Source organism: Phodopus roborovskii, unplaced genomic scaffold (genome assembly GCF_943737965.1).
Source record: "Phodopus roborovskii unplaced genomic scaffold, PHOROB, whole genome shotgun sequence".
Classification (NCBI taxonomy): Eukaryota; Metazoa; Chordata; class Mammalia; order Rodentia; family Cricetidae; genus Phodopus; species Phodopus roborovskii.
In genome coordinates this window covers 65,576,938-65,791,108 of record NW_026126418.1, presented here as the reverse complement: position 1 = coordinate 65,791,108, position 214,171 = coordinate 65,576,938, and the positions used below count along the sequence as shown (strand labels likewise).

The following is a 214,171-nucleotide window of genomic DNA, read 5'->3' as shown; positions in this document are numbered from 1 at the left end:
AGCTCTACTCATAAACATAAGGCCATCAAAGGGTGTGCTCTGCTAAACAATGTAGAGTACAAGAGAATAAAGAACGTGACAAAAATGCAATAGGGAAGCAGGAACCTGCCAACCAGCCAACCATGTAGGAAGCTTGAAGCAGGAGGGACCCTACCCTAAGATTAAGGTTCCAGCCATATAGATATGTTCATTTCTGCAAAGTAAGATGACAAATAACCTGTGGTTCCCCCAAAGGGCTATCCTGATGACTACAACTCTGCAGTGGAGGAGGCATTAGTTCTGGTTCAGCTGCCTAGACTCTACCCTATCTACTCCACTTGCAATTGGAACTGGGGCAGCAGTACACTACTTGCTCCAGGGGTCTCTGTGCCTAAAGGTGATAATTTACAAATGCAGGGCTATATAGTACTGTGCTGGCTAGTTTCATGCCGACTTGACACAAATTAGAGTCATTTTAGAAGGCAATTATGAAAATGCCCCCACCAGATTGGCCTGTGGACAACCTGTCCTGAATTTTTTTTTTTTTTTTTTTGACTTTTCAAGGTAAGGTTTCTCTGTGTAACATCCCTGGCCGTTACTTAAATCTACCTGCCTCTGCCTTCCAGGTACTGGGATTAACTGTATGTGCCACCACCACCAAGCCCGAAGAAGAATTTCTTGATGAAAATTGGGAGGGCCCAGCTCATTGTGGAAAGTGCCAACCCTGTGATGAGAGCTATAAGAAATCAGGCTGAGTGAGGCCAGACATTGGTGGCACATGTCTTTAGTTCCAGCACTTGGGAGGCAGAGGCAGCTGGATCTCTGAATTGGAGGCCAGCCTGGGTCTACAGAGCTAGTTCCAGGACAGGCTCCAAAGCAATCAGAGAAACCCTGTCTTGAAAAACCAAAAAGAAAGAAAATACAGACATCAGGCCAGGCTGAGCAAGTCATGAAGAAATAAGCAACAGTTCTCAATGGTCTCTACATCATGTCCTGACTGATGGACAGTGATGTGGAACTGCAAGCTGAAATAATCTTTTCTCTCCAGGTCATGTTGTTTTTATAACAGCAATAGAAACCCTAACTAAAACAAGTACTGTTTAATAACTAAAACAGTAGCCAGCCTACTAAATACTCCATAGCACCTTTCACCAGACATTAACAGTTAAGCCTCTCTTGTGCTCCTAGCTAACATACTCTGCTATTCAGAGGCCAACTTGTGGAGTGCTATCAGGTCCTCTCGGTTCATTCATTATAAACAGTTCCATTAAAAGCAATTCCTCTCAAAAATAAAGCTGAGCCAGGCATGCTGAACACACCTCTAATCACAGCACTGGAGAGGCAGAGGCAGGTGGGCCTCTTTGACTTCAAAGCCAGTCTGGTCTACATAAGCAGTTCCAAGACTGCCAAGATTACATGGAAGGATACTAACTCAAGGGGGAAAAAAAGGCTGGAAAGAGGGGTTTGAGCAAAGACTGGCCACAAGGATGATTCTACCCCTTTACTCTTCAAGCTTCTCAGTGGGACCCCCTACTGACCAGGAGAGAAGCTCAACTACATGACAGTTTCTAGCAACTGTTTACCATTTGAGGAATACAACAAATGATTCTATTTGAAGTTTCTAACCCTCCCTTCACCGCCCCCCCAAAAAAACTGTACATGAGTTTACAAACATATTAACATATAAATAATGAGAAAGGTCCTAGGGAGCCTCCCCGTTGTCTCTGCTGGGGGTGAACACTGGAGGGGCACTGTCCCCACAGGCTTCATGTTGCTGTGAGGTCTTATGGCAGCTGCTCTGGATCCATTGCTGGCTTCTTTGGCACCTCCAGGTTCAACTGCCAGTCTGTCTCTCACTGTGCTCATGATGAGCTGGAAACCTTGAACCTGCAGCAGTAGCCACTCTTCAGCCCGTCATCGCTCTGGCTCAAGCTCATGCTGGAAGGGGCGCTTCCTCTCCCGACAGTGCTTCTTGTGGGCAGGCCAGTCCTTCTGCTGGCACTGAGAGCCACAGTATCGAGCCACTTGGCAACGCCCACAGATGTTGAACTCCCGAAGCTGAAAAACAAAACACCGTGGCTTCAATATCACACTAACAAAATGTATGGAAACTATCTCAGCATCTCGAAAAACACAGTAAAACCCTATGTGGGAATGAGTATGTTCCACATGCAAGGACCTGAACTCCAGTCCCAGCACCTGTTTCCCCCCCACCAAAAAAGCCAGGCATGGTAATCCCAGAACTAGGATGTCTGGTGCAGGATTGTGGTGATATCTGAACCAGTTTGATCTATAACTATCTACATTTATATAGTGAATTCCAGGCCAGTATGGTTTATAAATGGGGGGGTGGTGGTGCAACGACGACACACAGGAAGGTGGAAGTCTGGGACTATACAGGAACATCAGCTGAAGACCCTATGCCCTGTCTGAGCAAAAACAGCAGCAAAGGAAGAGTCACTCTAGTAGAAACCCAGTTCTACCCAGGTGTCTACAGAGAAAAGCTGCCACATTACTACAGCTGGGCAGATATAGCATACCATACCTGTTTCTCAATCACCGTACAAGGAGGGTAATGACACTCATAGTAGGTACAGGAATTCTCTTCCTCTTCCACCACATCTCCATTGGCATTATAGTACCGGGTCACATTCAGGACAGGGAACTGTTCTTCTATAGGGTCCGTGGGAAGCTGCTGGATAGCAAGCCAATATAAGCTTTGCTCCCTGAAAGAAAGCAAAAGCCTCAGTGAACTCTGACCAGACCAGATCAGTATAAAGAAGGGAAGATACCACTCCAAGTAGGCTCTGCCCAGTTCTGGCAATTTGAGTTTGGCCTGCCCATCACTACCACATGGATTTATCACTCCACATTAAAAACTTTATTTTTATTTTTTTTTAAGGTTTTTTTTTTCTTTTTCTTTTGAGACAAGGTTTCTCTTCTGGCTGTCCTGGAGCTTACTTTGTATATCAGACTGGCCTCAGAGACCCACCTGCCCCTGCCTCCTTAAAGGTATATACTACTACCACCCAGCCACATTAAACTTTTAATCCTAGCCAGGTGTCGTGGCAGTCAGAGCAACACAGTGAAGACAAAATACCAATAAATAAATAAATAGATTGATTCTGCCCCCTCCTTTTAATCCTGTCTCAGTAACACACAAGCCTAGAAGCCTAGTCTTATCACTCTTCCCAATGCTAGGGCCCATAGGCACAAAGCAGCATGGAGTTTGACAAGTTTGGCTACTTGGTGCTGTCAGAAAGACCTTCCCTATAACCTACCTAGGAAACACCAACTACTGTAAGCCTACTACTTCTCCTTTGAGGTTATAACTATCCCACCTTTCTGAAAATTCCCTCTGAACAAGTGAGCCAGAACTGATTGAATATTACAACAGGAACTGTAATCTCAGAAACTCTGCTGCATGTGGTGATCTAAAGGAGAAATGCCCCCTTAGATTCAGGTATTTGAACATGGCCCCCAGATGGTAGCACCGTTTGGAAAAGTTTAGGAGGTACAGATTTGGAAGTACGTCACTAGAGGCAGGTTAAGAGTTTAAAGCCTTGGACTACTTACACTCTGTGCTCTATGCTTCATTTTTCTGTGGGTGAGGAAGTAAGCTATCAGCTTTCTGCTATGACTGTCATGCTTGTTTAATGCTTCCTGGTCATAACATACTCTTATCCATCTGGAAATATATTCCAAATAAACTCTTTCTTCCTTAAGTTGCTTTTAGTCATGGTATCTTATCACAATCACAGAAAAATTGGTGCCAGAGTAGGATATTGCTGTGACAGACTTGATCAGGTTGTTTTGGGGAGGATTGCAGAGGTATTTGGAACAAATGGGATTGAAAAGCCAGAGTATTCTAAACTTACTGGGCTGTTCTGTGGAAGCTTCTTAATAAGTGTTGAAAGAAATGCAGTGGTGAAAACCTAGCTTGGGAGATGTTCGAGTGATTGGTCTATCTGAATTAAGGATCTAGCTGGGGCTGAAGAACAAACCGTGATTAACGAGCATCACTGAAATGAAATCCTGCAGCAAGTACTTTCTGTCAGCTAGCGGAGTTGTAGCCCAGAAGGAGCAAGGCTGCACATCAAGCTGGCAGGAAAACTTGGTAGTAAGAGTCTCTCACACAGTGATGGTTTTGGCAACAAGAAGTCTCAGGACTGAAGAGAGCAGCTGAGACCCAGGAGAGGCCACTGGCTAAACAAGGCACAGCCTCCCAGTTGGAAATCCCAGCAAACCGGAAATGCCAGGACTGTGGGATAAGCACAGAGGACAAACGCATATGTGGAGCAGACCTAGTATGGAACTACAAAATAAGCTGTGACATGATGTGGAAGGCAGAGCGAGAAGCGGTACAGAGCTGCCCAAATCCTGTGGATGTTTGATACTATATATTTATATTGTTGGCTTTTGGTTTTATATTGGGTTATCAACATTAGATTCTGGAGACAAAAAAAAAAAAAAGGGAGTTTCACTTAAAGTAGTACACATGTGTTAAGTTGGCAAAGGATCAATTATACTGATTAGTTTCTGCCAATCTGATACAAATTAGTCATTTGGAAGACAGCTTCAATAAAAAATTACCTCTATCAGACTGGCCTGTAGGCATGTCTGTGTGGGCATTTTGAGACATAGAAGGGCCCAAACCACTGTGGGCAGTATCACTCTTGGGCAAGTTGGCCTAGGCCATGTAAGAAAACAAGGTAAGCAAGCTATGGAAAGCCAATAAATAATATACTCTCAAGTAGTCTCCGCTTTAGTTCTGCTTCCAGGTTCCTGCTTGAATTTCTGTCCTTCATTACCTCAATGATGGATTGTGACATGAAGGGTAAACCAAATAGACCATTTCTTCCAAGTTGCTTTTGGTCATAGTATTTTATCATATTAACAGAAATCTAACAGGAATAGCCCTAATATGACTGCTGACCGACCATAGGTGAGTAAAGCAGACTTTGTGTGGGGCTTTGGAGAGGCATGGCTGACTTCTACACAGACACCATTTAACTGAACCTTACAAGCAATCTGCTCTCACTCAAACAAAACAGGACACTGGATATCCTCCTCTGACTACATGTGCCCACAGGCTCAAGCACTTTCCTCCCAGAAACACATGTATCCATTCTTTCTCTCTACACCCACTTACACACATACCAGATATGCTTCACAGGTCCTGGTCAAATCTGAGCCTGATTCTGCCAGCAAGAGGTACTACCTATCTGAAGGGCACAGCTTCAACCAAACATAGTCCAAAACTGGCTGAGCAAAGGGACAATAGGCCATCTGACCACAAACCTCAGCCCTCTACCCTCAGGACTGTAACTGTCTTTTTCCAAATAGAGGTTTTAACTGTAGTTGTTACATCTCATGATTATAAAGTATATTCAAAAGATTAAAGGTGGCACTCAACCACAGGATAGTTAGACTGTCCTATAGGGACCCTACTGAATATAGAAGTCTACCTCTCAGGAGAATGGTGGCCAGTCTTAGCTTCTCAGCTACATAGTAAGTTGAAGCCAGCCTAAGCTACATGAACCAATAAATAAATAAATAAATAAATAAATAAATAAATAAATAAATGGTGGTGCAGAACTGAAGACTCAAACCTCTGGTATCAAGAGTAGGAAACAAACCAAGCAGATTCGAAATTTTGAGACCTTCACAGGGCTGTATTCATACTCTGCAAAACAGCAGTTTGGCAACTATCTTCTAAGAACCTGGAGACCAACACTAAACATCAAGTGTAGAAGGCTGGGTCCTGTCACAGTTTCTATCAACAGTACGTGGAGCTCCAGCATCACCTGAAAACAATTGCTACAAAGATGTGCCTACTATCTGTAACAGCAACCTCACCAATGCTACTAGCGTCTGTTGGGGTGGTCAGTGCCAAGGAAGGTTGCTGAGACTTAAGGACATGTATAGAAACTCCTAGAAGCCCTCAGGGGAGGCCTATGAACAGGTCAATGATACCTTGGGACTATAGACTCAAATTCCCCCCAACCATTTCCTACTAGTTCCTCAGCTCTTCAAAGTTTCATGATCACTGTGGTTGAGTCTCAGGGCCAGCAAGAACACGATCTCCAGAATAGAAAGCTTGTTTTCAGGACCACAGAGAACTGGGAAACCAAGAGGCCCAGGCCCTAAGCCACTCTGTCCTACTAGTTCCTTTAAACCACTGCTCAGGGAAAGCTATCCAGTAAAGGAACATGAAAGAGACTCCTCTGTGTGGCTTTAGGGTATGGTCTCATTCCATCACATCACCTTAAATGTTCTTAGAGCCAATTACCACAAAAATCAGCATCCCCCTCCAAAAAAAAACCCCAAAAAATTAATCATAAAAATTCTAGAATCGGGCAGTGGTGGTGCATGCCTTTAGTGTCAGCACTTGGGATCCAGAGGTAGATGGACCTCTGTGAGTTAGAGACCAGCCTAGTCTACAAGAGCTAGTTCCAGGACAGCCTCCCAAAAAAAAAAACAGAGAAACCCTGTTTCCAAAAACAAAACAAAAAATTCTTCTAGCTAAGCATGAGGGTGTATACACACCTTTAAACCTAGCACAGGGGGAGGCAGAGGCAGGAAAATCTCTGTGCCTGGTCAACATACTGAGTTCCAAGGCAGCCAGGGAGACCTCCCCTGCCCCCAGAGAAAATTCTTCTCCCACGAAGAAAAGAAACCCCCCCATACATACACTGACGATAGCAGGTAAGATATCAAAGTCCCAAAATACTCACAAATAAAAGCCTAAAATAGGAACACAGAAACATGGGGTGGCCATTTAGGTGCCAGGTGTTGGCCAGGAAAGACCCACCTTTGTTTGCTGGAGGTCTCTTCAGCTTTGGGTCGCCAGCCCCATGGTACCAACTGCAGGTTGTCCAGGCGATTGTCCACAGTCACAGCATTGAGATGTACCACCTGAAACCCGGGAGCCACACCTCCCCTGTGTCGTTCCCTAGAGAAAAACAATTTTTTTCTTGAGGCAAAGACCCTCAAGCACTTCTACTTGCACATGAAAAGTCCAACTACACAGAAATGTCAGTCATGTGATCTGAACTGGACCCTTACCCTGCCAAAGGGGTATAACAAGAAGACGCTAAACATATCAGTCTGGCCCACACAAACAGGGGATCAGGCTGATGATTCTGCCCCTAGATTTAAGGCTTTTGCTCAGAGGGTAATGGACAGACCCCCTAAACCACCATAATAATCTAGAGACAAGTTCCCCATCAGGAAGGTCTCAACATTTCAAACCCCATCTTACACACCCAGGATCAACAGTCCATTTTCTAAGGATGAAACCTGACTTATCAGAAGAATCAAGTAGAACTCCTTCCTCCACAAGGCCTTGTCTCCTCAGAATCCTACCAGTTTAAATTGATATGTACATTAGCCATTACTTTGGGTTAGTGGTATAGGCCACAAAATAAACACCCAGACTTAGGGAAGATAAGGTTGAGTCTGACTCCTCTGGGTAGAATGCTCTCTAGCATTTAGGCTTACTGTGCATATCACAGCTCACATGGAGATCAGGTAGGGAGACTTATCAGCTGAAAAATACCCACCATAGCAGCTCATGCAGAAGCCTGCCCGAGCCCCTTCCTCGGTTTTTGTCAAAGGCATATGCAAATATCTTAGCACCATTTCCATCAGCATCTACTTCCATTCGAGCCTGAGAAGCACAGAGCAGAGTAGGTATGTTAGAAAGCCTCCAACTCACAGCAACATTTCAAATACAGATGATATCCCGCTTCAAGGACCCAAAAAGTACAGGGGCTTTCTGTTCCACTCAAGTAAGAAACTCTCATCAACAACTTGGGAAATATTATAGACACCAAGAAATAAATTTTTCCCACACTCAAAAAAAAAAAAAAAAAGTTCAGAAAAGGGGTGGAGGTGATACTAGAGATGTCTCAGCAGTTAGAGCACTGGTTACTCTTTCAGAGGATCTGGGCTTGACTGCCCAGCACCCACATGGTGGCTCACAACTAGCTCTGACTAGTGCACAGACATTCAGGTAACCATTAATACACTTAAGTAAAACCCAAGGAAAAAATATTTGAGAGGGGGTAAAAAGGTCACAAAGTTGGCTGTGATGGTCCACATCTGTAATCTCAGCACTCAGGAAGTTAAGACAGGGAGATTGAGTGTTCACAGCTGGCTTGAGGCAGAGCAAGACCCTGTCCAAAAAAAGAAAGAAAAAACAAAAACAAAAAGCCAAACCTACACACAATCCAAATAATTCCTGGACATGAAGCAGCTTTGAAAGTGTGAGGTGTCGGCCTCGGCAGTGGTAGCACATGCCTTTAATCCCAGAACTTGGGAGGCAGGGAATCTCTGAGTTTGAGGCCAACTAGGTCCACAGAGTGAGTTCCAGGACAGCCAGGGTTGTTACACAGCAGAACCCTGTCTTGGGGGGAAAGGGTATGAGGTGAGGTGCTAAGAGAGAAGTATGGAACTGAAATGACAGATGAGAAAGTTGCTGATGGGAGAAGGTGGTAGAAGTGCACCAGAGCCTGTAATTCTTTACCAAGAATACACTGAGGGCAGGATGGCTTCCCTGATCAGGGTGCAGTGGCTAGAGGACAGCTACCCAAAAAGGTCTTCGAACTTGGTTTAAGACATCTAATTACTTAATCTCAGCACTCAGTCTCAGGGCCCATAAAAATGGTTTCCTACCACACTCCCTCTCTCAGGTATTGACCAGAACAACAAGTAGGCAGGACTCCACAACTTGGGAGGCAGAGGCAGGCAGATCTCTGTGAGTTTGAGGATAGCCTGATCTACAGAGCTCCACATAAACTGTCTAGAAAAACAAAAACAAAATAGAGATCTAATCATAAATGCAACAAAGTAGAATGTTTTCAAAAAGATTAGTAATCAGGGTGAAAAAGGTTACAATGGGCTCTACCAAGCAGCAGAGTTCACGTAGGCTGTCACAACTGCTTTGTAGCTGAGGGCTCCTATGTGTCACTGGCAGTCCTCTTATTCTCCCAAAACTAGGAAGGAAACTAATTAATCATGTTTTCTGGGCATCAAATAAAAGCAATCCTTACCTCAAAGGAGTAGCTCTCCACCAGTGGTATGTCTTGCTCATCTATCAGTGTGTATTTGGTCTGAAAATAAACCATGTTTCAAAGGTTACATCTGAGACTGGAGAAACAGTAACACAACTAGCAGCAGCAGCTCTTTTCCAATTAGACAGAAAGTAACCACATCTTGGGGAGAGGGGGAGTTTGACACAGCCTACATTAAAGTCTAAGCTGGGCATGGTGGTACACACCTTTAATCCCAACACTCCAAGGTAGTGGCAGACCAAACTCTGTGAGTTCCAGGACAGTCAAGACCACATAGTGAGACCCCATATCAAAAAGGGAAAGAAAATCAAGGAGGTAAAAAGTACAATCCAGTATGTTAAAAGTAAAGCCGTTTGGGGGGGACGGGACCTAAATACAAACAAACAAAACCAAAAACTAAAAAAACCACCACCAACAAAACAAGCAAATCGCAATCACATGTACCAGAGCGGGTAATTAGGTTTCAGGGCCCATCCACACAGGATAGACCCTGACAAGTGGCAATGAGCTTTTAATGCACCCAAAAACTCAATCACAAGTTTCCTGAAGTAGAGGAAGGCAATGGGACTGAGAAGATTTCGGGTCTAAGTAATATTTATTCAGTAGGCTGGGTAGTTACTGCACATGCTCAATGGATAGTGCTTCTTCCTCTGGCCTCAAATATTCCTAATAAAAGCTTTAATGGCTCAGGTTGCAGCAATTAATTACTGAGTCGCAAGGCATCTAGGCTCTCACCCCTCCCTAGTCAGAAAGTTCTAGCAGTCCCTTTCCTGAGCTCTTGCAGAAATGCAAAGGAAATAGTTCTTAAGACGGGTTGGTCTTATTTTCCTGAAAAATCTTTCCAGAATCTCAGTTACCTGCCTCTACTTGGTCTGTTCCTCTTCCCACCACCAGCTGCAGCTAGTGATGGAAGGAACAGAGTTAGGCTCCATAGTTCCTGACTAACACTAAGCCTCGGAGCCCAGCCTCAACATGTGGTGGGTGGTGGCCCAGGCGAGGAGCACCTGGGAGCCTTTGAGCCTACCAAGATCTGGGCCCTGGCTCCTCGTCTGTGCTCTAAGGAAGCCTGCGACACGAGTGGCCGAACGTGTCCAGCCCTTGGGCAACGTTAATACACGCCGCCGCCGAGGTCTACTGCGGACCGGCTATTCCGCTCGCCTCAGAGCTTCGGGCCGAGGGCGTTACGGCGGGAGGCCGCCGCGTTTAAACCGTGCGGCCGCAGGTGCAGCCTGGCCGCCAGAGCCGCCGCAGGTGCTCGGGCCGGCACAGGCTGAACGCCGGGAACTGTTCCGCGCAAGCCAGTCCCACTCGAGTCCTGAGGCCGAGGGGCGCGCCCCCGGCCGCGGGGAAGGTTCCCGCGAGGAAGGCGGCGCCCGAACTGAGCAGGCCCGCGCAGCTACTCGCCCAGGTGCCCCAGCCCGCGCAGGCCTCGCCGCCGCTCCACACCGCTCACCTTCCCGGCCACCCGGCCGAGCCGCACGATGCCCAATTTAAAGTCGGTCATGGCCGGGCCTGCGCTCTCGGCAGGCGGAGCCGCTCCCTCGGGAGGCTCCCGACCGGGCCGGGCCGGAGCGAGGCCACGGCACTCTGGGTCAGGCCTGGGCCGGGGTCAGGCCGGGCGGGCCGCGGGCGGACGAGGCTGGGCCGGGCTCGGGCCACCGCCGCCGCCTCGCGCCCGCCGGACCTGCCACGCGCCGCCGCCACAGCCGCGCGCACCCCAGCGAGCGGAGCAGAGGGCGGGGCGCGACAGGGACACACCCCCCACCGGCGGCGACCGACCAATTGCAGGGCGCGCCCTCCGCCGGTCGTGGCGCGCCGCGGCCAAGTGACCAATAGGTATAACGAAGGAACGCAGGCGCAATGAGAAAGAACCGAGTGCGGGGGAGGGGCGAGCCGGGGGCGGCGCCTGCGCGGCGGCCGGCGCAACGTCAATTTCGCGGGAAGCTTTGTGCGCGCCGCGGCGGCTGCTGAGGCGGCAGGAGCGGGTGCATGTTGTTGCTGCTTCTTCGTGACACTATCCGCTTGCGTTCGCGTCTCTGAGTCGTGTACGGCGGGGCGACGTGGAACGTCTGTCCTTACCGGGTGTTTACGGTCTGGCAGCATGCCGTGTAAGTCCAGGTCTCCCGAGCCAACCTGCGAGGCAGCGGCGGGTTCACCTACGCTGTGCTTCCCGGGTCCGATGTGTCTTAGGTCTCCAAAGAAAGATAGACCTTCGGTGAGGAGCCGAAGGCTGGGTGTGCATCTGTTTCCCGGACTCAAAAGTCTCGAATCCTGACATAGCCGGTAAGGCCTAGAGTTCAAGCCCAGGGCGTGTCCACCTGCTTCATGGTCTCTCACTGTTACCAAGAGTCATGAGTGAAGGTAGAACTTCTCAGCCCTTGGAACTTCACAGTACTGCCAGAAGCTTTGGTCAAAACGCATCTGTCCCAGCAACCTCTTCAGACTTGGGATGGTGTCCCGAGGTTAAGAGAGCTTTTTGGGAAGGGGCCGGATGCTTAAGATGGGGCAGTGTGTGTTTCCCTGCTAATAAAACTAGTAGTCTTGATGCAAGTTCCTCCAAAATAGTAATTCAACACATCTATATGACTTGAAAGGAGACCCCAGGGTACATCTGGATCAAAGAGGCTTTGTAGAGGAGATCAGCCATGCCTCATGCCCTTTTGAGTATCTTCCTTAAGCTGATAAATGAGTATGACATGGCAGCCAGCCCCAAGTAGCTACAATAAGATCAGCTGCTAAATTATGGATTTACAGCCTATTCAGTGCCTTTACTAATGTACTTAGCTCAAAAATCCCTACCCCCTGAGCTCGGGCACTTTTCTACTTTTAGGGAAGACATAATAGATGTGAATATTATAGCCGGCCAGTGGTGGCATAAGCCTTCAGTCCCAGCATTCAGGAGACAGATGGATGTCTGTGAATTCCAGGCCTGCCCGGTCTACAGAGTGAGTTCCACAGCCAGGACTCTTTCACAGAGAAACCCTGTCTCAAAAAACCAAAACCAGGCCTCGGCAGTGGTGGTGCATGCCTTTAGTCCCAGCACTCAGGAGGCAGAGGCAGGTGGATCTCTATGAGTTCGAGACCAGCCTGGTCTACAAGAGCTAATTCCAGGACAGTCTACAAAACCACAGAGAAACCCTATCTCAAAACCCAATAATAATATTTTCCTTTATTCTTTCTTTCTTTTCTTTCTTTCTTTTTTTTTCCCCCCCGAGACAGGGTTTCTCTGTAACTTTGTAGACCAGGCTGGTCTTGAACTCAGAGATCTGCCTGCCTCCCAAGTCTGGGACTAAGGGTGTGTACCACCACCAGCCCTTTCCTTTATTCCAAAATTCCTACTGGATCTCCACCATATTCTAGTTTGCCTCAAAACAAGTGGTTTTCATTATTATTTTTTTTTAGATTATCTGTGTATGAGTTTTGCCGCATTTATGTATGTGTACCATGTGTGTGCAGTGCAGAAGGTGTTTTATCCCATGGAATTAGAGTTAATGGTTGTGAGCTTCCATGTGGGTGCTGGGAACTAATTTCAGGTCCCCTGCAAATGCTCTTAACCAATAATCTTCATTATTGAAAGCACCAGATGGAAGCTGGGCATGGTGATGCACACCCTTAATCCCAGCTCTGAAGAGGCAGTCTGGTGATGGATCTCTATGAGTTTGAAGCCAGCCTGGTCAACATAGAGAACTCATGTCTCCAAAAACAGAACAGTAACAATTTAAAAAAAAGTTCTAATCCCATCCATGAGGGAAGAACTCTGATGACCATATCATCTTTGGGTACTGTTGCATTGGGGATTAAATTTGAACATGATTTTTTTTAAATTTATTTATTTTGTGAGTGCATATTTCAAAAGACAACTTTTGGCATTGGTTCTTTTATGTGAGTTCAGGGTTCTTAGATTATCAGGTTTGGCAGCAAGCATTTTTAACACTGAGCCATGTCATTAGTCTCAATTTTTTTTTTTTTTTTTCCTTTTTGAGGCACAGTCATCAGGCTGATGTCAAAATAACTCCCCTGCCTTAAACCTATTAAGAGGCTTGAGGTGTGTACTAACACACTCAATCTTTTTTTTTTTTTTTTGACAGGGTTTCTCTGTAGCTTTTTGGAGCCTGTCCTGGAAATCACTCTATAGATCAGGTTGGCCTCGAACTCAGAGATCCAACTACATCTGCCTCCCAGGTGTTGGATTTAAAGACATTCACCACCACTGCCTGGCCACACTCAACTTCTTTAGAAAAGTTTTTATATTTATTAATGGTACGACTGTTAGACGATAACTTAAGGAAGTGTGTTTTCTCTGCCATGTGGGTTCCAGGGATTGAACTCAGGTCATTAGGCTTGACAGAAGTATATTTACTTTCTGATTGTTGGCACCCAATCTCTTCTTAAAACAGAATGTTTTTCTGCATGTATTTGTATATGCTATGTGCATACATGCCTGAAGAGGCCTGAGAAGATTATTGGATCCCCTGCAAATGGAGTTGCAGATGGTTATGAGTTGACATGTGTCTGCTGGGAACTAAACCTGGATTCTCTAAAAGCAGCAAGTGCTCTTGATTCCTGAGCCACCTCTCCAGTCCCATACTCAACTTTTTAACATTAATTTTGGAGGTCAAGAAACATTCAAACCATAGTGAGGCATAAAACTGGATAAGGTCACTCTGGAAGCCAGGCAGTGTGACATACACCTTTAATTCCAGCACTCAGTAGACAGAGGGTGGCAGATCTCTGTGACTTTGAGGCCAGCGTGGTCTACAGAGCGAGTTCCAGGACAGCCAGGGCTGTTAGACAGAGAAACCTTGCCTCACAAAACAAAACAAAACAAAACAAAACGACCACTATGGAAGAAATACTGACAGAAGAGGAAAAGGCTGAGCCTTGAATATGCTTATATCAAGGGTGAAAATAACTGGAAAAAGCACAACATGGTAAGGAGAACTAAGATGTCAGCTAGGAAGGAAACCCAGAGAAGGTGGTAGCCTAGAAGCCAGGAAAGGACAGTGTGTTAGTAGCAGACACTTAACAATAGGCAGGAAAACAATGGATTTAGTGTCATGGGGTCACAAAGTACCTTGAAATGTATGGTTTTGGTTGAGGAACAAGTGTCCATGTGCTGAGAAGGAATAAAAGGCTGGGCATTGTGACATATGCCTGAATTCCAAGCATGATTGTGGCAGAAGTGGGAAAGTTTAAATCCATCCTAGACTGTGTAGTAAATTCCAGGTCAGCATGGGATCTCTAGCAAGTGCCAAGCTAATCTGAGCTATACAATGAGACCCTTTTTAAAGAAAAGATTAACAAGCCTATAATTTCAGAATTTGGAAGATGAAGGTCAGAGAATCAGGAGTTTAAGGTGATTCTTAGCTTTATAGGAAATTTAAGGCCAGCCTGCACTAAATATGACCCTGTGTCAAAAACAATGTTAAAAAAAAAAAAGGAGAATTGGGGACAATAAGAAACAGCTCTTCTGAGATTTTGATGAAGAAAGGAACATAAGTAGGATCACAGCTAGCAAGAAGAAGATGGCCAAGGGATGTTGTACAGTGGGAGAGAAATATGCTTGTTCACCACTGGAATGGGGCTGGTAAGATGGCTCAGTAGATAAATCCATACAAGCCTGGCGACCTGAGTTGAATCCCTGAAACTCATATAAAAAAGTGGAAGGATTGCTGAGGAGAAAGCTGCCAAACCTTTTGACCTGAGTTCAATCCCTGAGACTCATTCAAATGGTAAAAGGAAAGAATTGACTCCCAGACTCCAAAAGGTTGTCCAGGTGTATTGTGGCATGCATATGCTTCTCACAATAATAAAGTAGGTGTAGTGGTACATGCCTTTAATCCAAGTAGAGGCAAGTGTATCTCTATGAATTCAAAGCCAGCCTCATTTACATATCGAGTTCCAGGATAATCAGTACTACATAGAGAAATCATGTCTCAATAAATAAAGATAAATGGATAAAAATGTAAAATCTTAAATCATTTTTGTAGCTGAACTTGTTATTTCATGCCTTTAATCCCAGCACTTGGTAGGTAGAGGCAGGTAGATCTTGAATTCAAGGCCAGCCTGGTCTGTGTAGTGATTTCCAGAACAGCCAGGGCTACATGGAGGGGGAAAAAATGTTTTTTTTTCTGGTGAGATTTAAAAATAATTATATGTGTTTGGGTGTTTTGCCTGTATGTATGTCTCTTGATACCTGCTAGGGCCAGAAGAAGACATCAGACCCCTGGGACTGGCATTATATAGACTGTTGTGAGCTGCCATGTAGGTGCTGGGAATCCAGTATGGGTCCTCTAGAAGAGCAGACAGTGCTCGTAACTGCTAAGACACCTCTCCAACTTCAAATTTGTGCATGTGTGCGTGCGTGATATGTTCAAGTGCATAGGGAACCCAGAAGACGGAGTCAAGTCCCTTGGAGCTGCAGTTATAGGCTGTTGTAAGTTCCTCAGTATGAATGCTGGAAATCTTACCTCTAGTCCTTCTCTCCAATGACACACATGCCATTTCATTCTTAGAGAGGAGAGCTAAATGATAATAGGAAAGGGATGGGAAAATTGCTAGAGTGTTATTGTTTAGAAACAAAATGTTCCCCTTTGACAGGACAGGAAGACAGGTAAAATTAAGGAGATGTGGGAAGGAAAAGCACCTCAACCCTAGGTCTAGTTGAAACCTTTTGCCAGAAAGAAGTCAGAAATCCCAGCACGGAGCTGGGGATGTAGCTCAGTTGGTAGAGTTATTTCCTAGAATGTGCAAAGCCTTGGGTTTGGTTCCTGGAACCATGTAAAACCAGGCATGGTGGTACATGCCTGTAATTTTGGCATTTCAAAGATAGAGGCAGGAGAATCAGTTTAAGGTCATTCTTACCCACAATGAAGCCATCATGGGTTACCTGAGACCCTGTTTCAAAAAAAAAAAAAATCAAGCTTAATTAAGGTTATGAAGGTTGTTTAGCTCATAACAGACAATATTCTGTTGTGTGATGTTTTACTCTTTCAGATTTTTGAAGGCCCACCACCCAGCTCCCAAACAAATCACACATGGAGGCTTATTCTTAGTTGTAAATGCCCAGCCTTAGCTTGACTTTTTTCTTGCCAACTTTTTTGTTTGTTTGTTTTTCAAGACAGGGTTTCTCTGTATTGCTTTGACCAGGATGGCTTCATCAAGATCTGCCTGCCTCTGCCTCCCCAGTGCTGGAACTAAAGGCATTCGCCACCAACGCCCAGCTGCCAACTTTTTTTTTTTTTTTTTTTTTTTTTTAACTTAAATTATCCCATCTGTCTTTGGCCTCAGGCTTTTATCTTCTTCTATTCTTGTATAACTTTTCTTTCCTTCTTACTCTGTCTGGCTGTGTAGCTGGGTGGTTGGCCCCTAAAGTCCTCCTCCTTCCTCTCTTTCCCTCTTTCCTCCCAGATTTCTCCTATTTACCCTCTATGCCTGCCAACCCCACCTATTCCTCTCTCCTGTCTCACTGTTGGCCATTCAGCTCTTTATTAAACTGTCAGGTGTTTTAGACAGGCATAGTAATACAGCTTCACAGAATTAAACAAATGCAACATAAACAAAAGTTAACGCCTTAAAAAAATATTCCCCAACACATGCCTGTAATTCTGGCATTTCGAAGATAGAGGCAGAAAAGTCATTAGTTTAAGGTCATCCTTAGCTGCATAGAAATATTGAAGCCATTATAGGTTACATGAAACCCTGTTTCAAAAAATAAAAATCAAGCATAATTAACATTTGCTGTGAAGGCTGTTCAGCTTATGCAGAAAATATTTTGGTTTTGTTTTTTAAGGTAGAGTTTCTCAATGTAACTCTGGCTGTCCTGAAACTCTTAAGAGATTTGCTGCCTCTGCTCCTGAGTGCCTAGGTAATACTCCTTTTCTTAAATGGAGACTTCAAATAGTGATGATGATGACTGTGCTTAAAACTTGAACATATATGACTTTCAAATATAGTTTTACTCCTTTGCCCAAATGTAAACCTAAAAATTTCTGAGAATCTCACAAGACTATAAATTTCCTTTACCATACAAAGTTATCCTGCTGGGCGGTGATGGGGCACAGTTTTAGTCCCAGGCAGGCAGACCTCTGAGTTCAAGGCCAGCCTGGTTTACCAAGTGAGTTTTAGACAACCAGTACTACACAGAGAAACCCGGTCTAGAAACACCCCCCCACACACACACACACACTCACAAAAATACCAAGTTATCTTATCCATGCAACCCTGGTGACCTAAGATTAAGCTTATTAGTTTCCATGTACTGTGCCTCGGGAACCATTTTATAATCTTCTTTAAAGTTCTTCAACAACCCTATGACTTTGATGGAGAATTTTGGAGGCTATCAAAATCATAAAGACATTAAGTCCAACTCTCCAAAAGACCACATTCACACTTGATCTATTCTTGGATCAAGAGTAGATTTGCATTTCCTAAAATACTTCTATTAACCCTGTGCTTAAACATGTTAAAAATTTCTTCTTAGCTGGATGATAGTGGCAGACACCTTTAATCCAGCACTTGGGAGGCAGAGACAGGCAGATCTCTGAGTTTGTGGATAGCCTTGTCTACAGAGTGAGGTCTAGGACAGCCAGGGATACAGAGAAACCCTGTCTGGAAAAACCAAATAAACAAAAATGATCTCTTCTTAATAAATTCAGCCTCTAAGTCATATTGACTTTGAAATTCTTGAAGCCGGTCATGACAGCACAGGCTTTTAATCCCAGCACTCGGGAGCCAGAGGCATTTGAATCTCTATGAGTTTGAGGCCAGCCTGGTCTACAAAGTAGTTCCAGGACAGCCAAGGCTATTACACAAAGAAATCCTGTTGAAAAACAAAATAATAAATAAAAGTAAAGAAAATAAAATTTCTTTTCTACTGTCAGTTTAAGAATTTTGGCTTCTGGGGCTGGAGATACAGCTTAGTGGTTGAGAAACCTGAGTTAGATTCCCAGCACCCATAGTGGGTGGTTTACAACTGCCTGTATCCCCAGCTCTGACACTTCTGACCTCTGTGGGCACTTGTATTCACGTGCATATATTACACACACTCACATACACTTGAGCTTGCACTTATATGTATAACTAAAATAATAAAGAAGAAAAATGTAATTTGGACTCCAACTAAGTAGGGAATCTCTAAACAAAAACCAAAACTCCTCAAGTTAAGATGTCTGCCTAAATCTGTCTCTTGCTTATGTTCCATTGCTACTAATATCCCCAAAAGATTCATGTATAAAAAGACTTAGTCCACTGCTGGTGAATAGAATCGTTGACAGGTGATTTAGTCATGATTTCATCAATTAATTAAATGATAGATGAATTCTCAATTTGATGGCAATTTTGAGATGTTGTTGAAGGGGTTGTAAAAAAAAAAAAATAGGTCCTTAAGGATGTACCTTTGCGGGGAGGGGTGGCTGTCAGGTTTCAAGATAGGGTACCTATGGCTGGCTGTCCCTAGAACTCACTCTGTAGATCAACCTGCCTCTGCCTTCTGAGTGCTGGGATTAAAGGAATGCACCAACTACTGCCCCATGGAGAGGTATTTTTAAAGTATATCTTATCTCTGTCTTCCCTGGCTGCTGTGAGATGTGTAACTTGGCTCCTCCATGTGCTTCCAGTCACCAATCCCAGGTAGCAATTTTCCCAGTATTCTTCGTCCTTCTGATCTTGGTTCCAAAGTTTGTTAACATTTATATGTGGGTGACATATGAAACAAGCTCATGTGTGTGTGCATATGCATGTGGAGGCTAGAGATTGATGTCTTCCTCAAAGCTTTCATTTTTTTTTTTATTTATTTTATGTGTATGAGTGCACACATTTGTTTAGTCAGAGACTTCTCCCTCTGTCTTCTGAGAACTGGCATTATGGGCATGATTACCACACCTGGTTTTTTTTCTTTGCTTCTCTTTTCCTCCTCTCTCCCTTCCTTTCTTCCTTCCTGTTTTCTCTGTCCCTCTCCCTTCTCCCCCCCACCCATGGGCATTGTGTCAGCATGGCATGTCTGTACAACATGTGTGCTGATGCATGCCTGGTGTCCTTGGAGGGCAGAAGAGAGCATTGAATCTCCTGGGACTGGGACTAGAATTAGAGAAGTTGTGAGCTGCCATTTGGATGCTTTGACTCAAACTCTGGAAGAGAAGCCAGTGTACTCAACCATTGAGAAATCTCTTCATCTCTCACACCTGTTTTTTTTTTTTTTTTTTTGACATGGGGATACAATTAGGTTCTCTTGCATGTACAGCAAGCACTTACCAAGTAAGCCATCTTCCTAGCCCCGTACTACATTTTAGAATTCCACTTTTGCAGTGGCTTGCTTGTAAGTACCAATTTCTCTTCCAGTGTGTTTCATAATAACCTCAGAGCTGGGGATGAGTGCTAGTTCAGTCTAATAAACATGAAATTCTGGATTTAATTTCCAGAAGGAACAAGTACAAGCCTATAATCCTAGCCCTCTGGAGGTGAAAGCAGGAGGATCAGAAGTTTAAGGTCATCCTCAGCTACATAAGGAGTTCAAAAGCTAGCCTGGGCTATAAGAACCCTGCTCTAAAAAGTAAAGACATGCCAGGAGCAGTGGTGCATGGCTTTAATCCCAGCACTCAGAAGGCAGTGGCAGATGGGCTCTGTGAGTTTGAGGCCAGCCTGGACTACATAGTGGGTTCCAGACTATCCAGAGAGGTTCATATTTGTTTGGAGCCTTTCCATTCCTGTCTCTCCGAACCCTGCCTACTCAGAATCTCCAAACAAAGTGAAGGCACAAAAAAGCCCAGTTTGGCCAGAATTATTGGCTGCTAGGGCAGCCCCTCCCCTGAAGTTGCCCTCTGCCCAAGTTCCCTCCTAATGCACTGAGCTTTTAAACATACTTAGGCACAAATCCAGCTTGTGGTGAACACATCATCACTCCTCATCTATAAGCTATATAATCTCCATGTTTTTCAGCATGTGGCTTCTGCATCCTTGATCTCTGGTACTAGAGAACCCACCCAGGAGTTGCTTTTCTTAAATAGGCCTGTTATAATTTATTCAGTTCAGCTTGATCTGGTTTACTTCATCAGCTGAGAAGCCTATTATCAGAGTACAGAAAACCTATTAGTCCTGTCTTAAAAAAATAAAAATAAAGACATAATTAAAAAAAAATAGCAGCCCTCAAACTTAGTGACTTTCAATAACTAGCCCATGATTCTGAAATCTAGGTTGTACGCAGCTGGCTGGGTCTACTGTTGGGTGGTAAATTATGTCAAATTATCACTGTCAATTCCTTCCTATACCCCCTGTATGTGCCATGTGTTTTACTGATCCTGTGTCTACTTTGATGAAATTACTGTCACTCTGGCCAGGATGGTGGAGCACACACACCTTTGATCCCAGAACTCACTCTGGAGGCAATGGCAGGTGGAGCTCTGAGTCCAAAGCCAGCCTAGTTCAAGAAGGCTAGAGCTACATAGTGAGAACCTATATCAAAACAAATGAAAAAAAAAATGGGATTAGAAAATTTGGGGTGTTTAAAATGGGGCAGTGGTGGCTCATGCCTTTAATCCCAGTACTTGGGAGACAGAGGCAGGCAGATCTCAGTGAGCTTGAAGCCAGCCTGGTCTACAAAGCAAGTTCTAGGACAGCCAGGACTGTTACACAGAGAAATCTTGTCTGGAAAAGCCAAGAGAGAGAGAAAAAAAAATTTGGGGATGTTTGTAAACCCAACCTTAGTTATAGCACAATAGCACTTTTCATCTTGTGATAATTATTTGTACTATCATTAGACTGGTGTACTATTGTAGATCCACAAGCTAGCCATAAAGATGTAACATGGTCCCAGACCTTAACAAAACTGACTCCTTGATGGTAGTACCATTCAGGCCATAAGCCATAAAACTCAGCACATAGCCTGCCAAAAATGAAAACAAAGACATAATCCATCAGAATCCATAGTTGTAAGGAGTACTGTTTTTCCTCCCACCGTTGCTGCTGGTCTTGTCCCGCTGCCGTGCCAGCCCCAATTAACACACTGAGACTCTGTATTAGATATAATTCTGTTGGCCAATTACTTGTTTCTTATCGGCTAGCTCTGTCTTAAGTATTAACCATTTCTGTTAATCTACGTATTTCCACGTGGTCTTCTTACCAGAGAGCGGGGGGGGGGGGCAGCGGTTCTGTTCTCTCCAGACCCTCCATCTTGACCTTCCTTACTCCTTCCTCTTTCCTCCTTGTCTCCTAGTCCCGCCTATCTTGCTTTCCTATTGGCCAACAGCACTTTATTCATTAGCTAGTATGAGAAACATATTTACAGAATGACATCTCCCATCAAATAGTTGCTTTTTGGTTTCTGTGGTTCTGATTCTGGCTAACTGTTCTTGTTAACTGAAGTATGTCAACCAGAATATGGTTTTTGTACTTAAAAGCTCACCCCGAGAAAGACTCGTCTATACTGGGATCCTGAACACCCAGTGCAGTCACCAGCCAAGTAATAAAATTTTCTACTGGCTTAAACATGTGTCTGAGCAGTCTTCTCTAGTGAACCCCACAGCAAAAAGAGGCTGCAAAGGAGACCTCTGATAAGCCCCGAAAAAGTAGCAGATGTAGGCTGGAGAGATGGCTCAGAGGTTAAGATCACTGGCTGCTCTTCTAAAGGTTCTGAGTTCAGTTTCCAGCAACCACATGATGTCTCACAACCATCCATAATGAGATCTGGTGCCCTCTTCTGGCCTACAGGGATGCATGCAGACTGAACACTATACATAGTAAATGAATCTTTAAAAAAAAAAAAAAAAGTGGCAGATGTATGAGTGCCATAAATATCTTGGTCATCCCATCCTTACCAAATATCATCCAGTGTACAAGAGCCTCCTGTCTGAGACTAGCCCAGTTTTCCAAATGCATAATAAATTGGCATGGCTGGTCATTTAACAACAGATGCTGAAATAGCCAAGTTCTACACCCTGCACTCAGCCTGGGTATCTTGGAAGCTTCATATGGCTCCACTCCTGTCTGGGCATTCTCAAGACCTCTCCATGGGGTAATTAGATATTTTTATCTGGTAGCTTAGAGTTTATCAAGCTCAACCTGGAACTGACATGATATTTTGTTTGTTGCAATTCTGCCTGTTAAAACAAGTCACTGTGCCAACCCAGATTTGATGCAAAGAAACAGATCCCACATCTTCTGGGGAGGTTGAGGAAAGGGTGTTGATTTTTATTTTTATTTTATTTATTTATTATGCATACAGTGTTCTGCCTGCAAGTATCCCTGCAAGCCAGAAGATGGCACCAGATCTCATCACAGATGGTTGTGAGCCACCATATAGTTGCTGAGAATTGAACTCTAGACCTTTGGAAGAACAGCCAGTGCTTTTAACCTCTGAGCCATCTCTCCAGTCCTGAGAGGGATTTTGATTTTAGGCCAGGCTAGGCTACAAAACAAGACTCTGACTCAAAAAGCAAACATGGTCTAGAAAATGGCTTAGTGGTTCAGAGAACTTGCTGCTCTTAGAGAGGACCCACATTTGGTTCCTAGCACCCTTGTTACACTCACAACTAGCTCCAGGGAATTGGACACCCTCTTTTGGCCCATACATATATACAGACAAACATACATAATTATAAATAAATAAAATCTTAAAAAATGGGTGAGGTAGAGAAATGCCTCAGTGATTAAGAACACTTGCTGCACCAGGCATTGGTGGTGGACGCCTTTAGTCCCAGCACTCGGGAGGCAGAGTCAGGCAAATCTCTGAGTTCTAGACAGAGAAACCCTGTCTCCAAAAAAAAAAAAAAAAAAAAAAAAAAAAAAAAAAAAAAAAACCTTGCAGCTTTTTCGGAGATCCTGGGTTTGGTTCCTAGCACCTACAAGGCAGTTCAATAGTCTATAATTGCAGTTCCAGTGGACCCAACAACTTGTGGCCTCCATGGGCACCTCCCATATGCACATACTCACAAACAAAAATATATGGTAGAATATGCCTTTAATCTCAGTACTTGGGAGGCAGAGTCAAGCAAGATCTCTGAGTTCAAGGCAAGGCTAGCCTGGTCTACAGAGAGTTCCAGGACAGCCAGGGCTATATAGAGAAGCCCTGTGTCAAAAACAAAAACCAAGCAGGGCAGTAGTGGCATACACCTTTAGTCCCAGCATTCAGGAGGCAGAAGCAGGAGGATCTTTGTGAGTCTGAGGCAAGCCTGGGCTACAGAATGAGTGTCAGGACAGGCTCCAAAGCAATACAGAGCAACTCTGTCTTGAAAAACAAAACAACAACAGAAAAAGCCAAACAAACAAAAAACCAAAAACACAATGACCAATCTTTAAAATATATAGGGGTATGGAGATATGATAGTGCATATGTCTTTAATCCCAGCACTTGGCAGGCAGAGGCAGTTCTGTATAGGAAGTTCTAGGCCAGACAGGTCTACACAGTGAGAATGGCCTCCCTCAAAATGTGTATATGTGTGTATTTACATTGTTTTATGTGATATAATCGGAATAACCTCACAATGGCTGTCCCACACTGGTGAGGCAAAAAGTTCAGTAATTGCTCAGTTCAAAAAGCTGGATGTCTCAGGAGTCCCAATCTAATGCTGAAGGCCTGGAAGTTTCCTGAAGAATCTGCTGGTCTTCAGTCTGCATTGGTAGCCTGGGTTCTAATGTGTCAGTGATATAATGCAGCAATGACAGACAAATGAACTTCTAGCAAGGGTAAAGACAAGCTGGCAAGAAGTTTTCCTTCTGTGTCTTTTTGTCTGGGCTGCCACCAGAAGATGTCACATTTAGGTTAAATCATTACACTTCAAATCTGATCAAGAAATTCCCTTACAGGAGTGACTAGCAGTTTGCCTTTCAATTGATTCCAAATGGAGCCAAGCTGACTATAAAGATTAAAAGTCACGCCCATCGAGTCTTAAACTTGCTCTACTTTGCCTTTCTTGACCTGATCATTCTTTTTCTATGTGAAAAACACTTTGACACTCCTGATAAGTTCTTGTACTTTCCCTGTGGTTCTGTAGTGGTACTGTCTCTTAGGAACCATAGATACCAAAGCACAAATGTCTGGGGGTCTGAAGGGGGATCCTTTCACCTGACTGAAGCCAATAAGAGTGCCTCACCAAGAATGAAATCTCATAGAATGATGTTGAGTTAGGGACAGAATCACCAGGAAATGAGAGGGCTAGCCAGGTTCCAGAAGAAGGAACAAGGGAAGTGGGTCAATATTTCAGATCATGAGAGTTAAAGCTGGAAGTTACAAATGGCAGCCAGGACCCATCCTGTCCAGTGATACAGCAATTATATAAGGAAACATCTAAATTTGAAAGGATCCTTATGGAAATAAAGAAGAGACTGAAGGCAGTTATGCTTAAATGGATCCCAGAAGGATATGTATTGACTGGGATCAGAATAAAGGTTTTAGCTACTTAAGGAGGTCTAGAATAAGGTCCCGTTTCCCACCCCACCGCCAACCTGGCTTTTGCATGTCATAGCTCCTGCCCACAAAATGGTTTGCATCCAGGAATCTTCCCCAGTGGTAGATGTCACTCTCTTTGCCAACTGTTCGGTAATTGTCACTCCCTTCACTATTCTTATATTTAACCAGTCAGCAGGGCCCCAGATGCATTTCTGGGCCACCTATCAGTTTGTCCTAGACAAATCCAAGGTGGCCCTGCCATCATTGCCCTGCTCTCCTCTGTATGTAATCTCCTGGATTTCTGAAGGGGTTAATTACATTATGATAAACCTATCACAAAGTGAAAAGTAGAAAATACCTTAAGTTGAGAATGCATTTATTGCACTTACGATATTAGCCCCACATTAAAAATAGCCCCTGGACGCTCACATCAGTCTACAATGGGGAATCCACTATCCAATACAAAGTGCTATATGTATGTTTGTAGTTTAGGGGACTAGAGCCTTGCTTGAGCCAGGCAAGTGCTGTACCACTGAGCCACAGCTCATATAATTTATTTTCAGTACCAAACTGAAAAACGGGATTGCTTAAATTGGCTTAATAGAATTTACTGTTGTGAACATATGAATTTAAAACCCTTTCCCCAGTTCACAACCAACACCAAGACCTTTTAAAATAAAATGTGATTTAGTAATCAAAAGGAAAAAGAAAGTCCTATGTCTATGCAGCCTCACTCGCTCCACGCCCCAAGCCCGGCAAGGGGTCTCTTGCTTCTGCCCTGAGCGCCTTCTGCTCCATGTCTGTGCTGTTCAGCACCTGTTTTCTGAGCCTCTACTCACACTCCAGCAAACACGGTGCGGGGTGCAGTGCACAAGGCACGAATGCCGCTGACCATACCTGGGGACCAATACTGCCTGAACACCGAGCACCCCTGGTGACCTTCTAGCGTCGAAAAGGGTGCCAGGAGACCTTCTCTCGCCGACAGGTGAGCAGGCCTCAACCCTGAGCGGCACAGGTCGCAAGAATCCGGAGACGGTCTAAGCCCAAAGCGCGTGGGCCGTCACATTTGGTAGCCAATGCTGCTGGTCTGGGAGCAGTGGGACCAGCACTGAGCTGTTGTGAGCAGGTGTGAGCAGGTTCAAGGGCAGCAAGTCTAGGGAAAGGGGCGGGTCCTGTGGGGCGTGTCCTCACCCGTGTGCGTGTCCTGTAGTCTGGGACCAGCCCTGGGGAAGGCGGGCCTTTGGAAGGGGGCGGGTCCTTGGGTAAAGGGTGGGTCTTGGGGCGCCGGCTAGTTCTCCGGCCCAGGCGGAGCGTCCTACAGCCTGGGCGTGTCCTCTGTCGGGGAAGGGGGCGGGGCGGGCCTGGAAGCCTTAGCCCTAGCAGGCGTCAGACCGCGGCGCGGGACACCGCGGGATGGGGAGGGTGCAGCTCTTCGAGATTCGCCTGAGGCAGGGTCGCGTCGTCTACAGTCCTGGAGAGCCGCTGGCTGGGGCCGTGCGCGTGCGCCTGGGAGCGCCACTGCCCTTTCGAGGTGGGCGCGGGGTCGCCTCGGGGGAACGGGTAGACGCGTTCTCACCTGCGGTGGAGGCGGGGCTCTCCAAATTCGCGAAGTCAGTGGGCTCTGAGACTGTGTTCTCAGTCTCCAGGGAGCCCCGGATTACGACGGAACCGCGGGCGCCAGGGTCCGGCTGTGCTGGTAGGCTAGGGCGGGGCTGGCAGCTCGGTGGCCCAGTCCTTCCGCATCTGTCCCATCCAGTGCGGAGGCCAGAGTCTGTGAGGGCCTAAGCGCTTGTTCACTATGCCCAGGCGACCCTGGAGGTAGAAGTATGAAGGCCTCCAGTCTTCTCTTGTTCAGGTGTCCAAGGTTCGCTTCATTCTGCACCTGCTGGACCCCCACCTGGAACCTAGTATGCGCTTGGTCTTATATTCTCCTCTCCTCCAGGCTTCTATGCAGTATCTTCCTCTTCAAAGTCTGTCCTGGTCCTAGTGTGCAGGTCCCCAGCAGGATCCACAGAGTACCTTTTTTGCTTTCACTTTAAAGCTTATGACTTCCTTAAAATTTGTGTTTGCTGGCAAGGGGCCTTGTTTTTCCTGGCAATTCCCCCATACCTGTCCTAAGGCCCTGGAGCAGAGCTGGGCTCAGCCCCTTGCTGATGCATTTGTCTGAGACTTGGGCTGGGGATCAGGTTACTCTTTTGTCATTGACAGGACTCTCAGGTGCAGCCTCCTCAGTACTGGATCCCTGTGTGGATTTGATAACTGAGCTCTTAGGGTCAAGTGGGCACTGTTGTGGCCTCTGCCTTGCCGCTGGCACTGAATGCAAAAACTGTATGGGTGTCCCTGCTTGATATTCTTTTATTTTTGCCTCCTGTGAGAACTACCTAACTGCTTGACCAAAACCACAGTTGCCCACATCCTCCGTAGCCATCCCAGGCCCAGTTGAAACATCAGACCTGACCTAGACCTGGTGTTATCTAGGTCTAGAAGGGAGCTGTAATGTCAGGCCCTCATCTTGTTGAGGCTCCTGGTCATGATCACATTGCCTTCCTTTGGTGTATCCCTCTTTAGAGTTTGTGGTCTGGGTGAGAATAGATGTTGCTTTTGTAGAGGCTCCAGCTGTGATAGATCAGTTCCTCCTGGACCCAAAAAAGAGGTATGGGAAGTGTAAAGAAAACTGCATATTGGCTGAGGAGACATGGTGCAGGCCACAGACTTGTGGGCTTGTGGAATACAACAGGGAGAAGACAGGACCTATTTAGAACTAGCCACTCAGTTTTTCTTTTCTATCATTCTCCCCTGGCTGAGCTTGGGGTGAACAGGTTATTACCAACTATCTATCAAATGGCCTTTTTGTGTAGGATAAGGAGTGAATAAATGGGCAGCTTACCTTACAAAAGCCAAGAGAGTGCTGGCTAATGGTCCCAACTGTAAAAGTGCCCTGGGTCATGGGCTGGGGCTGGAGGGTGGATTGTTTAGGTTGCTGGCAGTTGAGTGTGTCTCTGTGTGTGTCTGTGGTGTGTGTGTGTGTGTGTGTGTGTGTGTTAGAAGCCACTCTGGAACTTCCTCCAGTCCTGCTTGGGATGGAAATTACCATGGTTCTTTTATTTTCCTTCATTCAAGAACACTTGTTGAGTTTCTGCTAGGCCCAGTAGAGAAGACACCCCATATTCTCAAAAGAATATTACTATGGGGTTTTTAGTCTTGTTCATTGGATACTTGTCTAATGATTGACAGTGATTGGCACCCATCCACAAGGGTATTAGCTGCTTCAGAGATGAGGAATGAGTAATGTTCTAGAGACTGGAGAGCAGCAGCAGGACCTACTGTGTTTCTCTCTTATGGCTCATTATACCCCCATTCTGGATCAGATGGAGATCTTTCTACTTGTTTTTCCTTTTCTGAGTCTTTTCAGGTTCTGGAAATTTAATTCAGAGCCTCTTGCAAGGATCATCACTGAGCTGATTCCCAGCCCAGCCCTCTTTTTTGTTCTTTTAAAATTATTATTATTATTTTATTTTATTTGGTTTTTCTGAGACAGGGTTTCTCTGTGGCTTTGGAGGCTGTCCTGGAACTAGCTCTTGTAGACCTGGCTAGTCTCGAACTCAGAGAGATCTGCCTGCCTCTGCCTCCGGAGTGCTGGGACTAAAGGTGTGTGCAACCACCACCCAGCTTTTTTTTTTTTTTTTTTTTTTTTAGGCACATCTTTCTGTGCTGCTCAGACTGACCTCAAACTTGTAATCCTCCTGACTTAGGCTTTTGAGTGTTGGGATTGCATGTGTGATCCACTCCTAGGTCTCCCTATATGTTTTTCTTTCTTTTCTAAATTAGATTTATTCACTTTATTTTACATACGTACATGTTTTGTCTGCAGATGTGTCTGTGCACACTTTCTTGTGTCCCCTAGAGTTCAAAAGATGACCTCAAATGCCTCTGAACTGGAGTTAAAGATGGTTATGAGCCACCATGTGTGTTCTGAGAATGGAAGCTGAGTTTCCTATAAGAGCAACAAGTGCTCTTAATTCCTAAGCTCTCACCAGCCCTCTCTATTTTTCATGGACAGAACTATGTCTTCACAGGACCCCAAGAGGTAGCCATTCTTTTTGGGTTTTCAAGACAGGGTTCCTCTGTAGCTTTGGAGCCTGCCCTGGAACTCTAGCAGTCCTAGAACTCAGTCCGTAGACCAGGCTGTCCTGGAACTCACAGAGACGAGCCTGCCTCTGCCTCCCGAGTGCTGGGATTAAAGGCGTACACTACCACCTCTGGCCTGAGGTAGCTATTCTTGTTACTCTTGTGATACAATTGAAAGCAGGACAAGCACCAAGTTAATTAATGATAAAATGTGATAGCTGGTGTGTGTGTGGGGTGGTCAGGTTCAAGATCCTTGGGACTAGGAGAGGAATAGATTGGTCTTAGTTATCATGGTACATGGAAGGAAGCTACTGGACAGTAGAAGCACCCATGAGGGAAGAAAGTTCCAGAAGTCTCTGTGGAACACAATATACACCATGATTTTCTTTAGAAAACCAGAGCTGCCATTGAGTGGTAGTGGCATACACCTTTAATTCCAGCACCCCCAGAGGCAGAAGCAAGTGGATATCTTTGAGTTTGAGACCAGCCCAATCTACAGAGCTAGTCCCAGGACACCCTGTCTTGAAAAAATTAAAAAAAAAAAAAAAAAAAAAAAAAAAAAAAAAGAAAGAAAGAAAGAAAAAGACAGAAAACAGATCAGCATCCTGTCTCCAGTGGTGAACACCTGCCAGTTTGGTGGTCCCTAGTCAGTTTAATGCTTGCCTTTTATTATAGTTCTGAACACTGTTAGGAAGTGCTTTTTATATTCAGATGACACCTTGAAGTATATATTGTTCCACAGGCTGCCACTTGATGCTCTGTAGTGGAGGACTTGCTAGAACAAGTCCTGGCTATGTTGCAGGATATAAGCTGGGGAGAGGACCATGATTGCCTCCCAGAGAAGATACTTTTGCATGGGACTGAATGGATAGGAAGCAGAAACACTAAAAGCCAGGAAATCAGAATCTTTTATCAGGTTATTGCCTCCAGCCTTCTTATTCTTACCATCACAAACATGTGCAGACTGTAATAGAAATAGAGTTGGATCTAGCACCCAGTGCTTCTCAAGCAGAATTGTATTATGTGGTTTTCCCTGCTCCAGTGACTTGAGAAGGTACATACCTAGCTGCTGGCACTGTCCTTGGCCAGTGAACCTAGGATCTTTGAGGAATTTTCTGGGGGAAATTTTTATACCTTGATTGTGACCCTACTGAGACAAAGGAGTAACCTCAGGTGTTTTGTTGGGGAAGCAGCAGGCATACTGTTTGTAAGCCATGAACTGCACAGGATGTATGTTCACCTTGGTGGCTAGAAGGTGTTCACACTGGCAGGGTCCTCCGAGGAACCCTGTTGTGTGGGGAAATACCTGGCATTGAGAAGATCATAGTCTGATCCCCTCTACTCTCAGTTTAGATGCTGCTTTTTTTTTCTAGATTCTGGTGATCCCTTGTTCCTGTGCCTGAACTGTAGGAAGTCCAGTCTGGATGCTTGGTTGCTGTTATAAGCAGTATCATGAGAGACTCCTGAGAAAATAGTGTAGGACTTGAGAGCTGATGGGTGTCCTGGCATATATTGGTGCAAACACAAGAAGTTTATCAGTATAAGAAGTGTCTGCAGCTGGGCAGTGATGGCTCATGCCTTTAGTCCCAGTACTCAGAAGATAGAGGCAGGCAGATCTCTGTGAGTTCGAGACTAACCTGATGTACAAGAGCTAGCTCCAGGACAGTCTCCAAAAGCCACAGAAAAACCCTGTCTCGAAAAACCAAAAAAAAAAAAAAAAAAAAAAAAAAAAAAAAGAGTGTCTACTCCTCCATCTCCACCCCAACATGGGTCAAAGTATGTAATTGTTGTCATTCTGATGAGTAAACATGTAAGTCACCTGGGTTTTCCCTGATCCCAGTATGACTGGGTATTGGTTCCAGTTATCTACTTCGACAAAAAGATCATAACAAACCACCCCTACACTGAACAGCTAAAGTAACAGTTTATTTTTGCTCATTCATTGAGGATGAAGAATTTGAATAGCTCTGTGCTATTCCATTCACTGTAGGCATCCTGATAGCACTGTGGTAGCATCTGGACTAAGCTGAGACCTCCATACTTCTTTTTGTACTGATGTGGAGCCAGTCATCCTTAGGGAGGTGTATCCTTTGTGAAGCATCTTGTTTCCTCTGGCAGATTTCTGGTCTTCCTCTTATACCTGTCATTTCAAGAACTGTTTGCTGGCCTATAGAAGCTGTTCTGATGGAAGTTCCACCTCAATATCCTTCCCCCATCTCTCTCTCTCCCCAAACCCTGCCCCATTCCAGATAACCCTTCAAACAGGGCTCCTCCTCCAAAGATGCTCAAGACCACTCCCACAGGGTATTTAAATGTCCCCCATAAACAGGTGGTTTTTTCTGTCTCTCCTGTCTTCTCTCTAGGGACTGGTGGTGCAAAAAATCATCTGGGAGTGTTTTACCCATTAAACTTGGGTATTTTCTGATTTGGTTTGATTTGGTCTGATTTGGATTGCTGCATCGTCAGAGAGGCTTTTTGGGATGCTTTTGGGAAACTTTTCAGAGGCCACTGATGTTCATATTCCAGGGTGGGACTAGTTGGTAGTTTGACTTCAGAGGTTATATCAAAAGAAGTGTGTGAATTTCAGATCAGGTTGGAGGTTAGAGTGATAAGGTTGGGCTGACAGGAGGGTGAGGGACAATCATTGGCACTTTCAAGGGGCGGAGAGTGGTGCGGCAGGAATGCAGGACCACCTTGAGAGTGGAAACAGGTGCTGGCAGCCATCAGGTGAGGGAGTGCACACATGCATAGCTACATGGGTTGAGGATGAGCCAAAAGTTTATAAGAGGAAGCTAAGCATTCTGTGGGTAACCAGCAAGATGCCTGGACCATGATGTGGGAGACTATAAGTGAGGCAGGTATGGTCAACTCCTAAGTACTTCGATATCTTTGTTCTTCCTGCTTGGTGGCTTTGTCACTAAGATGAAAGAGTCTGGGTAATCTTACCCTCCCGTGACCCTGTCAGATAAGTCTGGGAAAAGGGATGAAACCATGACCCACCCCTACAGGGACAAGGGTGTTACTTAGGGTGCCTCTCATTGGCTCCCACCTACCTACCACCGTGCGTGAGCCTTCTCCCTGTGACCAGTTTCAGCTGTGCCTACTCATTCACCTATGGCTATCTGATCACTGTGGGCCCAGGATGTGTCTGTTAGACAGAGGAATTTGAACTCTGTCTCTAGTGGTTCCTGTTCTGGGTGTTCCTACTGGTGGGGGAGGACCAGCTACTTCATAGTGTAGAAAGTCAGCCTCCTGGGCACCGCTGCTCAGGAAGTCAGGGCTGGCCTTTCAGTGCTAGATTGCTGACTGACTCAGACAGGTTTGACTGCATTCCTGCAGGGAGAGAGCTGGCATTAGCTTTCTTGAGACTAAAGGGGCACCTCCTAGCCTAACTGATCTGCATCATAAAACAAAGGGAGCCTGGTTTTCTATAAGTCTGGCTAGAGGCTGAGGTAACCAATTTGGGGGGAGCCCAGGGGTTATCTAGGAGATTATCGGTTGTAGGACAGGTGAAACACTGCCTATCAATTTCTTTGCCAGCATGGCTCTCTGGGAGAACACCACGATTGGGGATGGCCGGGAGGTATTCTTGGGAAGATGACAGGCTGTTTGTGTTTTGGTCTTCACAGCTACCTCTACTGGTAAGGCTGCTTGACCCATAGGTACTTCCAGCCCTACATGAATTCCTATGCTGGGAACAGGGAGGAGCCTAGGCCATTAGCTGGCTTAGGCTTATGCCATCCTTCCCCTTACAGCTATCCGGGTGACCTGCATGGGTTCCTGTGGGGTCTCCAACAAGGCCAACGATGGGGCATGGGTGGTGGAGGAGAGCTACTTCAACAGCTCCCTGTCACTGGCTGACAAGGGTGAGTGTGGGAGCCAGGTGTGATCATAGGGGCAACCCTTGGAATGGGGTCAATCTATCCCTTTCCCTCCCAACAACTGTCTCTTGGATTCTCACTCTATCCTACTCTCTGGTATTGGGTCTGGGTGGGCTCTGACCCTTGGTATGGCAATTTCATCCCTGTCCTCTACCCTCAACCACCCTTCTGTTTTTAATTTTATTTTTAAAATTTGTATTTATTCGTTTTTGAGACAGGGGTTTATGTAGCCCAAGCTGAACTTGACCTTGCTATGTTATTTATTTGAGGATGCCCTTAAACTTCTGATTCTTCTGCTTCCGTCTCCCAGGGGTATGCTACCCTAACTGGTTGATATAGTCCTTGGAATTGAACCAGAGCTTTGTGTATGCTAGGCAAACAGTACCAACTACATTTCCAGCCACACACCCTCATTTAAACCAAGCCCTTCTTATGTAGTCTTTAGTTCCTGCTATGGTCATACTGTTATAGTGCTGGAGACAGTAGTGTGGACTGGTGGACTGCAGTGTCTACTTCTGATCTGGCACTGTGGCCATTATGGATCTCCTCTGATTTGCTCCCACCTCCTCCTTGTCTCTGTAGGAAGTCTACCGGCTGGAGAGCACAACTTCCCCTTTCAGTTCCTGCTGCCTGGTAAGTAGAAAGCTTGTGCGGACCATAGCCTTGAGATGGTGGGACCTGCATGTGGGAGATGCCAACCAATCCCTGTTCTCTCCATAGCCACAGCACCCACATCTTTTGAGGGACCCTTTGGGAAGATTGTACACCAGGTGAGGGCCTCTATCGACACTCCACGTTTTTCCAAGGATCACAAATGTAGCCTTGTGTTCTACATCCTGAGCCCCTTGAACCTGAACAGCATCCCAGACATTGAGGTGAGGATGGAAAAGAGGCTTCCTTGGTTAACTTCAACCTTCTCAGGCCAGGCAGCCAGGCTCTGCAGGCTGAGGGCCTGTCCCCATGCCACAGGAATTCATCCTGTATTGACTTCATAAGCTCCGTCTCATTTTCACTTTAAGCAACCCAATGTGGCCTCCACTACCAAGAAGTTCTCCTACAAGCTGGTGAAGACAGGCAGTGTGATTCTCACAGCTAGCACTGACCTTCGTGGCTATGTGGTGGGACAGGTGCTTCGACTCCAGGCTGACATTGAGAATCAGTCAGGCAAGGACACCAGCCCTGTGGTGGCCAGCTTGCTACAGGTCAGAGCCCTCTGGCTTCCCTGAGCCTGTCCCTTTCCTATGGCACAGAAGGGGTGGGTTGCTGCTCTGCCCAAGCTCCACAGTCTGGTCTTTCTTTAGAAGGTATCCTATAAGGCCAAGCGCTGGATCTATGATGTGCGAACCATTGCAGAAGTGGAGGGTACAGGTGTCAAGGCCTGGAGGCGTGCTCAGTGGCAAGAACAGATCCTAGTGCCTGCCCTTCCCCAGTCAGCCCTGCCTGGCTGCAGCCTTATCCACATCGACTATTACCTACAGGTTTGGTGTTGCCCAGGGCTGGGTGGCCTGAGGCTAGGTGACTTTGGCCTGACTCCTCAATACCTGCATTCTTTCCAGGTCTCCATGAAGGCACCTGAAGCCACTGTGACTCTACCACTCTTTGTTGGCAATATTGCTGTGAACCAAACACCACTGAGCCCCTGTCCAGGCCTAGGGTCTTCTCCTGGGGCCTTGTCCCCAGTTGTGCCCTCTGCACCACCCCAGGAAGAGGCCGAGGCAGTGGCTAGTGGCCTCCACGTCTCAGACCCTGTTTCCCTCTCTACCAAGAGCCATTCTCAGCAACAGCCACTGTCAACCCCATTGGGTTCTCTGTCTGTCACCACCATTGATCCCTGTGTTCAGGCTGGAAGCCCTGCTAGAAATTCTCTGCACCCTCCCTTGTGCATCTCTATAGGTGCCACTGTCCCATACTTTGCAGAAGGCTCCGGGGGCCCAGTACCCACCACCAGCGCCTTGATCCTTCCCCCAGAGTACAGTTCATGGGGCTACCCCTATGGTGAGTGGAAATGACAGGGACTGGGGGGAGGAAATGAGGATGCCTTGAACCCCTTGTAGATCCTGCTTTCTCTTCACAGAGGCTCCACCATCCTATGAGCAGAGCTGTGGTGCCAGTACAGACCCTGGCCTGATCCCAGGGAGCTGACCCTGGTGAGCTAACTCTTACCACGTTCTTCGGTGGGCCTGGCCTTTGCCCTGGGACTGGATGTCCAGGGCCGCGTGCCTTTTGCTCTCTGCCTGGCCCAGCTACTCAGGACCTGCAGCCGATGGGACGACCCCTGGTGGACCAGACTCTCCTGGCTCCTCTGGAATTAATCAGTCCTGGAGAGGCTGGGGTAGGGCGGCAGGGATCTGGGACCTGGAGAGACTATAAATAAAGCATTTTATTTGTAGAGCTGGGCAAGTGGCTGGTCTTTACGTCCTAAGCCTAGCCTCAAAGTGGACATACTGTACAAGACTCTGCCCCTGAAGAACACAACCCCTTAAGCGCCTCCTTTGACCCCCACTTCTGAAAGACCCCTCCCCCCCACCAGAGCTCCTTCTTTCACCATACCCCTCAGGAGGCAACCTGAGAGCTTGTTGCTCTGCCTGCCTAATCCTACCTGACTCTACTTCAAGCCTACTTCTCATCTCATTGGCACCCCACCTCTACATTCCCTGAAAATGTGACTGGATAGAGCTGTGCTAGCTACTTCTTTCCTTTTTTTTTTTTTTAATTAATTTTCCCACTGTCTGCTTAAGAATATTCCTGGTGTTCTTGGGACACTCTGGCTTGAATTCCAAACTGTTGTTCTAGGTGGTGTGCTTGGATGCCTGGCCACCAGAAATATTCATGGAGAGAGCAACCTGCTTGCAGTACCTCTACTCTTGGGCATAAGGTTACTATCAGCTCTGAGCATTGCACACACAAGACCTTGAAACTATGACCTTGGTCCTTAGAGCAAGACTGGAAGAAAGGTTCCTTGGAGCAGCATTGCAGAGACACCCTGCAGTCATTTTCATATTCCTTTACATGTCTTGTAACGAGCACTGACTTATTGTCCTTTACATGTAATGTTTGCACTGGAAGTGGTTATTGTGGAGTTGATTAAGTCCCAGTTCTGATGGCAAGGAGTGGCTTTGTTAGCCATGGTGGCCACCTTGCCTGTGTAACCAACAACAAGCTCACAGACTTTTAGGAAATAAGGTGTACTAGAGAGAAGAATACTGGCAGTGCTCAGCCAGTATCCCCAAATTATGCTTTCCACCCTGAGCCCTAGGAGGCTAATTTTCACAACACCTAACCAATTAGGCCTGTACCCCAATGTCTTTTGGGACACATTATTGTCTACTCCTTGCAACATGGTCTTTCACTGGATAGCCACATACCTGGCTAACATTTGATACTGTGGGACAGGTGGGTCTTGGAGAAAGGCAGAAAGGAGGCCACAGGTCTCTAAACACCTTCTGGGAGGGGTGGGGCCCACAGTTGAAAGAAAAGCTTGGGTTTGAATCCCACCTTGTCTTAGGCTGGCTCCATACATTCAACTCCATTACTTTGATTCACTCACTTTGAAAATGGGAATGGAAAGCAGTCTGGTCTCTCAGAACTGATGTGAATGTGAACACACCTCACCTACCTAGAGCAGGAGCAGCTAGGTAGGTAGTCAGTGGTTACTAACTTATAGTGTGACTGCGGCTAACTGCAAATTGGGCCACTCACATCTTATTTGTCTGGTAAAAGGTTTACTCCTATGTTTCAATCTCTTCACTTAAATATTTGGGATTTTTGTTTTGTTATTTGCTAGAGGATATTGTGGGCACTATGACACACAAAACAATGGCTATACACTATATATCATACAAGAGTACAGGGATCCTGGCATGGTGGTGTACACATTTAATTACAGCACTTGGAGGCACAGGTAGGTAGATCTCTGTGAATTTTCAGCCAGCTTGGTCTATATGATTCTGTCTAACAAAACAAAAGGCAACACCCAAAATAAATAAGGATAGCATGGAGTGAGGAGGCTGTAAAGAAAAATACATCCAGAATAAAAGATGAGAAGTGAGCAGAACAGGGAAGGCTTTTCTGAGGCAGTGATGTTTAAGGCACAAAAGCTAGGAAAGAAGCAAGCTAAGTTATGCAGCAGTTATCTGAAACAAAAGGTCTCAGGAAAAAAGTGAGATGGAGAGGTAGATTGGGGAAGACAGCTCTGTTTGGGCCATGGTTGCAGAGCGGACTGTGAATGACTGTTTCCCATGATCTCCAGAAGGGCTCAGTTTTCCATAAATAGCCTCAACTCAGATGTCCTAAAGAATCCTTGATACTCACTGGGTACTGTCCATTTCCTCCTCTGTATATGTATGAACTCATAGTGGTCAACTTAGCAGAACCATTTTTCAGAGTCTGTCTCCTTGTGATACTGAGTCCAGACTGGTTGTCCAAACTCAAGACTCCCTTAATTTTTGTCAACAAGACCCCACTTTTGCTTTTTATTTGATTGATGTATCAGAGATGGGAAAGACAGAATTGTTTATGGAGATCGGGTGGCCTAAGATAGTCCATGTGGCACTAGGTTTTCAGTCTAGTAAAGGTGACTTGGTCTGCAAGAAGGGCCTTGCCTTGTACGCAGGAAGCTTGTGCCTAGTAGAATTTGGGGTAACCAGGGTGAGCACACCTCTTAACTGATGCACTCCAAGCTAACTTGGAGGAACATCTTTACATATGAGAACACCCACAATCAATGTCTTTTCTTATTGGTGCCCAGGTTTCAGCCAGACATACCCTCCTAACCACAGCATCCATTTGTTTTATTGATGGGGGTGGGGAGTGGAGGGCTTGCCAGCTGGTACATTCCTCCAAGTTAGAATAGCCTCCTCTTGTGGAAGCAAACTTTCTATTCAGGAAGTCACTTCCTTGCAGTTGGATCATCCTTCCAAAATGGCAATCTCCCTTGTGTACCCTCTCAAACTTGAAAATATATCTTTCTGAAACAGAATATTCCCCATAAATTAGGACATGCCCTTAATTAGAATTTCTTCTTGCAGGTGGAATATTCCTCCTAACTGGGGATACTTTCCATCCAGGACTTTTCCTCAACCTAGAGTGCCATCCTTTACTAGGTGTACCTCATAAGCAGAGAAACCCTTCCCTGGGTCCCTTATTGAGGCATCTTCCAGTATACAGCTCAGAATGTCTGCTTTCTGGAAAAATCAAGGAAATAAAAATGTGATTGGAGATTAAGACTCAGCCTTTGCAGATGATGGTGGCAATATGCCTTTAATCCTGGCACTCAGGAGGCAGAAGCAGGCAGAGCTCTGAGCTTTTGAGGCCACCTGGTCTACAGAGGGAGTTCCAGGACAGCCAGGGCTACATAGAAAACAAAACAAAACAAAACAAAATAAAAGACTCAAAGGCTCCTCTGGTCAGCCTAAATTCTACTAATTTGAACAAGAAGATACAGTAGCATCTCCTTAGCTGCAAAGAGTATGTTTTAAGACTCCCTATGGATGTCCCAAATTGCACATAGCATAGTATTCTGTATATATTTTGTTGTTATTTATACATATGATACAGTTTATAAACAAGTTACAAGAAGAATTTAGTAACACTAATAACAGTAGATCAATTATGAGACGATTGTAACAAAGTTACATGAATGGTCTCACTTTCAAACCATCTTACTGCTTTGTGCTCACCCCTTTCATGGTGATTTGAGATGGACAATGACTATATGAAGAGATGAAGTGAGATGAATGGTATAGGCATTACAACACAGGTTACTAATTGATTGGCAATATGTCAGGAAAATAAGTTGTTGAGTCATAACTTCTAAGATTTGACATTGATAACAGGTGATGTAAATGGCTAAGGATTCTCAATAGTAGATGTACCCCACTCCCCACTAGGGGGGACTTTTGAAAAGAAAAATTGCAACTGGAAGTCCTCTGTCTTTACTTTTTAATTCATCAAAACGTTGTAGCAGAAAATCGTCTTTTAGGGCTCAGAGATGAAGGGCACTGGCTGCTCTTCCAGAGATCCCAAGAAACCACAGGGTGACTTATAAACATCTTATAAGGAGATCGGGAGCCCTCTTCTGGCCTGCAGGCATACATGCAAAAAGAAAGTTGAATTTTAGTTACTGTACAGTGGATATTTTATAAAAAGAAAAATTTAGCCAGGGTAGGTGTGTTGGAGCATACCTGCAATTCTACTCTTCAGGAAACAGAGGTAGGAGGAACACTGAAAGCTTGAGGCTATTTATGCTGTGCAATGAGACCTCAATTCAAGAATAAAACAAGCCAGTTGTCTGGTGTTTGACAGTAGGATTTGTTGGGAGGCAGAAGAAGGGTTTTGAGACCAACTTGGGCTATACATTGGGGGCTGGAGTGATAGCTCACTGGTTAAGAGCACTGGTTGCTCTTCCAGAGGATCTGGGTTCAGGTCCGAGAACTCAGGTGACAGCTCACAACTGTCTCTAATTCCAGTTCCAGGGGATCTGACACCCTCATCCAAAAATAAATTCAGGTAAAACACCAATGCAAATAAAAAAGAATCCTAAAAAGGAAGAAAACAGCCTGGCGGTGGTGGCATATGCCTTTAGTCCCAGCACTAGAGAGGCAGAGGCAGGCAGATCTCTGTGAGTTCGAGGCCAGCCTGGTCTACAAGAGCTAATTCCAGGACAGCTTTCACAGCCACAGAGAAACCGTCTTGGAAAACAAACAGAAAACAAACAAACAAAAGAAGAAGAGGAGGAGGAGGAAGAAGAAGAAAACAAAGGCTGGAGAGATGGCTCGTGGTTAAGAACACTGAGTGTTCTTCCAGAGGACTCTGGTTCAATTCCTAATATATGGTAGCTCATACCTGTCTGTAACTCCAGTTTCAGGGGATCCGACAACTCTCAGACACACACACACATGCAGGCAAAACACCAATACACATAAAAATAGAAATCATTTAAGAAAGTTGTATTATTAAAAAATAATAAAACAAACCTGTAATCCCAGCACTCCAGAGGCAGAGGCAGGTTTGAGTTTGAGGCCAGCCTGGTCTACAGAGGGAGTTAAGGACAGCCAGGGCTATTACAAAGAGAAACCCTTTCTCAAAAAACCAACCAAACAAACAGACAAATAAATAAATACAAAATAAAACAGAAACCCAAAGAAATACACATTTAAACCAGCCTCTAGGGGTGAGACCTGTCATCTCAGAACAAGGGAGGCAGAGTTAGAAGGAGAGCAGATTCAATGACTGCTTAGGCTCAGGGCTAGCTTGGGCAACCTAGATCTTGTCTCACAGAATGAAAAAGAAAAAGATAAGCACTGGGATTGTAGTTCAATGATCAAATGCTTGCTTAACAGGTGAAGTCTTGTGCTTAATTCCTTATACCATTTGTCTTTCTTTTAGGAAACAGGTTCTGTGTATGTAGTTCAGGGTTCTAGTGCTGGGATTAGAGGTTTTTGCCACCATGTTTAGCTTGCTAGTGACTTTACTACTGTGTTCCATCTTAGGAACACATACTACAATTTGACCGTTAATTAATCTTTGAAGTTTGAAATATTTAAGCAACTTTTACTTGTGCATTCATTTTTGCCTCTGCTTCAGTTTCTTTTTCTTTTTCTTTTTTTTTTTCCGGAGCTGAGGACCGAACCCAGGGCCTTGCGCTTGCTAGGCAAGCGCTCTACCACTGAGCTAAATCCCCAACCCCTCTGCTTCAGTTTCTTTATCTTCCTCAGATGACTTAAATTCTCTAGTACTTTCACCTTAATAATCCCCTTTTTTCAAGTCTGCTTGAGATGTGTCGGCAGCTTCAAATGTAGAAGCAACCTCTCCAATATATATAGATTCTCGATTCTCCCTACATATAATATCAATAAATATATACATATTTATTTCCTCCCTAGTCCAGACCCATCTCTGAATCTGTGTGGCCACCTCTCACTTGCAATAAAAAGGCTTGGTGTCTCCCTTTTTTTAGGTACCCCCTTTCAGAAGTTTTCATATAGCTTCAGCACTTTTTCTGGCATAATGTATGCTCATCACTGGAATACATATTTCATATAAACACACACACACACACACACACACACACACACACACACACATTTTTGAGACAGGGTGTTTCTGTGTCCTGAAACTCGCTTTGTATACCAAGCTGGCTTGGAACTTCGCCTGCCTCTGCCTCTAGAGCGCTGAGATTAAGGGCGTGTGCCACCACTCCTGGCTCTTATTCTTTATTTACAAATCTAACTCCTTTTTCATTTTAGCGAGTATGCCCTGTGGCTGTAACTTTTGCAGTGTGAAGTTCGACAGCAGATCTAGCAGATTTCTTTCACAATTTCACGGTGAGTTCTTAGCGTTGTTATCCTTAGCGTAAGATTCTTTATTTATGGAAATCTGTGTTTTCACTTAAAGGAAGCACTTTATGCTTCGCTAGCATTTTGGAAAGGTAACATTACTATCAAATAGAATAAGGGTTGTCGGGACATAAGTCAGTGTGGAAACCCAGTTGGCTAGTGACAGTTAACAAGCCAGTCGTATACAGTGTTGACAGGCGCGGGACAAAATCGACACCCTCGCAGAACCAAATTTCTTCTGTTCTTCTGCTAACTAAAGAACGGCGCCTAACCTGAATCCTAGGACTTGCTTATTTCTAGAACTTCCCAAGTAATATTTTTGGGCAGCAGGTAAATGATAGGGAGCGAAACCAAGGAAACGGAAACATCTTGGTGAAGAAGTCTCAGCTCCAGGAGCCCAGGTTGAATTTCAGCGCGCAGGCGCCACCTGGCCTCGCTTCCAGACGCAGGCGCCGCACAGCCGGGTTCCGGTGCGCAGCCGCCGGTACCCACGCAGGCGCAAGACTGGCCGGCCAGCCCCGCCCCGGCCCTAGGCCGCGAGGCGCGGGCGGGGCGATGGCGCGCGGGAGGGGCGGGGCCACGCTGCGGGCCCGGGCCATGGCCGCCGCGGATGCTGAGGTGAGGCGCGGGGCCGGCGTTCGGCGCCGGGGCGCGGGCCGTGGTCATGATGGCAACAGCCGCGGCAAGAGGGCAGGAACCCGGGCGTGCTACGATCTGGGTGGGGCCGCGCGCCTCCGCCGTCTCGGGCCAGGCGGCGCCGAGGCCCCAGCGTCCGGCCCGCGCTCCGCCGGCGCGCTTTGTGCGCGGCGGGCCCGAGCAGCGGCGGCGGCGGCGGCGAGCGATAGGAGGCCGCGGCCCCGCATCCTGCAGCCGCGAGCCTGACCGCGGGCGGGTCGGAGCGGGGGTAGAGGAGACAAAAGGCAAAGTCGAGCGGGCCAACTTGTGCGCGGCGGAGATGAGGCCGGCCTGCGCCTGCTGCCCCGCGCCGTGACCTTTCACTCGCCGCGAGAGCGTGGCACCATCTTTAAGGAAAAGTTGGCCGGTCCCGCTCGTCTCCCGCGCACAAAGCCGCAGCAGCAGGGTGACGACGGGCAGCATGCTCGACAGAGGAATGTCTGCGGACCCAAGTTTATTTCTTCACCGATGGCATTAAAGCGGCGGGGGACGGCGAGTTAGCGTTCTTTTGTTCGCGTGGTGGCCTTCCCTCTGCTCTTTCTGCGGGATAGTTTGCTTCCTGGTTTTCTTTTTTTGCGGCGTAAACGTTATGCCCCGGCGAGAGGGACCGCTGTCTTTCCCAAGCCGGCAAGGAGTCGGGGTCTGCAGAATGCACTAGTGTTGTGTCCTCAGGCCGAAGTAAGGGGCCGGTTTGGAAGAAAGAGTAACATAACAGTTTTCTTCCGAAATTAGCCGCGGGAGCAGTTAGCTTTTGGGACTTCCAGACCTCAGCAAGTGAAGGTGTAGTGAGAAGTTGGCACATGTGTGGTGCGGTGCATAGGCTCAGCAGTATATTTTACCCCAGATAATGTATGGTCATTGAATTTCTTTTCTCTTGCCTTTTTGAGGGGTATTCTTGTATGAACGGCGAGTTTTCAGATCTAGTACAAGGAGGATTTGTTGAGTATTTAACAGCATTCAAGAATTGACAGGCACCAGGAACACAAGTGTGTAAGAGATGACCCTAAGTCATTTCCAGGCTTGTAAGGAAGGAATGATTCTTATCTTTTATTGAGCACTTGATGTGTCCCAGGCGTTGTTTAAGCTCTTCGGAGAAGTTACCTCATTCATTTTTTTAATGACCTGTGCAGCGGGTACTGTTATTTCCTAGAGGCAGATGAGGAAAATAAGACTTGGCAGGGGTAAGTAACTTTGCTTGGTTGTAGTTATAGGCCTGGCCATTTTTCTTTTTTCTTCCTTTTAAAAAATTTATTTATATGTACATGAGTGATCTTTTTGCATGTGTGCCTGCATGACAGAGGAGGGTTTCAGATTCCATTATAGATGGTTGTGAGCCATTATGTGGTTGCTGGGAATTGAACTCAGGACTTCTGAAGAGCAGCCAGTTCTCCTAACTGCTGAACCATCTCTCCAGCCACCATTTTTCAATATCAGGCACATAATTAACTAATTGATGGAAGAAACTGAGTGGTAGTGCATGCTTGTTATCCTAGCACTTGGGAGGCTGAGGCAGGAGGATTGCATGTTCAGAGCTAGCCTGGGCTATATATACCCTCTTTCTCAACCCCAAGGTGGAAGTGTCAATGGCCTCCAGTATCTTCGATTTCACAGGCAGCTTACATAGAGTGTGTTTTGGACCTGTACCTGGTTCCAGCCCTACTGTAGGGCTTTTGTGCGTTATGCAGCATATAAACATGACAGTGGTTTCACTGAGTAGGTTCTGTAGTATCCTTTTTGCAGGTGAAGCAATAGGCACATAGCTCCAGGATTACAGAGGGTGTGCTGTAGTTGCAGATAACAGATGTGTGACTACAGAGCCCATATTCGATAGATATGTTACACCTGTTTTTGGATTTATGATTTTAAGTGTTTGTCATGGAAGTACATGGCAGGGTGAGGGTCCCTTGTCTGTTGTCCTGTTGATCCTGTGGAATAGGGTAGGTTTGGGCTCATCCTCATTGAATCTTTAGTCACTGGTTAGGGCTCACTAATTGTGGGATGATTAACCCATCAGTGCTGACACTTGTAACTTAGATCTAACTGTGTTTGTGTATTACTGAGGCCTTGGAGAGGTTTATTAATATATCCCCTATTTATTTTTAATGTTAATGTGGGCTGGGTTTAACATGTATATCTTCACAGGATCAGAGTGTGATACATAAGGTTTTTGTCTTAGCAAAAACATTGTCTTGCAGCAGGAGCACATTCTGAAACAAAATCTGTATTCAGCAGAGTGGCTAATATGTATCTTCTTACTAAGATTAAATTATTTAATTTTATGTGTATGAATGTTTTGGCTTTATGTGTAATTTTATGTATATGGATTTTTTATTTGTGTTTATGTTTGCATGTTTGGTGCCTATGGAGGCTGTGGAGCCTCTGAAACTGGAGTTATGGTGGTTGTGAACTCAAGTAGATGCTGGGAGTTGAACCCTGGTCTTCTGAAACAGCAACAAGTGCTCTCACTGTGGAGTCATCTCTCCAGTCCTTTTTTTTTTTTTTTTTTTTTTTTTTGAGACAGAGCCTTGATGATAAGCTTGGAATTCATGACACTGAGTGTTGGTATGTAAGTCACCATGCCTGTTTGTATCTATATCCTCCTTATTTTATTTTATTTTTTGAGACAGGGTCTCTTCATGTACCTGAGGCTGACTTGCAATGCTTCTAATGTTGACCTTGAACTTCTGACCCTCCTTGGGTTACCTGTATATATTACCATGCCTGGCTTTGTTGTTCCTGCAGTCTTAAATTTTAATTGGGTATGGACACACATACCTGTGATTTTAACACATGGAGGCTGAAGATCATAAATTAGGTTAGCCTGGGCTACTTTGTTAGACTTTGTCTCAAAAAAAATCAAAACAACCAGGTGTGGTGGGGCATGCCTTTTGAGTTCAAGGCCAGCCTGGTCTATAGAGGGAGTTCCAGAACTGCCAGTTCTACATAGAAAAAACCCTATCTTGAAAAACAAAAAACCACCACCACCACCACCAACAAAAACCCCAAACACTAACCCCCCAAAATAATATTTCTTTTTGTTTTTTTATAATAGTATATACATGTATAATTTTAAAAGTCAGGGCTAAGAGGCATTATTGGAAACTCTTTAGTCTTCTACAAAGTCAGCAGCAACTTTTAATTCTTTAGTGTTTACTTCATGTTTCTGAATGCTGTTGTTATTGAGTCTTTACTTACCAGCTATAGAGATTATCAGTGTACTTAGAGATGAGGAATTTAATTCTTTCACACTCATGGTCACTTGCTAGTTAGAATGGACATGTTCTTGAACTGGTGTGCAGAATTGTCTTGAATTTAGCCTACCTTTCTTGCTCTTGAGAGTGCTCTCTTCCTCGGGGTGGAAAGTATTTTCTAGTAGCTGCTTAAGTAAATGATAATGGGGCTGAGGATGTAGGTGAGTGCTGGGTTAGATTAAACTGGGTATGGTAGTGAATTCCTCTAATTTCAACTCTAGATAGGTAGAGGCAGGAAGAATAGAAGCTTTAGGTCATGCTCAGTAATGTAGCAAGTTCAAGGCAAGTGTGGGTTCCAGGGGTCTCTTGTCTCAAGAAAAAAAAAAAAAGGGTCAGTGGCTGTAGTACTTCTGTCAAACTTGAAAAAGCATGGAATTCCTGCTTGGAAGTCAATTATGAAGGATTTGGTGTGTGTGTGGGGGCATGGTGTGATGCCAAGGATTGTCCCACCCCCTACCCCCCAAGACAGGGTTTCTCTGTCTTACAGCCCTGGCTGTGCTGGAACACGTAGACCAGGCTGGCTTCAAAATCACAGAGATCCACCTGCCTCTGCCTCCCAAGTGCTGGGATTAAAGGTGTGTACCAACACTGCCCAGATTTTTTTTTTTTATATTTGTTTTTTGAGACAGGGTTTATCTACATAACCTTACTGTATGTAGACCTGGTTGTCCTTGAACTCACAGTGATGCACCTGGCTCTTGCTTCCTGAGTGTTGGGATTCGTGGAATGAGCTACCACACCTTGTTTTGTTCTGTAACTTAGAAAGATTTAGAGAGGGAGGGAGGGAGGAGAGAAAGAGAGAGGAAGGGAGATAGAGTGTGTGTATGTGTCTGTTTGTGAACTTAATATTCTGGTCTTTGCATTTAAGTGCAAGTCTCTTGAAGATCTGAAGAGGGCATCAGATCTGGAGTAGCAGCAAGTGCTCTTAACCTTTGAGTTATCTCCCCAGTACCTGTTTTTTGCTCATGTGGTAATATCTCTTTCCTTGTTTTTTGTGTGTTTGTTTCATTATTGTTTTGTTTTTGAAGACAGGGTTTCCTCTGTGTAGCCTTGGTTGTCTTGAAACTTGCTCTCTAGACCAGATCTTCCTGCCTCTGCCTCCTGAGTACTGGGATTAAAGACTTTCACCACCACTGCCTTTAATGTATTTCTTTATGCTTTAACAGTTGTGCTTCTCCCTTACATATGTAACATATGTAAGAGCCCAAATGCAGGGCTTTAAACTGATTATAATTTATTTTTTTATCTTTACTAATGTTATAATGAATGTCCATAGGTTTTTTTTCTTTCATTCATTCATTCATTCATTCATTCATGTGTGGAAGCATGTGTGTGAGAGAGAGATCAGAATCAGAGCAATTTGCTAAACATGGTTCGTCTACCTTGTGGGTTCTGGATATCAAACTCGGTTATCATTCTTGGTGGTAAGCACCTTTACCTGCTGAACTACCTCACTGGCCCTGTAGTGAATATTCTTGTACATTGCTATATGTATATTTGTGTGTTTCTTTTTTCCCAGAGTAGATAAAGTTGATTGTATTTTAAGCCAAGCAAATTCTAGCTGCTTGGGAGGAGGATAATGGAGGAGGATTGTAAAGTTGATTTTTTTTTTTTTTTTTGCTTTTTAAGAGTAGGTTTCTCTCTATAGCCTTAGCTGTCCTGGAACTCAATATGTAGGCCAGGCTGGCTCAAACTCAAGAGATCCACCTGCCTCTGCCCTCCAAGTGCTGGCATCAAAGGCATGGGCCATCACCTACAGGCTGGAGGATTGTAAGTTCAAGGCTACTCTGGCTTCAGAGTGAGCTCAAGCCAGTTATTGTTAATCAGTGAGATCCTGTTTCAAAACAAAAAGTGAAAAGAAATAGCTGCATGGATGGCTTATTGGTTAAGAGCACTAACTGTACCTTCAGAGGTACTGGTTTAATTCCCAACACTTAGCATGGTGGCTCACAACTATCTGTAACTCCAGTTCCAGGGGATCTGACACCAACTTCTTTCCTCTATGGGCAGCAGGCATACACATGGTACACAGGCATCATGCAGGCATAACACCCATACATATAATAAAATAAATTAAAAAAAAGACAAGAAAGAGGCTTGGGATATAGTTCAGTGAGAGTGTATGCCTAGTGTTTAATTCTCATTGTAGTGGCAGAGAAACAAAGGAAGATTTGTTTTACTAAATTATGTCTGCATGAGTGCACAGGGTGGGGTGGTGGTGGTGGCGGCGGTAGCGATAGCTGTGGCTGTGGCGGTGGTGGCTCACGTTCATGCCATGGCATGGGTGGAGGTCAGAGGACAACTTAGTCAGTTCTCTCCTAGCATGTGTAGTAATCAGGCTTATTTTGGTTTCATTGTGTCGTCCTGGTTGGCTTGGACCTCACAGAAATCTGCCTGCCTCTGTCTCCTGAGTGTTGGTGCTGGGACTAAAGGTGTACACTGCCACATCCAGTTTGGGCTTGCTTTTGGCCTAGTATTTAAAGGGATACAGTGCTTCATTCTGGGGAAGTCACAGAGACAGGAGGATGTGAGGCCACTTCTTCACATCTCAGTAGATCAGGAAGTAGATCTTTTGTTTATTTATTTATTTTGGTTTTTCAAGATAGGGTTTCACTGTGGTTATAACAGTTCTGGTTGTCCTGGAGCTTGCTTTGTAGACCAGGCTGGCCTTGAACTCGCTGAGATCTACCTGCCTCTGCTTCTGGGATTAAAGGCATTCGCTACCACTGCCTGGCCCCATTTTAAGGTGAAAACATTGTAAATTGAAAATTCATTTTAACACACCTGTCTTAGTGAATATCCCATTGTAGCAACAGTATATTATAGTATATGGGTCCTGGCCTTGCTTTGGTTAAGCATTATTACAAGAAAATTGACCTGCTTGTTGTTAGTATAGAAAAATAAAATTGAAATATGATTCTTACTAAATGCCCATTTTTCACCATTGTAAAGTTGAAAAATTATTTTTTGTGAGGTACAATATCACTTTGTAGTCTAGGCTGGCCGGCTGACCTTGTATTTGTGGTATTCATGCCTCCAAAGTACTAGAAGTTACCACCATGCCAGGTCAAAGTTGAGAAATTTCAAGATGAGCCATTGTAAGTTGGGGACTATCTATATAACTGGGTTTAGGGTAGTGTAAAGGACCCAATACTGAGTACATAGAGTCTTTTCCTGCTTTCCTTATTTCCCATGGAATAGCTCACTCCTACCCTTTTTTTTGTGCTTGCCTGTCCTCAAGTGTGGTTTGTTTTTGGAAGTTTAAAAAAATGTATTAGTTTTTAATTTTGCTGTGGTGCACATGATAGAAATCAGAGAAAAACTTGTAGGAGTCTATGGGAATTTAACTCAGGTTGTCAGTCTTGGCCGCAAACATCTGTACATAGTGAGCCATTTTGCCAGCTTGTTCCTGGAGCATTCTGTAGGGTTCAACTTCTAGTCTCCTGTGACTCTAGAATGTGATTGCTTGTTTGTGTTCTTATGTGGGTTTCACTAGTTCCTCTTTGAGGTTTTGAGCATCACTGTTTTCTGTACCTTTCTGTGTCTCTCAGCATCAGTCAGTTTGCTTATTACTAATTATCCCCTTATTTAAATTTCTACTTTTCTGTACTTTTGTAGTGAGGTAGTGTTTTTGTCAGAGTTTTACATGTCTCCTAGTGGAGGGTTTTATTTTTCTCCTTGCCTATATCTTTGGTTGTTTTTTTTTTTTTTTTTTTTTAATGAGAGAAGGGGGAGGATCAGAAGCATTTGTTCTAAATATGAATTTTTTTTTTCTTTTTTGAGACATGGTCTTCCCATGTATCCCTGCTGGAACTTCTATAGATCAAGGCAAGCTGCTTCTTCCTTCAAGTGCTTGGATTAAAGTCACTGTGTGACTGGTTATAACTATAAATCTTGACAGTGGATCAGTGGATTCTCATCTGAATAGTTACTGTGCACAGGGCTGCTTGTCTGGGTCGGGAGAGGGAGAGGAGAGAGAGAAATGTCTGAGAGAGGGGTAGGGAGGGAGGGGGAGAAAGAGAGAGACTGATTGTGTAGTTTGTAATAGGAATGCTTATTGGCTTAACACACAGCAGAGATAATACTTCATTCAGCTCTGACATCAGGACATCTTTGGGTAGTTTAGTAGAGCTAGAGTAGAGGCTAGCACACTGGTTTCCTGCTTCTGCCTCTGTCACAGCAATTTGTTTGACCATATTTTATGGAGTTTGCCTTTGCTTTAAAATAATTTAGCTTGTAAGTCATATTGAGGATTTTTTTTTTTTTTTTTTTTTTTTTTTTGGAAGAGTTGGTGTTGAGACAGTTTTACTGTGTACTCTGCCTAGCATAGATGTTGCTATTCAGACCAGGCTACCCTTAAATAGGTAGTAATCGTCTTGCCTCTGCCTCCTGAGTGCTGGGATTACAGGCAGTACATTACACCTGACTTTATTGTCTTGCATTATATTTTTGTGAGACAGGGTATTGTTAAAATTCCTTCCCACAAGTGAGGGGACCCAGCCCATGTTCAGGCAGGGAAACAAACTATGGAGAGGTGAACATTTTGGAAAAGGTTTCCAAGTAACAGTCATTCCAATTCTAGGTACACAATAAAGCTTAAGTTGTCACTACTTAGAAACTCCTTTACGAAGTGCATGTGACCATGAGAGGGTGGGTTCTCTAGCTAAAGGAACTAGAATCTAGTCGCTAACCTAGAAGGTCAGCAGGTCATGAAGTACATGTTACATCTCCTCTAAGGATGGATCCTATTGACCAAGAAACAAAGCTAAAAATAAAGGTTCATGGAGGGAGAGACTAGGCTAAGCATTCTTGGGGGTTTCCGGTGAAGTCTGCCTCCAAAGATGGCAAAAGGACACCAAGTGTTAACCATATCCACTCAGCCTTCTGGGTAGAAAACAGGTAAATCCTCCTTTGAGGAGAGTTCCTTGTGTGTTTAGCATTTCTGCTTCCCTAGTGTTCTGAGTGCAAGGACCTTTGTGCCCCCAACACAGGAGAAGCAGCATCCATCCCTTTTCCTAAGGTCCCACAACAAACTGAAACATGATTCTGCCATTGTTCACTCTGGGGAACCTTTGAATTTATTGGGTTTCCTTACAGATCATAGGTGAGGGATTACTTAAAGGGGTGTGGGTGTTCTCTATACTAACAAGCCATAACAGAAGCCTTTACCCAGCGGGGATGAGAGCTTTTGAATAATTGTTCAGATGGAGACCTCTATATATTCTAGCTTTTCTCCCAGGCCATGTGCAATTAAGGCAGACTTGTGTGAGAATATGGTATGCCTCTCTGCCTCTCTCTACCTCTTTTTGGGGGATGGAAACTATCTACAGACACAGTTGTGATGGTATTTTGTAAGGAGGCACAGCTGAATGCCCCAAGATGATGATTGCTTGACTCAGAGGACAGTCACTTATAACACAGGGTCTCATGTACCCCAGGCTGGTCTGGAGCTCCAAGTATGTACCCCTCCAGGACAGATTTTATGTGGCGTAGGGGATCAAACCCAGGGACTGGTGTACGGTATGCAAACATTCTACCTAACTGAGTTCCACCTCTAGCCTAAGCATTTGTTATTTTTAAAGATTTATTGCTGGATTGTGGTGACACACGTCTTTAATCCCAGCACTTGGGAGGCAGAGACAGGCACAAAATCTTATAAGTTTCAGGCCAGCCAGAGCTGGTGAGAAAGCACAGAGATCCGCTTGCCTCTGCCTCCCAAATACTGGGATTAAAGGCATGTGCCAACACGCCTGGCTAGCATTTTTCATCTATGAGCATTTTATTTTATGAATGTCCTGTTAGTATTCAGATTTATTATTTCAATTCAAAAAGGAGCAGCATGCCTGAGGGGTATCATATCCCTTGTGTTCTCCAGCATTTGGGAGGCAGATGCAGGATAGTCACAAGTTCAGGCCTAGTCTAATCTACACAGCAAGTTCCAGGTTATACAAGGGTACACAGTGAGATAGTCTCCAAACCCCCCCTTATCCCCAAAATGAATATAGTTTGTTCATGGCTCCTGATATCTCAAATCTCTGAATAGATTAGATTTCTGTTCCAGTGCTTCCCCTCTCCCCTCCCTATTTATTTATTTATTGCTTTTTCTTTCCTTTTTTTTTTTTTTTTTTTTTTTGAGACAGGGTTTCTCTGGGGCTTTGGAAGTTGTCCTGGAACTAGCTCTTGTAGACCAGGCTGGCCTCAAACTCACAGAGATCTGCCTCCCCAGTGCTGACACTAAAGGCGTGCGCCTCCGCCCAGCTTATGTATTGTTTTTTCAAGACTTATTTTCTTTGTGTAGCCCTGGATGTCCTGGAACTTGCTTTGTAGACCCTGAATTCCTAGAGGTCTTACTCTGTGCTTCAGTGGTTCATTCCTGTTTGCTTTTTTTTTTTGAGGCAGGGTCTCACTGTGTAGATCAGGCTGGCTGTCTCAGAGATCTTCCTGGCTCTACATCTCCAATGCTGGGATTAATGGTATATATCACCATCTCCCTCCTGCCTTGGGTCCTGTAAATCATTTATGCTTAGGACTTTGGCATCTGTCTGTTGACTGGAGGCTGTGTGCTAAAAGTTGACTCCTAATTTTGTAGTAGCACTCAATCTAATTTTGACTACTGTTTTAAACAAAGTTGGCTTCTAAATCTTCTGTCTAAAAAACAAAGAGAAAGTTGTCTTTGTCGTCTTCTTGTTCTCACTTTTTTTTTTTATTTTATTACTCTTTTTTTTTCTCTTTATGCCTCTTTTTTCTTTTCTCTTTAACTTTATGTGCTTTGGTATGGAGATATCAGATCTGGAACTCAGTTACAGACAGTTGTGAGCTCCCATGTGGGTGCTGGGAATTGAACCTGGGTCCTCTGGAAGAACAGCCAGTGCTCTCAGTTGCCGAGCCATCTGTCCATCCCTTTTTAAATTTTATTTAAGACAGGATGGCATTCATCACCACATCTGGTCCTTTTTTTTTTTTTTTTTTTTTTTTTTAAACAAGGAAGCATTTCATTATTTCCATCCTCTAGGAAGAGGAAAACAAAAGCACAAAAGCATTTTGAAATTAAGAGGGGATGAAATAAATGATAAGTAAACTATCTCTGGATAGTAATTATTTCTAAAACCCTTTTTTTGGTTGTTTGTTTATTTTTGAGACAGGGTCTCTGTGTAGCCCTGGCTGTCATGGAATCTGTAGACCAGGCTGGCCTCGAATTCACACAGAGATAGTTTGTCTTTGTTTCCCTATGAATGCTGGGATTTTTTTAAAAAGGAGCTGCCATTGTCACCACCTTCAACTTTTTTTTTTTTTCCCCCGAGACAGGGTTTCCGTGTAGTTTTGGAGCCTGTCCTGGAACTAGCTCTTGTAGACCAGGCTGGTCTTGAGCTCAAAGAGGTCCGCCTGCCTCTGCCTCCCAAGTTCTGTAATTAAAGGTGTGTACCACTATCACCCGGCTAACCTTCAACTTATTTTGAAAAATGTCACATATCTGTGCCCCAAGTCAGGTTTGGCCACTCACCTTCAATAAGCTAATTAAAGAAGCCAAAGTAAAAATAGAAATCAGAGTGGGAAGGTGATGACACATGCATTTAATCTCAGCATTTGGGAGTTCCAGGACAGCCAGAGAAGACAGAGAAACCCTGTCCTGAAAAACAAAACCAACCAACCAAACAACAACAACAAAAACTGAAATACTTTCAATAGGTATTTCAGCAGAGAAATTCCCCCTCTGGCTATAGCCCTTTGCTTTTCCCAGTGAGATCCCTGGGGAAATAATTTTTTTGGTCTATTGTTTTAATAGTCTAATAATTTTATTAATCTAATAGTCTGAGAGACAGAAGTGCTTCCTTAGAATATCTTCATCTCTGCCAGGCCAGGAATAAAACCTGTGCATATGGACCAGCTACCACATCCTCTTTCAGGAGATGCTTACTTGATTGTCTCTCCTTGTACTCTGTAGTGTGTTTCTGCAGAGTCATTAGAAAGTGAATTTAGAGCCCGTCATTGGTGGCTCATGCTAGTCCCAGCAGTCTGGAGGCAGAGATAGGTGGATCTTCATGAATTCAATATCAGCCTGGTCTACAGAGTGAGTTCCAGGACAGGCTCCAAAGTTACACAGAGAAACCTTGTCTCGGATAAACCAGGAAAAAAAGAAAAAAAGAAAATGAGTTTAGCTGCACAGATACTTCACCCATAACATTTTCTGGCTTGTTGTTTTGAGAACAGGTTAAGTTCTTAGAAAATTGCAGCAAGGATCTATTCTGGAAATTTACTATTGACCCCATGTTGCTGCTGGTTAATATCATTCAAATTCACATTTCCAGGGGTTATAACTGTAACTTAAACAGTAAAGCATTTGCCTAGTTCAGTTTTTAACACTAGAAAACACTAAACAAAATGGCATTTACAGACAAATTTTTATTTTAAAAAATGTTTTTATGTAAGCTGGGCAGTGGTGGTTCACGCCTTTAATCCCAGCACTTGGGAGGCAGAAGCAGGCGGATCTTTATGAGTTTGAGGCCAGCCTGGTCTATAGAGCCAGTTGTAGGACAGGTTCCAAAGCTACAGAGAAACCTGTCTCAAAACCCCTGCTCCTCCCCCTGAAATTTATTTGTGTGAATATTTCATTTGCATGTATGTATGTGTATGACACTTGTGGTTGGTGCCTACAAAATCAGGAGAGAGTGTTGGATCCCCTGGGACTGGAGTTGGTTGTAAGCTGCCTTGTAGATGCTGGAAATCAAATCTGGGTCTTCGACAAGAGCAGTAAGTGCTCTTAATCACTGAGCTGATTCTCCAGTCCTTCCTATTTTTTTTTTTTTTTTTTTAATTTTTTTAAGGGATTTATTTTACTTATTATGTATACAATAGTCTGTCTGCATATATGCCTGCAGGCCAGAAGAGGGCACCAGATCTCATTACAGATGGTTGTGAGCCACCATGTGGTTGCTGGGAATTGAACTCAGGATGACTTGAAAAACCAGCCAGTGCCCTTAACCACTGAGCCATCTCTCCAGCCCCCCTATTCTTTTTTTATTTAGCACTCTTTAGTGCTTGAAATAAAGTTATGTGCCACCATGCCTGATGTTAGCCTGTCCTTTTTTTTCCCTCCAAGACAGGGTTTTCTTGTCTTGGAACTTGATCTGTAGGCCAGGCTGACCTCATTTAGAGGTCTGCCTGCCTCTGCTTCCTGAATTCTGCTTGGGGTTAAATGTGCCACTACCTCCTGGCAGTAGCTTGTCATTTTTATGGAAATGTTAGCTAGGTCATGGTAAGATGGGCCAGATAGAGAGTTGTACAAAGCTGTTCAGACCAAGAGTCCAGAGTGTACACCTACACCTCAAGTCAGATGTGGGGTATATACTGTGATTGGGAAATGAAGTGGAGACCCAGAAGTGGAGAGCCAAGGATGTAGCTGAGTTTTGCCTAGCATAACATTAAAAAAATGGAAGTGCTAATGCACACAAACTGAGCACACAGGATGGTTGAACTCTGCTAGGTAGTAGGGTGTGTCTAAGCCAGGGTTCTGAATCCTTTGGTTCATATATGCCACCATGGGGAACAGAGATGGGTGTTAGAGACTTGAGTAGAGGGGATGCATGTAGCAGAAGGAATGTACTGACTCTTTCCAAGTTCCAAATTTGGTACAGGCTGGTAAAAAAAATCCTAATGACACATTTATAATTCTAGTGCTTTGGTAGCAGAAGTATCACAAGTGGGAGTCTAGGGCTACATTGAAACTTTTGGGCCAGATACTTTTGGGTGAAATCTTGTCTCAAAACAAGGGCTGGAGAGGTGGTCCAGCATTTAAGAGGTTTTAAAGCATATCCGATTTATTTCCTAGCATCTATATGGAGCTGTTCACAACTGTCTGTAATTATAGTTTCAGGGGATATAACACCCTTTCTAACCTCCAAGTACATACATGTAGGCACATAAATATAAAATAAAAATAAATCTTATAAAAACCACAAAAACAAAGCAGCCAAACTCTTATAGAGAAAGCAAAGGATTTCTTCATTGTTTAGGCTACCATATACCAGGAATCCTACACTGCATTTTACTTGGAGAGAAGAAAATCAAATGTATGGCATGTATTGTTTACTTTACAGTTATCACATCAAGAAGCTAATAGTATTTTTAAAAAATTGCTTTTAAAATATTTTACTCTTTTTTTGTGATCTCCACCCTTCCTTTCTTTCCTTCCCTGCTTTTGCAGTTTTGGGAATTTAGCCCAGGATCCTGGGCATGCTAGGCAACTGCTGTACCTTTGAAACAACTCCTAGTACCCTTTTCATTTTAAGACAGTGTCTCATTGCTTTGTCGTGGTTGTCCTTGAACTCATTCTGTAGCCCAGTCAGACCTTGAACTTGTAGGCCCTCCTTTCTTAGCTTCCTCAGTCGCTGGGATTACAGGCTTGTGTTGCCAGGATCATCTGAAAAATGTTTTAACACTTTATATCTGTGAACCTATTGAAATACTCTATTGCTATCATGTGATAATCATGAGTGTGTGAATATGTTGGAGTGTGTAAGGGGAATTGCTTATATAGCTTGCAACCATGCAAAACATGCACGTAAGGAGAAAAACTGAAGGGAAATGAGAAACATTGAATTAGGATGATGATATTATTTTGAAATTTTCCACACACACACACACACACACACACACACACACACACACACACACATATATTTATTTGTTGTTTTGCTTTTTGAGACAAGGTCTCCTGTAGCCCTGGCTGCCATTGAACTCACTGTATTAGATTGGCCTTAGATTCTTGGTTCTCTTGACTCTACCTCCCAAGTGCTGCTTGGAGACACCAGATTTTGCTTTTGATATTTTAATTAGTTAATTAATTAGATATTGCCATTTTATTCTAAAAGGGAGGCATGCAAGTTATTCATATGATGAAGTAGTTCAGAACCTGAGTGGAATGGGCAGCTTCATGTGACTTCAACATTGATTTCAGTCCATATACTTTCCAGGAATGTCAGCATCTCTAAGTAAGGCATAATCTGCACTCAGGGAGGCAGAGACATGTGGATCTCCGTGAGTTCCAGGCCAGCCTGGTCTATAGAAGGAGTTCCAGGACAGGCTCTAGAGCTACAGAGAAATCCTGTCTCCAAAAACCAACCAACCAACCCACCCACCCACCCACCCTAGCTGGGTGTGTTAGCCTATGCCTTCATCCCAGCACTTGGGAGGCAAAGGCAGGTAGAGCTCTGAGTTTCAGGACAGCCTGGTCTACAGAGTGAGTTGGAGAACAGCCAGGGATACACAGAGAAATCCACCACCTAAAAAAATAATCCTTGTCACCTAGAAATACTTTGGTGCCTGACTACTACTGTTGCTTGTTATAATACTTTGCATTGAGATTTTTCTGGAAGCATAATCTGGTTACAGTTTCAGTTTTATTCATCTTAACCAATACTATGTCAAGTAGCAGAAGAAATTGATGACCTTCTCACTATGGATTTAATTATCTCTGGTAGGAGATAGCATGGCAGATATCTAGTTGAAAATGTTTATGTTGGTGTAGATCCTAGCTGGATGTTTGTAAGAAAAAAATGGAGACTACATGTGACTATCAGGGTAGCATTTAGTGTAGGACTTCATGGCCATGATAGTACTCAGTTTGGGCTGTTGTAGTATGAACATTGTAGTATGCTTGATCCCCTGGCTTCTACTCACTCAGGCCTGCCATTATACTGAACTGAGCTTCAATGTAGCAGGAATCCAACCATTTCTTTTGTTTTTTCCAGGTCCACATCCTCTTTTTCTGGACTGTTGCAGATTACCCTTAACTGGCTAATCTTTCTAGCCTCTCCAGTTCCTTCTTTATTAGGAATCCAATGTGTTCTTTAAAAAGCCAGACCAGCCAGAATTTAGGAGTCTAAGACTGAGTTATGTTACCAGCCTGTCTTTTCTTGTGGCAGCTCACAACTGTCCATAATGCCAGGATCCAACACTCTCACACAGGCATATATGCAGACAAAACACCAGTGTGCATAAATATGTGTGTGTGTGTGTGTGTGTGTGTGTGTGTGTGTGTGTGTGTGTGTCTGTCCATCACTCTCAATCAATCAATCAGTCAGTCAGTCAATCAATCATGGAGTAAGGGCTCAGTAGCTAGGACTCTTGGCTTCAGGTAACATTTTCTAAAAAGTTCTGAGCTTCAATGGGTGCTGAGAATAGTCTTTTGGAAAAGAAGCCAGTGCTCTTAACTGCAGAGTCATATTTACAGACACTTATTTACTGTGCGTGTGTGCTTGCATGCTTTGGGTTTGCATGCTCATGGGTATGTGCTCTCAGAGGCCAGAAGCTTTGGATTCCTTTGAGCTGGAGTTACAGGCAGTTGTGAGCTACCTGACAACTGTTCTGGGAACTGAAGTTGAGTCATTTACAAGAATCTGTTCTTACCCTAGTTTTTTGTTACTTAATGATAGTCATCTACCTGAAGTGAGTTAGAATCTCTATATAGGTTTTGTTTTGTTGTTTTGACCTAAGTTTTGCTATGTAGCTCAGGTTAGATTTGAACTCACTATATAGGCCAGGGTGGCTGTGAATTTGAAGCTGTTCTCCTTCCTCTGCCTCCCAGATGTTGAGATTACAGGTTTGTGCCACTATGCCAACTCTCAGTATAGGTTTTTTTTTTCCTATTTTTACTTTGTTTTATAAGTATGGGCGATGTCTTAGTGTTCTTATTGCTGTGAAGAGACACATGACCACAGCAACTTTTATAAATAAAAGTATTTAATTGGGGTGGCTTGCTTCCAATTTCAGATGTTCAGTCCATTATGACTGGGAGCATAGTATGCTAGCAAACTTGATGCTGGAGAAAGAGCTTTGAGTCCTACATCTTGCAGGCAACAGGAAGTCAACTGAAACAATGGGCAGTATCTTGATCATAGGAATCCTCAAAGTCTGCTCCCACAGTGACACACTTCCTCAAAAGACCATACCCACTTGAACAAAGCCACGCCTCCTAATAGTGCCAATCCCTATGAGATTATGGGGCCTGGCCAATTGCATTCAAACTATCACAGGTGTTATGCCTGCTTGTATGTATATGAATCACTTGTGTGCTTGGTGCCCACGAGGCCAAAAGGCAGCATCAGGAACTGGAACTCCTGGAACTGGAGTTATAGACAGTTGTGAGCTGCCACATGTATGCTAGAGTAGAATCCAATCCTCTTGAAGAGCAGCCAGTGTTCTTAACCACTAAGCCATCTTTCCTGCCATTTAATATAATTTTAATTTTATCTAATGTATGTATGCATAATGTGTGTAGGTGTGCATGCCACATTGCAGATGTGTTCAATTTGCTGGATTTGGTTCTTTATACCCTGTGGGTTTCAGGAATTGAACTTGTGTCATCAGGCTTAGTGACTGCTGACTTTATCTGCTAGCCATGTGGTCAGTCTTCAGTAGTTTTGCTTGCATTTCCCTGATGACTAGAGAAGTTGAACATTTTTCATGAATTTATTGATCATTTTTATTTCTTCATTTGAAAAGTGTTCAATTCATTTACCCACTTATTGATTATATTATTTGTTCTTTCTGAGGTAAAACCCACAGCCTTGTGTTTCCTGGATAAGCTCTGTATCACTGGGCTACACCCTCAGCCTCTTTCAGTATTATTTGGAAAGAAGTTCTTACTAAATTGCTTATGTTGGCCTTGTGAATTCCCCCTTGTAGCTCAGATAATTTTCAATCTTGCAGTCCGCTTGCCTTAACTTCCTAAGATTACAGGTATGAGCTACCATGCCTGTTTTTTTTTTTAATTCTTTATATAGTCTGGATACTAATAATTCATTACATTTATAAATAAATTAAAAATAAACCTTCCATATGATTTATCTGTAGTATGTGTATACTAAGGTAAGTAAATAATTACATAAATAAATAAATACTACATACTAGGGAATACAGTTCCGCATTCAGCAGTAAAACCTGTGTATCCATGTTTATTTTAGTACTATTCATGGTAGTTAAGTTATGGAATTAGTTTAGGTGTTTATTAGCAAATTAATAAAATATGCAATACATGCATGAGTATCATTTAGTACTAAGAATAAAATTAGGGGCTAGAAAGATGGCTTAGTGGGTAAGAGCAGTTGTCTCTAGCTCTGGGAGGAGTAGATGCTTTTCTTTTGGTCTCTGTAGGCACTGCATATATGTGGTACACAGACACACATGCAGGCAAAGTACCACATTTAAAGTAATTAAAAGAAAAAAGATAAAATTATCTGAGACGGTAGAGACAGGCAGATCTCCAAGTTTGAGGTCAGACTGGTCTACATAGTGAGTTTCAGGCTAGCCAGGACTACATAGAGAGACCCTGTCTCAAAAAATTAAGAATAAGGTAAAACCTGGAGTTTCATTAAGAAAATAGGTGATGAGAATGATGGGATGGGAAAGGCCAGAGGAACCTATTTAGGGTAAATCTTCAGAGCATTCCAGGAACAGAAGAAATATCAGACCTTTATAAGTTTTGGGACTGCTGGAGAGATGTGTGAACACTTAAAGAGTTCCTGCTGTTGTTGAAGAGAATCTGGGTTTGAGTCCTAGCACCTACACCAGGCGGCTCATAGTTACATATATAACTATATAACTCTAGTTTAGGAAATCTGACACTGACACCCCATGGCCTCCACAGGCACCTATACACACATGGTGCACCTATAAACATCCGGTCACAGGCATGTACATGTAAATGAAAGATTCTTAAATTTCCTAAAAAAGATTTTGTGGAGCATTGGTGGGAAGTTCCATGTCTAATGATTTAGTTTAAGACAGGGTATGTGACAAAGAGCTGCAAGAACCAGCTATCATAAATTGGGATCTGAGGTGTTGCCCCAGAGAGATCTATGTGTAGCAAGGCTTGGCTTGATTTTTCAAATTGGGATTTAGTCTTTTAGAATGACCACTGTTTTGATCGCAGGCCCGTGTTCTAACACATGTTTTGTGGTAGTTTGTCTACCATACACAAGGTTTTAGGTGTAATCCCAGCACTACACAAAAAACAAAATAGATATATCTAACAAATATTGCATGGTTCTCTCAGGAGAGGGAAAAAATCATAACAGAGGCTATAAGGAACAGGAAGGAAGGGATAGAATAAGTATGGGTACCATTAAAGGACCTTATGTGTATCATGAAAATGTCCTATCAACCCATGGTTGATAACAGATATTATCAATATCTAAAGATACTGCAAGGTCACAGAGATTGTGCATTTTGAGCTTTAGTAGATACTATAGCTGTCCTGGTACTTTAAATCTACAGAGTTCAGGGCTCAAGAGATAGTTCACTGACTGCTCTTGGAGAGGTCTGAGTTCACCTCTCAGCATCCACATTGAGGTTCACAACTGTCAGTGACTCCAGTTCCAGGGGACTTGACAATCTCACACAGACACATATGCAGGCTAAACACTAATGCACATGAAATAACATAAGTAAATTATTAAAAAAAAAATTCACAGAGATCAATCATCCTGCCTCTGCCTCTCAAGTGCTGGGATTAAAGACTTGTATCAGTGCCAAGTAGACATGCCTATTTTTACATTGTTTTGTGCTTTCATAATGAAAATACTTTAGTATATAAAAAACTGGTGTCTTTTTTTTTAGTTCATTCATTTATTACTTTTTATTAGATTTATTTTAACTGTATGAGTATTTTGCTTGTATGTATGTATACATACTGTGAGCATGCCTGTTGCCTGAAGAGTTCAGAAGAGAGTGTCAGATAATCTGGTTGTAAACTGCCCTGTGGGTGCTGGGAATTTAATCTAAGTCCTCTGCAAGAATAGGTGCTCATAACTTCTGAGACATCTGTCTGACCCCTGCTCATTAATTTTTATTGGCCACATGAATTTATTTTCCTTCAGTTTACTTTTTTTATTCTTTGTCTATTTTACTAGAGGTAGCTACAGTAAGACATTGGATAGGATCTTGTCTGTTTTCTGTGTAGGTAGGTGTGTATATGATCTTGTTAATTTAAAGTGAATCAGTCACATGATTTTTGTAGTTGAACTTGTGCTTTTGTATTAAAGATGAGTCACTTAAGGTGAGTTTTTGTTTATTTGTTTGTTTGTTTTTTACCCTTTCACCCTGGCTTAGGTCAGGGGCTGGGTTCAGCTTGAGTAGGCACACTTGGCAGTCCTCTAGTAGACCAGCCATGTAACTGCTCTGGGATAGTCTGCATGTGTGTAGGTTGTAAGATTGTATTTACTTAGAAGTGTTGATGACATTTTCATGTAATTCTTAAAAATATGAAATGTATTTCAGGCTTTATAAAGCTTAGTTATAATGGTTTAAAATATTTCTTACTTTAAAACAAAGGAGCTTAGGGTATTATTAAGTGCTGTTTGATCCCTGTGGCAGTCTCCCTCTTTGGCAAAGTCTGGGCTTGCATTGGAGAGGTAAGGGGGGGAGTATAGGGAGACTGCATTGCCCCCTGGAGCAGCTTTGCCTGGTGGAAGGGAGCCAACTGTTCTGACCTGGATGTTTTTCTGTCTGCTGTTGTCTTGGCTTCTTTGACTTGGAGCAGCCTCTCTGGAACTCTTTGAGTTCCAGTGTCAGAGTGGGGTTACTTTTTGTTTCATTAGACTTGTCTTCAGTCTCCTGATTTTTTTTTATTTTATTGTTATTTTTAAAACAATACTATCTGGAGTGACCCTAAGATGTTATTGTTTTGTGGGCTGAGCTGATCATTAGTGGATTCTGTGGTGAGATCCTTCTCCATTTTCATGGTGAAAATAATGCATATATAGACTTTCTGAGGAACTCAAAATCTTTAAACCCTGGTTAACCTGAGGAGGCTTCTTGGGCAGCTTCCATTTTAGGAGAGTGGAGCTTTGCAGGAAGGCATAGTTGAACTATTATAATTTCTCTGCAATTAGCCACTTCGAGCAGCTGTGTTTAGAAGAGAGGTTGATGAAGGTATGCATTGCTGATAGAGGTTGATAGTTTGCACATGACATCAGCCTTTCTCCTTTGGTCTTTAGCTGTGGTTGCAGCCAGTAAAGCAGAGTATTTGCTGTAATTGTGAGCGTCACCTTTTTGTCCCTTTTGCCTTTTTCCCTACCCACATAGCTCAATTTTGATGATTGGCTACTTGATGTGTGTGCACTTTCTTAAAAGTGGAGTGAGAGGTTCCCTGGCTGAGGGCTTTGAAGAACACTTGAAACCAATTGGCTTATGTTTTCTATGACAGGAGGAAGCTCATTCCCTCCCTCCCTACCTCCCTCCCTCTCTAGGTTTCTCAGTGTAGTTCTGGCTGTCTTGCAACTTTGCTCTGTAGACCAGGCTGACCTCAGATTTATGGAGATCCATCTGCCTCTGCCTCCAGAGTATTAGGATTAAAGACGTGTGTTACCACTGCCTGGTTATGATTTATCATCACTTGTACTGATAATTCAGTAATTGTTCTCGATTTCAAACATTTATAGAGAATACTTGAATCCTGTTGCTAACTCTGACTCTTGTTTACTTCTTCCCTGTCCCAAGGACAATCTCAGTGCTAGTGATTGAGGCAGACCCTGCCAGGTGAGCTACTATCGGGGACCTGGGCTCCAGCGACTAGAGATCTGGGCTGGGTGGGTAGATGGAGAAATTTCAGCTTTTCTCACAGGAATTGTAAGGACAGCAGCCAGAGAGTCCATTTAGTTCACATTTACATTTTATTTGCAGCCCTGCCTGACTGGTTGATTAGGATAGCATATTCCATTTTCCTTGGAATGACAGGACTATGTTTTTTTGTTAAAAAAAAAAAAAAAAAAAGCAGAACCTTAAGGCAGAGCACATCTGGCTTTGTAAAGTGATTTCATAGACAAATAAGATGACGTACAGGCAAGCTCTGGACACTTTGGAAAGAGACCCAACAGGAGCTGTGCTTTCACCTATTTGTTGGTTTATTGCAAATGACAGATTAGACAAATTGGTTTGTAATCTGTTTTGAGCATGTTCTTGGAACAAAAGGGTGGGGGAGGGTAGGAGGGTTATTCTCCCAGATCTGAGGAAATGCAGCTCACAGCACAGTAATGAGGACACGGGAACAATAGGGATGATTCCTTTGTGCCCTTGAAAAGAAATGGGGTGGAGGCACTATAAGCCTATTCATTGCCATCATTGTCCCCAGCAATGGTGATGACTTGGGGATGGTGTGCACTCAAAAATGGCTATTTTCTGTGGTTGTTCTGAGAGGAACAGTTCAATTGGACATGTGACTGTGCTGGTTCCAGGATTAAAAAAAAAAAAAAATCTATGTTATAAATTTTAATGGTGCTTAATGTTAGTCATACAACCAGTAAGGAATTATGCATTCTACTTTTTATCCCAGTCAAGAACTTGTATTTCTTGGGGAAGCTATTTCCTTGGGCATGCTGAAGCTGTATCCCATGCATCTGGTTGGTTCTGCTCTCCCTGTCTCCAAGGAAGCTCTTCAGGGTGGATGTGGTTTGAAATGATACTACTGTTGGTACGTACAGAGTTGTAGCTTGGAGGTCTTGTCTGGGTATATGGAGAAGTAGGATAGATATTTTATAGCATAGGCAGACTTCCTCCTTCCTTCCTTCCTTCCTTCCTCCCTCCCTCCCTCCCTCCCTCCCTCCCTCCCTCCCTTTCTCCCTCCCTCCCTCCCTTCCTCCCTCCCTCCCTCTTCCCTCCTCCCCCCTTCCCCTTGCTATACAAATTATTCTTACCTTTAGGGATAGACCACTTTTTGAAAGAAATGTGTATGAGTGTTTTGCTTGCATGTGTATCTTCAGATCATGTGCAGGGTGTTGGATCCCCTGACACTAGAGTAATGTGTTGGTTTTGGGAACTGAACCTGGGTCCTCTGGGAGAACATGTGCTCTCAACCACTGAGCCATCTTCCTAACCCCATAGATTATCTTTAAAAATGGCATTGTTAGATTTCTTAGAGAACTTGGACTTTTTCTTATATTTGAAAGAAATGAGAAAGTTTTATAGGCCTTTGCAGTATGTATCTTTTTCTTTTCTGCTTTGGAGAAGAAGCAGAATTGGTGAGGAGACAAATAGATAGCTACATAAAGGGGGACCAACGAAAGAAGGGGAATGCTGTTGGAGAAAAGTATAAATACCGTTGACTGGGTTTTCTATGTCTAGGAGACTGACTGGATTTTGTAGACTTCTAGTAGAGAATATCCCTTCCAGCCCTCCCTTTCCCTTCTCTTTCTTACCTTCACTCCCCTCCTTTTCCTCCACACTTTTCTTACTTATCCACTCACCATTCATCCATTGCTTATCTTTCAGTGACTTACTACATACTAGAACTACTTGTCTATAACTTGGATGTTTTAGTAATAAACACATCACAAACCCTAGAATATTTTAATCATCCCTCAATTTTATTCCATTAGTAGTTTCTTTCTAATTTCATTTAAATGGCATCATTTAACTATAGTCTTCTGGGAGTGGCATATTTTATTGAGTTCTGTTTTTGTTTTTGCTTTGTATACAAGGCTGGTCTTAAACTTACAGAGATCTGCCTGCCTCTGCCTCCAAGAAGTATGCCACCATGCCCTGCGAGCTCTCAGTGTTTAAGGTTTATTTATGTTACTGTAGTGTGTAACACAATCTTGCTTCTTTTATGGCTTAGCAATAATCCAAGTATGTCTATTGGTTTGTTGATGGACTTTTTATGTGATCATACTTTATTGGCTATTATGAATGATACTGCTTGCTGAATACATTCATGTTTAGTTCCTAGCACCTACACAATTGCTCACATTTATAACTCCAGTTCTAGGAGATCCAGTGTTATTTTTAAAGGAAGTGACAGCCTTTTGTTTTCTCTCTCTCTCTGTCTCTCTTCCTCCTCCTCTCCCCACCTCCCCCTCTCCCTCCCCCTTGTCCTGTCTCCCCCCCTCCCCCCCCAGCCCTGGTTGTCCTGGATCTTGCTTTGTAAACCAGGTGGCCTTGAACTTACAGATATCTGCCTGCCTCAGCCTCTGAAGTGCTGGCTAAAGGTGTGTACTACCACAGTTTTAACATGATAAAACTTAAATGGTATCTGTCATGGTCCATTTTATTTTCCTTTTTGGCTGTCCTGGAACTCGAGCTATAGACCAGGCTGGCCTCAAAGTCACCTGCCTCTGTCTCTTGCTCTGAGATTAAAGGCAACACCACCATTGCCTGGCTCATCTTTCTTTTTAAAAACCATTATTACAATATGAATGGGATTCATCTGGAAACATGTGTTTTAATAGCATATTAATTAATCCGGACACAGAGCACTGTTCTTGAAAGATTAAAACCCTTCCAGTATGAGCAAGAGTAAGAACTTTTAGATGGTCAAGGAATTTATTAACATTTTGGTTAAGCGTGGATATTTTTGTTGTCGTCTTTGTGTAGCCTGCATTTACTCTTTTAACCACAAGATGGTGGCCTTCTTCCAGGCAGGCTGATTCAAATTGGAGAATTTTCTAGGAAAGCAGAGACTGAATTCCATGTTCATGTGTATATACTGCTTTTTTATTTTTTCCTTCTTTCTTCTGTGAGATAAAGCCTCGGTATATTGGCCTGACACTTGGTAAGTACACTAGGCTGTCCTAGAACTCTCTCAGTAGACCAAGCTGGCCTGGAACTCACAGAAATCCACCTGCCTCTGCCTCCTGAGTGCTGGGATTAAGCAAAGGCCTGTACCACCACACCCTGCCCAGCAGTATTTTAAAGTTTTGCAGCTTCAGTAGGAGGATCTGTCTGTGGAAGGCAGGAGGGAGACGGTGGTTGTAATCTGATGACACTCTATCCAGTCACAAGGAAATTCTCATTTGCCTGGATCTTGTGAGGGTCTCATAGCTGCTCTGATTTGAAGACAGTGATGGCCAGGTCATGCCTGGAGGAAAGTATTCTTTATGCTCAGTCCCATCTTGTGGTAATATCTTGCTTGTACAAATAAAGCCTGTCTAAAGGTCAGAGAATGGAGCTTGCCACTAGCTAACCATAGTATGAGAATGGAGGCAAGAGGTCAACATTGCTATCTTCCTCCATCATTGCCTACCTAATCAAAACATTTGTTTGCTTGCTTATTTGTTTGTTTGTTTGTTTATTTATAGGCAGGGTTTCTAAGTGAATCTAGAGCTCACCACTTGGCTAAACTGCTTCCCAGCACTAGGATTACGACCCATGCAGCTGCACTCTGGTTTTTACATGGGTTCTAGGGATCCAAATTCAGGTCCTCATTATTTGCAAGAGCTATCTCCCCAGTTCTAACACACATCTTGCCAAATTTGATTATCAGTGATTTCAGAATGTCTTTTGTCTGCTTTTTCTCAGTGCCTCTTGATTGCTTTCAACCATTTTATGAACCATAATTACATTTTAGTCTAAATCACTCATTCACTAGAACCTCTACTGGTAAAGATCATATCCTACCACAAGGCTCACTCAGTAACTGCTACAAAAGCCCCATATCAGTTGTGATGTAAGCACACTTCTATCTGACTTAGTGAATTAACAATCTTACACTGATGGATTTAATTTTTTTTTTTTGGGGGGGAAGACAGGTCTCTATATATCCCTGGCTGTACCCTAGAACCAGAGATCCATCTGCCTGTGCCTCTTTAGTACTGGGATTAAAGACTTGTACTACCATGCTCAGCTTGAGTTTCTTCTCTATCGTTTCTACCTTGTTTTCTCTCTTTATTGTTCACTTTTAGGATTTCAAGAGGTAATGTTTAACATACATCTAATTTGTATTTTTCTTACCACCAACCTAGTAAGAAATGGCAAGCTAGTACTCATCTAACCCTCACCCCCTCCCTGCCCATTTTGAGACTGACATGAAGGATGTCTTTATTTTATTGTAAGTCATCCCTTACATGGGCATGATGGACAGTCTAGCTTCAGTTGCCATATCGGGGCAGTGCAGATGTTACTGCAGTTTCCTTACAATTTCATTTTTTTTATTGGTGTTTTGCTTGAATTTATGTTTGTGGGAAGGTATTGGATCCTGGAGTTGCAGACAGTTGTGATCTGCCATGTGGATGCTGGGAATTCAACCTGGGTCCTTTGGAAGAGCAGCCAGTACTCCTAATCTCTGAGCCATCTCTCCAGCCCCCTACAATCTCATTTTGTGTGTGTGTGTGTTTGCACATGCTACTTTTAGTAATTACAATATAATACAATATAATTACAATACAATATAGGCCATAGTCATCAAGAAGGTATTCCTTAGCCAGACGGTGATGGCACCCTTCTTTAATCCTAGCAGAGGCAGGCAGATCTCTGAGTTGGTGGCCAGCCTGGTCTTCAAAGAGAAGACAGTCTCCAAACCTTGTCTCACAAAACTAAAAGAAGAAGGTATTCCTTATCATAATATACAGAGGAAGACAGCCCTACCTAAATTTCTCTTGCAGACTTGACCAAGACTTTTCCTCCCGGGCAGAAAGCTCATGCTCAATCGTGTTTTATCACCCATAGCAGGAGCAGTGCAGCTGCCATTTCATGGCATATAAGGAAGGAAGGCCACATGAGGATTGCCTCTGGGACACTCCATTCTACTTTCAGTTGCTTAGCTTCACTTGCTTATCACCAATAGCAGAGACAGTGCACATGCTCCTCTAAAACTTATCTTTGGTGCTGTCATGTTTCTCTTTGGTCATCAAAGTGTTATGTGATTCTGTTGGGGTGTCATGGTCTCATCTCCCCTCCCCCATCTCTCTCTTTTAGCTCCCCACACCTTGTGTCTATCTCCAACCAGGTATTGTGAGTTGGAGACTATCCTGGTATATAGAGTGAGGCCTTGCCTCAAAATTATGTCCTATTCTCATGCATTCTAGCATATTATATATTTAATATAAACTAATTTGATACTTAGATGCTGAAGAATGATAATGGGAAATACTATGTTTTAGCTTTGCATAATTAATCATTGCATTTCTGTAAGAGGAGAAAACTTCCTGTGTAAGTAGAAAACTTGAAGTTCATAACATTCTGTAGTCTCAAATATGAGCGGGCTGATGTATTTAATTGTTTGTTGGTGTTATGTTCCATGACTGCATATACATGCTCACATATTGTATACTTAGAACCAAGACTATAGTGAAGATACAGAATAGGCTAGTGCTGCCAGAAACACCTCATTTTCATTTATTAAGCATTTGATTTTTAATTGTTTTGGTTGTGATAAAAACCTTTAACTGTTGCCAAACTTTTGCAATATTTTGATCATGATCCACAGTTGAAGAAGTGAGGCTCTTAGGCTTGGAAGATGGCTCAGCTGGACATAAGAATCTGAGTTCAGGTCCCCAGCACCCACTTAAAGGCTAAGCATGACAGTCCATGCATGTAAACTCAGTGTTGCGGATGCAGAAGTAACAAGAATCCCAGAGCCATGTCCTATCTAGGCAGCCTAGCCTAAATGCTATCTAGTTTCATTGAGGAGCCTTATCAAAATGTAAGGTTGGACAGATGGCCCAGCAGTTAAGAGCACTTGTTCTTACAGAGGATTCAGAATTTGGTTGCTAGTACCTATCTGGTGGTTCACAACCATTTGTATTTCTAGTTTCATGGGGTTTGATGACTTCTTTTTGCCTGTTTTTTGCATCAGGCAAACAGACAAGCAGGTAAAACACCCATACACAAAATAAATAAATTTTAAAAAATTAAAAAAGATTGAGAGTCTAGTTGTCTCTTAACATGCATGTTCATGAGTATGTGCATCCATACAAAGATGTGCATATACACACTACACATATTAAGACAGGGAAAAAAAAAGCCAGTCTGAAGACCTCCTAAGATCACATGTGAGATCCTATTGCGACAAGAGCAGCAGGTATTAGAGTAGTGGTTCTCAACCTTCCTAATGATAAAACCTTTTAATGCAATTCTTCATGTATGGCGATCCTCAACCATAAAGTTACTTTGTTGCTACTTCTTAAGTGTAATTTTGCTACTGTTATGAATTGTAAATATCTGATATGCAGGATATCTGATACTGGACCCCCAAAGGGGTAGCAACCCATTGGTTGAAAACTTGTATTAGAGTGTGATTATGATTTCAAGTATTTGATGACTTCACCTCACATATTGGAGGGAATGCTCATTGACCCCATTTTGTGCTAATCTTGTGGGAGCAATCATAGATGTTCTGTTTCCAAAACAGTAACTACTAACTACCCATGCCATGCCTGGAGAGTAGTATTATATATAGCATTTACCTAACCTAGCATCTCTGATAGGAGCACCTTTGAACTTGAGGATTTCTTTTCAGACCACACTGCTTAGAATGAAGTAATATTCTGATCAGCCCTGGAGGAGCTGAGCTGAGCTTCCTGTTTCTTTTAAAACTGACTGCAAGAAATATGTTGGGAGAGAAGGGCAGGCAGCGTTTCTAGAACTTTAGCATTTCCCATTAGGCTTTGGAGTGTAGGCTTCTGGGAGGATCAGCAACATCAAGGCTGATTGCCTCTTTGTGGTAATGGTGGGGCCTTATAAATCCTGGGCTTTTAAGAGCTAGTCTTTTCATGGAGCCAGCAGTGTTCTATTTAATTTTTTTCATTTATTTATAATGTATGTGCGTTTCTGCCACGGCACACATGGAGATCAGAGGACAGCTTTCTGGAGTCAGTTCTTTCCATCCACTATGTAGGATTCAGAGTGTCAAATTTGTGTTGTCTTTACAGCAAGTTCCTGTATCCACTGAGGCATCTCAGTAGCCTGTGGAGCAGCATTAAAAAAAAAAAAAAAAAAAAAATTCTAGGAGCCAAAAGAAGTGAATCAGTACTAAAATCTTTACTGGCACCTATCAAAAAACATTAAAATGATACAAATTAAAGCACATAGGAAAATTTTAAGTATTCCCTCTACTTCTGGTTGTTACTCTGTAGTCTAACTCAGTCTTGCAGTGGGCCCCAACTGATCCAGTGCCTGTCCCAGCACTGGCTTTTTTATTGCCTTTACTGTCCAGAATAAGGAGTAAGTTCCTCACATGGCCTTTGGCCCTTACTACACTCATTGATCAGGATTTCCAGAACTCTGAAACTCCTCAGCTGTCATATAGATATTCCACTGAATAATCTGTCAGCACTGAGGCAAATGTTATTTACTCAGCATGAAATTTACTTGTGGAGAGACCTTCAAGATCAAACAGAAATAATGATTCACCACTGTTAGGGCTATTCTTTTCTTTATGGATATTTTCAAGTCCTTTTGAATCGGCACTAAAATATGCCCTCCCCCCCCCCATTCTTTCTGTGATTGACTGGCTTAACCTTTATGTAGAAGCTTGCTGCCTTTTTTTTTTTTTTTTAACCCCTAGGTTTTTCAAGACAGTATTTCTCTGTGTAGCTCTGGCTGTCCTGGAACTCTGCCTCCAAATGTTGACATTAAAGTTGTGTGCCACCACAGCATTTTTTTTTTTTTTAAGATTTATTTCATTTATTATATATAGTGTTCTGTCAACATGTTTGCCTGTACACCAGAAGAGGGCATCAGATCTCATAAATGGCTGTGAGCCATGATGGTTGCTGGGAATTGAACTCAGGACCTCTGGATGGAAGAGCAGTCAGTACTCTTAACCACTGAGCTGAGCTGTCTGTTCATCTTGCTGTCCATTCTTTTATGTAGTTTGTTTTTTTTTTTTTTTTTTTTTTTTTTTTTTTTTTAAGGTCTGAGTACTCTGTCTGCATTGCATGTATGCCAGAAGAGGGAATCAGCAAATAGATGTTTGTGAGCCACCATGTGGTTGCTGGGAATTGAACTCAGGACCTCTGGAAGAGCACCAGTGCTCTTAACTAATGAGCTATCTCTCCATGCCCCTCCCCCATTCTTAATCACAGTAAAGTGTATTGGGTTTGGCTGTGCAAATGTATAATCCCAGCACTCAGAAAACAAACAAAACAAAAGGATGTATTTTTTTTTAAGTAGCTAGGGGAGTATCTATGTCAGGTTTTTTTATGTAGATGCTGGAGTTGCAAAGGTAAGTATAATGAATGAGAAGTACCATAGGTTGGCCTTGAGCTCATGTGATGACCTTATACCTAAGTTTTCTGAGTGTTAGAATTAAAAGTGTGATTCAGCATTCCTGACTCGGCTGGAGGGGTTACCAAGACACACTGCAGGTTATTATCAAGCCGAATGTGATTAAGCTGCAAGAGTCTCATGAGTCTTGAAAAGATTAGTGTCCAACTTGGACTATCAAGAGAAAGCCAGGAAGAAGTCACACAAAGCTTTAGCCTGGGAAGGCATAGTTAATTGAAAATCAGTAGCTCTCACAGTTGGCATAATGAGGATTTGATAGCTTATAGGTTGTTTTTCAAATGAAAGACTCAGGTTAGGGTCCACAACTTCTCTGTAGAGGACTAAATGTGAAGGATATACACACTGATGCACAAACTTTTTTGTTTGTGTTTTGGAGACAGGGTTACTTTGTGTAGCTTTGGAGCCTGTCCTGGAACTTGCTTTGTAGACCAGGCTGGCCTCGAACTCACTGAAATGTGTCTGCCTGAGTGCTAGTATTAAAGGTGTGTGCCACCACCACCCAACTTTTAATTTTTTTCTTCCTCCTCCATCCTTCCCTCCCTTTCTTCCTTCCATTTGCTTTTTTATGACAGTGTTTCTCTGTGTAGGCTTGAACTAGAAGATATCCTCCTGCCTCTGCCCCCTGAGTGCTGGGATTAAACAAAGGCTTGTATCACCACTGCCTGCCAAGCCATTGCATATTTTTAGGAGGATTATGATAGGGTCTGAGATATGACTAAGTGGTTAAGAAGAGTACTGGCTGCTTTCCTAGATGACTGACCAGGGTTTGCTTCCTCTCACCCATATGGCAGCTTACAACCATCTGTAACTCTAGTTTGAGATCTTCTGATGGTCTCTTCTGTCCTCTGTGCGTACTAGGTACACAAATGATGCACAGACATAGATTCAGCTTAAAAAAAAATCCATATACATAAAATCTACAAAAAAGGATTAGTAGGATTTGGTCACAATTTTATATTTAAAAAGTTTTAAAATTTGTTTTATGGTGTTGTGTGTATGTGTGTGTTTTGCATGTGCACAAATGTGCTATATGGCTAGAATGTGGTAATGATCAGCATGGGAGAGAAAGACACCATGTGATAGAGCTTGGGTGGAGGACCTTTTTATTGGGGAAAGTAAATGGGAAAGGGGGGGAGACGGGAGACAGGCCTCTGGGGATAGGAGCAGTGAGTGGCAGAAAAGGGGGAAAGGAGAGTCAGAGAAGCTGGCAGGAAGTGGGGGGGGCAGGGAGAGAGAGGGAGGAGGTGGGCAGGTCCCCTTTAAAAGAGGGTGTGGTGAATGTGCACAGGTGGTGTGCTTAGTGGCTGCAGCTGAGGGCATACCTATCAAAACCCCAAGGGCAGGCCAGTACAGTTGCCTGAGTACTAACACAGAGAACAACTTCAAAAAGCTGTCCACCTTGTGTTTTGAGCCAGGTTCTCTGATTGGCCTGGGATCACCAGTATTGCTAAGCCAGCTTTCCAGTAACCCCCAGAGAACTACTTGTGCCTTCACAGTGCTGGGATCACCAGCATGTGCCATTGTGCCAGATACTGTATGTGGATTTTGGGGATCAAGCTTGCATAACAAGCACTTTGCTGACTGAACAAATTCCCAGCTTCATTTTATGATTTCTAGTCTTAGTGGTATGCTTAGAATCAGGACTTCCTCATTTAAGGGTTGTGAATGTTTTCCTTACTGCTTTTATAAAGCTCACTGCTCCCACCACCCCCAATTCATTCATTCATTCATTCATTCATTCATTCATTCATTCATTCATTCATTTTTCTAGTGTTGGGAGTTGGCCCAGGTCTGATGTACCTGTCCATGTGTTGTGTAATTGCTCTACCATGGAGCAAGCCCTATTGTTTTTATTTGTTTTTGGTTTTTGTTTTGTTTTGTTTTTTTTTTGTCTCAGAACAATGCATGTTTATTTTTCTCACAACTTCTGTAGCTCAAGAATCTTGGCAAGGCTCTGACCATGGTTTTTCATGGGGTTGCAATTAAAGTCTTTCAGAACTGGAGTTTCATGGGGGTGGACATGCTTCCAGGTCCACTACTTGGATCATTTCAGTTCTTCCAGCGCTGTTGTTTTGTGGGGCTGTTAGCTATTAGGGATCCATCATGGAAGTTTGGATCATCCAAAGCAGCAAAAAAGAGCTGTGCATGAAGATATCACACGTGATGGTGTCACTTACATTAGATTCTTGACTCATGACTGACTGAAAGTATTACTTTTATTTTTATTTATTTATTTTTTTAATTATTGGAGACAGGATATTTCCATGTCTTAGAGTGGCCTCAAACTCACTCCACTGCTTTAATATCTTGTACTGGGACTATAGGTATACCACCATGGCTTGTTCCCATGCTGCACTTTATTTTTTACTTGTAGTTATTTCCAGTTTCATGAAAAATTTTAGAATTTTCATAAATAATAGTTTCCCCTCTAATTGTGACTGATGAACATAATTATTCATGATCCTACAAGGTTTTTGAAGTCTTAAACTTATGATTTTTTAGTTATGTCATTAAAACATTGTGCTGGATTATTACTTATATGGAAATAAATTTCATGTTTATTAGAAGGTAGTACTAGTGACTTATGCATGACTTAGTAATTGTTTTCCCTAAAGTTTTATGTGTTTGGGTGTTTTGCCTGCTTGTATGTCTGTGTACCAGATGTGTAGAATGCCCTCAGAGGCCTGAAGAGAGCACAGGATTCCCTGGAACTACAGTACAGATGGTGGTGATCCACCATGTGGGTGCTGGGATTCGAACTCCGGTCTTCTTGAAGAACAACAAGTTGTCTTAGCCACTGAGTCGTCTTTCCAGCCCTAGCAGTATTGTAAATTATTTTTTAAAAAATATATGTATGCATGTTTTTATTTGTTGAACTATCAATGGTGTGTAGGTGGTAGTGGTGGCACAGGTACATGTGCATATGTGTGGATGCCAAAGGTTAAAGTTTGAGGTCTTTTTCTTTTTTTTTTTTGTTTTTGTTTTTGTTTTGTTATTTGAGACAGGGTTTCTCTGTGTCATAGCCTTGATTGTACTGGAACTCAGCTTTGTAGATCAGACTGACCTTGAACACCCAGCTATCCACCTGCCTCTGCTTCCCATGTGCTGGGATTAAATGCGTGTGCCACTATGCCCATCTCTTCTTAGCCAGCTTTACTTTTGTTTTCATAGCAACCATGGTAGGATAATGAAATTTAAGACACTACAGTTTTCTAGAAACAGTGTATGAATGTTTGAAAGCAGTTACTCCTGCTCACTTGGTGCACCTTGGTCATTTTCACAGACTGAGATGGCATTCATGCACAAGGTGCATGAAACATTGTAGTTACCACCACTGAGTCCTATCCCAGCCCTCTTCCTTCCTTCCTTCCTTCCTTCCTTCTTTCCTTCCTTCCTTCCTTCCTTCCTTCCTTCCTTCCTTCCTTCCTTCCTTCAAGCATAAGTGCTGAGGATATTGCTTAGTAGCACATCTTCAGCCCTCATTTTCATTGTTATTTAGAGATAAGGCCTGTTATGATAATTCATGGGGAATCTTGGCAGATTTCCATGGCATGCCAGGGTGACCGAGGCAGGGGACAAACATGCCAGGCAGACTGAGCTTAGTAAGAAGTTTTTTAAAAAGGGAAAGGGGGAAGGGAAGAGAAAAGAAGTAAAGAGACACAGAGACAGGACAAAAGAGGGAGACAGGTCCTGTCAGCCCCAGGGGAACAGCAGGAAAGAGAGAGGGAGAGAGAAGTGGGCAGGTCTTTCTTTTAAAGGGGTCCTTTACACCTGTGTACAGACTAATAATAGTCATGGAACCCTGGGCTGACCAGGATACTGCCTGAGTATATTCTGTCAGGTGACAGGGGCAGGCCAGTGTAATCCCTGAATCCTTACAAGGTCTCATTAAGTTTTCTAGGTTGGCCTTGACTTTGTAGCCCTCCAGTCTCTTAGCCTTATAGGTACTGGGACTTTAAAGCATGTACCTTTAGGACCAGATTGACAAAAACACTTTGAAGATTGCCTCATAGCAGCCATGTGAAATTGTGCCTTTTCATCCAGTAATGTGTACATTTTTGATGTTTTGTCATACACACACACAAACACATCAGCACCTAGGAGTCAGAGGGGAAGCCTGAAAAATCACATTTAGCCTTAGGCATAAGGATTTTGCTAAAATTTGATGTTTTGATTGCACATCATTAAAAAATCCTCTTAGCCTATGATATGTAATTAAAATTCATGGAAACTTTAATATATTATTGATAGAACACAATATAAAATTTATTTTCAAAACCTAATAACTAAAGTGGCATGATGGTGCACACTTTTAATACCAGCACTTGGGGAGGCAGAAGCAGGTGAGTTTGAGGTTAGCCTAGTGTTCAAAGGGAGTTCCAAGACATCTAGCACTGTTATACAGAGAAACCCTGTTTAAAAAAAACAAAAACAAAACTACTTTTCCTTAAATTCTTTTATTACTGGGCTGAAGAGATGGCGTGGTGATTAATAGCACTTCATGGTCTGGTAGAGGACCCAGTTTTGGTTCTCAGCACTCACAAGGCAATTTAGAATTAATTGTTTGTAACTCCATCTCCAGTAGGTTCAACACACTCTTCTGGCCTCCATGGGCACCAGGCATTCATGTGGTACAAGTACATACATGAAGGGTTTTGTGTCGAGACTGGCGTTATCAGGGGAGAGTCAAGATGTGGGAGGCATGAGACCAGACACAGTGTGTTGGTGACATTGTCCAGTGGGCATACTGGGGTTTTTGAGGCAATACTTAGAAGTCAACCTTTGTCTGCTCTACCAGCCTAGCTGGGAAGGTGGGAGGCAGGAGACAATTGCTAAAAGTTTACCTCTGTACACAGTGGCTGCCAGGATATCTGCTCTTAAGGCAGAAAGTGATTGTTAAACTTTAACAGTGGCTTCTAGCTTCATCATTGATTGATTGATTGATTTGTTTACTCAAGATGTGTTTGGGCTTCCAATTTTATATTTCCATATTCCTGGACCCTTCATTTCTATGTTCCTGTTTCTGGGCCCTTCATAACTTTCTCATTTACCTTCTGAAATTCATTTCACCCCCTACTCCCCATTCTACTGTCTTGTCTCTGATTTTTTGACTCTTCTCAAGGAACTCATTAAAATGGACCATGCAGTAGTTATCTTTTGTATTTGGTTTATTTCATTCTGTGTGTGATGCAAATGTCCTTAAGGTTCATCCATGTTTTAGTGTATTAGAAAATTTCCTTCTCTTTTTGGTTAGAATATTCTATGTATTTAGTATATTTTGCCTATCTTTCTTTCCAAAGCTACACAGTCTGGTTACTTTTACTTCTCTGATACTTTGAATAATTCTTTTGTGAACATGAGTGTTAAAAAAAAAATCTCTCCCAGACCTGCTTTTAGTTACTGAATCACATGAATGTTGTGTGACTTTTCCTGAGTAGAAGAACAAATGTCTCTTCACCCTAGATAGGGTACCAATAATAGACCAACTTGAAACATGGTGAGCCAATAGTTTTATTGGGGTTATAGGAATGTGGGTGAGATATTACTTGTAGGAGTGTGGATTATTAGAGGCAACAAAAGCAGCATCCTTGGAGATCTCCTCTGCATGACTTGCAGGCAGTTTGGCAATTCTGAGAAGTCTCCTTCCCCCAGCAATCCTCATTGCTTTTATAACTTTTGGGTGAGAGGTATCCTGCAAATCTATTTTTCATGGGTGTCTGAGACTTATGAGTTGTTTACTAGCTTTGAATTAACTACAGTGACCTGTAGGCATAAATGCAAACATTTAGAAGGGAGTTTAATGAGATTATCATGACCATTTAATAAAGTAGTATTGGTGGCCTTTCTTCTGTGGCCTACTACCTCTCTAGCCACTGGCTTACTGTACCAAATTTGAGTCTCCTGTAAAGTTTTATCTCCATTTGGAAAACAGTTGGTTGTACCACCAACAGTCATGCTATATTATCCTAATAGACACATCTTGCCTGGCATGTTAGTACTATAGCAGCATCCATAACCAAATAGGACTGTTAGTAACAGTTCTCCCCCAGTAACCTGGGGGTTTCTGTCACTGAGAAAGCCAACTAGAAGGTGGGGGGGGAGAGTTTCTAATTTAATGTCAGCTTGATTTCTTGTAACCAGCAACAGTCTTTATGGTATGTGGCCACCACGGGACCTCTCTGGCCAACAACTCAAGGAAGTAGCCCATCACTCACAGCATTCTTATGGCTCCTAGGTGTGTACTTTCCCACTCAGTGCAATGTCCCTTTGTTTGAATAACATAGCTGTTAACTTTATTACACTTCCAGATGTTTTTTTAGAAATCTGTAAGATACTTAAATGTTAGCGTTTCTTGTCTCTAATGGTCTCAGCTGGGATTGCTTGTACTGATTGATTGGCTAAGGTTTGAGTGCTCTGCTTTTAACCTGCTGTGCTTACTGCTGAAGCTGGAATTCCCTTAGCTGTGTGTGTGTGTGTGTGTGTGTGTGTTTATATATATTAAAACATTTCTGTGTCTGTATGTATGTATGTGGGTGTCCATGGAAGTCAGAAGTGGGTGATGGATCCTTTGGATCTGGAGGTACAGACAGGCTCTAGGTCATCTCACATGCTGGGAACCAGGCTTCAGTCCCTTTTTTAAGTGTAGCAAGTACATTTAACTGATGAACCATCTCTTCAGCTTCTGGAAACCCCATTTGACAGACTCTGGGCCCTTATCTTTCTATTGGTCATATCTAGCTGTTTAAAAAGAGCTCCAGGCTTGGCAGACAATGTCCACTTCCATTATACTCAATAGTATACAGCCTTGGAAAATAATCCCCAATTTCTAGGACAGGAGTAATGTTTTCTTTTTTGAATTGTTGCTCAGACTTCTGAGTCAGCAAGGTGTCTCAACTGGTAAAGACCCCTCCAAGTCTAGTGATCAGAATTTGATTGTTCCCAGGGACCCAGGTGGTAGGAGAGAACTGACTCCTACAGGTTGTCCTTTGTCTTCCATATGTCTGATGTGGTATGTGCATATACATGTACATAAACACATATATACACCCAAAATGCAAATAAATGTAAAATTTTTATAAAGCTTTTCAGAGGTGGGCTGTGGTGATGCATGCCTTTGATCCCAGCTCTTTGGAGGCAAATGCAGGCAGATTTCTGTGAGTTAGAGGCCAGCTTGGCTAACAAAGCTACACAGAGAAACACTGTCTTGGAAATTAAAAAAGGAAAAAAAAAAAAAAAAAAAAAAAACCAAAAAACTTTCCGGGAGTTAAGTGTGGTAGTGGGTGCTTTTAATCAAAGCACTTGGAAGCACAGAGACAGGTAGATCTCTATGAATTCAAGGCCAGCCTGGTCTACATAATGAGCTCCAGGGCAGTTAGAGCCATATATTGAGATCCTGTCTCAAAAACCAAAACCAAACCTAAACACAAGGCACAAAACAAAAATAGCTTTTCAGAGTGGGCAAGAAGGTTCAGTTTGGTGTTTGGTTGTCAGGCCTAAAGACTTGAGTCTATCTTTAGGACCTACATGGTGGGAGAATAGAACTCATTCTCACAAATTGTTTACTGACCTCTATACATTGCCATATTTGCCTTTGAGTGACTCTGACAGATTCTTTCGTCTACTTTGTATTTTTATTTCTCTCAGTTTTGATTCCTTTTTTACTTTAAAATCTTTCTTATATATTGGTCTAAATCATTTGTATCTGCTAGAGTCTCTCTTACCTTTTAAAAATCATATCTCTCCATGAGGCCCAACAGAGCCACTAAAGTACTATAGCATTCCCTAAGTTCCTGCTCAATCCTCATCTTTAATTTGGTTGTGATGGAAAGTGTTAGGTTGGAACCTCCTGCTCTCTCCTCTCTCCTACACTGTCCCTCCAAATTCTTCCCACTCAGAGGATCTCTGAAGGGAAGGCACCATAAAGCCCACTTCTGCATTCTTGGCAGCTAGAGCAGCTTCCTGCCCTGAAACTGCCAGCTGTCCAAGGCCCCTGCCTAAAGCATTCAGGTTTTTACCATATTTGGGCACAAACCCAACTTGTGGCAAACATGTCATCACTCCTTGACTATAACCTATATACTCACCCTGCTTTAATTCGGGCAATTGACATTTCCAGCCTCAATCGCTGGGACTGGAGAACCTGTCCAGGAGTTGGTTTGCTCAAATACCCTGTTATACTTTTTCAGTTCAGCTTGATCTGGCTTACTGGGTTGGCAGAGAAATCTACTTGGGGGTTTGGGGCAGAAAAACCTATTTAAAAAGTCATATAAAATCCAATGAAGTGGATATCAGATACTGCTTCTCATGCAATTCATTCAATAATGTTTCTTTTCTCTGATGTTTTCCAGTTCCTTATATTTGTTGGGGCTTCAGAAGATGGTGATAACCAAGTGTCTGTAATACCTTCTGTAGGCCAATCCCTTAAGGACTGGTTTCCATTACATTGCTTCAGATTATGCTGTCATCTTTCAAGGAATGTAGTAAACTACTTTGTTTCTTTTTTCCACAGCACAAAAACTGATCTCTTTGTTCAACTGTCCCATAGCCTCACAATTAATTTAGGTCTTGAGGGGTTTGTGGTGTTTTGAATAAAAATGGCCCACAAGGCTCATATATTTGAATGCTTAGTCAACAGGGAGTGGTATTGTTTGAAAGGTTTAGGAGGTGTGAACTTGTTGGAAGAAATGTATCACTAGGATTAGGCTTTGCAACCTCAAAAGCCCCAGCCAAGCCCTGTATTGTTCTCTCTTCCTGCTGTCCATGGATCAGGTAGAATTCTTAGCTACATCTCCAGCACTATGTCTGCCTGTATTATATACAGCCATCCTCTTTGCTATGTGACAATAGACCGAAACTAAGCAAGCTTCAGTTAAATGCTTTCTTTTATAAAAGTTGCTGTGGTCATGGTGTCTCTTCACAGCAGTGGAACAACGACTGAGACAAGATTATTTTATTTATTGCTTGAAAGTTCTTCCCAACTCAGTTCAGAAACAGACTGACTATCATGGTTGTTAGGAATACCTTGCAAGGTGGGACAGCCGTGGATCCCATGGCTGAGGACAAATACTCCTTCAGTTCAGGGTGGGGAAGAGGGAGAGAGAGAGAGAGAGTGAGTGAGAGAGAGACAGAGAGAGAGAGAGAGAGAGAGAGAGAGACAGACAGACAGACAGACAGACAGACAGACAGACAGACAGACAGAGACACAGTAGAGCCATGGGACCCCGGTTGGCCCGGGTACTGCCTCAGTGCATCCTGCAAGGTGATAGGGTGCAGGTCAGATTAGTGCCTGGATCCTAACAATGGTCTCATGTGCCAGATGATTATTAAGAAACCAACCCCACTATCTACATGTGAATCGGGGATTGTCCCTTTTTTATTAAAGGTCAGATCTGAGGGGTATAAGTTTGTCACTTTCACATTGATGTCTTCTTTCTCACTAATACTTTCTGTAGGAAATGTTTATGGCATGGAACTGCTCATCTACAGATACCACTGAGACTATCTCACCCCTCCTCCGCTGTACCTAATAAACATGTGGAGTTTTCCTCATCAGTGCCAGCATTCCCTCACCTGATCCCAACTTTCTTTAATGTATGTCTGACCTTTCTTCATTTCTTCATTCCTCTCTGCACCTAGTCAGCAATCCATGACCCAGGCCATTCAGACTGGGGTAACTTTTCATGGATTCCAAGTATTTGGATTCTAGGGAGGGTTCTTTAACCAGCTATAGGAATGACAAGTCAACACTTTCAATCTTAGTCTCTCTTTTTCAGTTTACCATCAAATCAAAGGATAACATGGAAGATGCTGCCAACATTCTCTGTACAGCGTAGTGTGTTATATAGTATGTTACACATAGCAGTTAACTGCTGGCAGTTTGCTGATAATTTCATCCTATGCATGCTACTCTAAAAGACTCAATATATTGTCATTTAACTAATTTTTTTTTTTTTAAATGGGGTCCCATACTTATGTGGGCAGATTCCATTGATCAGGGAAGTACCCCACAGCCACTGTGGGGTAGCTCAGTCAGTCTTGGTTTGCATGTCCTCTCTCAGAGTGCAATCAGAACTAACTGTAGCAAGGAAGTACACTTTTCTGTTGTTTGCTTATTTTGCTATTTTTTTTTTTTTATTGTTTCTTTCTGTGGGAAGCTATGTTTGCAGGGCTGCAGTTGGAGCTAGCTGACTAGCCCATGGTTCCTACCTGAGATGGAGAGTGTGGATTGAGAAAGGCTAACTAAAGACTGAAACACAGGATAGTGTCAGGAGGGCAAATCCACCACTGGAGATAATGGCAGAAGATTTAAATTATCATGTATAAGGAGCAAACAGATTTACTCCCTTAATCCTCCAGGTATTTGGTAGCCACACCTTCCATCTGGCCTTCAGGGTCAAGAGTAAACTCACCTGAGCCCACTTCTGTTGTTATTTAGATAAAGACATCAGCTATCAAGGCTGAAACATCCTGCAGCAGCTAGGCTATAGTCTTATAGGTCTAACGACAGTTTTAAACTTTCTGATCTTGAGGCAAGATGAAATAGACCCCTCTTTATGGGCCCTAACATTTTTAAGACAGGGTTTCTCTGTATAACAGCCCTGGCTGTCCTGGAACTCACTGTGTAGACCAGGTTAGCTTCAAACCCAGAGCTCTGCCTCCCAAATGCTGGGATTAAAGGCAAGGCATGTGTCACTACCACTTGTTAAAGTACAGATCCCCCCCCCCCCCCAATTTATACCACATTTTTTCCCCACTATGCTACCTGGTCCAAGTACTAGCATTCTGTTGGGCACAAAGGTCAGGCAGTGGCACAGGTGTTGTTCTTTTGTTACAATTATAGGAAAAAGCTGGAGAAAGGTGGGGGTGTCACTCATGGGGGTCCCAAGGTAAGGAACCACATGGGAGAGCATAGCAGGTTCCATAGCAGGTGAAGGTGACTGAGGTGTAGGGGTAAACACGTTAGGCAGACAGCTTGAGTGAGTTTATTTAGAAGGGGAGTGAGGGGGAAAGTAAAGAGAAATAGAGACACCAGGAACAGAAGTGGAGAGAAAGCAGAGAGAGAGAGAGAGAGAGAGAGAGCGAGAGCGCAATAGAGTGTAAGTGGGCATGGGTCCGTCTTTTAAAGGGGTCCTTTACACCTGCCTGCAGACTACTACTCATGGGACCCTGGGCTGGCCAGAGTACTGACTGAGTGCATTCTGCCAGGTGACAGGGGCAGGCCAGCGTAATGCCTGAATCCTTAAAACAGGATCACAGTTTTGTTTTTATAGAGGGCACTAAGATGGTGCCAGGTGACTGGCTGGTAATTCTATTCTTATTGTTTTGAGAAAGTGCTGTGTTACGATAAGCTTTTCCCACCAGCCTGGTCCCAGAGCTGTGTCAGTCCCAAATAACACACAGCGAGATACTGTATTAGATATAAAGCTGTTGGCCTGTTAATAGCCTTTCTTATTGGCTAGCTCTGTCTTAAATATTAACCCATTTCTATTCTAAGTGTTTCCACGTGGTCTTATCTTACTGGAGAGAGGGTCCGGACCTTCTTCTCAAGTCCCTACATCTTGATTCCTTTCCTACAGCTCCCAGAATCCTTCTTGTCTCCTAGTCTGACCTTTCTTGTTTTCCGATTGACCAATAGGGCTTTATTCAGTAACCAATAAGAGGAAAATATTTACAGAATGACATCTCCCATCATTGCTGTACTTTTTTGTGCAGTGTTGGCACCAGTTTCTGTTCTTGCCAACAGTGAACACGAGTTTTAGTTTCCCTACATTCTCATTGTCCATCTTTGTAATTATAGCTGTCCTGATGGGTGTTGTATTGTGGTGATGGGGACTGGCTTGTTCTTGGTCTTGGCTACCCTGTTCTCTTTATTTGGACCATAGCACTGAGCTTCTCTTTCCCTAAAACACCAGTGGAGTGGAGTTGAGTAAATATTCACTGGAAATTTTTGATTGTATTAACATGAAAAATAGCAATAATTGATGAGAAGATTGATTGGTCTCTGGGAAAATTAGAAATGACATAAATGATAATCATCTAAAGTGATGATACTCCAGGTGCCAGGAGCGGAACCTATCTTAACATTCCATTTGCACAGACCTTTGAGTATTTCTTGGGACTTTTGGACATTATGTTTTATTCCAATCGACATTTTCTTTCTATATTCAGAAGGAATTTTTTACAGTTGTAAAAGAACAAACATTTCAAGTAAAAGTGTCTGTTGTGTGAGTCACTTGGGAGAAAGTCATTGGGAAGGATCCAGGAAAGATGCAGATGCTCTTGTATAGTGCCGGGGGTCTCTGCTGAGACTGTGTCTGTTGGAGAGCAATGAGTCTCTTCAAGCATGTTTTCTGTTTTGACCAAGTGGCCATGATCCAGTTCTCCATGTCCACTGCTGCTAAAACCTTTCTAAGGTATATGGTAACACCAACCCAGACTGCTTTGGGTTATAGGAAATGAAGCAGATGTCATAGATGGCTGATGGGGAGGGTTAATGGGTACAGAAAGACAGGACAGGGCAGGTAAGGGCATTTAAAAAAAAAAAGGTAAATAAATAAAAATAAAAAGGTAGAGGTGTAAGACCCTCAGAGGAGTCTCCCAGTTTTGGTTGGTACCCCCAAGAACTCAATGTCCAGTCTAGTTGCTGCAACACGTAAGAGGCTTTAATGAACAGGAATCAATTGCGTAAACTGGCTCCCTCAGTGCGAAGGCCAGAGAGAAGCCCCATTCCCCTGGCACAGGTGTTTTTTAAAGGCAAAACCCACAAGCTTAGGGAGGGGGTGTGACCCTCTGTCCATTGAGTATGTGACCCTTTGAGGCTGGATGGTCTTGCTCTTAGGGTCAACAGACCTTAGGGCCTTGGGTGTGCTAATTAATCTTGTCTGGGCAGCTATCTCTTTGTTTCTTAAGGACCCTATTTACCACCTGCTGACTCATGGAAAGGAGGGGCAGTGTGAATTCTTAGTATCCTGCTATCTCAGGGCCTTGTGAGGGGGAAGTTAGCAAATTCCAGGGAACTGATGGTCTGGGTTATCTTTCCAGGCCAGACTGTCCTTTATTTCAAGGGGGGGAGGGTTCCTTAACTTTACTTTTTTGTCTTTCAGAGGGAGGTAATGATGTGTATAGACACATGGAAAAGCATAAAAGAAATCAGAACTTGAGGGTCCTGTGTGAAATATCCTGGGATCTTGGTACTGGAATTGGCTGAGTCATGCCTGTTTGCCTGAGTTTATATTATTTATACACTGAAGGAAATAAGGATACATGTATGTCATGTGTATGTATGTCTGTGTGCTTTGTGTGTTCCTGGTTTCTGCAGAGGCCAAAAGAGGGTTCTAGGATTCTGGGAGTTTCAGACAGTTGTAAGTTTCCAAATGGGAATTGAGACCAAATGGGACCTGAGAATTGAACTCAGATCCTCTGAAAGACCAGGCAGTGCTCTTAACTGCTAAGCCAACCTGTTCAGTCTTGCTTCAACAGTTTTTCTTTCTTTCTTTCTTTTTTTTTTAAAACAGCAGTTACAGTGTTGTTTTTGTTTTGTTTTAAAGAGGAAGATAGTAGCTGGGCATGTTGGAATGCACCTGTTGTTTTAGCAATTGGAAAGCTGAAGCAGTAGAATCATTTGAACCCATCTCAAAATAAATAAAAAGCAAAACAGGAAAGTAGTGAAAAGAAGGCACATCACAAGAAGAGGTTATGGCAAAACTCTAGGTATTGCTTTCATTTGAAATAGATATGAGGATCACATTGCTAAGTGAGGCCAGATTCCAGAGGCTGGACTTGATTTGGAGCAAATTGGTTTGGTAAATAACAAGATAGTTGTTCAATTTAGCACATGGCAAATGTTAAAGAATTTTGTTTTATTTTATTTTGGTTTTTGAAGCAGGGTTTCTCTGTGTAATCCTAATTGCCCTGGAACTTGTTCTGTAGACCCAGGTTGGCCCTGAACTCACAGAGGTACTCCTTCGTCTGCCTCCTGAATGCTGGGATTAAGAACGTGTACCACCATTGCTCAGCTTTAAATTTTGTATTCAGTAAATAAATTGTTTTATAATAAGGCAGATATCTGTTGAATGTATCATCAATAGTTCTTGTGTTGCCTCATAGCCCTCTGTGCTGGCTTTTATATAGTTGCTCCATTTAACCAAGGTTACACATCTGCTAAATGTTAGAGCCAAGATTTCAACACAGCCAGTTTGATCGTAAACCTGGGTTTTCACATTGGTGTCATCTTTCTAGTGTGGAGTCAGGCTGATTTGTGGATTTCATTTTTCTTTTTGGTACAAATAAGACACATACCTTGTTTTTCTTTTCTTTCTTTCTTTTTTCTTTAGTTTCAGTTTTTAATTAAAAGTTTATGAATAATTCAATTTGATTACTAGCATATGCCTGACCCAGACCCCCTGCATGTAGGTGTTAGTTAAGGAGGACTGAGCAGTCTATGGGGCCTCTAGTAATGGATCCGAATTTATTCCTAGTATATGAAGTGACTTTGGGAGCCCATCCCACATAGAGCAATACTTTTCTCTGCCTAGACACATGGGAGAGGGCCTGGACACTGCTGGAAAGTATTTGACAGACTTTGAAGACTCCCAGGGAAGGAAGGCCTCACCCTCCCTGGGGATGGGCTTGGGGATGAAGTTGAAATTGAGAATTTGTGTAGTGATTGCAGTACTTTATCATAGCATCTGTCTTCTTTCCTTCTGGATCTTTTGCTGTTGTTGCTTAGGGGTCTACTCTTAGAGATGCCATGAAATTTTCACCTTTAAATTCTTAGTACATGCAGTGTTTTGAATAGGAGTGGCCCCCATAGGCTCATATATTTGAACACTTGGTCTTTGGAGAGTAGCCTTCCTTTGCCTCCAGAGTGCTGGGATTAAAGGTGTGCCACTGCCCGGCTATACATATTCTTAAAAATGCAAATTTGTGAAAAGTCAGGCTAGTGAGATGGCTCAGTGGATAAAGTCATGCATTGTGAAGCCTGACTACATGAGTTCTGAGTTCAGTCCCTCAAACCCACATATTGGAAGGAGAGAATTGACTCTCCCAAGTTGTCTTCTGTTTCTGTCCTTTACATGTATACTCTGCCATCTGTGCACGCGCACATACCTCTCTCTCTCTCTCTCTCTCTCTCTCTCTCTCTCTCTCTCAAATAGATGTATTAAAAAATATCAAATCACGATGCTGTTTTTATAGCCAACAAAATATAAAGTGGCCAGTAATTTGTTGATAGTATCTAACGCGTGTAGATATCTTCTGCTTATCTCAGAATGCCTTTTTGTTGTTATTAATGTATTTTCAGCAGATGCCTAACAGTTTTGCATCTTTGTGTATATGACTGATACTTCAAGCAGCCTCTCTTCTCACTGTGGCCTCTCATAGCACTAACTTGTCTAGGAGCCTGTCAGTGTCCTGTAGAATGGAGCTATTGGGTTTCTGATACTTATTTTCATAAAACAGATGAATTTATGAGGCACATGGCATTCTTCCCTCTTTATAACAGGCTTTCATATGAAAACTTTGGCTAAAACATAAGAGCTAATAAGTATTTCTCAAGTAGAACCGAAGTTATCTAGGCTTTGTAGTCAATTTTTCTCTTTTTCCTCCAAACAACTCCCAAATTATGACATGGAGACTTATTATTAATCATGAAAGCTCCGCGTATAGCTTAGGCTTGTTTCTAACTAGCTCTTATAACAAATTAACCCGTTTCTATTAATTTACTTTCTGCCTCATGCCTTTGTTACATTTACTCTGTACTGCCTGTGTTGCTTCCTCTGAGTCTTAGTGTCTTCTTCTTTCTTACCAGCATCCTCACTGCCCAGAAAATCTTGCCTAACTATTGGCCATTTAGCTTTTTATTAAAGCAGTCTGATTGACACATCTTCATAGTGTACAAAAGATTATTCCACAATAAGGTTTCATGATATGGGTATCAAGATGGTTAAACTTCTTTCTCTGAGACTTTTGTTGTTGTGTAGTGATGGGATCAAAGCCAGGGTTTTCTCATGTTAGGCAGTCACTTACCGCTGTATCTATTTGCAATCTCTCTCTCTCTCTCTCTCTCTCTCTCTCTCTCTCTCTCTCCCCCTCCCTCTCCCTCCCTCTCCTCTTCTACCCCCTCCCCCTCCTCCTCTGTATTTGAGTGTGCATGCTGGCGGTTGGGTTTACACTTGTGTGTAGAAGCCAGAGGTAAACCTTGGGTGGTGTTGCTCATTAACTGTCCACTTTGTTTATTGATAAAGGGTCTTTCATGGGAACCTAGGTCTTGTTTGCTAGAATAGACTGTCTGGCTAGAAAGACCCCAGATATCTGCCTGTCACTTTGTTCCTAGTGCTGTTATTATAAATACCCATTACTACTCAGAATGTTTTACATGAGTGCTAGAGATTGAACTCAGGCAAGTACTTTACTGAATGAACTATTTCCTCAGCCTCCCTTGATGCATTCTTGGTGGTAAGCAGCCTTGTGACTTCCACTGGATTCCATGAGTTTTCATCTTATTGTTCTATATTAAATTAAGGGAAAGAGAGAGGGAATATGGGCTTGCCTATACACAGCTGTGTAGCCAAAGTCTGTACAAGTGGCTGGCAGCAGCTTGCTGACAAGCATGAATACACATCACATACTGTGGGATTAGGAACTGCCTTCATGGGAAAGTGGCTGATTTGGTGACCAGGCAGAATACCCTATGTCCAAAATTCCATCTTTCAGTTTTAAAATAAAATACAATTCAATAAAATAAAATGATGTAAAGCAAACAAACAAAATAGCAAGAAACAAACCAAAAAGAGTAAAATGTCACAAATTTGTGAGTTGTTGGAAATATGTCTTCACTTGCAAGCCTAAGGGAAAGTCAGACTAACATGTACATGTTTCATTTAACTCTGCTGGATTCCTTTGGATCAAATACCTCTTTGCCTACCAGCCATGTCAGAGTTTATTCTAGTCATACCTGAGTTTTACAGATTTTTAGATTTTGTTTTTGTGTGGTTTCTCCCCCCCCCCCCCCCCTTTGGTTCTTTTTTTTGAGGCAGATTCTCATTCTGTAGCTCAGGTTAGACTCAAACTACTGATCTTCCTGTCTTAGCCTTTTTGTTTTTGTTTCCTTACCTAAAGTGTATTTGTAGTAGAAGGGCTTCAGGCTGTGTACTTGGCTTTGTTCCTGCCTAGTGATTGTCCTTTTTAGATTTGGTTATGATTGCCAGTTCAATTGCTTAAATAATTGATTTGCTCATCCTTTCTGTAATTACATTTCCTGTGACTATACAATGGGCTGTTTAGGCCAGGACATTATAGCCTAGGACATTTGTGGTCAGTGCACATAGAGCTTGGGTTGCCAAATGAATTCTGTGTGCCATATTTCTGCTGGCAGCACTGATGGTGAGATACTGTTTATGAGGATTCAAAAAGCAAAGTCAGCCACAGGCCATAGAAACCAGGCACACACCTTTAATCCCAGCTGCCAGAAGCTAGGAGGCAGTTGTATACACCTTTGATCCTAGGACTCAGGATTAAGAGGTAGACGGATCTCTGTAAATCCAAGGCCACCCAGATCTATACAAAAGTGAATCAGTATAAAGAGAATTATAGCTCATACCTTTAATTCCAACATCAGGGGAGTATATAAGACAGAAGCAAGGTCTCAGAGAGGTTTTTTGTTCTCCAGCCACACTGAGGAGAGGCAGCAATTTGATGAGACTTGGTGAAGAGCTTGTGCGTGGATCAGCCTCGCTAGAGGTGAGAGCTAGTGGCTAATTGCTTTGCTTTTCTGATCTTCAACTTGAAGCTTGAACCCCAGTATCAGTCTCTGAGTCTTTCACTTTTCATGTTGACAGAAGATTGCCACGTAATATCCTATCATATAAGTTCAGTGGTTTAGATAACAGTAATGCTCAGACAAGGTACATGAATATGTGTGTGGCATTTTTCTGGTTCATGAGTCTAGATCCTGGGCTTGGAAGCCTTTGACTTTGGGCCAAACTCATCTGAAGCCTTGTTTGTGCTTACATGTGTGGTAGTGCTCACGGTTTGTGCTGTTGATTGGAACATCTGCAGCCTCTTGTGTGAATTGGGCTTATCATCCAGAGTGGCTGGGCAGCATTGTGGTAGCCAGTATGGCAGAGGAGCGATGCTGATGCCATGGTCTGCGTTCAGGGGACCATGATAATTATCCCAACATATTCTGTTGGTCCAGGCACTTATGAGTTTCATCAGTGTGAAGGTGAGAAAACATTGACCCCAGTGTCTGGGTGGGATTGCCGAGGGAAGTGCCCATAGAGAAATTATATCTTAGTCTTGCCCTTTGGAAAGTTCAGTGACTGAAGGAAGCCTTGTTAGAGGCAGTGGGGGTGGAGAGACCTCAGTTTGTTTCTTAGTATAAAGGCCAAATGAAGGGTTAAGTAGATGGGAAAGAAACCCACTTAGGGTTTCAAAATTCCTTAAATGTAATTTTGGGGATATCAATTATATATTCCAAATTTAGGAATGGACTCCTTTTCTGCCAAGGGAAAAAACAAAAAGACAAAAGGGTTTAAAAAAAAAAAAATAGCTGGTGAAGCTGGTGTGTGGAGACTTAGGGGCAGAAGAGTGCTTTGAGTCTCTGTAATAACTGAGCTAAAGATGCTCCTGCTTTGGAGAACTGTTTATATCTTGCATGCTTCCTTGGTATTCTCAGTTCCTGAGGAGGAGCTAACTTTAACCCAAGCCCTAATCAGTGGCAAGCCAGATTTTGACTCTCTTTAGTTGGGGTTTTATTCCTGTGAAGAGACACCATGATCACAACAGCTCTTATAAAGGAAAGCATTTAATTGGGGTTGGCTTATAGTTCAGAGATTTAGTCCATTATCCACATGGTGGGAAGCACAGCTTCATGTAGGCAGACATGGTGCTGGAGAGGTAGCTGAGAATTCTGCATCTGGTTTGTCAGGAAGAGGAAGAGAGTCTCTGAGCCCTGGCTTGAGCACTTGAAACCTTAAAACCTGCCCACAGTGACACACTTCTTCCAACAAGGCCACACTTCCTAACAGTGCCACTCCCTATGATCAATAGGGCCATTTTCTTTCAAACCACCAGAACCCAAAGTCTCTGCTGTCTGGTAGAGGTGATCTTTGCTCTGTATGTTAAGAAAGTCCAGCTGGTTATGCCCTCTGTACAGGAAAAAGAGTCTCTTCCCCCCCCCCCATTGTAAAATGCTGAAATCCCTAGAGCAAGTTTACAGAGTACAGTTAGTTTCCCTTCCTTAATATTTTCCTACTTTGTGGTTATCCTTAGGCATAGGTAGACATGGTAAAGCTGACCTGTTCACCATTACAAATAGTGGATGGAAATATTTGGAGGTTAAAAGTGCCAAGAGTGTCAGTTCCCGCAGAAAAACTCTCTTCACTTCTTCCCTCTCTTTCACAGGAGATGTTTTCAGCATCACCTATCTTCCAGCCTTGTCTTACTGATAAGAAATCCTATTTCTTGATTTCTCCTAAACTGGCTTAGACGTCTTTTAAATATAAGACCTGTGCAGCAGCAGTTATAGTTAGTCTCCTCTGCATTTGCATGATCTTTAAGTTATGTAACCAGACATGCCAGTGGCTTCAAGAGGAAGGTAGGGCATTATATGTGAAGGAATGCCACAAAGTTAGAGAGTCCTGGAAGGCAGGCTTGAAGATGGAGAGTGGTCTGTGTACACAGTTGTTTGTGAGTTCAATCACTTTCTTGAAAGCCCTAGTCAGTAGCAGCAGATACCAGAGTTGATTCTGTGAAAATGGAATTTTGAATCCGTGTGCTGGGTTACATTTTTATGACAGATCTCTGTGGATTACAGAGCAGGAACTTCTGGTGCCAGAGCGATCTGCCCTTTGGACAGAGCTAGTTTTGGAACTGTTACTGGAGTTAGGCTTAGAGCTTGTGACCCTGGCAGTCCTTACAAGCTAGATTTGATCATCCAGTTTAGAAGAGTCAAGTTGATAGTGAAAAACAAAACAAGAACAAAATTATTCAGTGTGGCAAGAGGTATGAATAATTAAGCAGTCAAGATGTTATCCTTGTCAAGACAGGCCATTGTTGACCCATCATTGTCTTGGTTCCAGTCTTCCTTCATAAGAGGGCACTGTGCAAAAATCTTTCTTTTTCCTGGTGGCAGGTTCCTGACCTTTGGCTATTTCCTCCTGCCAGTATGAGATCCCTGGGGGGAAATTGTGATTCCCTGATGTATCTTATTTCAGTAGTCTAGATAGGTATGGTGAGTAGCACACTATCTTTGGAATATTCTCATTCCTTCTATAGATGATGGACTGATCTTCCCCACTCCCACTGCTGCCATTTAAGTTTCAGTAATTTCAAGGATTTTACATTTTTGTATGTATGTTTGCTTAAAAGAGGTTTCACTGTGTAGCCTTAGGTGGGTGACTTGGAACTCAAGAGATCCTCCTGCCTATGCTTTCTGAATGCTGGGATTAAAGGCATGCATCACCACACCTGGTAGTATTTAACTTTTACCCTCATGTAAGGATATTTTTGTGTCCTTGTACTGAGATTAGAAATTTTTCTCTTGGGTTGTATACTGTGTGCTTGGTAGGCCAAATGAAAATAGAAAGAAGATATTTCTACCCATGCCATTCATGAATCTTACATAAAGCATGCTCAGCCAGCCTTTTTAGTCACCTTCCAGAGCACAGCTTTGGCGAGCAGAAGAGTCCTGGGATAAGATTGTCATCTTTCTAACTGTTCTACCTGGACATCATTTGTGGCTTTCCCAGCCTGACCTATAGAGAGAATGCGACTGCTGTGCTGGCCTAGCTTATGACCAAGTTCTCCTTTTGCTTTTTCTCTCCAGCTTTTTAGTAATCATCAGAGATACTGTGCAGAATCAGGAAACATTTAATAAGCCCCCCTCCCCCAAGAACTACTGTTATTATTTGGCTGAAGAAATAATTAGTTCATAGGTTGTGCTGTGGTAGATTAAGTCACTGAAGAATAAAATGATGGCATTTGAGGGGATGTTGGAATATTCCTGGTGTCACACAAAGAGACACATCAACAAAGTGAACATAACTTGGCAAGGTAATTTTCCTTTTGCAAAGAGTATCCAACAATACATACCTGGTGAGCAAGCACTCTAGAGTGGAAGATTCATTTAAATTTTTTGTCCTAGTGCAGGTTGGTGATTTTTGTCCCACTCTGCCTCACAATATGATGTGATTGACTACCTCATAATCAGCATAAAAGGAAAGGAGTTGATAGAACCAGATTCCAGAAATGTGTGGTGTGGGGTGAAGGTTGGATGTATAGAGGCAGAAGAAATGTAAGAGCTTCAGGATGCAGAGAGTGTTTTTTTTTTTTTTTTTTTTTTTTGGGTGTGTGTGTGTGTGTGTGTTTTCTTTCTTACTTTTTTTTGGAGGGGGGGGGGCGATTTTTCAAGACAGGATTTCTCTGTGTAGGTTTTTGGAGCCTGTCCTGGAACTCAAAGAGCTCACCTGCCTCTGTCTCCTGAGTGCTGGGAGTAAAGGCATGCTCCACCACTGCCCAGTGATGGGAAGAGTTTTAGAGACTACTATGATCAAAAAGACTTTGTCCCATAGGAACTACTCTTCTAGATGAGTTTCTGCAGATGTTAAGTTTTTGTCTCCTGTGGACTGTTGACAGGGCAGATTACAAAATGCCATCGTGTACTGTAGACAGCAGATCAGTTGTCACCTTCTAAGTGTGTTATTTCTTCTGTGACAGCCAACCTTGGGGGCAGTGTTTGGAGGCTTAGCTGCATTTGGGCAGGGTACTTCTTGCTTGGAACTTTTGCCACTCAATCCAAGTCTCTATTTTGTTGTCTGGTTCTCTCATAGCTGCATAACTAAAGACTGTTGTTCTTCTTACCTGTCTGCAAAATTACAGTTTACAAAATTAAGCCAGGTATTCTGTGGAGGCTCTGTAATTCTTGTTTTTTAGAGGCTGAGTAAGTAGGATTGCAAGTTTGAGGCCAGCCTTGGGCTATACATAGTAAGATGCTACCTCAAAAACAAAAAAATGAAAACCAAAACGACAACAATAAAACATGTATGTGGCTTGGGGGGAGCACATACAATTTATTTAGATACTATTATTTTCAAAGACTTGTCTAAATTAATGCATATGATCCTAAGTCCATTCCTTATTTGTTTTTGTTTGAATTTTGGGAATCTTGCAAAGGGCAGCATCTCGGGTTCTATATTTCCTCTTCCTTAGACTTTTTTTTTTAAAGCAAAATCCAAAACCAGCCATTTGGCAGAAATAGATGGGCAAGTAGCTGGAAAGCCCTGGATTTCCCTCTGTGCAGGAAGGTGTCATGTTTGTTAGGTGATGTCAGGATGCATGATCTGTAGACAGTATGAAATAATGCAAAAGCAGGCAGTTAAATACTAGGAATGCTCTATCATGTTCCTGTAGAGGTAGCAATTGTCCCTTTAATAAATTTGAAGTTAATAATATATGGACATTTTTAATTTAATGATGATAGAAAAGTATTTTTAAAAATCATCTTGAATTTCTTGTGAAATTTAGGTTAACTGTACCTTGACATTGTATTTACTGCTAACTTTTTTGTCATTCTTGAAGGAAGTTCATTCAGTTGAAATGGCCTATGTATGTTGTCTTTATTCGAAAACAATGAGTTCCGCTACTCACATGGTAGAAGGAGAGCTCTGACTCCTTCAGGTTGTCCTTTGATTTCTGAAGGCATGCCTGCACCACACACACAGAGACACACAGAGAAAGAAAAGAGGCAGAGGCAGGCAGATCTCTGTGAGTTCAAGGTCAGCCTGGTCTACAGAGCTAGTTCCAGGACAGGCTCCAGAGCAATACAGAGAAACCCTGTCTCGAAAAACAAAACAGGACAGAACAGAACAAAGCAAAAAACAAACAAACAAAAAGATTTAGGGTTAGGAAGATCTCTGGAAGGTCTTTTTTATTTTATTTATTTTTTTTTAAAGAGAGGGCTGGGTCAGTTTGATTACTCAGTCAGTAAGGGTGCTTGCTGCATGAACCTCATGACCCGAGTTGCATCCCTGGAGGAAGAAAATGGAATCCTGAAAGTTATCTTCTGATCTCCACCTGTGTGCCTATACACATAAACTATAGCAGGGGGAGAAAAAAAAAAAAAAAGAGTTTGTAAGCCTTACCTATTTATTTATTATCTATTTGATGCAGTACATGTTTTCTTGCGTGTATGTCTGTGAATTATGTGTGTGCAGTGCCTGGAGAGACCAGAAGAGAATGTCATATCCCCTGGGACTGGAGTTAAAGCCTGTTGGAAGGTATCATATGGGCACTGGGAATCAAACCTGGCTCTTCCAGAAGAGCTACCTCTCCAGCTTGTGGCAGTTTTGAGGTTTTTTTTTTTTTTTTTTTTTTTTTTTGGGAGACAGGGTTTCTCTTTGTAATAGCTCTGGCTGCCCCGGAACTTGCTCTATAGACTAGGCTGGCTTTGAACTCAGAGATCCACCTGCCTCTGCCTTCTAAGTGCTGAGATTAAAGGCATGCACCATCACAACCTGGCTTGAAAAAGAATTTTAAGGACTGGTGACTAAGACTGTGGAAGAGAAACTGTGAGAGGAAATCTTTGCAATTTTGAGTCTATGACCTACTGTTTTAGTGTAAAAGGCCATTTGTTTTCTATAGGGCTCCTCAGTTGGAATTTGCTATGTACTTTATGTAATTGGTTCCAGGTTATAACTTCATGTAGGAAATTACAAAAGTGTGTGGGATGTGGCCATTAAGTTCATCAAATGAGGCACTGACTTTGTCAAGATTGGTTGTGAATTTCCCCTTTGTTTCAGTTTTTGGTTTTTTGGTGTTTTCGTTGCAATTAGGAATGCTTTGAGCAGGTGATGGCAGTGGCCCCATACATAGTGCCCATCTTTAATCCCAGCACTTGGTCTATAATCCCAGCCTGGTCTATAAGAGCTAGTTCCAGGACAGCCAGGACAAAGAAACCCTGTTTTGAAAACTAAATCCAAAACCAAACCAAACAAAAAACAAACCCAAAAAACCCCTGATCCTAGTGTCCTTAGACTACACTACAAACTACTGTGGGTTCTGGGAAGATGGGGTAGACTAGCCTGGGATCAGAAGGAGAAATTGATGTCCTGCTCCTGTCTTTTAGTGGATATGGCCTGTTTCTCTGATGGGTATAATGAAGACAACCAGTTCTTTTAAGAGTTTTATTTGGGAAGCACTAGTGATGGCAGGTGCTTGTTTCCTGGGAGGGATGGGACATTTGACTTTGGGTGCAAAAAAGAGCATGATCCTGCTTTTGGGAGTTCCAGGTAAGGTAGACATTGCAGTGAACTGAAGGTTCATTGGGTTGTTCTGAGAAAGGTCTTAGGTAGTCTTTGGAGGAAATAGTTCTCTAAAGGTTATCAGATGTATGGTGAAGGTTATAAGGATTCAGGCATTATGCTGGTCTGCCCCTGTCACCTGGCAGAATGTACTCAGGCAGTACCCTCCCTGCTCAGCCCAGGGTCCCATGGCTACATAGTCTGCATGCAGGCATGGAAAGGACCATTTAAAAGAAAGACCCCGCCTACTTCTCTCTTTCCCTATGTTCCCCTCAGGCTGACAGGGCGTTTCCTTTTTCTCTGTTCTCGCTCTGTCTCTGTGTCTCTCTACCTTATTTTCTTACCTCCCCCTCAATAAAACTTTCAATATGAGTCACATTTACAGGTCTCTGTTTCCCCATCCACCTGCAGTCCATTACCTGCTCTGGGACTGGAGACCTGCCACTCTCGGTCCCAACTATCTAGCCTTATTCCTAACAAGGCTCATGCTTTAGGGCATACAAGTTGAAAGTTTCTGTAGCTTGAAGCTCCAGGAGGAGTGTGGAATTTTGGTGTTTTAAGGCCCTGAGCATAATGCATTAGTCCATGTGGTGGATACTTAAGCTTAAATACGTAGTGGTTTAAATGTCTAATTGAATTTTATTTACACATTTCTGTAACTTAAAAACTCATCATTATTTTGAGAGGGTTTCACTGTGTTCCTAGCTGGCCTGGAACTTATTATAGACCAGGGTGGCTTTGTACTCTTAGAGTACACCTGACCCTGCCCTCCTGAGTGCTGTGATTAAAAATGTGTGTCACTATATCAGATTTCTTATTTTTAATTTGTGTGTGTGTGTCTGCATATGGTTTTGTGTAGTTGGGTGTATTATTCTTGGTGTCCAAAAGAGAACATTAGATTTCCCTGATGCTGGACTTAGTACAGTTATAAGCTACCTCATGGGGCACTGGGAGCAGAACTTCAGTCCTCTGGAAGAACAGCTCATACCCTACTCTTTCTGTACCTTTTTTGTGGGCACTTGAAATACTTAAAAAGCGGTAACAGAATTTGTTTTAAAGTAAATGAAAACAGCTAACAGATGCATATCAGAGTAAATTGCTGCAATAGAGTCAAAGCATTTCAGATTTCTAGCTATGTTAGCAGGATATAAACACATTCATAAGAATGGTGTTCAGTACTGGCAGACTAGGCATACTGTCCTGAGGATTGTTTCCTGAATGCCAGCCCTCTTTAAGGAGATGATTGTGCTAATTCATGGGCTAGTAAACCCTATTTGGAAAGATGATGACTTTTATAACTTACTTGATTTGAAGATACCCCTGATGTATCTGGTTGATGCCTGTTGTCTTCTTTCTTTCCTCTCTAGCAGGCAGTTCTGGCCAAGCAAGAGATCAAGCAGGATTGCTGCATGAAAACTGAGCTGCTAAGGGAAGGTAAGGGGGCTTTGCTGCATGCACTCCTTTGTTTTCTCTCCCAGCTTTTTGACTTTCTTAGAATTTACCTAGGATTAGGTTTGTGATTTTTTTTTTTTTTTTTTAAATCTCTGCCATTCCTGAATAGAAACACACACGCACACTTGCAAAATATTTGTCAGAGAAGGAAAAATCTTGACAAAGTATAGAAATCAAATTTCTTGTGTATCCTTGTTTTAAAAGTGCAGCTGGAGCCAGGTGGTGGTGGCAGCACACACCTTTGGCACTCAGGAGGCAGAGTAAGTGGATCTCTGTAGGTCAGCCTGGTCTACAGATTTGAGTTCCAAGATTGGCTCCAAAGCTAAAAAGAAACCCTGACTCATCCCTGCCCCCCAAAATAATGTGCAGCTGGACAATGAAAAATGAGTAATTGACAAATGTAGCATCCTTATGACACTGGAGCATATACCCAGACCCTGTCTGAAATAGCTGATATCATACTGGATAAACAAAGCTGTGATATATAAGGTAGATTAATAGTGTGGTTCATGCAACAACATGGACATAGTATAAATGTATTTTGCAAAATGTAAAAAGCCAGATCTAAAGGCTTTGTTTTTTTGTTTTTTGTTTTTTTTTTTTTTTGTTGTTGTTGTTGTTTTTTTTTTTTTTTTTATGTTTTTAGACAGGGTTTCTCTGTGTAGCTTTGTAGATCAGACTGGCTTCAAACTCATGGAGATCTGCCTGCCTCTGCTGCCGTGTCGTCTCCCCCCCCCCCCCCCCCCCAGTGCTGGATCTAAAGGCTTGCACCACCACTGCTTTGCTTTTTTGAGACAGGGTTTTGCTGTGTAGCCCTGGCTGTCCTGGAACTCACACTGTAGAACAGGCTAGCCTTGACCTCAGAGATCCACCTGCTCCTGCCTCCCAAGAGCTGGGATTAAAGGCGTGTGCCATCACTGCTTTGGCTATGTGACTCGATTTATATGGCATTTTGATCAAAGTGAAGTAGAAATTTGGAGAACATAGTAGAGGTTTCCAGGAGGCAGGCTTTTCTGCAAGAAGTCTAGGTATTGGGCTGGCTCAGTGGTGAAGAGATTGCTTAGTGGTTAAGAAGAACACTTGTTGCTTTTCCAGAGAACTGGAGTTTGGTTTCCAGCACCCATGTCAGTTGACTCACAAATAACTATTTTTAGTTGTAGCTTCAAGGGATCCAGCACCTTCTTCAGGCTTCCAAATTCTCCCTTTGTATTTTACAGGCACGCACACACATGCCTGGCTTCTGTTTTAGGTGTGCATGATAAACTTTTCCCATACATTGTCATTGAACTTGTCTACACAGTAGTACGTTTTAGCCTTATTTATTCTGTAGTGTCAGCTTTATTTATGCTTTTCTGTAAGTGAATTGTCTGATATTATTTGTGTTGCTCTAATAAAGCACGATAACAAAAATGCAGCTTAAGGGAGAATAGGGTCTAAGTTCCAGTTATTTTGACTATTATTTTGCAGAAGTCATGGCCTGAAATCAAGCTGCTAGTTATATCACATTCACAACCAAGAACAGAAATAGACATACCTCTCTTTCCTGCTTATTTGCTATCAGCTGGTTTTCTCTAATATAGTCCAGGTTCTATTTCATGAAATGATGCTACCCTTGATGGGCTGGGTTTTCCTATATCAATTAACAATTACGACAGTCATACACTGTCATGCCTATAGGCCAACCTGATCTAGATACTTCATTATTTAAGACTTTCTTCCTGGGTTAAAGGGATGGATGGCTCAGCAGTTAAAGGCTAGGCTTACAACCAAAAATAAGAGACTCTTCCTGTGTGATTCTAGACTGTATCTAGTTGGCAATTAGAACTCTCTAGCACAGTGATTAATCTTCTCAGCTCTTGTTATCTCACTGGCATATTTGAAGGATGTCATATACAATAATCTTAAATGAGTAGTTTTTTCCCCTGAGCAGTTTAAAAGATGATGTTCTGTTGCCTTTTGCCTTACTTATGGTTTAATCTGAAATATGTATCTGTATTTATCTTTTTCTTTATATGTGATGCATCATTATATATATCACATGTATGTATGGTTTCCATTTCCTTTCTTTCCCCCGTTGTTTTCTTATTTGTTGTTTTTGTTTTTGAGATAGGGTCTCAATATTTAGTCCCAGATAGCTTGGAACTCTGTGTAGATCACCTGCTTCTGCTTCTTGGATTCTGGGATTAAAGTCCTGTGTCATCACATCTGGCTAATTTTAATTTTTATACACATTGATTATGTTGTGCATTGGTTTGGGGTGTTTGCATTTACCTTGCTTGATAAATAATATATATATTTTTAAAAATCTGTTAGCTCTTTTAAATATATTTTTCTTTTCTTCAGGTATGTAGTATTGCTTTATTGTTCACTAAGTTTTAGCTCATTTGCTTTTCAGTTTTTTTCCCCCCTTTGTATAGCTTCTTAGTCTTTATCTTTGGGATCTTCATCCTGTGTTCTGTTTGATCTGCTGTTTCGCCACATGGTAATTTTCTTCACACAGTAGGTTCTCATCTCTGGAGGTCTGTTTGGGTAGGTAGATATGGAAAGCTGTCTTCATCCTTGCTTCCCTACATGTATGTTTCCCTTTAATCACTTTACCTGTTAACCTCTGAGAACCTTATCTTCGAAATTTTTAAATAAATTGTGTCTTTTTGCATATCTAATTTTGATCTGATGGTAGGTATTTTGAATGCTCTCATGGGTGGGTTAAACATAATGAGTCTGATTATGTGTTTTAAAAGTAAATGCTGGATTTTTGTTTCTTTTTTGAGATAACTTGAATTATTAACCCTTAGATAAGTTTGGCTTTGTGGTGGCAGACTGTTTAATAGGCATTTTTAACCTGAGAATATATTACCTGTCCAATTCAAGGAATTTTTTGTTGTTATGGTACAAGAAATTAGATCAGGCATGGCAGTATATATTTTACTCCCAGCACTTGGAGGCAGTGTCAAATGAGTATCTATGAGTTTGAGGCTGTCCTGGTTTGTATAGTGTAACTTCTTTTTGAAACAATTAAAAATTTTGGGTGGTTTTATTATTTTCATCTTATGTTAGTATTTTCCTGAATGTTTGTACGTGTATACAGTTCCATGGAGGCCAGAAGAAGATGTTTGATCCCCTGGGACTAGAATTACAAACAGTTGTGTGTTGCTATGTAGGTGCTGGGAATTGAACCCAGGTCCTCTGGAAGAGCCACTAGTAGATTACAGCAAAAAAGCCCCTGAATTGTAATTTTATAATTACTCTTTAATTCTGTATTACTTGTGGTCCTTATGTTGTCTTATGAATTTCCTGTTTATGAGCCACTATCTGTTTCTGTACATTTTTTTAATGAACTTTGAGGTGCAAACCATGCAGGACTTTTACATGTCACAGTCTGGCTAAGGCTTGCCAGTTGGGCTACAGTGTACCCTCAGCTGCACCCAAATAGGCCTGTGGAAAATGTACCTTTGTTATCAGTGCTCTGCCTCTACTGTCCATGTTACGGGTTTAGGCTGGGCCATGTGATTCTTCTTTGTAGGGAGATTGTCATTTTTGGAAGTTTACTCTTCTTGTTATATTTTACCTTAAGTCACAGAGTTCTTTAATATACTAATTGGTATTCTGATTAAAATATTACTAAATTTCTAAATTTGAGGGAACTTGGCACTTTCTTTATTTTGTTACCTGATTCCAGAGCATTCTTCCTCTTTTTTTATTTTTGAGACAGGGTTTCTCTGTAGCTTTGAAGCCTGTCCTGGAACTCGCTCTGTAGACAAGGCTAGTCTTGAACTCAAATTAATCCACCTACCTTTGCCTGCCAAGTGCTGGGATTAAAAGTGTGTGGCACCACTGCCTGGCTCCAGAACAGTCTTTCTTAATGTTTTCTGTTGTATATATAGGCATGAAGTAATTTGGCTTAAAAAAATATATTCTTTGTGTTTTCTTTCTTTTGTAAATATCCTATTTTTCCTTCATGTATATGTATATGTATAGACATATGAATATATCCCCTTTTGAGATAGAGTTTCTCTGTTATGCAGCTCTGGCTGTCTAGGAGGTCTTAGCCTCCAGAGTGCTGGGATTAAATTAAATTAAACATGTACACTACCATACCTGGCCTTCTTCTTATATTTTTAGGTTAATGTTGGAATAGAGATATGACATTTTAAAGAAATTTTATTTATTTATTATATATACAGTGTTCTGCCTGCATGCATGCTTACACACCAGAAGAGGGCAACAGATCTCATTATGGATGGTTGTGAGCCACAATGTGGTTGCTGGGTATTGAATTCAAAACCTCTGGAAGAACAGCCAGTGCTCTTAACCACTGAGCCGTCTCTCCAGACCTGAGAAATGACATTCTTTTTGTAGGACTTTTCTTTGTTTTGGCAGTACTTGGAATCAACCTAGGCAGTTCCGAATCTGGGTGAGTACTGTGTCACTGAGCTATAGTCCATCCATGTCATTTAATTCTGAAAACAACAGTCTGACTTTGTGCTTGTCTTGATCAAATAAGGTGAAAGCAGCCTGTCTCTCCATTGTTCCCTTTGTTTTTCATTCTTTTGTCTGGTGCTGTCACTCAACCCCTTCTTTATGTGACAAACATTTGAAGCATCTATGTTATATCTGGGATTTGGAGTTAATAAAATATTTCTGACTAAGTATATATACATAGGTTCCAGAATTTGCTGTAAACCTCTAAGTTAAGGAAAGTTTTTACATATTTTGTTTTGCTAAGGGTTTAATAAGTTTCTAATGGTCATTATTTTTTTCATTCAGAAAGGATATATTGCCATATGTTGCTCCCTGGCCTTGTTTATGTGCTGAGAGGAATAGGAGTGACAGTCTCTGCTTTTTTAGAAGTTGCATTCTTGGAACAACAGATAACTAATATGATAAATGGTAAATTCTGTGTGTTAGGTGATAGGTACAGTGAGAAGGACAGCTTAGGACAGGGGTAGCCTTGCATTCCACTGGAGTACCTCCTGCTTCTAGGGGTGTGATTGTGAGTCTGGGTCAGTTCTTTGGTAAGTCTTCTTGTAGAGGACTCTTGATAGAGTAGTAAGAGGAGTCTGAACTTGTAACAGAAGACAAGTAGACCAAAAATACTGAACGTGATCCCCTTGCCTTCTGCTTTTTTTTTTTCTTTGTGTTTCTGTGATGCTGCTTCTGAAGCAACTTTTTTAAACATTTATTTTTAATTATGTATATGAATGTGTATCTAAGTTTGGGTATGTGGGCATGAGCATAGGCCAGAAGAGGGAATTGGGTACTAACAGTTCCCCCTCCCATAAGTTTCTCCACTGACTCAGTAGGTCAGATCAAGCTGAATTGGAGAAGTATAACAATAAGTTTATTTGAGCAAAGTAACTCCCAGGCTATTTTGCCAGTCCCAGAGACTAAGGCCAGAAAAGCCATACCCTCTAACTATAGTTATAGTTTTTTTTTTTTTTTTTTTTTTTTTTTTTTAATAGGTTGTAGGTGAGGGGTGATGGCATGTCTGCCATGAGCTGGGTTTGGTAAAAAACTGAACACTTGGACAAGGATTTGAGCTGTTAGCAGCAACAAGGGAGAGAGAAAGTTGCAATAGTCCAAGTTACAAGATTTTGGAACTGGGCTTTTTGGCAACTTTTCTTTGTTTGAAACAAAGAGGGAGGAAGGGAGGGAGGGAGAAAGCAAGGGGGAGTGTGGAGAAGGAATGTGGCTTTCCAGATCATGTGGGGAGCTGGAGGTTCCAACTGAACAGATCCCTTGGATTTGGAGTTAAAAGTGGTTAGGAACTGCCCCGTGTGGGTGCTATGAACCAAACTTAGGTACACTTTAAGAAGAATAAGTGATCTTAATCCCCTAACAACACCTCCTCCCCTCCTTAAATCGCCAACATCATACAGGCTTTTTAAAAATAGGCTAACTTCTCAAACTTAATAAATATTTAAAAAATAAATTAGCATGTAATTTATTAAAATTTAAGTGTTGGTTTCTATAGGAAATAATTGATTTTAGTTTTGAAAAAAGCTTTATTCATTTATGCAAAGACAGTATCAACAATAGATAATAGGAACATACTTTTAAGTGTAAAATTAATCTTCCATTTTGAAAGGTTCAGTACTTTTCTTTCTCTTTTCTCTTAAATACTTGACTCCAACAGAATAACAGATTTTTATAGGTTTGTGTGTGTGTGTGTGTGTGTGTGTGTAGAATTGAACCCAGGGTCTTACACATGTTAGGCAAGAGTTTTCCCACTTAGGTACATGCTAGCACTGTACACAGCTTTGTGTATGCTAGTCAGATAAATTGTAATTTATGGTGATAGTTATATGGATTGAACACTGTATAGCTGTGACAATTTTCCATGTTCACAGATACACCTATGGCTGCTGATGAAGGTTCCACGGAGAAACAGACAGGAGAGACACCTCTGGCTGCAGATGGAGAAACCAATGGATCTTGTGAAAAGAGTGGTGACACCAGCCATCCAAATGCACCCAAACATACTCAGGAGAGCACAAGAGCAAGCCCACAGGAAGGTACCAACAGAGCATCTCGTGTGGCCGAAAATGGCCTTTCAGAAAGAGACACAGAAGTGGGAAACCATGTCACAGCTGACGACTTCATGCAGACTTCTGTCATTGGCAGCAATGGATATTTCTTAAGTAAATCAGCCCTGCAAGGGCAGCCCTTGAGGACTCCCAACACTCTAGCCTCCTCCCTTCCTGGTCATGCGGCAAAAACTCTTCCTGGAGGGGCCAGTAAATGCAGGACTCCAAGTGCACTTTCTCAGACACCATCCACAGCACCCGCTGTGCCTGGGGAAGGGAGTGCAGACACAGAGGACAGGAAGCCTACAGCCTCGGGCACTGATGTCAGGGTTCACAGGGCTCGCAAGACCATGCCGAAGTCCATCCTGGGCCTGGTAATTTTATATCTTCTTTTCTATCTTACCCTCCTTTGAATTAATTAAAACAAATGGGAAAAGCCAGTTAATGGCAGTGGTCATCAATAGGTAGTCACTCTAGATATATGAGCAACCAAGTCAGATGATATCATTTTAAGGTTTTTTTTCTGAAGGCTTCTTTTTGCTGTGAAGATGAATCAGCTGTTGTCAGGAACACCCCTAAACCCACCTCCCCAGTTTCTCTGTAGAGGCCTGGCTGTTCTAGAACTCATTCTGTATACCAGGCTGGTCTCAGCCTCACAGAGGTCCGGCTACCTCTGCCTTCCGAGTGTGAGAATTAATGGCAGGTGCCACCATTGCCTGTCAGAAAACTACTTTTTTTTACTGCTATTTCTGGAAGGTTCTGAAAGTAGCCTTCAGAGTCACTAACAGCAAGATGAGTTCTATACTTTAGCACTGAGAGAAAGCAGTAATTCCCTATAATGCTCAGCCTGTTGGACTTTGTCTCAATCTGCTTTTTATTGCATGTATTTGATGCATGTTTTCAAAATGTCTGTAGTACTATTACTTTGTTTCCTGATGTGGATTTAACTTTACTGGATTCTAATGTTCCTGATCACATTTCCTTATGAGTTCTAGTGCCCTTCATGTAAAGACCATTTACTGTTTTCACTATAGCCTTTAGGGCTTTATTCTTGGAACATTTCCCAAGACTCTGCCAGTCTGTGTGTTTTCAATGTCAGCTCCATAAACAAACATGTAATTAGTGCATAATATGTGGTTGTTAGTTTCTTTCCCTTGTTGTTAATCCCTTGTCTGTATGTAAGCACTGTACTGTGGATTTTGTGTCCTTGTATAGTGTACCTTGTCTGTTTTCTATACTTTACAACCCTTTTCATTCTGATCTTTTTGTTGATGTTTTTAAATTTTAGTACTTTTTGTTTTTTCTTTAAGGCAGGGCTGGTTTTTGTGTGTATCCCTGGCTGTCCTTGAAGTTGCTCTGTAGACCTTGCTGGTCTAGAAACTTTTTTTTTTTTAAAGTTATATATTTATGTGTTGGTTTGTGATAGGGTCTCACTTAGCCCAGGCAGGACTTTACTTGAATTTCTGACAGTTCTTCTACCTTCCAAATTCTGGAATTGTGGGTATGTGCCACTATGCCTAACTCATATTTCATCTTATTCCACACAATATACTGATTATGGGATTAGAGAGATGGCTTAGTGAGTCATGTGCTTGCTGAGGAAGCATGAACTTGCTGAGGAAGCATGGATAACCTAGTTCAAATCCACATAAAACCTGGATACTGGGACACATTCCTGTCCTTCTAGAGCACTAGATAGGAGGAGACCTGGTGTATGCCGGCTAGCCAGGCCAGTTGAATCAATAAGCTCCAGGTTGTATTGAGAGACACTGTCTTTAAAAAAAAAAAAAAAAAAAAATCAGGTAGAGAAGTGATTGGGGAACAAGATTAATATAGACTGTAGATGGAGTTTTCTTTAGGTCTCCAGCTTACAAGTAATGACACAGAGACTTCAGTTATGATAGCGTGACCTATAGCTTAGGCTACATGTATGTCTGACTTCCTCTTTCTCCATGTCTTGTTGGTTTCTCCTCTGTGCCTTGAGTATCTCTTCCTACATCCTCTCTCTGGCCAGAAGTTCTGCCTATACCTGTTGCCATTAAGCTCTTTATTAAATCAGTCACAGCAATATATCTGTGTACAAATACACAGTGTACAAATATTCCACAACAGTAGACAGACAGACACACATGTACACAGATAGATAGACTAGGGAGGGAGAGAGGAAGGAAGGAAGGAAGGAAGGAAGGAAGGAAGGAAGGAAGGAAAGGAAAGGGAAGGGAAGGGAAGGGAAGGAAGGAAGGAAGATAGGTATAGAGAGATACTACAATTCTTCCACAGTCTCTTAAGAATTCTCATTCTTCAGAGGAATTCTGTTTGGATGTAACAGCTCGTATTCATGTTTATTTTTCCAAGAGTGCTTGTCTTTGTGGTACTGCTTCAGATAGCTCAAGTACCATGTGTGGATCTGTAGTTGCTGCATTGGGTATAGGGTGGAGCTGCTTGACATCAGCCAACTTTTCAGTATGGAGCCTCATAGCCATCTGATGTTTTGTCCTCTTGCCAGGCATTCATGTGAGTTCAGGCTAATGGAACAACCTGCTGGCACTTGGCCTGGAGGCCCCAACTCCCAGCTTTGCTATCTGGGTAAATGTAAGATTCTGTATGGCCTAACCATACAGAGGTCACCAGGCTATTAACCACCTCTGCTTCATTTGTAAAGGACATATGACATCTACCATAAAGATGGTTCTATAGGTCAATGATGATGGCGCACTACTTTAATCCCAGCATTTGGGAGGCAGAGGCAGCTATCTCCCTGTGAGTTCAAGGCCAGCCAGTTCTACATAGAGAGTGCCAGTACAGGCTCCAAAGCTACACAGAGACCCTGTCATGAAAAACAAAACAAAACCAAAAAATGGGTTCTATTGACTGAGAAGCAATGATCCAGATAAAGGTCTAGGTACGAGGAGTCTAAGATAAACATAACTCTGGTGTGCCAGGGGAGGCCTGATCTATAGATAGCATAGAGTTCAACAGGCCTTTAACCATATCCATTCCAGCCTTCTGGGTCGAAAACAAGTTATATATTTTTTTCTTTGAAGAGATATCCCTGCATGTTTAACATTCCCGGTTTTCCTAAAACATCTGTGAACACAAGAACCTTGTGCCTCTACAGCTGCTCTTCCTGATGACCCTACAACCTTCTATAACTTAGGCTCCATGTACTCTGATGCCTCAGGCACCTATACTGATTTCCACAGATGTACATGTAGACTAACACACTTACATAGAATTAATTATAAATTTTTACCAAAAAAAGAGGGTAGTTGGGCACCCATGGTGTATACATTTGATTCTAGCACTCAGGAGGCTGAGGTGGATGCATGTGAATTGAAGGACAGCTAGGAATACATAGAGAGACCTTGGTCCAAAAATCCTGGTACGTGCAGTTCTCCCACCAGCCTGGTCCCAGAGCTGCATCAGTCCTAAATAACACACAGAGATGCTCTATTAGATGTAAAGCTGTTGGCCTGTTACTAGTGTTTATTATGTCTAGCTCTGTCTTAAATATTAACCCATTTCTATTAATCTAAGTGTTTCCACATGGTCTTATCTTACTAGAGAGAAAGGCCAGACTCTCTTTTCTCAAATCCCTACATCTTGACACTGCTCTACTACATCTCCCAGAATCCTCCTTGTCTCCTAGTCCTACCTATCTTGTCTTCCTATTTGCCAACAGTGCTTTATTTGAAACGTATTTACAGAATGCATCTCCCATCATCTCTTTTCTGTCTAAAATAAAAAGAAGGGCTTTAACTTTAACATAGAAAATTTATAACAAAGCATTTATCAAATAAGAACTATTATTAACAATATTTAGTCCATTAACATTTAGCAAGAGTTAAAGAAAATATTCCATTATCCTATCTTGTGAGTCTAAAGTCTTATATATAACTTATCTTTAATCCTAACTATGGAAAACTATAACCATAATTATCTGTCTTCAGCTCCATCAAAGGCCACAGAAGGATAATATATAAAATCTAGAAATGAGACAACTCGCCTGGTCAGTCTCTCAAAGTTCTTTTGTAATGTTCCATCTTCAGCCCATAGGCCATAGCGTGTCTGGCAGACTCCTCTCTGTTTTATTTTGTTTTTAAAATTTCTTTTTAAGCTTTTGTGAAGTTTTAATGACATCTCTTATCAAAAACCAAAACCAAAAAATATTCTTAGAGAGGGGATTATCTGGAAATAATTAAACTTCTGTAACTTCCAAATTTCAAAGAATGTGGTTAGAGAAATATTTTAAATAATGAAAAAATTAAAAAAGAGTGTAATGGAAGGTGAATATGCTCAGAATCTGTTGTACACATGTCTGAAAATATAATGAATCCTATTATGCATAATTAAAATATACTGATAGTAAATGGAAAAACCCTGACTTAATAATTATGGATTAAAATATGCTAATAGACAAAAAAAAAAAAAAAACCCAAGAAAGTTAAAAGTTAATGATTAAGAAGAAACTTCAAAATTAGTATTAAGGTATACGTGTGCCTTTTCCAGTCTTCTTAGTAGTAACATTTAGAAAGTGTTAAAATTATATTTTATTTAGTTACTTCTTTATTTACTCTACATGAGTGAGTGCAAGTATGCATGTATACAGTGCACACATGCCATAGCGTGCAGGTGGTCCAAGTCACATGTCAACTTGTAGGACTTGTCTCTGTCTTTGCAAATGTGGGTTCTGGGGATTGAATTCAGGTCATCAGGTTTGGTGGCCAGCTCCATTACTTCCTGAGCCAGCTTCACTGTTGGAGCTACCTGGTTTCTGGTGTCCTTACCAGCATTTGTGTTGCTGCTCTGTTACTTGGTAGTATAATATGCTATGTCAGTATCTTGCCATGATTTAACTTGAACTTTCTCTCACCTGCCAATGTGATGTGGCTCTTCTCAGTGCTCATTTGCCAACTCTGTTTTTGATGGAGAAATGCCTTTCACATCTTTTGCCCCTTTATGATTTGTTAGCTTTAAGATTTCTGTTAAGATTTCTTCCTTCCCTTTTACACAGTGTTGATTTTCAATCCAGAGGGCAAGCCCTCTACCAGAGATAAATCCTCAGCTCCAGGATTTCTGTATAAGAGCCCTTTGTCACTTTAATCTTTCCCAAAACAACAAGATCCCATCCTTGTCTGTTCCTTGTTCCTTGTCTTGTTCTCCTGGGGCCTTAAGTGTCTAGGGCTTGTCTTGAAATATTTGGGAGACATGGCTTTCTTCAAAGCAGTAATCCTTCTGCGTTAGTGTGTCCAGTCTTGGGCTATTCAGTTATAGCTGTTGTGACTACACATTCATGTGTAAATACCTTTTTCTGTTTCTGGGTTAAATATTCAAGAGTATAATTTTCAGGGTGTGCAGCAGCTCTTATCCCTGACTCCTGACTGCTAGTCTTAAGAGTTGCTTGCTGTCGTTGCCAGCTGATTTTTCATTCTGATGAACTGAAATTTGATGTCTCATTTGATTGAATTCACTTATCAGTTTTATGTTTGGGGCTGTGTTCTTGGTGTCATTTGTGAAAACTCTTCACATGACCTAGTTCTTTAAAGTTTTCCAGCTTCTTTCCTGTCAGAATTCTACATGCTTTAGGAGTTTTTGTTGTCTGCTTTTCCTCTCTGGATCTGTTTCTGCAACCCACTCCTACATGGTATAGCTAATTTGATTTAGGTGTCTAGGAGGAGGTGGTTTCTGCCTTTCTACCATATGGGGGATTGGTTCTTGGTACTGATGGAATTCAGTGTTGAGTTCTGACTGCAATGAATTGTCAGGCTGAGAACTCCATTGCTGAGCATTTAATGGTAGGAGGTAGAGGAGGAAGGGTATGTCTCTCTCTCTCTCTCTCTCTCTCTCTCTCTCTCTCTCTCTCTCTCTCTGTGTGTGTGTGTGTGTGTGTGTTAGGGAGACAGCAGAATATGTGTTTGTGTGTTTATTCTCTTCTATATATGGTATGAGGAGAGAAGTCTTTTTTACCCTTTCCTCTTCCTCCTTTTTTATTTTTTTAAAAGTAGGGTCTTTCTACATAGCTCTGACTGTCCTGGAACTTACTGTGTAGGCCAGATTGGCCTCAAACTTAGAGATGCACCTGCCTTTGCCTCCTCTGAGTGCTGGGATTAAAGGTGTGCACCACCACGGTCTGGCAAATTTTGGCAGGCTTCTTATCTAAGTGCCTCCAATTCACTATTCCTCAGCAGTGAAGGCTATGTATTATCTTAGATCACTCATCCCTTAAGAAAACTTTGTGATTCTCCACTCCCCTCCCTCTCTTCTCAGTTGGTATCTGGGATGGAATCATCACTGTAGTGACAAAGGGGGATTATTAAATGACCTGTTTATCAGAGATACATTTTAACTATGAAATCACCCCTGTCTCATACCTGAATCTTCATCTAGCAGAGGATAGTAGGACTGAATGTTCTGCTCATGTGTTCTAGAGCTAGGTACTTCTTTGCTAATAATTCAGATTTGTGGACTTTCTACCTTCCTCCACCATGGCCTGTCTTTCAATAAATGGGAATTAATGAGAAAAATAATTGATTTTTGAATGCATGTTATTTAAGTCACCATCTGCTTCTGCAGTCATTGAAATTACTTGTCTTTGTTTTGAAGCATTCAGCCAGCAAAGACCACAGAGAAGTTCGAGACCATAAAGAACCGAAAGAGGATATCAACAGAAACATTTCTGAATGTGGACGACAGCAGCTTTTACCAACTTTCCCAGCCCTTCACCAGTCGCTACCTCAGAACCAATGCTACATGGCCACCACAAAGTCCCAGACAGGTGAATGCACACACACACATGCTTTGAGCTTGTTTCTGTCCAGCATTGTAATGCTAGGTACTTTTTGGAGATGAATTTAGGCGTGCATGGCTAACAAGCCCTCCGCCTTCAACCGTTATGGCTTCTATTTGCTTTCTTGACTTGCTTTCAGTTTTAAGGTGAACATTGTATTTCTTACTGAAATCTTTTGATATGTGAGCCAAAGACTATGAATTCTGCGAGATGCTGATAGAAGCACTAAGGTGTGTTAGGCCAAGGTACAGAGTTATCCTTGGGCTTTGTCTAGCTTTGTAAGAAGCTACTTCACTGAACTTTTTCCCTCACTCTTCTGAGCTTACTGTGTGTCTTGTCAGTGGAAAGGGTGACTAATACTTGATTATTATTGGAGGTCAGGTTCTCTTCACTTACTTATTTTTAATATATTATTTTTTTTTTTTTTTCCTAAACAGTGTTTTTCTTTTCTTTGTTGCCCTGGTTTTCCTGTAACTATGTGTATGTTTCTGTATAGATATGTGCACCTGAACAAGGTAGGCCAAGGAGGCCAGAGGAGGGATTGGATCTTCTGGAACTAGAATTATAGGCAGTTTTGATTTACCTGATCTGGATGCTGAGAATCAAAATCTGATCCTCTGCAAGAACTATACCTGTTATTACCTGTTAAACCATCTTTCCAGTCCTGTATTGAGAGTATTTTATTGGAGGTGGGTTAGCAAAGGAGGCCACATAGGAGATCTCATAGGTTCTTACTGTGTCTCTGCACGACTCAGACTCAGCAGGGCTTTTCTTTTTCTTTTCTCCCTTCCTTCCTTCCTTCCTTCCTTCCTTCCTTCCTTCCTTCCTTCCTTCCTTCCTTCCTTCCTTCCTTTTTAAACTAGTCTGCAGAGTAAATGAACCAGTAGTGAATAGAAGGAATTTTAAAATTTTAGAAAGACCCACCTTTTTTTTTTCTTCCTGGACTTAAAAAAAAAATCCTATACACTTTGGCCCTCTGTAGGAGTAACACTGTGTCATCTCTCCATTCCCTTCTACCTTTTTTTTTTTTTAATTTAATTCTTTGGGAATCACTTATCATGTACCCCAACCTTGCTTATTTCCCAGTTCCTCCAAATCTGCTTCTCACCCCCATAGCATTCCCCCTAAAAGAAATTCAAAAAGATGTTAATTAAGAACAAACAAAACCCCACTTTGCTCCTCCACCTTTCCTGTCTCTTATTGTCTGCTCTGGGAGCTGCAGTGCACTCAGCCCCACCTGCAAATGTTCATTGCCATGAGTTGTTGGTTTGACTCAAGGCTCCTGGCTTTTGCTTCATCAATACTGAATCCTCATTGAAATTCCTCTCAGATAACCTGCTGTTTTCCTAGTCATGAAGATCCTGTGGCTATGGTTCCTCAGGGCAGGACCCTTCATGTACTCTGGTAGGCCATAGATGTGGTAGATGTTGGGGCGTGCCAACTTAAAGCCCTGGATGTGGGTCTGGGTGATAGCTGATATGGTCAGTTCAGGCTACCAGGACTGCCTCCCCTAAGGAGAGGCAGAGAGCCAACTTTTCCACACATGCCATCATGGGAATATGTGTGGAAGCTCTTTTGCTGCAGTAGCCAGCAAGGGGCCAGCAAAAGGTTGTGCTGACTCAACACTGCCCTCAGATTTCAAGACTCATGGTTTCTATGGCTCCTTGTTCTACCTTAATTTTTGACTTAAAAGTTTCCTTCAGTTTGGAGCTTACTGATTTAGTTTGGTTGGCTGTCTAATAGGCCCCAAGGATTTAGTACAGGCATAGAAGATGAACAGATTCCCTTTGGCTAAAAGTGCATTTTTTTGCCTGAAGCCTATAGACATGCTATCTAGAGTAGTTCATTTCCATCTCAGGAAGATACACGTCCATAGGACCTGTATTTTACCCTTTTATTTTTCAGTGTCAGATGTGAAAAACTTTGGTGGTACCGGCCAGAGGGTGGGAACCTGTGTATCCCATTCAATGGAGCACAGTTCAGGCAGTGAATGGGGGAAACAAACCAGAGAGATGTCTCAGTGGATAAAGTGCTTGCAATGCAAGTATAAGTATAGATGTTCAGATCTCTTGTCAGTACCACATAAAAGCTAGGCAGGTAACAGTCTATAATCCTAACTCTTGAGGAGACAGGCTTTCCAGATAAAGCTTGATTAGATCAATTGGCTAACTTTGGGCTCATCGAGAGACCTTCCCTCAGTAAATAGAGTACAATAAGTTGAGGAAGACATCTGGCCTCTCTAGTTCTGGGCTTATAGCAAGTTCTGACAGCAACAGAGACTGGCAATGAACCCCAGATATGGCTCATTCCCCTGGATGACCAGACAGTATCACATTGGTACACTATATTGATGATATTTTGCTGATTGGAACAAGTTAACAGGAGGTAGCAACCACTTTGGATTTATTGGTAACACATATGCTCATCAGAAGATGTTCCTAGGAGTTCAGTGGTATGGGGTATGCAGAGATATTCCTTCTAAGGTGAAGGATAAGTTATTGTACCTGATCTGCCTCACCACCAGGTTTGTTTGAATGATTGGCTGAAGCATTTTGTCAGAAGATAGCCTACCAAAAAAAGTTGGAGATGCCTGAAATCCCTTGGCTTAGTGTTGATGAAAGAATTTTAAGGCTCAGGGAAATCTCCATGCTAGAGTGGATACACTGTATAAAACCCTGTCTTCCATAATGGGAAGGCCCAGAAGATATGCTTTTGACTAATCTTATAAGATAAAAAATGGCAAGAGGGGAACCAGCACATTTGAAGAGCTTTGTTGTCGCCTCTTTTCTTGTGCTTAGGTTTGGCAATGCTGCTGCTCAGTTGGATGAATTAAATCCAGTGGGTTTAATTCAGCCCCTAGGCAGCAGGGGCCAGGTGGCAGCAATGAATCACCAAATGCAAAGTGATCATAGTCAGTAATGGGCAGTACAGACAAAGCAGTGTCTGACTATATGGGCCGTGATAGGCAAAGTGAACCTTACCGTGGCATGACTTGTCAGGGCCTTTGGTACTGGCTAATCAGTGATGGTGTTTCCAGGCATGAAATAGATAAGAAGCTTACTGATTTTTTTTTTTTTTTTTTTTTTTTTTTTTGTTTGTTTGTTTTTTTGATCTGTATAAGAGGAAAACTTCTCAAATGAAGGAAAGGCTACATTGGCTCCTGGCAAAGGAAGTCAATTTCTGGACTTGAACTGTTTTGCACACCTAGAAAGACCTTGATAAAACAGTGTTTTGCTGTAACCTTTCCCTAGTCTTTGCCCAGAGGAACCTAAGACCGTTGACAAGGGTAACTACACTGGGAGAAAGGAAACAATCAGACTTTCTGGGGTCTACTGGATACTCGTTCTGAATTGCCCCTGATTTTGGGAAACTCATAAGAAACATGCTTAAGGTAGGGACTTATAGAGGCCAAGTGATTAATGGAGTTTTGGCTGAAGTCTGACTCTCAGTAGGTCATCTAGGTTCCCAGACTCATCCTGTGGGTATTTCCCCTGTTCCAGAATGTATAACTGGGATAAATATACTTAGAAGTTGGTAGAATTCTCACAGTGATTCTCTGACCTGTGGAGTGAGGGCTATTATGGTTGGAAACGCTAAATGGAAGGAGGCCTTTAGAGTTGCCTCTGCAAAGGAAAATAGTGAATCAAAAATAGTACCACATCCCTGGAGGAACTGCAGAAATAAGTGCCACCATCAAGGACTTGAAGGATGCATGGGTGATGGTCCCCACTACATCTCCCTTTACTCTCCTATCTGGCCTGTGCAGAAGACAGATGAATTATGAAGAATGACAGTTGACTATTAAATACTCAAATTATATAGTGACTCCAGTTGCAGTTGATTTATCAGTTGTGGTGTCCTTATCTGAGCACATTAACACTTATCCTGGTACATGGTATGCAGCAGCTATTGATCTAGCGAATGCCTTTTTCTAGGTACCTGACCATAAGGACCACCAGAAGTAATTTGTTTTTAGTTAGCAAGGCCAGCAGTGGACCTTTACAGTTTTACCTCAAGGATATATTAATTCTCCCATCCTGTGTCATAACTTAGGAGGGATTTTGATCAACTGTCTCTTCCACAACGTATCACATTGGTGTAGTATATTGATGACATTATGCTGATTGGATCAAGTGAACAGGAATTAGTAACCACTTTGGAATCATTGGTATCCACCCATATGCATACAAGATGGGAAATAAATCCAACCAAAATTCAAGGGCCTTCTACCTCAGTGAAATTTTTAAGGATTCCAGTGGTATGAGGCATGCAGAGATATTCCTTCAAAGGCGAAGAATAAGTTATTGCCCTTGGGCCCTTCTACCACCAAGAAAGTAGTACAATGTTTAGTGGGCCTATTTGGATTCTGGAGACAGCACATTCCCCACTTGGGGTTCTTTATTCCAGCCCATATACCAAGTGATGCAGAAATCTGCTAGCTTTGTGTGGGGCCTGGAACAGGGCAAAGCTCTTCAACAGGTGCATATGATTCAGCAGACCTAATGGTGCTTGAGGTGGCAGACAGGGATGCTAATTGGAGCCTTTGGTAGGTCCTATAGGTGAATCACTGAAGAGACCTTTGGGATTTTTGTAGCTTCACTCTACCTCTGTTGGCAGACAACTATTCCCTTTGAGACACAACTCTTGGCCTGCTATTTGGCCTTAGTGGAAATTGAACATTTGACAATGGGCCACCAAGTTACCATAAGACCTGAGCAACTTATCATGAGCTTGGTGTTATCTGACTCACCAAGGTATAAAATAGGACATGCACAGCAGCAGTCCATTATCAAATAGAAGTGGTATGTCCCTGACTGGCCTCCGAACAGGTACTGAAGGCACAAGCAAGTCATGTGAAGAAGTTGGGCAAATGGCTGTGGCCTTTCCCCATTACAATGCTATCTGCTACCAAGTATACACTATAGCCTCATTCTTTGGGTATGTCCTTTGTTCGGTTTAGGAAAAGAAGATTAGTGCTTGGTTTACTGATGGTTCTTCATATTAGGAAGGCATCACCCAGAAGTGCACAGCTGAAGCATTACATCCTACCTCTGGGACAATCCTGAAAACCACTGGTGAAGGGAAATCATTACAGTGGGTAGAACTTTGGGTACTATACCTGTCATACATTTTGTTGGAAAGAGAAATGGCCAGATATGCAATTGCTTTTTAAATGGTCCCCATTGGAAATGGCACTATTAGGAGGTCTTTGTTGGAGGAAGTGTCACAGTGGGGGGTGGGCTTTGAGGTCTCTCATGCTCAAGCCACGTCCAGTGAAGTACTTAATGTTGCCTACAAGATGTAGAACTCTTAGCTCCTTCTAAAACACTGTGTCTGCCTACACGCCGCCATGTCCTACCATAATGAAAATGGATTAAAGTTCTGAAAATGTAAAGCCAACCCCATTAAATGTTTTTCATTTACGAGAGTTACCATGGTCATGGTGTCTCTTCACAGCAATAGAATCTCACTAAGACAGAAGTCAATGGATTGGCTGGATGAGGGACTTGGAAAGGCTAAGATTGGAAAATTGGTGAGAAAGACATTAGAGTAAGAAGTATGTGGATAGATCTCTTGCCAGTTGGGTGAAGCATGTGAAGATTCTTGTGTCCCATGTAAATGTCCACTGAAAGGTGACTTCAGCTGAGGAGTTCAGTAGTCATGTAGATGACATATCTACTAAGGACAGTCAGTCTCTTTCCTCAGCCATTCCTGTCATTACTCAATGGCCCTATGAACAAAATGGCCATGGTGGCAGAGGTGGGGTTTATGCATGGGCTCAATGAGATGGACTTTCATTCACCAAGGCTACAGCTACTTCTGAGTTCCAGATCTGCCAGCAGCAGAGACCAACACTGAGCCCCAGAATGTCATCATTCCTTGTGGTGATCACTCAGGTTGCAGGCAGGTTGGTGGCAGGTTGACTATATTGGACCACTTCCTCTCTGGAAAGGACAATGTTTTTATCCTTACTGGAAAAAATGCTTGTTCTGGTTATGGGTTTGCCTTTCTTGCATGTAGCACTTCTGCCAAAACCAGCATCCATGGATTTACTGAATGCCTTGTCCACACAGAATTCTTTCTTACCAAGGATCTTATTTCCCAGCCAGAGAAGTGTGACAGTGGCCCATGGTCATGGAATCCACTGCTGTTTTCCATGTTCCCCACCATCCTGAACAGTTGCTAATAGGAAAATGTAATGGCCTTTTGAAGACACAGTTATAATGCCAGTTAGGTGCAACTGGGAGGGCTGGGCCAGGGTTCTTCAGCATTCAATATATGGTACGTTTCTCCCATAGCCAGGATCTAGGGAATTCAGGAATCAAGGGTGGAAAGGGGAGTAGTTTTAGTTCCCTTTACTAGCACCCCAGTGACCCATTAGGAAAATTTTTATTTCCTGTTTCCACTACTTTAAATTCTGCTGGCATAGAAGTTTTAGTTCCAGAGGTCCGAGTGAGTGCTCCTGCCTCACAACAGATATTCCATTGAAGTGGAAGCTCAGCTGTCCCCTGGTCTCTTTGGGCTTCTAATGCCTTTAAGCCAACTGTTTACAGGAATAGCTGTGTTAGGGGGTGTGTGATTGGTCCAGATTAGCAAAGGGAAATTGGTTTGCTTCACCACAGTGAAGGTAAGAATAATTAGGTCTGGAGTGCCAGAGGTCCTTTAAGCACATCTCTTGGTACTACCGTGTTTTGTGATTAAAATTAATGTAAGATTATAGCAACCTAATCCAAGCAGGATAACAAAGGGTACAGACTGTTCAGGAATGAAGGTATTGATCACCCCTCTAGGGAAAGAGGTAAGATCCGTTGGGGTGCTTGCTGAGGTTGGAGGCAATACAGAATGGTTTGTAGGGGAAGGTAGTCATCAGTACTAGCAAAGGCCACATGATGAGTTGCAGCATGAGTGTTTCTGTTGTATTTTGTTAAGAATGTTTTGTATAGATACTTGTTTTCTTTCCTTTTAAAGATTTATTTATTATGTATCCAGTATTCTGCCTGGATGTATGCCTGCACAACAGAAGAGGGTACAAGATCTCATTATAGATGGTTGTGAACCACCATGTGGTTGCTGGGAGTTGAACTCAGGACCTCTGGAAGAGCAGCCTGTGCTCTTCTGAGTCATCTCTCCAACCACCTTTCCATGATTTCTTAATCTTGTACTTTAAAATCAATCAGAGTATCAGTGGTTATCATAATTAAGTTTGAATGCCCTCCAGGGGACATTGCCACCTAACCTAAATTTATAATGTATTTGTGGCTGTACAAAGGATAGTTACATTAGATATAATTATGACCTGGTTGTTGTTTTCATTTGGAAATTAAGCATGATTCAGTGTTAAGCTGACAGGGGTGGACTTATGATGGCTAATATTGGTTGTCAACTTGGCACTCATGGAATTCACTAAAATCTAAATGACTGAGCACATTGGTGAGGGATTTTCTTCTTAATTAAACCCACATCTAATTTGGATCTTTTGAGGTGGGAGGATCCACCTTTAATCTTGATCAAACCTACTCCTGGCAGTCTGTGTAAAGTACACAGAAGAAGGAAACTTTCTCTCTTGACCTGCTTACTCTTGCTCTCATTGGCAAGTCCATTCCTTCATTGGCAGTGGAACATATTTATTTGGGATTCTGGCATATACTGAATACCACGTAATGCATTCAGTCTTGTGGTCTGAACAGGTACTAGATTCTTGGACCTTTTGTTTGTAGACTGAAATGTTGGACTAGCTGGACCACATCATGTAAGGCATTCTAATAAGTCTCACATATATATTTTCATTCAGTTAAGTTACGTTCCTCTAGAGAACTCTGAGTAATAAACACTAAAAGCACAAGCAACTAAAAAAGGGGGAAACAATTAAAGACAGGTTGAACTTTGATAATTAAGAATTCTGCATGTCAAAAGATAATATGAAAAGAATAAAAGTCTTATCTACCAATAGGGGCGGAATTATTTGGAAACTTTCCTCTTCTGACAAGAGATTGGTGTCCATATTATATGAAGAAGTATTAGAATTAAACAGTAGTGGAACAGACACCTTATCTGCATATATGTCTGCCTCATGTGAATGCAGTGCCCATGAGCTGAGAAAGAACATCTGCTCCTCTGGAACTGGAGTCACAGATGGTCCTGAAACACCATGTGGGCACAGGAATCAAACCTATGCTTTCTGCAAGAACAGCAGATTCTCTTAACTGCTGGGTTAACTCTAGCCCTATGGAAGAACAACCACTGCTCTTAGCCTCTGAGCCATCTCTCCAGCCCCAATGGAATTTTGGGGGGGGGGGAAGATCTATTTTTACGTGTGTGTGTGTGTGTGTGTGATGTCACTGCCATGTGTCAGTGGATGACCACAGAGGCTGGAAGAGGGCCTTGAACTAGAATTACAGGTGGTTGTTGGCTGTAAGATGTGGGTTCTGGGAACTAAACTCATGTCTTCTGGAAAAAGAGTAATTTTTTTAACTGCTAAGCAATCCTTCTGTTCCTGTGAGCCAAGGATTTGAACAAATAATTAGCATGGTTAATACAAATCAACAAGATGAGGATACTGCCTCACACATTAAGATGATTGAGGGAGCAGTGTGTTGGTGACAAGAGGTTTCTGGTATCCTTGTGTATTATCATTAGGATATAAATAATACTTCTGTTGTGGAAAACAGTGTAGTGGCTCCTTTAGAGATTAAATATGTATAGCTTTACTCTTGGTATATACTTAAAACAAGTGAAATTAGAGACATAGATAGTTGCATAGCTATATGCAGAGTTTTGTCATTGTAGTCAAAAGATAGAAACAACTCAGTTACCCAGCGGTGTATGAATGGGTAAACACAATATAGCCCATCTATACAGTGGAATTTCACTCATGTAAAAAGGGAGGAAATTTTTTAGTGAGGTTCAGGATGGCTGAACCTTGAGAATAGTAAGTGAAACAATCTAATTCCATTCACACAGGGTCACTATACTAGTCAAAATCATAAAGAGACAAATAGATGCTGTTAGCTAAGGAATTAGAGATTAGAATTGGTGTTTAATAGGAGCAGAGATGAGTTTTACAAGATGTAAAGAGCTATGGAGATGGATGTGGGGATGGTTCTTCAAAATTTAGAGACATGTTTAATGTCCTCGAACTGTGCAGTTAATTGACTAACATGGTAAGTTTTGTGTTGTTGAATGGGAATAAGAGAGAATTCACACCCTGTAGGCTCATATATTTAAATCTTTGGGCCCTGGTTTGTGGGCTTGTAGGAAGGAATAGGAAATGTGGCCTCCTTGGAGGATGTGTGTCATTGAGGGTGGGCTTTGAGGTTTTAAAAGCTTACACCAGTGTCTGTCTGTCTGTCTGTCTGTCTGTCTGTCTCTCTCTCTCTCTCTCTCTCTCTCTCTCTCTGTCTCTCTCTGTCTCTCTCCCTCCCTCCCTCTCTCTCTCTCTCTCTCTCTCTCTCTCTCTCTCTCTCTCTCTCTCTCTCTCTCTCTCTCTCTCTCTCTCTGTGTGTGTGTGTGTGTGTGTGTCTCTGCCTGTTGACCAGAAGGTAAGCTCTTAGCTCCTTCACCAGCACCATGCCTGCTTGCCACCACACTTCCAGCCATAATGGTCTTGGACTAACCCTCTGAAATTGTTATCAATTCCCCAGCTAAATGCTTTTTATAAGTTGCTTTGGTTGCTTTGGTCATAGCGTATCTTCACAGCAATAGTAACTTCAACTAAAATATCTTTTATGCTATATATTTCTTAAGCCCAATCTCTGAAAATAACTAATTCTGAAGACCAGCTGGAGCCTTTGCCCTTAATTGGACATCATGAATTTTTGCTCTGCTGTAGTGGGACCTTTAGTGAAAAACTCCCTTGAACCATGTGGCTCATCACCTTTGAACTTTCATAGATGGAAAGTGTTGAATTTGCCTGTGTATTTGGGTGTTTGGACTCTGTTGGTTGGTTGGGGCCACAAAGGCCTGGGATATCTGTGGGCTTGTCAGACAAGAAAAAGGTGGAGTTGACCCAGTACTATGTGAGTTTTGCTTTCAGGGATGAAACTGGCCCTGGCATTAATCTGATTTGAGGGAACAATACACTGGAGGGCTATAACAGCAGCTGTGATGGTCTTAGCAAGATGTTTTCCTTTGCATCTGCTTTTCCCTTCCCTCATTTCCCATCTGCCCTGTCTACTTTCTGGAACCTGAAACCAACTTGCCTGCTTGTTATCTGCCTGCACTCTCCTCTTCCTCCTTTTCTTCCTTAACAAGTGGGGTGGTGGTGGTGCTGGAGAGATGGCTCAGTAGTTAGAAGCACTGGCTGCTCTTCCAGAGGTCCAGCAACAGCATGGTAGCTTACAACTATCTCTAGTAGGATCTAATGCCCTCTTCAGCATATGCAGATAGATCACTCAGATACACAAATAAATAAAATCCTTACTATGTGTATGTGATGAGGAGCATTTGTAGCTTGCCACAGTGTGCATATGGAGTCCAAAGGAAAGCTCTGTGGAGTTGGTTTTCACTCCCACCTGAGTATTAAATGCAGGCTATCAGACTCCCAGAGTAAGAACTTGACCTTTGGAGCTGTTTTGCCAGCCCTGTCCTGACTCCATTGTTGCCACTAGGACTCCATCCTAGTACTTTGCTTGTTCTTTCCTTGCTGATATGTGCTGTTGTATCTTAAAATGTCCTGAAGGTGCTGGTTAGTGTCATGAATTCTTCATTGGGTGTCTTAGTTACTTTTCTAGTGCAGTGGCACAATATCATGACCAAGGCAACTTGCAGATTTAGAGTTTGTTTTGGGCTTACAGTTCCTGTCATGGCAGGGAGCATGGCAGCAGGCAGGAATGATGCTGGAGTGGCTGAGAACTCATGTCCTGATCCACAAACAAGCCAAAGGCCTGCACTGGGGGTGGTATACTAGAGATGGCTGGGAGGTTTTGAAACTTACTCCTTTAGCAAGGTCAAATTGCCTCAAACTAGGAACAAGTATTCAAATGCCTGACTCTACACGGGTTATCTCAAACAACCATGCTGGGGGTTCTTGCTTCAGTGTTTTTGTTCTGTGAATCAGACACTATCCCTTGAGTCCTTTCTAATTGCTAGTGTTCATAGCATTTCCCTCTCCTGGCCTAGATGCTCCCTCCACCTGAAGGCTTCTGGAACATGGCAGCAGCTGTCTTCCCCCTTCCTCCCCCCCCACACTGCCTGTTTATAAACAGGTGCTTAACAGATTGAATATATCTATGAACAGGTGCAGTACCCCGATCTATTATATTAACTATCATGGTTTACTGTGATGAGTTAAGAAAAAAACTAATGAAAAGAAACTACTGAGAATGTGCTTATTTGGCTCCCTATAGCCCTTTATTGATAAGGAGTTGTTGGTTATGGAGATGGTGCTGCAAGCATTGTTATTACAGGGTCTTAGCCCTGCTATGGAAGGTTGAGTTGGGTCTGAGGAAGGGTAAGTGAGCCATTTGCCTGCCTGTTCCCCTGATTCCCAGGATCCTGGAGACAATCAGACAGTGAGGAGTCTAGTCAAGCCCCATAGCAAGCATCTTTTAGCATAAAACGTGGTGGTGGTGGTGGTGGTGGTGGTGGTGGTGGTGGTGGTGGAGGAGGACAGCCAGCCAGTGGTTTTAAAGCTGTTCATGCAGTGACCTCATCTTGTTTGATCTTGACAATCAATCACCCTATTTTGTAAACTTCTCAGGTCTTGCCCTCGTGACTTCCCCTCAGCACCATCTTTGACTGGCTCATGTGCTCTTCTGTTAACATACTCACCTACTTTAGAAGTTTCATGCTTCTGCATGTCCTTCATTCTTATTCTTTCATTTTCTTTGTTGTGGTATTTAAAACATGATATATTTTTACCCAGGCCTCCAGTAGTTTAACACTATGCTACAGTGGTGATCTTTGACTTTGGAATTAAAAAGTTAAAGAAATTTTCTTTCTTTTTTCTTTCTCCTTTTCTTTTCTTTTCTTTTTTTCCTCAAAAGGGTCTGGAGAACCACTCTCAATTTTCTTGTTGCCATCTCTTGTTTAAAAGACATTACTCCAACCCCCAGAACTGACTTTTAAAGCCAGCTAGAAAGTATTTCAGAGATCTTCCTTCTGTTTAATGCTTGAGTGGTTGGGGAAAAGTCTCAGAAAATGGATAGACATAGAGACCACCTGTAAGTGAGATTTCCTTTTCCTGGGAAAACTAATTGGGACCATTCCATGGTTGTGGTCATTCCTGGTGCACACATGCTCCTTTCAGACATATGATGAAAGGAGAGGACTTTTCAGTACAGAGCTTCCTATTTTCAAGGCTATGGAGACTATTAGTAAGTAGTCTTAAGGCCTTGTTTCTAATGGTTTTCCTACCTGGATGTTTGCTTGGTCTGTTTTCAATGAAGCATGGTCTTCTTGGAAGTGTTTTCAGCTTTCTCAGTTTGTCCCAAGTAAGCAATTCCTGTTATATTCTTGTGTTGATGCTTATAGAATGGTGTCTAAATTAATAGGGTTTGCTGATATTTTGGTGATAAATTTAATAGCCTGTCTTCTACTTCTAAAAACATTTGAATGTTATTTCTTTTCCTTTCTTGTCCCCTTTTGACTTTTTTTTTTTTTTTAGCTTGCTTGCCTTTTGTTTTAGCAGCTGCAGTATCTCGGAAGAAAAAACGAAGAATGGGAACCTATAGCTTAGTTCCCAAGAAAAAGACCAAAGTATTAAAGCAGAGGACGGTGATTGAGATGTTTAAGAGTATAACTCATTCCACTGTGGGCGCTAAGGTAAGAGCGGCATGGGAATTGTTTGCCACACATCTTCTTGGAAATGCCTTCCTGGTTCCAAAGTCTCTTTGTCCAGAAGAACATTTTGTTGAGGTTATTAGTGATCTAATGACCTTAATCGTAATCGCCATGGAAGGACTAGAGCTCTTCTGCTATTGCATAGTCTTATGTAGGTGGCTTCATGAAGATCCCCAACACACACTCCAGGAATCCTTGCTGGGTTATTCTCTAGGTGGTAGGTTCATTGTGTCCCTAGTACTGTCAGACCTTGGCATCTCCTATGACATGACTTCATAGTGAGTCAGTTAAGTTTGTATGTGCTGGGCAGCAGTGCATTACTATGTTCCAGGGCGAGAAAGCCTTGGGTGACAGTGCCCTACATGTAAATGGGGAAAGCTTGGAAATGGACTCAGAAGATGAAGACTCAGATGAGCTGGAAGATGATGAGGACCATGGAGCTGAGCAGGCTGCTGCATTTCCCACTGAGGACAGTAGGACTTCTAAAGAGAGCATGTCTGAGACCGACCGTGCTACAAAGGTAGGATTCTACTTCCCCAGCTGGTGGTACTAGTGAATGAAATCATGAAGTTGGCTTTAGATTCTAAGAAGTAGCATTTTGGGCATTGTTACACACTAGTCATTTTTTTTCTTGCTTTGCATATAACCTTTATAAAACATTAACTGTGCATGGTGGCACATGCTTTTAATCCCAGCACTCAGGAGGCAGAGACAGGAAGATCTCTGAGTGTGATGCAGAATGATTTATATAGTGAGTTCCAGACATGCCAGAACTACATAGAACAAAAAGGCGGGGAGTGGGGGGGAGGAGAGAATCAAATGACTGTCAGCTAGCAAAAGAACCAAGAAATAAAAGACAAACCTAAAAGAAAATGTGATCAGTGGAGAACAGAATTAGATGACTAGAATAAATCTCATCGAATCAGCAATACTTTTATTTTGTAAACTATTTTGAAGTGTAAATATAGAAAAAGCACTGTGGCTCATTCTTTGGCAACATTCCCATAAAATCCCTAATAGTAATTAAATAAAGCTGTGTGCTAAAATAGTAATGGTCAGAAAAGATTGATTCATTCATTCTTAGGAGTCTCTTAACTGGGTTTATACTAAATTAACAAAGTAAAACCAGAGTGTACATACTAAATGACTTTTTGTTTTGTTTTTTGAGATAGGGTTTCTCTGTGTAGCCCAGGCTCTCTTGGAACTTACTCTGTGGACCTGGCTGGCTTCAAACTCAGAGGTCTGCCCACCTCTGCCTCCTAAATGCTGGTATTAAAGGCATGAACCACCACAGTCTGGCCCCAGCTGGTGTTTTTCAATAATAAGTCAGGAATGATGACATGTACCAATAGTCCCAAATACTTGGGGAACTGAGGCAGTGGGATTTATTTAGCTGAAAAGTTTATGACTAACCAGTATTGCATTCCAAGATCTCATAATATAAATATAGGTAAGAATGCCTCTTGCTTGAGTGTCAGCACTAAAGTTATTGTGCTTAGTTCTTATAAGCAGAACCTCACAGTGTGTGTCTTTTCTGTTTATTTGTTTCATTTTCTTATTGTCTTACAACTTATTTCATCCACTATGTTTGGAGCTTTGTTAATTTTCATTCTTGTAGAATCCAGGTGTTCTGCCTTGCCAGTCTTGCCACTGCCTATTTTGTGAGTATATAGTACTAGTACATTATAATCTTAATTTATTTTTCTGATGTTTAGAAGTTTGAATATTGTTTTCATTTGGATAAAAATAGTGAACATTTTCTATTTTTGTGAAGAGACACCATGGCTATAGCAACTCCTATAAAAGCAAACATTAAATTTGGGCTCGCTTACAGTTTCAGGTTAGTCCATTATCATAGTGTAGAACATGAAAGCATGTAAGTAGACATGGTACTAGAGAAGTACCTGAGAGTTCTACATCTGTATCCACAGGAGGAAGAGAGTTTGGGCCTACCTATTGTGGCTTTTTGAAACATCAAATCCCATTCCCAGTGACACACTTCCTTCAACAAGGCCGTACCTCCTAATCCTTATCATCCTTTCAAATAGTGCCATTCTCTGATGACTAAGCATTCAGATATATAGCTTATGAGGGCCATTCTTATTCAAACCAACACAGATGCTTTCTTTTTGTGAAGAACTGATCAAATATCAACCATTTGTCTATTAGATATTAGGTTGCCTACCTTTTTAGAAAATCATTTTGTAGAAGTTCTTTGATCCAGAAATAATCCGTTTGTCTAGTCAGCACAATATCATGTTCTATTGTGGGCTTTCTGAGTCATGTAAAGATTGGTATTCTCATCTAGCTGTGTGGATGAGACTAATTGAGATAGTGGTGGTTGTTTTGACTGTTTTACCTCTTAGCCTGAAAGCTGGACCAGTTGACCAGAGTTGTTTCTTGAAGTTCTTATAGTAAGGGCAGCTTCCTCTGTTTACTGACCACGGGTTTAATTGCATCACATTCTGATTCCTTACTTCTGATTTACTCTTTGCCAACTAGTACTCTTTATTGTTCCCTTTCCTTGGGATTTCATCTTTTGCTTTCTTCCTTACACATGCCATACATGTAGTCAAGCAGCACTTTAAAAATGATCTTATTCCTTTCTGTGTAAGCTCTTTTCTAATTGGTAGTTGCATTGTTCAGTTTTGTTTAAAATTAAACAAACAAAACAACTGCCCAGTGAATTTAAAGAAAACTTAAATAAAACCAACAAAGTACCAGAGCTACAATGAAGGTTACATTTAATGGTGAAATTAAAAGCATTTCTGTTACAGTCATAAAATGAGGGTGAGATTGCTGCTTTTATCATTAATGTAAGGGGGAAAAGCATTGACTTTTTGATTGATGCTGTAAGAGAAAAGCCAGAAAGAAACATTAGTATCTTAAAAGGACATGGGAGAAGAGTTTGCTGAGAATCTGAACATCCACCTTAAAATTTTGGAAAAACCCCAGAAAAACTATTACAGCCATTGAACTAAACTTTATGTGATAACACATAGATGTCTTTTGTTTTTGTGTAATGTTGCAATAAACATCAGCAAATCCATAAATGCATAGTCATGTTTTTTAAACATCAGGTAGAAAATTAGCTGGGTAACTCCACATACACCTTTAATCTCAGCACTGGAAGACAGGCAGGTGGATTTCTGGGATTGAGGCTAGCTACAGAAAGAATCCTAGGATAGTCAGGACTACATGGAGAGACCCTGTCTTGAAAAGCTGAAAAAAATTTAGCAGTCCAAACACCGGTATCCATTTCTGTATGTCTATATTTGGGTTTCTTAAGGATGATGTCTGTGAATCTTTCAAAGATCAGTAATCTGAAAAACAAACCACAAAACATCTAGAAGCTTAGCTGTAATTCTTGGCATCTCCAGAGTACCTGGGGTAACACATTCAATAGTAACATGGTTTAAGAGAACAGCAGAAATTTGCTAAGATTTGTGCAATGAAAAAAATGCATTTTCTCCAGGCTTTTCTCTAAGCTTAGAATAGTCCTGTCAAAATCTAGTCAAAACTTCCTGTAGAGCTGCAAATTATGAAGGGCTGTGGAGATTGAGATCAGTTCTGGGAATTGTGAGACTGTAGGGAACATCTGCAGTATTGAGAATGGGCAAACGAGAGACATCTATAGGGTGTTATTGAGAGTCACAATGCAGAGGGGTACCATTTTACTCAGGAGCTCCATATCTGTTCTTGTCTGACCTTTTGTTGAAGGGCCTAGGCTTATTTGGAGTGAAGCTCAATTGTGAATCCTATAGGTTCTTGTAAAGGAGTAGAGTTTTTCCGCCTGCCACCTGGCCTTGTCCCGCTGCTGCGCCAGCCCCAATTAACACACAGAGACTCTGTATTTGATATAATTCTGTTGGCCAATTACTTGTTTCTTATCGGCTAGCTCTGTCTTTAGTATTAACCCATTTCTATGTATTTCCACGTGGTCTTACCAGCGAGAGGCGGCTGGCGGTTCTGCCTTCTCCAGACTCTCCATCTTGACCCTCCTTACTCCTTCCTCCTTGTCTCCTAGTCCCTCCTGTCTTCCTTTCCTATTGGCCAACAGTGCTTTATTCATTAACCAGTATGAGAAACATATACAGAATGACATCTTCCATCATCCTGATTCTTATTTAACTGCAATAAGTTCTGTTGAGCTGGAAACATCAGAAAGTAGTAGGTTCCCCATGAGTGCATAGTGCAAAAAGCCTACAGCATACCAGAGATCACAACCCTGCCTTGTAGTGAGGGGATCTGGATGGAACAAGTGGACATATAATCATGTATTAACAGTATAGAAAAGATGAATACAGTATGAAAAATAAGTTGTCTTTGGTATTCTGATACAGAAAGGATTCCAAAATTTGTTTGTAATTAGAAAAGAGTAAATTCACTGAAGTCTGTCTAGCAGGGAAAGAGGTTCAAGCTTAGACCCAGTGAGGCTATAATTGGTCAGGTACTGATATCTTTAGGGGCTTGACTACTCTTATGTGAGTAGAGAAAGGTTTGAATGTGTATCATTTTATAAGCCCTTTAGATTATATTTGCCCTCACTCTGTGTCTCTTTCTCTATTGGTTTGTGCATGTGTGTATTTTATAACTTTTTACAGATATCTGGCATACTTTGCACGCACAGTAATCTCGAAGTTGCAGTTAATGAATTTGAGTTACCAGAGTGGGTCCATTTGCAATGGAGTTTCTTAGCACGGAGTGGATGCAGAAACTCATGGTATCTTGTTCTCTAGAAACTCCCTGGCCAGAGCCAGCCAGGACACTTGTCTCTACAATAGAGCTGACAATGAGGACTCCCCTTCCCCCCTTTTAAAAAACATTGTTTTCTACTAAAAGATCTAATTAGTTTTTGTATTTTATTTGATTTTCTCTGTGTCCTGTGCCATGATCAGATGGATGGAGATTCTGAGGAGGATCAGGAGTCACCTGACACAGGGGAGGATGAAGATGGCGGCGATGAATCTGACCTGGTAATCTGACATTTAAATTCATATAATTCAGATCTGTAGGTGAGGTCACTGTTAACACCTCCTGTATATGCTGAGAGTCACAGGGAGGCCAGGGTTCTTGCCTGAAGGGATAATGGTGAAGAAGTCACTTAGTGTTGTAGCTCAGGGACAGGTAGAGTGAGTGTGATGATCTATCTGGTTGTTGGGATCCAACAGCAGTCCAGGCATGCCTGGGGCTCTTTGGATCTGAGAGAAAGGTGTGGTTTCCTTTTTTGGCTTTTCATACCAGTGATGAGTTGGGCTGTGTTGACTGCTGAGAGAGAAGGAGCTGTTGCACTTGAGCTGCATTGAGGTGGAGTCTCTTTTCCTTGGCAGATAGAATCTTGGGATTTGTAGGAGCTGGGTAGGTTCGAAATAGGTGAACCCCTGGAGTGGAGTGTCAGGAGCATCCCATGAGTGGAGGAGATAAGAAGCTTATGAGCTTGAGGAAGAAGTTCTATGTGTAAGATAATGTATTGGACCAAGAATTGAAGAGGAAGAAAGTCCCCTGGTGTCAGGCTGCTGTGGTGAAGAAGAGGAAGACACAGGATCCTTGGATTTGTTGACTAAACATTATAATCAGACAGTAGGAAACTTGTTTTTGCAGTGCTTGTTGAAGTTTTTCCAGAAGTTTTTCTTTGTGGAAACATAGGGTGGAAAGAGGGGTTGTTTGTAGGGAGGATCCAGCATGTGTGCTGGATATGTTCTTCAACATTTTGCTTGGATAACTGACATAGACCCACACATCCAACCCATGCCTTGGGCAAGTGGACATACTTCCATATAGTTGGGATGGCTTGGCATGCTGTGTCATGTGACTCTTCAGATTAAAGTCTCTAGTGTCTGTATATGTCCTTGGGAAGTAGGTTTGAGAAAACTGTGCTTTCTTCATGTGATTCTTTCCAGCATCTCCTGGCACTAGAATTGGTGTTGTAGGTCACTGTGATTTGTGGTTGTTGGGTGTCCTTTCCACACTTGCAACATGGGAACAGATATTCAACCTCTTGCATTATTATACATTGATTATGCTTCTTTCTTGTTGTCCATTGTAGTGTGTGCCTGTGTGGATTCTAGGGCACATTGAACATTGTTTGAACAAGACGAGAGAGAGAGAGAGAGAGAGAGAGAGAGAGAGAGAGAGAGAGAGAGAGAGAGAGAGAGAGAGAGAGAGAGAGAGAGAGAGAATGTATTACTTGTTAAACCTATTTACTTAGTCTGGAGTGGAAATTTCTGATTTATTCTTTTCCATTGTGCCAAACTCAAGTGAAACTTATACATTCTATTTTAGTTTTCTTATCTTGTTGCCTCTAAAAGGACTGGGCTTAATGAGAAGACTAAGAACAGCATGGGCATCTTTAGAATGTAACCCGGAAACATGTCCAAAAGTGAAGTGAGTCTTTTAGAAGAAAAATGAAGATATAGCAACTATTTGATTTTTGGGGCAAACAACTCACAGACCTTTTTGCTCTCAGGAGCTCCCCCTGCTTTGCCTTTGATATACATGCCCTTTGGTCCTCCAGAGTTCTGAATCCAGTATCAAGAAGAAATTTCTCAAGAGGAGAGGGAAGACTGACAGCCCCTGGATCAAGCCTGCTCGGAAAAGGAGGCGGAGAAGTAGAAAGAAGCCGAGCAGCATGCTTGGTGAGCACAGTGGAGCTGGGACCTCTGCAAGCTGTGTGGGGTGATCAGGAGCTGGCCTGGGGCTGGTCTGTGTGAAGGATTTCACTTGAAAAGAGAATCTCCTGTAAAAAAATGTTTGCAATGACTTCTTTAGAGAAACTTAAGTGATCCACAGGTAGTGTCTTTCTAGTTAACCTAGTTATCCTGGCTTCATTACCAAGCACAAAGCCAACATGAGTAGTTTGTCACATGCACAGGTTTGGTCACTCTTTCGTGCATGGACATTTCCCCTGCCATGCGGGGAAGGAAGTCTGTGATCCCTGGCTGCCTCTATGGCCTGGGTAGTAATGTAAGGTGAAATCAGGAGCCTGTCCTTGAGATCAGAGGGACAAAGGGTCATGTGCTAAGTTCATTGTATAGCTTCCTTGAATTGTGCCTGGCATACAGTGGAATTTATACAAATTACAGTATAGAACTCTCACCAGGATCAGGTCAGCATTGTTTTCACCTTCTAGACTTTTGATGGGAGATGTCATTCTGTAAATATGTTTCTCTTATTGGTTAATGAATAAAGCACTGTTGGCCAATAGGAAAGCAAGATAGGCGGGACTAGGAGACAAGGAGGTTTTGGGGAGAGTTAGGAGATTCAACATGTAGGAACAAGAGAACATAACTCTGGCCCCTCTCTCTGGTAAGATAAGACCACGTGGAAACAGATAAATAGAAATGGGTTAATATTTAAGACAGAGCTATCCGATAAAAAACACTAATAACAGGCCAACAGCTTTATATCTAATATAGCGTCTCGTCTCTGTGTGTTATTTGGGGTTGGCGTCGCAGGTGGAAAACTTGCTTGTAACAGACCTTTCTACCCCTGGTTCGAGAGAACATTCTCTTACCCTGTAGCCACCTCCTCATTCCCAGGAACTCCTTGATTTTGTGTTTTCTGATAGTCGTGTAGAGTCTTTTTTTGCCCCCCTTCCCTGGCTCCTTTGAGATAATTATTTTGGACACCCTCCTGTTGTATATGTCCACAGCAATTTGTTTTGTTGCTTTCTGAGAAGTGTACCCTAGTCTCTGCTGCATTAGTCTTTTGAAAGGAAGTTGATAAGGATGTTTGAATGCAGCACAGGTGTTTCACATCTTTCTGGCTGGCCCATCTCAGTCGAGTACAGTGTACTCAAGTCTTTGGGAAATACCAAACTGTTCTGAAGCATGGGTCCTGTTATACACCACCCTCACCACTGTCACTACCACCACTGTCACTACCACCACTGTCACCACCACCACTACCACCGTACTTGGGACTTTGATCCCTTCTGTCCTTACCATGGCTTGTTGGGGTCTATAACTTCTGTGGTTCCAGAGGATTTGCAGTGGTGTCCTTAGTAGCCTTAGTTTGTTTTTTACCAGATCAATAATGAGATGGAGCTTTCTTAGCTCATGTGTATTTCCTTTTGTGACCTATGTGTGTCTTTCATTCACTTCTAAATTTAGGCCTTTTATCTTCTCACTGAGTTGTAAGAGCTCTTTAAATGTTTCAGATAGATAGAATTTTAATCAAATGAATATTTTACATTTTTTTGTGCCTAATCTGTGACTTGCTTTTCCATTTTCCTAACAGTGTATTTAGGTAAGAAGAGCTAGAGAAAATTTTCATTGAAGTAAAATTTATGATGAATTCTTTTTTTTTTTTTTTTTTTTATGGTTTTTACTTTTTTGTTCTAAGAAATATGTGAGTAACCTGGTACATGCCTTTAATTCCAGCATTTGGGAGGCAAGACAGGTGGATCTCTATGAGTTTGAGGCCAGCATTATCTACAGAGAATTCTAGGACAGCCAGGGCTACAAAGAGAAACCCTGTCTCAAAAAACAAAACAAAAACTAATTAGCAAAGAAATCTTTGAAAAAACCAGGCTTCCAGGGTTATTGTGGGAATAAAACTCAGGTCTTCAAAGGCAGCAAGCATTCTTAACTACTGAGCCGTCTCTTCAGTCCCCATATCAAATCCTCATTTATTTATTGCCTTGGGATCTTCTGAGTTTTCTAATCTGATTCATTTATTCATTTACTCATTTGCTTTTTATCTTCATGGCACGCAGACAGCTTTGTTTAATTGTTGGTCTGGCTTTTCCTGACAGAAAAGGAGGTTTGTGTGCTAGTGCCTGTGAGACAGCTACACTACAGGGGAAGGAGTACAGAGACTTCTGGGCTTTGTTGACGGGGGCTTGTATGCCTTCCTGAGCATCTCCTCTCCTTGTTCATTTATATTGCTATTTGTTTCACCTTGGGTGTCCTTTGAGATCAGGAAATCCATGTGATTTTCACTGTTAGCTTTCATAAATGTTTGTGGATCCAAGACTAAATGATACTTTGAGGGCAGAGACTCTGTCTTTGTCTTTTTGGCTTCAAAGTGTAGAATGCATACTTAAATTTTTACTGAATAATATGAATTTTATTGTTTTATGTAACACTTAAAATTTTACAAAGGCTGTTGAAGTTCTTGAGATTTCTTGTCTAAGATCTAGGCACAGCATACAGTTTGAATTAAAATATGTTTGTACCATACCTCTATTAATGATTCACTTATTTCTAGTCAGTTACATAATATTGCATACTAATATTTAGAAGATTCATTGTGAAACATAGTTATAAGCCCTTTGTCAATGTTAAGTGTATGTAACATAAACAGACTTTTTAGAAGTCCTCAGGAATTGTATTTATTGTTGGAAATACTCAATTTTGTGCAGGTCTCTCAGGCTATCTTGGGAAGTATGGACAGGCACCTATTGCTTTTCCCCCTCCCTTCTCCACAAAGATGAGGGTCTACATAAGTGTTTGTACCTACTATATGATCTGCAGAACTAGTATTGGAATTATCCCTCTTTGGGTCTGTCTATCTTGACATGTTTAGATTTTCTTGCCCTTTAGTGAGTGGTGTACTTCATAGACTACCATGTCTGATGGCTTGGATATTGGCTGTATCCTCAGGGATCTTCAGGTATGGGCTAAAGCAGCAAGAAGGCTGGCATCATCACAGGCACAGCTTTCTACATGGTTAAGTTGTTTCATCATGTTAGTGGGTCTTTTAAACTCAGAAACCAAATTTTTTTTCATCTTATTTCAAATGTTAAAACAATTTACAGAAATTTCTTGCCTTTTTTTTTTTTTTCTTTCTTTTGAGATAGGGTTTCGGAATGATGTATCCCTTAGAGATCCGACTGCTGCTGTTTCTCAAGTGCTGGGATTAAAAACATATTCTGCTGCGTCTACTTCATTTATCACAATTTTTATTCAGTTTCTTGATTATTTTACTAGTTTTTATTTAGTTATAAAATTGCATTAATTGGGAGCTGAAGAGATGGCTAGGCTTTTCGAGAGGACCAGGGTTTAATTCCCAGTACCCACAGATGGGCTCATAACTGTCTGTAACTTCAGTTCCAGGGGACCCGCCACTCTCTTTTTACCTCAGAGGGTACCAGATTTTCATGTGGAGCACATACATACATGAAAGCAAAATACTGGTATAGATAAAATCATTAAATACATCAAAAATTTTTAACTTAAAAAATGAATGTAGTAATATAGTATGTTCATGGTTATTTTTTTTTGTTTTGTGTTTTGTTTTTGGTTGGTTGGGTGGGAATCTCTTTCTGTAGTCCAGGATAGCCTTGCATTTATTGTGTACCCCACACTGGCCTTGTTCTCCCAAGGGCTAGGATTAGAAATGTGCCACAATACCTAGTTTTGTTGTTTTTTCTTGATCAGCCCCTTGGTGAAATTGGGTATACATGGGAATTAACAAACTAATGTACAGGAAATAAAATGCTAGTAGAAACTGATGTGGTCCAGGTAGTGTTTTAAATGAGTTTATTAGAATTAGTTCTTTTCCTGGGAACTGGCCTCTTAATTAGAATGTTTGTTGTTGTGTTTTAGTTTTGGGTTTTTAAAACAGAAGTATTTTTATTGTATAGGTGTTTGTGTGTGCATGTCATGGAGGTCAGAGGACAGCTTATAGGAGTTGGTTCTCTTTACCATGTGGATTCTATGGATTGAATTCAGACTGTTGGACATGCTACTGGCACTGTTACCTATGGAGCCATCTTTTCAGTCTTCCTGAAATGTTCTGGATATATATGGCTATTGGACAGTTTTCATGATGTATGCATTCTGTGTATAGGTTCCGAGGCTTGTAAGTCATCTCCAGGAAGCACGGAGCAGACAGCTCTGGGAGACAGCGCTGGGTATATGGAAGTTTCTCTGGATTCCCTGGATCTCCGTGTCAGAGGAATTCTGTCTTCCCAGACAGAAAATGAAGGTTGGTGTTAGAGTGTGACTACACCATCTTGCTTGCTTACTGGTCTGGTTCTGTGTTTGCCTGATGCCCCCTGGTGGATAATAATGGACAGTTTGATAAAGTGCATTAATTAAAGGTGACTGAAAAGATGATGGAAATCATTTGCCAGATCACTAACTGCTTGGGTGAGATACAGAAAGTGTGAGTGAGAGTCCTCTAAGAGCAAAGTAGCAGATGCCTTATGTCAAATTTATGGTGCTAGTAATTATGCTTCACAATATTTTCCCAATTGTGGACAAGATGTATGTGGAATCCTTAGGATACATAGTTTCTGCAGTGTGCCTTTGAGTGATCTCTGATTTTAGCTCTGGTTAGTTGCAGCCTGCCTTCTGGTCTCTTTCTCAGGTGTGTTTGCAGTGGAGTATAGCCTCCAGTCACAGGTGCAGTATGTCTGCCATTGTGCCTGAATTACTGTGGCTTGCTTTCACTTTCTGCTCCCCTTTCTTTAAATCACATAAAAACCTTCTAGCAATGAAAACTAATTAATGATATACCTAGCTTTTTAAGATTTTGAATGCTTAGGAAGCTGTGATTTACTTTTATAATTTGGTAAAGCACATCTTTTGCCTCTCACATGGATCTTGGGTTTGTCCAAAGAAGCAGCTCCATTGTAGGTAACCATGCCTCCCTTCTAAATAAAATAGAACCATGTTTTAAGTATTCTAAACTTTTAGATTTGGAAGGTTAGAAATTGTAATCAGGAAATAGTACTTTATCCAACCAACTCCAGTATTGTATAGCAGAACCCTGCTATGAACAGGATATTGTAATGGCATTTAGAGGGTCCTTCTTTGTAAAAATTTTCTGATCCATCTCTCATACACGTAAAGGTCAAAAGTAGTAAATGCAACTATAAAGTCTTAAAATGGAAATACATCTAGAATGGTAGTATTCAGGTTACAAGGGAGTGGGGAGCTAGTTTGTAGTGCTGTTCCCTTGGGTTCTGTGCCCTTTTATAGATTGGCCTACCTGTGATTAACCAGAACTAATTCATTAATCAGTGATTTGTTTGTATATAATAAACATGCTTTTGACTTAGAGAATCAGTTCCTTGAAGAAAAGTAGCATTACCTATTTGTCTTCATTTTTATAGTATGGAATTGAGATACCTGAAGTTAGGTAATAGGAGAACTGGTGCTCAGACAATTATGAAGATCTGAGAAAGTTGCTGAGGCTTGCTCAGTGGGTTCAGATGTCCAGTCTTAGTTCAAGAGGGTCTAGGCTTGAGCTGAGGGCCTAAGTAAATTGTTTGTGCTTGCATTGTCTTTTTCCACTGCTTGCAGGCATGTGAAGGTAAGAGACTAAGGATTTGAGCTTTGGTGAAGACAGAAGCTAGCTGAGGATACTGTCATATGTATGATCAGAAAAGCCCAAGCTCAGAAGAGAGGCTGTGTATGTTTATTACTTTAGAGGTGGTGGGATTGTGAGAAAATAGAGCTGATATATGAGGTGGACTGAGGTCTCATGCAATAGCCAACTTTATTCAAAGCAGCAGTTTATACTCTGAGGGTTAAGGGGAGTCAAACAAGTAAAATGTACAATCACAAGGACAAGCCACTTGTAACAAGCAAGCTGCATGCTCTATAGAGGCATATAAACAAATAAAAATAGCCAGTTTTAATGGATAATCTGAAGTAAACTCACTGCTATCTGGGAGGGGCCATGAAAGCACATACCAAAAACAATTCTGTGTTTTTGAAGAACTGGGATCACAAGAGTCTTGTTAGTTTCTTGGGGAGTTTCCTCATAAGGACTTACAGATCATTTATCTATCTATCTATCTATCTATCTATCTATCTATCTATCTATCTATCTATCATCTATCTATCATCTATCTATCTATCTATCTATCTATCTATCTATCTATCTGGTAGAGGGTTGGTTTTTTTCAAGATAGGACTTCACTCAGTATCCCTGGCTATCCTAGAACTTATTCTGTAGACGAGGCTGGCCTCACACTCACGTCTGCCTGCTTCTGACTTTAGAGTGCTGGGATTAAAGGCCTTCACCACCACTGCCTGGCACAACTCCATTCTTTTGAACCATGTGCATACATGACAGTTGTGTCAGCTATTTCTTTTGATGTCTCAGTAGTTCTTCACTTTTGGAGATTGAAGCACACTCATATAGACATAATGTGTTCTGACAGTGCTGCCCAGGAGTGTTCACTCTTCTATCTCACCTCAGCTACAAGTCTTTGGTGTGGCAGGAGCACAGTTGCCTGGCTCCTTCCTTCTGTTTGTATTTGTGTCTTGTTTCCCTATTTATAAACCATGGTGCTGAACCGGAACTCCTCGTTTTATACTCCAGTGATTCTGCTTTGAGTTGTCTTAGCTTTCTGATCTTCTGGGGTATAATTACTATAGGGAAGTCTGGCATCGAGATTTATATGTCACAGAAGTTTGTGGCTCAAATTATCCTTGTTTATTTTGTCTTAATGTCACCAGGTTGTCAGGTTGGCTTTGAACTTTTGATCTTTCTGCCTCTATCTCCTGAGTGATATGATTAGAGATATATGTCATTCACACCTAGTATATTTAGTGTCGAGCATCCACCCAGAACTTGGTGTATGCTAAGTAAACACTCTGTGAACTGAGGTACATTTCTATCATTTATTAGTTCCTATGGGGGCTAGATTAGGTAGGGCCCATATCAGATTTTCAAGAGGCCAGAGGTGAACAATGAAGGTCTTCTTGGGGTGAAGGTAGACTCCTGGGTTCAGCATATAGTATTGCTAGAGATCAAGTGAAGCACTGTGTGTATACAGAAAGTTTGAGGGATTTGTAGACCAGACAGCTTCAAACCAGAAGCAGTTCAGGGCTCTTTGAAGGATACCAGAGAAGGCTTATGTTGAGCAAATTGGAAGTCAGCCAGGATAATAATTACATGGTTTTAGTTATTTGTTCTTTTCTGTTGATAAGTCCCTCAATAAATCACTTGGCTGGTTCTGAGTAGACGAACTTAACAGTTTCTTTCTTTCTTTTCTTTTCTTTCTTTCTTTTTTTTTTTTTTTTTTTTTTTTTTTTTTTTTTTTTTGTAATCCAGACATTCAGAAGAAATATTTGAAGATTAATTTTCATGAAATGAGCAAGGTCTCTAATGGCTTTTGGTGCTCAGTGTTCTTTGGGTTTGGTCTTAATGAGAGTTGCTTTAACAGTCTTTTATTTTAATATACATATGGCAGGGTCATACTGTGCAACATGACTGACTTGGAACTTGATATGTAGTTCACCCTGGTCTAGAATTCAAAGACATCTTCCCGTCTTTGTCTCCCAAGTGCTGAGATCAAAGGCCTGCACTACCTTGTCAGACTGTAGTCTATTTTTAGGTGTGAATATTAGTTAATTATTTTCAGAGTTGCAATACTGTTTCAAACTCAGTTTACTTTTTATCTCTGCCATTTCACATGAAAGAGGACATGGTCTGCTCCTGTGTTCTTTGGAAGGTGCAGTCCCTGAAGCTACTAGTCAAATCCAAGAATCCTTTTTGCATGTTCTTTCTAAGAGTGGGTGGGCTCAGCTTTGCAGTGCACAGACTTTGCTTAGGCCTTGTGACTTTTTTTCTTCCTGGGGTATTTGCCACTATATTATTCTGAACCTTTTTTATTCTCTCTCTCTCTCTCTGTCTCTCTCTCTCTCTCTCTGTCTGTCTGTCTCTGTCTCACACACTCTCTGTCTGTGTGTCTGTCTGTCAGGTGTGTAGGCATGTGGACCATGGCATGCCTGGGCAACTTTCAGCCCTCAGTTCTTTTCTTCTACCATGTGTATCCTGGTGATTGAACTTGGGTATTTAGATTTGGCAACAAGCACTTTAAAAAAAAAAACCAAAACTCTTCAAAGACATCTCACAGGCCCCACTTTGTTTTCCTTCTTTAGCTTATTATATGGATTCTTTGGTTGGTGAATAATATCTTAGGTAACAATTAAACCATCATTAAAACCTTGTAATGGAATTTCTTTTTTATGTTGCGAGTTAAAACCAAATGAGGAAAATAATGTTTCAGGACTGGAGAGATGGCTCAGTGGTTAAGAACACTGGCTGTTCTTCCAGAGGTCTTCAGTTCAATTTTCAGCAACCACATGATGGCTCACAACCATCTATAATGAGATCTGGTAACCTCTTCTGGCCTTCAGGCATATATGCAGATAGAACACTATACAAAATAAATTAAAAAAAAAAAAAAAAAAAAAAAAGGAAAATAATGTCTCAATGTTTAGTGAATGCTTTTCTTGCTTGGAAACCAGATTTTGGAATTGCTGATAAACATACAACTTGGTCTATGGCATAGGCCCTATAAATATAAGTTAATAAGTTGTTTTGGGGGATTTGGTAGCTTGAACATTTGGGGGTGAGATACAGCCTGCCATCTTACTTTACATGTAGGTTGTTACAAAAGAATATGTGCACATTTTCCACTGAACAGTGTTGATGTGTAATTTCAGTTCATAGAAGATCACTGTAAAGACTGTAATTGATTGTTCTCTGGACAACCCTTTGTAGGTCAGGGTTGCTTGAGCTGATGTGTCTGTGTGACTTAGGGCTGGCCAATGGTCCGGATGTGCTGGAGACGGATGGCCTCCAGGAAGTGCCTCTCTGCAGCTGCCGCATGGAAACCCCCAAGAGCCGCGAGATCAGCACCCTGGCCAACAACCAGTGCATGGCCACTGAGAGCGTGGATCATGAAGTAAGCCTGTTCATTTTTCCTTTAAAAAAAAAAAAAAAAATAAAAGGCAATAAGAACTGCTTCTCAATCACAGCCTTTCCTGTTAGACCCTAGTCATCAGTGTCCGATAACCAGGGAACCTACAGAGACTTGTCAGATTGGTAGAGCAGATCAGTAATAAGATATCCAGAGCTCATAAGCTTACTTTTTTTTTCTTCTTTTTAAAACAAAACAAAACAAGGATGAAGAGATGGCTCATTGGTAAGCAGCACATGCTGCTCTTGCAGAGGACCCAGGGTCAGTTGCTAGCATCCACACTGAGTGACTCATAACCTCCTGTATCCCTGTAACTCCAGTCTCAGGGGATCCACTTGCTCCCTTCCAGTTCTGTGGGCATATTTATTCTTATATACCCCGCCCCTTTAAACATCCTTTTTAAAAAGGATGCTAACATACAAACTGTAGTTGGATGAAAGTGGGATATTTCATGATCGTGCTTGTATAAATGTTTTTTTTACTAGCTTTCTATATTTACTGAGAAGTGAATAAATTGAGGGTTGCAGGGCTGGAGAGATGGCTTAGTGGTTAAGAACAACCACTGGTCCTGAATTCAATTCCCAGCAACCACATGGTGGTTCACAACCATCTGTAATGATATCTGGTGCCCTCATGCAGACACAACACTGCACACTATACACAAAGATAAATAAATGTTTAAAAAAAAAAAACAAATTGAGGGTTGCTCCAGTGTGTCCTTGCCTGGGACAGGCTCAGTTTAGTGTGTCCTAGCACTTCTGAGCAATGGTTACTTGACTTCTTTTGCTGTGTCTGACATAGACCTCGAAGACTGATGACCCATTCACATGTTTCTTCTCTCATTGGACTAAGCAGCACTTGTTTCCAGTGTTTTTGGTATGTCTGCATTCAAGGATTTTTAAGTTTTATTATATGGGTTAGGCTATTTTGCCTGTGTACTACCACATGTGGGCTCTTGGCAGCGCTCAGATACACCAGAAGCTAGTGTTAGATCCTGGATTTACAGATAGTTGTGAAAGTGGGTACTAAGTTCCTCTAAGAGACCAGCCATTGCTTTTTTTTTTTTTTTTTTTTTTTTTCCCTTTCAAAGCAGGCTTTCTCTGTATAACAGCTCTGACTGTTTTGGAACTTGCTTTGCAGACCAGATTGGCCTCAAAGTCACCCTGTTTCCTGAGTGCTGGGATTACAGGCGTGCACCACAACCGCCCGGCCCAGCCATTGTTCTTACCTGCTTAGCCATCTTGCCAGCCCCTGTATTAGAAGATCTTGAATGTTTCTGCTACCTTCCTTTTAGTTTTTTGTGCCACTGACCTACAGGGAAATGGACTCCAGTTCCTGATTTTAGCTGATGGCTTTTTTTATATTGTTGTTTAAGTCATTCTCCTTAGTGTTTGTTGTTTGAAAACTAAATCTAAAGATATGGATAGATTTAAGGCTTAAGACCTATGTGACTTAGACTTGGCAAGGACATGCTACAAGGCAAGCATGATAGGGTTTCTGTGGTAACTTCCTGTCCTTCCTCATCAGGTTTTTGCTTGTAGGTTTTAACTCCTGATTGATTACTGACTGTGTTCATTACTTTGTTTCAAGTTAAATTTTATATTTCTATTTTTTTGTTTTGTTGTTGTTTTTTCTGCTATTAGTGGTTAGAATTCTTTGGTACAAATGAGTGCTCCTTTGTTTGTGGGAGTGGTATGGTGTCCCTGAAACACCTTTTACATTGGAAAGGCAGAATATGCATAGCTACAGCTCCTTCTCCTGAGAACAGGACTTTTTGTTTTGGCTTTGTGCTGTACATTGGGTATGATTTGCTTCTCTCTCATGTTCTCTTTCCCAGTTCCTACAGCATTCTTAGAAACTCAGGTTTTTCTTTATGTGACATTTGTTATAAATTGTTTTATTGTAAAATTAAACCCGGATCCCATAGCCACACTATTTCAGCTATTTCCCAGGCTGCTTGTAGTCAGAGGTCCCCATTGTCAACTTAAGTTCAGCAGAGTCCTTTAATTGTTGCTGAATTTCTTGACAGAATTGCAAATGCCAGATCAGCCCAGTTTCTTTACAAGGCTGTGGGAATGAATGCCATGTCCAGACTGAGCACAAGATTGATACTTTTCACTGATGTTAGCAGCTGCTGGTACCTGTTGTTTACCTTGATCATGTATTGGTGGTTTCAAAATGATCCTATAGTTCTTCCATGGGTTGTGCATTTATTGGCTGAAATAATCTCATCTGCTTTGTTGACTAGCTGTATGCCTCTTAACCAGCAAGGAAGCACAGATGTGAGATTCTTAACCTGTGTCTAGCAGTCCTTAAGATACCAAATTGGTTCTCCCTTGGCTTTTGAAGTTAGTTCTCCTTTTACAATATTACTATGAGCTGTTATATTTCAGTATTTGGTGGAGTTAATTTTTTGTATTATTATTAAAGCTCAAATAGCCTTACCCTTCGTTCATGTCAAAAGACAGTTAAAGTTTGTGAATTCTCACTTTTAAGCTTAAGTAATCACTTGGAAAACCAAAACTTCTAGTCTGAGGTCTAGTTGTTATTTGAAGTGTTAGCTATGCAAAGGTGAAGGAGCATGCAGAGTGCACATAACTTGATACCAGTGTAACAGTGCTGAGAATTTGATAGTGGAATCAGGACAGGCAGACCATGAAGAGATGAGAATGAAAACTCAGTTCATTGTGATTTCATTAGGCTGGATCAAACTTGTGGAGAGTCTGATACCAGGTGGTTTATTGTCAGCATATTTGAACACAGTATATTTTGGAAAAACCTTCCTGGTGTAATACAATTCCTTGTGCACAGGAGGCATAATTACATTGAAACTTAACTCAGATACATGCATTAGGCTATCTGTAGTAGTAGCTTAAGGGCCTAAAGAAGGATCTGGCTTGGTCTTAGTCATACAGATCGCATAGAGGTCATTTGGGCTACTAGCCATCTCAGTCCTGGTTGTGGGAGCTTGGGGGAGCCCCTTGCTTGCTGTATAGGTAATAATATAAGGGTCATTTAGATTACTAGCCATTCTCCAGTCCTGGAGCTTAATCTGGCCTGGCCCAACAAACAGGTGATGCGATTCACCAGGTGATTAGTCACCTCCAATTCCTAGCCTTCTGGAAAAAAGTCATACATCCTTCAGGGTGAAAGAAAAATTCTGGGTGCTTGATGTTCCTGTTTGTTTTTCCTGGAGATCTGTGGGTGTAGGGACCTTTGTGCTCCCAACAGGTCAAGATTCTGTATCATACCAGATCTTAAACACTGCATAAGTAGTCCCTAAGAGCCACCATCCAGTTTGGTTGGGTCTGCCTTTCTGAGGTCAGAATCAGAAAAACATAACTATCTTTTTCTTCTTTCTGTCTCTTTCAGATGCTGGCTAGAAGTGAAATACACTCATACTTGGTTTCCTTACTCTTTCTCTGAGCTTTCTTGCCTCCATGTCACTGCTTATCTGCTATGTGTCTAGCCTCTGTGCCAGTTTAAATGGCATAGCTTTGTTTCTCTCTAGGTGGACAGCTTCTGAGAGTTATAGCTTGATTACCTTGGTATCTGCTTCCCTCCTTCCCTCCCTCCTTTTTTTTTTTTTTTTTTTTTTTTTTTTTTTTTCCCTCCTTCTTTTAAACCAGTAAAATTGTCTTTGACCTTAGGGAAAAAAAAAGAAAAGAAAAAAGAAAGAAAAAGTACAACTTTAAAAAAAAAAACAAACATGGTTATGGTGGCATACACCTGTAGTTTGATAAAATATCAGAAAATAATAATCCACAATTACCAGATCTTGACTGTGGAAATAGCCAGGAGACTTGACCACCTTTAAATGGGATATTAAACTTTTGTAGCAATCCAGAATAATGCCACTCATTAAAACTAAGCTTTGAATTTTTTTTTACATTAAAATATATTTTCCATATTGATTTGTTAGGTTAATGCTATATTAAGATAAATTGAGGGCCCTGTGGTGGTTCAGTAGGTAAAGGCACTTGTTGTCCAAGCTTAATGACTTACATTCAATACAATGGAATCCATTGAAAAGTTGGGAGGAGAAAACTATCCCATCAAAGTTGTTCTCTGGCCTCTACAGGCACACTGTGATACCACCACTCCTTTTCTCTCTTTTCTCTCTCCCCATCCTTTTTTCCTTCATCCTCCACCCCCACAGCTCTGGGTTTTGAGGAATTATTATCATTCTTGTTGGGTACGTGGATTGTGTTGAGGTTATGCTTAGTATACATGAACAATACACCTTGTGCAAAACCTTGTGTAAAACACTGATTTCATTTATACATACTTTTGAAAGGTTAAAGTGAACTGCTCAGATGAGAATGTTAGGAATGTTAAAAAAAGTAAGTATGAGTTTATAGAGGGGTTTCATTGTAGTTCAGTCTCCATTTTTTTTAATTTCAATTTTGATTTTGGTTTTTGGTTTTTTGAGACAGGTTTTCTCTGTGTAAAAGCTCTGGCTGTTCTGGAGCTCACTCTGTAGACCAGGCTGGCCTCAAACTCACAGAGATCTGCATTGTCTCTGCCTCCCAAGTGCTGGAATTAAAAGCGAGCATTACTATACCCAGCTACTTCAGTCTCCATTTTTAAAGCTTTCCTTAATAGAATGTTTAATAAAGTAGTAGCCACTCTGACGGTAATAGGACTTCTTTTGTAGCAATAGGCATGCAAGAGGATGAGATTGGGCTTTACCTTCCCTATTCCTGTCACAAATCTGGTTTCCCTTCGGAGCATGATGCATCTTCTCAGTGTCTTCTGCTTCTATACTTCATCCTCGCCTCTAGGCAGATGGGTTTGAGCCATTGTTAGTACCTGGTGGCTGGCTTGCTTTTCACCTTGTGAGGAAACAGGTGGCTCCTTTTCTCTGTTTTGGCTCTTCCTGCTTTATTCCTTATTACTGATGTAGTTGTGCTCATTAACAATTTCTTTTTTTCTCAACCTAAGAAAGTTCCATTTGTATTCCTTTGAAATACTCTTTCCAAAAGCTTTTTATTGTGCTATTTGATCAGCATTTTCTTAGCTGACCCCCCACTCTATTTCCATTCCCATTGCAGCAGCTGAACAGAATCTCCTTTATCATTTTATGATCATATAGATAATTCATACTCTTCATAAAACAGTTCAGATACTAAATGCATGGAACCTCTTATTCCAAAATTAGTTATGAATTGCTCTTAGCATCTTTTTTATATCTTTACTTTTTTTTTTTTTTTTTTAATAACTCACCCATTCTCACCCAGTCACTATCGATAAAGGACTTTGTCCACCTGTCTCCACCAAGATTCCTAGAGAATCATGGGGTGGTGTGGGTGGTGTCACGGTGGCTGTTTGAAGATGCACATGCCTTAGCTTTCCCCATTCTGGATTTTATACCTCAAATATGGGAAATGTTCAGGCTGCCTTTAAAAGAAGGAACCTCTTCACTGATTCTAACAGTCTTGGTAGGCTTCAACAAAGCACTTGTTGATCTGTCAGGTTCTGCTTTTTGTATACTGCTATTGCTTCACTTGCCATGTCCTTTAGGGTACGCCTAGGCACACTTAGTCGCATTTTTAGGTGGAATCTTAAGAAAAGATGCATTGGGGAGCTTTTTGATTTGTATTTCATATTGCATGTTGTCTAGAAACTTTGCAGAACTCAGGTCCAGATAATTTTGGTAGATCCTATGACTACTGTCCTAAATTTACAACCCAGTTGAATAATTACATTCTACCACCAGAGCAGAGAAGTGGTGGACACTATGTTTTATTTCTTTGACTACCAGCATAGCCAAACAGTTACTGTCTCCTTTTGGGCTATGTTTTGTTTTTTTATTGGCTGTCAGAGAAGCTTCATGTAGTGAACCAGTATTCTTATGTGCATAGCAAACTGTCACCTCTTTTTGACACATAAGAGCATCTCACTGGGAAGTACCTGTTTATAGTCTGACAGTTGTCTTTGAATCTTAGCCTTAGTACTTTCTCTGCTTGTACTCCTCAGGCATATCCAGGAGATATTGCTTTGTTTCTTGCATCTCAGCTATGGCTCCATACGTAGGGCACTCCAGCTGGATCACTTGGAGCTCATTGTACTATGACCCCTTGGTCGCTTGTGATGGCCTTGATCTTCTTAACTAGAGTATGTTCATTGTCTGTGTCTCTTCTCATCCTGATGGCTTCCTTGATTTATGCCCAAGCTGAACCCTTGATTATCTGATCACCTGACCTTCTGAATGAGGTTATCTATTGTCATCATCCCTGGGCTGTGTAGCAGTCACTTCCGTTTTCAGGTGGTTGGGGTTAGCAGTTTTATGACAGGCACTTCACACTGCTGATGAATCTAGCTTGCCTCTGAAAACTCACAACTCCTTCAGGTATCTCCTATCTACTGAGAACTTCCCATGTGTCTGGCACTTTCCATTGTCCAGTGGGTGGGAAAGCTGTTATCTCACAGCTCTGTCACTGACCCCTGGTCTTGTCTGCTTGCAGTTGGGCCGGTGTACAAACAGCGTGGTGAAGTATGAGCTGATGCGCCCGTCCAACAAAGCACCACTCTTGGTGCTGTGTGAAGACCATCGGGGTCGCATGGTGAAGCACCAGTGCTGTCCTGGCTGCGGCTACTTCTGCACTGCGGTAAGAGCCCAGCCCGCCCACCGGGCTTCAGGAGTCCTCTGCCGAGACTCATATCCTATATAGGGCCCATTCCATAATCCTTTCACCATGATTCTTGAGCTTTCTTACTATAGACAAATGACCCGGTGCCCCCAGTCTGGATTTCTGTCTTGAGTGCAGAGGACGGCATGCCTCCTCCCACTGTTGAAATCTCTATGGTCTATCAGTGTTACTGGGATCTTGTCTTTCTTTGACTCTGTCCTTAAGATAAGTCCATATCCACCAGACCCACAGGACAGGGTCTGTTCTGCTGCCCCTTTGTGGCCTAGGCTAGGAACTTCTACTCTGAGGGCTTACCTTTGAATTCTGTCTTGTTTCCTTCTTAGACTTTTCCTTGTTATGCTTCTGCTAAGAAATAGAGTACTCCTGAATTCCATTGACTTTTCTCTGCAAGAATAGCTGTTCTAATTGGTACTTACTGAAATGTTCCCCTTTGTTACTCTGATTCTGTCTACCCATCATACCATGTAGGCTTTCTAGATCATGCTGAATACAGCTCTCTTGCTTGTTTGGAGTGGCTTGACTGTTGTTAGGCCTCAGCTAACTAGGTCACTGAGGGTAGGAAGTGAGTAGTGGTGGCAGTAAGGTGACCTTTGGTGGCCTCTGTTTATTTTGTGAGATTTTTGTTTTTCTCCTGTTGGTCATCAGACCCTAACTGGATTTTTACTTGCTTGTGCAATCTGATTGGTTCTGTAGAGCTTCTGAATGTTTTTTCTCAGATTTTAAAAAGGATTTTCATCTTCTTTCTCCAGGGTAACTTCATGGAATGTCAGCCTGAGAGCAGCATCTCTCATAGGTTCCATAAGGACTGTGCCTCTCGAGTCAACAATGCCAGCTACTGTCCCCATTGTGGGGAAGAGACTTCTAAGGCCAAAGAGGTGACCATAGCAAAAGCAGACACAACTTCCACAGTGACCCTGGCCTCTGGACAGGAGAAGAGCTTGGCTTCTGAGGGCAGGGCTGACACTACCACGGGCAGGTACAAAACAAATTTGCTGTGGCCAAATTGTCCACATAGTATTCTTGAAGATATGTGCTCTGTAGTTATTAGTTTCTGCTGCTTTATCCAGAAGTCTCGGCGAACTTTGTCATTTATTATGGTTTCTTATCTCTAAGAAGTACTAGTATTCATTTAATACCATTTGTACACAAGTCTCTTTCATTTTGGCTTGATAAAATCATCTATGTTGAATCAGTTTTTACACTGCTTTGACTGGTGCAGGCTTTTGTGGTTTTGTCATTCGTTAATGCAGTCCCCCATACCCTGAAGTATTCTATCAGCTGCTGTAGGACTCCCTACATTGCTTGGTGCAAGGTTGAAGGCCCTTGCTGAAGACAAGATAAAGGGTATTTCCATAGACATATGTAATTGCTTTCCTAAAAGAACCCAATAGAAATTAGCTGAAGCTCTTGAGAGCTGTGGGGGTATAAGACAGATGACTGCAGTCTCTCTTCTGTCAGCCATTCTCTGATAAGGAATGGTGAAGAGATCTTTTCCAAATAGTGACAGAGCCATTAAGTTGCTCAACAAAAAGAGAAGGTGGTTGTATAAACAAGACAGCAGTAGGAGAAATAAAAACCCCTAAAGCTTCATTAGAGGTCATTTAAAAGCCTCAGATTGTTGCAGGAGAGATGGCTACTCTTCCAGAGGACTTAGGTTCAGTTCCCAGCACCCACATGGTGGCTTATAACCACCTATAATGAAATCTGGTGCCCTCTTCTGGCAAAAAGGTATACATGCAGATAGAACACTCATATACATAAAAATAAATTTTTTTTTTGAAGCTTCAGATTGTATGCATATACAGCTAAACAAAGGTTTGGGTAGTGCTTTCATATTAATTGGTAAATTCAACATTTTCAAGTCACAGTTCCAGTAGGCATCCTTCTTTACAATGGGGGAAGGCAATAGATTGGCTAGATCTTGGCCTGAAGCTTGTTTATTAGAGTCAGGTTTGGGTAGTGGGTGGAGGTCCTACAAGTGTTGTGCTGACTTTTGAGTGTTTCATTTAATGGGGAATGGGATTCTTTATTTCAGGTAGCTTCCTTGAGACTTGTAGGTAGTGTATGGATTGGCCATTGATTTTACTCAGAGGCAGCCTGTGTAGGCAGGTTGGAATAGGTCTTATTTTATGTTTTCATTGGTTTCCACGAGAAAGGTTTTCCAAATAATGAAACATTTCCATAATTTCCTTCTCATGAAGCATTGCTGGAGTCCCAGAGGACGACAAATCGCAGAGCACAGTCCCCCAGGCACCAGAGTGCTTCGATCCTGCAGGGCCAGCTGGGTTCGTGAGGCCAACTTCTGGCCTTTCCCAGGGCCCAGGAAAGGAAACCTTGGAAAGTGCTCTAATCGCTCTGGACTCTGAAAAGTAAGAGCCAGCCAAGTTTTGTTTTTTGATTTTGTTTTTTTCTCCAGAGGTATCTTGTACTTTCCAGTTTTCTGAATAATCAAAGGTGCCAGTCTCATATGACTTCCCACTGTCTGGGATCTGTTGCTTGCTACAAATATCCATTCATGCCAAGAGCAAGAGATTCTTGTTATCTTGAGCAAGGACAACCTCTTATGGATGAGCCGCCTGCAGCCTCCTAGAGTGCTTACAATCTAACTTGTTGCCTAATATCTGCCTAGTGTGGGCTAGATTAGGCCACCTTACTCAGGCTATTTGCTAGTGCTTACACTACAGCTTTTGTTGTCTCACAGGTCTGCCTGTGCCCTCTTTCCCTAGGGACAGCCTTCCACTCTTTAGAGAGGCTTATAAAGGTGACCTCTAGACTTACTCTGCCCTGGAAAGAAAATGATTCACTTCATTTGTTCCTCATTATGAATAGCCTGTCACTATCTCTGTCCTGGCCCATCTGATCTGAACCTTTCATCCCTGTCCATTGACCAGGCCCCAGAACTTTCCTGACTCCTCCACTTCCTACCCCCTGTATAGGAATTGATGTAAGCTTCATAGCAAACATGGTGGCTCAAGCCCCTTCCTTGTTGTTAAAGGATAATTGGTGTCATCCCGTGACAGTTGTCATCCCTTGAGCTGCACAAGTCACCCTGGACATTCTGGCTGGCTGGCACCTCATATGCCATCTTGAGTATACATGATGACTAATGCATGACTCTTTGGGGCTCCCTGACCCTCTACAATGTAGCAGCTTGTCTGTGCTCTGAGTAGGCTCGATGTTATTACCAGTGGTGGTTTAGTGTGTAACAGTTTTATGACATAAGAACACTTGGGTTTTTTGTTTGTTTGTTTGTTTGTTTTTTTTTTTTTTTTTTTTTTTTTGTTCTTTTGGTGGGTAGTACCTCATGGCTTTAAACATGCTGGCAGATGTTCTTGCCCTGCCCTGATGTACCTCTTGCCCTGTTTTGACAATAAGAGGCTAGTCCTGATTGCTGTCCTCTACTTCTTACAGACCCAAGAAGCTTCGCTTCCACCCGAAGCAGCTGTACTTTTCTGCCAGGCAGGGTGAGCTTCAGAAGGTGCTGCTCATGCTGGGTGAGTTGCTACACCTGAGGCCCCAAAAGGAACACAGTGGAGCCTTGCTGGTTACCCCTTTTCTCATTAGCCACATCTCACTGTCTGATGTTTATAATTCTTTGATTCCTCTGATTAGTGAAAGAAAGTGCTTCCTGGTATTTAGCCTGTTACATGGCACTATAAGTGTCCTCTGTGCATTTCTAGTTTTTAAAAATTAGTTGAGTGATTATTAGATTAAGCAGAAATGTACATTGAAGGAAAAGCAACAGCAGCATGATTGGGTCCTGTTGTGACATGTACAGCGAGGAAGCCATTGCTTCTGTGTTGACAGGAGTAGCACTGGTACAATATGATGACTTGTGGAAGTAAGCATCTCGTATGCTTTTGTAGCTGATGAGCTTGGGTTAGCTCACTTGTCCCTGAGAATGTACTTGTTGGAGTTGGCCCATTCTCAACTTGATTCCTTAGGTCATAGTTCTAAGCCTGATCTCTCTGAAGTTTATCTTTAGGTTGAAAAGTGTGAATGAAAGAACTCTCTGACAGCAAATCATGAAAGAAGCTAAAGTTTGTCTGAGGGGAAGGGGAAAGATGGGACAGTTCAAGTAATTATAAAAATAGTTTTACTCTTCATGGACTTAATGTAGTATTAAATTGCTTCATTATTTTTTGCACGTTTTCTTGATTAAATGTCTAGAAAAATGTTCAATATTTGGGAGCCTATGGCAGAGGGATTTCAAGTTCAAGGCCAGCCTGGGCTACATAGTGAGACCGTATGTCCTCATAAAGTAAAAATGAAACAAATAAATGTGTAAGTCTCAGGGTCACACTTTTCTATTCTTAGGACATGTCTGCTCTTGGGGCTCTGTTTGCACTTATAACTGTTTTCACAGGCTTATAAGAGGCTGAGATAGGAATATGTCTGAACTCAAGAATTGGAATGAGCACAGTAGAACACTCCGCTAAGCATGCCTGCCAGGTTTTATGTAGGGCTGGATTAGGTCTTATCAGCACAAGTGGGGCCTGACTTCTGTCTGCAGACAGGGCATATTGGTATTCATCATGGCTCCAAAATTCACTCTTTAACTTGAAGATATCCATGTCAGTCCTGTCTGCCATCATATGTATCTGGAAGTGCATTGTGGTTGCATCTGATATAATTAGTAAAATTGTGTTTGTTTACAGTTGATGGAATTGATCCCAATTTCAAAATGGAGCACCAGAGTAAGCGTTCCCCGCTGCATGCTGCTGCAGAGGCTGGTCACGTGGACATCTGCCATATGCTGGTTCAGGTTCGGAAGGATAACTTTAAATAGATTTCTTCATCCTCTCAATGTTTATCTAAGTGTCACTAGATTTCTAGTCAAGATTAACACTGTAGTGGTACCTTGATGCTACCTACCATAGGAAAGCACCTCCAGCCCCATGGCTTTTGACCTCTCCTACCATTCTGGCATTTGCCTCTGTGGAATACCACATTGCTGTGTAGCTGTATCTTGGCTTATTTTCTAGATGAAGTTTAGACTTGGCTTTAATATTTACTAAGGTGCTGCAGATGATGGGTGCTTAGTGAGGCCAGATCTTTTCCTCTTCTAATCTCAGTGACTGATTACATATCCCTCATTGTTTAAATCATGTCCATAATCTTCTTGAACTGTGTGAGGTGACTGAATAGTTAAAGATCCTTGACACTAAGCCTGGCAACCTGAATTTGACGTCTGGAACTCACATGGTGGAAGAAGAGAACACAAATTATTCTCTGACCTTCACATATATTGTGATGTATGCATATGTCTCCCATAATTAATTAAACATTAAAAACTGACCATTTGAGTACTTAAAATTTTAAACTTTTCAACACACCCTAATTGCTTATATTTATATAGTACAGGTTGATGTTTTAATATATATAAGCATTTTTTTGTGGTTGGAAAATTAAAAACCTTTCTTAGTTATTTTGAAATATTCAATTAATTGTGTCAATGCTGTTACCCTGCAGACTTTAGAACACTGAAAGTTGTTTTTTCCCATCTGTCTTACCCTGGTAATCGTTAAGCATCCTCTTTATTCCTTTTCAGACCACCCCTCCACCCCCCAAACTTGTTAACCACTGCTTTCACTCTTTGTTTGTCGAGACAGGATTTCTCTTTGAAAACAGTCGTGGCCATCCTGGAACTCACTCTGTAGACCAGGCTGGCCTTGAACTCTCAGAGATCTGCCTGCCTCTGCCTCCCAAATGCTGGGATTAAATGCATGTACCACCACTGCCCCAGCTGTTTTCACCCTTGGCTTCCACCTACAAGTGAAAATGTGCAGTGTTGTTGTAAATGCACAATCACAGTCATATTTATGGCAACTATTCCATTGTGTCTATATACCACACTTTGTTTATTGCCCATTTGTTAGTGGACAGTAGGTTTGGTTCAGTGTTGTAACTCCTATGAACAGGGCTGTTGTAGACTTTTGGTTGCACACCCAAGAGTATACTTCTGGACCACTTGGTTGCTGTAAGTTGAAAAACCCCCATACTGTCTTTTATAGTGGTCATTTGGCTGTCCATTCAGGATGTAAGCATTTTTCTTTTCCACATTTGTATAGCATTTGTTACTTATCTTTTTGAATTTGTATTTTCTTGATGATTAGTGATTTTGATCAGTTTTTCATATACTTGTGGTCCTTGTTATCTTTTTTTTTTTTTTTTTTTTTTTTTTTTTTTTTTTTGAGAAATGTCTGATACATTAGTCTCTTAAAAAATTGGGTTGTTTGCTATGAGTTGTGTGAGTTCTGGAAATCCATACCTTGTTGAATGACCATTTTACAAATACTTCCTTCTGTTCTGTTGGTCATCTATTAACTCTGTTTATTGTTTCCTGTAGTGCAGAAGTTGATAGAAGTTGCCTATATAGAATCAACCTAGAATTCTTAGGATGAAATCACTTGTTGCTGGTGATATTTCTGAAGTGTTATTTAATTAACTTGCTAGTATTTTTGGTCAGATTTTTTGTATCTTTATAGCCAAATAGCTGTTCTGTAGCCTTTGGTGCTGTTCCTTTTGGTGATGTCAGTGTTGGTATTGTCGACATAGTTTAGAGGAGTGTCTTCTCCACCCCCCCTCCAATAGTTTTAGAAATACTGATATTAATCTTTGGAAATTTGGTGAAATTCAGTTGTGAAACTGTCCACTCTGGGCTTTCTTTTTGGAAGACATTTTCTTTGACTTTATTGCAGTGTATTGTTATTTATTGGACTTTTCAGGCATTCAATTTTTGTTTTGTTTTAAATGTCCAGAAAGTCACCCGTTTCTTGCTATCCTTGATGAACCTTTGTGTTTCTGTGATGTCAGTTGATGTATATCTACTTTGTCCTTTGTTTGGATAGCATTTTCTTTTCTTGGTTAGGTTAACTGCCGGTTTCTTTATCTTTTCTAAAAATCAACTTTGTCTTCTAATCTTTTTTTCTCATTTTTCATTCATGTCCATTTCATTTGTTTCTTTTATGATCTTTGTTGTTTCTCTATTAATTTTGGATTTATCTATTTCCTTAGCATTCCATCATTAATTTAATTGAGACTTCTATTTTTTTAACTATGGTTTATTGCCATAAATATATTTCTTACTATTACTTTTGCTATATTCCAATTTGTATTTTCATTTGTTCTAGGACGTGTGTGTGTGTGAGAGAGAGAGAGAGAGAGAGAGAGAGAGAGAGAGTCAGTGTCAGAGGATGCCTTCCTTAGTCAATCTCCACTTCATTTAGAGAGATAGGGTTCTTTTATTTAAGCCAAGAGCTTTGAGATTAACCTAGCCTAGTTAGCCAACTTTCATCTGGGATCCCTTAGTTCTTCGTCCCAGATACTAGTATTATATAGCCAGGCCAGGGTGCCCTGCCAACTCTACATTTATAAGGATGTTGGGGATACAAGCTCTTATCATGTGTACATGGCAAGAGGTTTGCCCTCCAAGCTATCTCCTTAACTCCCAGTTCTAGAAAATATTTTAGATTTCTCTTTTGTTTCTTTATTGACTGATTGCTTGTTTTAAGAGTATACTGTTGGATTTCTTTGTATATATGCCATTATTAAAGTTCTTCTTTTGTTAATTTCCAGTTTTATTTCATTGTGGCTATAGGCGATATATGCTGTTGTGGGTTTTTGTTATTGTTTTTTCTTTTGGTGTGAGGGAGGCTAAGTTGTTTTGGAGAGATGGAGAGATGATGGCTCAGCAGTTAAGAGCACATACTTATTACTCAGAGAACCAAAGTTTGAGTCCCAGAAACCATGTTGCATGGGGGTGGGTGGTATGTCACAGCCTCCTGTAACACCAGCTCTTGTGTACTTTACAGACAATACCAATAATTAAAAATAAAATAAATCTTAAATTTTTATTCAGACTTAACTTGTGGTCTGACCTATAGAATGTTCCATATGCTGATGTAAAGAATTTACATTCTACAGCTGTAACGTGAAATGTTCTGTAAATGTCTGGCTTGTTCCTTTGGCCTGTAGTAAATTTTCATTCCACTGTTTCTTGATTTTTGTCTGAATGAGATCATCAAGTGAAAGTAGTATAAAAACTATAATTAGTTACATTGTGTTGGTGTGGTCTCTGTCTTTTTAATGTGATGTTTATTTTATATAATTGGGTTATCCTATATTGAGTAAATATATAATTATAATTGTTATTTTCTCTTATTGAATTGACTACTATGTCATATAGTGATCTTTAAAGTTTTCTTTTTTGTTATATTTCCCATGTGTGAGTATGTTGCTTAGATAGATGTTTGTGTACCATATGTGTGCCTGGTTACTGTGGAGGCCAGAAGAGGGCCTTGGATCACCTGGATGGAACTCGAGTTAATGACAATTGTGAGACACTATGTAGGTCTTGGGAATCTAACCCAGGTCTTTTAGAAGAGAGTAATTTCCCTTAACCACTGAGCTATCTTTCCAGTCTCTGGTTGGGTTTTGTTTGTTTTACTTAAAATCTGTCTTACTGAAGTATATCAACTTGCTCTTTTCTGAAGTACATCTTTTTCTATCCATTCACTTGAATTATGTGTATGTTACTGAAATGAGTTTTTTACTGGCAGCAAATCATCTGATCTTGGGCTATTTAAATCCATTTAGTCTGTATTTTTTTTTTAATATGGGGAATTTATTCTCTTTAAGGTTATTAGTGTTAAGGATATAATCCTGCCAGCTTTTTCATTGTTCCTCTCATTTTTATATATCCCTTTTTCATCTGTTGTGTGTCTTTGTGGTTTAGTGAATCTCTGTGCAGACAGGGTTTGATCCTGTTTTATCTACATGAGTCCATTTGCATGCTTTCATGATAGTTATTTTTTTTTCCCCATTTCTAAGATCAGACATCTTATACTTATGGCTAAGCTGGTGACAAAGTCCCCATTGTTGTTGGCTGTCTTGAAAGTCTGTGTTCCTACCTCTTTTTTGTTTTTGTTTTATGTTTCTGTGGTTTTTTTTTTTGTTTTTTTTTTTTTGAGACAGTGTTTCTCTGTGTAGCTTTGGAGGCTGTCCTGGAACTCACTCGCCCTGTAGACCAGGCTGTCCTGTAACTCATAGAGATCCGCCTGCCTCTGCCTTCCAAGTGCTGGGGTTAAAGGCAGGTGCCACTAATGCCTGGCCCTGCTTTGTTTCTTGATGGTAGTAGCTTTTAGAGGTGTGTATTCTCTGCTAGCAAATGTGTTTTGTTTTGTTTTGTTTTGTTTTGTTTTTCCCCCTTTCTTTCAGCACTCTGCAGATACCATTTGACTCTCACCTGTTTCAAAGTTTGCTGGCTATAATTGGGATTTTTTTGTGTTTAACTTAATGGTTTTCTCTGGTTGTGTTTTAAGATTTTGAGCTTTTGATAATTTAACCTTAAAGACTATTTTGATTGAAATCTATTTTGGGGTCCTTTGTGGCTTCCTGATTCTGGTCCATTTCCTACAAGTTTGTAAGGTTTTCAGTAGTTATTTCTTTGAATAACATTCCAGTATTTTTTCTGTTCCTTTATCCTTTTAATCTGTACATGTAATTGTTTCTCTTCCTGGCCTCTAAATCTCATATAGGTATTTTTATTGCTGTTTTTATAAATGTACATGCATGTTTATATACATGTTGTTGTTCTGTCAAGCACAGAACTTCATTTATACATACTTTGATGCTGAGTCAAGTGCCTAATGTTATGTTTCTATGAGTAATCATTTATTATCTTGTTTTTGCTATGGTTGAGCTGTTCCTATGCATAGACTGTGAAACTTTCCCCATTAAGACCTGCAGGTGCTATGGCCCCTGGAGGGTGAAGACTGGAGTAGTGGGTCTGTTTTCTAGACATCATGCTGAGCTTGATGTATGGACTTCTGACTCTTAATATGTGCTGTTTTGCTTATTCCTGGATGCTTCAAGAATTGCCCTTTTGCCTCAGTGATTTGAATTCTCACCTATTTCTACTTAGGATCATTGTCAATCCTTCAGGTCTATGATTTGGTCCTTTCTCATATGATCTCCAGAAGCAGATACTTTTCTGTTTCTGTTCTCTCCTGTTAGGGTTCCTCTACATAAGAGACCATTCCTGGCCATGTTCTCTCTGGGGATATGGCTCAGTACTGTAGTATGTTCATTGTTAGTGTTGATTGTCAACCTAAGGAGATCTGGGATCACCTAGGAGACAACCCTCCATGTATACCCATAAGGAGTTATTTAGATTTGGTTAGCCTCTGAGCATGCCTATGACTATCTTCATTAGGTTAATTGACATGGAAAGACTAACCCTAAAGGAGGACTACATCATTGTCTGGGCTTGGGACCAAGACTACCTAAATAAGAAGCTACTTGAACACAAGCTTTCATCACTATCTTCCTGATGGGACCTTGATTTCTTCCCCAGTGATGAGTATACCCTTGAACCAAAATAAACCCTTCCTTTTTTACATTGCTTTGCTTAGGGTATTTTATAACAAGAGGAAAATTACCTAAGATACCTAAGACAGTATGTGCTTAGCATGCAAGTGGGCCCTAGGCCCACTTCCCAATACCATAAAACAAAATCCCTGAATTAAATATATAAGTGCATGTTTATGTATAAGTGTCTTAAATACAAAAAAAGCTCCTTGAGATGCAAACATTCTGTTTTTTTTTTTTTTTTTTGAGGTGGGGTTTCTCTGTATTACAGCTCTAGCTATCCAAACTCAGAGATCACCTGCTGCCGCCGCCTCCAGAGTGCTGGGATTAAATGTGTGCACCACCACTGCCTCTCTAATATTTGTTTTTTTTAACATATTGTTAGAAGGTAGACTTATAACTGCTGGGTCCAGTTTTAACTGTGAGCTCAGAAACAGAGCTGCCAGCCCAAATGTGGTATGTTTGTCTGTCTCAGCCCTTACCACCCTGAAATAATGTATGGTTCACTTTTATCTAATTTTACCCTTTAAGCTAATTTGGATATATTTGTACATATTTTTTGTGTCTAGCTTTATTTATTTAAAAAAATCATAGAGCAACTAAATGATACATGCTGTACATAATTAAGTCCAAGTGAGTTCTGATTGAAGCTCAATATCAAAACCAGGATTGCTTCTTATCTGGTTCCAGGCCTCCCCCACATCGGTTTTTGTTATTATTGTTTAAGGCAGAGTGGTGCTTTCCATCTTTGTCATGGTATCTGGTTTGCCCATATCGGGAAGCCACATGAACTGTTTCATTTGTATCATTTACCGTGCCTTGTAAGCCTGAAGATACTACAAAATGAAATAAGTATTTGGGTAACCTTTTACATGTATAGGCACTTTTTTCTGTTCAGTGTCTGGGTAAGTCTAGCACAGCTCATTTCTTACCAACCACTTGGTCTAATTCCCAGCTGTAGTGTTTGTAGTACCATTCTTAGAAGGCCCTGTATTTGTGTGTTTCATCCCTAGAACAGTGTTTCCAGTGTTTTTCAGGAAGAATAGAGTATATTTATTTCAAGGTTTTCTTGTGTCCTGGGATGTTGTTATTCCAGTTTACAGCACTTGTGTAATGCCTTCTATTTAATATAACCTTCAGTCTTTGTCTCATGTCCCCATTGAAGACTGATTCCTTTGTCACAGCTCTTCAGATTCTTTCTCTGCAGTGCTCCCAGCTGAGTCCATCTTTTTTAATATACTTTGTTTTTTAAGAGTGCTATGTCTGTCAGTATTTTGCCTGCATGCATGCCTGGTACCTGTAGGCCAGAAGAGGGTGTCAGATCCTTGTAACTGGAGTTATAGATGTGGTAAGCCACCATGTGAGTGTTGTGAATTGAACCTAGGCCTTCTGGAAGAGCATGCAGTGTGCTTAACCTCTGAGCCATCTTTCTAGCCCCCTGGACTATTTTCTTACTTGTACCAGTTTTCCTATTATTAAGATAAAACATAATGACAAAAGCAACATAATGTAAGTTCGTGTCTCCTAGAAATGACAGGGAAGCTACACCCACAATATGACTGCCTAAACAAGACCCAAACAATGATGATATCTATAGACATGTTAACATGGAAGCAGGGAATCTCATATCCTACCCCTAGACAAAGCAATTAATGACTTCTGAGAAAGAGAGAATTAACTCTCTCAGGGATGGATCTCTAATTGTTCATCCAATACAAAGTGGTCAGCCATCGTGTACAAGCAAGCCATACCAAATGGAGTCAGCAGGTTGAACATATACATTTATGCATTTATATATGCACGTAAAAACAACAAGAATAAAAGAGGTCATCAATTGGAGAGGGAGTAAGGCAGAATAGTATAGGAAGGGTTACAGGAAAGGGACCTGGGAGGAATTGGGGGAAAGTAGGGGAGAAGTGTTATAATTGTATTTATAATTAAAAATTAAGAAGCAATGCAAAGAAAGAAAATGTTATTTTGGCTTATAGTTTGAAGCTTGTATTGGCAGGAACTTGAGATACCCATTGCATCCACAGTCAAGAATGAACTATGGATACTTATGCTGAGCTCACTTTCTTTATATACAGTTAGGATTATAACCTAGGGAATAATGCTGCCTATACAGTGGGCAGTTCTTCCTACCTCAATCAACACACTTTATTCCCAAAGGCTGTCTCCCAGGTGATTCTTGGTCTCATCAAGTTGACAGTTGAGATTATCATCTCCCTTGGTTTTGAGCCAGGAAACTAGCATCAGTTATCACAGAGGCCCATTCAGAGCAATTTTTATGTTCACCTGCTTGCTAATATGAGGCCTTTCTGTACCTGTGTATGTATATACATTTTCTATATTTTGCTGATTGTCCATGACTACTGCAGTATAAAGGGTCCTATTATGTGTGTTGTTTGGATTTAAAGTGACAGCGTGCTGCTTGTTTTTCAGGTATTAGGGGCACAGTGGGCAACATGAATGGAAGGCATTCTAGTTTTGCAGAAAGTGCCCCTCTGGTCTGGAGTTTTCCCTTCCTCTTTTCGTGGATGCCCGTGGTTTGGCTCCTGGACTAAGAGAGCATTGTCCACTGAAGCACCATTATGCCTGGCTGCCCTATCTAGTAGTGTGAGCCTGTGGATATCTACTCATTGACAACACTTTGTTCTTTCAAGTAGCATTGTTGTGCTAGGGTTCTGAAGGGTAACTGGTGGGTTGGCAGAGGAGATATAACTAGGCTTGATGAGAGACACTTACCCCCCCCCCCAAATCCCATTCCTTCTCTGTTACTATCCCTCTTTAGGGTTGCTCCCTTACAGAGAGGGCTTGGGGACCTATCAATGAAGGTCATGCCAATTTCACAGTGGTTCCATACACCACATCCAGGATTGGCATCAGTCATGATGGAGGTGTGGTAGAGCCTATCAGTGAAGAATATATATTTTTTAATTTCTGTCTTTATCGATTAGTTACCTGGTGGGCCTTAATTTTATGCCTCCTACCCTTTACATTGCCTTGATTATTTTGTTTTCCCGGGCCATGATCAGTGATATTTGGGGGTGACTTGGCTGCTATCTGTGGAGGGCATCTGCGTATATGTAGGTCTAATGTTGGCATGATCCAGTGTCACCAGCACCTCGGTTCTCCAAAAAGCCTTGGTCCCCCACCCAGAGTGCCCGGCTGCCTACAGGTTTGGTTCTGTCATGCTGTCCAGCTTGAGTCCTAGCTCTTTGCCTGACTTGACGAGGAAGTCTAGGGATGGGCTGTTGTAGGTGCTCTTGGATCTTCACTGTGATGGGCGTGAGTATGTGTGAGTATGAGAGTGTGTGTGTGTGTGTGTGGCATTGTGTGAGTGTGTCATAGAAGAGCTGTGTGTGCTCTGTAACATTAGCAGCTTTATTTTGCCTTCATAGTGCAGCTAGTACCTTTGCCCAGCACTTCTGCTTCCTTCAATCTCTGTTTTAAAAGGTATTTACTTATTAAAGTTAGTTCTGGCTTTCCCTTGCTTTCAGTCCCCCCACACACAAGTGAGAAGTTTTATTAGAAGGGGAAGGAGGGGGAAGGAAAGAGAAAAGAGGTAAAGAGACACAGAGAGAGGACAGAAGAGAAGAGGGAGACAGGAAAAGTCCTGTCTGCCTCAGGAGAACAGGGACAAGGAAAGTCTTCAGGGTTTTTTGTTTGTTTTGTTTTTTTTTTTTTTTTTTTTTAAAGCAACCATGTTTTCTCTACATGTTTCTGTTTCACTGCTGTGATCACTTGATCTCTGCTCCCTGCTCTGTGAAGCAACACTTCTCCTTTTTGGAGCACATCTCTGGACTTCAGCTTTATTTTTTTATTTTTATTTTTTATTGATAGCAAGAGTACTATTTTTATTTTATTGCTTTAAAATTTTACTTTATAAGTATTAGCTCTTTGTCCTTAATCTTAGAAGCTAGACAGAGAATCCTGTGGAGAAGGCTCAACTGTCAGCAGCCACTTGCCTCTTTATTTTAGTGAAAAAATTATAAATTATTTCAAATTCTTATCACTTGAAGCTGGTTTTGTTCTGGAAAATATTTAACTGACTGATGGGGCATCCTCTACCCTCTCATGCTTTTCTCTCCCCCGAGGTTCCCTTCTTAGACATCTCTATATCCTACTGTGCCTGTGTCAGATGAATTTGGAAATGAAGGCTAGCAAAAATATTCTGCTGAGGTAGAGCCTGATAGAATAATTGTGTCTGTCTCTGTGAGAGTGTGTGTGGGGTGTCAAGTGTGTTGAGTATATGGGTGCTAGAAATGGAATCCAGGGCCTATTCATTTGTTCGCTACCACTGAATAGCCCTGCTTTTAGTTAGTATGTCTTGAATGCAGTTTTGAAAAATCAGGCAGAGCTGACCAGTAGAACAGTTTTAATGTTGTTAAATCTCTTTATGACAAATGCAAAAGCCTTGTACCTCTTTTACTTACTGGGATGGAGGATGCAGAAAGTGCCCTAAACGCATCTCAACAATCTTTGTTTTACTAGGCGGGTGCCAATATTGACGCTTGCTCAGAAGATCAGCGGACACCATTGATGGAGGCTGCAGAAAACAACCACTTGGATGCAGTGAAGTACCTCATCAAGGCCGGAGCACAGGTGGATCCGAAGGTACCCACCCAGTCAGGTTCATATTCCTATTTCATGTGTAGATGTTTCTTAGATGAACAGGAGACAGTTTTTCTTAGAAGCTCATACAGAAATGTGTTGCGATAGGACATTTACCCTGTTGTCTATCATAGATAACATCTGTACTTTCTTGGTAGTTATTTTTTTATCACTGTGATAAAATGTCTGACCAAATTATTTATGGGAGTAAAGCTTTATTTTTGGCTTATGACTTCAGAGGGTTTTAGGTGTCTCATAGTGCAGGAGGCATGGCACTTAGCAGCGGCGACTTGTAGCAACAGCAGCTTTTTTTTTTTTTTTTTTTTTTGTGCTGACAGATGAGAGACAGAGGGTGTAAGCCAGGCCCAGGAGCAGGTACAACTTGTAGAGCTCCCTCCTCTTTGTTGACCTGTTTCTGCCAGCCAGGCTCTACCTTCTGAAAATCCCACAGACTTTAAGCTGGGAATCAGACTTTTAAAACAGCCTTTGGGGATGTTTCTGATGAGAACTATAAGTACACGTGACTTGGCCTATTAGGAAAGATTTCCTAGTAAGCACTGGTTCTACCTATTGTGCCAATAATAGACAAATGAACAATAAGGAGTTGGCCATGAAGCTCTTTTGCTTTCTTCATTCATTGTGCATTCCTACTTTTGTTTAGAGTGGTTAGGAAACCAGAGAAATAGAAGCTATCCAAATTGAAAAGAGAACTTAAATAGTCCTCAGTTTATAGTTAATGTGATCTTATGTGTAGAAAACCTAAAGGATTAACAAAAGTATTGTTAGAGTGGTAAATTAATTTAATAAATAATAGGATGCAAAATTGACTTAAGTTACATTTTTCTTTTTTCATTTTTTGAGAGAGAGTCTTCTATATTATGAGCTTAGAACTTGTGATCCTCCTGCTTCAGGCTCCTAAGTACTGTGGTATAGGTATGCATCACCATGTCTGCTATATATTTCTATATTCTTGCAGTTAAATAAATCGTTTTTTTGTGTTAGTTGGTTTAAAGCAACTTTCAACAAATGGCTCTGGGAAAGCTTTGTATTCATGTTGAAAAATGTAGTCATACCATATATGTGCAAAATGGATCAAAGAACTGAACATAATAGTTAAAATTACATATTTTACAAGGTAGTAAAACCTATAATCACAGTAGTCACAATACAGAGGTAGAAGGATCATGACTTCTAGGCCCAACTAGGTTACATAGTAAGAATCTATCTCAAAATAATGTAATTCCTTGGTGATTCAGCAATTCTACCCTAGGTATATAACCAAGACTTACAAAACAGCCTGAACAGCACTATTCATTGCAGAAATAAACTCAGTTATCCTTTACTACGTTAATGAACAAGAGGTCAATCTACTCAGCAGAATGGCATTCGTCCATAGTCAGGAGCAGTAAAGAGATGTGGCAGCCCAGGGGTTAATGTGTTAAAAGCTAGACACAACCAGGCATTGATGGCTCACACCTTAATCCCAGCACTGGGGAGGCAGAGGCAGGTAAATCTCTGTGAGTTCAAGGTCAGCCTGGTCTACAGAGCTAGTTCCAGGATAGCCAGGGCTGCACAGAGAAACCCTGTCTCAAAGCAAAACAAAATAAAAACATAAAGCTAGATTCAAAGCATAAGTACCATAACCTTTTATATGAGCTTCCTAGATAGTGTCAGAGAACAGAGTGTAGAAAAGATTACGTTAGCACGTGTAGAAACAGTGAATGGTAGTTGTGTGTGATGATTGTAGGGTTTTTATTTCAGGTAATGAAAACATTATCGAAACAGTGATGATAATTGTTTAACATTATGTAATTACACTGACTTGTACACTTAAAACTTAGAAGGCTAGTGTGGTGGCACACTTAGAAGATAGAGGCAGGAGGATCTCTATGAGTTCAAGGGTGGCCTGGTCTATGTAGTGAGCTGTAGGCCAGTCAAAACCACATAGTAAGGCTCTATATCAAAACCCCAAACAAACCAAAAATAGTAATAATAAAAAAAGATAGTAAAATAAAAGTTATTGGGCTGAGGGTATAGCTCAGTTAATGGAATGAATGCTTTGCATGTTCAAAAATCCCTGGGTTTAATCCCCAATACCATATAAACTGGGAGATAGGGCAGGCTTGTAAACTTTACACTCCAGGAGGTAGAGGGAGGGGGGTAGGGGCCAGATCAGTAGTTGTAGGTTATTACCCTTGGCTACAGAGTGACTTCAGGGCTAGACTTGGTGCATGAGACTGGGAAAAAATTTTTTTTTGAAATAAAGAAATGCAATATTTTATGACATAGTATACTAAATAATATAAAGAATAGGGGTGTAGGGATGTCATGTCGTGGTAGATTGCATGTTTAGCATATATTTGTGAGGCTAGGAATTAAACCTGGATCCTCTAGCCTAGCACCTACAAGGCAGTTTTCAACTGTCTAACTCCAGTTCCAGAGGATCTGACTCTCTCTTACAGACATACATGCAGGCAAAACACCAGTCAATGCTTATAAAATAAAAATAAATTATTTAATAAAACAGAAAAGAGAAATTCTAGAATGACCAGAGCAAACCTGTGGTCGCATATTGACAGACACCCAGTACCTGCTGCCAAGTTGACCTGCAGTGGTCCAGATGTGGATAAGAAGAGGTTGTCATTTTGCCAGAGGAAAGAAATCTAGACATGATGATGCATGTCTATAATCCTAGCACTTGGAAGGCAGAAGCATGCAGCCTGGGTTACACAGTGAGATTCTGTCTCAAATAATAAAATGAATATAAAAGCTGTTCTTTAAATTTTTTTTAATAACTAGATTTTATTAATTAAGGAGCTGTACACAGACATTTCAGATTGTATGCAGTACAACACATGTACCAAAAAACCGAGAGCCATGTATCACACTTTTTTTTTTTTTTTTTTTCAAAAACAGTTATTACAGTGATGTTCCAGCTTAAATCTTGGTGAAAATTTTTTTCTTAAGGTGATCACATATAACATCAGATTCTAGTATCTTTACTTTGGTTTACTTACTATTTTGCCATATACCACAGTTTTTATCTTTCATAGCACATTGTGGAATCTGACTACCTCATCTAGAGATGTTAAAGATTGTAGAGTTTTTCTTTTTGTTTTCTGTTATTTTGTCCAATAGTTTTTTTTTTTTTTTTTTTTTTTTTGAGACCGAGGCTCTCTAAGTAGTCTTGACTGACCACAAACTGGCTCAAACTCAGATCTTCCTCTGTCTCCCAAATGATGGGACTAACGGCATGTACCACCATGCCCTACTTGGCTCACAGTTTTGACCAGACAAGGACTAAGTATTTTGTTTTGTTTTAAAGGAAACAGTTCTAAAAACATGAGACTAGAAGTAATTTAAAATAGTCAATATACATTAAGTATATGACTGAGACTCCAAATTTCCATAAAGTATGCTTTGTATTGTATGATGTAAACCTTTTCCCCCTACATGGAATGTTAGACTGTTACCTGAACCAGTCACAGCCTCCCATGGTTCAGCATCCCACTATGTTCTGGTGATTATACTTCTTAAAGCCATTTACACTTAAAAAATAGGATTTCTCACTTTTAAAATGCTCCTGTTTACTAAAAACTTACATTCAGAGTAGTTGGTTGGGATTGTGCAACATGGATGGGCATGCCTCCTGATTAGTCAAACTGGACCTCTCAGTTTCTGCGGGATTTCTACAAGTAGATTCATTGTTGCTTTGCTAGCCACAGTCACCTGTTTACCCTTTTCCCCCCTTCTTTGCTTTATTTGTTTTTGTCTCATGACTTATCCTTAGCTGGGGCCTTTGGTGGGGTTGGGAGTGCTTTGTTTCCACCTTGGCAGGAATAAATTTAGCCAACAACTTTGATAATCTACACTTGGGGTCTTCCTTTTAACACCCATTCTCATCTGATCTTCCTCTTGGATCTTGTGGCACAGAAGGTAGGTGTGGTGCTGAGGCCTGTTATGAATCTGCACTATACCCAGACTCACTTCTGTAAAAATTTTAAAACAAGGCTACATAAGATTGAGTTTATACAGGTTTATAAATGAATTATATGACAATAGCACAGAAAAAGGAAGTGGGATCACTTTGTAACGTTATTTTATTGTAGGAGGTCAAAATGCTATTTAAGTAGACTTAATTAGTTAGAGACAAATAATGCTTTTTAAAATGTTTTTTAATTTTATATCAATTCCCCCTTCCTTTTCCTCCTTCCACCCCCCCCCCCCAACATGCTTACTTTGGAATTCATGGCTTCTTTTTCTTTAATTATTGATGCGTACATAAGTATGTATGTAACATAATAATATATATTCCTAAATATATAAAGACGACCTTCTCAGTCTGTAGATTTCTTATGTGTATAGGTTTTCAGATCCTACGGTTTGGTATTTGATAGCCTATTTGTGGGCTATTCCCTGGGGAACACCATTTCTCCCACTCCTAGCTTTCCTTACTTTCCTATAGTTCTTTGTCTAGGATTGAGTCCTTGTGAGCTTTTCCCCACCCACATTAGTATGTTTATTGGTGTCATCCTTGTTCAGTTTGTATTTTGGCAGTCATGTAGTTGAAACTTCATGGATATAGTCTCTGTGGCATTGCTAGGAGATACAGTCTCACAGAAAACTTCATGTTCTCTTGGTTCTTAAAATCTTTCCACCCCCTCTTCTGCAATAATCCCTGAGCCTTATGTTGTGTTGTAGACATATCAATTGAGATGAGGCTTCAGAACTCTGCATTTGTTGGGCTTTTGTTTAGTGGTCTCCATCTGATGGAAAGAGAAGTTTTCTTGATAAGAGGCGAGAACTGCTGTGGAAATAAGGGTACATATGTAGAATGTAGTTAATAATGTTGCTTATTTAGTGGGACTTTTTTTAAAGGTTAGTTTTAATTATGTGATGTGTCTTTTGTGCGTATATGCATATGAGTATAGGTACCTGAGAAGAACCAAAGAGGGCATCAGATTCTCCAGGAGCTGGAGTTCTGGAGTCATGAGCCACGTGATGATACAGTTGCTGGGAACTGAACTCAGGCCCCCCCCCCCCCCCCACTGGAGTATAGATGATTTTAACCACTGGGCCATCTCTTTCCAGTACTAGAAATAAATATTATACTAATACAGCCTTAAAGAGAGGAAAAAAAATGCTAGTAAGAAAAGTAAAGTGGAATCAAGAAAAACAGTTTTTGTAGCTGCCATACAGGAAGTGCATAAAACCAGATGAAACAAATAGATAACATGGAAAAGTAGAATATTTAAACCACCTGTGCCAGCAGTCTTGGCTGCAGAATGAACTTCTGATGGGAAACACACATACACACATGCACACACACATCAGCAATGGTATCTTAGAATGAAGATGGACTTGGTATGGGTGACAGGGTGGAACAAACTCTCACTGTATAGATTATAAACCTAAAGGTCATATTCAAAAGATGAACTGATAGAACTTCCAGAAACTAAAAGGGAAGATTATCTTTATGATTACATAGTAAACAACTAAAAAGAAAATGGACAAGAATACAAGCATCCCATAGACAATGAAATTACAGTTTTAAATGTAAAAAACAAAAAACAAAGCAAAACAGAACTCAACTTTTAGAACCTGACTAAGATAGCATTGTAATGTTGAAAATACCTGGCAGGGTACAGAGCTGCAGGTACATGTGTTTGTGGGTGAGATGGATATCTCCTGGGTAGCAGCTTGTCATTGCAGTGAAGATCCTGATAGTCCTTATGTGACTGACCTGGCACAGGCAAAGAAGGAAACATTGTATTTGTTTAACACATCTTTAAATAGCAAACAGTGAGAAATAGCTCTGTATTCCTCAGCTGGGAATGTAGAATCTAGGGCTAGTTTTACCTCAGCGAAATATAACCAGTGAGGTTATGGAGAGATAGTTCCACATCTAAGAGCATTGGCTGCTCTTTCAGAGAACTAGGTTCAATTTCCAGTATCTACATGTTGACTTACAATAATCTGTAATTCCAGTCCCAAGAATTCTGATGCCTTTTACTACCTCCATGGCACGTGGTACATTGGCATACATACAGCCAAAGCACATACTGAATAAAACACATATAGTACAAAAAAAAAAAAAAAAAACCACATATCCATACACATGGAAAAAAGTAAAGGCAATGAAGAATTAAAAATACCACACTGAATTAAAAGGAGTTGTAGAGAACTTGTGGAATAATGTACACTATTATAAATTATTCAAGGGCCCCACTGTTGGATTATAGAAGTATTGAAATGTATCAGAAAACTAGATACTAAATTCAAGAGCCATTATCCTTGTGTGTGTGAGTGGTTGAATGAAAAAGGAAGCAAGGTGTGTGAATATCTCTATAGTGATTGTGTCAAAAACTTCAGTTGTATTTGTAGACTGTACAACTGACTGCTTTGAACAGTATCCTACTGCCTTTCCCAGCCAGAAGTTCCTATTTACTACTTTCATGTCTTGGTCCTGTGAGTTTCCTTTGGCTAAATTATTCTCCTGTCTGTACCTTGTGAGAACCAACTCCTTCGTACACTGCTCTCCTTCTGTGTGGAGTACATATACACATCTTGGTGCCCTGAAGCTTGTGTGTGTGTGTGTGGGGGGGTGCGTGCATGCATGTGTAACTGCCTTCCTGCCTACTGTGTACTAAATAATTAAGCTAGCTACCAGTCCTTTCTGCCATATGTGCTACCACCATTCTTAAAACCTGCAACAGTCTTCCAGTGTCATTTGTCAATATCAGTAACATGCAATTGGGCATACAGACTCCTTCAGAAGATATACTGATGTGTGTCTAATGATGTGTTAAAATCCAGGGTTTGAACTCTGAGATAGAGTAGAGATAAAGGTAATTGAGATAAGGTCATTACAGAGATGACTTGTCTTTAAGAGCAATGGCCATATATCCTTGTGACCAGTGAAAATAGGAGCAGAAGAGCAATGCCTGGCCTGGTGGGTGTATTCAGGTTTTTGTTATGTGGAGCTGTTTATCAGTGCCTTTTATTTAAATATAAAAATTATTATTTGTTATCATTATTATTATTATACTGTAAGGTAGTGTGATGTGTGTAGAATCCAGGAGGAAGCAGAACTAATGGAATATGCTCAGCACCAAAGGATACAGAAAGCAGTAGGCAGAATTAGAATTGCATCTATAGGGCAAGTTTGCCTGCTGCCTATTCTTTTCATCTTGTTTTAAACTCTTTGCTTGTGAGTGGCTCTAGTAAGAGCCATCAATCCATTCTGTTTTCCATGTGCTTGGTGACCATGATTAGCTCTCCAGAGTCCTTTAAGGAGCAGCTGTGGCCTGGATAGGCCCCATATTCATGTTAACTGTTTTTGGCAGGAGTTGGCAAACCATTCTGGTTATGACCATCTAGTTCAGGGTGGGTAAAAATGGCCAAGTTCTTCATCATGGTGTACACATTCTATAGGTATGTGTGATTAGAGCAGGGTTTCTTCCAGCTTGTAGGTCTCCTTAGTTGGGACAAAGGACTTGGGTCTTGTCTATTCCCTGTGGACCCTGGGCCCTTGAGACAGAATTCTGGTCCTTTCAGCCTGACTTCAGTTGGGTGGGTTCAATTCCTCTTTGGGCTGGCAGCGTAGGTTCTCTGGTTTGCATCAAGAACCAAATCATAGATGGTTTTTCTGGATTGAATGATATTTGTATTGCAGGATGCAGAGGGCTCCACATGTTTGCACTTGGCTGCCAAGAAAGGGCACTATGATGTGGTTCAGTATCTGCTTTCAAATGGACAGATGGATGTCAACTGCCAGGTAAAGCCATTTCCCTGTTCAATGGCATTACTGTCCCACCTCCTTCATTTCATCCTCTTAGTTCAGATCTTGAAAGGCCTTGTCTTAGTTTTTATTGCTATGATAAACACCATGGCCAAAAGTAACTTGAGGATGAAAGGGTTTATCTCATCTTACAGGTTACACTCTCCATTATTGATAGAAGTCAGGGTAGGGATCTGGAGGCAGAGACCATGGGGGAATACTACTTACTGGCTTGCTTCCCATAGCTTGCTCAGTTTGCTTTCCTATATATTCTAAGACCACCTGCCCAGGGGTAGAGGTGACTAAAGTAGGCTGGGCCCTTTCATATCAATTATGAAACAAGAAAATGCCCCCACAGACTTGCCTACAACCAATCTGATAGAGGTATTTTCTTATCTGAGGTTTCCTCTTTCCAGATGACTGTAGCTGATGTCTAGCACAGGCCTCATCCCCACATTTCCCACATGCTCTGTAGGGTCTTTCTGTAATACTTGCCTGATGGTTCCATCCTTGGTATTCTGCTAGGCTTCCTCATGACTCTTTAGTGTCTCCCAAACTCCCATGCCCATGATATAGTTTCTGCCCTCTTTTTGGGCACCTGGGCTTTCTTCCTAGATATATTTGTTCCTTTGCACTGACATTGTCTCACCACGTGTATTTACTGACCTGACTCCCCTGCTGTCAGTAATAAGGTTGTGTTTCACCAGTTCCTTTATCTTTGGTGCCTTATCGGTGCCAGGTACACTGTAGATATCTACAAATACATGTTAGTCCAGCAAATGATCTAAGAAAAGGTAGCTTCAAGACTGCACACACACCATGGTAGGGCCCTTTGATTTTTGTTTTGTGGCTGCATTTCTATCTCCCTCATCTCCCAGCCTTTTAGCCCAGGTACTATCTGCCATTTTGCTTTAGGCCTGGCTCCTTGTATTGTCCTGTCTATGCTCTCCTGCTACATAGACTAAAAAGTAGCAGCTTGTAGTTGAACCTCCCTCCCTTCCTTTTTCATTGTTTAAAAGTAGCATGGCCTGATTTATTTTAATTGCCCTTAGCATTATATCTTTATTCATTCTGTTGGATTGCTGTGAGGCATTCCATTCCTTGTCAGTCTGGGCTGGTCTTTGATGTACTGTTTGTATTTTTATGTTCCCATTGTCTCAGATGATGCCAATAGTCAACTACAGAGAGATCATCTTCATTTGTGGAGGCTATGTGTGTGTCTACAATGGCATGCAAGTGTGGGTCTTTTGGAGGTATCGGGAAGGAAGCTATCTCCACCTCCAGACTGATAAGTGGCACCAGAACATGCATTTTCTGCAGAGTACCTGTTCTGGTCTAACTGAAACTACCTAACATGCATTGATCTCAACCATAGTGGTAGGAAAGCAATTCATGAGATTCCTAATGGACCTTGCAGACTCTCAGCAGACACAATTGGTCTTTTTGATCTTGGCCTTCCAGAAGAGGTAGTGGTGATTAATTACCCCTGTGCTTGATATTCATCAGTTCATCTTTTGCTTAGTCATCAGTAGGGCCAAGGGTGTGAGTGAAACATTCTGTTCATGCTTCCCACAAACCTTGCTAAGTCCTCCCTGGGTTGGTTCAAGCTCATTGAATGTTCAATCCTGACAACAGTTGTTAGCAAGAGCAGAGAGGTCAGTCATCTGCCCACTTCCCTTTGACCTGTAAGCTGCACGAAGTCATTCTCTCACTTGCTGTCTGGTGGTGATGTCTTTTGTCTCTTATACCTAGGATGATGGTGGTTGGACACCTATGATATGGGCCACTGAGTACAAGCACGTGGAACTGGTGAAGCTGCTGCTGTCAAAAGGTTCTGACATCAATATCCGGGACAATGTGAGTTTTTCATGGTGGTTTAGGAACCTTAAGGACATAGCCTCTTAGAAGACTGGAAGGGCCTGTCCACTGGGCAGCTCCCTCCATCTGAAGGCCTTTGATTTCTGAAATGGAGTTCTAGCACATGATGACTATTTTGGCCCTGTGTAGTCAACATCTCACTGGCCCAACATGGAACTTGTATTGGGTCCCTGCAAACCTGGCCTCTCTTGTGATGTTCAGGGGTTTGTGGCTTGTGTGAATCACTGTCCTGTACTTTTCTGCTGGTCCATGTCCCTGACTGACCTGGAGGATGAGCCCAAGCAAGGTCACTAGGAACCAGATCTCATGTAGGGGGCCATGATTATATTTGCTCTATGGTAGCCATAGTCCAGAGTTAGAAAAATAGTTTTGTTATCTGTCTAGATATAACTATCCTGGGGATAGTTGAATAGATGTCTGTTCATCCCAAGATAGAATACCAATAACAGACCAAAGAAACAATTGTACACATCTGTTGCAAAATTCCTTTCCAGAGGGAGATGCAAGCTCTGTCTACCTCTTTTTTGAAGGTCCCAAGTACAAACTGATTCCACCAGAGTTTACTTTGGGAAACCAGTAAATTTGTTAGGATGGACCCTTCAACATCAATCTAATCAAGACAGTTGTTGCTTAACAGACTTGACTAGAGGCTAATCTGATATGGCCAATTCTTAAATTGAAATTCCCTCTTTCTAAGCAATTCTAGGTTGTATCAAGTTGACAATAAAATCTAAGTAGTACAGATATATTGCTAGCTGGTCTGGTGTGGGACCTTAGGGTCCTACCCTCCCCAGCCAACAACTCCTAGGAATGTAGTCTACTTCTGGTCCTGAGATTCTCACTTAACAACCTTCTGGCTTCCAAGAACGCCTTTTTCCACCCATGCTCTCACTGTGCCCTCATTCAGACTCTTTTAACTGCTATTTTTATTGTTCTTCCAGATGCTTTTCCAAATCTGCAAGTTACTCAAGAGTTATATAATGAAGCCTTGTTACAGAGAGGGGACAAAATCTCCTAAGGGCTATCCCAGTCTATTCTAAGCAAATTCAAGTTGGGTAAAAACTATAAAAACTAAGAAAGAAATGTTAGCAAAGTCCAGCACAGCATAAAAAAGATTCTACCACTTATATGAATTGTGTTTAAAAGCAGTGCTGGGTACAGTTACATGAGTGGGAGACATTAGTCCTTCTAGCCCTCCACAATTCAGCCATTCTTCATGGACCATCTGGCTTTATTTTAGGATACTGCTGAAGTTTTTGAGTTTTGTAATTTTCTTTTTTAAATTTATGTATTATTTTTAGGGAAGGGGTACACATATAACAGGGCTATATGGAGGTCAGAGGACAATTGTCAGGAGTCATTACCGATTTTCCACCTCTGTGTGAGTTCTGGGGATCAAACTTAGGCCATCACATTCTTTTGCAAGTGCTTTTATTTTTTCAATAATCTTGCATCTCACAGGTCTCCAAATTTTATAATTTTCAAATTTTATATAAGTGTTGCCCAGTTTTTCGACTTGCATATCTTTGTTGAGAAACTAATACACTTAGCTCTACAATATGGAAGGATTGAGTATCTGTCAAATTTGGCTTTTGGTTTTATTTTGTTAGTTTATTGGAGAGAGGGCCCCATTGTGTAGTTCTGGCTGGCCTGGAACTCACTGTATTGACAAGGCTGGCCTCAACCTCACTGAGATCTGTCAACCTCTGTCTCCTTCGTTTTGGAAGTCAATGAATGTGTCACCACACTTAGCCCTTAAATTTGTTATTTCTATAGTATAATACATTTTTTTTTATTTTAGCTGCTTTGTTGACATGTAGTTGTGGACTACATGAATTTGAAGTGCACATTGAGGATGGTGACCATAGCCATTCCCGCACTGAAGCTCTCCACATCTGGTCTTCTTCCCTTGTCTTACCATTCGTCATGGTTTATCAGAATGGAGGCTACTCTTCAGCGGGAGTGACTGTCATGGGTTCCTTGTATAATCTGTTGGTGGCTGTTTCTTGTTCCCTGAAATGTCTTATTTACATGGTCATTTAGTAATCCTCTGTTAGTAGACACATGACTGTTAAAGAGTTGACGTGAGTATTTGTGACCTGACTTTCCCCAAATGAGTCCTGGAATGGAAGCAATCTAGAGGAGCCACCACATTGTCTCCAGAGTTGTGTTGTTTCTGGTTTCTAAGAGTTTAGGTACCTCTATAACCCCCCCCCCCGCCAGTGATTAGTAGGTCAGTTCTTTATAGTTTTAGACACTAACATAACATAGGTAGAGATATCATCTGGTGGTTTTAATGCTTATTTAATTTTTGCTGTTGATATTACTGTCTTTTTTGCTGTTTAAGGACAATCTTTAGCTGTTTGTGGGGTTTTTGGTTTGTTGTTGTTGTTGTTCTCCCTTCTCCTCAAGATAGAATCTCACCAAGTAGCTTTGGCAGGCTGGAAACTTCCTATGTAGCCCACATTGGCATGAAAAAGTGCAAACTAATTAGAGTATAGTTGATCTTTGTGTAACTAGGGATCTTTTTCCTGTAGTGTATTGAAGATACTTGCCTAGCTGGACATGATGGTTTGTGCTTCTCACTCCTAGCACTTGAAAAGCTGAAGCTGGGGAATTATTAGGAGTTTAACCAGGCCATTCTGGGCTAGACTGAAACCCTCTTTCAAAACAGCAACAACAGAAATCCCTGCTTAACTGAAGGTGGTTTTCTCCTGTGGTTTTACAGTGGCATGTAGTTTTCAGCTTTGCATTTAAGCCCGTGGTATATTTTGAGTCAGTTTTTGTATATGGTGTGAGATGTGAATGAAGTTTTTAGGTTTTTGAGCAGAGTTCCTCAGTGTGACAGCCCTGGCTGTCCTGGAACTCTCTTTGTAGATCACATTGGTCTCAAACTCAGAGATCTGCCCACCTATGCTTCTGAGTGCTAGGATTTAAGATGTATGCTTTTTTTCTTTTTCTGTTTTACCTCTTTTTCTTCCCATGTGAGCATTTGGCAATGCTGAAGTGGAAAGCTATTCTTTTCTCATGGGCAGGATATCTATCAAGATCTTCTCATGGACAGGTGGCCAGTTTAGCCTCATACATTCTTGCTGAGGCTGGTGTAGCACATATGGTAAAAGAGTTGTGTTTCTTTCCATTATTGACCTCAAACTTGAGGTCTTTGTGTGTGTGTGTGTGTGTGTGCATTATCTGTGAGTATATCCTGAGCATTTGTCACATGTTACTGCTGTGATTGAACAGTCTCACTTATGAGAAGACTTACTGTCAGCCATGCTGTGGGTAGCTATTCCTCCTTTACTGGACATCTGTCTTCTGTTGTTCCTTCTTTTTGCCGCTCATGCTAAGTTCCTCACCTCATCATGGGAGAATAGTCTTCATCCTGCCTCATCTTTGGAAGGTGTTTTTTTGCTTGGTGTAGCGTTCTTTCTGGTCAGTGAATTTTATGCTATGCATTTTGCTTCTCAGAGTCAGTTCTTACTGCGATGTTTTGGAAACTGTTGTACTTTTTCCTTTGTGTGTAATATATTAATTTCCTTCAAGGTATTCAGAAGACTTTGTGATGTGCCTTGATGTTATTTATTTCTGTGTATGTATAGGTTGATTGGATTTCTTAGATCTGTGATTTAGGGTTTTTGTCAATTTTTGAAATTTTAGCTGTCATTTCTTCAGATGAGACTTCTGCTTGTATTTCAGGGACTCTGGCTGCATACAAATTAGACTGACTGTAAAAACTTGTCCTGTGATGGCCTTGGGTGGTCTTGTCAGCTTCTAGAAACTGGCTTTCCAAAAACCTAAGTTTTGGTTCAGCTGATTTTATTGTGTCCTAACTTTACTGCTCTTCTGCATTAATTTCACCTTAGTCATGGTTTTCAGCTCTGAAAGTTCTGTGAGTCCTTTATTATGTGTTGGTGGGAAGAGAGTTGGGGGGTGTGACGACACAAGTTTTTAATTTCTACCACGTCTCTACTTAGCTTCTGAGTGTGGGATCCAGTTATATACCAGGTGCTTACTGAGCAGATTTGCCAGTTCAGTATCTGATTTGTCAGTGTCATTTTTGCTGCCTATCTATGTGTTAGGAGCTTGAGGCTAGATGACACTTTGCTATTGACTTGTACTTTCTTGTCAGTGTTCTTTTTTATGATAGTCATTGATTGATATGAGGTCCCTCTGATTATGTTGTATTATGTGGTCTGGTCTGGTCTGGTGAGTCTACTGCAGTTCTCAATGAAGGATGATAACTGCCCATGCCCAAGTGAGTCCTACCTGGGACTCTGCTTATGGTCTGTAGGTGGGTGGTGCTTCCCACCTGGCTAAAAGACTGGAGAGTTCTTTGGGTCTTTCCTCCAAGGTCTGCTGCTGTCCCTTAGGGAAGCCCAGTCTCTACAGAATCTTGTAGCAACATCTTCTGTTCCAGCTTCTTTGGCGTTTGAGTAAACAACTCAGCTCCATTAAGCAGTCTGCTCTGTTGCTCTTGTAGAGTTGATAACCATGACTTCACACTTCTCCTCGAGGTGGGAGAGTGTGTTCAGTGTGTCCCATGGAAGCAGTAAGTGCTGCCTCCACTGTGGAAGTGAAGCTGCTCAGAAGTGCAGGCCAGCATTGTGGCTTTGTGGAGTGAGCAGTCCCCAGAGGGTAGGATCTTAGGTTTTTACAAAGCACAGATCCTTCTGATAAGGAAAAATGGCCTCAAGGAGGCAGGACTTTGAGCTCTCAGATGTGTGTGGGATGTGACCAGATAAAATCAGAGGACTGAAAACCACGAGGATGGCCACCAGAAAAGATCTCAAGATAGCTAACTTTTTTTTTTTTTTTGACAGAATATTAATGTTTACTAAAAGGAATTTGCTTTTAGTGCTTCCTTTAGAAATAGATGAAATAATAAAGCCTGTGCTTGGGGCAGTTTGTGGGTGAGATTGATAGATAATACACTCTGTTTCTGTTCTGTTTTTGTGTTTTGAGTGTTCATTGAACTGAAAAGCCCTGACTTCACCTTACCATGTGGACATTGGAAGGGGGACAGTCCAATTGTTAGAGAGCATCAGAGTGTTATGGATGAATATGACCCCCAAGGGCCTGCAGATTAGGTCCTTGGGATGTGGCTTGGCATTTCCCCTTGTCAGAGAATGCAGATCTATCTGATACTATGGGGCCAGGATTGGCTTTCCCTACAAGGTCTCTCCAGCAACTAAGGGGTGGTCAAACTAGACTTTTGTCTGTGGATGCTGTGAAACTTACTGGAGATTCCTGAGGGAAAGGAAACCACAGTGAGCTGCTCATAAAAGGGAAGCCACTTCAAGCCAATTTTTATATCTGTAACTAGCAATTCTTCCTCTGAGGGTTTAGCCTTCAGAGATAATCCAGAAGAGAGAGAGGAAAAAAAGGGAGAGGTGAAAGAAAGGGTAATAATGTTCATTAGTACTGTATTCCAGAGGAGAGAAATCAAGAACATTCAATAAATTAAAGCTTTAGTAAGTTATGAAGTGGGCTGTTCATTCAATGGAAGGGAAAGCTCTAAGGCTCTATCATGTGTAGGTCATAGTTGCAGACCCAGTTGGTAAGCTCTCAGAAGGATGGTGAACATAGGATGGGCAAAGGTCAACAGGGGTTTATTGCTATTGTGTCCTGACATGAAAATATAGTATTACTTCATGAGTTTTTAAAATGTGTGTGTGGTGTGTGTCTGTCTGTGCACATATGTGTGTGCACACACGGAATCTTGAAGATGTTCGATCGCTCAGAACTGGATTTACAGTCATTTGCAGATGCCTCGCTTGTTATATGGGTGCCAGAAGCCAAACTCCAATCCTCACAATAGAGCAATAACTGCTCTTTGCCACTGAGTTCCCTCTTCAGCTCCTGCCTTTTAAAAAATATTTAATATTTTATTAAGAATTTCATAAAATGTATCTGAGTATATTGGTTACCAACTTAACCCTCAACCTCCCTAAATCTCCTTCCCAACTTAATGTCATCCATTGTTTTATTTTAAATAACCTACCAAATCTAGTTGTGCTACCATCATTGGCTTATGATATGTGGATGACCTACCATGGGCCATTAAGGAAAGGGACTCTTCCCTAGAAGTCATCAGCTCTCAATATTTTCTCCTTTACCTTTATGTGAGTTCTGGGGATTAAACCTAGGTCATGAAGTGCTTTTACTTGCTCAGTAATCTCACATCTCACTGGCCCCAGGTTTTGTAATTTTCAAATCTTGCATAAGTGTTGTTCAGTCTTACAGTTTACATAGGTATATTGAGAAACGAGTATCACGTAGTATCAGAAAAGTGTACTACTTGTTACGTTAGTAACCATCCTATTCAAGGTGGTATAATTCTATATTTTTATTCTATTTTCAAAATAGTCTATATGTGATTATGATATTTTTTAAAATTTGTATTTGTGTGTGTTTGCTGGTGTGTGTGTGTGTGTGTGTGTGTGTTGAATCCTCTGGAACTGGAGTTATATTTGGTTGTGAGCCACTCAATATGGGCACTGGAAACCACTCAGGTCTCCTGGTCTTATGCAAGAGAAGCAAGTGATCTTGATTGTCGCACCTTCTCTCCAACCCTATATTCTATTACTTTCAAAATGGAAAAAAAATTTTTTTTTTAAATGTTGCAGAATTTTGCTGTCTTTTTGAACTATGGATCCCTTCTCCAATGTAGCCCGTGCCAGGAATAACCAGCTGTACTCAAGTATAAAAGCTGTCTTTGCCTAGCCTCGACATTATGTTCTGAGCCAGAAACCATCTTCACTGTGCTCTCAATTTTATCTCTGTGCAGGAGGAGAACATTTGTCTGCACTGGGCAGCATTCTCAGGCTGTGTAGACATAGCTGAAATACTTCTGGCTGCCAAGTGTGACCTGCATGCCGTGAATATCCATGGAGACTCACCCCTGCACATTGCAGCCAGGGAGAATCGCTACGACTGTGTTGTGTGAGTATGGCCCTTGACCAATATAACTCGCTGCCAAGCTACCCAGATTGGGTGCTAGATGGTTGTATCTACACTGTACCTAGAGCTGATGTAGTTTAGGTAGAAAAGTATCTTTCCCATTTGATATCTCAGATCAGCTATTGTGTATTTTGGGCTCATAGTTGTCATAGAAAATAGGAACAAACAAAAAAACCCATCCACATTGTTAGTTGAATTTTGACCAAGTGTCAGACCCAACAGTGTGGAGACAATTTGACTGACAGATTCTAGCAAAAACTGGGTGCTATGGGTACTCTCCTCAGGGCTTTTTCGGCCCTTTTAAGCAGGCCCTTCGCAGTTCTTTCACATAGCAACATTGATTCCGTTTGGTGTAGCATCTCTGCTGTGTTTCTTTAGGAGAAAGAGGGTAGTGACTGCTCTGATGAGCAAGTAGCTCCTCTACTTCACTTGAAAATGAGAGATTGTGACACTTGCATTCCTCTGGCCTGGGTGTGGCAATCCATGCACTCTAGCCCAGGTGTGGCAACCCATGCTTACTTCATCAAGCAGACATGCAGTGCTGGTCTTCTGCACACACCAAACAGCTTTTCTCCTTTATCATTTCCTTTGTCGTTAAGGGAAAATTTGAAAGCAAAGTCTAAGAAAAATTAAATAAACATTCTTAGCTCCTACATATACGTTCAGATGAGAAAACCAATGCCTCATAGTAAGTATGCAGGGAGCATATGTGCTCCTAGGGAGGTATGGCTTTATTCCAGAGTCACTGAACTAGTAAGTTGAGTGCTACATAACAGAAAGCTAGTCATTTAACGTGTCTTAATTGTGTTACTTCTAAATTCAGATCTGGATGTTTTGTTGGCTTCCATTTTCCCTTTTAGCCTCTTTCTTTCTCGGGATTCAGATGTTACTTTGAAAAACAAGGAAGGAGAGACTCCCTTGCAGTGTGCAAGCCTCAATTCCCAGGTGTGGAGTGCACTGCAGATGAGCAAAGCACTTCGGGACTCAGCCCCCGACAAGCCCGTTGCTGTTGAGAAGACGGTGAGCAGGTGAGAAGGTTCTAAGACTGAGATGACTCTAGCAGACCATTAACAGGTGGACTAGAAGAGACTGGAGCAACTATTTCTGAAGCTCAGCCTAGTGTGGGCACTGGTTGGCAGCTATGTCTCCCATTGAGGCAGATTCTGAAACAGCACAAGTAACATCTCCCTTTTCCTGTGCAGAGACATTGCTCGAGGGTATGAGCGCATTCCTATTTCCTGTGTGAATGCTGTGGATAGTGAGTTATGTCCCACCAACTATAAGTATGTCTCCCAGAACTGCGTGACGTCCCCCATGAACATTGACAGGAACATCACTCATTTGCAGGTTGGTGGTAAGAAGGGATGGCAGGGTCCCTAGAACTGGGTCCTAGGACTTAGCATCATTCTGGAAGAAGGCCTTTGGAAGCTTCCCACAAGATCCTGTTGTCTTTGCACTTGCCTCCCAGGAAAGAGGTGGAAGAAATACAAAAGTTTCAAGATCTGTGTTAGGCATGATAGTGTTTCTCTTAGCATACTGTGAAGGCCTGCTGAAGGCCCTAAGTGTTCCCTGTTCAGTGGTTGCTCAGGCCTTGGTAGATATGTCTGGTCCGTGAGTCATGAATAAGAGGGACCATGCAGGTCTAAGAATTGAACGCTGTGTGCCTGTCAGTCCAGGCTGCTATAGCCCAACTAACAACTTTCCCACTTCTGACTTTTTCGTTTGTGCTTGTCTAAAATCAGACCTATTTGAAAAGAGTATCCATACAGTTGTGCTTAGGGGAGTCCCCCAATTCTCACAAGATGAACTGTGTAAGCATCACTTGGTTGTGAGATTCTGTCTCCTCTTTTTTCCTGGCCTTGAGTACAGCAGCCTTTTTAGCTCCCTGAAGTCTGCACCTGTCTAAATTTCCACCTGCTTTCTACCGCCATGTGCAGTTTCCTCAGTATGTCCCAAGCCTTTCTACCTTGCTCCTAAGAGAGCCTATAGCAAGTTAAAGACATTCTGTGGTGATTGCAAGGAGGGAGGAGTAGGGTACCAGGAATGTGGTGCCTGTCTAACATGCTGTGTACTCTGTTCCCAGTACTGCGTATGCGTAGATGACTGCTCCTCTAGTACCTGCATGTGTGGCCAGCTCAGCATGCGCTGCTGGTATGATAAGGTGAGGAAGCACATTTGCTGCACATGTGCTTATGTGGTAAGTTCTGTGAGTGTGAGTCTGTGAATATGTTTCCTGCTTCTAAGGTGTCCTGGTGACTTTGGGAAAGTCGGAGGTAAGCTGGTTATGAAAAACAAGTAGGAGGAGGTGACAGGCTGAAAATGAGGGGCTGGCTAGTCCAAGCAGATTGTGGGTCTAAGGTGTAGCTTCCCGGAGTCCTGAGGCTGGAGTCCTTGTCCTTTGTAACTACGTAGACACTAGTACAGTGGCTGTTCTGGCATAGCTAGAGGAGGAAACTTCTTTGTTTTTGCCTGTTATGTTTGCCATATACAAGTGTCCAAAGAGATGCTTGGTAGAAAAACTAGGCCAGAGGATAGGCTGTTTGAAGTATCAGTAGACTCTGTGGCCTGAGGTGAGAGTCACAGGCTTACCAGTGCCTGGCAGTGCTAGTAGGAGGAGACACTAAGACAGTAAGGCCTTGAGACCCAGGGTGCAGCTTAAGTACTGATGTGTGGGGAGGGGAGGTGCATAGTCCTCACTTCAGTTCAGAAGTCATGGATGCTAGAATGTCCTGAATGAAGAGAAAGCAGACTGCAAAGAGGGGCAGCATCATGTTCTTGGTTGGTTTAGAAGAGGAGAGTCATAGAAGTTGGAGTACTTGTCATTTGAATGAGAGAACAACACAAATGACAGCCGTGTAACCAGCGCTTAGGGGCTGGCAGGTATCGGTTATCTTTAGAGTATGGTCCATGCTGAGGCTTTGTTTAGGAGCATTCTGATCAAAGTCCTAATTGTGTAAGAGACTCCCTAAAAGTCTCAGAAGTGCACATGGTCCTAGTGTGTCACATCTAGGTAGAACTGAGTTGAAGAAAGGGAGAGGGTATGTGGCTGGGTTCTCTAGGAGCAGCCAGAAGATGCTAACTACTTGAGACAGGGTTGGACAGGAGGGTTAGGACAACAGCATAGCCAGGCAGGAACAAAGGCGGCTGACTTCCCCAAGAGGCCCTCCAGCCTGAACCATACCTGGTGAAATTTCCTTTGAACCACAGATGTGGAACCTCGTAGCTGTTAAAGTCTGCCCATAAACCATTGTGTTTGTGAATATTTGAAGCTAGACCGGGTACTTTGTAAAAATAGATTATTAAAGTTTATTTTTAAAAAATGCTGGTTGACATCTGCTGGCCCTTGTGGCCATCTGTTAACAGGATGGCCGACTGCTGCCTGAGTTTAACATGGCAGAACCACCCTTGATCTTCGAGTGCAATCATGCCTGCTCATGTTGGAGGAACTGCCGAAATCGTGTGGTGCAAAATGGTCTCAGGTGAGGGGTGTAGATGTATTAGGTCACACTAGGCCAGGAGTTTGTGTATTTGTGGGTGGGGCCAATATTTGGGGAAGTGTATGTGTGTGTGTTGTAAGTGTAAACAACCAGCCAAGCTAGACTGGATTAGATATGAGTAGGCTGAGCCTTTTCTATTCAGTGTTAGAGAAAGCCAGTCAATATTGACAGTGGTGGTATTTGATGGCTTTCCTGATGGGTTCCTTCCTGGTAATTGATGTCCCCCACCCCTACCCCCTGCTTGTCCTGTGCCTCCTGGATCACAGCAAAAATTAGGTTTTAAGCATTGGTAGCTATGCTCTGTACATAGTGTACTAAGGACAGAGTGTACAAACTTTTCTTCCTATTCACCCTTCACCATATTTACAAATGGACCCATAGGATGGGCATGAGCTGAGGGTGCCTTGAAGACTGGGTGAATTCCTTAACCATGGTCTACCTTGAGCCCGCTCAGCATATAGGAATCTGCCTGGCTGCTTGTTGCTGGCACACTCCATAAGTAATAGAATGGCAGCAGTCCGGCTTCTAGTGAAAGCGCTTCTATGGGGTGAATAACTTAGCCTTCACTACTAACCTCATAGGTTAGGCCAGTTCTAGTTGAGGAAAGCAAGGGCTGCTATATTTAATGCTTTGACAGTCTGAGTCCTGGCTTCTCAGCTTCTGTGTGTGGTACTGGGTTTCTCCAGTTACTGGAGTTGCTTTTAGTCACCTGAAGAGTTGTAATTTCTTGATTTGGAACCTCTATCGTTTTACTCTATTTGCTCATCTCACTCATTTCAGAATGGATACAAGCTGGTTTGCTGACCATCAGATACATGTCCACCTCCCCTCTACCTGTTTTCCAGGGCAAGGCTGCAGCTTTATCGGACACAGGACATGGGCTGGGGTGTGCGGTCCCTCCAGGATATTCCACTGGGCACCTTTGTCTGCGAGTAAGTGGGTCCCCAGAGTCCCACAGCTCTGTTGATAGTTTTGTGTTTTGTTTCTTTCATTTCTGGTACTCTCCATACATACATGTTTGTACTCTAAGAAGCCCCTGGGAGCCTATGATTCACTGTCATGCAGAAGTAAGGCAGTGGAGGTATTGATTACACCAGTCTCTCAAGCAGCCCCTAGGCTCTAGATGCTGGCGTCTTGCTGCTAGCTCCAGAGTTGTGCTTGGATTTTTTTTTTTTTTAACCTCGGTTGCTTATTAAAGTTGTAAGCTTCAAGTATCCTGCACAGTACTATTATCTTTGATAAGACATCCTTGGTCTTCACCTTGTACTACAGACACATGGGGCCAGATCCAAATTCCAGCTTAACCCATACAACTTTTTCAGAGTGTCCTATGTCTGCATCCTTGCTTTCCTTGGCACTGTTCCTTGTCAGAGGGTCTTCCCTTTTCTCACTACAGGTACGTAGGGGAGCTGATTTCGGACTCTGAAGCTGATGTTCGGGAAGAGGACTCTTACCTCTTTGATCTTGACAATAAGGTAATGTATTATAAAGGCCCAAAGCATATAAGCAAATGATTGCAAATTGTAAAACTTGAACAGTTAGTTTTGGTACATTCTGGAAAATGGGTGGCACAGGTACGCTAGCCCTGGAATCATTCTGATGAACACCCTACTGCTGGTGGGTGTAGCCTCATTGCAGATCTGTTTGGTTTTAACCACAGTTCTGGGCTCATTTTGGTGTTCAAGGCATGGAAATCCAACTTGGGAGATCTGTGTGCTAATGTAGCTAGCCACCTGCTGCAAGAGAGTAGCTACCTGGGATTCCTCACTGTGCGCCCCTGTTTCCCAGGTTGCTTCTCTGAGGGAAGAGCTCATGGAGTCACATGGGAAGCAGCAGGGGATCCAGAAATGCTGTCAATGGGGTTGTCCATTGACCCCAGGGTACTGACTCCTGTATTGGGGAAAAATAGAGGGCCAAGCTTGGTCTACTTGAGGAGTAGGGTTTCCAGTGACTTCTGGGGCCAGTGTTGAGACCACTTCATTCCATCATTGTTTCTGAATTGAGGAATTGCTATTTAAAAACTTGGTAAAGATGGGTGTTGTAGTGCCCACCTTTAATCCTAGTGCTTGGGAACAGAGACAGGCAGAGCTCTGTAAGTTTGAAGTCAGCCAGAGTTATGTGGTTAGACCTTGTTTAAAATAAGTATTAAGTAAATACAACCTAAAGGTCACAGTCAGTGCTAATGGGTAAGTAAATAAAGGGTTTCTAATCTCTCATGTAGCCGTCATGACATCAATATTATCCCTAGAGACTCTCTTGACTTCTGAAGTCACCTAAGAAGTTAGCATTTGTGAAGCCAGATTTATGTTATAACCAGCTGTGGGGATTGGAAAGATGGCAGAGTTAAAAGCACTGCCTGACACTCTAGAGGACTCAGGTTCAATTCCCGGCACCCATATGGCAACTCAAAACTGTGACTCTAGTCCTAGGATTTCTTGTGCCCTCTTCTGGCCTCCATGAGCTCCAGGCACTCACGTGATGAACATAGGCACATATGTGTGTAGGCAAAACACCCATACACGGGGGGGGGGGGGGCGGCAAAACAAATAAAGCCTCATAAAAATCAGGTGTGATGGTACAGCTAGAGGTAGAAGCTGTGAAACTAAAAGTTGAGCTCTTCTCCTTAGTTAGTTTTAAGCTATCCTGGAATACATTTTAAAAACAAACAACCCGCCCTTCCAAAAAACAAAAACATTTCTCAGGCTCAAGAGTGTCAAAGCTCTTAGGTGTCTTTATATAAGAGTCAGTGCACCAATTCCTGAATTGTGGTAGATGTTGTCTTCCTGGGTGCTTGTGCTTGCAAAACAGTGGAGGGCTGGTTATGAGAGCTCCCTCTTGTTGGTGTGCATGCATGTCCTGGCATGCATGCCATCTTTCCCTTCCTTCTTTGAGAATCATTCATTCATTCGTTCATTCATATTTATGGTGGTGCATTTATCAGTCTTTAAGTTATATAGTCCGTAGGATTTTGTAGCCCCTATTTATGTTTTTGTAAAACACAAACTTTCCAGAAATTGGTATGCCTTCAAGTTTGGAGCTGCACAGACTGAGGTCTGTGTGTTGGTTTCCCATATTGACACTTATTTTCTTCACAACCACTCAGCAGTGTGATTCATAAGTGTCTTCAATGCCTAGGCTTCCTCCTGTGGAATCTCAGTTACTGTAGTTCATGGCTCTAACCCTGAATTGCTAAGCCGTCTCTCTAGCCAATGCTTTTTAATGTTCAGTCCATTCTTTGCTGCGGAATCTGTCTCCCCGAAGATCACAAAGCTTTTCTCCTGTGTCTTTCTGTAGACCTCTTTTGGTCATCCTTGTTGCGTGGTCTGAGGTGAGGGCTGGGTTTGTGTCTTATCGATGAGGATTTATAGTCATCCAGGTACTGCTGGCCAAGATACTGTTTCTCATTCATGTGCTGTTTTCTTCCTTGTCTGATTTCTGACTCTTACACCAGTGCCACCTTCTCAGTGGCAACGTTCCACTTGAGCAGGCAGTATTGGTCCTCAGATAGTCCCATTTCATGAATGTGTTAGTTCTGAGAGTCAGTCATTGTCTGTGAGATCAGTAGCTCGGAGATTTGGCTGGGAGTTCCACTGAATCTTGTTTACTTAGGATGTGACACTGCAGCTGTAGGTTCCATACTCACTAGGTCTTTAATTTCTCTCTCTGCAGATCCTCACTATTCTGTAAATAGGTCTGAACTATGATTGTTAAAATGGCATTGCTTTTCATTTCATTTCATTTCTCAACTGATTATGGGTAGTGCTGGGAGATGGGTAGGTTTCTTTGGTTGACCTTGCCAAGTTATCTATTAATTTTGGTACCTTTCAAGGGTTATTTATTAGGAGTTGTTGAATACACAATTATGTGCTATATGAATAAAGATAATTTCATTTGCCCTTTCCAGGATGTGTGTCTTAGAGGGTTACCAGAGTCTTGTGAGTACTCTCATATGCTGTCAAGACTTCTGAGGAGGGTCATTCCTATCATCCCTTGGCTATAGGATAAGGCCAGTGTCCAGAACTTTTTTCAGCCCCTGGAAACAGTACCAGCCTTTTCCCTGTTCCTTTCCTCACTTCCTGTGTTGTCTTCTTTACCACTGCTGGTGTTTAGCCATCTTTATCCACTCCTAAATAATCTTAATATCTTAAATAATACTGTGTCCGTGGTTCTTCTTGTTCATTCAGAGGATATACCAAGGTTCTTGTTTCCTATATCTGCTCAAACCAAACTCCACAATGTGTCCACTTGAGCACTGTGTTGGTGACCACATTTACTGTTCCCCCAAACAGAACCTAGCCACATGTGTCTTCTTGTCTCATTCATGCCCTTGGGCACATGGTTCCTTGATAGCCCTTGAAGTGCATTATGTCCTGTGATCATGCTGAGGTCTGTGTGTCCATATCAAAGAAACTCAGGACAAACTTCAGGTACATAAAAAGGACTCAACAATTCCCTTAGGACTTTGACAGACTCTGAGCAGGAGAAATGGTCTGGATAAGGCTCGTTCAAAGGAGGTATGGCAGCTCCACACTGTCCTTGTTCTAGAAAGGGCAGGCATTAATAACATTGGCATGAAGTTGGTATGCTGGAGCCAAAGTTAGGTATAGAGAATTGCTTGCTCCTAGGGCACTATTGAAGACCTGTGAGTAGCCCTTTTTATCTCTGGGTCATAGCCTGTGCTTGTGTCCTCTATGAGTTTCTGAGCTGAGTTCTGGTCAATTACCAGGCATGCTTTAACGGCCTCATTTTTCAATTTGCAATAAAGAAGCCAGGCATGGCTAAGTGTGCAGGACAACTCCTCTTAGAAGCCCAACAGTGGCACATTCAAGGCTCTCCAACTTGGGGACAGCCTCTGGGATTCTTGGCTGTTGTGTACATTTGACGTTGCAGAAGTTCTACCCTAGGAATATTTGTTATCAAGTTAGAAACTTTTCCAGATGGAAGGGTCATTTTAAAGTATGGCACTGGTCATTCCTCAGCTTTTAGTTCTGGACAGAAGTATCTCTAGATGAGAATAGTAGCTTTGGGAGTCCTGCTTAGGGCCATAGGCCCTAAGCTCATAGTTTGCCTCTCAGTCTTCTTGAGACTCTGGCCAGGTCCCTGTGGGATATACCCTTCCCTCTTGGCTTCTGTGGATGGTTTGTGTCCTATGAGGTGTTTCAAAACCCCAGTTAACACAAATGACTCTACAGCAGGTAATGGGATCTCCAGTAACTACAGTAGGCCCTATTGGGCCTGTTATAACATGGCTACTTGAACTATCCAGGTTCCTCTTGGGGCCGAGCAAGCATATCTTCCCTATCCCCCCAGGCCTACCCTATTGTTCATTCTCATCTAGTTTGTGTTGTAGAAGTTCTGCTCCCTCCTGTCTCATCTGCCTGCCACCTACATCTTCTCACCTGTGGTATTGCCTTTCCTCACACAGGTATTCCTGCATTTAATTTTCTCTGCTGCTCTTTCCTAATTTTAAAGAAGCCTTTCATCTAGATGATAAAAGAAAGGGCAGACAAGGAAAAAAAGAGCATTTGCTTGGCTGCCATTTCTTGGGATATTTTGTTTCCTGTAGTCATACCAGCCTCATTTTGATGAGTGCTGTGGGAATGTTCTGATGTGCAGAAGAGTGAAGATGACCAGAGGTAGGGGCCCATGTTGCCACCAGTCAGCATTAATTGCTTAATTTCTGTTTTCTTTTCCCTATACAATGGTGTGTGATATTTATATACCATATATATGGTATACAGTATGTATGTATGTATGTATGTTCTCTCTCTCTTTCACTCACTCACTCACTCACTCACTCACTCACTCACTCACTCACTCCATTCCACCAGTGTTATCTGGTGCCAGCTTTCCCACACATTTCCCCAGTTCTCCCAAGTACATTGCACTGAGTAGGTTCCCAGATCCACCAGGGCTGTGCTCACACTTGCTGCCCCCAAGGAGCACAGCATTCCCAGGGCCTCCTATTTCTTCTTCTGAAGACACCAGTTATTGCTCTGCAGAAGTCCTGCCATATCTGGAACGTGTGTCCCCATGTGTTAACTATGTTGTTTCCTGATGCCCAGTAATACTTATGCTGGTGACATCATGTTTTTCTAGCTGTGTTCTTAATGGAAGTTGTGGTAGCTGTGAACCTTGCCTGTTCCCCTTTTACCTGACATCTCTGAACCACTGGGGACTTATGTCATGCTTTTCATGTTCATTTAAGGGAATTTTTATTTTGGGGTATGTGTGTGTGGAGACCAAATGTTGGTATCAAGTGTCTTGTTCTTTCTACCTGATTGGTTAGACTGGGGTTATTAACACAATGGCACATCACCTTGCTTTTATATGGGTATCGGGGATCTAAACTCAGATTCTTGATGTGGTTGGCAGGTTACTGACAGAGCCATTTCCACAGCCCAGTTTTTTGTTTTGTTTTGTTTTGTTTTTAAGATTTTTTTCCCTACCCATCTTTAGCTATCTGTTTTTCTTGGGAGAAGGCAGATATTCTGTTTGCCTATTTCTATAATGAGGCAGGCAGAGGTGAAAAATTGCCAGATGTAAAGGAGATTTGTTGTTTCAATTTTTTTTTAACTCTTTGTGTGTTTTGAGGTGGGATTTTACTATCTAGATTAGGTTAAACTTGAATTTGTGACCATCTTTCTGCCTCTGCCTTCCAGCTGCTGGGATTACTAGTGTACACCATCAGCCTTTTGTTTTGAATGTTGGTATGGTTTGTCTGTCTTGTTGTTGTTAATATACTTGGAGTGTTTTTTTTTTTTTTTTTTTTTTAATCAATTACAGCTTCTCTTTAATATGGACACTGCTCTTGTTTTGGGTCTCACAGACTTCCTACCTCTTATTTGTTGTTCTGTTTTCTGGAACTGTTAGCTTTCTTATGTCCAACCTAGCATCACGCTTGCAATCTAATTTTCCTATTTAGACCCCTATTATCTTTTGTGAAAATAGATTTCACAGAACAAATTTAGCTAAGGCATTTGTTTCTTTCTTTTTTCTTTTATGATCTGTATGTATGTATGTATGTCTTCTGTCTGCATGTATGCCTGCAGGGTAGAAGAGAGCACCAGATCCCATTATAGATGGTTGGGGGCCACCATGTGGTTGCTGCAAATTGAACTCAGGATCTCTGAAAGAGCAGTCAGTGCTCTTAACCACTGAGCCATTTCTCCAGCCCCCCCTTTTTTTAATTATTTATATGTATGGGTATTTTGCCAGTGTGCATCATATTTCTATGTATCGTGTGTATACCTGGTGCCTTCAGAGATCAGAAGTTGTGAACTGCCACATGGGAGCTAGGAATCAACCCAGCCAGGGTCCCCTAGAAGAGCATCCAGTGCTCATAACCACTGTGACACTTCCCCCTTTCTTTCTGAGACAAGATCTCACTCTTTAGCTTTGTCTGGGTACAAATTACTATGTAGACCAGGCTGGCTTAGAACTCATAAATCCTTATCTGCCTTGTAAGGGCTAAGATCAAAAGTGCCACCACACCTAGCCAAGATGCTGAAACTTGTGTTTAACTATGGAGTCACAGTTGGATTCCCTAGTGAGACACATGGTTATATGTGGTCCACTTCTCTGCTCAGGTTGAGAGCTTCCCTGACCTTAACCTTTAGAGTAGCCTTGCTGATGTTAGGACCACACATACAGTACAGTTGCTAGGAGCATGCCCTGCTCTGCAGTTGCTTGGTCCTTAGGAAGTATTCTACTGAGGACTTGAAGTATTGCAATTGTCTTTCTGTGCAGTTGTATTGCCAGTTTGATATGCAGCTATGTTAATGTTTTAGTTAATTCAGATTTGGAAATTTAAGAATTTGTGTTTTTGTCAGGCATGGCAGCACATGTATCTATACCATCTCAGGACCTGTGTTAAAGGCAGTCTGGACTCGCACAGTAAAATCTTCTCTCAAAATATATTTTTAAAAACTGTTATGTTCATGGCATGTGGAGGTCAGAGGACAACTATAGGAGTTGGTTCTCGTTTTCTACCATGTGTATCTTGGAGATCAAACTCGGGTTGTTAGGATTGATGGCAGATGCCTTTATTTACCTTAAACATAATAACTCCCCAAAATAAAATGACTTGTGTTTTGTTTGTTTGTGCTGTGGTGCTGGAGGATTGAACCCAAGATTTCATACATGCTAGCTAAACATTTTATCAGACTTTTCATTATGCAAAAGACTTGTGTGTTCTAAAAATAGAAACCACATTAAAGTCTTGCTCAGGAATGTTGTGTGCTTCTTTGTGTATTCTGTGTTCCGGATACTGGTTTTTTCTCTGGCTGCTATCAGAAACACTGACACCCACTTACCCTGTTCCTCACAGCTCTCGTGTTGGTGAAGGCCTTCTTTTGGCTCATAGCCAGTGCCTTTGCACTGTGTCCCTGTGAGGTAGGAGCTCTCTGGAGTCTCTCTTGTGAGCTCACTCATTCCACACAGGTTTGCCCTCAGCTGTGGTCACCTCCCTAATCTCCTGGCCTTACTGATTGTGTCACTATGAGGTGAGGATTTCAAATAAGGAGCTTTAAAGAGGGAATGACACTTGAGTCATGATACTCTTCCTCCTGTTCCCCAATAGGAGATCATTTGTAGAAATTTTATAGAAATAAAGGTACTTACTTCTTTTGTGCTTTTGCAGAAAGTGGTGTAGTCTCTGTACCCTGCCTCTCTCTTGCCAGTATAGTACAGAAGTCATCAGCACACAGGGTTTCTCTTAGTCTTTTGGGGGCATTGAGGTTGATTTCATCTTTGCTACTTTTGCAGTTGGCATCTTAGTGAGTTCTCCTGGTTCACTCTTGCCTATGGGGTCTTGCTCCTTTCTGCAGAAGAGGGTTAAATAGTCAATAGATCCTCATTAAAATCCCACTTGGTTCTCTATTGTTTCCTTTTTCTTTGCCCCAACTTTACACTTCTCTATAGTGATTGCCACGAGTATGTTGCTGTTTTGTGCTATATAGAACATGAGCAGTTTCTGTAATGCCTTTTCCCATGTAACCTTTGGTTTGTCTCAAGCTAGGCTTAGCTGAATTTTTAATCTTATTTACATATTTATTTTTAAAGATTTGTTTTTATTATGTATACAATGTTCTGCCTCCTTGTATGCCTGCCTGCACATCAGGACCGGGCACCAGATCTCATTATAAATGGCTGTGAGTCCCCATGTGGTTGCTGGGAATTGAACTCGGGACCTGTAGATAGTCAGTCCTCTTAACCTCTGAGCCATCTCACCAGCCCCTATTTATTTTAAGACAGGGTCTTACTATGTCCTGTTTAGGACAACCACTGTTTAGATCAGGCTAGCCACAAATTCAACAGTCTCCCTCTGCTTCTTGGGATTAGAGGTGTGTGCCACCATGTCTGGCTCATTTTTATTATTGGAGTGTGGGCATTCAAGACATCATTTCTCTGTGTAACCTTAGCTATCCTAGAACTCTGTAGACCAGGCTGGCCTTGAACTCAGAGATCTGCCTGCCTCTGCGGTGCTAGAATTAAAGGCATGCACCCCGTACTCATTTGTATGCTTAATGTTAACTGTTTGATCTCCCTGCCCCTTAAAGTGCACATGTTTTCTGATCTTTTTTTTAAAGCCTAACTTCCAGATTCGGGCTCTGCTGTTCATGTGCAGTTCTGGCCTCTATCCAACTGTCTGTTGCTTACAGTCAGCTCAATATCTTGTTTCAATATAGGCCAGGTCGACCAGAGGTTTCAGTGTATAGACTGGCTCCCATCCCAGAATCCCAGGACTCTTTGCCTTAGTGCCTTTTAGCATGTGTCCTGCCTGCTTTTAGGGTTGTTTTCTTCAGAGGCTAGGGTTATCTGCAGCTTCCTAGGCTATCACCGCATAAGCAGAGTCACAGGAGTTTTCAATTATTGTCTTTATGGCAGATGCAGAACATAGGTTGTTGTGTCTTTGATCTGGGTGGTTGTCTATATTCACCACTTTATTTCCTGTCAGTTTTGAAGTTACAAAGTAAAAGTTGTCAGATATTCATCTCAGACCCAGGCATTTCCATTATTGGTTTGTGTTTGACCTGTGCCTGAATTTTGAGTGTGTTCACAGGGTGAACCCAGGTGTCTGGAACAGGCTCTTGTTTGGGCCTTTACTTCACAGCGTTATCTCAGCATACCTGACTTTACTCTCTAATTCTCCTCTCTTAAATACTGTGGCTATGTAACAGTATTACCCAAGCACCACAGCTAGGGACGGCCTATAGCAACAGCTCTGGATGTACAGTGTGGCCAGTCCTAGACCTACCCATTTCATCCTGGGCAGTTCCTTGGAGTCTACCTTGGAGTGTAGGACAGTTTCCAGGTCTTTTCTGCATGTCAGGACTGCCCTCTGCAGCAAAGGCCTCCTTTGCCATGAAGTAGGAATCATACCACAGCAGTTTCTCACACATAGGAGCTCTGTGAGACAGTTGTTTAAATGGCTCAAGAGTTAGCACAGCCTACCTAGCATATCTTGATCCCACAATCCCTGTCTGCCAGGAAACAACCATAGAATCTGGGCAGAGTTTTGGGATAGGGATGCTTAGAAAACTACTCCTCTGTGTCCCTGGTTAGTGTGGTGCCCCTACCTCTGGCACTGCAGGATTTAGTGTAGCATGGCCTATGGATACCCTCAGGCTGTAACACAAGCCTGCTCTGCTGAGCCTGAGTTGTCACTGGGCCACAGAAGTTAAGCTCCTCAGTCCTGGCAGAGCTACTACTCAGCTCCAGATTTCACTGTTGCAGTGCTGGTTTCTAGGGTTAGGACATGACCTACTGGCTACAGCCTATCATGGATTCTCTCCTCCCCCCCCCCCCCCAAAGGATGGAGAGGTATACTGCATTGATGCTCGGTTCTATGGAAATGTCAGCCGGTTTATAAACCACCACTGCGAGCCCAACCTTGTGCCTGTGCGCGTGTTCATGTCACACCAGGACCTGCGGTTTCCCAGGATTGCTTTCTTCAGTACCCGCCTGATCCAGGCTGGGGAGCAGCTGGGGTAAGTACAACCCCAGGCACAGTATGACCCTGGCTGGGTGGGTAGGGTTGCTGCATTGCTAGCCATGCATGTGCTTCAAACATGTAGGGTTCTGGGCCTAGATGGGGCAGCTCAGGGGCACTTGGGATATCCCACTGCCACCTGTGTTCAACATGCAGAAGTGCTGAGTTCTACTTCCCCAGGTTCGACTATGGGGAACGCTTTTGGGACGTCAAGGGCAAGCTTTTCAGTTGCCGGTGTGGGTCTCCCAAGTGTCGGCACTCAAGTGCAGCCCTGGCTCAGCGGCAAGCCAGTGCAGCGCAGGAGGCTCAGGAGAATGGCCTTCCGGATACCAGCTCTGCAGCTGCTGCCGACCCTCTATGAATTGCCAGTGGGGCCAGTGGGATCTTCAGAATCATATTTTGGTGACTGCAATTTAGAGGGGAAAATCTGCACAAGATGTCCAAGAGGAGCTGGAGGTGTGGACACCTCCCAGGAATGTTCTGGGCCTGAGGCGTTTCAGCTGGCCCAGTGCTCAGACCAGAGCACTGCTCTGGTTTTGCACCTCAGAGACCTGACTCCATGTTGCATAACTTGTGAGTTCCTGGTGGTGGCTCTGTCGCTGCAATGCTTCCCATTCCTCCCTCTGGTCTCTGAGGCCCTTGCTCCACTGCCAGCTTTGTTTTGTATACTGTCTGGTCAGGGTCCTACAAGGCACTCACCAAGGCCACCATCACCTACAAGCTGCTCCGTTAGACCTGCTGCCCACAGCCTGTGTTGCTGGCACCAACTCACAGGTGCCACCAGAGGACACTAGCTCCCTTACAGCTTGGAGGGGTTGGCCAACCCACCACTCACTTTGATGAGATGTGGGTTTGCTTTTTAAAGAAATCCTATATCTAGCCCTATATATCAAGCCTCTTACTGGTGTTTCTTTGCGAGGAAGCAGGTTGGTGATGCAGGCAGACCCTGCACCAGCCCCAGCCAGTTCCGTTGACGCAGGCACCTTTTGTTGATTTTTAAGCCACATGCTATGATGATGAATAAACTTGTTTGTTTTCTACCATTACCGAACATTAGGACAAACAAAGAATAAAAACACAAAACACAGACAACGGTGCTGAATCTGGTGTGGTTTCTACTCACCACGTGAAAATAAACTATCAACTGTAAAAAGAGAACAAAATGATTTTAGAATAAAGTGCAGGAAAACTTTTTTAAAATGTTAGTCTTGTAGTGGAATAAATTTGCCGTCACCTTTTGTGTGATGGCCTGGCAGGTCATGTACTTTTTTTTTTTTTTTGGCATATACCTTTCTAAATACTGTAATTAGTGCAGCGACAGTGGGGTTTTCTTTTTGTGTGTGTGACTCTTCTAAAACATTCATAATGCAGTCATGTTTATTTTTTTCTGTTAAAATGTTTTTGACAGTTTTAAGAGCAGTCTTTTGGCTCAGACCATTTCTTGTTCTGTTTTCAATGAAATCAATAAAAAAGTACTTTAAATGGAATTTTCATTATGACACGTTCTTTCTCGTGGTCTATGCTAATCTCTAGCCCTTCTACTTCGGGAGCTATACTCAGGGTTTCTGGAAGTCTGCCAGGTCCATTGTCACACAGAAGGCTGGAGGGCTGCATTTGTGTTCATGTTTGGTGTTCAGTGTCCCAAGTTTGAAAGCCATTCTGACTGCCGTTGGAGCAGGTGAGTTCCCATATGTGACAGTTTTCATTGGGACACAGCGAGGGTGGAGGAGACAAAGCTGCAGCTCTTTCCTCCCTGCTGACAAAGGATGCCTGCATCCTTCCCTAGGGAGCCCAGACACACCAGTTCCTCTTTGTGTCCATGAAAGTCTGGCATTGTTCACTACAGGAGAGCTTGTAAACTCAATGAAAAATTGATCAAAGGCTCTATCTTTGAGTGTGTGGAGTTCATTCAGTCAGGCCTTTTCTCAAAGGAAGGCAACTGTTTCATCTTTATAAATGATCAGGTAGGGTGCCTGGGCCCACATGCTGTCCAGCCCGTGGCCCTTGCATCAATATTGGTAACAGCTGTGGGATTACTGTGGGCAGGTGAGATACTGGCAGACCCAAGGAAATGCGGGTTCCTCTTCTCCCAGAAGAGCGTGGGTCTTGGCCCTAAACTGCCCTGAGGAAGAGTCATGCCATGAAGAAGCCCACAGCAGCTCCCCTCCTAAGTTTCTTCTGCCTGTTTCTGTGCAAATACTACCCCTCTATATCACATCTGTCAGGGAAGAGGTGTCCATGTTGGTAAAATCCAATTTCTGTGGTGTTGGGTGTGTGTTGTGTGCTTCGGGCAGCATCCACATAATACCTAAACTTTGTTGATGAACATGGGCCTTTTTTCCAAGGTCCCACTAATAAAAACTGTCCTGGAAAGAAGATTTCTGTACATTGTCTTTTTTTACTAGTCATGTTCTTGGGTATCTTATTTAGGGTTTCTATTGCAGTGAAGAGACTGTGACCATGGCAACTCTGACAAAGGGTAACATTTACTTTAGGCTGGGCTGGCTTACAGGTTCAGAGGTTTAGTGTATTATCATTTGGAGAAGCATGGCAACTTCCAGACATGGTGCTGGAGAAGTACCTGAGAGTCCTACATCTGGATCGGCAGACAGCAGGAAGAGAGAGTAACACCGGGCCTGGCTTGAGCATTGGAAACCTCAAAGCCCACTGCACAGTGACATACTTTTTCCAACAAGGCCACACCTCCCAATCCTTTCAAATAGTGGCACTCTATTGAGCCTATGGGGCATTTTCATTCAAACCATCACAAGGGGATAAGGAGGTATGTGTTGTATTGTGTTAGGAAACGAAGCCACAGAATGCCAAAACCTGTCACAAGATTCAAGGACTGAACATATCCTGTGAAGTCCAGCCAAAGGCTAGCTGGGCACCTAAGATTGCTTGAATGGGAATCCCCTACATCTATAGTTTAGAATTTCTGTCTAGCTAGTGAGGTACCTCCACATACCCTTTTCCTATAACTTCTTTCCTACCTTGTGCTCACAGCTCAAGCTTGATTTCATGTGAATCTGAATTGCAATTCTGTATTTCCTAGTACCTGTTACTGACTTTTGCCTCCCTGCCTATGTTTCAGCAGTAAGCTTGGAATCTGTTAATGAGCTGCTGTAAAATGATTTGGGTATACTTCATCCTTATTTCATTGTCTACAGGGAAATACTGTAGTGTGCTGTTTTGCACTTATTTGATTATTGCTAACATCAATATTTGTGGTAGGTTGGTGCCCCTTCCTGTGAACTGCTTCTATACAGTATTCCACTGTTGTGTCTCCGATTTTTTTTAATGAGCTTTGTATATTCTGTAGCTTTATACACTCCTGAAATTAAGTTTTCATGTGACAAAGTATGTGTTTGACTCCTGATTGTATAGTCTATTTAGAAGGACCTCCAGGGCAAGTCATAGTGGCACACAGCTTTAATCCCAGCATCTGGGAGGCAGAGCTGTGTCAGTTTGAGACCAGCTTGGTCTTCATAGCAAGTTCAAGCCACCCAGGGCTAGAAAGTGATACCATGTCAGAGAGGGAGAAGGAGGGACAGAGAGGTGGGACCCAAGGCCTTTGACTAGGCAAGTGTTCTATAAGTACACCTTCTCTGTTTTATTTTGTTGTCTCCCTAGGTTCCAGCTGGCCTTTTTTTTTTTTTTTTTTTAAGCCTAGGCAGTCTTCACTGGAGTGGTGATAGTTTTGCTCCTCTGTGCTTGCTTCTACCCACAAAATCATAAAAGATGCTCTCCATCAGCAGTTCTGGTACCATTGTTTAAACATTTGCTCTTGGATACAAATGGGGTTTCAGTGTTTGATGTGTGGTAACTATAAATTGGCAAGGTTTTACCAAGGCAAGATTTATAGATTTAAACACAGGTTTTGTCATTCCAGCTATACATAGTCCAGCCATGTTTCTGTTGGGTAATCTCATTTCCTTTGCTCAGTAAATGTGTTGGCTCCTTCTAGGCAGCTGCTGTTGTGTCCTGTGTTGACAACTTCCATAACAAGTTGTTTTGTCTGTTCTAGATTTCATGTAAGTCAGCTGTGCAGGTGAACTTGCTTTGCGTTTGTGTTTTCTGCTGTTGTCTTGTAGAGTAGCACCATATTGATCCTTTTTCATCCTTCCCATCTTTCCCCATCCCCGGAAGGAATTTTATACTGGGAACTATAGTTACTCCCTTTCCTATATGTGTGTGTGTTTAGGTCTTTATTTCAGCTGCTATCATTAAAGCAGTGCTGAACATTCTTTCTTGCCCAGGTACATATGCTTTCGTTTGTCTGGCGTGACTATTGGAAGTAGATTGGCTAATCTGTGCAGCATGTAAGTTTTACATGCTGCTATGGCTGTACCATCATACCTGCATTTGAGTCATGAGCACTTGACCCTTTAGCCATGTCAGGGCCCAAACGCATACCCCTGAGCTTCAGCCCCAAGTCTGCAAAAGGACATTTGTCTCCTGCATCCTCAAGAACAAAAGTGCATTTGCATTATTTCCCCCTAGTTGCCTGCACATCTCACTGTTATGTCCTCTAGAAGGAAATTGAAAAATCTTTACTATATTCTAATAAAACTCATTGTGGCCTGGATGCGGTGTCACGTGGTGTACAAAGGAACCTCTGTAATGGTTTAAGATGGAAGGAGGTCATTAGAGTGTCATCATTGATCAGACCTGTTTCCATGGAGATACGAGGGAAACCAGAGCACATGCACATATCCTCTCCCTGGCTGTTGTCATGTGGCACTTTATTGTCACTTCAGGCCCCTCCTTGCCAGCAAGATGGCTACCATGACTTTAGGCCAGAAATTGTTCCCCACAATAAACTTTTTGTCTTTATAAGTTAGCCTGTCTCAAGCTCTACATTTTATTAAAGTAATGAAAAAGAGGCCATACAAATATTGTAGTTTGGCCAGTTGAGGTGGCACATGCCTTTAATCCCAGCACTTGGGAGATAGAGGCTGGCCTGGTTCATAGTCCAGGACTATCAGGACTACAGAGAGAGATCTGTCTCAGACAAATCAAACAACAAAATACAGTTTTAAAGTTTGAGTATTTCCTTTTATTTCTTTTTTTGGTTTTTCAAGGTAGGGTTTCTGGGTTGTCCTGGAACTCACTCTATAGACCAGGCTGGCCTTGAATCCACAGAGATCTGTCTGCTTCTGCCTCCCAAGTTCTGGGATTAAAGGTGTGCACCACTATGCCTGGCTTCAAGTGCTTTCTTAATACTTTTTAAATTCAGGCCAAGCAATGGTGACACACTCCTTTTAATTTCAGCACTAGGAAGGCAAAGGCAGACAGACCTCTGTGAGTTTGAGGTCAGCCTGGTTTGTAGAAGTTAGGACAACCAGGAATGTTACACAGAGATAGCCAGTCTCAAAACAAAACAAAACAAAACAAAACAAAAAACTATTTTTGGTTTTCTGAGACAGGTTTCTCTAGTAATCTTTGGAACCACCCTGTAGCCAAAAGCAAACAAACAAACAAACAAACAAAAAAAAAAAAGCAAAACAAAACCCTTTAAGTTCTTTCTGTTTCTACGGTTATCCATGAGTCATTGGTTCAATTGCTTGTTCTAGGACACAATCTGCAGGTCCCAGCGTGTGCCCTCTGCATGGAGACCTATGCCTGTAGGAGCACTAACTACATTGGCCCTTGTAGAACTCCAAGAGTCCTATGCTTCCCAAACTATTTTTTCTATGCCTTATTGTCTTTCTGTATACAAATATAATAGTGTTATTATACTTTTAAACAATAAAATCACACATATGTCAGATTTCTACTACCCCTCAAACAAAACAATACCAGCACTTAGGAGGCAGAGGCAGGTGGATCTCTGTGAGTTAAGAGGTAAGCCTGGTCTACAAAGAGAGTTCCAGGGCAGCTGGGGCTATAATAAAGAAACCTTATCTCAAAAACAAAACACTTATAAGATTTTGTTGACCTTTAAATCAACTTTAGTAGAGTCTCGTTCACATGTTATACAGTGTTAAGTATTGATGGTCCTGCAAAAGCTGGCCTTGCCTTTCACTAGACACTACATCAAGAAAAGCTGGCCCTTGCACTGGGGAAAGATGACTCCACAGGTGAGGGTGAACTGACCCTGAGGGCATAGACTGACCAGCTCAGCTACCACCCAGGCTCACAGCCTGGCCTTTTGGGTTGACCCACCCTAACATTTACCCCATATAGGACCTGCTGGAGTTCATGAAGGGAGTGGTCCTGTGGAACATTACAGGATCTCTATGACTCTGGCGTCCATGGGATATCCCAGAGGAGTTCTGGTAAGGATCCAGTGATGATGGTGTAGCAGAAATCAGAGGCCTTGAACCATACCAGTGACTCATTGCCCCCAGTGCCTCCGGGTCCAATCAAGAAGTGTTGGAGAAGTGAGAAAGAAAGAAGCAAAGAGGTTTGTTGTTTTGTTTGGTTTTGTTGGTTTGCTTGCTTGCTTTGTTTTCTTTGGGGGAGGTGCTGCAGGGTGAGAGGAGGATGTGGGGGACCATTTTACACTTAAGCCTATAGTATTCCATCAAGTGAGTTTTTGTGGGAAGTATAAAGCATGTGTCTAGATGCTTTATGTGTGTCTAGAAATGAAATACAAAGAAGCCTCTGTTTACCAGAGCACTGCAGACCAAAGGGAAGGGTCCATTGAAATCCAGTATGGGGGAACCACTGAGTGAAAAGGTGATTGTCCTTCTGGGTTTGGGCTTTGTTAGGAGAGTTATTAATATCACAACAAGACAGCATGACAGAGACTCTGAAGAGAGTGTAGGTTCACCAGGCAAAAGAGGTGTCCACTCTTACAGGTTCCAAAGAGGGGAGGAAGGTTCATGATAGTATGTGCTTACAATCAGGTTGTCTCTGATTCCTGGTTAGCAGGGGAGGGACAGGTCCTACTGTTGGTTTAATGTGTTTCCATCATATGGGGTGTTCCACTTGTAGCCTCTGATAGCTTAAGGTACTTGATAAACTTCTGTGTGGTTTGAATGAGAATGGCTTCCACAGGTTCATATATTTGAATGCTTAGTTCCTAGTTAGTGGAAATGTTGGAAAGGATTTGGAGGTGTGGCTTTCTTGCAGGAAGTGTGTTACTGGGGTGGATTTTGAGATTTCAAAATTCCACACCATTCTCAGCTCATTGTACTGGTTGGTTTTGGGTCAAGTTGATACAAACTAGAGTCATCAGAGAAGGAGCCTCAGTTGAGGAAATGCCTTTATGAGATCCAGCTGTAAGGCATTTTCTCAATTAGTGATAAGTGGGGGTGGGCCCAGCCAAGTGTGGGTGGTGCATCCCTGGGATGGTGATCCTGAGTTCTCTTAAAAAAAAAAAAAAAAAAAACCAAACAGGCTGAGTAAGCCATGGGAAGCAAGTCAAGAGAAGCAAGCCAATAAACAACACTCCTCCATAGCCTCTGCATCAGATCCTGCCTCCAGGTTCCTGACTTCCTTCAATAATGAACAGCCGAGGGGGGAAAAAAAAAAAAAAAAAAAAGAACCTTTCCTCCCCAACCTGCTTCTTGGTTATGGTGTTTTGTGTAGCAATAAAAACCCTGACTAAGACAATTTGGTTCCAGGAGTGGGGTATTGTGACAGACCTGACCTTGTGTGGGTTTACCTCTACATTTTACATAGTGTTTATTTTAAAGTTTTGTATCCTTGTTATGCCTGCAGGCCATTGATTGTGAGTAACATTTTACTCTAAACTTAACAGTTTTAGAGGGTGGAGATAGAGTAGCAGCATTTGGGTGAGGATGGCTAAACTTAGCAGGCTGACAACAGGGGCTCAGTGTTTCCTGTTAATCTGTAACTGAACCTTAAGCTGACTCAATGTACTTTAAAATAGATCATCAGATTTTATTGTTTACACGTGAAAGCACTAGATTTATTCCACAAATTCTCACAAGTGATATTTTAAATTAAGGTTGGTTTAAAGTATTTTAAAAAATCATTTGTGACTTTGTTTTTGACACATGTGACAGCTATGTGGGATTTTTTTTATTCCATATATTTATTTTTATGTGTACACATGCTACAACATGCCTATGGAGATCTGAGTAAGAGGTGATAGTTTGTGCCTCAAGAATTCTGGTTCAGTCACTGGTCCTCCATAAGCCAATCAAAAGAGACAAATTAATAGTGAAAAACTGTAAGAATTTTCTTAATGTAGCCATATGCAGAGAAGGGACAATGAGAGCCAGGAACCACCCCCAAAGTCCATCTTTGGAGTCCTGACTGAGCTAAGTTTTAAATAGAAAGCAAGAGATATGCAAAAATAAGCAATCTGACCAAGGGTCCTGCCCATCATTCCAAGTCTCTGCTGCAAGGTCAGTGGGCAAGTTCTTTCTCTGCCTGCCCCTGGGGTTCTCTAGTTGTCTTTTCCTCCAGAAAGAAGAGATTGCTGGGAAATTCTGTCTTGGGGCCCATTGTTTTAGTAGTCTGATGGGAAAAGGGAGGTACAAATATCTTTTTAGAATATATTCATTTCTACAAGGTAGATCCTACAAGGGGACAGTTTATAGGAGTTAGTTCTCTCCTTAAATGATGTGTATGGGGATTAAACTCGGTGTTCCTTCTTGGTGGCAAAGGCCTTTACCCACTGAGCCATCTTGCCAGCCTAGCAGTGTGTGCATGTATGTGCTTGTGCATGTTCTCCAAATACTTGCAAATTTTCCAGATGGTTTTGTGAGTTCATAAGTATATAAGGGGTGAAAGAGATGCTCATCAGATAAAAGCACTTGCCACCAAGCCTGACAACCTGAGTTCATTCCCTAGAACCTAGAGAGATAGACTATGAAAATTGTCTGCTGGCCTGCACATACACTCTGGCACACTCTGTCTATACCTACATATATCATTTTAGTAGCATATATCATTTTAGTAGCATTTTAAAAGTGCTTTTATTTTACCTTCACTCTTAAAATTGCTTCAGGAGTGTAGACTTCCAGGTGGACAGTTTCTCTTCCTTTTCTTTTAGCACTTTGAATCTTTTTTTTTTTTTTTTTCTGTCAGGGACTCATATCCTAGGCTGGTCTTGAACTCACTGTGGATCAAAGGATGACTTTGAACTTCTGTTTCTCCTGCCTCTATCTCTGTCAGCAATGGGATTGGAGGTGGGCCCCATCAGTGCTGGGGATTGAACCCAGGACTTTTTGCATGCTAAGCAATTACTCTGCCAACTGAACTACCTCCCAACCCTTCCTTTTAGCACTTTGAAAATGTCCTAATGCCTTCTAGCCTGCCTTGTTTCTGATTAGAAACCAGTAGGTTGGCTTAAGTGTTCGGGAGTCCTATTCAACACAGACAAGTGTTGCTTGCTTTTCACAGATAAGTTGTGGGGGCTGGAGAAATGGCTTATCAGTTAAGAGAACTTGTTGCAAGAGGACCTGGGTTCAGTCCTAAGCTAGGTTAGTCCCTAACACCCACAATTTTCTGTGACTCCAGTTGCAGGGAATCTGACACCCTCCTGACCTTCACAGGCAACAGGTATGCATGTGGGGCACATACATACATGCAGGCAAGACACTCATTCACAAAAAAACAAAATTTAAAATTAAAAGAAATTTTCATCTCTAGACATTCTCTTTGGTTCTTTGTGGAGGGGGAGTTCTGATTTTGTTTAAATGCGAATCAAATATACACATTAGCAGTTTATTCATTTTCTATTATTATTATTGGTGTTTTTAATGTGTGTATATAATGGTTGGGCATGTGTGTGGGTGTCAGAGGACAACTCTGTGGATTTAGTTCTCTCCTGCATCAGGTCCAAAGCCTAAAAAGTGCACTGTGGGGTTTATCATGGCAGAGACACCACTTCTTTGTATCCATTGTCTGTAAGTGTCACTTTCCTTATCACACTACAGAACACCTGAGAGAAAGCATTTGAGAGGGGTCTATCACGATCGGAAGGCACAGTGGTGGGAGTGAGCAGCGGCTGCTTCTTAAACCATACCACGTAGGTGTGGAAGAGTCTGAAGCCTTTATTTTGGCTCCATCCTGGCCCCCTTCCCCTAAAATACCTCTTCCATGTCTCACAACAGGAAGACTGGGCTTTTTTGGTGCCTTCCTCCTTATGCTGTCATTGGAAAACTGTCTTCTTAGAGAGCCAGGCAGGGTGATTGTTAACCGATGTAATTCATTCTTCTTTCAGTGACCAGCAGCTTGCATTTTCTATTTATCATCCAGTGACTAGGACAGTTTCATATATTTTTGTTCAGTTTTATGGTTGTTGCAGAATGGGTATCTAGTACTTCTTGCTAAGTTGTATCTAACAGCAAAACAATAACATCAAATTAAAAAACCAATTTTACTTCAAATTAAGAACCCAACAATTTTTTTGGTTATTAGTAGTGTTATTCCAACTTAAATACTGTTTGTTGAATCTCCCCACAAATTTAAATCTCATCTATAAAGTTACACTTCCTTTTATTTATTGAACTTTTAAACTGACTTTCATGTATCCTTTGTCTTCATGATTATGTTTTAAATAGAAAAAGCCAACCATGGATATAATATATAAAGGCAGAAAATTACAAACCCACTGTGGTGGCTTGACCGAAAATGGCCCCCAAAGGAAGCAGCATCATTAGGAAGTGTGGCCTTGTTGGAGAAACTATGTCACTGGGGGTAGGCTTTGCAGTCTCCTATACTCAAACTGAGCTTACTTTTTGTTGGCTGTGGATCAAGATGTAGACCTCTCAGCTCCTTCTCCAGCACCACGTCTGCTTGCATGCCATCCAGTCTCAGCCATGAAGGTAATGGAGTAAACCTCTGAAACTGTAAGCCACCCCAATTAAATGTTTTTTCTTTATAAAAAGTGCTGAGGTCATGACATCTCTTCACAGCAATAAAAACCATAAAACACCCATTCACTGTCTTCACCCCTCAGATCAATCAACTATCATTTTTGATAATATGAATCTAATCATCTAATCACTTTAGATAAAAATAGATTGAGTAATGAGTGTTTCAGTTACTTTTCTATTTCTGTGATGAGACATCATGACCAAAGCAACTTATGGAAGAAAGCATTAAATTTGGTCTTTTGGTTTATGGCTTCAGAGGATTTAGAGTCCATGATGATGGAGAAAAGGTGACAGGAACAGCTGAGAGCTCAAATCCTGATCCACAAGCAAGAGAACACCCTGGGAATGACATGAATCTTGCCTATGGGATTTTTTTCTCATTCAAGCACCACATCCAGTGAAGAGGCCTGGAGGAAATAGAAGGGAGGGACATTGGGTTTCAGGAGTCTTGTTTGAGGCTGTGTAGGAGAAAGGTCCCCTTTCTGGGGTGACAGTGAAGGAGAAAGTTCAGTTGGGTGCTTTCTCTGCCTATCTCAGTTAGCAAGTTATCACCCCAATGTCTGGCTCCCAAGTCTTTATTGGCAAAATTGAACAATTGAGATTTAGTTAAAAACAACATATATGAGGCCCTGTCAAATCTTGTCTCCCCTGCAAATATATAAACAAGGGCAGCAATTAAATTCAGTTCCTTCTGTCTGTCCTATGTCCAGTGTTCCAGTTGCCTATGTGGGATGTACAAATATAAGTCCCTTTGCTTTTCATAGTGACTCTCTTTAGAGAGATTTCCTCCCCCACATAAGTGGCCAGCATGAAGCATACACAGCTGGAAAAGCAAAATTATGATCTATATAGTATTTACTCCAAAGTCCTAGAGTAGCATAGTTGTTGCTTCATCTCCGGATAGTCCCATTAGCTGCCTGCCAAGAGTCTAAAAAAGCCTTCCCCATCAGAACTGTAGTCCTGTGTGTTGAAAGTATGAAGCAACTTTTTACATCCTTTTCCTGTTTCTAGTTCAATCATTAATGCTTTTATTGTTGATCTTAAAGAGCTCTTTGAATACTGAAAAAAATGCATTTCTTGTATTATAGATTGCCAGTATTTTAGATGTGATGATTTGCTTTTCTGATGGTGTTCTCAGGATATTAACTTAGAGTGGTTTCCCACAGTTTCAGCTATTCTGCAATTATGTGAGCAGTCTTTGCCTGAAATGGGTGGCTCTTAGCTCCTCTGTGTGGTTAGATGAATATGACACTTCTGAGCTTCTGGTGCTCATGTGAGTGGTAGGAGGTGACCCTGCCTAGGCTTCCCTGCTTTGCCACCATGAGATTATTAACCCCTTGTATTAGTTAGTTTTCTTGCTGCTGTAACAAATACCTGGCAAAAACAACTCAAGGAGGGAAGAGGTTACTTTGTTTGGCTCAGGTTTTAAGAAGGGATAGCAGGGCAGCAGAGGCAAGGTAACTGCAGAGGCAAGGTAGCTGTTGCATTGTGCCCAGTCAGGAAGCAGAGATGCCCTCTGATGCTCAGCTCTCGCTCTCCTTTTTATTCAAGACCTTAGTCAATTCTGTGGTGCTGCCCACATTCAGAATGGGTCTTCCTGCCTCACACCTTCCTGGAAATGTTCAATAGACACATCCAGATGTGTGTCTCCATGGTGATTCTAAATCCAGGCAAGTAGAAAATGAAGGTTAACCATCACACACTCATTGCTTCCTCATAGCTTAGTTTGCATTTGCCTCATCTGATCTAGAATTTATTGCTGTGTCTACATGCTGCATCTTTTGAGTTGTGGGTCATTTTGAAGTACATTTTCATATTATCCTTCATTATTCTTCCCTCTATTGTCTCATTTCATTTCTCTGCTCTTCCACATTAGCTTTGTTATAAACTTGTCAATTTTCTCTTCTACTCTCTGAAATTCCACTTCAGTGCCTAAGAAAGAATATCTAGAGAGGGAAAATGGACCCTTAGGTGCAAGGCCCAGACCCTGTGGGTCTGGGAACTCAAAGCACCGAGCAGCAATTTTCACCTGGAAACGGTGCAGGGTTGATACGTCAGGCAGTGGCATCACCCAATGTGGAGGCTTATCTTCCACCCAAGGGACTTGTCTAACACAAATGTCAGTGCTGTTAAGAGGCCAGTGTAGAGATGGACAAACTAATTGATCCCAGAGTACTGGGTATTGTTACTTGGAACATACTTGGGGGAGAGTGGAGAGGCTGAGCAAAGGCCATGCATGGCACAGTTCTAGAGAATCAGCAGCTATGAGTTCTACAAAGGGGGCAGAGGAAGCTGAAGCTATTGACCATGGTTCCCACAAGCCTGTTGGGGATCACAGATCTGAAAGTGGCAGGGAGGGGAATGTGGTTAGTGTTGTGCTCTGAAGGCTAAAGAAGGACACAAGCCCAGGGCTGATGGCACTGTAGTTCCTAGTTGGGAGCGTGTCTAGAGGTGAGATCAAGGTGCCACAGTGAGAGATGCAGCAAGTCTGAACTTAAAGAAATCCAACAGGACAGCGGGAAAGTGTATGGTAACCAGTGTTTGGTATTTGGCTGTTTCATTCTGCCCAGTGTGGCACCGGGCAGAAAGCAGTCCAGACTGGCTCATTCTCAGAGTGCCCATGCAAATTTGAAACAGTTATAGAGGAGCAGGGATGTGTAGGCTTCTCTAAGACTTAAGCCAGCATGGCCCATGCCAGGCCCATAGAGACATGTGGATAAGTTTTTATTTGAACTATGTTTTGGGGTCTATTAATATTGATCAATTCCAACTCAGTTTCATTAATATATAAAACCTTTGCTCCTGGATAAATAGCTGGCTCCCATATGCCACTGTCACAAAATACAATCTTTTTACACTTTGCCATCAGCAGAGTGTCTTTAAATGTCTTTAGCAGGTGTTTTTAAATTGTATAATTCTTACAGGGGAGCCACAGACCAACATCCTCAGATTTATCTGGCCAAGAAGTAGGGTAGACTGAGTACTAACCTGCCCGTCACACCAGTTTCTCCCTCCTAGGCGGCTACCTCTTTCAACAGGTCCCAAGCCTGAAAACTGAGGCAGGGATCTCAACTCTGTCCCCCCCCCCAAGTTTTATTGCATCCATGAAGCATCCTCATTCCAGATTCCCCTCCACATAATTCTGGCTTTCACAGAACAGCATGGCCCGGCCTCTTCTACCCAGGGATAGGTGTTTCTACAGGCCACACTAATGTCCTGTTGAGCCATCAGCTGCTGAGATAGCTCTGTCACATCATCTTTCTGCATGTTGTTTGGGCATGGGAGTCAACCAGTCCCATCTTTGTGCAGCTTGCTTTCCCTGTGCCTATTGCTCTTCACATGCCTCATTAGGCACAACATCCTCTTCCTTGGGCTGTCTTCTAAGGCCACCATTCATGAAGCCCCATTTATGTCAGGGACACCAACCTCCAACAACTGGGGAATCCTCTTCTTCCTTGTACAATGGTGCTTGAACCAGTTCTCCTGATGCCATGCATATGGGTTCAGTCTTAAAGATACAGGTGCATCTGGATATGTGTGGGTTAGATCAAGCCTCAAGATGCCCAGGGTGATGATTAAATATAGTTGTAATTTCTAGAATTAAACCTGGGGACAGCTGGGAGATCAAACAGTCGGAAATGTTGCAGTTCTAGCTTCAGTGAGGATGAGAGGCAGAAGGTAGGGGGAGTTCTTGACCAAAGAGGCAGGACTTCAGCAACTCTGTGGGGTAGATCTAGATCCAGAGCACGGGGCTGGCCTTGTGTCATGCTTTTTGTGGTTTCATGTCATTGCACGAAGGCAGTAATGTCCTAGATGGATTTCCTGCTTTCCTTTCTTTGCTTTTTCTTTTTAAAAGAAAAACCAAAAAATTGATCAAAGGCAAGACAGTAGGACTGGTATCTTGGTTGGTAAAGTGCTTGTCTTGCAAGCATGAGGATCTGTGTGATGCCCAGAACTCACTTTCTAAAAGCCAGGTATGATGGTGCATACTTACAATCTCAGCACTGGGACCTGTGCCAGGTAGGTTCATGAGGCTTGACAACTAGCCATTTTATGCTTGTTGGTTAACTTCAGGCCAGTGAGAGACCCTATTTCAAAAAACAAGGTAGAAATTTCTTTGGGAATGATGCTTGTGGTTGATGTCTGGCATCCACTTGCACATGAACACATATATGTGCACATATATGTGCACGTCTACCTGAACATACATGACCATATACATACAAAAAGCTATGCACATGATATCAGAAGTAAACAAAGACTCTACTAGGAACTGGCCAAGAGACTTTGTTATACTCTGGGGTGAGGGTGGGGAGATGTGGTTGCTTTCTTCCTGAAAATTTCACCATGCTGAATTAAACAATAAAGGACTAAGGCATTTGCTACAGGAAATTTGAAGACAGGTTAGCATGCAGACTCCAACATAGCTACTGCTCATTGCTCATTGCTCTTACTCAGATCTGTAGTAAGGAGGAGCAGGAGCAGCAAGGGGAGCAGAAAGATAAGAAAAATGTGCTTTTTTTTTTTCACTCAAGGAAAGAAGTGTGAGCAGTTGTAAAGTTGCAGAAAAGTGTAGAGAAAACAGCTGTGATGTTAAAGCAATGCATACATTGAAGAGAGAACCTTTGAGTTCTACACTGGGACAACATCAAAGGCACAAAAATCACACCATTGAAGGCTCCAGCTTGTGCAAATGTAAATTGATTTGAAAGGAGAGATCCTCGATTGAGAATGCCACCACAAGGAGGTTCTTACTCCAACCATCTAGGGATGAGCTTTCTCAGGGCCAGCCTCAAAGACACACATAGGCTGCTATGAACTGTAATCCCAAAGCAAGCACACATCTCAAGCTGGCAGCAGAACTTGGCAGTATTTCTATGTGCTACTAATTTTACAGGCAAGGAAGATGAAGGATTGAGGGAGTCATGGAGTCATGCAGAGGTTCCACAAATACACTGAGGACAAGCAGTGTACAGTGGGCTCAGATTCTATACAGGAAGACTTGAGAGGCCATTCAATGAAATTGCAGAGGTGAAGCCTAAGTTGCAATGGAGATCCAAATATGTCGGAGATGCCAGAATTGTGGTCCCAAAGTCTTTTGCCAAAGAAAGCTGATCATCCTGCATAGAGCTGACCTAACAGAAGGTCTGCGTGTTACAGGGGGGCAGGGCTGAGAAAGGAAGGGTACTTTCCAACCTTTCCAAGGCTGTTGGGGAGCTTAGATGATGCCAAGAGTGTTAGACACTGGAAATGGAGATGCAGAAATTCGGGTTCACACTACATTTTTTTTTTTTTTTAATGCTTGTTTGATCCTTCATGTGTCTCCATCCTCCTATTTCGTTAAAAGAATGTCCGCTCAGTGAAAACAAAGATGGCAGCAGCAGTTGAAATGTGCTGTGGAGCTTCATGGAGTCTTTTTCTTTTCTTTTTTCTTTTTTCCGGAGACAAGGTTTCTCTGTGTAACAGTCCTGGCTGTCCCGAAACTCATTTTGTAGACCACGCTGGCCTTAACTCATAGAGATCCTCCTGCCACTGCCTCCCAAGTGCTGGGATTAAAGGCATGCACTACCACTGCCTGGTACTCCTTCGAGTCTTGAGAGAGTAACCTCATGGATGCTCCAATGGGTGATGAGGTGGTGGAAAAGGAGTGTACAGAGCCCGAAATATCAGGAACTACCTAAAACAAACAAACAAACAAAAAAAGCAAGTCTTATTGGAAGATACTTTTAAAGGATGGACTCACGGTCAATGACGAATGATGAATCCATACCCTTAGCTGTAGTTTCAAGGGCCAGCTTGATGAGCCATGGTGGCCACCACAACTGTTGACATGGAGACATGCTGTGGCCTGAAGCTCCCACAGAAACTGGTTGCTACTGATTAGGGCTGGCCCTAGGCCCAACAGCTGACCCCCAGCATGGAGCCTCTGGGGCCGCAGCCTTGCTGTTTGCCTTGTGAGAGGGAGAGTGCATGGCAGTGGAGATGCTATAAGCGCAAAGGTTGAGCCCAGAGAGCTTCCAGGTGAGTGGCAGCCAGGAGCTCACATGGAGCTTGTCTCCTTCTGAGCAACATCAAGATATTCAGACAAGTCTCTGCAGTGGTTCAGTACTTATTTATTATTCAGAAACTTTGAACCAGCCTGAAGATTCATTGCAGTGAATATTTGCATGTAAAGCTGTTGGGGCAAAAAATACACTTTGGGACACACTGTATTTTCCAATGCCACTATAACGAACAAATGAAGAGGTGGGAAAAATGAATGGAACGGTGAGTGTGGGTGAAGAGAGGCGGAAGTAGGGACTCAACAGTGGTGACAGGTGTAAGAGAAGGCTGTGGTGGATGAGAACATGTCCTTGCTGAGCAGGGCCAGCAGGGTGGTGTGCAGGAGCCTGGCGCTTGTGCGGACTAAGCCCCTCCCTGAAAGTGCTGCCCAGTCACATGATGGCCCTGGTTCTGAGCAATGATAGGATGCCCGAAATATAGAACAGTTCATCTTCTAGATTGGATGTCCTTGAAAGACCTCTATGGCCCATGCTGCCTCTGGAGGCCATGTTGGTGTCCATGGCCCACTGCCCCAGGCTGTGTTGAAACTAGATGTTCATGGGGATGTCTGTGGGCTGAGCTGCCACTGGAGGCCCTTGCTACTGCTGGAAACCAGGTGGTCTGTGCTATCACAGGAGGCCGTATTAGTTAGGGTTCATGGTCTGGTTTGCCACCGGGGCCATGTTGGGATTCATTGTCTTCTTGCAGCTGGGGCCATTACCATTGAGGGCCATGGGATGTCTGTGATCTATGCTGCTGCACGAAGCCATGTTGATGTCCATGCATCGTGCTGCTGCCAGGGCCATGCTGATGTGGGGGCCCTGACCTCCACCTGAGGCCCATGTTGATGTTTATTAGCAAGGAAAAAAATTGGTATCCTTGGACTGTGCTGCCACCAAGGGCTATGATGGTGGCTATGGCCTGTGCTGTGGCAGAGGGCTGTGTTGCTGTCCATGGTCTGTACTTACAGCAGAGACCATGTTGAAGTTCATGGACTTGCTGATGCTGAAGATCATGTGGATGTCTGTGATCCATGCTGTCACCAGGAACCATATGGAAGCCCTTGCTTGGTGTTCTGTCTGACTGTAAAGGGTGAGGAAGCAACCTTTGCAGTGGCACTGATGACTGCAAACTCACAGTTGAAAAAGATGGACATAGAAGACTTCTGTGACAACTCCTATTCCCCACCCCCCAAAAAGTAACAGCCTAGACAAGAAACTATCTAAGAGAACTCTTTAAAATTGTAATAGGGATGTTGAAATATAGCTCTCCACAAATGAGGACTTCTGGTGGGGTTGTTGGTAGGGAAAGACTCAGTTTTCTTAAAGGGACTGGCTGCAGGGAATTAGGCCATGCTCCAGTGAGCATATGGACAACACAAATTGGACTTGTGCTTATTTGTGTTCTTCCTTGTTTTTTTTTGTTTTTTTTTGTTTTTTGTTTGGTAAGAGGAGGTCACAAGGGTGGGGGCAGACCTGGGAAGACTGAGAAATGAATGTGATGGGGTGCATATGTGAAATTCCCAAATAGAAATACTATTTTGAAAAAAACAATGTATACTCTGTGCCATTGTCTATTGGGAATATATAACTTGTATTTTACTTTCATAGAGTTTCACACATTAACAGATTGTCTGAGTCTCAGAGGAGACTTTGGGCTATTGAACAGTAAATACATTTTGTATTATTAGATAAACATGAAAGTTTATGGTTCAAGAATGACATGTTATGATTTGAAAAGTATGTGTTTAGAACCTAGGCATGGTGGCACATATCTTTAATCTTAGCACTCAGGAGGCAGAACCAGGTGGATCTTTGTGAGTTCAAGACCAACAGAGGATACATGAACTCAAAAAACTCCATAAACTTATGTCAAGTTGACAGGAGTGGGATTTTCAGTTAATACTCATTGTCAACTTGACTAAATTTAGAACCAGCATGGAAACACCCTCCTGGATGCTCCAAGCCAGCACTTCTCAACCTGTCCAATGGCCCTGTCACAGTGGTCACTTAAGACCATCAGAAAACACAGGTATTTACATTATGCTTCATAACAGTGGCAAAATTAAAGTTATGAAATAGCAATGAGAATAATTTTACGGTAAGGGGTCACACAACACGAGGAACTGCATTAAATGGTTGCAGCATTAGAAAGGTTGAGGACCTCTACTCTAAGGGTATTTCTAGAAAGGTTTGATGGAGGAAGGAAGATATCCCTGAACATAGGTGGCACTGTCCTATGGGCTCTGGTCTTTCACTGAATGGAAAAGAGACAGCAAGCTGAGCACCAGCATCCATTCTACCGTCTTCTGGGTCCTGCCTGACAAAGTAACATGGCCAGATGCCTCATGCCACCATACTACCACCCCACCACAGTGCACTGCATTTCCTTAAAATTGAACCAGAATAATTCTCCCTTCTTCAAGTTGTTTCTTGTCAGGTATTTAGTTATGGCAGAGAAATAACTAACCAGTCTTATCATAGCATGAAAACAGATAAAACACCTCAGAAAGAAACAGTGTACATGTGTAATTTTTATTAAAAGGTGAAAGAATTTACTGAAATGTGCTAAGAAGGGCCCTATCCAATAGAGACACCCATTGATGTGGTATTAGAAGCTCCAAATCACAAAGATTTGTACTTGCCTCTGACTGATCAATTTATTCTATGCAATTTCTGTGAAAAGTCCACTGTATGCATATAATTAACTTGACAGGCTGACTATAAAATCCACAAGGGTGAATCAAGTCTCAAGAGGAGTAAGAAGTTTCTTATCATAGGAATATTGCCTTTCTGTGATATTTTAGGAATCTGTACCTTACATTTACCTGAATGGAAGGCCGAGCCAGGATGACAGTCGTTCCCATAAAAGGTACTGTGGCAATTTGATGCTGTAACAAAAACAAGTAAACACCTTCCCTAAATCATACAGGAAAATTAGCTGACATGGCTTAAAATGGAAAAACCAAATCACACCAGTGTTTGAAGGGAGCACAAGAGAACATATCCTCAGCACTTCAAAAGGATGGCGGGAGGTTACTGTCAGAGTGATGACTCAGAACCTCTTAGAGTTCAATACCCCGAAGCATAAAAGCCAGTTGGATGGAGAGTTTCATGGAACCATTCAGGGCATAACAGCACAGATCCATTTGAAAGGAGAGTTCCTTACAAGGTGGAACCTCATGGGGCTGGCAAGATGGGGCTGCCAAACCTGATGACTTGAATTCGATCCCCAGTACCCATGTTAAGAGAACAAACTCCTCAAAGTTGTTCTCTGACCTCCACACACAGTCCTTAACGTGTGCTCATGTGTGCACACACTCAATAATAAACAGAAAATTCTAAAAAGCTGGGGCCTTGGGTACTCTGTTTAAAGTGACTGCCAAGGAAAGTGAGTTAAGGGGACTCTAGGTTATAAATGGAGTGGGTGCTTCTTAGACTTCGCTGTCTCTTAGAAATGGACTAAATGCATTTTTCCATTATGAAATGTTAGGAGAATAAAGAACCTTGTGCCCAGAGATCACTAGGGAAGCAGTGTTGTCTTTGCAAAGAAAAAGATGTAAATTGGAGACAATTAATAGCTTGGTAATATATGCTATCTGAAGGGCCAGGCCATATCAAACTCCCACAAGCAGGACCAGAGGTGTCTAATAGCCCAATGCTATCTTTAAGACTAAGACCATATCAGATCCTTCCCTAGGCCCTAAACTAACACATGTAGCCTATCTCTAGATCCCATCTTCTTGGCATGCTTACTTTGAGTTGAGTTTTGATGTAATTATGCCTTCTTGTGCACAGGAATACACCAGGATCCCCCTCCCCCCGATTGTACTGTACTTAAATATGCTCACAATAAACTGCTTGGGGTAACATTACAGAAGTTTGAAACTGTCTAAGTCATGCCGAATTGAGTTTCCTCTTGCCTTTCGAGGTTCCTTTCTCTACAAGCAGTAGAGCTTGTAGGTAGCCCCATAATGAAATGGTCATGGGACTTTAGGGACCAGGGATGCAGTGTTATGGTTTGAAGTGATGTATCTGGGGGTCAAGTTGACAAAGTGTAGATTATGGTAGCTAATTTAAGTTTTTAATTTGGTTAGATTAAGAAGCTCTTAAGGAGATGGCTTGGAGTTGTATACCTTCAATTCAAGCACTTGGTAAGCAGAGTTAAAGGATCTCTGAGTTTGAGGCCAGCCTGGCCCTAAAAGGGAGTATCAGGACATCGAGGGCTACACAGAGAGACTCTGTCTCAGAAAAACAAAACAAAACAAACAAACAAAAATCCAAACAACAACAAAACCAAACAAAGAAACAACAACAAAAAAAGTACTTAAAGCATTAATGAGAACATAACTTGGGGTGTGTTTGTGAAGGCATTTCCATAGAAGATAAACTGAGGTGTGGGGATGTTTTGTTTATGATCTAACAAATAAAGCTTGCCTGAAGATCAGAGTGCAAAGCTAGCCACACTAGTTAGCCATAGAGGCCAGGCAATGGTGACACACCTTTAATCCCAGAGGAATATAAGATGGGTGGAGACAGGAGAGCAGTGTATTCAATCTGCAGTCACGGTGAGGACAGGATCGCCCCTTTTGGTCTGAGCCTTGGTAGAGGCTCTTTAGTGGCTGGCTGCTTTGCTTCTCTGATCTTTCAGCCCTCCCCCCCCCCAGTATCTGTCTCTGGGTTTTTATTATTCTGCTACACTGAAGGGAGATGAACTGCCTTGAAGGTGGGCAGTATAACCCCATGGGCTGCTGTCCTGGACTGAATAAAGGAAGAAGAAAGCCAGTGTTGGCATTCCTTTTCTCTGAGTCCTGATCTTTCTAGATGTGAACAAGCAGCTTCCTATTCATGTTGCCACACACGTAAGCCTTTCTTGCTGACATGTCTTTGTGCACATGATGAACTGTACTCTATGTCATTAGTCAAAATAAACCATTCATCTCCTGTGTTGCTTCTTGTCAGGTATTTGGCCACATCAACAAGAAAAGTAACTAATACAGTATGTTTGGATTATGTTACAACTATGAAAGCTATGAACTTACACATCAAAAGAATCACAAATGGCAAGAAACAGAGTAAGGGAAGATATTGGGCCCATGCATTTCTAGCAGAAGACTCACTTGGGAGAGAGAACTCAGCTGAGAAATGAGTGAAAAATTTGTACAGCCCTTTGACAAGAGAAAAATTCAAATGGTAACAAATATGAGTAGATTCTCAGCTTCATTGATAATTAGGGAAATGTAGATTAAAACAAAAACATGATACTTGACTGACTCCACCTTTCTTCTTTCCAGAGTCCTCTCTGTCCCTAGAAGTCCCACCTAACCTCTTCCCGTCTAGCTAATAGCCATTCAGGTCCTTATTAAACTAATCAGAAGGCATCTTGGAAAAGACACATCTTCACAGGCTAAACAAATATTTTGCAACATTTCCCAATTTTTGTCTAAATAAAAGGGAAAGGTTGTTTACTCTTACAGTACAACTATATACAATGAGGATAATTATCAGGTATTGGCTAAATAAAAAGGGAGGGTTTTGACGCTAACATAGTAAAACTATATAAAATAAGAACAATTTTCAGGTAAGAATTACATTTCCAATATCCAGTCCATTTGTATTTGGCAAATTTGGAGAAAGTACTGTTTTATCTACTGTATTTTAGTTAGTCCAAATTTATTGAGTACCTAATTCACTTTCTATCCTAATTTGTATTACCAACTGAAAACTATCTTTTGTAGACCTCATAACATTTTCTTAGATAAACAGTTTAGGCTTTTAATTATCTCAACCTTATACACTTTACATCTCATTTGTGAGTTTCTTTTCTGAATTTGGTAACAAGGAAAACTAATTATAACTATCTAATCTTCAATTCTATCAGAGACCCTGATATAATACTACCTGAGTAAACAGGAAGTACAGAGCAAGCAACTTACAAAACTATAGAAAAGACAGAAACAGGGCTAGAGAGATGGCTCAGCCTTTAAAGGCTAGGCTCACAACCAAAACTATAGAAATGACAGAAATAGCTGGATACTTGGATAGTCACTCAAGGTTCTCCTGCAGTGTTGAAGCATCTATCTTCGCCTATGTGCCTAGAATAGCTGATAGACTTTTCTGTGAAGCAGGAAATTTTGAAGGACTGTCCTACCTTGTCTTGGCAAAGTTTGGCAGTTGCCTTCTTTTGTGTCCTGCTTGTCCAATTTAGATAGCATACTGTCAGCAGTTGAGGCAAGGGCAGTTTCTTGCTCGGTGGTTATCTTTGCTACAATTAAAGCAAACTATTTATGGAGATTCTTTGATGCCCATCATCTTTTCTGCAGTAGATTGGTGCTGCCAGGAGCAGAAGTGTCTCATTAACATAGA

General features: G+C 42.0%; 3 protein-coding genes across 16 annotated transcripts; 2 read left to right on the top strand and 1 right to left on the bottom strand.

The window, feature by feature from the left end:
- Positions 1-1,564: 1,564 nt before the first annotated feature.
- On the bottom strand, positions 1,565-10,787 carry Zmynd19 (zinc finger MYND-type containing 19). Of its 2 annotated transcripts, none has more exons than XM_051184770.1 (6): positions 10,510-10,787; positions 9,036-9,095; positions 7,545-7,651; positions 6,794-6,934; positions 2,525-2,705; positions 1,565-2,037 (listed from the first exon to the last, which is right to left on the bottom strand). In XM_051184770.1, the coding sequence occupies exons 1-6, from the start codon at positions 10,558-10,560 to the stop codon at positions 1,894-1,896; spliced, it is 684 nt and encodes a 227-aa protein (XP_051040727.1). In that variant the 5' UTR covers positions 10,561-10,787; the 3' UTR covers positions 1,565-1,893. The 2 variants fall into 2 exon arrangements, with proteins under 2 accessions (XP_051040727.1, XP_051040728.1); XM_051184771.1 differs by lacking the exon at positions 10,510-10,787 and adding an exon at positions 9,914-9,932.
- A 14,992-nt stretch (positions 10,788-25,779) lies between these two features.
- On the top strand, positions 25,780-34,833 carry Arrdc1 (arrestin domain containing 1). Of its 6 annotated transcripts, none has more exons than XM_051184765.1 (8): positions 25,780-25,966; positions 32,319-32,429; positions 33,027-33,077; positions 33,165-33,319; positions 33,464-33,646; positions 33,749-33,922; positions 34,001-34,439; positions 34,499-34,833. In XM_051184765.1, exons 1-8 carry the CDS (start codon positions 25,849-25,851, stop codon positions 34,570-34,572), a joined length of 1,305 nt encoding a protein of 434 aa, XP_051040722.1. In that variant the 5' UTR covers positions 25,780-25,848; the 3' UTR covers positions 34,573-34,833. The 6 variants fall into 6 exon arrangements, with proteins under 6 accessions (XP_051040722.1, XP_051040724.1, XP_051040721.1 ...); XM_051184767.1 differs by having other exon boundaries at positions 25,781-25,966; positions 34,519-34,833; XM_051184764.1 differs by having other exon boundaries at positions 25,781-25,966; positions 33,746-33,922.
- Positions 34,834-41,288: 6,455 nt separating this feature from the next.
- Positions 41,289-192,449, top strand: Ehmt1 (euchromatic histone lysine methyltransferase 1). Of its 8 annotated transcripts, none has more exons than XM_051184755.1 (27): positions 41,289-41,398; positions 96,368-96,434; positions 102,803-103,353; positions 109,583-109,754; positions 122,371-122,528; positions 122,878-123,066; positions 127,445-127,522; positions 129,061-129,181; positions 133,341-133,478; positions 138,056-138,201; positions 144,684-144,827; positions 145,619-145,845; positions 147,071-147,238; positions 148,281-148,363; positions 149,528-149,634; positions 159,735-159,857; positions 167,530-167,631; positions 169,387-169,491; positions 176,300-176,454; positions 177,333-177,500; positions 177,675-177,819; positions 178,556-178,633; positions 179,836-179,951; positions 180,815-180,901; positions 181,366-181,444; positions 190,785-190,960; positions 191,143-192,449. In XM_051184755.1, exons 1-27 carry the CDS (start codon positions 41,336-41,338, stop codon positions 191,321-191,323), a joined length of 3,927 nt encoding a protein of 1,308 aa, XP_051040712.1. In that variant the 5' UTR covers positions 41,289-41,335; the 3' UTR covers positions 191,324-192,449. The 8 variants fall into 8 exon arrangements, with proteins under 8 accessions (XP_051040712.1, XP_051040713.1, XP_051040715.1 ...); XM_051184756.1 differs by having other exon boundaries at positions 41,298-41,398; positions 96,371-96,434; XM_051184758.1 differs by having other exon boundaries at positions 41,298-41,398; positions 122,395-122,528.
- The last annotated feature ends 21,722 nt before the right edge of the window (positions 192,450-214,171 follow it).

Coding starts and splice junctions, on each gene's coding strand:
- Zmynd19 (XM_051184770.1), bottom strand. CDS start 10,560: ATGACCGACTTTAAATTGGGCATCGTGCGGCTCGGCCGGGTGGCCGGG. Junction 9,096..10,509: donor TCGGCCGGGTGGCCGGGAAG/GTGAGCGGTGTG, acceptor GTTTATTTTCAG/ACCAAATACACACTGATAGA. Junction 2,706..6,793: donor GAGACCTCCAGCAAACAAAG/GTGGGTCTTTCC, acceptor GCTTTCTTTCAG/GGAGCAAAGCTTATATTGGC.
- Arrdc1 (XM_051184764.1), top strand. CDS start 25,849: ATGGGGAGGGTGCAGCTCTTCGAGATTCGCCTGAGGCAGGGTCGCGTC. Junction 25,967..32,318: donor AGCGCCACTGCCCTTTCGAG/GTGGGCGCGGGG, acceptor TTCCCCTTACAG/CTATCCGGGTGACCTGCATG. Junction 33,923..34,000: donor ACATCGACTATTACCTACAG/GTTTGGTGTTGC, acceptor CATTCTTTCCAG/GTCTCCATGAAGGCACCTGA.
- Ehmt1 (XM_051184755.1), top strand. CDS start 41,336: ATGGCGCGCGGGAGGGGCGGGGCCACGCTGCGGGCCCGGGCCATGGCC. Junction 96,435..102,802: donor AACTGAGCTGCTAAGGGAAG/GTAAGGGGGCTT, acceptor CCATGTTCACAG/ATACACCTATGGCTGCTGAT. Junction 177,820..178,555: donor GGAACATCACTCATTTGCAG/GTTGGTGGTAAG, acceptor CTCTGTTCCCAG/TACTGCGTATGCGTAGATGA.